Here is a 217,145-nt window from a genome sequence, read left to right on the forward strand (position 1 = left end):
GAGGTCCAATCTTCAATGTCTCTTAGACAATTTTATAGCAAATTTTCTGAACTATTAAAAAAATATTTTTAGAAATGGTCACTCATGGTCACTATTTTTAAAAATTGAAAAACTGCAAATATTTCGCTAAAATCAAACTTTCGGTGGCTATATCTTGAAAACGGAGCCCTTAATCAAAAAATTTGTTTTCCGTGTACCTATTTTTTTCTCAAAAGTCCTCAACAATACCTACAACTTTGCCGAAGACACCAAATTGATCAGAAAATTCACTCAAAAGTTACAGCTGTTTGAATATTTACATACCATTTTTGTATGGACAGCTGCCAAAATTGTATGGAGACTTGTATGGGTGAACCAATGACACAAAATAGCTTATTTGGTCATAGGGAAGGCCCCCATAAAGTTTGAGTCAAATCCAAAAATACAAAAAAAAATGTCGAAATCGGCCGATTTCGTAGAGAGTTGCTCAGTTACAAATAAAGCTCAAAAGTGTTTTTTTGTCAGTAATATAAAGCTTTAGTTAAGCTGATATTCAATCATTCTACAACCTCTCTACTGCAAAATCAATCTAACCGATACGGGGTGACGTCTATTAAAGTGGTAAAGGTAGGAGAGAGTGGGGAGACTTGATCCCAAGCCTGTATCTCGTCAGCATGTGCGAAATTGTCTAAAACACATTGTAAGAAAACAAAGAAAAAAAAATGTTGAGATTGAGTTACACACATTTTTCTACAAAGTGCTGCAAAAAACCACCAGATCTTTTTTCTTTGTTTTGATATGTATTGAAAACACTCAAAATTTATTCAAATAATATTTTTTATGCTCGAATTGTTTGATAAATTGATAAGTTCAAAACCCATAAGCATTTGACGTTAAATTTATCGTCATACTATTTTACAGTCAATTGTTTAAAAAAGTACGTTTAGGGAGACTTGATCCCTGCATTTTTACAGTCACTGGAATCAGCCTCAAGCCTAATTAATTGGGCTGGGTTTTCGTACATAGTTTCCTTTAGTATAGTTGAACATAACTTACTGCAGTTTGAACCATTTTTCAAATGTTTTGTAAACAAAAATTTCCAGCTTTTGTAAACATGCTTAATTTTGGTCTAAAAAATAATATTTTAAGTTTTTAAATATTTTACATACTAAACTTGTTATATTTTGAACATAAACGTACAGGTTTTATGTGAAATTGCTGTAACCTATAAAAAAATAAAAGTTTGGATGAATAAGAAACATTTTGATTAATTTTGAACATAAGATTTCTTCAAAATGTTGAAAGGGGGATCAAGTTACCACTAACATTTTGAAAATGCCGGCTTATAATATTTTTTTAAAACACTTGGCATGATTCGAAGAGTTAATCTGATGAAATACCCTTATCATTCAAACATAATTGAATGTTTAAGCTTTCAATTGTTGCAAAAAGTTCAAAGTTTTGTGAGAAACTGACAGAGTTTTGTTCGATACAAAAAAGGCGATCAAGTCTCCCCACTCTCCCCTATGCTTTAGATTCACTTAGCCACCATTACGAACTACTTTCGCTGGAAACTGGCAACTTTCACTCCCCTCCCCTTTTTCCAGACTGACTGAATGTGTTCGCCTGTTGGTCCCTTCTCGCTGCCACCTCGAACAAGCTTTTGAGCTAAAGTATTTCCTTTTTCTCGAAAAAAAAAATTACTTTCCTGTGTGACACCTACACACGTAATGTGCCGAGTCCTGTTGAAAGAACGAAGGGGGTTTTCCCCTTTGTTTTTGCTTTCATCACAGAAGAGGCGAAAAAAGAGGGGGGAGGGGTGAAGCATACTTTCCATTCCTGGCGCTCAGTCGGTGGCAAATTCTTCGATATGTGGAGCAATAATGTTTCACTTTTCATGCTCGATTTTCCTCCGGGTTAAGGAAAGGGGTCGGTGAGGAGGGCTTTGCTGTTGCTGCCGTTCGTCGCCGGTTCTGCCGAGCGTGGAATGAAATTTTTCGGTCAGTCACACTTTTTGGGGGGCCCTCGTTTCGTAGGTATATGTAATTCGCCATTTCATTGGGAATCGGGGTGAAAAGGATTCATTTGTTTTAACTATAAGTGAATAAATGTAGCAACATTACTTATTTCAACAAATTTTACCGTTCTCATGCAATTTTTAGTTTTCTAGTATTTATGTTTTTATATTGAATTATTTTAATGTTAAGTCTTCAACGAATCAACATTTTCTTCATTTTATTTTAGCAATAGTTATGTGTTTCGCTTTGGCATTTCTGAAAACAAAAAATGACTTGAATAAAAATTTGACTTTAACCCCACCTTTCCCCACTTCGAGCTCTCGAACGGTGTAAAGCAAAGTTTTGCTATTTAGCATAGGGACACGGCGTGCCGTGCCAGGTTCGCCAAAGTGTGTTAATAGATTCCACTATTTATTGGAGCTGACACATTAGTTTATTTCGGGCAAGAGTGCCTTTTTTCCCACGACGAATTTGGAGAATCCGTTACACCTTCCCGCCACAAAAGGGTGTATCATATTACGTTCGATTACTGTGCCAAAACTGTGCCGATTTTCAGGTTGGATAACACAATGCGAAGGAAAATGAAATGGATTTGATGTTGTTACTAGATTTTGATTAGTTTTCTAGTCAAAGCAGGTGAAATCATTGTTTCGTATAAGTTGCATGAATACTGACTAGTTTTTTTTTCTGCTACACTTGAAGCAAAAAGTATCACATTTCACTATACTTATTAGACAAGATTCAAGATATTTATTCATTCGTGATTTTTTTATCAACTTATATGTTGAGTTACAAACTGTAATCCTGTAACCATAATAAGAATTATTATTATTAAAAAAAAACTATTGTCCATGTAAATAAAATGAGTTCCGAAAACATAAATAAAACTACTGAATTTTTTTGCTCTGCAGAAAACTTTACATCAGTTTAATTTTTCAATATAAAAATCTAACAAATAGTTTCCGAGGCATCGCGATTTGAAAAATGATGGCAATTTGGTGGCTCATTTTTTACTAAATTCAAACGTTAAGTAACTTTATCTCAGCAACCAGAAGTCCGATTAACAAAGCCGAAAATAAAAAAAAAATCTAGACTTTTATTTCATTAGGTCCTATAAACAAATATAAACATTCAGTGTATCCCGGCTACTCCGATGAAGAATGACATAAGGTGTGAAATGGATACACTCAATGTTTACATATGTTTATACTGCCCCTGATCGCATAAATGTCCCATATGCATTTTCATCGATTTCGAGTTATTGATGCAGTTTAGCTCAAAATCGTGTGCTCTTTCGAAAGAGCCTATAACAACCAGCACTTTGTTCTAGAAATCAAGAGGAAATCCAGTTTTTTCGCGAAAATTTAACACGTAGCCTTATGCATGGGACAAACTTCAAATGCGTTTTTCACAGCTTGCTGTTTTTGCATATGGGACATTTATGCAAACATGGGCAGTATAGGACCTAATAAAAGAATAATCGAGAATTGTAAGAAATTTTCTCAGCTGTTTATTTTTTTTTTGCTGTGCTATTCTTCCTCGATGAAGTATTGCAAACGTCTGAACAATTGCATTTGCATCTAAAAATGTGTGTGTGTTTTTTTTTAAAATTATGTTTGACAATGTTTATTTTTTTATAATCCCATTTTTTCAAAAAATCTTGTCTTTGATACCAGATACCATTCTGAACTCTGGCGCAAACGATGCTTTTTTTGGTTCCCATATAAAATATAATCTAAAAACACGTGTTTTGGGAGTTCAACTTTTTTTCCGTTTGCCTGTTTTCCCAAAAAGTCTTATTATTGACTTTGCCAAAGACACCAAATCGATCAGAATTTCTAATATTCATTAAATTTGAATAAAAAATTGTTGATTTCGAAAACGTACAAATTTTCTCTATAGCATTTCTTAGCATTCTGATTTCGAAAGTCCAATAAACTTTACTGTCTGTTTAACGTGAAGACTTCCATCATTGCCATGATTTTTCGTTCAAAGATATAAATTTTGCGTCGCTATCGATATTTTGACAAAATTCCTTCTACAAGTTGTTTAGAATAGTGCCCTACACATACTGATTCCTTTTGCTAACGATTATCCCATTCCTTGCAAAGTTATGGAAATCGTCAGTAATCAATGATTGCCAACTAGGACGTCAATGATTGTACCACAAAATTATATAAATTTTGAAACACATTTGATTTAGACCAAAAATTCTTTCAGTGGCTTCGAGAAGGCAACAGCCGGCACATGCTGATTCATTTTGGTGCAGAAATTCGTTAAATTGAATTCAATACAGAGAATTTTAGAGTGTTGATCAATTTTCTTCGAAAGTGATCAATGGCTTCACCTTAAGGCCGATGAAGAAATTATAAAAAAAGTCTACGTGGTTTATGGATGACCTTTGGTGGTTTGCATGTACTCTTCACGAGTTATCAGAAAAAAATAGAAATGGTTTTTTTTCAAAATGGATGACATTTTTTACCAACTTTCGATGTTTGCATCCGTATAACTCACCCAAGTAACATTTTTTTCCAGGAGTTCTACAAGAGCTTCTTCAGGAGTTTGGAAGAGTACTTGAAAAGAGTTTTATCCTACCGCGGTCCAAACTGCTATGCTGTATCTATCTTGAAGAGCTCTTGTAGAACTCCTGGAAAAATATGTTAATTGGGCAATGTTTTGCTTTAGAAAGTATTTTTTTCTGATACAAAGAAAAACATAGTTAAATTTTCGACGGTTGAAAATTTGGTTCTTTTTTGACTAATTTTACATGAACAATGTGTAAAAATGTGAACCTGATGAAAGTTCACCAGTTTCTGGTATAATATTAAACATTTTTTTTGGCACAAAATCGGTCACCATTTCCTAATGAATATAATCATCATTTTTTTCTGTGTAGTTCTGGCAATAAATAAAGAAACGAACCAGGCACTGCCGTTCATATTTTTTTCATATTTTACACCACCTCTAGGTTCGATCGAGACCAACATTTATTTCCACTTCCGATATGGTGTAAAATTAATGTTTTTTGACCTTTTCATTTGTTAGGGTTCATTTAAATTTACAAAAAATATTCTAGAGATGGAAAATGGCATTTTTAGAGATGGTCCGACTTCAACCGGTATACACTAAATTTTTAGTGGATATAACTCGAAAACGGAGTACGATATCGAAATTTATATGAAGGACTTTTCGATTGCAAATATGATTTCATCTAAAAATAAAGTCGAAATATTTGTTTGACTTTTAAAAAAAATCAGAAATTATGTGTTTTTTCCGAAAAAAAATGTTGTCATCTAAAACCAATCTAAAAAAAAAATATGGATTTCCATCACTTCTGAGTTAATTATGCAGTCTGGTTCTAAAGAAGGATAGTACTCTATAGAAAACATGACAAAAGATAAACCCAACTTTTCTTAGAAATCACATATTCTTATGAGTGAGCCACGTAGCCCAGTGGTAACGCTTCCGCCTCGTAAGCGGTAGATCGGGGTTCAAATCCCGGCTCGGACCAACACAACTGGTGATCTTTTCCCTTCTGGATTCGATTGCTTAGTAAAGGGAAGGTAGTGTATCGTCACAAACTAGACCTTATCAAGACACCTTAGGGAGGCAACCTATGGAATGTTAATATTAACCTTAACATGTTAACATTAAGTTGATTAATAACTGTCACTGAATCCACTTTGTAAATGCCGGCCGCGATACTCTTCACGGGTCCCCTCAGGAACAGGGAAAGATTTACTTTTAGTTTATGAGTGAAACAAATTTGCTTTGCGTTTTTCTCAGCTTGCTGTTTTCGTATGTGGAACAATTTTGTGAACATGGGCAGTTTCAACTTTGTCAAAGATTCTAAATATATCTGATATTACGTTCTTCTTTGTTTCAAGACGATTAGCTGCTAAATGTGTGTCAAATTTGATAATAAAAATATAATCGATCTAGTCTTTGATCAAACATAATAGCTTCGATTAAAGCTTGTCTTTCCAAATTGGCTTGACATTGAAACGGCACAACAACCTGCAGTAATTTACGCCTTACAAGTGTCTAATTTTTCGCAAAAGTCAAACAAACAGTCACTTTGCTGTAGCGTGCTGCTTTTGATGCCCAAAACTTTCCAACATCAATTTACACCTTCGCTTGCCGTTTGCTGTGACTGCTTCACGCGTCACGCCGTCCTTTTCCGATGATCCGCGAAAACTTTCCCCTTCCTTCGTGCCGTTTTTGGGTAGGCACTTGGCGCAAAAATTGGGCACCCATCATCATAAGGGCCCCCTTAACTTTGAGGCGGCACCTGCAGGCAAAATAAACCAAATGATTGGCCTCTCTCCACTCCTAGTTGACTTTTGCCTGATTTTCTAGTGGAAGTTGTTATATTTTCCTCAATTTGTTAAGTATTTTGTATTTTTTGACATTTCGATAAATTATAGTTTTTTGTTTATGTAGTACACATTTCAATTTAGTGAATAAAAAAATAGGTAACTTTACTCTACCACCTGAGAAGCTAACGAGAACACCTGTGAGGTGCCCGTTCAGAATCAAAGAGAGAGGGAGAATTTAAGGTGTCTGAGCTGGATCTGATCCTTTCGAGCCAGACTCGAATTTCTCCGCTTTCGATTCTCTCTCTTTAACCATTGACGAAAGGCGCGGGCGGGTGGACTGGCTGTTGGCTACTGCTACTGCTGACTGGAAAAACTGATTTGCATAGCACGCTAATACACACTTAGAAAACGCGGGAGTCTTTCTGCCTTCTTCTCCGGGTAGGCATCCGCGAAAACGCGAGACCTACTTTTGGGTGGGGAACGGTGCGTGAATTGGAGGATTTATCACAAACAAAAGGTTAAGGGGTCAAATATTTGATCTAAATTTTGTATTGGAATTGAACGCTGAATATACCGAGTGATGAATAAGATCAGTTTGGATTAGATCTCTTGCCTTTTCATTTCTAGATCGCAGACGCTAACCACCCGCTCAACTGGTGGGTTGCATTCATGAGTAGATTTTTCTAAACAGTTCTGCAAAAAAAACCCTCCAAGAGATCATTTTTTGTCTTTTTTTTTTGTTGAGAAAACAATTAAAATAATCTCGAAATAATATGTTTTAAGCATTCAAGTATTTAATATTTTTCATATAAAACTAACTAAATTTTGTATTTTCAGTGTTCCCACTAGCCTAAGCCATCGGCTAGGCTAGGTTCATTTTTCTGGTTCAGGTTCACTCCACACGTCGGCAAGCATCGTCGGCTCAGGCTAAACGAGCGCCGTGAGCCATGGTTCATTTGGTTCAAACCAGGCGAGGCTAGCCAAAATGAACCATTGGCTTGAACCAGGCTTGAACCTGATCAAAGAATGTTAGGCTAAACGGCGAGCTCTGTTACACCATGATACTGTTCAACCCTAAATCTACTACTGCGTAACACTGTTACACCGTAACAGTGTTACACCGTAGCAGTGTTACACCGTAACAGTGTTACACCGTAACAGTGTTACACCGTAACAGTGTAACACCGTAACATTGTTACGCCGTAACATTGTTACACCGTAACACTGTTACACCGTAACACTGTTACACCGTAACACTGTTACACCGTAACACTGTTACACCGTAACACTGTTACACCGTAACACTGTTACACCGTAACAGTGTTACACCGTAACAGTGTTACACCGTAACAGTGTAACACCGTAACAGTGTAACACCGTAACATTGTTACGCCGTAACATTGTTACACCGTAACATTGTTACACCGTAACACTGTTACACCGTAACACTGTTACACCGTGACACTGTTACACTGTGACACTGTTACACCGTGACACTGTTACACCGTAACACTGTTACACCGTAACACTGTTACACCGTAACACTGTTACACCGTAACACTGTTACACCGTAACACTGTTACACCGTAACACTGTTGCAACGAATGTTGTGGTGTAACAATGTTACGGTGTAACAATGTTACGGTGTAACAATGTTACGGTGTAACAATGTTACGGTGTAACAATGTTACGGTGTAACAATGTTACGCTGTAACACTGTTACGGTGTAACAATGTCTCATCATTATATTTGTTACACGGTAGCATTGTTGCACCGTAACACTTATGCATAGTCATAGTTTTCATTAGCCGGGTTAGCCTGGCTTAAGCCATGGTTCATGGTTCACTGAACCAGGATTGAACCACAAAAGGAGGCTTAAGCCGAACCAATTTTATTGGTGAACCTAGCCTAACCGGTTCATTTGGGAACTCTGGTATTTGTATATGAAAATCCTGTAACTTACTGAAAATAATTAATTTGGATAAATAAGAAACATGTTGCTTAAAGTTTGTTTCAATTGTTGAAGAGGATCAAGTTATCCATAATATTTTGAAAAGTCGGTGAGCAATTTTCTACGAAATCGGCCGCTTTCGACCATTTATATTTTTTTTTTGTATTTTTTGATTTAGGTCAAACTTTGTGGGGACATTTCCTATGACCAAAGAAGCTTTTGTATTATTGGTTTTCCCATACAAGTCTCTATACGATTTTGGCACCTGTCCATACAAAAATTGTACGTAAATATTTGTATTAGGGGAGAGTGGGGAGACTTGATCCCCGGGGACACTTGATCCCAAGCCTGTATCTCGTCAGCATGTGGGTAAAACAATTAGCTTTGTTCTAGAAAGTTGTGCGAAATTGAGTAAAACTCATTGTAGAAAACAAAGAAAAAAATTAAAAAATGTTTAGATTGAGTTACACACATTTTTCTAAAAAGTGCTGCAAAAAACTTCCAAGAGATCTTTTTTCTTTGTTTTGATAAGTATAGAAAACACTCAAAAATTATTCAAAAGATATTTTTTATACATGAATTGTTTGATAAACATATCAACTTAAAAACCCTTACGCATTTGTCGTTAAATTTGTCGTCTTACTAGTTTTACAATCAATTGTTTAAAATAGTGCGTTTAGGGAGACTTGATCCCTGCATCTTTATAGTCACTGGAATCAGCCTCAAGATCAAATAATTGGGCTGGGTTTTTGAACATAGTTTCCTTTAGTAAGTTGTACATAACTTATTGCAGTTTGAACCATTTTTCAAAAGTTTTGTAAACATAAATTACCAGCTTTTGAAAACATGCCCAATTTTTGTCTAAAAAAGAAAATTTTAAGTTTTTAAATATGTTGCATGCTAAACTTGTTATATTTTAAACACAAACGTACATGTTTAATGTGAAATTGCAGTAACTTATAGAAAATTAAAAGTTTGGATGAATAAGAAACATTTTGCTTAAGATTTCTTCGAAATGTTGAAAGGGGGATCAAATTACCCCCAACATTTTGAAATTGCCGGTTTAAAATATTTTTTTTAAAACGCAACAGCAAAACATAGTTGAATGTTTAAGCTTTCAATTCTAATCTAATCTAATCTTATCAGACCCTGGCGCAGCCAATCTTTCGAAGGGATCCTGGAGAGTGCCTTAGGTTAGATGACGCCTAGCACTCTTCTTGTCATTTATTAACATTTCGTCGCCATCGTGCTAACTTGTCGTACGTGCATTTTGGGCCAAATTGAGTTAAGAACGCCATTTTGTGCAGCTCACAATGCCTCACCTTTTGACCTTCACAGATCCCCAAAATTCGATTTCAAACCTGTGCATTTTTGTCACTTTACATATGAAAGTAGTTTCAATCTTGTCGTGCTATCTTGTCACTCCATGAAAATTGATGTAAGTGCGACAAAAGGCCAAAGGGATTTCAGACCAGGAAAGTCAGGATGCGTTTGTCGCACGTACAAGCTAGACTACCGTAAACATTTGTAATCATAACTCGGGACTCCAGCAACCAACTTCAACCAAACTTTGGGACAATGCACAGAATGGTGAGCCAAACAAAACGTGTTTGTTATTGTTTACATTGCGTGCTCTCGTTTTTGAATATTCAAAGTCAAACATTAAAACGCGTTTTTCTCGGAACGTCAAAATGGCGGGTGCGACATGATAGCACGACGACGTCGATTTGTAGTGCGCCATTGCACCGGATGTTTTTAATGTTTAATGTTTTCTTCGCGAATCATGTTGAATATTACTCATATTTGCTATTTGCTTTGAAAACTTGTTTTATCATCGGATTCTAAATATTGGCAAGAGAAACGCAAAGCATTTTGGAGGGGACGCATTGTGTTTCACGATCGTTTGATTCAATTATATTCACCAGACTGTTTTTTTATTTATTTTTTTCAAATTTATGGTGGCAAAAATAACACAACCCATCGGGCCACCGTTTCGCTGGATAGTGTGCTTGCTCTCTATGCCTTAAGTAGAACACGCCACACTTCTCCACCATCAATCTGGCCGGTATAGATGCCGGGGCACGCAAGCCAGAGCTCAGGCAACCAATGGCATGGTTTCAAAATGGCGTGAGTAAGTTGTGGTATTGACTCTTCAATGTCTATTTCAAGTTAATATTGATGACTAATATAAAATCAGTGTTAAAATCATTACGCCCTTTTCAAACTTTCCTCACTAAACAAGTATCCTTACACCTTTTGTGAGCCGCGTTCTCCTGAACTCAACTCAACTCAACCCAACTTGCCGCGAGTGCTCTTCCTGGCGTCTCTCTCGCACGAAGAAACCTTTCGGTATAGGTACCTTCAAAGGATTTTACCTCCACGTGTGCTGACCGAGGAGGAGGGCAAGAGGGGAACCCTCGTCGGCGGCGTGGACGTCAACCGTCTCGGTCAGTCGGGTTCTCTCCGCCGTAGACCCCCAACAGAACGCGGTGGTACACCTCTCGGGGCGAGAATCGTTATAATCGTCGATTAGTACTTGTTTTGAATTCGGACCGCGAGGAACTTCGGACGGTTCCTGGGGTTTTTCGTTTGGTTGGTGGCATAGTTGGCTCCTCGAAGCATTAGATGGATTTTGCAAAATTGACGACCCAACTTGTCACTCGCGCGTTTGCCACAATCTTATCCACGTGTGTGTGTGTTTGTTTGTGAAGAGGGGGCACGTTGTTTTGGCAAGAGGACCACAACTCAAACAACCAACGTGGGGCTGCAACCTGCAGTCAATCAACGACCTGCATGGGCCCCGGCCGGAAGTCAGCTGAAACTTACATAATTGAATAAGTGTTGTGACTTCTCGGCAGTAGTTTGGTGGATTATTGGCCGGAAACGGTGACTTGCTTCAACGACTGGAAGTTTGTGATGGTGAGCAACCAAAGGGAAGCGAGGGATGAATCCGACGAGGTTGTAAATCTAGCCATTGGAAGTGAAAAGTGTGAAAAGTGGTAGTGTGAGGGTAGTTGCTGGTTACGTTTAATTACGCTAATGGATTGATTTTGGCGAGCTGAAAGAATCCGCAGAAGGACTGGGCGCGGTGAATTAAGGTGATTGGTCGCAAAGCGTTGATGCAGTGCAGGATTGTATATATTCGTTAGCGTCATGGAATGGGGTCAGCTACCATATGAAAATGAAATCAATTTTAGTTTTGGTTGCCCGTTTAGTAACAGAGAAGAAGTATTTATATTTAAAAAAAGCGATAGAAATGAAAAAAAAACTTTTAGATTCGTCATGTTGAATATTCATCAAGTAAAATTTAAAAAAGTATGTTTATAAAAAAGTGTATTAGTATCTTGATTAGTATCTAACTAGAGAAATGTTGAAAACACAGTAAAGAGAAGTTATTGAAATGTTTCGAACACAACTTGAAGTTCCATGGAAGAATGTTTGCAAAAAAAAACTCAAATATTAAACAGGAGAGTTATGCTTTTATGCATGAAAAATTAAAATCAAAACAAATGATATTAGCAGTTCTCTGAACAATGTTCTAGTGATTGTTATAAAAAGTTGTATGTTCTTATATTCCTTTAAAAGCAAAACAAACTTATTTGGGTAAAGTAATCTTGAAGAAAAATTAATACATCCCAGGAAACGTGAATTTTAGCAACAACGTTGTATACTACAGCCACTTTTTGTGATCGTAATATGTGTGAGCTGCGTTTGAAAAAGACAAATTAAACTTTTTTTTTGTCATGTTGTGAGGTTTTTTTTTGACAACTATTAAATTGCTTTTATACATGCCTCTGTGACCAGTTTGAGTGAATTTGATTGAAATTTACATTAACACATAAAGTGGAATAAAATTGGAATATAATAAAAAATATATCAAAATAATGCAGACATTTTGTTTTTCATGAAATTAATTTTCAATCAAAAAAACTACTGGTTTCAGCTCTTGAACAAAATAATTAATTTAATGCTTCATCTTGAAATTCAATGTTTTTGTGTTTATTTTTCCATCTAACGCAAAAAAAAACCATCCACATTAACGACCCCAGGGTCTTTTGTGATCTCTATTGCAAGTTTCTGCTCGAACCTAGGAGTCCGAAGGCTTGAATGGGGAGAGCACCCAATCCTCTTATACTCCAAGGAACCTTCCACCCCAGTGTTTCAACTGACGACCTTTGGATTGTGAGTCCAACCGCCGCCAGCGATTCCACCGGAGTAGGCTTGGTTTGGTGTGTTGTTTGTACTTATGGCATGGAGACGACTCCTACACCTGGAATTACTTAACGGCCTAACAACCAAGGCCGGGACCGACATTTTACTTCCTCATCCGATGGAAGGCGACCCCATTTTAGTCAAATTTGAGTTGTTGATTGCCTATTAAAAAATAAAATGCATTTTTCAATATTGCATAACCGCCATTTTGGCCGCCATCTTGGATTTAAACATTCTTTATCATTTTAGCGTAGTTTAGGAGTCAAACCTCAGCTCGACAATCAAAAATTAGACAGCGAAAATTTGTTTTTTCATGATTCGATTATTCGAAGTTTCGATGATCCGAAGTGAAATTTTTCCGAGGCCTTCGGATTATCGAGTCTGGACTGTATTTTGAAAACATTTGTGCCAAAAATGTTAAATATACTTTTATTTTAATTTCAGGTATTCGTTTCAGGAAAAATTACAAATTTTCCTGGAAACGTTAAATATTTTTTTACGGTAAATCCCGGGACGGAAAAAAGGGACGCTCTAGTTGGCATATCCCTAATCAGTGAACCTCAATCTTAATTATTTATTAAAAAATACATCATTAAAGTTATTGGTATTTACACAGAAAAATTGTTATAATGCTAACAAAATCAGATTTAAAAAAAATATAACCAAAAATGTAAATTTTCTTTTTAAAAAACTTGTTATATAAGCTGCTAAATATTTCGAATACGTTAATTTGTGCTTTTATTAAAAATCTTTTAACATGTTTTGTGTTTTGGGACCACGGATCGGAATAGACTTAAATCTTCAGTAAAAAACTAATTCATCGGGACTTGCAAATTATTGACAGTAGCATTACTTTATTAACTAAAATAATAACCCCTCTACAGGCTCGTTGATGTCTACTATGGATACAGTAATTTCGACTGGGTTGGCTTGATTATTGATTATTGTTTATTTTCTTATTCCCCCCCCCCCCCCCTTAACTCTGACCATAGCATAGGGACAAAACTTTAAATACAATTTGTACCAGCCTAATTTATTAAAAAATAATTTTGCCTTAATCAAAACTATTTTGATTCATTGCCATCCTCGCTGAGAGAAGGCCTGCTTTTAAAAATGAACTTTTCACATAAAGCTCGTAGACCCACCTTCACATATGTTGATTCAGAGTCGAAAACGGAACAAATGTCTGTCTGGCAAATGGCTGAACCGATTTAGGCCAGACCGGTCGCATTTGATTTGGCTTAGGTCCATAAATCGACTTTTAAAAATGTAGTTTCGATAAGGAGTTCAAAAGTTATGTTGACAAATGTGTTTTCGCATTTAAATCTATGTATTTTTCGAAGCCGGGTCTCACTTCCATCTATGAAAACTAAGTCCGGATCCATCGTCCGACTTATCGTTGGAAAGGTAATCCAAAATTCAAAAACCATCCAAACGAGTCTAAATGATCCACGCCCTGGCTACTCTGTCCATACTTGTTGAGACTAGATCTTAATTGAACTTAGTTGGTTCCTTGTTTCCTGCGCATTTTGTTTCCAAAAAGTTTATAATCTATCCGAAAATTATTTCCGAATCTTTTGTGACACCAACCACGTAGGTAAATTATGTATTTTTTTTGTTTACAAAAGATTAAACTAAAAAACGAAGTTGACTTTATAGCTGTCGGCCACCATTGCTAGTACCAACCACTAGTGTCTTCCTTTTTATCTACAAGGACATCGCCGCCCAGGGCTACTAAGTGTATGAAAGTATGGCACGGAGCGACGGCGCCGAATACCCATATTTACACAAAGCATTTTAGAGCGCCCACCGCGAGATTCGAACCAGCGACCTCTGGATTGTGAGTCCAGTGCGCGGTCCGATTGATCCACACGGGCGGGAGATTAAACTAAACCATTGTCTTTTTTCAATGATTAAGTAGTGATAGGTTCTGAGTCAATTTAGATGAAAATATTTTTAAATTCATTTTCTTCAAAAGTAAAAACTCTCACCATGTAGGCCACGTAGCTGACCCTATTAAAATGCGCTAATGATGATAATAGCCTCAAGGAACAAAATCGAGAGTGACGTGCCTACAATTTTTAATTCAAACAGGTGCACACCACACAGGAGAAAAAAAAGGATCGTAACTCGACCAGAAAAGGAGTGGCACTTAACCCTTAACCCCCGTAAGGAAGTGTGGCGCTGTGGTGAAGAATGCAACACGCGATTCTTGGCTGGTGATCCCGGCCAAGTGATAGTGGTGTGTAGTGATAGTGGTTTCAGTGGTTCAGATGAGCTCTTCCGTGGTTTGTGGCGCTGCGCGGAAACTATCAATCAACGTGAGAGGAACGTAAATTTTCGTATATAAATTAGTGTGCAACTAATGCTCGTGGCTGAGTTTTAACTAGCAAGTGAAGGGAGAGAAGACACAGGACGAAAATATATTTGCCGAGCGAAAGGTTTCCCCACAAAAGTGTTCCATAGCTTAGTACGGACGTAGTACACACGAGCTACTTGCAGACGATAACTAACCGAGAATAAAAGGTGAGATAGTTTATTGGAGTTGTCAGACTGGGAGTGGGGTCTGAATTATCTCCATCACGATAAGTTATTTGTTGCATTCTAGATTAAGTTTAACTATAGCAAGAAGGCGACTTTGTTAGATTGTGTCTAAAGCGTGATGCTAATTACTAGATCTAAATAAATTAACTGCGGTTTTGTAAAAATCTTCAGTATAAAATATTCTTTAAACTATTTTGTGCTATTCTGGAAAAAATGCCAATCACCGACTTACACCTGATGGCTTGCAAATGACTGACCATAATGCACAATCACGTCAGAAGCTTGGTGAGCTTGGGTGTGGCCGGCTTGAACTGCCCATTAGCGAAATGGGCGCATTTTTCCATTTGTTAGATTAGGTCTGGAACGTTGCAAAGTGAGGGTAATTTTAACAATTCGCCGCAGTTCCTTGGAACTGAGGCTAAGGAAAATAATTACAGTGCTTTTGGATGGACAGCTCATTTTTTAAAATCGATTTTTTTTTATAATTTCACGGATTTTTCTTTCTTAAGCAACTGCTATGTTCTGGGCCCCAGAAACTAGGTGACTGAATTTAATTCGGTCAAACGAACCGTGTGACGTGGTATACGGTGGAGGAGTGTACGAAAGAAATGAAAAGGTAAACATTTCAACCCAGATTTTCCTTAGCTGGACTCGATTCTTCGCATGTTACACCTTTAACCGCTTACCCCTCACCTGGACTAGCCCAGTCTCGCCTTCCACTGCTGTATTCAAATGAATAATACAATTGATATCGTACACCGAGCCGGCATGGCCGAGCTGGAGGTGGAAAAACCTCCTTGACTTTGTTCAAGGATTTCGCACCTGTTTTTTTTTTTGGTGCGGGGGTGGTAACATTGTTCTATAATTCCTTGAAACATGTACAACTACAAAACAATTTTGATTAAAAAAATGTTTTTATCTGTCGAAAACGGCATTAACATATGCAGATGATATCAGTTTACAGTTAAAGATGTGCTTTATTGTTTCGATGTTACTTGTTCTTATAAAATTCACTAACGTTAATTTAGAAAAAAAAAGTTGTTATTTTACAAATATGATACAAAGAAGTCGTTGATTCCAATTTCTTCCAATTCACATATTTTTCAAACGAGACAGCATTTTTCTACAAATGAAACCTTTTCAGCGATGTCATAAGCGGTGTAAAAGTTACCAGTGGCGTCAGCTTGTTCCAACGCCGTACAGCCCGAGTTGTCTTTTCGGGATAACAGCTCCTTTAGCGTGTCCAGACTACGGTGATGGGCAAACTTCAGGATTTCTCGTACTATTACAAGTGATTTGTATGTAACAGCCAGATGGAGTGCTGTTCGACCAGCACTGTCTTTGGCCTCGATTCGACACTCTTCGTGTTTCAAAAGTTCTGATGCACACTCTAAACTGTCACGAATGGCCGCTATATGAAGAGGTGTCCATTGGTTGGCACTATCGGCGTAATTTATGTCAGCGCCATAAGCAAGTAACAGTTTAACGCATTCATCACAATTATTTCTAACAGCTGTGTGCAGCAAATTTTCTTTGATTTTGGAACCTGCATCAAGCAGCATCTTAACAATACTCGTGTGACCTTTCTTTACCGCTAAATCCAATGGAGTTAAACCATTTTCATCGATGGTGTTTACTTTTGCTGTATTTCTTTTTAGCAGGAGAGCAGCGCATTGAATGCTTCCTGCTTCGGCAGCTGCATGTAACGGATAATCAATATCTTCACAGGTCCCTGACTGGTTGGATATGATAATTTCGGCTATTTGAAAACACTGCCTCCGCAAAGCTAGTCTAACGGTGCAAACTTTTGACTGCGTATCGTAAAAATGTAGATTATCTCCTGCTGATTTCATTGAGCTTACAATTTTGACATGGTTTCGTCTAATCGCCCATAGCAATATCTCTATAATGTTCTCCGGATCCATAAGCAACTTAGCCTCATGCGCAACCAACATTTGGGCGATCGCAGACTTGTTATTTGTAATGAGATTTCCCAGAAGCATTGGCCAATTTTGTGCTTTTCCTACTCTGAGTCGTGCATTATTAGCTAACAGAATTTTAACTACCTCAAAATGACCGTTGAATATGGCCAGATGGAGAGCACTCCACCGACTTTTGTTCAGTATGTTCACATCGAACCCTTGCTTTGCTATCAGCCTAACTATTTTGGCGTGACCAGCTTGAGCAGCTAGATGAAGTGGCGTCTGCAGGTTACGATCCCCAAGCGACAAAGACGCTCCACGTGCTATCAGTATACTGGCGACCTCAAAGTGTCCCTTTGAAGAAGCCACGTGCAACGCAGTCAGACGATTTTTGCCAACAGCATTCTTATCCACGTTCGCATTGAGAAGAAGTGCACAGATTGCATCATTTCCTTGAGCGGCCGACAAATGCAGTGCAGTTTCCTTCTGTTTGGTCCTGAAGTTTATAATCGACGGATCTTCCTCCAAAAGTCGTTTGACAAGCTCCGCAAAGCCTTCCTCGCAAGCCCACAACAGCGGATACGGTCTCATGGACCAAAGAAGGTCTTCCAGCATTTTCCAGCATTCCTCGTCCTCTCTAGCCATCATGAAGAAAAACTTTCGAACCGTCGCGTAATCCCGGAGGACTTTGTGGTACAGGTCGTACAAGTCGTCAATGCACTGTTTCTTGGGAGCATTACGCACACCATCCGGTTTGACAAAAAAGTCCTTCAGCTGATCCCTCGGCATCCGAGTGAGGCGGACAAACAGACACTTTGCTGCAAAATACTCACAGAACGATGCATGGTTGAAGTGGGGAATATCTTGTTCGTACTTGGAGATGATTGCTGAATCGAGCAAAGCGGCTTGCTCCTGAAATTCCAAAATGTCCTTTTTATCACGAAATATCAAGTGCATTTTCTGCTGTTTAACCAGCTTAACAAGCCCAAGGTAGCCATGCAGTTTAACGAATCCTTTGTACAAGTAATTTTGTTTGTGCAGTAGTCGTTCCGTGAGTGGGTTTTCTGCGTCAAGATTTTGTTTTTCTATGGACTGTCGACGAAATGAACTGTACGCGAAAAGCTCATATATATCCAAAAGCGTCAGCGAGTCCAACGACATTGAGTTGATCACTCGAAAATCTCTGCCTTTCAAAAACGTCCGAACGAGTGGTTTGAAGATTTCCGCCAGCATCACAACCATCAGCGGTATACCAATGATGTTTTCTGCAGCCTCCAAAGATTTTCTAGGAATTTTGTTGAACAGCTGATCAACTAATGAGGAAAGTTCCTGGTTACTCGAAGGAACATCACACGTACTTTTCAGGAGTGCCATTTGTTGGTGTCTATCAATCGGCTCCAATGTAAACGTGCCTGTATCCAGTGCACTCTCAAGAACCACTTTTTGATGGATTCGTGTGTTCACGAGCAAGTACGAGTAATATTGTAGACATTTGAAAAGACTCATCACACTAGTGATAGTATCGTGAGGCAACTCATCGAACCCATCCAGCAGAATTATAGTTTTTTTGCGCTCGCCATATCTCAAAGATGCCGAAAAAAGCGCCTTTTCAAAATTTGATTTGATTTGAAAGATTCGAATCAGAGCTTCTGTGACCATTTCGATGTTCTCGAATCGATAAACTTTCCGCAACTCATTCACGCAATCCAAAAGTTTGATATGCAGTACCCAACTTGCCGTGTACGTTTGCTTGATTAACGGTGTGAGATGGTTCCAAAGAGTTGTTTTGCCCATACCCGGTTCCGCCGATAGAACAACTACATAATAACTTTGGAAGAAGGTAGGAATTTTCCTGATGAATTCGTGTTCACTATAACTTGGCAGCATCTTTGAATCATCATCGTCAGAGTCGCTGGAATTTTTGAACGTTGAATCGCCCGAATCACATCTACGAATTATACGTGGTATGTAATTTTTCACTGCCACTTCCGGAGGTGCTTCACCAATTTCGATAGATTCGTCCTGGATAATCTTCTCTAGCAAGGTGTCTTTCAAAAGTTCTTTTCGCGTCTGAATTATTTCTCCCAAAGACAATTCAACACCTTGGAATAACACATTTTTCGCAAAAAGCATTTGTTGACTTTGTAGGCCCAACTTATCCAGCCTGGTATCACTATCCTTTAAAGTAGTATATTCGTGATTTCCAAAAAACTGAGTTGCACGATTATCATCATTAGTTAGAAGAATCAGTTTTACTTTCTTATTATTTAGTACAACTTTTAGTAATTCATCAATGCATTCAATCTTAGTACCATCATCTTTAAGTAGCAGGAAGATCTCCTTACATGATTTGGCCAAAGTTTCACGCAGTTTTTTACAGAAAATGGCAATTTTGATATCCTTGAACGATGCATATCGATAGTTTTGATTCTCAACAGTTTGAAATAATTTCAAGCTAGAAAGTAATCCTGCTTCGGTAGTACTGTTCAATGCCAGGGGGTACCTGTTGGGAAGCGGCATGGTTTTGGCAAATTTAACACGCAAACTCTGCATCACTCCGTTGAACTTCAGTGTCGGCCAATCGGAAGAGGACTGTTCGATGGTTTGTTGCAATGTGGAAAGTTCTTCGCAAAGATCTTCGTTTGAGAGAAATCGTGCGCTTAATCCTGTGCAACTCAACCGATCAAAAATCATTTTCTGTAACTTCGCATAAAGCAATTCCGTGTAACATTCACATGCGATGTCTTCCTTCGTTGGAGAAAAATGTTTCAAGTCGTTCTGGATCATGGATTTTAGCTCCTCGTTGTCTGGTTGATTCACAGCGAATATTAATCTTTTGAGGTAACCAAATACCTCTGTATCCGAAATAAAGTAGGGAAGACTATTCTCTGAGTTCGTCTTGCCCGTAAGGGTTTTGACCACCTTTTCGTCGGAAGTGCTGAAGCTTTGGAGTTGAGCCAATGTGCTGTCTTCTGCGAATAATTGTTGCCGTAACAGCATTTCATTATGAGTCAATTTTACCCTTTTGATGAATCTTGGAGTAAAGCTGGCTACCTTTTTTTCGACCAGCAACACTTTTTGCACCAATGCACCTCTGTATTTTGTTATGATATCAACTTCATAGTCGGTGATTCCATCAATGAAAATGGTTTTGATCGTTTTGGCCAACTGAATGAAATCTTGATTCATAAATTGAACGATATTTTTGACCCGGTTTTCATCGGCATTCATATTCATAAACAGTTCCTTGTTGTTGGTTAATAAGGCAAATTCATCCTTCATTTCCGCTTTGGTAAACCATCTTTCAATCTTGTTATCTATGGCACAATTGGTATAGATTATAAATTTCTTATCACCAGCGAATTCACCATCGTTGTTTGTGACGTCACTCATTGATACGAGGTATTTGTACACCGAAAAATCTCCTTTTGCCTTTTCTTTATCCTCAACCGGAAAAAAACTCGACTCGGTCAGCTTGGTTGCTTTTTGTTTGTGCTTCACCTGTACCAACAACCACTTTGATTCGGTACCGCATCTCCAGTTCAGAACTGCATCGTCGAACTTTCCAGCAGCTTCCATTTCGGTTGCCAGACGGAACTCCGCAAAAGTATTCTCAGCTTGGCCCGCTCTCTCGAAGATCAGCATCAGTACGTGCACTTGGTACGAATCGCCATGACGGGCTCCTCCCAACGTTCCGTCTTTTTTGTACACCTGATTCGCCATTCCTTCTCGAAAAAAGACCTGCAAATGATGAAACTTGTAAGTTCTGGAAGCCAATCATCTACGTTTATCAATGCAATTTTCAACTGACGTGGTAGATGAGTCATGCGATAAGAACTTGTTGCACAACATCACAATGTCAAAGGAATAATCTCAAAAATACTCACTTTTAACCTGCTCGATATTTTCGAACCTGATTCACAGCCAAAATATTGTTGAATAAACAAAGAAAACGCGTAAAAAACCCAAAATCTGGTGCTTCTCCGAACTCGAACTCTGATGTCTGATCTCGCTCACTTGCCGGGCAAAACTGCACAGTTTGTTCGAACCCGCTCGCGCTGATGGTGGTGTAGTTAGAGTGCAAAATAAAAATAAACAAACCGATACATGTTGTGCTGCCGATTTGGTGTTAGTATCGGTATAAGCGCGACGCGCCGGCGTCGCTGTTCATTCGGCGTTGCGTTACTTGCGTAGCGAAGCTTGTTATCAACAGCTGATTGTGTTTGTTTCACGAATTGAACGAGATATGTCGCAGGTTTAGTTGTGTTATGTGACGTTGCAGAGCTCATTGCAGACAAGTGTGCGGTTTAGCATTTCATGTGATTGTTTTAATTGCTGCGAAATTTTTGTAATTTTGGGATAAATATGGATTATATTTACAGCTCAGATTTTTTAATTATTTTCAAAGCAACTAGCTTTGTTTATACTCTGTTTACATCGCTGTAACATTAAGTCATTATCATGGAGACGCATGATTGTTTGAGAATTTAAACCATCATGCATTTCCAATAATCTATGACATGTGGTATACTGCCGTTCTACGCATAATTGTCCCATGTCAGTTTTGGACGATTTTGACTTTATGCCATTTTTAAGTTCAGTCTGATGTGTACTTTAAGAAAAACACATAAAATCTGGTACTTTGTTCGGAAACTCATCAAAAACAACACCAAGTCTGTTTGTCCCATAGTTGAACTTCTACGCATAATTGTCCCACCAAGTATTTTCTTACACGGAATCATTAGTTTTACTAAGCATTATGTCTTGTTTACCTATTGTATAGCAAGAGAATCACAAATAAGGGAGATAAACTGCTAACTGGGGCGATTAGGGACACATAGGGCGAATAGGAACCCACGGGACAATTATGCGTAGAAACACAGAAATCGGTCGAAAAATTTCAATCGCGTTTTTCTCAGTTGCACTTTTTTGAACATGGGACAATTATGCGTAGAAGGGCAGTATAGTTTTCAAAATTTTCGCAAATTATTTCGCGATTTTTTAATTTATATTTCTTTATTCGGAAGAAACTTTGTCCATACATTTCCTACGTCAAAAGAAGCAATTTTGAATCATTGCCATTTCCATACAAGTCTCCACACAATTTTCCGGGCTGGTCATATAAAAAGGGTTCGTAAATATATTAAAATCTGTAGTTGAGAGGGGGAGACTTCTTTTTGCATGGGACTTTCTGGTGTCTTACACACACTCTAAACAAATTATTTATTGATAAAGTGCACCCTCAAGTTATAATTTTCGGATTAAAAAAAGGATTTTTATTTTTGTAATGTAAAAGCCACGCTTTAAATATGACATTGAAACTTTTTTGAAATTTTCTGATCTATACAATTAAAGTATTTTTTGAAAATTTGGCCTCAAATATGAAATGAGGTAAATTATGTATTTGTAAGCCTTTTCAAAAGTAATTTTTGATCTTAAAATTTGGACATTATTTTTTATTAAAAAGACAAGAAAATTTCACATAAGTTTCAGTTTTTTACATTGAAAATCGAACGAATCGAAAATCGAACGAAATTTTTGTAATTTTGGGATAAATATGGATTATATTTACAGCTCAGATTTTTTAATTATTTTCAAAGCAACTATCTTTGGGATCTCGTGGCGCAGGGGTAGCGGCTTCGGCTGCCGATCCCGATGATGCTATGAGACGCGGGTTCGATTCCCGCCTTATCCACTGAGCTTCTATCGGATGGTGAAGTAAAACGTCGGTCCCGGTTTCTCCTGTCTCGTCAGAGGCGCTGGAGCAGAAATCCCACGTTAGAGGAAGGCCATGCCCCGGGGGGCGTAGTGCCAATAGTTTCATCTTTGTTTATACTCTGTTTACATCGCTGTAATGTGAGTGACACACATTAAGTCATTATCATGGAGACGCATGATTGTTTGAAAATTCAAACCATCATGCATTTCCAATAATCTATGACATGTGGTATAGTTTTCAAAATTTTCGCAAATTATTTCGCGATTTTTTAATTTATATTTCTTGATTCGGAAGAAACTTTGTCCATACATTTCCTACGTCAAAAGAAGCAATTTTGAATCATTGGCATTTCCATACAAGTGTCCACACAATTTTCCGGGCTGGTCATATAAAAAGGGTTCGTAAATATATTAAAATCTGTAGTTGAGAGGGGGGGGGGGGACTTCTTTTTTTTGTATGGGACTTTCTGGTGTCTTACACACACTCTAAACAAATTATTTATTGATAAAGGGCACCCTCAAGTTATAATTTTCGGATTAAAAAAAACGATTTTTATTTTTTTTAATGTAAAAGCCACGCTTGAAACATGACATTGAAACTTTTTTGAAATTTTCTGATTTATCCAATTAAAGTATTTTTTTTTTTTTGAAAATTTGGCCTCAAATATGAAATGAGGTAAATTATGTATTTGTAAGCCTTTTCAAAAGTAATTTTTGATCTTAAAATTTGGTCATTATTTTTATTAAAAAGACAAGAAAATTTCACATAAGTTTCAGTTTTTTACATTGAAAATCGAACGAATAATTTCTGTTTCCATTTTTATCAACATTTCGAAAAAAACACTATTTGTTCAAAAAATCATAACTCCGGAACCAGATATTGCTCCAAGTATTGCACCATCATGCACTATGGTATAAAAGATGTCTTTTTTAATTACTTAAAAAAATTAAAAATTAGAAAATACGTATTTTGGAAATTCAACTTTTATTGATGAAAAGTGTGATTCCACGCCAAGATTCGAACTGAAGACCTTTGAATTGCGATAACTACCGGTTTGGTTTGGTCTGTTGTTTGTATTTATACCAGGGAGACGACTCCTACACCTGAAACCGACGTTTTACTTCCCAATCCGATATTAGACATGAAAACACTACCCACCTCTCGTTATTGTTTATTTATATATTTATAAATAAATAACAAAAATAATTTGAGAGATATTAAAGTAATTTTGATGTACAAGTCTGGAGTTTTTTTTTAAAAGGTCCTATAAACCAAATTTTCATTTTTTGCTTTTTGGGTGTTTTTGAATACCCCTGACCAGGCCCGTAGCCAGGGGGGGGGGGCTTCCGGGCTGCAGCCCCCCCCCGATATTTTTCCCAATTTTTTAAAAATTGAACTACCTTAAAAAAATCTCAAATCAATGATTGTGTGTGTTCTTCCCAGAAATGATTTGTAAGATAGAGAGTCAAGAATTGATTGATCAAACTAAGTAATTTGCCTGTCCATTGCCGGGCTCAGTTTTTGTAGATTATGGATCCAAAATTTGGATATTTAAAAATTGAGCTGCAGATTTGAACATTGTTCCATTCAGTAAAATCTCATTTATCTTGTAGTTTTAGCATTACATTGGTTAGGATGGTCCAAATCTGGGCTTACTTGGGGCTATCCCCTGAAATCAAAGATTTACGCATCACTAGCCTAAGTTCCAAAATTTGAGCTTTTTCTGACCACTGACCACCAAGTTTGGGCAAAATCGTCAATTGTATGGAGAAAAGCAACTGTTTCAGTTTTTGACCAATGGATGGCGCAATAACTATCCAGTTCTTATCAATTTTCAGAACTAATATCTTCTTTAAATTTGGAAAAACTTTCCCGAAGACACCTTATTTTTTTGGGTTTTTGCTAAAAAGTTATTAACCTTCGAAAATAGCAATTTCCGAGCGGACTGCTCTAAGGGGCTACATAGAAATAATTACCGTCATCTGGGGCGAATCGGGACTACAGTCTGAATAGGGACAGCAAAAATCCTTAGACCTTGTTGTCTTATTTTTGATGTAGAATTTAAGTATGACCCCTGAAGAACCATAAAATAATTTAGAATTTTTGGATTCAATGTGGCGGTCAAAATGGAGGTCAAGAAATATTTCTGGTGTTTTTTTAAAGGTCTAATAAACCAAATTTACAGTTTTTGCTTTTTGGGTGCTTTTGAAACCGTCAGGGGTATTAAAAAACACCCAAAAAGCAAAAACTTGGTGTATTGGACCATTAAAAAAACAGATGCCGAATTTGATGTTAAAAACAAGCAAATAAAACATGCCGATTTCATTTGTTCCTGATTCGGTTATCCGAAGTCCTTCGAACTTCGGATAATCGAAACTTTGGATAACCGAGGCTTCGGCTAGTCGAATTTGGATTGTAAAATTAATAGCCCTCCTTTATTTGCATTAAAACCTTTAAACTGTTAGTACATGTTTTTTCTCTACATTTTTCAAAATTTATCATAATTTCTCAAAAATATTTAGATTTTGTTTTAAAAAACGAAAGCATTTAATATGAAAAACATTTGAGTGAATTTTGACTATTATCAGAAATTCAATTCTAATTTTATCGTTTTGGTTTTAAGAATATGGTTAGTTACATATCTAAGACCTTAGAGAAAAATGCTTGAGAAATATGTGTATTTTTTTATTACTTTTTCGTTAACCTTTTTTCCGAAACCACTCGTCCAAAATGCTTTCTTTTGGTCACATTTTTTAGTTTCCACCGTGGCCAATCTCCAATTTTTATTTAATATATCAAAAATCGGAAGATCAACTAAGTGAATACTTATTATCAACTAATTTTCACTTTGTGCATGAGCTTGCGATTTTTAAAGGAAGAAATAAAATGATAAAAATATTCAAAACGTTAAAAAATTTAAGCTTGGATTCAAAAACTCTGAAATTAAATTAATTAAACATCACTTTCAAATTATATAATTTCTGATCAATAATTCATTTTTAAACTATTTAATTTCTATTTTTTGGATTTTACAGATTAGAATTTGCATTTTGAAAATTTTAAAATTTCTTTATTATTTTTTTATAATTTCTTATTTCTGAATATCAATTGTAAATATTTTCCAAAGTTTATGTTGCCACCTTTTCAAAATGGACCAAAAACAGAAAGCAAATACAATATTTAAAAAAATAGCTTCACAATTTTAATGGAAATAACTTATTTCGATTAAGTCTTTTAGGACCAGCGACCAGGTCGGTCCGGAAAACAAATTTGAAATGTTTTTCCTGCTTTGATAATCATATACGACATGTTTGGGCTCGTTTAAAAATATTTAGAATTTTTGTAACATGTCGCGGAACCGCGGAAAGTTTTTTCTCACGAAAAAAGGATTTCACCATCAGCTAGATATTTTGAAAACTAATGATGCAAAACAACTGTACTGATTTAAAGAGTGTTTTGAACACTTTTAAAATAATAAAACCATACCTTGTAGTTTTGATTTGTAACCCTCTCAACTTTGGTCAGAGTTTAGTGACATAAACTTCAGAATAATATTCGCAACGGCTTATTGAAGATTTAAAAATTTTTCACTTTCAAATTTCTAAATTTTCATAATTTTTGATTTAAATTTTTTTGGTATAAGACAAAGAAATGCCAGAAATCAAAAATAAAAATAATAAAAACATAAAAAATTTAAGATAACAATTCAACAGAATAATATCAAAATTTCTGAAATTCCAAAAATTAAAAAATCTAAAACTGAAAAATTTATAAGATAATTGATACTTAAGAAATCCTAAACTAAAAAAAATATCATTTTAAAATTAAGTTATTCAAAATCCAATAAATTATGTTTTTTCAATCTTAATTTTTGGATGCTTTAAATATTTTTATGTTTGAATTCTAGTATTCCTAAATTAATTTATATTTACCAGAAAATTAAGTGATTTTTGTAATGGCTTTTCCCTTATTTCAGCATTTTAAGATTCAGCGTTTTGATAGTCAGCTTCATGAGGCAATTCTTCAATATTATTTAAGCGAATACATTATTTTCAAACGTTATTTTCAGTCGCATCCAAATAAACAAATCAAAATCTCATCAACACATATTGCTCCCGAAGAAATATCAAACGACGCTTTTTGTTTCTGTTCCTTTTCAGCTGCGTACCGCTTAAGAGAAGTCTTTTCGTAAACCTTTTCTTGACCGTTCCTTGAGATTTTTTGTATGGAGTTTTAAGAGTCTCCGTACTACAGGACATTTTTTAAAATTTTCGTTTGAAAGTAAAATATAGTTCTTGTAGCAAAATTCATACTAAGATTTGATTTACAGGAAAATGTAATTGATTTAAGAATTCTTACATAAAGTATTCTTTACTTTTAAAACAAAAATTTAAGATAATAATTACACATGATAATTTCAAAAAATCAGAAATTCCAAAAATGAAAAAAATCAAATACATAAAAAAATATAAAATAATTACAACTAAAAAAATCCTTAAATTATAAAAAAAAACATTTTTTATCATTTTTAAATATAGATATTCAAAAAATAATTTTCAATCATTTCAATAAATTATGTTTTAATAATCTTATTTTTTTGATGTTTCGAATATTGGTATGTTTGAATTCAAGTGCAGACTAAGATTAGATTTACAGGATAAAACTAATCAATTTATGAATTCTTACATAAATACAAAGAGACGAGTTGTTCCTTTTAATTCCGCTATATATTTTTAATATCTTGACAGATACGTATTTCGTCTACTACTTGCAGACTTCATCAGTGTTCTGTTCTCGACTGAAGGTTCATCGCTGGTGTATCCGTATTTGTAGTTACTGTAGGTACTACCTCCTCGTTCTTCTTTGTGCCTGTATAGGTAACAGCTTAAACAGCCACGTTGAGCCGTTACCTGAATCCTTGTTGAGTAAACGTTTGTTGCCTGCCTTGAAGATTTCCAAACTTTCGGCGACAGCCAGCTTCGATGGGTTTGTTATGTGTCTTAAGATGACCGCGTCGCTAGTTGTGATGTTATGTTTTCCTCGATGATGTGTTCGGTTACTGCTGACTTGAAATGGGGGACAAATCCTTTCCGTATTTCCTCCTTGGCAATTCTGACATATGTGTTTATATGCTCATCCAACCTGGTTTGCAGCAATCTCTTAGTTTGTCCAATGTAGCTCATATCACAGTGGCCGCAGGATACCTCGTAGATGCCGGGTTTGCCTAGGCCTAGGGATACCTCGTAGATGCCGGGTTTGTTAGGCAAACCCGGCATCTACGAGGTATCCTGCGGCCACTGTGATATGAGCTACATTGGACAAACTAAGAGATTGCTGCAAACCAGGTTGGATGAGCATATAAACACATATATCAGAATCAGGAGGAAATACGGAAAGGATTTGTCCCCATTTCAAGTCAGCAGTAACCGAACACATCATCGAGGAAAAACATAACATCACAACTAGCGACGCGGTCATCTTAAGACACATAACAAACCCATCGAAGCTGGCTGTCGCCGAAAGTTTGGAAATCTTCAAGGAGGCAACAAACGTTTACTCAACAAGGATTCAGGTAACGGCTCAACGTGGCTGTTTAAGCTGTTACCTATACAGGCAGGAACGACCTACAGAACTACACGGATACACCAGCGATGAACCTTCAGTCGAGAACAGAACACTGATGAAGTCTGCAAGTAGTAGACGAAATACGTATCTGTCAAGATATTAAAAATATATAGCGGAATTAAAAGGAACAACTCGTCTCTTTGTATTCACAGTAATGCATTCTGCTAAAACGCTCAACCAAACCACAATTCTTACATAAACTTTTCTTTATTTTTAATTTAGCAAGGTTTCGTAAATATAAAATTTCTAAACCATAAAATGTGCATGATTTTATTCCTAGAGTCAAGATATTGCTTGAACAAACATCGATTTTAATAAATGGTTACAATCCTAAATTATTAAACATGTATATAGATTAAAATTTTATTAAAAAATTATCTTTAGAATTGAGATCTGATTAAATTTTTTGGTCATGTTTTAAAATTTTATTTTTGCTCAAATTCTGGACCAATTTTCAGAATACAATGAGTAATGAATTTGAAAATGGCGTTTAGTCGGAATATTAAAGTTAAACATGATTCGTTTTAATGTTTGATGCAATCGAGGAAAATTTTAACGGTTACATATGCATTTAAAAATGGTTACATATGCATTATTAACAACTCTTCCAGTGAATATTTTGGCGTTAAAAATCAATTTAATACATTTTATCTAAATTTTTTAACACATTAAAATTAAACACAGGCACTGATTTTTTTTCTTCAAATATATATTTATTATAGGCCTACACAGAAAAAAAATGTGAATTTACTCGACACGGAAAAAATGAATCACATGTAAACTCAGTTGATGTAAACTTGGGATTCGACGTAATTTTTTTTTGTTGCCATGGAGACACTTCAGAAGCTGAAATTTCAACGATTATATTTTTTTGTATTTCATTAAAATTATTTATTTTTGAGAGCACCAGGAGCTTCGCAAAATATGAAATGGCTTCAATAGCTTAGAACAATTAAAATAAAACATTGTTTAAGTTTGTTTATAAAATTTTAAGAAAAACAAATATTCCAGTTATGAGTTTTATGTTGTGCTAGAAAAAATGAAAAATGTTCGATAAACCATCACAATTATCACACAGCTAAAAATGTAAATCCAGACGGTTTAAAATTTCTCTCAGTATAAAATACAGAAAACATAATACTTATGGTTAGATAAATCGATATTTCTTTTAAAAAAAATTATGCTTTCAAAAATTTGATTCAAGTTAAGTATATTTTAAATTTAGCGACGTTTATCACGAAATTGGATTACAATTAAACAATTCAAGAAAATGTTAAAAAAACACTTTCTCTACTCCTTTAATACAAACTAGCTGTTAAAATAAAGAAAAAAAAATGACGAACGAGTTTCTTCAATAAATACATTGATAACTTAATATGAAAATCTTCGAAAACTTTTTTGCATACATTACATTAAAATTTTACAATTCATCTCAATAATTATACCACAAACCAAGTGATGGTATAAATGATTGTAACGAGTACATATGGAGTAAAAGTACAGTCGGTATGATTGGGAAGTAGAAATACCTAAACTGTATTAAACGTACACGCCGCAGAGTAGAGCTTTCTTGCTGAGTGACCTTTGCTCATTCCTTTGGTCACTCAAATGCCGAGTACCTTTTGCGCCAGTTATCCCAAAAGCTTTCCGTTCAACCAGATGGCCGAGTGGTTTAAACTCTGCTCTTGAGGTGAGCCAGCACAGGAGATCGGGGAGAGCCAGCCGCACGAATCTCGCGAAGAGTTTCGCGTTTTCGCGGTTCGGGGTGATGAGATCGCGGAGGTAGTAAAGCGGTCCAAGGGAATGACAAGCTATTGTCCAGGGTTGGTAACCGTGAGAGGAACGGAATTCGGAACTGAAGCCTCTCATAAGTCTCGGCGTTCTGATGACGCGCCCAACGGTTCACTTTTAACAGTTCCGCGGAAGAGGCACCAGTGGCCCTCGATTGTGCGCGTCTCGTGATTAAATTGTAGGTTTCTAGTTTTCCATGAGTTTGTCTTTTAGGTTATCCCAAGTGTAATGTGTTTCTCTGTCCTTTCCCTGATTAGCTAGTTTAGCGAGATTAGTAGATCGATCTAGTGCCGTGTCGTGTGCGTGTGTGAAGACCGTGTGCATGTGCGTTCCAGAAATCCTGGTAAGTGCGCTGACCACCTCGTGGTCACCTGTGCGAGTGCCAAGTTAACATCTGCCCCATGACCAGCTCTGCATCCACCGCCACGCTCGTCAAAGACGGCCCGATCTACCGGGGACCAGCTACCGCTTCGATCCGGCCGCAACGCCCACGCCGCCGAAGGCCAGCGCTCGCCAAACCGCGCTCGGCAGCGGAACTGTACGGCCACGCCGTAACAGGACAGCAGCAACCGTCACCGCAGCGTCCTTGAATTAACCGCCATCGCGCACAGCATCCGCCATCGCGATCGCCAACCGCCATCAACCTAACCTGGAAGGTTAGAAACCACGTGAGTGAGTGAAGGTTAACCCTTGGGAGAGAAGTCCGGCCTCGAAGGCGGACACGCGAACCGGCAGCAAACAACAACCAGCTAACCAGCGTTCCAGCCGAGCAGCAGCAGCAGATCTTCAAGCGTAGGTCGTCGCGGTTCCCTCGCAGGTGCGACCAACCACGTGCTCGAGTCCCGTCCGGTGCTAACCGGAGAGCAGCAACAGCAGCAGCAGCGAGTGATGACGTCGTAGACGCCGTCCGCAGCAAAACACCGACCACCACCGAGTTTCTTCGAAACCGACCCGCAGCAGCAGAACAGGTATCCAGACGACCACGTGATCGTCGAAAGCGCCCGCACCGCAAACCGTGAGTAAAAGCATGCTTAAGTGATAAGTCCATGGCACACTTTTCGCCCGCTACCAACCTTACCAACTAGTAGCGCGGCGCCGCGTCTGTCGAGACTGTTCCGACTCGCCTAAAATGAACACATAAAACGCACATAGCACACACACCTAAACCGGAAGAAGAAGAGAGAAGAAGGAAGACAAACACACGGGAGATTTTTGGATGAAGTAACAGGATCTCAGGGAAAGGAAGAGGGAGGATCGCCGGCAAACACAAACGTACGTACGTAAACATGTATGACTCACTGTAAAATAAACGAACACAAAACACTACAAATGTTTTTCCTGCTGCACTTAACCTAAACACACAGTAGCTATAAAACACTTATGCTAGGGTGACCGAAAGAGTCGACTCATGTTTTGGTCGCGACCGTTTAAATAAATGTAGATTTTCTTTCAATATTCTATTTTACTTTATTTTTCTACTGGAGACAGGGCTCCGAATCCCTTGGACCATTGGCTATTTTTCTTGCAGATCTGGTTCAGGTAGACTGTTGAAGGCCGCAGGTGATGAATCACGCCCTGAGGTCTCCAGTCCGTTTCCGGTTTCTTTTTCAGCTACCCTTCCTGGGTAGTGGCTTGGTACGCTAGTCGGAGTACCTCCGACGCGTTTTACACCCCCACAGAACTCCCTGTCCCGAAACGGGATTACTGAACCCCCCCTCGAGAGGTCTCTACGGCTGGGCAAACCGACAAACAGGTGGATGGTCTCCTTCGGGAGTGGCGCTTAAGCCATCTCACTTAACCATAGGGGAGTTCGATAGGCTGGCGGGCTATAACTGGCGCCCAACAATACAAGGCATCTACTGTACTCTATTTTTTTTTTTGGTATGATTTTCTGATTTTTTTGATTTTTGGTAACATTGGTTTGGAACAATTTGCCTGATTTTGTTTAGATTTGCATTTCTTTCTGATTTGCATTGCATTTTTGTAGTTATTAGATACTTTTGTTCTGAAGGAAGAGTTGAGTTTCTCGGAGAAATTGAAAACACAATTTTGGGTTGTTGTTTATTTGCATACATTTATTATATTCACTTTTTTTTTTTGTTTTTTTCATCATACATTATTTATATTTTCATAATTTTTTTTCATTACTTCAATTTTTGTAATATTGGTACTACGATTTGTATTATTTAATAAGCCTACTCTGCATTATCTGAATTATAGCAAAATAATTTAGCTAACTATAAAAAAAAATCTTGCCTTCCGTTGGTAATTGGACTAACTTTCACTAATTCTTCAAATTAATACTGCCTTCTTGCAGAAACTCAACGAAAAGAACAACTACTGATCTGTTGGTTGATAACAACAATAGTCTAATTGCTTAAACGAGGGATTAGTACATGAGAGAAGAGTACAGAAGTTTACAAAATGTAAACAACAACTTTTGATGCCAAAAGAAGTAGCTTTCGGGGGATTCTGATCCATACGACGATGACAGGACACACCAAACAAACAAAACGCATCTGAACGACGTCAAAGGAGAAGTCGGCGAAGCTGGAACAGGGAAAGAACGAAGTCTGCAGTGGAAATTACTCCGAAAGAACCGACTGTCGGGGTTAGGATCAGATGCCAACACGATGGGCTTGAAAGTTCTCTTGGGAAGTAGTTTTGGTAATGTCCAACTGGTAGCAGAACCTGGACCAGAGAAGGCGTCGTAATGGAATCGCTCGATTAGCTGCACTAGATCTTGTTTTTTTTTAGCTATGTCCCTCCTAATCCCACCAGGAGCAACCATTTCCGTTAAGGGAACAAAACACCCTCGGGGTAATTACCTCATTAGGGCACTCGACGGACTCGTGTTAGGAAAACCAGAATAAACAAACCAGCACTGAGGGTACCGAGTTGTACCACGCGCGATCGCGACCTGGGAGAAGCGGTTCGATTTGGGGTGATTTGTCATGTGTGTTCCAACCTTAAGTATGAGAAGATGAAGCAAAGAAGGAGCAGCTTAGTTGCGATGACTTCCAAAACGCCCGATGACTGTCGAGAGCCAGTAGTCACTTGTACTAAGATTGCACGAAGCTATGAATGAGCAAGTGATGACCTGTGTTAGTAGCCACCGAAAGGTGTGAACGAAGAAAGCGAGCCTGCGATGACTTCAACAGCGATCGATGATTGTCGAAAGCTAGTAGTGCATCTTTGGACAACGCCCACAAATCATCTCGAAATCGAATCAGACGATCCACATTTTCTAAAACCCAACGAGCTATGAATAGACTTCAACCGAAGAAGTGACCAAGGGTAGAACCGGTTCTACCACGCGAAAATACCAAATTTTGGGCCGAGTAGACACCACAAACCAAGACTAGCCTGACCGAGTCACAGCTAGCACGCGTAAAACGAAGAAGAGGAAGAAGATACGCAAAACCGAACGCGACGCGAAGAAGTTAGTGGTTAGTAGGGCCTAACGCCTAACCCTTAAACTAAGTTAGTACTAAACTAGGTTAATCTTAGATCTATAAAAACTCACAATCCGCTAGTCCAGTTGGAGGTGGATCATCCTTCCTTCCGTCGAGTGTGGGTGGAGTCCAAACTTCCGTCAGTCGGGGCGAGTCATCCTTCCGGCGAAGTGGGGTGAGGGTGGCCGAACATCGTCAGCTGGCCGAGCAAGATCGTCGTCACCTGTTTGCGTGGGAGGACGGCATTGTAATATGATCACTTTCATTATTAGTTTTCTTCTTATACTTACCTGAATTGTTGATAATTTTTCTACGAAGGAGTCGTATTTTCCAGTTTTTTTTCCTCATTTTCCGATGATTAACGATCCTTTCCTAATGTAAATAGTAGTTATAGTTTTCCCCCCCTTGTAAATAGTAGTTTAAGTTATAGTTAGTAAACAATCGAAACACAGCTGGCGTTTCGCTGGTTTGTTTACAATCGGTTTCCAAACAGAGTAGCTTTTGCACCATAGTTTTTTTTCCCAAAGTAGATTTACCACACCAATTTTTGCACAGATTTTCCCACCCAGTTTCCAATTTTTGATAATTTCCCAAGTAGTTTCAGCGCGATCGATTAGCCAGATTTTTCTTAGTTTTTTCCCCGAGCGCTTATCAATCGCTAACGACAGGTTGTAGTTCCACGCCGCAGTAGGCCATGCCGCTGCGCTGAAAATAAACAAACAAAAACCAACTTAAAACCGATAGCTGGAACGATATGTCAGCTCGACTTTCCTCGTTTCCGTTGGGAACGGTTCTTCCGACCATCCCAGTCGTCTTTTCTGGCCATTTCACCTTTTTTTCCACAAAATTTTCCTCTAAAAACTTTCACTCGCGATTCTGTACCTGCGCCTGGCATTTTTTCCACTTTCACTTTCACATTTTTTTTCCTCCGTTGACAGTCCGATGACGTTTGTTTTGTTTGTGTGCGTAGCACCGGTAAAATGCGCAGGGTGATTGAGTGACAGATCCAGATCTTGGAGATGGATTCTGCATGGGTGAATTTTTTGAATGCGAGGGGTGAGCGAATGGTTTTCTTTCTTTAGTTTGTAATTATGGTTAATTCTTCAAGAATTTCGTTATCGGATTTAATCCTGGTGTTTGAAGTTCTTGTAAGGAGGAATATTTTGCGTTTCGAATCATAATGAGTGTTAAATCGCGGAAATTTATTTCCGTGGCGGCGAATTATGAGGAGAAACAGACCCTTTTCTGTCAGTGAAGTTTGTTCCCACAGACTCGTCTTAGTATTGGGCCGGGATTGCAAACTGAACTGACTAGTTCTTTCGTGAACGTTGTTTTCGCCTATCGGCTTTGTCCTGGTGTAGAAGACACGCTTCGTTTACTGTGTTAGCTCGCGTAGGGTTATGCGCAAACTCTATGTCGATGCTATTTTTTTCGTAGTTTGTTTTAATGTTTTTATTTTGTAATTTTGAGTATGAATGAGTCGTCGTCATCAATGAACTGATCAGTATTTTTCTGGGTTACAAATTTCTTCACTGCTTCTTTTCCTTATTTTTTCTTTTCTCAATATTTTAATTAGAATTAGTTGTACATATTTAAACATTCAGCATGAATTTCTTTATTAAAGGTCAATTTTTTTTTTCATGATTATTTTTTTTCAAAAGCCTTTGCCGTAATTGAGCCGGTTGATTAGAGTTAGGAACATTTGTAAATTGAATATTTTTTTTGAATTACTCGTTTTTTTTTGCATTTTCTCGAGGCTTTACTGTTGTTATTGATGATTTGAGTAGTAATTCGCTGGAGACCGGAGACTTTGGTCATTGATGGTTAGTAGCAGACTTACAACATCGTCGCTGACACTGTGATGTTGTCTGATCTGGAAAGTGAGACGGAGCTGACTGTTAGCAAGGACCTAACTTGTTAGTGAGTTGACAGTTCAGTGATGAACGTATATGACCCCGAAGAGAAACCCAATCATCAGTAGCACTTCTGTTTGGCCTACGAAAATTTGTTTGGTCGTTTTTCACCGCCGTGTTAACGCCAAACAAATTTTCGTACTTTTAGTGGGGAATGATGTAACGAGTACATATGGAGTAAAAGTACAGTCGGTATGATTGGGAAGTAGAAATACCTAAACTGTATTAAACGTACACGCCGCAGAGTAGAGCTTTCTTGCTGAGTGACCTTTGCTCATTCCTTTGGTCACTCAAATGCCGAGTACCTTTTGCGCCAGTTATCCCAAAAGCTTTCCGTTCAACCAGATGGCCGAGTGGTTTAAACTCTGCTCTTGAGGTGAGCCAGCACAGGAGATCGGGGAGAGCCAGCCGCACGAATCTCGCGAAGAGTTTCGCGTTTTCGCGGTTCGGGGTGATGAGATCGCGGAGGTAGTAAAGCGGTCCAAGGGAATGACAAGCTATTGTCCAGGGTTGGTAACCGTGAGAGGGAACGGAATTCGGAACTGAAGCCTCTCATAAGTCTCGGCGTTCTGATGACGCGCCCAACGGTTCACTTTTAACAGTTCCGCGGAAGAGGCACCAGTGGCCCTCGATTGTGCGCGTCTCGTGATTAAATTGTAGGTTTCTAGTTTTCCATGAGTTTGTCTTTTTAGGTTATCCCAAGTGTAATGTGTTTCTCTGTCCTTTCCCTGATTAGCTAGTTTAGCGAGATTAGTAGATCGATCTAGTGCCGTGTCGTGTGCGTGTGTGAAGACCGTGTGCATGTGCGTTCCAGAAATCCTGGTAAGTGCGCTGACCACCTCGTGGTCACCTGTGCGAGTGCCAAGTTAACATCTGCCCCATGACCAGCTCTGCATCCACCGCCACGCTCGTCAAAGACGGCCCGATCTACCGGGGACCAGCTACCGCTTCGATCCGGCCGCAACGCCCACGCCGCCGAAGGCCAGCGCTCGCCAAACCGCGCTCGGCAGCGGAACTGTACGGCCACGCCGTAACAGGACAGCAGCAACCGTCACCGCAGCGTCCTTGAATTAACCGCCATCGCGCACAGCATCCGCCATCGCGATCGCCAACCGCCATCAACCTAACCTGGAAGGTTAGAAACCACGTGAGTGAGTGAAGGTTAACCCTTGGGAGAGAGTCCGGCCTCGAAGGCGGACACGCGAACCGGCAGCAAACAACAACCAGCTAACCAGCGTTCCAGCCGAGCAGCAGCAGCAGATCTTCAAGCGTAGGTCGTCGCGGTTCCCTCGCAGGTGCGACCAACCACGTGCTCGAGTCCCGTCCGGTGCTAACCGAGAGCAGCAACAGCAGCAGCAGCGAGTGATGACGTCGTAGACGCCGTCCGCAGCAAAACACCGACCACCACCGAGTTTCTTCGAAACCGACCCGCAGCAGCAGAACAGGTATCCAGACGACCACGTGATCGTCGAAAGCGCCCGCACCGCAAACCGTGAGTAAAAGCATGCTTAAGTGATAAGTCCATGGCACACTTTTCGCCCGCTACCAACCTTACCAACTAGTAGCGCGGCGCCGCGTCTGTCGAGACTGTTCCGACTCGCCTAAAATGAACACATAAAACGCACATAGCACACACACCTAAACCGGAAGAAGAAGAGAGAAGAAGGAAGACAAACACACGGGAGATTTTTGGATGAAGTAACAGGATCTCAGGGAAAGGAAGAGGGAGGATCGCCGGCAAACACAAACGTACGTACGTAAACATGTATGACTCACTGTAAAATAAACGAACACAAAACACTACAAATGTTTTTCCTGCTGCACTTAACCTAAACACACAGTAGCTATAAAACACTTATGCTAGGGTGACCGAAAGAGTCGACTCATGTTTTGGTCGCGACCGTTTAAATAAATGTAGATTTTCTTTCAATATTCTATTTTACTTTATTTTTCTACTGGAGACAGGGCTCCGAATCCCTTGGACCATTGGCTATTTTTCTTGCAGATCTGGTTCAGGTAGACTGTTGAAGGCCGCAGGTGATGAATCACGCCCTGAGGTCTCCAGTCCGTTTCCGGTTTCTTTTTCAGCTACCCTTCCTGGGTAGTGGCTTGGTACGCTAGTCGGAGTACCTCCGACGCGTTTTACACCCCCACAGAACTCCCTGTCCCGAAACGGGATTACTGAACCCCCCCTCGAGAGGTCTCTACGGCTGGGCAAACCGACAAACAGGTGGATGGTCTCCTTCGGGAGTGGCGCTTAAGCCATCTCACTTAACCATAGGGGAGTTCGATAGGCTGGCGGGCTATATGATTTGCTGATTTTTATACTCCTTGAATTTTTGCACCCAAGCCCCCCCCGAACAAAAATCCTGGCTACGGCCCTGCTCAAGGCGGTTCTAAAAACACCCAAAAAGCAAAAATTGAAAATTTGGTTTATAGGACCTTTTCAAAAAAAAACTCCAGAAGTGTTCTTTAAATAGTTTTTCAACATTTCTCTTTAAAAGTAACAAAGTTTTATGAAATCTATCTTATATGCCAATCGTTTGAAAATTGACATAATCTCATAGGTACTTTAGATTTGGCAGCGAATGACTTCGTAAGTTAAAGCTGTTTCAAATAAATCAACAACCACCATACTTTAGAGGGGGTGACATTGGGTCAGATGCAACTAAAAATTTTCTAAAAAAAGTCATCCACCAATGTAACTTGTTCAAGGGTATGCCTCAATATAGGATGTGAAGTTTTGAAATATATGAGTACTTTTCGATTAATTACAAAAAAAATTAGTAAGATTGATTTTTTTTGCAAAAAAGCTACCTCAACTTAAAACAGCTGCCAAAATTTCAAAATTTGTTCTAGGAATGTGTTTTTTTTTCAGAAAAGTATCAGTAAAATGTCCCCAACACAACCCTACAAATATAATTTAGTTTCGTTGATAATTTATTGGTTCTGAGAAATTGCAAAAAAAAAAAATACTTTGACTCAATCTCACCCCCACTGACGGTACTACTCTTTGTAGATTTCTATATCCAGTGTTATCATTGAAAAAAAAAAACCTTAAAAACATTCAAAGAGATGAGGAATTAAGCTTTTTGAAAGAGACTATAAAAAACAAATCAATATACACAGCAAAAAATCCGATGGTAAAATCGCATGCAAAAGCATGCACATCACCTTCGTCAAAATAAACACTTAATATTACACGCTGCATGTACAATTTTTGCAAACACAAAAAAAAGTTGCAACCGACGGGATTCAAACCCAGCACCATCAGTGAGGACTGGCGCCTTAGCCCGCTCGGCCATCAGACCGATGTATAATGGAGAGGATAAACGTATATATGAGCTTGACATTTCGGTCAAGTAGGTTTCCCATACTGATGGGCTACATATTTCAGGGTGTAATATTACACAGAATTTCATAAAATAATGCAAAAAATATTTTACACCCAGGCATTTTACACGCAACTGGATTACTACTTTTTTAGCTGTGTATGAGCAATTCCCCACGAAAACAGCATGGAAAAAACAAATGGGTAATTCTCTACCAACTCACACGAAATCGGGAAAAGTTGCCCCGACCCCTCTTCGATTTGCGTAAAACTTTGTCCTAAGGGGTAACTTTTGTCCCTGATCACGAATCCGAGGTCCGTTTTTGATATCTCGTGACGGAGGGCGGTGACCCCTTCCATTTTTGAACATGCGAAAAAGAGGTGTTTTTCAACAATTTGCAGCCTGAAACGGTGATGAGATAGAAATTTGGTGTCAAAGGGACTTTTGTGTAAAATTAGACGCCCGATTTGATGGCGTACTCAGAATTCCGAAAAACGTATTTTCATCGAAAAAACACTAAAAGTTTTAAAATTCTCCCATTTTCCGTTACTTGACTGTAAAATTTTGGAACATGTCATTTTATGGGAAATTTAATGTACTTTTCGAATCTACATTGTCCCAGAAGGGTCATTTTTCATTTAGAACAAAATTTTTCATTTTAAAATTTCGTGTTTTTTCTAACTTTGCAGGGTTATTTTTTAGAGTGTAACAATGTTCTACAAAGTTGTAGAGCAGACAATTACAAAAATTTTGATGTATAGACATAAGGGGTTTGCTTGTAAACATCACGAGTTATCACGATTTTACGAAAAAAAGTTTTGAAAAAGTTACTTTTTGCGTTTCTCTTTGTTTCGTCGTCCGTGTCTGTCGCGGGTGACCATGAATGGCCATGATCGATGACGACCAACTTTTTCAAAACTTTTTTTCGTAAAATCGCGATAACTCGTGATGGTTATAAGCAAACCCCTTATGTCTATATATCAAAATTTTTGCAATTGTCTGCTCTACAACTTTGTGGAACATTGTTACACTCTAAAAATAACCCTGCAAAGTTAGAAAAACACGAAATTTTAAAATGAAAAATTTTGTTCTAAATGAAAAATGACCCTTCTGGGACAATGTAGATTCGAAAAGTACATTAAATTTCCCATAAAATGACATGTTCCAAAATTTTTTACAGTCGAGTAACGGAAAATGGGAGAATTTTTAAAACTTTTTTAGTGTTTTTTTCGATGAAAAATACGTTTTTTCGGAATTCTGAGTACGCCATCAAATTGGGCGTCTAATTTTACAAAAAAGTTCCTTTGACACCAAATTTCTATCTCATCACCGTTTCAGGCTGCAAATTATTGAAAAACACCTCTTTTTTCACATGTTCAAAAATGGAAGGGGTCGTACCGCCCCTCCGTCACGAGATATCAAAAAACGGACCTCGGATTCGTGATCAGGGACAAAAGTTACCCCTTAGGACAAAGTTTCACGCAAATCGAAGAGGGGTCGGGGCAACTGCTGTGTGAGTTGGCGGAGAATTACCCAAATGAAACTTTAAAATGCCGTTTTGACGGTGTCTGGACCAAAAAGCCTATGTCAGGAAATATTTTTTTAAGGATTCCCCAAACATTTTTACGTAACATACTTAAAAATGGGAGGAGTTCATTAACAGGATTCCGAGATATGATTTTTTTAAAAATAAAATCCGTGTTTTTCGACGCGCAGCGTGCCGAAACGGAAAAATGACGAAATAGACAAACATCAACTTTTTTCATTAAAACTGCGATAACTTTAAAATTTCAAAAAGTTGCGTCTAGGTATATATATAGGTCTAGGTACATATATAGGTCATCGGAAAGATTTACTTTTTTACATAAAATTTGGATACTTTATTTTTAAAACATACATAAAATTACAAACATATCAAGTGAAAACAAAAAAAAACGCTGCTACGAACCATTTCTTCAAATTCGAATTCCCTCAGTAAACCAGCAGCAGCGCGCCTAGTTCCAGCGGTGGTCAGTCGAGTGGTTGTCCGAGAGTCAGTCCACTTTGCGCGTGGTGGCCCGAAACGAGGTCATTTCTTGTGTTTGGTACCCACTACTACCACCCCGAATGGGGGAGGACGATCAATAAGCGAGTAAACCCGGGTGGCTCGAAGTTCGTTAACCTAAAAATAAGGTAAGACGGCGCTCTCGGACTGACCGGGGAGGTAACGCAAATGTAGCGCAAAAGCTGGTGGGATTTATTCCTTGTCAAGCTTTTTAAAGGGTTTTGCAAAGGGAGCTGATGATTTGCTGGTTCGGGGTAATTTTTTGTACAGATTTGTGAAAGGAATCGGAAGATGGACTCACTCACTAATATTTATTTAGAATAAATTTAATAACGGTAATTTGTCAATTTTTGATCAAGTATTGTGTACTTGTTGATGCGATAAGATGAGGTGGTTTTGTGCCTTTTTGAGAAAGTGTCTTGAATAATACTAGACACAGCTCTAGGGGGCTTTTGTCCACCTCTAATAAAGAATAATGAAAAAATAACAGAAAATAACAAAATCTCATTTTTGCAATTCCGTCGTGAAACTACTTACTTTTCCTGTCATTCTTGAACGATGAAATAGCCTACTTTTCTGTACCAAAAATAACAGAATCGAATAGCAACACTTTTCAAAATAAATGCTGAAAAGTTCTACTCTTCAGCTCTCAAATGGGTGCTGAAAAGTTGTTTCGAAAAGTAACACTTTTCAACATTTTTTTGATTTAAACGATTTATTGACAAAATACATGAAAATTTGATATAAAATTTCACTCAGTGTGTGTTTTTTGGAATTGCAAAAAATGTTGTATGGAACTCGTTGCAAAACTTGATTTTTTCAGCACACTTCGCATTCTCGGTGAACCTCGTTGGATAAATGTACGACTCGTGCTCAAAAAATCCTCTTTTTGCAACTTGTTGCATAAACTACTATTTTAGAATTTTTTAAGGATGCGTTGAATAATAGAACAGTAAAAAAATGAGCTATTCGGCTGAATGCATGAGTCGAAAAAATATTTTTTACATGTTGTTTGTAGAAGCATTCGTGGTTCATTTTTCATTGCAATTTGTGGGCTCTGTATCCAGAAACAACCAATTTATCCAAGAGTAAATGACGCCACCTTCGACCATAAATTAATTTTTAAAAGATTTTAAAGGTTGCAAATATTTATAACGACGTTTACGTTCTGACAGTTTTATTTTTTATTATTTTCAATGTTTCTGTTCCGAGTTCAGAAATTGATTTCAGTTGAACAGAAACCTTTTTCGTTTATTTTTTATTTTTTTGTTTTTCTGCAAAAAATATACACCTTTGATCTTAGTTTTTTAAGCATTTGAAATGCTAATGACCTGACAAAAATAAATTGTGTTATTATTATTTTTGCAACAGTTTTATTTGAGTCTTAGGTAGTTGTTCAAAGCTAAAACATATTTTATTATTCCTTCTTACGTTTGTGATTAGTAGGATTCGTAATCGTTTTATAATAACAGTGCTTTTAGCTCAGTAAATTTCGCTTCTACGGATCTTGTGATAAATTTGCGTGTCTGCGAGTTACATATCGCCGAAAACAAACAGTTCGTACCTTTTTTCCAGTAATTAATCAGCTCCACCGCGGTGTGATAAAAAAAAACCAACGCTAAATAACCGAAAGTAAAGCTCTAATTTTCTGCGTGTCAAGAGCAATACATAAACCAAAACCCACTTGAAAAGAAATTATCGTGACAGAAACAGAGAGAAAAAAACCCGCCGACGAAATGCTTTAGCCGGGAAATTACGCTGATTCAGGTCAAGTTATGAGCTGGTTCCTTTTCATTTTGCCGGGGATAAGACTTGTGTGAGCTATGGCGGTGAAAAAAAAAATCGCCGAAATAATTCGTACGAGATAAGGCTCTCGAAATGGGTTCACATTTTGCCAGTGACATTGTCGGTCGTGTGCATTAATGGTCATTTTCTTGCCTTTCTTTCCTCTAATTTGCAGATGATTACGGGATAATGACAGTGGCCGCAGGAGTCCGAGGAGTCGATTTGGCGGTTCCATAACCTTGAGCCACGCCGTGCCACGTCGCCATGCTATGGGTATAAACATGTTCAACCGAAATGATGACCGCTCCGGAACTGCTGGACCACGGTCACGGTACGACTACTACTGCTCGACGTCATCACAGTCATCATCGGTGGAAAATCAAAAGTATGTCGCCGCGGCCGCCGCGGACCAGACCAGCAGCCTGTTTGGCGATCCGGTCGTTCCGACGTCCCGCCACGCGGACCTGCTCGAGGGAGGCGATCTGTACCAGAACCTCAAGAACAACATCGAACTGTACCACTCGAAGCTGTACAACGAGCAGGAGAAGCAACGCCAAGCCGAGCGGGACCGGATGTTCAACCAGTTTACAAGCGGGGCCCAGCAGCAGCGCCACCAGGTGACGTCCTCGGCGACGACGACCAGCACGAGCGGGAGTACGAAGAATCCATCGCTCGCCGGAAATGTGGTCAACTATGTGAACGATCCGATGAGACGGTTCTCACGGACGCAGTCGGCCAGCATTGCGGTGGATCTGTCCGGGAGCAGGTAATTGTCACACTTATTTTTTTCAACTTTTTTGAAATTCACGACATTTTTGAATTGTTGGTTCTATAAATATAATTTCGGACTTTAGTTTTATCAGGCCGTACAATTTTTATTTTTTTATTTAAGAGCTGCTGCATATACTTTTCAAAGTTTCTGTCAAAGTCTCTCCCCCCCCCCTCCTACTACAAATTTGGCCCGCAAATCAGGGGGCAAAATACTTCAAAATTTCAACGAACGTTTTGTTGGTATTTGTACCAGCCTAAGTCAACATTCAATGCCAGATGAATGCTGGTTTAATATTTATAAAACAAATTTGAATACTTTTGATACAAAATTACTATAAATCTAGAAGGCTTTCCTCTATTCTATTAGTACTTATATGAAATTTTTCTCTTGTAAAAAATAAATGTATGATCACAGCACAGCAACACAAAAATCGAGCAATATTACATGTGGGAATGTGCACAGATTTTTTGTTAAAAATATGTGAAATTTGCCTACGTATAAATCTTGATCTCTAGAAGTTTATCCAGTCTAATTTTTCACCTTCAATATATTTTTTTTCCTGTGTAGTTCCTTTTGTGTATAGTCTACTGCTCAAAAATACATAAATGTTGTCTAAAATGAAATTTTGTCGTTTTTTGAGTTATTAGGACAATTGAGGTTTCATAAAAACAACCAAAATTATTCCACATGGACTCATAAATAAATGTGATCAAGCCAAATTTTCTCAAATGACAAATAGCACAAATGCCCCATATTGTAATATCTCATAGCATAATATCCCTTAACAGTATTTTGAGATATGATTTTATGAAAAAAATAAAAAATTGATAAGTCAATTCCACTCAAAGACTTCTTCAATTTGAATAAGTTCCCAGTACATTTTGCTGGAGACGCTAGGTCCTTTTTCCAAAACAGGTTAAAATTGATGCTTAAGTAAGTAAGTTTTGTCCCTGATCACAAATCCGAGGACCGTTTTTTTTATAACTCGTACCAGAGGGGCGGTACGACCCCTTCAATTTTTAAAAATGCGAAAAAGGTTTTCAATCATTTGCAGCCTGAGACGCCAAAGAGACTTTTATGCAAAATTAGACGGCCGATTTGATGGCGTACTAAAAAAAAACTATTTTCATCGAAAAAAAAAAACACACAAAAAAGTTTTAAGAACTCTGTCATTTTTATTTACTCAACTGTACAAAAAATTGGAACATGTCATTTAAAGGGAAATTTAATGTTCTACAATACTCCAGAAGGGTCCTTTTTTCATTTAGAACAATTTTTTTTTATTTTAAGATTTCGTGATTTTTCTGACTTTACGGGGTAATTTTTTAGAGTGTAACAATGTTCTACAAAGTTGTAGTGCAGAAAATTACAAAAAAATGATATGTATACATAAGGGGTTTGCTTGTAACCATCACGAGTTAGCGCGATTTTACGTAAACATTTTTTGTAAAAGTTACTTGTTGCGTTTTTCTTTGTTTGTCGTTCGTGCCTGTCGCTGCTGACCTGAACGGCCATGATCAACGACGACAAACTTTATAAAAACTTTTTTTTTGTAAAATCGCGATAAGCAAACCCCTTATGCAGACATATATACAGCAATTCCCCACGAAAACAGCATGGAAAAAAACAAAAACAAAATTTTTGTGGGAGTTCCCTGGCCGAAATAATTAGACCCGTATTTTTTTGTTTGGCCATTAGGGTGACCTTCGACGTGTTAGGGTGGTCTGAAAAATTGCCATTTTCGTCGATTTTCGCAAAAACCACTTTTTTCGAAAAATCATAACTCCTCGCCATTTCAACCGATTTTAATTGTCTTATACGCAAATGAAAGGTGATAAGTTGGCCTTTCAAAGAAAAATAGTAAGAAGTTTCAAAAATCTAGCCTAACATATGAAAAGGGCGTATGCAACTTTAAAATGCCGTTTTGACGGTGTCTGGACCAAAGAGCCTATGTCTGGAAATAATTTTATCGGATTCCCCGGACATTTTTACATAACATACTAAAAAATGGGAGGAATTCATTAACAGGATTCCGAGATATGATTTTTTGAAAATAAAATCCGTGTTTTTTGACGCGCCGCGCGCAAAAACCGGAGAATGACGAAATTGGCAAAAACCAACTTTTTTCACAAAAACTGCGATAACTTAAAAATTTTAGCAATGACCTATACATGTCTGGGTACCAAAAGTTGCGTCTTTTAATTACAAAAATTTTGGTACCCAGACATCTATAGGTCATCGCTAAAATTTTAAAGTTATCGCAGTTTTAGTGAAAAAAGTTGATTTTTTGCCAATTTCGTCATTCTCCGGTTTTTGCGCGCGGCGCGTCAAAAAACACGGATTTTATTTTCAAAAAATCATATCTCGGAATCCTGTTAATGAACTCCTCCCATTTTTTAGTATGTTATGTAAAAATGTCCGGAGAATCCGATAAAAATATTTCCAGACATAGGCTCTTTGGTCCAGACACTGTCAAAACGACATTTTAAAGTTTCATTCGCCCTTTTCATATGTTAGGCTAGATTTATGAAACTTCTTATTATTTTTCTTTGAAAGGCCAACTTATCACCTTTCATTTGCGTAGAAGACAATTTAAATCGGTTAAAATGGCGAGGAGTTATGATTTTTAGAAAAAAGTGGTTTTTGCGAAAATCGACGAAAATGGCCATTTTTCAGACCACCCTAACACGGCGTAGGTCACCCTAATGGCCAAACAAAAAAATACGGGTCTAATTATTTCGGCCAGGGAACCCCCAGAAAAATTTTGAGCCCGATCCGAGCACTTTTGTTTTTTTCCATGCTGTTTTCGTGGGGAATTGCTGTATATTTTTTGTAATTTTCTGCACTACAACTTTGTAGAACATTGTTACACTCTAAAAAATTACCCTGTAAAGTCAGAAAAACACGAAATTAAAACGAAACTTATTGTTTTTGTCAAGGTTTTTGTTTTTTTTTCTTGGTTAATTTAAATTCGAAAATTACATAAATTTCCCTTTCCCCTCTTCGATTTGCGTGAAACTTTGTCCTAAGGGGTAACTTTTGTCCCTGATCACGAATCCGAGGTCCGTTTTTTGATATCTCGTGACAGAGGGGCGGTACGACCCCTTTTATTTTTGAACATGCGAAAAAAGAGGTGTTTTTCAATAATTTGCAGCCTGAAAACGGGATGAGATAGAAATTTGGCGTCAAAGGGACTTTTATGTAAAATTAGACGCCCGATTTAATGGCGTACTCAGAATTCCGAAAAAAACGTAATTTTCATCGAAAAAAACACTAAAAAGGTTTTAAAAATCCTCCCATTTCCGTTACTCGACTGCAACAAATGTTAGAACATGTCATTTTAAGGGAAATTTAATGTACTTTTCGAATCTACATTGACCCAGAAGGGTCATTTTTTCATTTAACACAAAAATTTCGTATTTTTTTAACATTGCAGGGTTATTTTTCAGAGTGTAACAATGTTCTACAAAGTTGTAGAGCAGACAATTACAAAAAATTTGATTTATAAACATAAGGGGTTTGCTTATCTCTGGGCCTTGTAAAGTCAAGGGGCATGATTTGATCCTAGTGCATTAGTTAAAATTTGGGTATGCTTTCTTTTTTATAAGCACTATGGACACCACTTCATGCTACGAGAACTCGCTTTGTCACAGCCCCAGGGCTTAAGCGTTGACCGATAAGCTGTCTTCGTGAACTAGGTAGTTCTCCGATAGTGAAAATATCACAATTGCACAAGACACCGCTGCATCTGTGACTTTTTCACTATCACAATGTGGGATTTAGGTTGGGACTTCAGGATAGTACAATTGATTTGTTGCTTAGCATTAGCATTTAAAATAAACCTGTATCCTTTCCAAATCTATTTGATGTTTAAGTTAGTGGCAATTGTTAAGTAGGAGTAATGCTGTCAAAAAACTTTGATTTTGTAGAATACTAGGCATTCTTTTATGTCAAATTGTCCATAGAGTCTCGATCAATCATTAATGAAATGATATCGGACAAAATTCGTTGATCTGTTGAACTAACGGTTGTCGGATTATGGTTGTATCGACCATTGTTGCGAATCGAGGAACTACGGATCTTTTGACGTAAATGGTCATTTCTTTTTCAAATCGCGATTTCTATCCTATGTGTAAATCAGTTCATAATTTTTTATTGTTTTTGATAGAAGTAGTACTACAACAGTTAAAGGAAGATTTAGTTTTGAATATTAATTTTAGAGTATTTTAGATTAAAGTTTAGACTTTCCATCCAAGTTAGTTAGCAAATGAATATTTGGACTTATATGAATAATTGAATAATTCGGACTTATGAATAACACACAACTGTGCATTTATTCTAGAGTCAGATCCATACAGCGTCAGTGTTTATTTGGTCGAAGTGTACAAATTCATTGGCAGATCTGATTCTAGTTGTAATGTACGACAAGACTACTGACGGACGTGACAGGACGAGGGCCCAGTTTAGAGGTTTCGACATCAACGATGTGCGACTGAACCACCCTCCAAAAAAAAAAAACATAAGGGGTTTGCTTATAAACATCACGAGTTATCGCGAATTTACGAAAAAAAGTAACGGAAATTGGCAGAGTTTTTAAAACATTTTTGGTGTTTTTTTTGCGATGAAAAATAAGTTTTTTCGCAATTCTGAGTACGCCATCAAATTGGGCGTCTAATTTTACATAAAAGTCCCTTTGCCGCCAAATTTCTATCTCATCCCCGTTTCAGGCTGCAAATTATTGAAAACACCTTTTTTTCGCATGTTAAAAAATGGAAAGGGTTGTTCCGCCTCTCCGTCACGAGATATCAAAAAACGGACCTCGGATTCGTGATCAGAGACAAAAGTTACCCCTTAGGACAAAGTTTCACGCAAATCGAAGAGGGGTCGGGGCAACTTTTTCCGATTTCGTGTGTGCTGGTAGAGAATTACTCACATACTAACAGTTATACCCGGCTAATAATGCACAGAAAGGTGAAAGACGTCATCGCTTTTTCAACAGTTCCCAACTATTCGATAAAAAAGTGCTACTGAAAAAGTTTTGCAAATATAGCAGAAACATTTTTGCACTCCGCCCGGAGCAAGAAAAGAAATTCCAACAAAACCCACAAATATCCAGCCATTTGACATTTCCAAAAGGCCATCTCCGGCCGAGTGTGGGCAACCTTGCTTCTCGGAGGTACCTCTCGCTATGACAGCCCCGCGCTACCTTCAATTACGACCCATTAGGAGTCCAAGAATAGCCCCAAACAACCTCACGCTTAAGCAGCGCGGTTATCCTCGAAGGAGTTCATTGAAGAGCAAACAAAATTGTGTACTGCAAAAGGGGGAGAAAAATACGAAACAAATCGAAAATCAGCCGTTCCATTATGCGTCATTGATATTGACCAACTCCAAGGATTCACAAACCGGCGGACGAACGGACTTCATTGATGGTCAGTCCAGCGTCAGCGTCACCAAAAAATCGGCGCCCGAAAACGTTCCAAAATATGGACGAAATCATCGTCAGCGGGCTTCAACCATTAACCTGGAATGCGAAGATATTGAGGGGCCTGTAAGAAGGAAACGAGATTTTTTTTTTAATTCGTTTTCAACCTCTATTAAGACCTTGTTGCTCGATTGGAAACTGTATTCTACTGTTTTCCTGTTCGAAACATTATCTTCTTTACGAGATATCATCTCCTTCATGAAGTCTCCTTAGACGAAATACCCCAGGAATTTCTCCCTGAACTTCGCCTCCGCGGAGATGTCCTCGGCGGTGGACACCTGGTCCTCGTCGTCGTCGTCGTCGTCGGACTGCCGGGCCACCTCAATGGAAATTGTATATAATCTTAGCTAATAATGCCAACCACCCTCCCTCTCCAGCAGAGCGGCACAATTAGCATAAACCGAATGAAAATTGTATTATGGCGTGGCAGCTAGTACATAGAGAGGTGAGACTCAGAAACCCCTCAACATTAACGGCAAACGCCGCTCTGGGGATCAACAGTCCGGCAGGGCCGTTGACTGGAGGAAGAAAGCCGAGCCCAAGAGACTTCTGTAGAGCTTGTTTACTGATAACATAGGATTTTTTGCTGCTGCTGCTGTACTAAGTCGGTCACAGAGAATGCAGTGGTGTCAATTTTGCATTACCGTCTAAATACTAAACATACTGAACAGATTTTTAAAATTTCGGTTTTGAAAATAAAAACTTACTTTTTGCAATTCCGTCGTGAAACTACTTACTTTTCCTGACATTCTTGAACGACGAAATAGCCTACTTTTCTGTACCAAAAATAACAGAATCGAATAGCAACACTTTTCAAAATAAATGCTGAAAAGTTCTACTTTTCAGCACTCAAATGGGTGCTGAAAAGTTGAACTTTTCAGCACTTGTTTTGAAAAGTAACACTTTTCAACATTTGTTTGATTTAAACGATTTATTGACAAAATACATGAAAATTTGACATAAAATTTCACTAACAGTGCTACTTTGTCCATAATAGCACTCACTTTTCAGCACTTGCAATTATAAAAAAAATCCTATACAAAAGTCTTCTTTGGAATAGCAAGAACTCGTATTTGCTGTTAACCTGAAAACTAAATTTTAGAAATTTCTAGACTTTTTTTATAAATCAAACAAAAAAAAGTTTTATTAGTAACTTTTTGCGATTCCGTCGTGAAACTATTTACTTTTCCTGTCATTCTCGAGCGACGAAACAGCCTACTTTTCTGTACCAAAAATAACAGAATCGAATAGTAACCCTTTTCAAAACAAATACTGAAAAGTTCTACTTTTTAGCACTGAAATGGATGCTGAAAAGTTGAACTGTTGTTGGCTGTGGAGTCGGAATCGGAGTCGTAGCCGGAGTCAGTGGAGTCGTGTCTATTTGGGAAGTCTGGAGTCGGAGTCAGAGTCAGAGTCGAAAAAACTCGAACAGCTGGAGTCGGAGCCGGAGTCGGCTAAATTTTATTAGCTGGAGTCGGAGTCGGAGCCGAAAATTTCTGATTACCCGGAGTTGGAGTCGGAGTCGGAGTTATGTTAAATTCAACAAAAATTGTGTTTATTTTTTTATTTTTCAGTATTTGCTATAAAACAGAATAATTTACAAAACTTCTTATATTTTAAATTTTTTTTCAAGTTGCATGCGCTGTGTTTTCATTTTTATTTTTTTAGTGATCACTAAATGATAACCTGTTAATCAGCTCTTACCCAAGTATGTAGTATCATCATAACTCAAAATAAAATAAAAACAATATTGGTTTTGTAGTCAGTAATATTTAATTGATTTTTGACTGCATCATTTTGCTAATATTTATGTACCCTTTAAACTCAAATTTGACCAAATTTAATCTAGTTCTTTCTGAAAAAAGTACACACACAGTCATCTTATACCCCGATAGAGAACGTCTTGGTGGTTTTAAGTATTTAAATCAATGTTCAGGAAAAAAGTTACGAGGCACATCAAAAAATATAAATAATAATCGCTATTTATGGAAATCGAAAAAAAACACTGACTCCTGTTTTAAGTTATCGCAGTTTTAGTGAAAAAAGTTGATTTTTTGCCGATTTCGTCATTTCCTGTTTTTGCGCGTGGCGCGTCGAAAAACTCAGTTTTTATTTTCAAAAAATCATATCTTGGAAACGTACGGTTCGACATCGCCAATTTTTTGCTATGTCATGTGAAATTTTCCGAGGAATCCGATAAAAATATTTTCAGACATAGGCTCTTTGGTCCAGACACGGTCAAATCGCCATTTTAAGTTTTCAAACGACTTTTTCAAGAGTTAAGCTAGATTTTTGGAACTACTTACTATTTTTCTCAAATATCCAAACTCATCACCTTTCTTTTGCGTCTAAAACAGCTAAAATCGGATGAAATGGCGCGGAGATATGATTTTTTGAAAAAAGTGATTTTTGCGAAAAATTACGAAAATTGCCATTTTTTGAACCACCCTAGCAAGATGTAGGTCACCCTAATGGCCAAACAAAAAAATACGGGTCTAATTATTTTGGCCGAGGAACCCCCAGAAAAATTTTGAGCCCGATTGGAGAACTTTTTTTTCGGTTTAGGCTCTTTTCAAATGGAATTGCTGTATAACTTTGTGCAAAAAATTAAAAGTGTCTGAGAATGTTGATCCTTAGGCAAACTATTTTGATATTGTTGCAAATTATCGTTGAACATATCTCAAGATTTCAGGATAGGACAGGATTTCAAGATAAAAAAATATCCGTAACCTAGAAAATATTTATCCTGTGGCGCACGAACATTCATAAAGCTTCGTTTTAGGTGAAGATGCAAGAAGTGTTGCGCGCCTTCTTTTAAATATATAAAAAAATTAAAAATTCAAATAAATCCGAAATTCTGAGGTATAATATTTTCTAGGTCACGTATATTTGAAATGGACCCCTAAAGCGTTCTTACCACGAAGATTTTTTTAGAGATTGATTTGTAATAATAAACTTCTTCAGCCTTGGCGTGATGTCCATGCGTCTTAAAAATTTCAATGGAGCTTTAAAAAATAGTTTTGTTTAAAATTGTTATTTAAAAATACAAGGTGACTATGATAGTCAACTTAAAAGTGAGCAAATTGAATTTATATGTTAAATCAATCATTAAGGCCAGCTTTCTTTTAATGATCATCAAAAAAATAACAATTTAATATTTTAGCTTTTAATCAACTTAATGAAAATTTGAGGTTAAGTAAATAAATCCAAATTTACTTACCAAACAGTTCTTCTGAAAATGCCTTCAAAACTGGCGTTTTTTTATTTCTGTTTCAATAACGTCTAAAACTTGTAAAACTAGAAACTTCTTTCCGGGTTTTTCCACTTAAAGAGTTTTTAAATAATCCAATTTATCAATGTTTTCGAAATAATAGTAAACTAACTTTTGAAATATTTAAAAATATGTGGAGTCGGAGTCGGAGCAGAGCCAACCATTTTTTGAAAGCTGGAATCGGAGTTGGAGTCGGAGTCGGAGTCGAAGTTGGTTAATCCCAGAAAGCTGGAGTCGGAGTCGGAGTCGGAGTCGCTTGAAATATGACCCGACTCCGCAGCCCTGCTTGTTAGGAAAAGTTATACTTTTCAACATTTTTTTTTGATTTAAACGATTCATTGACTCAATGTTTGGACATTTGTCCTATAATTCTGTTCAAAGGTGTTTTCGAAATAGCAAAAAACGTTGTGTGGAACTCGTTGCAAAACTTGACTTTTTCATCACTCGTCGTATTTATCTAACTTGGTGAGCCTCGTTGGATAAATTTTGCAATTTGAGCATGAGCATGAGCATGGTTGACTGCCAATGAGCTGCTACTCCGTTATTGACAGATCAGCTGAAGTTAAACAATGAATCAAAAATGATCAGTGGGAGCCAACCATCCGTTCACTGTTTAACCCCTGAAGACCCCGACTTTATTAGTCAATACCGGCGCCCTCCCAAGAAGCCTGCAGTTCAACAAAAGGTAGGAATGTTAGTCCGATAGTTGAAGTTGCAGACTCATCAAGCACATAGTTTTTCGCTATATACTTGTTGATACCGCTTGAGACCGTTGAATCCACAGCATCTCCTTCAAGCATCACGTGATTAATATTTTTTGGGTTAGTAGGATAAGGTATTGGCTTTTCGATGCCTCCCGAGCTACGATGCTATGGGGAGGACTTTCATAACAAACCTGTCGGCGAGCCTTCCGAGCAACGATGCTATGGGAAGGTCTTTCTAATTAGCACACCAAAACACTCGCGCACAGGTATTTAAATACTGAATAAATGTAATTTTTCATCACGATTACCCAGACGACATTGATGATATAGGAAGGACTTTTTACAGTCATTTACAGTAATACTTAAACTTATTTTAATGCAACAATTCACACGACGTCGTGCCTCCCGATCAACGATGATGTAGGAAGGACTTGAGCAAGCCAATCAGGATGAAACACGAAATAAAATTCTTTTCTTTTCACACACAATGCCACATAATTGACCGCGCGTCACCACCCAACTAATTGAACTCTTCTTGCACCCTTCGACAAAATTGTTAGAAATTAAATTTCCTGCTACCAACATTCTGAAGCGATGTTTTTTTTCCATACATTTTAGCGATTTTCCCCATATAAACTTCATCGATAAAAAGCGATCACTTAAGCTTAACCGATTTGGCTAAAAATTGGCACAGTTTCTTATTATTGCCTTGAAGAGATAAAGAGAAATTTAAAAAAAATATTTTACCATGCAAATTTATATGGAAAATTGAATCGCTTTGCGCAAAGTGAGGACTGGACCAATCGTTCTCAAACTTTGGGGAGTTTTTTAGGACCCCAAAAGGAACTGAAAAAATGCTGTGCTGGAATACATACAAGTCTCCATACAATTTTGGCAGCTGTCAATACAAACATTTTTTAGACAAAAACTCGCAACTTTTGAGCTTTAGAGAAGTAGGGACAATAATTTTGCCTCAATGTCTAAATTTTTTTTAAATGAGAAAAGGCATTTTCTCTAATTTCTTTTGATTTAAAAGTGAATTTCAAACAACCAATATGATTTGCTACCAAGTCGTTATTTTAAAATTATCTCGAGTAACGGAGTGAGGTGTTTTTTTTTAAATAAAATTGTTTTCACATTTGGCAACATTGTCCAGCATAAGAAAATTAATTGTCGAACTTTTCTCCGTACATGTACCCCTTACTCCAGTCATACTGTCGACTATGTACCGCTTATGTACCTCAACTGAATATGATTAACATACATTTACCACCACACTCACACACGTTGCGCACATAAGTTTTTCTTTGTACTTTTCTGCCTTCTGGCGTGTACTAGTAACAAATTCTACCACAACAACGTCGATGACATCACAAACTTGTTCAGGCACTGGGTTAGTGGTATTTTGGGCCGCTCCTTCGCTTTCGGCAAAAATGGTGAAACCCAATAGAGTCCTAGTTGAGCCCACTTCAAGTTGGTAGGACTTGGCACGTAGGTGGAAAGCGACTTTTCAACGCGAATGCTAATGTGTTGTTTATTTAATGTTTCAAACTTTATTTTTTTTCGGCTGAAACTTTGCGGTTTCAGAAGGGGGTGTATTAAAAGGGGGCATGTTTGGTGCATTACGCTCCCAATCCTAGCCCATGTTGAAATTGGCAGACTTTGCTGGGCGCTTTGTTGGGTGGGGGTGGTGACCCACAACACACACGTGTTGAGTAACAGGCTGTGTGTTGTGGGTGAATTTATGAGCTAACTACGATGGCGAGTTTGGGGTGACCAACCAACGACCGGCACCGGATGCCGGACGAGATTGTCGTCGTGTAACGTGTGTAATCTGTGGAATTTTGATTAGCTCATTATTGGGAGATTTATGAAAAAGTAAATAAGAGCATACGGCTATTAGGACTCCTTTTTATTTTGTTTTTTTTTCTGAAATTATTATGCATTTTTTTTTTGCTCGGTTTGAGACAATTTAAGTCAGACAGCACATTGTAAAAAACTTATATAATCTTAAATAAACTAGGGGAACAGCATCTAATTCCAGCGTGCCTCTAATGTTGGCAGGTCAGAACTTTGACATTCAATTAAAGCTAATTAAAAGCGTTTTCAACTGAAATCAGGTGATAAATAGCTGAATAAGAAGTGAGCAAGAAAGTTTCAATCATAAGTTTTGCAAAATTAGTTGTTTAAATAGTGAAAATCAGCAAATTGGATGTAGTTAGGAGCGAGAGCTTAACCTGCCAAAGATACGAGAATTTCCCCTAATTGAAATTGCATCAATCAGGTTTGGTATAATATGTAGTAGGTATAACTTTTGGTAGAATTGACCAAATTGGATGATTCCGAATGCAAAAGATCCAGATTTGCCCGATGGTCTCGACCATGTCATGTATCTATGCAGGATGGTGTATTAAAATGATGCCTTGAAGTTTTGCATCGTTTCCGGCATTGTTCTGTAGAATGGTTTTTGTTATATTGACCAAAATCCATGCAGGAGGGCCGAGGTACCCCAACGGAATCCGGAACATCTCCGGTAAAAATGAACCATATTTGTCCCCCATTTGACAGTTCAAAATATAGATAAATCTGGATCTTTTGCAACCGGAAGCATCCAAAGATCTTTGAGGAAAAAATAGGGGTCAAATGACTACCCGAGCGTTAATTAAGAATGGATTTTTACCCGCTGCTGAACGGAATATCTTCAAATTTGGACCAATAACTTATCCTTTGACTGGATGCTGTTGTTATCCCATATGAGCCTAGTAGCTGAAAACATTTTCGTTCAATTTATATGCATTTATTTGGTTGGCATTCTATAACATGTTTCTTCTTCCACAATTATGCTACGTAATCCCGTAAAAATACATTTTTAAAATGGGACAGCTATTCTGCCGTTCTAAGCATAATTGTCCCATGTCATTTTTGGTCGATTCTGACTTTTTGTCATTTTTAGGTTTAGTTTGACGTTTATTTTTCGAAAAACCCATAAAATCTAGTACTTTATTCGAAAACTCATTGAAAACAACACCAAGTCTGTTTGTCCCATCGTTGTACTTCTACGCATAATTGTCCAACCAAATATATTCTTTCAATTATGCGTAGAGACACAAAAAAACGGTCGAATAATTTCAATCGCGTTTTTCTCAGTTACACTTTTTTGAACATGGGACAATTATGCGTAGAACGGCAGTATTGATCGTGAAAAAAACATAACAAGAACTCAAATAACTGTTCTTAAACATCTTATGCTAAAACAAAAGTCGTTTTCTCGAGCTTGGAAGTTTAAGTGTTAAAAATTTGGAGTCGGTGAACTAGCGTCCGTTTCACCTTAAGCAAGGTTTTAATGTAAATATTTCTTTAAGTAGTCCAAAGTAGAGGCGGGCAAACCGCTCAAGTTGGACTTGGAGGGAAGTTGTTAATGTCATGTTTGAAGGCCACGCGGTTTATGCACGATCCCTATGGTGTATATTTAATCATTCAGTCTATCTGGTCACGTCAGTGAATGTGTTCGCAAAAATGTCCCATATGCAAAAACAGCATGCTGAGAAAAACGCATTTGAAGTTTGTCCCACACATGAGCCTGCGTGTTATGTTTTTGCGAAAATACTGGATTTCCTCCTGATTTCTAGAACAAAGTACTGGATGTTCTAGGCTTTTCTGAAAGAGCACACGATTTTGAACCAAACTGCATCAATAACTCAAAAGCGATTAAAATGCATATGGGACATTTATGCGAATCAGTTTCACAATTTTAGAGTTTTTTTTCGAAAAGGTCCTAAAAGCTATTGTGCGTCATATCTTTATAGGTCCTTTAAAAAAATGGAATTCGTGTATCCAGGTTTTTAAGCGAAGGCGTTCGAATGTTGAACGTCCGATATGTCAAAATCGCGCAGTAGCACCAACATTAGACAAAAAATGTGGCTGTCATGCCATGGCACACTTTTTTCGCAATGTTGGTACCACTGCGCGATTTTGACATTTTGGGCGTTCACCATTCGAACGCCATTTTCGCTTAAAAAGCTGGATACTAAAAAGTGTTTTTAATTAATTTTGATCGTTCTCTACACAAATCTTAACTAAAAATAAAGATCTTTTTGAGGTTTATTTTTTAAAACTGTTGTTAGAAAAGTTTTCAGAATGCTTATTTAAGTACCTCAAGTTTGAGTAAACAGATGTGGTCATGCAAATTATTTTGCATTTTGGCTCAAAATTCGAAAAATTCAATTAATTCAACCATCGTTTTCGGTATGGTGATGTTTTTTGACGTCTTTTAAATATAAGGCTCTTGCTTTATAGTGGACCTAAATTCTGTATTTGGCCTAAATTCATTTTAAAGTCCAAAACCAAGGGTGGCTCGTTCTGCCCCCCTGGACCATTTGGCCTCAGCTCCCCTGCCCCTTTTTTCCTCAATGAAACTTATCGTAATCCGTTTCTTTTCCTTCCAGACCCACCCTGCCCGATATGGACATGCTGAAGCACAACGACTGGATCAACTTCTCCGAGTACGAGTACCAGAACAGCTTGATCCCGAAGACGAGCCAAACGGTGTCCGAGGTGCAGCAGTTCGTGAACAACAACCTGAGCCGTACGATCGAAAACGGTGTCTTCCAGAACCCGCGGGTGGCGGCGATGCGCTCCCGACGCAACTCGATGAGTGACAATCTGTACGCGGGTGCGGGTTCCGTCGGAACCGGGTACGAAACGCTGGACAATGTAAAACCCTCGACGTTTACGATTTTGGGTCACGGAGGTTTCGGATATGACAGCAGTAGCGCCGGGGGAGTCGGGACGACGGACGAATCCAACGAGACCGAGTACGAGCGGATGCTGCGGTATAGCAGGGCTGGAGCTACCACTCCCATATTGAAGGACAAAATTACCACGGGGTCCAATTTTAGGTTTGTTAAGTCAGTTTATATTAGACGTTTGACTAACGTGACTTCATTATTTTTAGGGTCGCCGAAGCACGCCAAAACAAAAAGCCCGCATTTACAATCATTAACGAATTCCTGCCCAAGTCGAGTTCGTTCGACGTAACGACTGGTCCATTCATGCCCTACCAAGCCAAACATCGCCTCGCGGCTAACCGGATTCTGTCGGCCAGTTCAGTGGGAACGTACGGTGCGGCGTATGGTTATCAGAACCGTACCGGTCACACCCTGGAGCTGCCATCGGATGACGGTAGCAGCATGTTACACCACCAGCGACGGTTCAGCCACTCGGAGGTGTCCCTCAACTCGGAGGGACGTCGGAAAAAGTCCACCGGGAAGAAAGACTCGCCGAAGAAGAGTGGCAAGCGGAAAACATCCGTCGTAAATCCGGGTCGCAAGCAGCGCGGTGTCCTCGAGGTAGTCACCAAATCTCCCAAAAAGCACGCCCGTGCTAAAAGTGCCAAACTGACCGTAACGGGAGCCTCGGACGACGGACGGTCGCCAACGCCGAGCGACCAGAGTGACCTCATCGACATTCCCGAGCATCACATGCGCCATATGAAGCTGTTTTCGTACAAACCTTTTTCGCGGGGACCGATGCTGTCACCGGTGCCGGACAAAAGCTCGATGGAGAACTCGCAGGTTGATCTGAAGGAGGAATCGCCGAAGAAAGGGAAGGGAGGGGCTCTTCGAGCGCCTGTCTTCAACATCCGAAGTCTGCTGTCCCCGGGCAAGTCGAAAGCAAAGGAAGAATCACCGGAACCTGCGGCAGGAGCTTCTCCCGGTGGCAAAACGGGTTCGTTGGCGTTTTCCTTGCTTGGAGGTTTGAAAAAGACGGAGGGCGGCGCAGTCACCAAAGAGTCGGAAGGCTCTCCCAAAAAGAAGCGTTTCAACCTGGCCCGAGCCATCATCGACTACGGGAAGAAGACGGAGGATCCGCCACCACCGCCGGAGAAGAAGGCGGATTCGCCGAAGAAGGTGACGCGGCCAGAAGTGAAGCGCGACGGCAAGCGGAAAGACTCGGAAGGGAATCGGGTTAAGGACGGTGGGAAGAAGGGGAAGGGCAAGGGCAAGGTGAAACCGAAAAAGAGCAAGTCGGGTGGTTACGACGATGACGACGATTACTACGAGGAGCAGAAACCGGCGAAGAGGGGGATGCTGAGGGGTGCGTTGAACCTGGCGTCGAGCTTCACCTCGAAAGGGGGTGGTACTAAAAAGGGGGCGGCTGCTGCGTCGGAGAAGACGCCCAAGAAGTTGCAACGGGTTGGTAGCAGTAAACGGATGGCGGAGAAGAGTGCGACCGGGGGAAGGACTGGCGCAGGTGTGAAGAGTGGGAAGGCGTCGGATCGAGCAGCGGAAAAAAGTGCCACTTCGAGGGGCGGCAGGGCGGCGCTTAAGTCGGCGACCGGTTCCCGAGGGGGCAAGCCACTGAGAAAGAGCAGTTCGGCGAACGCCCTGAACGTAGATAGTGTTAAGAAATTGAATCGTTTGTACGAGAAGAACGCCAAAGCGGGTGCGGCTGCGACTACCGGGAAGGCGGGTCTTCTCAAGGGGCAGGACAAAAAGTCCCGCCAGTCGAGCGATTCGCTGCTGAAAAAGTCGGACAGTAGAGGAGAAATGAAGCAAAAGACTGGAAGCAAAGAAAAGGAGATTCAGAAGCGGGACTCGGAAAAGTCCCTCAAGAAGAACGACAGCACCAAGTCGATTCTACGGACTGCATCGAAGGCGTCCCTGTTCGGGAAGCGATCTGACTCCAAGACGAGCCTGCATCAAACTGACGCCAAGGGGGCAGCAGCTATGGACATGCCACCGGGAAGCAGCGGAGGAGCCGGATCGATGGTCGACATGGGCAAGAGTCCCATGAACACGCTGGGTGAAGCCCAACCGGAACCGGTCGTCAAATCCACCCGCGCCACTCCAAACAAACTGCAAAGCAAGGGTTCCCTCATCTCCCTCCTAAGCATGCGTAGCAGCACCCGTAAACCTCCAGCGGAACCGGACTCCGCAGATGGCGAAAAACGCGGCTCCCGCCCTGGCACCGCCCTCAGTCGTCAACACTCGGCCTCCGCCCGCAACGTTGCCGAAAAGGGCACCCCCAAGCACAGTGACCGCGACATGGGATCCCGCACCAGCATCCGGGAGAAGCCCGGCAGCACCAAACCCACCCGCCGCGGACTCAGCAAAAACAACAGCCTTATCTCGATGAAGAGCATCGCGCACGCCCGCTCTTTTACCAACATTCGGCCAACGCCCAAAGACGGCAGCGAAGCGCTCAACAAGAAGAACCACGAATCGATGCCGCAGATGACCAAGGTCCAGGAGGGCTCCCAGGAGCACGACGACGGGGACGAGGCAGGAGGGGCAGGTGGAGGAGCGGGAAAATCCACCACGACGGCGACGACGACGAACGTGATGACCGTGGCCGGGGCCGGCGAAGGGGAGAAGGTGTCCAACGAGTACATGGAAGGAGGCGGAGCGGCGGGGACGTCGGAAATGAATCCGGGAAATCAACCAAGTGCCAACACCGACCCGATGCAGAACGGGGAGGGAAGGTGAGTGATTTTATTTTTTTATTTTTCTGTGAAAAGTTAGGTTTGTCGCTGTTGGGTGCGTTGAAGTCTTTCCGGTTGAATTTGGGAATGCGATGAAAGGGGGTGGCGGTTCAACGACCGATAAGGAGAGTGAAGTCTCTGGTTTAGGTGACATCAATGAAAGGGGGTTTGAATTATGTCAAGGTTGACAAAAACCAAAATGCAAACGAGTTGAATTTATTTAAACTTCCCAGGACCTGTAATGCCCACAATAGCCCCTTTTGATACATCAAAGTTGTGTTTATGTGTCAATTTTTTTTCCTAAAATCTTCAACCATCAACCCTAACAAGGGAAACATTTTCTACAGCACTCGACTGTAACATTGATTATTTCTGACTCGTTTATAAACTACAAATACTGTGAGATATTATTCTAAAAAAATATAAAAAAATGTGAAGGCAAAAAAAGAACCTGCACCTGCACCATTGAAGGATTCATTCTAAATAAAGGGAGATTCAATGGAGGCGCTAGGTTGCTGAAATTGGCTCATGGCAATGACACCCGAAATGTTGAGCTTTTTTTAAAAAAATAATGTTGTCGATTGGATTCCAATCTTAACAGAACATGATAAAGATTCATCAGTTATTGCAATTGACTTTCAAATTGGTGTGCCTGTTTCTTTTCAATTTTGGATAGTCAAATCATTTAAAAAAAATTATTTGTGGCTCACTTTACCAAACGTCCTAGCCATAAGATTGGCATCACAATTATTCGGCAATTCGAATCAAATTTAGATTATCTTTCCAAACCAGGCTCATTTTGGTCCAACTCCTCCCCTCAGCTACACAGAAAAAAATAATGTAAATTTGGAAGCTTTAATTTTGGAAGGTTCAATATTACCTCTTTTATGATGTATTTTTACCTCAATTTAGACTGAAAAAGTGACATTACACCAGAAAAGTGGTAAAATTACACATTTCCAGAGGTAAAATTACACATTTTTTCTGACATAAAAGTTGTACCCCTTCCCAGATGTAATATTACCATGATTTTTTTTTCTGTGTATAGTAATCACCAACATCCTGCTCATTTACAAACAGGTGAAATTATTCGCCACCCTTTCTTTTTGGGTATTTTTCACGCTCAATTCCACGCGGTCAAATCATAAATAGCCAGCGGATAAAATATGCACAAACCACGCACTCCGCCAGTCTGACCTCGTTCAGTATTGTTTATAGTAGCAGCGGAGGACGACGACGACGACGACGACGGAAAAGTGTTGAGAAAATTCATAACCTCGATCTTGACAGTGCGCCCTACTGATTTTGTTGCCCCCTCCCGCTGCCGTCGATGATGGTTCCAAAAACTCTGGTGGGTTGCGTGACCGGTCTGAAGGAAAGAAATTTGCTCATGCTTTCCTCCGTCCTAATCAAACTGGGTCAACGAGGTGGAAAACTCGGCCATGTTTAAGTTTAACATTTTTCCGGAGCGTTTATCGCATACATATATCACAATGTTGCGTCGTTCGAACCCCGTAGCCATGATTTGCTATCTTGACTGTTGAACATTTTTACAAACACTTTTCAGCAGATGGCACACATTGATTTTTTTGTAATTAACCGGTTTGATTTTGTAATGCGAGCAAATTCAAACAGTTGTATTCCAATAATATATGGCCAAGTACAATCAAATAGAATTAAATAATCACACAGGTCGATCAAAAATATACATTTATACATCTTGCATTAGTTTGCATTAGGTCCTGAGCGCATTATGTAAACAATGCAATTTTCCAAATGCTCTTAACAAATGAAAGAAGATTCAGTTTATTTTATGGAAAAATGCAAATGGAGCACTTCCATTCGAGCAGTTTTTGCTTTTTTCTACAATGTATTTCTTATAGAGCGAACTGTCAAAAACTTGGTCCTGGAATCGAATGTGAGCGCTAGGTGAACAATTTGATCATCTTTCCGTAATCTGTACACCCACGTGCATAAGTTTTTTTGCACGAATTTTAGTGCTACAAATACCGGTGCTAAGAGTAAAAATAATCCCCTTTGTAGCGGGTGTAGGGACACTTTGTATAGACGCCCTTGCTTGCGAGCAAATTCAAACAGTTGTATTCCAATAATATATGGCCAAGTAGAATAAATTGGATTAAACAATAATCACACAGTCGAACAAACATATAAATCTTGCATTAGTTTGCATTAGGTCCTGAGTGCATTATGTAATCATTGCAATTTTCCAAATGTTCTTAGCTAATGAAAGAAAATTCAGTTTATTTTATAGAAAAATGCAAATTAGTGCTGGAGGTAATGATGGCTTGCCCACGACGTTTTTTCTGGACATCTTTTAGAAGAAATAATAGCCATAGCTGCTTTCAAAGTGTCTTATAGGAAATTTGCTTAGCATCCTTTGATTGGTTGCGACAGGACCTAGCGCTTTGACTTTGTATTTTAAATGGGATTTAACCAGTAAAATCGGTGCGTTTTGGTTTTTGCCAGTTTTGAGCCCCTCACAATTTTTACATTTTTCAAAATCCTTTCAAGCTCATAGTTCGTGATCCAGGGAATAACTTTGCCGAAGAGTGCGAAAAAAATCGTCCAATTTTAAAAATTTTAGAAAATTTATAACACCACCGCTGAAAACTTCAACTTTTTCTTCAATTGAGCATCATTTTAGTTTAATTCGACCCAATGCACAGTGGGAAAAAAGGGCCCAAAAATTACCGCAACATGATTTTGCGCAAACCATCGATTGCTATACACCAAAAGTTTCGTTTTTGCACCAGAAACAATAATTCGATGAAAAATCGCACTGCACGGACCGGTGGCCGGATTACTGGCTACCGTAAGATCCGGATTTTTTGGAAAAGGTATCTGATTAATCCAATTGTGAACTGATTCGCTTTCTTCTACCATGAAAACAATCCTAGAATAATATTAAATATCATAGGACCCATCGGAACCGGTTCCACCGATCTCCGGTGGCCACATCCGGAACCACATTAGGAAACAGCGTAAACCAGTCATGCGACGTATCAAACTTCTTGATTTTGGATGGAGAGTATATTTAAGCAGTATTTCTGCCTCCTTGACCGGTTCCCAGGTTCTCCGGTGGCCACATCCGAAGATCATATTTGGCAAATTCCTGAAACCACTCTTGTGACATATCAAACTTCATGTTTTTAAAAAAGGAGTTTTATAACTCATGTCCCCATCCAAAATCAAGAAGTTTGATACGTCGCATGACTGATTTATGCTGTTTCCTAATACGGTTCCGGATGTGGCCACCGTAGATCGGTGGAACCGATTCCGATGGGACCTATGGTATTTAATATTGTTCTATGATTGTTTTGCATGACTACCCAAGTAACATTTTTTCCAGGAGTTCTACAAGAGCTCTTCAAGATTGCTACAGCATAGCAGTTTGGACCGCGGTAGGATAAAATTCTCTTCAAAACTTCTTCAGGAGTTTGGAAGAGTACTTGAAGAGAGTTTTACCTACCGCGGTCCAAACTGCTATGCTGTAGCTATCTTGAAGAGCTCTTGTAGAACTCCTGGAAAAAAATGTTACTTGGGTATGCATGGTAGAAAAAAGCGTATCAGTTCACAATTGAATAAATCAGATACTTTTTCCAAAAATCCGGATCTTCCGGTGGCCTGTACTCTGGCCACCGGTCCGTGCAGTGCGATTTTTCATCGGATTATTGTTCCTTGTGCAAAAACGAAGCTTTTGGTGTATAGCAATCGATGGTTAGAGTGAAATCATGTTGCGGTAATTTTTTGGGCCCTTTTTTCCCACTGTACAATATCTCACCCTCTAAGGGGTGTGATTGGGTCAATTTCAAACGAGTTCAAGAGTGTTCAAGTCCACTTTTTCTCCATCGAAACCGACTACTTTATCGACTTCATTTCGCTGGGCGAGATAGGACGCCGTCTATTTTTAGACGATGACTCAGCACTTTTCCACTCTTGCACTTAAAAAACCAGATGGCAGCACAATGTAACGCCACGTCCCTATGGGGAACTGATGTTGATGACACGTTCTCCGGGCTAGTATACCAGTGGGAAAAAATTTAAACCGATTTAATGGCGGAATAGATGTTGTGACTGGATGCCTTAAAGCTTGTAAAACCAACTTTTACAAACATTCAAAGATTTATAACTTTTAATTTTGACGAAACTGCAATTAATCGAAATATCGTGTTAAAACACACCAAAACCACCTCCGGAAACCCGAAATATCTCCGGTGGTCAGGAACCATACTTCTAATGCTGATAATATCCTGAAAGTACCATACATTTCCCATCGAATGCAACTGGGTAGATCGAACTTGGTAAATTTTTCGCAAAGATACAGCATTGAGAATTTCCGTGACGTTACTACGCAAGCAGAACACCCTTTTTGTAAAATTATGCGTTGTAACATTACGAAATGTATAGCGGCTGTATAAAAATAGCTTAACATTTTCAACACACCAATGCACAGTGGGAAAAAGGGCCCAAAAATTACCACAACATGGTTTTTCGCAAACTATTGATTGTTATACACCAAGAGCTTCGTTTTTGCACCAGAAACAATAATCCGGTGAAAAATCGCACTGCACGGACCGGTGGACTGATACGCATACTTCTACCATGAATAGTCGTGCTAAATAAACATAGAATAATAATAAATACCATAGGACCCATTGGAACCGGTTCCATCGATCTCCGGTGGCCACATCCGGAACCGCATTAGGAAACAGCGTAAACCAGTCATGCGACGTATCAAACTTCTTGATTTTGGATGGGGACATTAGTGATACAATGATAGCATTCGATTCAAAAGTCAATTTTGCATTTAAAAAAAAACATAAACAAGATCAGTTCATCACAGCAGAATCACAGCCTTTTTAAAATAAAAATAAAAAATATCGATGGAACAAATTTTTCCACCGTTGTAACGTCACGCTACATATTCGCTGGTAGAACAGCAACCGAAACGTTAAATCCTTCAATGATGATTGTTTTGGCAAATTTAACGTACTTTCAGAATCTGTTAAAATATTGAAGTGTTTTCTTTGAAATTTCCGCGGCACGGTCACGGCAGAATGTGTCTGATCCAAAAAAAATCACAGCGGCGAGATAGCCAAGGAGGTTGGGGCGCGGACTTAGTAATCTGCATGGAGATGACTCTCACCAGATTGATGTTATTTTTGTGGTGTGCAAAATCTAGTTTTTTTTTCTTCCGTACATGCTTTTTGTGTACACTTTTTCTCATACAATATTACATGTTTTTGCTCAAAAAGGTGATGTGCATGCTTTTGCATGCGTTTTTACACATAAATTCTTACTGTGTCGTCACCCCCCACTGACAGTACCATAAAATTATCTAGGTTTAATAACGATACAAATAATGCTTATTTTTATCGTAAGCACGATAACGATACTTGTTCTGAGTCATCCAAGGACTCCATGAGTTATGATCTGTGGCTCTACCGCCGTAACAAGCGATCAGCGTTTTTTGACCAGGGATCATGCCCACATGGCTTCAGTGAGAACGGTAGACTACCTACTTTTTTATTTTGTTGGGATGTCCTGAGTCATTCCGCTGACATCTTGCTTTCTACGGTCGTTGGACGGACCAAGAAGGATCTTCTTGTGAACCGCTCGAGAGTGCAAGGATTCATGCGATCCACGACAGGCGTTCAATCATGGTTCGTTCTTGCTTGGTTTACAATCATGTGCGAACCACACTTGAACGTGATGACGTGTATCGTATGAACCACGATTCGAGCGAGCGAACCGTGACATAACTGGATGACTGTGAAGATTGTTCTGTTAGCAGACCCAGGTTGATTTAAAAAAAAACTTTATTAAACAGATCTCTGTAACTAGTTATTCGATGTTTCATATTAAAAGCGCAAGTATATGTTGTTTCAAAATGAAGCCTTGTCATGCACTCTGGATATATCTTCCAGTCTTCAGATATCAGGTATATTTCCTTAATATTTCTTTCCCTTTTTGCTTTCTTGCAAAACTTTTGCAAAAGAGTGGCAAATAAGTATGATTACTACCGAATATTGATTTCGTATTTCAAATAGGGGATATTATTTGAGGTGATTCGTAAAAATAATAGAAATTGGAATAAGCTTGCTTATTATATACTTTCTTTGTTCAGTGCCCTCGTTTGCATTTCTAAGCTCTCCATTCAACAGTGCAAATACCTTGAGATTGAGTACACCCTTTCTACCCCATGAACTGTATATGGTGGAACATGCCGTGCCATGGGTATATTAGCTCATATCACACAATAATTAAAAACTCCGCTCGGAGCCCACGTGACGTTACGTAAAAGCGCAAGTAAATTTTCCAACGTCCACCCGGCTTCAACATCAACTTTAAAGAGGACCGACTGTGACGTTCAAGCTTAAAATTTCCCCCCGACCTGTGACGCGAGTGTATTTTTTATGTCCAATCAAGTGCAATAAAATATTTCCACTTGCAGCTTTTGCCCCAAACGACCAGCCAAAATGACCGGCAAATTTAATGCAGCAATCAGCAGCAGTTGGGTCCTTAAAAGCTGTCCAGGTGCTACTGCTGCCCACAAAAAGCGGCAGTATTGCTGCAACGCGCCTAGTTTATGCTCATGACGGTCAGGGTAGGACTCCTTCTTTGGGTCATTGGTGTAGGATTTCTGTGCCAACCTGTCGAAAACGGAATGACCGGGCCTGTGTACATTGTTTTCCAATAGTGTGAGCGAGAGAGTGGTGTGCTGGTCATTTTCAGCATGCAAGGTTTAGTTTAAATATTCTGCTCAATTTTACTAAGCGGGGAGCATTTCCTTTTGCTGCGATAAGAACTTAGATTTGGCAATAAGGGCAAAGTATCAAATTTGGGATGCAACTTCCCTGAATGAGAAAACGCAACTTTAAAGTAAAGTCGTAAATTGTATTGTGTTTGGATTATTACTATTATATTAGCCTTATTAAAAAAATGCAGTGCTAAACTTGAACAATTTTAAACATTCTTTAGAACCTTTTAGGTACTGATAGGAAATCGGCTCACGTAGGTTCTCAACATTTTTCAAAAAGTAATCAACAACTTTCCTTTCAGTTCGTTATTATACTGGAAAAGCAAAGAACGACATTTGCCGTCTTCAAATTGCGTTCACATTTTTTGTGTCCTTTAATTCTAAATTATAACGTCAAGTGCCAATTCATGCCCACATATACTTCCCCATACATTAGGTACAAAAACTATAACATATAGAATGGTGGTTAGGGTGGTCCTCTTGCACCTAATATCTAAAATGATTTATAACGCCTTTTTGTCACTTGAGAACTACAGACAAAATAAGTAGCCTCACGAGTAGTTTGCCGAGTTCAATAAATACGACGAGTTTTGCAACATTTTGCATTTGAGCAATCAAATTTGCAATCAAAAATACTTTAGTGAAATTTTGATAAAGTTCACCGTTTTCAAGTTATAGCCATTTTTAGGTAACATTTTTGAAAATATTAGCAGTTTTTAATTCTTTTTTAAATTAGTGCACATGTTTGCCCACTTTTGGAAAAACATATTTTTGAAAAGCTGAGAACTATATTTTGCTTTTTCAAAACTTTGTTGATTCGACTTTTAGTTGCTGAGATTGTACCATGCAAAGGTTTAAATAAAGGACAATTCTAGATTACTTTTTCAAAACAACCAATGCGCCATGAGTATCCTATGTACATAAGACCTTTTGAAAAAGTAAGCAAGAATTGATGTTTGCTAAGTCTCACCCAAACAACCCACCATTATCTAACGTCGATATCTCAGCAATCAATGCCCGATTTACAATGTTAAAATATGAAACATTCGTGAAATTTTCCGATATTTTCGAAAACAATATTTTCAAAAAAATAAATCTACTAGCATTTTTTTTTAGATTTTCGCAAAATCTATTCTTTTAACTTTAAGGCAAAACGGGTCGCTAGTTCTTGGACAACTTCTCTTCAACTTAAATCAATTCCTGAACTCGACAGATTGCTTCAAACCAAACCATCCACTTTAACGACCCTCAGGTCTGTTATGGTAGAACTTGTTCAAGTTACGGCTTTTTTTTCTAAAAGTGCTTCCTAAAACTCGAGTCGTGGTGTCAATATGGTCTTCCGCTTCATCTTAAAAAAAGTTTGTTTAAAAGTAATCACTTACTTATTTTTTGGTAACATAGTTTTAAGCGTATAAATTTTGTTTATTTTTTCCTATTTTACAACCTTTATAAACATCTTTGTAGTGTGAACATTGTTTTTTTTAAGAAAAATATTCGTGGTGAATTTTTAAGGCAAGTTACACATATTGGTTTTACCTGAAAAAGTCTATCCAAAATTAAATGAGCATTTCCAGAAATGAAAGTTCGAGAAATCAGGAGTCAAACATTTTTTTCAGAAAAAAAACTTCAAAATATTTATGGAAATAGAAGTTTAACCAACTGGAAATAATTTGAAATGCATTTTCCTGCTTCTTAAATTATATATTGCATGTCTGGGATCGATCAAAAATATATTTATTTTTTTTAAATTCCAATGTACAGCACCGCAAAAAGGTTTTTTTCGGCGAAAAAACATTTCTTCAATACTGGAATATTTCGAAAATTAAGATCGATGCAAATATTTTTCAAAGTTTTTGTCGCTCGGCTCCGACCGGGGTCGAGGAGGAAAGCAAAAAAAATAAAAGTAAAATTTAAATAACAAGCCATTTTCTCAACATTTGAATGAAAAAAGTGTTTTGAAACGGATTTTACACTAGTTCAGTTGTTTTGCAATCATTAGTTTTCAAAAAATGTTAGATTTGACGAAAACAAAAATCATAACGACCAAAAATCTTTTTGCGGTACTCTGCCGTTCTACGCATAATTGTCCCATGTTCAAAAAAGAGCAATTTAAAAAAACGCGATTGAATTTTTTCGCCGTATATGTCCCTAATTACCCCGGTTCACATTTTATCACCCTTATTTGTAATCATCTTACAGCTAAACAAGTAAAAATGATGACATGCTTCTTAAAACTCATGATTTCGTGATAGAAAATACTTGGTGGGACAATTATGCGTAGAAGTTCAACGATGGGACAAACAGACTTGGTGTTGTTTTTAATGATTTTCTGAACTAACTTTTATGTGTTTTTCTGAAAGCATACGGTAAATTAAGCTTAAAAATGATAAAAAGTCAGAATCGTTCAAAAATAACATGGGACAATTATGCGTAGAACGGCAGTACTGTACATCGAAAATTTTCAAAAATTCTAAAGAGTTTTTAATAAACCCACACATGTTAAAAATGATTAAACGCAGGGGAAATTTCGATTGAAAAAAAAAAATTGATTCGCCCCCTGATTTTTCGGGCCGATTTTGAAGGGGGGAGGAGCAATTCCAGCCCAAAACAGGAATTTTTTAAGTACTTTTTTCTCGACCCTCTCCGATTTCAATGAAACATTGTAGACATTTTATCCTACCTTTATATAAGCCATTTTTGTGTATATGGAGCCAGTTACACTCGTTAGTGACATTTGAGAAGGGCGTAAGTGTTTTAAATATTTTTGTATTTCGTAATTTAAATATTGCTGTATCTCGAAGCCGTTGCATCGTATCAAAAAGTGGTCAAAGACAAACTTGTAGGGAATTTGACGGGCTTTCCGAAAAAAATACACTGAAAGAAAAAAACACTCCACTTTTATGAGATTTTTGGATTTTTAAGTTTAAAAGTCAAATTTGAGGGTGAGCCCACGATTTTTTTTCGTTCAAAGTTTTTGTCAAAATAGCCTAAGATGTTACGAAAAGACTCACGAAAAATGCAGGATGGAGCAACTCACTTAAAAAAATACAAAAATAATTTACTGAAACTGTTTTTTTTTTCAAAAGTGCTCTAAACGTCAAAATTTTCAAAAACCGAATACGGGAATCGATTCTCCAGACAATTTTACATAAAAGTCTCCATATTGACCATTGTCCTAAGTCCAATTCTTGTGAAGTTACAGCGGTTTTAAAAATAAAAATGTAGAAAAAATAGGTTTTTTGATGGTTTTTGGCAATTTCTATATGACAGACTTGATTTTTCAGTCTCGTAAATATTTTTACCGGAAAGCTCGTCCAATTTCCCATAAGTTTGCCTTTGACCACATTTTAATTGGATGTATGGGATTACAGATATAAACTAATTTACTATCCAGGTTACGATACTACACTGAAAAAATATTATGTTTTCAGTTATGAGCAATGTAATTAGCTTATATCTGTAAGCCCATACATCAAATTGAAATGTGGTCAAAGGCAAACTTATGGGAAATTGGACGAGCTTTCTGGTAAAAATATTTTCGAGACTGAAAAATCAAGTCTGTCATATAGAAATTACGAAAAACTATCAAAAACCTTCTTTTTCAACATTTTTATTTTTAAAACCGATGTAACTTTACAAGGATTGGACTTAGGACAATGGTCAATATGGAGATTTTTATGTAAAATTGTCTAGAGAATCGACTCTCGTGTTCGGATTTTTAAAATTTTGTTGTTTAGAGCACTTTTGAAAAAAAACAGTTTCAGTAAATTATTTTTGTATTTTTTTAAGTGCGTTGCTCCATCCTGCATTTTTCGTGAGTCTTTTCGTAACATCTTAGGCTATTTTGACAAAAATTTTGAACGAAAAAAAATCGTGGGCTCACCCTCAAATTTGACTTTTAAACTTAAAAATCAAAAAATCTCTTAAAAGTGGAGTGTTTTTTTCTTTCAGTGTATTTTTTTCGGAAAGCCCGTTAAATTTCCTACAAGTTTGTCTTTGACCACTTTTTGATACGATGCAACCGGCTTCGAGATACAGCAATAATCAAACTACGGAATACAAAAATATTTAAAACACTTACGCCCTTCTCAAATGACACTAACGAGTGTAACTGGCTCCATATACACAAAAATGGCTTATATAAAGGTAGGATAACATGTCTACAATGTTTCATTGAAATCGGAGAGGGTCGGGTACACCCGATTCCCTATTTGACATGGAATTGCTCGGAGACAAAAACTTTGAAAAATATTTGTACCAGCCTAATGATTGCAAAACAACTGAGCAGGTGTTCATTAAAACATGTGTTCGCTAAATTTGCAAAGTTTTAAAACCGTAAAAATACGATTAAATAAAAATATTATTAATTTTTGTTTTTGCCGCATTTTAATTGAAGTTATGCATCAAATCGCTCTCAAGTTGATTTTTAATGTACAAACATTTTGGTTTAAAAATGTATGCTTAAATGATGAAATTTAACATAAAATTATATGCATAAAGGCAAATATGCGCCTGCTGATAATGGTTCCAGACTGTCCATATTCCTAAACGTCACACGAATCTTCGGTTCGCGACTTGGGAAAGACCAAGGCTCTGGGTAATAACATCCACAAAGTTTTAGCCAAAACCCAAAGTACAAGCGCAACTCATTCCCGGATTTCGTATTTGCTTGTTTTATTTGTATTTTTAAAGCAAGATTAACAAAATAAGAACCACCCTACAGCAGGATACTTAACTATACGACCCAACCCAACTCAGGGCAGGACACAGCACACATGCGACCCCCTTTTTTTGACTCCCCATTTCAACACTGCATAACCGTACAAGTTCAGAACAACCGTAAAAAAAATCGTCTTCCAGCCTATTATGGAATGGCTCGTTATTCTCCGCTTTCTCGCTGGCAGGCCCAACCGAAGCCCAGGGACCTGGCGCCGCCAGGCCCCAGGACATGACGGCCACTCATCGTTTGACCATCTTCGCGGGTGCACACGTGGAACCTCGCGACTCCAATATTTTTGCGAATTTTGCGCGCCTTGCCGTCTGTTCACGTGTTTTGGTTCGACGAAAAAGTGTCACAAATCGATTCCGCAGTTCCGGACCCCCCTCCGCGTGCGGTTCCGACACTTGGTCAAGAAGGCTGGCCCTTCCGTTTGACCGCGTTTTCGAAGTTGGACTGAAGTCACGCTTGTGTGTTTGTTGAATGGAGTAGGAAAAAGGAGTAGTCGAGTAAGGAAAAAAAAAAGAAGGAAGAAGACGTTTGCCCTTAATTGCATGAGAGGGTGGTCTGCAGCCCTCCTCTCTTTCTTGTTAGTTCTCGCACCTTTGAGTGAACTCACGTGTGTTGGACTGGGCTTTTCCCATTACTTATATTTGTGGTGTGGTCAGTGTATGGGGAAAAACTCAGAAAAGAAAATGAAATCGCTACGTTTTAGGTGAATGAAAGAAATCTTTACACGAAAAACGGAAGGAAAAAGTTACGTGCACCACGTAAACTCCTCGGTTTGGCGTGTGTGATGGTGCTCCGGGTGGTCCAGTTAATACGTGGACCTTATATAGTGCGACGAATCGCAACGTGAGGTTTCTGGTAGCACGGATGGCACGGTGGGAAATATTGGAGAGACGCAAAAAATTTCCAATATTGGAAAGCGTTTGGCCTATCGTTTCAACGACTTTAGCTGGGTTTTTGGAAATTGTGAGATTTTATTGAACTCAATCAATTTGCAAAACTAACAAATGGAGTGTTATCTGGAATAGATTTTTTGCTTTTCTTACTAAAGAAAGGTATAGGTTTTTTTGTGGCTTTATAAATAACAAACTCAGGCTATAAAATGCGAATATTTTTTTTCAATTTGTTGTTTCAAACTGCAACAAAATTCGCTTTCAAGTTCGGTCCAGAAGACGATCAAACTATAACTTAAAACAAAATACTGAGTTGAAACCTGACTCTTGATCTTAATTTTTTTTGAAGAGAACTCGCTTTTTTTTAATCACATTAGGTCAGCAGATCTATTTTTCAAAGCTTATCATTTATCGGCCTTCCGATTTATTTATTTTGGGTACTTTTTGTATGCCCAAAGAAGCCATTTTGCAATATAAGTTTGTCCATATTATTTTACATACAAATTTGGCAGCTGTTCCTACAAAATGTATGTAAACGTTCAAAAATCTGTATCTTTTGGAGGATATTTATATGTCTCCGGCAAAGTTGTGTTGTTGTACATAGACAAAAAAATATTATGGTAAAATTATATCTGGGATTTTTTTTTATTCTTTGTCCTCTATCTTAACCTATACCCTAACTGGCTCAATCGGCCTTGCCATCACGGAGCCGTGCGTCTATTTATAGATCCGAGATCTATTGTTCTTCGCCTTGATGGATGTTGATGATCTCCTGGGGGTCTTGTTGGAAGAGTCTTCCTTCCTTCCTTCACTCGTTGCGGTGTGGTTGGTTGGTCATCTTCCCGTCAATTCCTCACTCACCCACCGCTAGTTGTTGTAGTGGGGGGAGCGGCATGTAGGTGTGTGTGGTAATTAATTACCGTGTATCTGATGCTCCCAGAGGGAGCAGGGGGTTCACCCAAGTAACATTTTTTTCCAGGAGTTCTACAAGAGCTCTTCAAGATAGCTACAGCATAGCAGTTTGGACCGCGGTAGGATAAAATTCTCTTCAAAACTTCTTCAGGAGTTTGGAAGAGTACTTGAAGAGAGGTTTATCCTACCGCGGTCCAAACTGCTAAGCTGTAGCTATCTTGAAGAGCTCTTGTAGAACTCCTAGAAAAAAATGTTACTTGGGCAAGTTGCGGGATTCGATCCCTGATCGTGTGCTTGAAAGGAAGATCGCTTAACCATTCGGCTAAGTACCCGGACAATATATCTGGGAATGGTGACAGATTTAATGTCATAAAATGTGTAGTACAGTACTTATTCGGGGGGACCATCATTGCATTATATTTTCTAAAAGTAAAATATAAGTAAAATATTGAAATAATAGTAACCTAAATTTGTGATCAGAGCCAATTTTTCTAGTTCCCTTAAATTGTGACTTGAAATTTTACAAAAACATAAAACAAAGTTTTATTTATTACACTTGATTGTTGCATCCTATGTCCCCTCGGTCTTTTTGGTTTGTTTTTGTAATTTGATGTTTGTCTGCTTTTTAAGTGGGCTACAGTCCAGTTATCGAGCGCCCAGTTAAAAAGCAGTCCAGTTAAACAACGCCCAGTTACCGAACAACTACTGTATTACATCAGGAACTGGTCAAAACTTCGTAATTTTGTTTTATTTTTAAGCCTTTTTTTTACTATGTATGGATGAAGTTACACCGGAAAAAATATATACAGAAAAATAATTCTTACATAACTTCATGTCACTAAAAATTTCAAGGCATTTTTTAAATGGTGATTTTTCATTAAAATCTAAAAAGGACAAACAAAATTCAGACATATCTCTTCTATGCAAAATAAAATTATGTAGTTAAATCCACTTGTAGGTATTTTATAATCAAGATTTTTTAGTTAAAGGCTAAAAACACTTATTTTTGACATTTTGAAAAGTTGGTTCAAGTTCAAATTTCGAAAAAAAAACTGAAAATTAGGTTTTTTGTTATCTTTCAATGATCATATTTCAGCGAATAATGGCTGTTTCAACAAAATTCAAACAAGTAAATTGTAGGACATTTTTTCAGATTTTAGAACATTTTTTGTCATGTGCAATAAATGTGCAAAAAAGGACGCAATTAAAAAAACTGCGACTTTTACTTGAAATTGACTTTTACTAGAAAACGGTGCATTTTATCAAAATTTTAGTACTTTTTGATTGCAAATTTGATTTTACATTATTTTGCCTGTTTTTGTCTTTTTTTTTGTTGAAAAATCAAACTTTGTTCAATGATTAGGCCTTTCTGGATATTTCTTAAAGATATCATTTTATGTCCCTTAAAAACATACAAAAAATGTTCTTGTAGAAATCAGTTTTTATTGACAAATAGTGATATAAAAAATCAGTGTTTTTTCACCTTTATCACTTTTTTGGTGTAGTTATAATCCATGCCTAAAACTTTGCCGGATTAAAACATTCCCTCAAAAGATACATTTTTCACAAACCGTGGGCATACGAAAGGGCCAGATTAGAGCCTCAAGACGGGCGTCGCTCTAAAACATCGGCAAAAATCAAATTTTCAACCAATTTTTTATCTTTAAAAAGCATTGGAAAGAAGAACTCTTAAATTTTTAGAAAATTGACAGTTTGGAAGTTTTACTTGTATGATGTGATTTTCCCACTGTTTTTAAAAATGTATTTTTTTCAGGGGTTAACCTGGGCTGTGTTTTTACTAACATTTCCTATATTTTAAGTATAAAGAAGTATGTAGTAATTTTGGTAGTGTCTTAGACTACGCTCCTATGATTTTTTTTACAATTTATATGATAATGGTGCATATCTAGAGCAGAAAATGTGAAAAACAAGCAAAAAATAAAAAAATGACTGTAAAAATGTGAAAAAATTATAAAGAAATTATTAGGAGGTGGTAGAATATACCAAATACTACCAAAAATAAAGAAAAACTACACAAGATAAATGCAAATTAAATACTAAAAATAAAACAAGAAAAACATAAAACAAGAGAAGCAAAGTTTTTCGTAGAACAAAAGTTCCTCCAAAACAAGGGAAAAATAAAAATTGTCGAAAAAAAATTGGGAAATAGAGGGTTAAAAAAAGAAAAAAAGAACATAAAACTGCTCATTTTGTAGCGAATTGTTCAGGTTTTGGATAAAGAATAAATATGAAAAAGTGGGTGTCCTTCGGTACAAACCAATTTTTTTCGTAGAGTTTGTCTAATTTTTATCATCGAAAATTTCAGTAAACAATTCAGTAATTTAGATGTACAGAAATCACAGTTTATTGATATTTGTTACATTGACTGATAATTTATTGAAATTTCAGTAAAATGGTTGTCCAAACAACTTAAATTTCTGCTAAAGAAATATTATCAGTTTGACAGATCATTTGCTGAAGATTCATCAATCGTTGCTGGTATTTCAGTTACCAAAAATAGATTTTCTTACCTTAAATAATGTTTAGAAGTGGCTGGTTTGGGCAACTCTCCAAACCATTAAAAACAGGCATTTCGAGGCATTTGCTATTCATATTTTTCTTTCCTACATCACTAAAAAAGATTTCAAAATAAAACACAACACATTTGAAAGTGAATTTTTACTTGGTAGAATCCAAACAGCAAATCATAGGTGACATTTCAGATTGACAAATTTACTGATTTCTCAGCAATGTTTTTGATCATTCTGAATTTCAGCAAAAGTTTTGAATCGCATTCAGTTATTTATGTTGCTGAAATGTTATGGTAGGATTTGTTCTCAAAACTTGTTTAACCTTTAACTTTCCCACACTCCCACTGTGCCCCTGCACCGCGACATATAATTCCGCGAACGAAAAACTTTCACACGTAAAGCAGGAAAATCTTCTGACCGCAGCTCGATTCCTGTCCATGTGTCCCCCGCGGTAGAAAAACGAGACCCTGAGGCCTGCTGGCATTTATTTTGTGCGATATCCATTTTTATAATTCAACAAAACTGCAAAACTCCAGACTTGGTCACTCCCCGTGAGGGAATGTGAAACACACGATAACTGGCGGGGTTATTTTCTGGAGCGCGCAGAAGTATAACCTCCAACCACGATGAACGGCGTCAACGGCAGGACCGTTTACAGCATTTCGCTGCACGACAGCCAGAGTGAACTCATCCAAAGGTGGAACAGGTAAATTTTTCCCCGTCTCACCAGTCGGGATTCGTCGCGTCAGGTGTTTTGTGGTGATTTTTTTGTATGAGTTTTTATTATTGTTGAGTGAAATTTTCTCTTCTCGATTTGGTCACCGTCAAAATATTTGTGGTTATTCGAAGGGCAACTCTCTCTCTCTGTTTCTCTCATTCGTCTAATTTCTAATTAGAGGTTAACGCATTTGGCGAGTGACCAGCACCAGCTGAAAGGTGAGAGTGAAATCAGTCAAAAAAGTGGGCCAAACTGGCTGGTTCGTGATTTTGGAAGTGTGTCTGTGGAGTACCCAAAAGCAATCAATTGCTTAATTGAAAGACTGTTTTGAAACGAAAAAAGTGTGTCCGAGTGAAAAGCCTACATCCAAAACAAATGGAATTGCGTGTTGATCTGAGACAAGCGTGAGGCAGGTGGTTAAAAGTTGGATAGTTTGGGGGCCAAATCATTTTATTAGGATTTTTCCAGACGTCGATTACACCTTGTGATGTAGTTTTTCTTTCTCTCCAATTCGATGGCTTGAACGTCGTGTTGGATCTGAAAAAGAGGAATAAAAAGTGTGGTCAAATTTAGTGTAGTAAAACAATCAAGCGTCTCCATCTAGTGGTTTGGAGTTAAACCGTTTGAAGAAGATGGCTTGCAAGTGAACATTGCAATTTATTTGTCAACACTGTCAACACGCAAAATTAAGTGGAAATGGATTTTCCGAAAAATTATGATGTTTTGGAGCCTTGGCATCTTCAGAAGAGTTGCAAATGGAACGGGATAACTTTTCGTTTGGTTGATAATTAGGGTGGTGCACGATTAGGGTGATTTTGAAAATGTACAGTATGTAAAAAAAGTATTTACACCCCTTGAGCACTATGCACATTTTGTGATGAAACATGTAAAAAATTTAAAGTTTGACAGGAACCTAGTACTACGTTTTGTTCAGAAACTCATGCCAAACATTTTGCTACAAACAGCTCATGAAAAGATGATTTCTATAAAAAGTTATATAACAAATACTATTACGAAAATAAAAAAGGTGCAAAAAAAGTTTGTACACCTTTCGAAAAATTATCATAAATAATGTTATTTGTTGACAAATCACCATAAATCCAGTCTCTTAACTCCAAATAGGCATCCTTGACTGATTAAAAAAATAATTTGGATTGAATATAAAGTTTACTAACTACTTAGTATAAAAGATTATATAACTCTGGAAATTCTATATAAAACTTATCTAAACTTAATTTTGCAAACTTTTAATTCAACTAAATGTCAATATATTACCATAGAATTGCTAAATAAACATTTTGGAGTGGGTATAACACCGTTTTGGGGGTATTTGTATCGATAGAATAGATTTTTCGTTGGAATTTCGTACCAACCCGGAATTACGTCGTCGGAAAATCCGCCGGCATCGAACCGGTCCACAATTCTTAAGTCAACCTATGTGGCATCGGAAAGGGCATAAAATTTCCGATCTTTTGATACCCATACATCTAGGTTTTCTATAAAACCCACGTCTTTAAATACCTGGGCAAAAAGTAAGTTTGATCCACGAGAACAAAAATTACGAAATTCCATACATTTTTGGCAGATTGCTCAAACAAAACCATAACAACGTTTTTACCTAGGTATTTAAAATCGTGGGTTTGATAGAAAACCTAGATGTATGGGTATCAAAAGATCGGAAATTTTATGCCCTTTCCGATGCCACATAGGTTGACTTAAGAATTGTGGACCGGTTCGGATGCCGGCGGATTTTCCGACGACGTAATTCCGGGTTGGTACGAAATTCCAACGAAAAATCTATTCTATCGATACAAATACCCCCAAAACGGTGTTATACCCACTCCAAAATGTTTATTTAGCAATTCTATGGTAATATATTGACATTTAGTTGAATTAAAAGTTTGCAAAATTAAGTTTAGATAAGTTTTATATAGAATTTCAGAGTTATATAATCATTTATACTAAGTAGTTAGTAAACTTTATATTCAATCCAAATTATTTTTAATCAGTCAGGATGCCTATTTGAAGTTGGGAGACTGGATTTATGGTGGTTTGTCAACAAATAACATTATTTATGTTAATTTTTCGAAAGGTGTACAAACTTTTTTGCACCTTTTAGTTTCGTAATAGTATTTGTTATATAACTTTTATAGAAATCATCTTTTCATGAGTTTTTTGTAGCAAAATGTCTGGCATGAGTTTCTGAACAAAACGTAGTACTAGGTTTCTGTCAACATTAAATTGTTTAGATGTTTCATCACAATATGTGCATAGTGCCCAAGGGGTGTAAATACTTTTTTTACATACTGTAACTTTCAGGAATATTTTTGGGATTTTTTTTTGTCTTCTAAAAAGTTGGCCAAAGTGTCAAAAATTGATTTTGTGGTCATATTATGGGTTTAAATGACAACTTTACGTAGCATCTTAAAATATGATCAAAATAGTAGTTTATGCAACAAGTTGCAAAAAGAAGATTTTTTCAGCACGAGTCGTACATTTATCCAACGAGGTTCACCGAGTTGGATAAATACGAAGAGTGCTGAAAAAATCAAGTTTTGCAACGAGTTCCATACAATATTTTTTGCAATTCCAAAAAACACACACTGAGTGAAATTTTATGTCAAATTTTCATGTGTAAAAAATGTTGAAAAGTGTCTTTTCGAAACAAGTGCTGAAAAGTTCAACTTTTCAGCACCCATTTGAGTGCTGAAAAGTAGAACTTTTCAGCATTTATTTTCAAAAGTGTTGCTATTCGATTCTGTTATTTTTGGTACAGAAAGGTAGGCTATTTCGTCGTTCTAGAATGACAGGAAAAGTAAGTAGATTCACGACGGAATTGCAAAAATTGATTTTTTGACACTTTGGCTCAATTCTGAGGTCAGATTCAGAAGATATCTTGTGTTTAAACAAAAATACCTCTGAGATTTTTTCTGCGCTTATAGTGCTAGATCTCTCCTTTCGAATGAAACTTGGCGCTTGCAATTCGGCCTGTGATTTTTGGAGATATTTAAGTTAAAAATTTGCACTTGGGTGACATCGACATCTAGGATACCTTTTGACCCGATTCATCAGGAAAAAATAAGTAACAATGCCAATTTTGGGTCAAACTGGTTATGGTTTTAAGATTAGATCGATGAAGCTGGTGAAAAAAAAACATTTCATGCAAAAACGGCTTCTTTAAATCCCTAGTAACTCATCAGGGTTAACTCGGATCGTTTTACGGCCTTCGACAAAGTTGTTTGTCATAAAAGCTACATAAAAAACTCTCACTTGACAATGATCCGACCAATTTAACGCCAACTTTTGGTGGAATTTTAATGTGTATGCAGTTACTTATTTTTACACAAAGAGTTGATCCAGGAGGGTATCTCTAAAGATGTTCCAAATTTTTTTTCACACATTTAAAATGCTTTAGCTTTTGACCCTTAAGTCCAAATTAACTTGTCAAATAATAAAAATGTTTGTTTTTTAGAGCTCGAACAGTGCCCCTTTTTACTAAAACTCAACTCTGAATTGCTAGGCGTTCAAAAAACTGATTTTTGAAAGGTTACTCAGATGCTTGCTCTAAATTTGGTTGAAGAAGGCGTAGATTGCGAGATAAAATTTTGGTGTCTTGACAATGTTGCTTGGATTGACAAGCCCAACAACTTTCTAAAGGACAAAAAAAAACTTGAAAAGATAGATTTTCAAAATCACTAAAAATCAAAATCAAATTATTCGCTCTACAGCATTGCCTTGGCGTTCTCGATTGCGAGATTCCTACTCGAAACTAGGTGTCCGAAGTCTTGATTGTTGAGGCAATTGCAAACCTCTTTTAACACCTTAGTTTCCATCCACCCCGGGATTCGAACTGACGACCTTTGGATTGTGAATCCAACTGCCTACCAGCGACTTCACCGAGGTAGGACCCAGGGAGACGACTCCTACACCTGGACTGAGCTATCGACCTAACCCTTTAGGTTAGACCGGGGCCAGCATTTACTTCCCCATCCGACGGAAGGCGTGGTCAGACAAATCTCGTCTCGAAAAATGCCATCACTCTAATGCCTTATTTTCAATCCAACCAAATGCTACCCCTTTCCATTAGGGACCTACATAGGGAAATGAAATGTTCTGGGAGAAATTTCAAACACCCAAAGTCATATAAATTTAAGGTTGAAAAACTTGTAGTTTTTCTTTGGTGTGGGCACTTTGCTTGTACCGAACAAGCACAAACATAATAAAAACTATTAGATTATTATCAACAACAGTTTTACAATACTTTTAATTGTTATAAGTCTCGTTTTTTGACAAAATTATTTTAAATTGATTCCAACCTTGTTCTTGCATGATCTTGTTGCTCGATTGGAACGCCGATTTGACAGTTCGATTGGAACCCTGAGAGTGACATTTCGCCTCTCCATATAGGCTCTCTACTTTCCATTTGCAACAACTTTCTGAAAACACCGAAGCTTCAAACCTTTTTTTGGGAAATCAATTTTCCACTTAATTTTGTGATCTGTTTTTCAAAGTGTTGTTCACATTCAGGGTTGCCAGGTTGCCAGATAAATCTGGGAATGCCAGATTTCAAGTGTCAGCGCTGTGCCAGATATTGCCAGATTTTACACTTTATACCCATTGATATCAACTTTTCGATTGAAATGAACGAATTTAATTGAAAGAAAATAGAATATATTTTTCATTAAGCAACATCAAATTCAACATTTTTGAGGCCATAATATCAGTCAACAAACTTTTGAATTATTTCATATCCATCTCCCCTTCACCATTCAGAATTGTTAGATTTTCATCTGTCAGATTTGTTTTCGATACTTTGCCAGATTTTTAAAAATTTTGAACCCTGTTCACAGTTGTAGACAATTGAAAAAAATCTTAATGAAATTTGAGAACATGTTGTTTTGCAACAAATGGTATTTATAGGATGGGATAACAGAATTAGCTCAAACACACCACACCTAACTGGTTCGAGCGTTTGGTACGGTATGTCCACGCATCCTTCCTCCCCTATTCGTTATGTGAAAAAAATGAATGCAGAGAAATTTATTGTTGAAGGCAAAAATTAGTGGGGCTCTGGAGTAACCATGGGCGTTAGAGGGCTAAACAAAACATTGTTTTAATTATAAAATTTAACACTTTTCTCAGTGTATTTTTTTGGTGTACATTTTTGCTTGGGAGCCTCTTGGATTGAATGTTCTAATAACATTTTGTTTAATTAGAGTTTCTGTGCCAATTGTCAATAGAAAAATGCATTGAAATATTTATTTTCATTCATTTACCTCCATTATAAATGAAAAATAAATTCTAGCTATTAATCAGGCTAGTTTTGTTGCTCTTAAAATTTGAAGAAATTACCTGAAGATTATCAAACTTTTCCTGAAGCAGCTCTCGCCTGCACTGTTCCTGAATCAGTAGGTTCCGCAAATCCGATACTTTACAGTGATTTATTTTACTCTTCTGCAACTCTTCCATCAGCGTCCGTTTCTGCTGCTTCAACTCTTCACAGTAATTTCGGATCAAAGCCATTTCCGCTTTAACCCTATCAGCATCAACCTGCGGAGAATCTCCGCAGTCAATTTTCTCGTCACATTTTTCCTTAATTTCCGGTTTCTTTTCTTTCTTCAAACAATGAATTTTCTTCCGCAAACAGTGATTTTCCTGCTCCAAACAATCGCACCGATCGGCTTTGCATTTTAGCCTCAGAATTATGTCCTTCAAATCGGCCAGCTCTTCCTCAACCTTTGCCTGGTCAACAGCCTCCGTACGTTGCTGAATTAGTTCCTGTTCTGCTGTTCGTTGAACTAACTCAATCTGTTCTTGTTGACCTCTGCGATTTTGCTCATATTCAGCTAGTTTAGTGTTGGCCTTCTCGAGTTTTTCCATAAAAATCATTACAAAATCGACCAGTTCTTCAGTTTCGATGAACATCAGATATTCGCGGGTTAATCCTCCGGAAGGCTATTAAAAAAAAATACAAGCATCAAATCTTTCAGGAATTCCAAAGCAAAAAAGCCACAACTCACCCTCACTATAACCCTGGGCCATCGTGCCTTGTGCACCACATCCATCGCATACTGGGCGGATACCTTCGGGTCCATCGACATGGCCCTAAAGTCGGCGCAGGAGTGGTAACTTTTGAGCTGGCAGTCGCTGCGTTTACGCTCCGGCAGGCGGCGGGGTTCCTCATCGCGGAACGGAACCCGAAAGAAGGTTCGCTGGCTCGAGAAGGACATTGGGTGAAATTTTGTAGTTTAAACGGCGTAAAATTTAAAAGTAGTAATTAATTTGAAATTTTGCTGAAATTTTGTGAGAAACGCTACATGGGATAATTTGGCAACAAGTGACATTATATTACCTCGCCTACTTTTAAATTCAACCGGGCTGCATAGGAAACGAAAAACATGACAAGACTTGACCCAGTTATTTATGTATTTACTTTTTTTGCAGGATAATGAAGGAAATATAGCAATTTTAGTCACACTAAGCCTTTCGACCTAGTTTTCGACCCAGTTTTCTGCTATTCGAACAACAAGTTCATATACATCAACCAAATTTTACTTCCAAAAATATGTAATTTTAACACTTTTCTGGTGTAATCTCACTTTTTAATCTAAACTTATGTAAAATTACATCAACCTTCCAAAATTACATTTTTTTTTACTTTGCAAGTTTCATATAACTTCCAGCAAAACAAACTAAATTACTAATTTTTAATTTTGTAAAACTTGTAAAAACTCAGCATAAACTTTTCAAAGAAATCGTTTAGTAAGTATTAAGTTTGTTTTTTTTTACACATACACGTTTAAAGGCATTCGATTGAAATAATTTTTTTATGCATTTCGTCAAGCAAGAAAGCCCGCTTTCTATTGCTTACTCATGTCCCTCCCGAAAATGGTGATCTGACGATAATCATTTTCAAATTTATCCAAAATGAGAATCGGTTCGGATTTTCATAGCTAAGAAGCTTGAGTCTAGAGCTTCCAATTTCCCGGGGCTACAATATTCCCGAAAATTTTCAACAAAATTGTATAGAACAGCAACTTTAATGTTCAAAATGAGTGTGAGGATCAAGGTGAGGATCAATTAATGGCTTGACTACTTTAAAAAAAATCGTACAACTTTGTTAAAAACATTCAAATTTTTCAATTTTTATGCTGTTTTTCAAAAAATATCTTTTGATTTTGATTTTTTGTTGAGGAGTATTTTTTTAATCAAATTTAAAATCAGTAAGTAAAGGAGTTGAACCCCCGGCGAAATACAGTGCACCATTTTTTCGCTAATTATCTTCTTTATTCAATATTTATCACTTTCCAATGTTTCTCACCATGAGACATGTGTTGCTCTAATTTATACGGTTACCCTCCTTCTGGGTCAAAAACTCAAAATTACTGCGATAAAAATGCTTTTAAATTTATCTCTGTGACTAGTTCGAGGGAATATGTTTAAGAATAACATTGACAAATAAAGATAAAAAAACATGCTGAAATGATGTTTTTCATGGCAAAGAACAAGTCTTAATGGTTTCAGCTTATGAATAAATGAATATAAGCATAAAATTCATCTTACAAATCTAACTTCTTGTAGACACTATTTCATGAAATTACAATATTTTTAAAATTCCAAAAAGTCTAAAAACTACAAAATTTCAATAAAATTAAATATAAGTGTAATCAGCTGAAAACAAATTAAATTACATTCTTCTCAATTTTGATCTTAGCTAGAGGGTGTTTATAACTTATTTTCAAATGATTTAACAACAATTTTCGCTTAAAAAAAGTTACCAAAAATATAATTGTTTGTGTGTCTCTTTGTATTCACAGTAATGCATTCTGCTGAAACGCTCAACCAGACCAGCAAAAAAATAGTTTATTTTCATACCATAATTGTAATTTTCATTACCAAACAAGATGTGCATGATTCGGAAATAAATATTATCTGCATTAAACCTGAAAAGAACCTAATATTTTTTGCTAAGTTTAATATGAACAATAGATTGAAATGAATAAAATCAAGTTAGGTTCTCGCATAATTTTTTTTGTAAATTTTCAAAACATTGGGACCCTAATGTAAGCAAAAGTTATAATTTCAATTGAATGTCGGGAATTCCCGGGAAATTTACAAATTTCCCGAAAAACGGGAAATATTATTTTTGGGAAATCCCGGGGACGGGAAATTCGAGAATCTACCCCAATCCTTAAATTTGATCAATGCTTCTTCTTATCATTTTCTGATTTTATATTTATTCGAATCCCTTGAATGTGCCTTTTGCAGATTTAAATATCATTCAAATTTAAAATAAATCCAATCGAAACAAAAAAAAAACAAATCACACATCATTTTGTGAAATTTTTTTTTATTCAAGTGAATACATTACGAGAAAACATTACAATTCAATTCAATGTACATGTCATTAACTAAAACTAATGCTTCAGTTCCAGCCACCAAACTGCTGCTCCGGATATCCATCGCGCACTCCACAAATTGGATCCTGTGTTTAGAAGAAACAATTCATTAGTTCAGTTATGGGGCATAATTTAGTTTCTAAACATTACCTCGCCAAGACAATCGATAATTCCATCAATTTCAACCCTTCCGATTGGTCGGTCCGCCTGTCGGTCTTCACTCGATCTGTAATTTAAACAAAATTGTGTTGGTTTATTTTAAAAGAAACTTTTGATTTTAAATTTACCACAATAGTTTCTCCAAATTCAGCCACAGTAACATCGATAACTATCCAACTTCAGTAACGCCAGTAACGCCAGTAACAGGGAACCTCTCATGAAAATAGAAACAAGAACAAAAACGATTAATCAAGAACAGATAACAATAACCGCAAACAGTAAAACCAATAAAAGTATGCAACAGCAACGTAAAAAGTACACGTCATGCCACAAAGCAAAAAAAGTACCAAACTGACAAATTTCGTATGCTCCGATCGAAGCAACCATGGTACAGTAGCCGAACCCGAATTTTGACAGGAGTCTGAAATGTCAATTTTGGAAAGAAATGATGCCGAAAAATTTAAATTTTGGGAAATGGATTCAATTTGTGTCGGTGGTTCCGGTTCCGGATTCACACCGGAACCATCTTCCGGTGAATCCGGCATCGGAATCACCACCACCGGAACCAACGTAACGGCTTCGTCACCCAAAAACCACCCCATTGAATCTGGAAGAGAAATAAAATTTACATCCGCAGACGGTTCCACAATCGGTGGAACCGCCGCGGTTTGTTCCAAAGATTCATTTAATAAATTGTCCATTTTCGATGGTCCTGGAACCGAATCCACCGGGGAGTCGGAATTTTCCAAAATGTTAAGAGAAAAATAATTTTGTTTCGACTCCGGTGGATCCGGCTCCGGAACCACCTCGTCGCGTCCGTCATAGTCGGTCGGTTTTGTCACCATATTCCTCGGGGTCTGCTCATTGGCCACCCTCCGATCCCCCGTGCCAACTTCCGCAGTGGCCTTCCGCCCATGTCGACGGGATTCCCTTCCCCCAACGCAACGGCCCAAGCAGGATCCCATCAGGACCTGAAAGAAAAAAGGCGAGAGAAGGCGGAGCTAATTGAATTGTAGGTCTATTCTCACCAAACGCCAGGAACGGTTTGAGCTGATTAGCAGCGAGACTCGACCTTTATAGCTTCGCGATTGTTATTTGGCAGTTACCATGGGTGCCATAGTTACGGCTCGCGCTTGGTGATCGTTGTTTGGTCTTCGTTGGTTTTCCAGCAGCCTCCTGAGATTTGTGATGAGTGTCAAGGAGGAAAAAAAAGTGACAGACATTTTTTTCAGCAAATTGTCTGGCCCGTTCTTCGATTGTTTTGAGAAACCTGGAAGGAAGGTAGTGGACCAGTTTAGGCGGAACTGTCCTTGATGACTAACCAGTTAGAAAAGCGGTACAGGAGATGGTTGTCGTGTTGTTTGTTAAATACAGTTCCGTCACCATCCTGTCCCCGGTTCAATTATTTCGTCAGCTTCCTTGCCGCTGCTGATTTTTCTTTAAGGAAACCAAAGACGACTTCCGGCAATATCTTGAAGCTAATGGAAAGAACCGGACCGGAGGAAGGATTTAGTTAAATTTCGTATCTACAATGAACACTTTAACAGCTACAAGGGTCACGACACGGACCTTCTCCACCGATTTTCGATACTTTGTCATCTAGGAAGCGCTTTTCCTGGCGGCAAAAAGAGTTCCGCCCAGTTCGTTCTATTGTCCACTATCTTCAAAAGCGCTGCAGGTTCCTTCAACTGGAAACTCAAATCAACGACCGACAAATTCTTCCCGGATGCTACACTGGATTGTCCAAACCAAATATTCTCTTTTGAGCGTTCGGAAAACGGACCTGAAAATGATCTGTCCCTTTTTTTCCTCCTCGACACTCATCACAAATCTCAGGAGGCTGCTGGAAAACCAACGAAGACCAAACAACGATCACAAAGCGCGAGCCGTAACTATGGCACCCATGGTAACTGCCAAATAACAATCGCGAAGCTATAAAGGTCGAGTCTCGCTGCTGATCAGCTCAAACCGTTCCTGGCGTTTGGTGAGAACAGACCTACAATTCAATTAGCTCCGCCTTCTCGCTTTTTTTATTCTTCCAGGTCCTGATGGGATCCTGCTTGGGCTGTTGCGTTGGGGGAAGGGAATCCCGCCGACATGGGCGGAAGGCCACTGCGGAAGGTGGCATAGGGGACCGGAGTGTGGCCAATGAGCAGACCCCGAGGAATATGGTGACAAAACCGACCGACTATGACGGACGCGACGAGGTGGTTCCGAAGCCGGATCCACCGGAGTCGGAACAAAATTACTTTTCTCTTGACATTTTGGAAAATTCCGATTCTCCGGTGGATTCGGTTCCGGAACCATCGAAAAATGACAATTTATTAAATGAATCTTTAGAACAAACCGCGGCGGTTCCACCGATTGTGGAACCGTCTGCGGATGTAAATTTTATTTCTCTTCCAGATTCAATTGGTTGGTTTCTGGGTGACGAAGCCGTTACGTTGGTTCCGGTGGTGGTGATTCCGGTGCCGGATTCACCGGAAGATGGTTCCGGTGTGAATCCGGAACCGGAACCACCGACACAAATTGAACCCATTTCCCAAAATTTAAATTTTTCGGCATCATTTCTTTCCAAAATTGACATTTTAGGCTCCTGTCAAAATTCGGGTTCGGCTACTGTTCCATGGTTGCTTCGATCGGAGCATTCGAAATTTGTCAGTTTGGTACTTTTTTTGCTTTGTGGCATGACGTGTACTTTTTACGTTGCTCTTGCATACTTTTATTGGTTTTACTGTTTGCGGTTATTGTTATCTGTTCTTGATTAATCGTTTTTGTTCTTGTTTCTATTTTCATGAGAGGTTCCCTGTTACTGGCGTTACTGGCGTTACTGAAGTTGGATAGTTATCGATGTTACTGTGGCTGAATTTGGAGAAACTATTGTGGTAAATTTAAAATCAAAAGTTTCTTTTGAAATAAACCAACACAATTTTGTTTAAATTACAGATCGAGTGAAGACCGACTGGTGGACCGACCAATCGGAAGGGTTGAAATTGATGGAATTATCGATTGTCTTGGCGAGGTAATGTTTAGAAACTAAATTATGCCCCATAACTGAACTAATGAATTGTTTCTTCTAAACACAGGATCCAATTTGTGGAGTGCGCGATGGATATCCGGAGCAGCAGTTTGGTGGCTGGAACTGAAGCATTAGTTTTAGTAATTGACATGTACGATTGAATTGTAATGTGTAATTTCATTCTTTTGAATAAATGTTATTATTCAAAATGACGAGAATTGTTTATTTATTCTGCTTGGTTTTACTTTTCTTAATAATATAAAAACCCTCACTGAAAAAAGATGAACATGAGACTCGGAACCAAATATCAGATAGATTAGATAGCAATTTGTTTAAAATAATTTTCACTAGCGATTGTACGGGTTTTCCAGTGACTTTTCTTATTTTGTTTTTTTTTGCTTCCTAACTTTTTAGTAATATTTTGAAAAAGTGATTTAATAACTTTTCATAAAATGAATATGTGTCAGCTTCACTAGAATAGTAATTGAAACCAAATATTTTTAATTGCGAACTACAGTCCAGGCTCGATTATTCGAAGGCCTTGGCGAAATTTCCTTTCGTTGTCTTATTTTTGATTGTTGAGTTCTAGTATAACCCTTGAACTACTCTTAACTGATTTAGAATTTTTAAATCCAAGATGGCGTCCAAAATGGCTATTATGAAATATTGAAGCAATGCATTTTTTTTCATTTTATAAGTAATCAAAAAAAAAATGTTAAAAAATTTAAATTACAGGCCACGGTTTCAACATTTCAATGACAAAAGTGTTTTAAAATACATGATACATGTGTCCAGTTGTTTTGCAATCAAAAATTTCCAAAATTTCTATGTGTTGTCGAAAATTTTATTTTTGCGAGAAAGAAAAGTTTTTGCGGTGATGTACATTGGAATTCCATAAAAGAGCAATTCGCTGAGATTTCGGCCATTCGTTTTTTTTGTATTTTTTTAATCCGGAAGAAACTTTTTCAGTGCCTTCGGTATGTCCAAAGAATCCATTTTGCATCATTAGTTTGTCCATATAATTTCCATACAAATTTGGCAACTGTCCATTAGGGTGGTCCAAATCTGGACTTTTTTGGGGCTACCCCCTGAAATCAAAGATTGACCCATCACTAGGCTAAATTCCAAATTTGAGCTCATTCTAACCACGGGAACCCCTCCCTCCAATCGCTTGAAGTTTGTATGGGAAAAATCGTCAAAATGTATGGAGAAAAGCAACTGTTTTACTTTTTTACCTGTGGAAGGCGCCATAGTTATCCGATGCTTACCATTTCTCAAATGTAGAACCTTCATTATATTTAGAACAACTTTCCCGAAGACACCATATTTTTAGGATTTTTTCCCACAAAGTTATTAGCGCCCAAAACTGACCATTTTTGCGCGGCTAGCTGTAAGGGGCTACCTAACAACGATGTTTAATTCCAATTCGTACACGCACGTGCTCTCTCTCAGGTTCAAACTCTCTCACGATACGAGCTTGCTCGCCTGCCTGCCTGCCTGTTTGCCTACAAGCGCGCGCTGTTACTCTGCTTGGACTTTTATCGTCGTCGTCGTCGTTTTCGTTTGCTATCTGCTGCGCTGCGTTCCTGGCATGTTTATTATAATTTTCAACTAAAATAGCAGGTTTGTTTTGAGATATATTTAGCATATAAATTCTTAGATTATGTCAACATTGGAAAAAAAGTGCACTAACAAAATAATTTGAATAAAAGACTTAGGCCTTGGCTTAGCCTCGTTTAAAACATTGAAGCAAATGAACAGGATTTGTTCGTTTTTCCGAGCATTACAAGCAGTTGTTCGTATATGCTCATTAGAGAGAATGATTCAATTATTTTAAAAAATCTTCTGGTAATACAAATTTTGTTTTTTTTTTTTACTCTAAATATCATCCGACCAACTGCTTGTCCATTCGAAGGCGATTTGATTACAGATTTCAAACTAGCTAGCTCAACAATCTCTATTTTTGAGGCTTTTCTTTTAGACATCGTTGCACTTTTTGGATGTTTCGGAATCGTAAACTTCTAATAATCGTCAAAGGCAAAATATACCGCAATTTGTTGTAAGGAAGTTTTTTATATTTTCGGCAGATAAAAATATTTTGTATGGAATGAAAAATAATCGTGATCATAGGGCTACGAAAAAACTTCAAATGTTTTCTTTTTAAGCTTGTTTGATAGTACCGTAAATTGGGGGTCAATCGGGACACATGGGGCGAATTGGGACAGCAGTTTTAACCATGTTGTAGCACAATATTGTGATTTTTCTGGTTGGTTTCGGTTAGAACAGACTCAGACCAACAAAATGTGTACATCCATTTCTATATTTAAAAGCTTTAAAAGCTCTAAAAACTGCTGTCCCTATTCAGACTGTAGTCCCGATTCGCCCCAGATTACGGTATACAAAAGTGGAAAAAACAGTTCCCAAAATCGATGAATTGCCTAAGTGTATTGTTCTTCCTGAAATCTATACTTGACTAAGTTGAAACAAAGTCTTATATTTTTTTCTAGAAGAGTTAAAATCCCAGCCTTGAGTTTGGTATGATACCAAAACTAGAAATAAATTTCAATTACATAACATACAGTATGTAAAAAAAGTATTTACACCCCTTGGGCACTATGCACATTTTGTGATGAAACATGTAAACAATTTAATGTTGACATAAACCTAGTACTACGTTTTGTTCAGAAACTCATTCCGAACATTTTGCTGCAAAAAGCTCATGAAAAGATGTTTTCTATAAAAAGTTATATAACAAATACTATTACAAAAATAAAAAAGGTGCAAAATAAGTTTGTACACCTTTCGAAAAATTAACATAAATAAAGTTATTTGTTGACAAATCACCATAAATCCAGTCTCCCAACTCCAAATAGGCATCCTTGACTGATTAAAAAAATAATTTGGATTGAATATAAAGTTTACTAATTGCTTAGTATAAAAGTTTATATAACTCTGGAAATTCTAAATAAAACTTATCTAAACTTAATTTTGCAAACTTTCAATTTAACTAAATGTCAATATATTACCATAGAATTGCTAAATAAACATTTTGGAGTGGGTATAACACCGTTTTGGGGGTCTTTGTATCGCTAGAATAGATTTTTCGTTGGAATTTCGTACCAACCCGGAATTACGTCGTCGAAAAATCCGCCGGCATCCGAACCGGTCCACAATTCTTAAGTCAACCTATGTGGCATCGGAAAGGGCATAAAATTTCCGATCTTTTGATACCCATACATCTAGGTTTTCTATAAAACCCACGTTTTTAAATACCTGGGCAAAAAGTAAGTTTGATCCACGAGAACAAAAATTACGAAATTCCATACATTTTTGGCAGATTGCTCTAACGAAACCATAACAACGTTTTTGCCTAGGTATTTAAAAACGTGGGTTTTATAGAAAACCTAGATGTCTGGGTATCAAAAGATCGGAAATTTTATGCCCTTTCCGATGCCACATAGGTTGACTTGTTAATTGTGGACCGGTTCGGCCGGCGGATTTTTCGACGACGTAATTCCGGGTTGGTACGAAATTTCAACGAAAATCTATTCTAGCGATACAAAGACCCCAAAACGGTGTTATACCCACTCCAGAATGTTTATTTAGCAATTCTATGGTAATATATTGACATTTAGTTAAATTGAAAGTTTGCAAAATTAAGTTTAGATAAGTTTTATTTAGAATTTCCAGAGTTATATAAACTTTTATACTAAGTAATTAGTAAACTTTATATTCAATCCAAATTATTTTTTTAATCAGTCAAGGATGCCTATTTTGGAGTTGGGAGACTGGATTTATGGTGATTTGTCAACAAATAACTTTATTTATGTTAATTTTTCGAAAGGTGTACAAACTTTTTTTGCACCTTTTTTAATAGTATTTGTTATATAACTTTTATAGAAAACATCTTTTCATGAGCTTTTTGCAGCAAAATGTTCGGCATGAGTTTCTGAACAAAACGTAGTACTAGGTTTATGTCAACATTAAATTGTTTACATGTTTCATCACAAATTGTGCATAGTGCCCAAGGGGTGTAAATACTTTTTTTACATACTGTAACAGATGACAATTCATGGAGGAACTAATTTATCGATATTTATATTCTCTCACACACGCTCTGATAATATGATATCTATTGTTAATCACATATTACATTTAATTTTATATCTCGAAATAAATATCAAAATATATCTTGAAAATTATAATAAACATGCCAGGAACGCAGCGCAACGGATAGCAAACGAAAACGACGACGACGACAAAAGTCCAAGCAGAGAAACAGCCCGCGCTTGTAGGTAAACAGGCAGGCAGGCAGGCGAGCAAGCTCGTGAGAGAGTTTGAACCTGAGAGAGAGCACGTGCGTGTACGAATAGGAAATAAACATCGTTGTTAGGTAGCCCCTTACAGCTGGCCGCGCAAAAATGGTCAGTTTTGGGCGCTAATAACTTCGCGGGAAAAAATCCTAAAAATATGGTGTCTTCGGGAAAGTTGTTCTAAATATAATGAAGGTTCTACATTTGAGAAATGGTAAGCATCGGATAACTATGGCGCCTTCCACAGGTAAAAAAGTAAAACAGTTGCTTTTCTCCATACATTTTGACGATTTTTCCCATACAAACTTCAAGCGATTGGAGGGAGGGGTTCCCGTGGTCAGAATGAGCTCAAATTTGGAATTTAGCCTAGTGATGGGTCAATCTTTGATTTCAAGGGGTAGCCCCAAAAAAGTCCAGATTTGGACCACCCTACTGTCCATACAAAAATGATTTATGAAAATTCGAAAATCTGTATCTTTGGAAGGAATTTTTGATCGATTTGGTGTCTTCGACAAAGTTGTAGGTACGGATAAGGACTACACTGAAAAAATATGATACACGGTAAAAAAATGGGTGATTTTAAATTTCACATTTTGTAACCAACACTTGATTTGCAAAAAAACACTATTTTTAATTTTTTTATTTTCTGATGAGGCTGTTGCAAATATTTTTTAGAGTTTATGTCCCTCGCCTCTTACCAAAGTCGAGGGGGGCAAACAAATAAAAAAGTTTAAAAATTGAATTTACGAGCCATGGTTTTAACATTTCCATGAAAAAAGTGTTTTTAAATGCATTATACACCTGTCCAGTTGTTTTGCAATTATAAGTTTAAAAAATATCTAAGTATTGACGAAAATTTTATTTTTTGCGAAGAAAAAAAGTTTTTGCGATGCTGTGCACTGGAATTTCACAAAAATTCAAAATATGTTTAATCCAGCCCAAACATGCTAAATATGATTTATCAATGCAGAACAATGCATTTTAGATTGTTTTTAGTTGATTTAACTTCTATTTTCATTAACGAATTTAAGTTTTTTTGTCAAAAATATTCTTTGCCCCCTGATTTTTCGGGCAAATTTTTAAGGGGGGGAGGCGACATAAACTTTGAAAAATATTTGCAACGGCCTAAGTTTTAGTGGACATCAAATGCCAACTTTTCAGAATTTTCAGAATAGGTAAAAAATCCGAGACCGAGTTATGAATTTTTGAATCAAAACTATTTTTTTTCAAAAAAAACGATATATTTGTCGCAAAAAATTTTCAACTTCATTTTTTTATGTTAAATCAAATTTGCAATCTAAAAGTACTTTAGGAAAATTATGATTAAGTGCAACCACGGTGTGCGTTTTTTAATTACGAAAATGGTATCCAAACATGTATAGGTCATCGCTGAAATTTTTAAGTTATCGCAGTTTTAGTGAAAAAAGTATATTTTTTGCCGATTTCGTCATTTTCCTGGTTTTGCGCGTGGCGCGTCGAAAAACTCAGTTTTTATTTTTTTAAATCATATCTCGGAAACGTACGGTTCGACATCGCCAATTTTTTTATATCTTATGTGAAATTTTCCGAGGAATCCGATAAAAATATTTTCAAACAGAGGCTCTTTGGTCCAGCCACGGTCAAAACGCCATTTTAAGTTTTCATACAACTTTTTGAAATATTAAGCTAGATTTTTGAAACTTCTAATAGCCAAACTCATCATCTTTCTTTTGCGTCTAAGACAGCTAAAATCGGATGAAATGACGCGGAGACATGATTTTTTGAAAAAAGTGGTTTTTGCGAAAAATGACGAAAAAAATGATGTAGGTCACCCTAATGGCCAAACAAAAAAAATACGGGTCTAATTATTTTGGCCAAGGAACCCCTAGAAAAATTTTGTTCCCGATCGGAGAACTTCTATTTCGGTTTAGGCTCTTTTCAAAAGGAATTGCTAACTCGGCTTATTGATTCGATTGCGATTCTTCAGAAATTTTTCGTCGCCCTGCCTTCTGAACTGCGGTGTTGTAGGAAGGACTTCATGTATATATTTTTTGCAATACCATAACTCCCGAAAACATAATCGTCGGCAAGCTTTTCGATCATCAATGATTTAGGAAGGACATAATGACGGGATACGACTTGCTTGTCTCAACAAAATTCGGCTAAAAAAACAACCTCAAAACCACTATGAAATATGCAAATCCACCCCGCGACCCGTCAATCGCGATCGACTGATGATGTGAAACTAATATTTTACTTTGTAACATAATCACTTCAACGAACACAACCGGTGGCGTGCCTTCCAATCAATGATGATAGAGGAAGGACTGATTTTATCATTGCTAACGAGAAAACAGTTACAATCCTGCCGAGAAGCGACGTGGCCAAGCAGCCCGCAAACGACTCTCAGTTATAATAACTAATCACCCCATGCACACGAATAGCTACTGCGGGACCATAGGAAGCGCACTCATGTCAAATTAAGGCAACACATTTATTTAAAAAAATATAGAATAGAAAATAAAAGCAGAATAAATAAACAAGTCATATCATTTTGTGAAAAAAACATTTATTCAAGTGAATTAATTACGAGAAAATATTACAATTCAATTCAATGTACATGTCATTAACTAAAACTAATGCTTCAGTTCCAGCCACCAAACTGCTTCTCCGGATATCCATCGCGCATTCCACAAATTGGATCCTGTGTTTAGAAGAAACAATTCATTAGTTCAGATATGGGGCATAATTTAGTTTCGAAACATTACCTCGCCAAGACAATCGATAATTCCATCAATTTCAACCCTTCCGATTGGTCGGTCCGCCAGTCGGTCTTCACTCGATCTGTAATTTAAACAAAATTGTGTTGGTTTATTTGAAAAGAAACTTTTGATTTTAAATTTACCACAATAGTTTCTCCCAATTCATCCACAGTAGCATCGATAACTATCCAACTTCAGTAACGCCAGTAACGCCAGTAACAGGGAACCTCTCATGAAAATAGAAACAAGAACAAAAACGATTAATCAAGAACAGATAACAATAACCGCAAACAGTAAAACCAATAAAAGTATGCAACAGCAACATAAAAAGTATACGTCATGCCACAAAGCAAAAAAAGTACCAAACTGACAAATTTCGAATGCTCCGATCGAAGCAACCATGGAACAGTAGCCGAACCCGAATTTTGACAGGAGCCTAAAATGTCAAATTTGGAAAGAAATGATGCCGAAAAATCTAAATTTTGGGAATTCAATAGGGAAATTTCAATTTGTGCCGGTGGTTCCGGTACCGGATTCACACCGGAACCATCTTCCGGTGAATCCGGCACCGGAATCACCACCACCGGAACCAACGTGACGGCTTCGTCACCCAGAAACCACCCCATTGAATCTGGAAGAGAAATCAAATTTACATCCGCAGACGGTTCCACAATCGGTGGAACCGCCGCGGTTTGTTCTAAAGATTCATTTAATAAATTGTCCATTTTCGATGGTCCTGGAACCGAATCCACCGGAGAGTCGGAATTTTCCAAAATGTCAAGAGAAAAATAATTTTGTTTCGACTCCGGTGGATCCGGCTCCGGAACCATCTCGTCGCGTCCGTCATAGTCGGTCGGTTTTGTCACCATTTTGCACGGAGCCTCCTCATAGACCACACTCCGATCCCCTGTGCCAACTTGCGCAGTGGCCTTCCGCCCATGTCGGCGGGACTCTATTCCCCCAACGCAACAGCCCAAGCAGGATCCCATCAGGACCTGAAAGAAAAAAGGCGAGAGAAGGCGGAGCTAATTGAATTGTAGGTCTGTTCTCACCAAACGCCAGGAACGGTTTGAGCTGATCAGCAGCGAGACTCGACCTTTATAACTTCGCGATTGTTATTTGGCGGTTACCATGGGTGCCATAGTTACGGCTCGCGCTTGGTGATCGTTGGTTTCCCAGCAGCCTCCTGAGATTTGTGATGAGTGTCGAGGAGGGAAAAAAATGACAGCTAAATTTAAGCCTCAGTAGCAAAGAAGGGACATTCGCAATTTATTGTGTGCCAACCCTTCTCCGTCCGTTGCAGTGGACAAATTGCCTCCACCTTATGGTGAACCCCGTAACCGGGCTATATCGTGACAACAATCAGCTTTAAATTTTATTGCGAAACTTTGCGGAAGACCTCAATGGTGCGACGCGGATAGCGTGGACACGCCATTGCTGCAAGAACGGGTTTTAAATTTAAAGCTTTATTTGGTGGAGACGCGGGGTTGCTTGTTGTTTTGATGGAGTCACGTGGTCGTTTGATGTTTCATTCGTTTCATTAGGTTTCGGATGGGGTTAGCTCTTAAGCTAATGAAAAGTAATTACGACGGAATGATTGATGGTTCGTCCGTGGCAAAGTGATTTTTAATGTTCTTCCCTTGTTTCCTTCCTTTTTTTTTTCAAAAAACAGTGACGAATTCAACGAGACTGGAAAATCGAAATGCTGTGCCTGTTGTGCACCGTGCTGGCACAAGACGTGCCTGCCGTTTAAGCGGTGCTTTGGCCGGTGTAGTTCCTGCTGCGGCAAAAAGGGGCCTCCGCCGCCAGGGCCGGGTCCGGAAGCGAAGGGCGCAAAGCAGAAACCGGACTCCAAGTCGCGGAAGTCGTCCTTCTGGCAGAAGCTGAACTGCTGTCGGAGCTGCCGCCGCTCGAAGACGTCCCCAGCCGAGGCCCACCCACCGCCGGCGGCCACCCCGAAAAAGTCCTGCTGGCAGTCGCTCAACTGCTGCGCGAGCTGTCGCCGAAACAAGTCCCGCGAACTGGTGGTGAGTTAAAAATATAATGGAAGGAAAATGGAAACCTTTCTGTTACCTTTTTGAATCCAAAAGAATGGAATTTTGAAAATAATTATTTAAAAAATATTTTTAAGAATCATTTCTAACCTGTTTCAACTATTCATTCCAGCCCCGCTCATCCATCGACAGCGAACCAGAGGAGAAAACGTCCCGATGCCGGTCCTGCTGGAGTCGTCTGCTGTGCTGCAGTAGGTTCCGCAAGGGAGGAAATCAGGAACGGCAGCTGGCCCGCCGCAGAATGGAGGAGGAACCGGTCGAGATGGAAACGGTCAAGTGTTGCTTCTGCTTCAAGCGCACCCGGCCCAAGCTGAAGCCCAAGCCCAAGAAGAAGAAGCCGGCCGTTAAGTCGAGGTGAGCATTGAAGGTGAAAATTGTTTGAAACAGTGTTCAAGAATCGTTCAAATTGTAGCTTCAACTGCTTGAGCTGCTGCATCATGTGCTGTCCGAAGAAGGGTGACAATGGCAGTCGAAGGACCAGCAATTTGAGCAAGAAGCAGAGTATCGCTCCGACCATTCCTCCGGAGGTAATTTAGTCAAAGACACCTGAGATCTGACAAGAAATAAACGTTGTTTTGGACTGATTGTAGGATTTGCGGCCCAAAATCGATATGTCGTTGGTGGAGCACTCCTCCATGATGCGTGGTGCTATTCCGGTGCTTCCCATTTGCTTGGCTTATTTTTGTTTGGTGAGTTTTGCAGATTGAACTAAAAAACAGTTTTATATGGTATTTTAAACATTTATTATCTTAAATCTACTCTTTATTTACACTTCAACCTAATCTATTGAATTCGAACAGTGGAAACTCATTAGTTTGAACACGAATTCATTGTTTGTTCATCTTTCACTCTCTTAAATCGGAAAACCTTCTTCACCGACCGCACAAACTTCCTTGCATTTTGGAAATGCTGCCCTTTGCCAAAACGGCTAGTATAATCCGATATCTTAACCTTCTGCGAAGAAGACTTCATCGTCGAACAGTCTGCAGATGAAATTTCATCCATAAATCCAGCAATTTGCTGCCCAGAATATCTCCGCTGCAGACGCACCAGTGCCAATGAACGATTCATTTTGCTGACAAAGAAACTTCTTCCAAACTTCCTGTTGCGATGTGCACTCTTCAAGGTGATAAACTTGTTTGTGCTCTAACCTCAAGCTGACCGCACTATTTATCTAGTTGACCTTTGTTTCGGAACTCAGAGGCAAACAGGGCGATGGGCTCGCAGGCAGTTTGAGTAGAACAAGCGTTTGCCTTTAGGGCGGTGACTACCGAGAATTTTTGAAGAATTGTGAAAAAAGGGCGAGTTTTGTTTACCTGAGGATTAAAGCAAGTTCGAATGGCCTTTAAAATTAGGCAAAAGATAACAAGCGCTGTTGAAATTAAAGTTGGGAATTCCCCACTAATTATTACCATGATCGTCGAAGAAACGCCTCATTTTCACGTTTAAGATAATTTTCACTCATTGAACTGATTAGGACACATAGTTGACTTTTGGCAGTCATAAAACAATGTGTTAAATAACAGGCAAATTTATATCATTTGACATTGATTTCATTTTTCAAAGATTTATACAGCCACTCCACATATTCGGAACACCCACAAACATGGAACACTTATGTGTAGGTCTAATGATAGATGTAAAGAATAAAAGAGGGCATTTGCTAACGTTTCAATGTAAACAAACAAAACAAAAAAACCTAGCAGACTTTTAAACACATTTATTTCCAAAAAAAGATCAAAGAAAACGTGTCAAAAACCACTGTAAACATAAAAATGATAGAAAAAAGTAATTTTGATGCATTTTTTTCCATATCAATTGCTTAAATAGTTGACCAAAACAAAACTATAGATTTGTTTACAGTTGCTCATAAAACCACGCATGTTTATTTTCAAAAAAAAAAAGTTTTTTTATTGATTGATTATTATGAAATATGATTTTAAACTTAAATTATGATGCTTCAGTTAAGTACAATTGACTATAGAAGTAAATTCTTACAGTTTCATCAGCTTGAAAACAGCTATATTTATATTCATGATTGAAAAAAATATGCAATTAGGTTGATTACAACAAGCATTTATTGCATTTTCAAGAAAAAAGTTAGCTCAAATACACAGTTTTCTTCATTTTTGTAGGTTAAATTAACAGAGTTTCACTTTTGGAAAAGGGGTAATTCTCCGCCAACTCACACAGCAGTTGCCCCGACCCCTCTTCGATTTGCGTGAAACTTTGTCCTAAGGGGTAACTTTTGTCCCTGATCACAAATCCTAGGTCCGTTTTTTGATATCTCGTGACGGAGGGGCGGTACGACCCCTACCATTTTTGAACATGCGAGAAGGTGTTTTTCAAAAATTTGCAGCCTGAAATGGTGATAAGATAGAAATTTGGTGTCAAAGGGACTTTTATGTAAAATTAGACGCCCGATTTAATGGCGTACTCAAAATTCCGAAAAAACGTATATTAAATCGAAAAAACATTAAAAAAGTTTAGTTTTTTTCGTTACTCGACTGTAATTTTTTTTTTGGAGTTTGTCATTTTAAGCGAAATTTAATGTAGTTTTCGAATCTACATTAAGCCAGAAGGGTAATTTTTTCATTCAGAACAAAAAAAATCATTTTAAAATTTCGTGTTTTTTCTAACCTTGTAAGGTTATTTTTTTTCTAACTTTGTAGGTTAGTTTTTAGAGTTGTAGAGCAGACAATTACAAAAATGTTGATACACAAACATAAGAGGTTTGCTTATAAATAGGCTTAGTGATTTTTCACGCTCGAAAATTGCAAATTTCACGGGGACCTCAATTTCAAAACAACAAATTTCACTCAAATTTCGCGGAACTTGAAAAATGTTAAAAAAAATGTTACTAAATTTGAATGCGATAAAAAAATTCTTCCAATTTTCAAAACAAATATCCTCCTGGTTATTGGATGGGCTCTATATATATATTTTGAAACAAAATGTAGGGCACGCGTATTCTCATTTACTGAACTGCTCTTTTAATATTCGACTAACGAAGATCAAATGTTTTCGCTAATTTGCTTCTGTTATATCATTTTACATTTTATTGAATTTCATATCAAAGCTAGATTTGTCCAGTCAAAATGAGTAAAATAAATTGAATTTTCTGCGTCATTTAGTCCATTAAACATTTTTAAAGGGTTTTAGCTCATTTGTCAAAAACTAAATTTAAAAACATTTTGCAAAAATAATATAATTTTTAACAAAATCGAAATTTTTATTCTAAATGAGAAGAGAAAACAAAAAAGGAGTATTTTTTAACTTTCAAGGGAAACATCCACCCAAATAAACAAACATCGTTAAAATTTAAGAGGCCCAAAAAAAATGTGTTATATTTTTAAAATATGATTCCAAAGATAAAAAATATACTCTTAATTTTATTTTGAATAAAACAAAGCTTGGTTTTATTTTATTTCTTTCAAAACTATACCTTTCAAATAAAATAGCACTAAAATTTTAAATACAGCGAATGAAAATATTACTAAATTTTGTTAGTTTCTAAAAAACTCAAAAATCTCAACATTTCTTCAAATGGTTCATATCAACTTGACACACATATATAATCAAGCTTTTTAATTGAAATCTAATAAAATTTCTTTTCTTTTTGGATGAAATATTTATTGAGTTGTAAGGATGGTACAAATTTTATTAAAAATGTTTGTCTGGTTCAGCTGAAATAAATTAAAAATTCATTCCCCTGCGTTTTTCATTCCATTTTTAGAATGTTTGGGATCATTTAAAAATGTTTGGGTTGATTTTTTTTTATTCCTACAAAGTTAGAAAAACACGAAATTTTAAAATGAAAATTTGTGTTCTAAATGAAATGACATGTCTCAAATTTTGTTACAGTCGAGTAACGGAAAATGCCAGAGTGTTTAAAACTTTTTTTGTTTTTTTTTTTTTTTTCGATGAAAAATACGTTTTTACCGAATTCTGAGTACGCCATTAAATCAGGCGTCGAATTTTACATAAAGTCCCTTTGACATCAAATTTCTATCTAATCGCCGTTTCAGGCTGCAAATTATTGAAAAACACCTCTTTTTTCGCATGTTCAGAAGATGAAGGGGTCGTACCGCCCCTCTGTCACGAGATATACGGACCTCGGATTTGTGATCAGGGACAAAAGTTACCTCTTAGGACAAAGTTTCACGCAAATCGAAGGGCGGTCGGGGTAACTTTTCCCGATTTCTTGTGAGTTGGTAAAGAATTACCCATATTGGACCCCCTTAATTTTGCTCAAAATTAAGCAGTTCTTCGTTTTATTTTAGTACAGTTCCTTAAACTTGGGTCTCGTGGCGCAGGGGTAGCGGCTTCGGCTGCCGATCCCGATGATGCTATGAGACGCGGGTTAGATTCCCGCCTTATCCACTGAGCTTCTATCGGATGGTGAAGTAAAACGTCGGTCCCGGTTTCTCCTGTCTCGTCAGAGGCGCTGGAGCAGAAATCCCACGTTAGAGGAAGGCCATGCCCCGGGGGGCGTAGTGCCAATAGTTTCGTTTCCTTAAACTTACATTATTTCGACATACTGAAGTGAAAAAATCAATCAAAAATTGATTGTATAGTTAATTCAATCATAAACTAGAAATACTGTTTTGTTGTGAAAATGCTAGTAGCCATGACTGATTTCAGATGTCGAACTCAAAACATTTATTTGGGCGAAAAGTACAATTAAATGTCAGTCTGTTATGGTTTTTTTTATCGATATTTATTTTCCCTAAATATGTACCCTCCCTGCAAAGGCTTATGAGTTGATCTCAGTTGAAAGGTTCTCCAAATCTCTGAATTGCAAATGTATCACCCTGGAACAGAAATGCTAAATTCTAATAAAAACACAAATTGAATTGAAATGTCAGTCAACAATGTTTTAAATGATGCTGAACATGTCAAATGAATGGTTTGTAGACAAAAACGCGCTCAAAATTGAATTTTTCATCAGAAACCCTTAAGAGGGTCCACTATAGGGAAGGGATCCACTAATGGATAAATGGTCCGTGTTTCTATGTCAAAAAAGAATCATTCATGTAGTAATTTATCTCTCCGATTAAAATTTATTTATAAAATTTTGAACTTGAGACTATCATTTCCAAAGGGTCAAAAACTTTTGAAATATTATTCTTGAGGTTTGCTTAGTATTAACTAATAAATCTCTACATTTTTTAAAGAATTTGTCAACAATATGATATTATCCTCAAGCAGGAATTCGTTCATTTGGTCACTAATTTTGTAGGAATTATTGAAATCGGTAAATTGGACTCCACAAGCCTAATTTTGTTTACTGGAAGGTATTATTCTAAGCCACTGCACCCGCACCGGCTTCTGTCCCATAATCATAAAGTTCAAAACCAGTCGGTTCCCTTAAAATTTGATCTTTGGAATTGAACATAAAATTTCAACAAAAAAAAACTAAATTCAAATTTGCACCCTGAATCATGAAATATTTCGGAAGTTTTGGCAGTTCATACAAATGCCCTTACAAAGTGTTCCCTGAATTTCATTAAAGGTCTAAATATAGATCGATGGTCCTTCTGGTAAATGCTTCTATATTGATGCAAGACCAAACAAAGTCCAACGACCTGGAAATCGGCCGCAACGTTCTCTGCCATCCTGAAATGGGTAATTGGAAGTAGTGCGAGAGCTAAACTGCTTAATACCTGGGACTGAGATAAGCTGTTTCGGCATATTAAAAGTGTGATTCAAATTATACTTTCCCATAATTTCACTACCGGTTAGAGCAGGGGTGCCCAACCTTTTGGCCCTGCGGGCCAATTCTGATTTTTCTGAAGCAGTGACGGGCCGGAACTTATGTTGGTAAAAGTTAAAAATAGTAATAAAAATGCATAAGATTTAAGTAAATAAATAAATACACTAGTGTTGCAAATATGATTCATTTATTTTGATTTTAAGAAAGAAAAACAAAGATAACTTTCAAAGAACTGTTTATCATTTTTTTTTTTTTTGTTTTGGTTAAAATTGTATTGTGATTATTTCTGTCGATTTAAATTAAATACCCTGATATCATCAACAAAAAAAAAAAACAATCAAATTTCGTCACTGCAAGTTTTTTTTAAGTTTTAAAAATCAACGGAACAAAAAACATTTATTGAAACAAAATTGGGATTCAATTCTTCTTTACAAAAAACCATTTTTGCGTTGTTGTGCAGTGCAATGTGCACCTTTATTCAAATATTTAGCAAAAATTTTCAAAATGATTCTAAAGACACGAAATTAAATAAAAGTAGAGAAAAATAATTTTAATTATAATTATTCGTCATTCTTCAAATTTCTTAGAATTATTGAAGTGAATGAAAAAAAATATTGTCTGATTTCTTGACACATTTTGAAACATTGTGAATCATTTTTAAACATTTTAAAAATATTAACAGGGATCTTTATTTTCGATATGATTAATCTGCTTTTTTGTAGATTTTTTTCAGCAAACTTTTTCATTGAAAAGTTAGGCCGATGCAAATATTTTTAAAAGTTTTTGCCCCTCGGCTCTGGCCGGAGTCGAGGGGGGGGGGGGGAGCAAAAAAAATAAAAAAAAATATAAATATTAAAATAACATGCCATAGCTTCGACATTTGCATGGTAAAAGTGTTTTAAAATGTATTTTACACTAGTTCAGTTGTTTTGCAATAAAAGTTTTCAAAAAATGTAAAATTTGACGAAACAAAAAATTTAGAGAAAAAAAAACTTTAGCGATAGTAGACATCGAAAATTTTCAAAAATTCAAAAGATTTTTAAATCAACCCAAACATGCTAAAAATGATTCTAAACGCAGGGGAATTCATTTTAAATTGATTTTAACCAATTGCACTTAAATTTTCATAAAAATATTGAAGTTTTTTGAAAAAAATATTTTTTTGCCCCCTGATTTTTCGGGCCAATTTTGAAGGGGGGGGGGACAAAAACTTAAAATAAAATTTGTACCAGCCTTATTCTGAAAAAAAAAAACATTTTTGCTCACTTATTTATGAAAAATCAATTTTAATCAAAATCCTCAAAAATGTAAAAAAACTGCCAAAACTTTATGAAATTTAAATTTAATGTATTTTTACAATCTTTTTGCACATTTTTCAGGTTTAATAGTTGATTCTGAAAATATCAACATAGAAATGATAAGAACCAAATTCAAAAAATTAAGAATGATAAAAATACAAAGGCAAAATTGAAACTAAACGTTGAATTAGCAACATTTTATGTCAAAGCCAAAATAAAACAAATAAATGTTTCGTTATAATAACTAAAAATTTGATCTCAAGATATTTTTTTAAATTTTGACGCAAATTTTATTTACAATTTTTGAACAGCCTTAAGGGCCGGTCATAGAACTATTTTGAAAAGCCGTCGCGGGCCGGATGAAATGGCTTCACGGGCCGGCTCCGGCCCGCGGGCCGAACGTTGGGCAGGCCTGGGTTAGAGGGTATTGGATTTAGAAGAAAACACACGCTGCTAATCTCGTCAAACAAATTACCTTCTCTTTCCTTCTCTGCAGTTTCTCAACGTTGTGATACCCGGCTCCGGCACGATCCTGTCCGGCGGGCTCTGTCTGTGCATCGGCAAGCCACGCTTCTCGCAGCACGACTCCATCAAGGGCCGCATCGGTTCGTTCATCATCAACTGCATCGTCGGGGTGTCACAGTGCTTCACGATCATCTTTTGCGTGGTGGGCTGGGGCTGGGCCATCTGGTGGGGCACCATCATGCTGCGGCTGGCAAGTGAGTATATTGGGATCTTTTATTTGAATGTTGGGTTCGATTGTTTTTTTTTTGTTTTTTTCTTTAGAGCAACACAGAAAGATCCTGGAGATGGAGGCAACCCAGGAGGAGGGCGAAGAGCAGACGACACTGTCCCAGCGAACGGGAGCGTCCAACGCGCCGGTGGCCATGGTTGGCCAGAGTAACCGCCGGGACGTCGAAACGGGTCGATAATCACACTAGCTAACCAATCTTACACCCCCAACAACCAAACTCCAAATCAACACCACTAAAAACTCCGGGCACTCCGAACCATAGTTTCTAAAAGGACACAATTTCGGATTATTTTTTACCAGAAACAGAGAAAAAATGTACGGTTTTTTCCTACAAAACTCACCTTCTACCACAAACACAGACACACACAAACAGTACAGTCCGCCGTGTGCGAAGCAGAGCTTCGAGTCACTTTTTATGTAAAACTTTCTATTTGTATAAAGAACATCCAAAACGTTGAACCAAAGTTGTGAGAGAAAGTTTGATTAACAATCTAAGAACAAGAGAGAAAACGAGAAGAAAAATAAAGTAATGTCTTTTCACATTTTACATTGCAATAAGAAAAAAGGTCGTGTTTCATTTTTTTAATGTTTCGAAATTCCTTCTTTATTACTTGTTGCTCAATGATTCTTGTATTCGTTATAAACCTACTTAAATGTATAGAGCACGGTATATACTTTGTTTTTACTTTATATTTTTTATGTATGAGAAAAATATATATAAATACAACTCTGAATGACTTCTGAAAATAGATGATCTTTGTTCTTGTTTAGCTACGCAGCGCTGTTCGCGTCTCGCGCAAAATTTCTACACCGATAACTGATAAAATCGCGCGCACGACCTACGTAAGACTTGTTGCTTGTCGACGGCTTCCAGCATAGATTTTTTTTTTCATACCACCGGTAATGCATGAGTGCTTTTTCGTGTCTAACTTATGTAACCGTTAAGCCTAAAGAGTACTCCTGTTTTCTGTTCTTGTTAGTTAGTATTTAGTTTACATTCACCAGCTCAGTGTTAAACCGTATGTTGCTTTCATAACTTAAATCTCGCTAAGCCCGTTGTTTCGTTATTTTATTATTATTTTTTGTGAGGATTTTCGGTGAAGTAACGCAGGATGTGAGAATGATGTAAACATAAGACTGTTCAAAACAGCTGAAATTAGACATTTTTTCGAGATTTTCTATTTGCTCCATGATTTTCCAACGGCAAAAGAAGCCATGAGAGTTAGTAAACAACCACCGACGTTTCAACCTCAGTCCGCTTATTGTGTGCGCGTCGCCATTTGTTAATATGTGCAACGTAAACAAAAGCATAGTGGTTCTGGATTTTTGCCAACTCCGCACCCCACCAAGCCCCAATCTTGTGCAAAAGTTTGTCCGAGAATATAAATTTGACACCCTGCTCGGACTCCAGATACAATGTGGCCGCAACGTAGCAGTGCTGGAACTCACCGACTCAGCATTAGACGAAGGAGTCAAAGCGATGGGGAAATTTGGCGAGATTTTGACTACAGTTAAGCCTCGCATAGTGCGCAGGCGTTACGCTTTGTATTTCATTGATTACTCAACAACGACATAATATTTTTGCAATCTTTTTGAAGCTAGTTGTAGGTTAGAACAAGACGAACACATTGCTTCAAAAAGATTGCAAAAATATTATCCCATGTTGGAGAAATGCGAGGTTTAACTATATCGCACTAGAATGCTGGAAGAACTTCTTTCCCGGAATTTTTAATGGAGTAAGAATTCTGAGAATGATGCTGAAGCAACCGCCCCCAAATTCATCACGGTAAACAACCGAGTTGCAACTGTGTCGACTCAAAACAAAGCGTATCCAAATTGTGAAAGCTAACAACAACAACAACGATCTACCATAAATGGAACTGGAATACAACGATGATTTCGGAGTCGTGCGATCGAGCCATGAACAAAAAAAAAAGAAAAAGACTGACGAGCGCACCAATTTCTTTTACAAAAAATGGAAAGAAGCCGGGAGGAAGTACCAGAAAGCAGTTGACGACGCCATAAAACACCAAGCACCGAGACTGCAAAACATGTACAAGGACAAATGGTGGCATCGCTATGAAAAATTAGGAAAGGAAGGCTTCGCAGAGTGGATTGCATTCTTAAACAAGGAAGATTTTAATGAATAGCTAGAAAATGACTAAAAGTGATAACAAAGTGTAAATTCAAATGTATTTTCCTCTCTTTCTATTCTCCTTTTATTTTTTGAACGCAGGTTGAATCAGCTATTATTGCTGCCACCCTGGATAAATAAAACAAAAAGAAAAAAAAAAAGAAGCCATTTTGCTTCATTAGTTTTTTTTACAAGTTTTATTGTCTCACAACAATTTTGCCAGCTGGGCATACAAAATGGGCATTGATTTGATGTCTTCGACAAAGTTGAAGGTTATTAGGACTTTTCGGGAGGAAAAGTTACATGAAAACTCGTTTTATTTCACTCCAAATTCACTGAAAGTTTGAAAAATCTAGTTTTTTTTTTAAATAGTCAATTCCCCCTTTTCTCGAGCTTGGGAGTTTAGGTATTGATAGTCATCCTAAAAGAAAGATTATTTTGTAAAGTACATTGATAAATTTTCTGCAGTTGTTGTTGTTTTTTTTTGTCGGGCGATTTAATAAATTTTTACCAACACCATAGAATTGAAACACTTGCGTTCAAAGTTGCATCTTCGATCGCGACCCAAAAACACAATCAACCAAACCGCTAGAATCATGAAAAGTATATGAAAATCAGCTTTCGATGGCCTACTTGCGCTTCTAGAGCCAGAAACTAGACCAGATCAAAACAACAATCGTTCCAAAAGCATCCAAATAGGGCGGATCATTTACCCCGAGAAGAGTTGCAAAAATACAATGGCAACCTAACCAAATGTTTGATCCTCTCAGAAAGTTTTTAGAAACGAAGCACCACCCTACACGAAGATGCGGATAAATACGTATTTCTGATTAGGTGCCTGAAGGAAGTTGACTTAGTACGTTACAATATAGAGGCAATGGAAAACTCAGGATTTAAGTTTTCAGAGGCATGGAGCAAGCTAGAACAACGCTGCAATGAAAAAGTGCAAAGACTTTGAAGAAAAATTCAGTGACAGTCGATTGTGTCACGTTCCCCAGAAAACCATTCCCCAGAAAAGTTTCTTTCTCGAAAAATCAAAGTAGTTTCAAATATTAGTTTGTTTGAAATTTCTTAGAAAATATGAAAATTAGACAAGGTTATTTTATCCATGCGAAGAAATTTTCCTTTTTTTTGACAACAATTCTTGAGAAAATAACAGAAAATGTTAATTCGGCTTATGACTCGTTCTATTATTCTAAGAAATTTTCCCTTCTTTTTCAGTCATGTTAAATTTGTTATACAAATGAGCAATTCTCTACCAAAACCGGAAATGGATTTTAGGGGAAATCTACCCTTTCCAATCAAAAACCTATCTTCGTCATATGGAGAGTTTGATGCTCGATTAAAGCTCCAAAAATACTATTTGGGCTATAAACTTACCAGCAACAGCACCGCCTCGAGTAAGCACGCAAATGTATGCCACTTACTGGCCAAAAAGATCACATTTAATGCACTTTTGATCATAATTTGTATTTTGCGAGACCACTTCTCATCATTTTGTTGGCACACACAGTGACACACACGAGAATCCCTCAAACGCTTAATGAATATCGCCAAAATTAACTTTTCACTTTCGCTTACTTTTTCACGGCGCTTAAGATATGAAATTGCTTCCAACTACCGGCAACATGTTCTTTTGATCATTATTAAGGCACTCAATTGAAGAATAATCCCGAAAAATGTAATAAATTAGCAAGCGCCATCAAAAAAAACAAACGCGCCAAGTCGTTTGACGTTTCAATTTTCATTTTGCATTCCACTCGAAGGCTGAAGAAAACCGAGCGAGAGACGAAGGCAAAAAAAGAACAAAGGCTGGCCGTCCACACCACCAGCAGCACAGCCAGCGATGCCAGGAAACTTTCCCTATAAATGCCACTTTTCGTGAGTGTTCGTTTGAACTGTCAGCGCAAATGGCAACACTCGACAGAGTGTTGGAAGAAAAAGAACTAAGCCGATATTAGAAAAATGGGCGTGGCCCAATGCATTCGCCTCGATTAGAATACCCTTGGGAATTTTTTTGTTAAATGCTTGGTAAAGAAATAGAATAACTTTTAGTGAAAGTGAAAATAAACAGAAATGTTCACAAAAACTTGCTCTACTCGTTGGTGTACTTGGTTTTAGTAAAATTCAAGGGAGACTCTAGATTATCCAGCATCATTCAAACACGACCGCTTATTAGGATTAAAATGGGTAGATTTCCCCTATTTGTATTTTTTGATTTGGCTCAAACTTTGTGGGGGCCTTCCCTATGACCAAATATGCTATTTTGTGTCATTTGTTCACCCATACAAGTCTCCATACAATTTTGGCAGCTGTCCATACAAAAATGGTATGTAAATGTTCAAACAGCTGTAACTTTTGAGTGAATTTTCTGATCAATTTGGTGTCTACGGCAAAGTTGTAGGTATTGTTGAGGACTTTTGAGAAAAAAAAGAACACGGAAAAAAAATTTGGAGATTTTTTTATCAACTTTTTTTTCACTAAAACTCAATTTCCCAAAATACGTATTTTTTGATTTTCGAGATTTTTTGATATGTTTTAGGGGACACAAATCCGCAACTTTTGAGCCACATGGTCAAAAAATCTGCCGCCGAGTTATGAATTTTTGAAAAAATAGTGATTTTTGGAAAAATTTGAAGTTTTATGCAAAAACAAGTTTGACATTACTTTTTAATGCAAAATTGAAACCATTAAAATCGGACCATTAATTGCTGAGATATGGTCATTAGAAAATGGTGGGTTGTTTTGGTGAGACTTAGAAAACTTCAATTTTCGTGTTTCTTGTTCTTAAAGCGGCTCTATCTCAGCAACCCGAGGTCCAATCTTCAATGTCTCTTAGACAATTTTATAGCAAATTTTCTGAACTTTTCAAAAAAAAAATTTTTTAGAAATGGTCACTCATGGTCACTATTTTTAAAAATTGAAAAACTTCAAATATTTCGCTAAAATCAAACTTTCGGTGGCTATATCTAGAAAACGGAGCCCTTTATCAAAAAATCTATGAAATACTTTTCGATTGCAAATTCAATTTTGCATTAAAAAGTAATGTCAAACTTGTTTTTGCATAAAACTTCGATTTTTTCCAAAAATCACTATTTTTTCAAAAAATCATAACTCGGCGGCAGATTTTTTGACCATGTTTCTCTATGGCTCAAAAGTTGCGGATTTTTGTCCCCTAAAACATATCAAAAAATCTCGAAAATCAAAAAATACGTATTTTGGGAAATTGAGTTTTAGTGAAAAAAAAGTTGATAAAAAATCTGCAATTTTTTTTCCGTGTACTTTTTTTTTCTCAAAAGTCCTCAACAATACCTACAACTTTGCCGAAGACACCAAATTGATAAGAAAATTCACTCAAAAGTTACAGCTATTTGAATATTTACATACCATTTTTGTATGGACAGCTACCAAAATTGTATGGAAACTTGTATGGGTGAACAAATGACACAAAATAGCATATTTGGTCATAGGGAAGGCCCCCACAAAGTTTGAGCCAAATCAAAAAATACAAAAAATAAAAATGGTCGAAATCGGCCGATTTCGTAGAGAGTTGCTCAAATGCCGAATAAATTGCAGTTTCTTTTTATTTCTTGTTTTCCGTGAATGCTATTTTTATTTTGCAAAGAAGAAAAATATTTGTTAAAATTAAAATATGATTATGGGTGTCATTGGTATAATTCCATTTGACATATTGGACCTTTGGCATATTGCTCATTTTGCGTGATGATTTAAATTTTCTAAATTTGATTTAAGGTGACAAAATTTAATTTATCATTTTTGGAAGAAGAAAACTCTCTTGACTTAAAATAACTGACTAATTTTTCCTTCTTTTAAGGTCTCCTGACACAAGTTGAATTTCATTTTCTTTAAAGACTTGTGATATCTGCTAACAGAAGTTGAATTTTCGCCTTAAAGTTTTTTTTCTTGTATTCTTTCTTGTTTCCATAAGGAAAAACTCTCTTGACTAGTGAAAACAAATTTCAAAAGTTGTGTAAGTGGTCAAGTATTTTTTCCCTTACTTAAAGAAGGGAAAATTAAACCCGTGTCAGCAGTTATAATAACAAGGCTATAAATTTTTCCCTTCCTTAAAAAAGGTAAAATTCAACTTGTATCAGTCAGTAAAGTTTTCCTTTCTTTAAAGAAGGGAAAACTTTCTAGCCATGTAATAACTACTGACACAAGTTAACGTGGTGATTATTGCACTCGAGCGTAATATTTCAATCTTTATTTCTCGCATTTCGTTCGAGATTTTTCGATCTGAATATTATGATCACAATTTGTCAATGGTAAGTCAAAAAGACAAATTAAAAAAAAATTCAAAATTCCCAAAAAAAAAATCAAAAAGTTTGGAATTCAAAAATCACAATTAAAGAGAATTTTTTTTTTAAATTTAAAAAAATCAAAGATTAAGAATTTTATTTTTTTTAAGTTTTTTGAAAATTTTAAATTAGGCCGATGCAAATATTTAAAAAAGTTTTTGTCCCTCGGCCCTGGCCGAGGTCAAGGGGGGGGGGGGCAAAAAAATAAAAAAAATATAAAAATTTAAATAACAAGCTGAAGTCTTCACATTTAAATGAAAAAAGTGTTTTAAAATACATTTTACACTAGTTCAGTTGTTTTGCAATCTCTAGTTTTCAAAAAATCTAAGATCTGACAAAAATAAAAATTGTATCGAAAAAAAGATTTTGCATCGAAAATTTTCAAAAAAATTTAAGATTTTTTAATAAACCCAAACATGCTAAAAATGATTTTAAACGCAGAAGAATGTATTTTAATTTGATTTCAGCTGGTTGCACTTGAATTTTCATAGAAATTTTGAAGTTTATTGTAAATATATTTTTTTTGCCCCCTGATTTTTCGGGCCAATTTTAAAGGGGGGGGTGACAAAAACTTTTAAAAATATTTGTACCAGCCTTATGGAAATTTTGATTTTTTTTAATTTTTGGAAATTTTGAAAATTTTGGAAATTTTGGAAACTTTAAAAATTTTGGAAATTTTGAAATTTTGATAATTTGGAAATTTAGGAAATTTAGGTAATTTTGAAAATTTTGTAAATTTTAAAAATTTTAGAAAATTTCAAAATTTTGAAAATTTTAAAATTTTAAATTTTTTGGAAATTTTGGAAGTTTTGAAAATTTTGGAAATTTTGGAAAATTTGGAAATTTTTGAAATTTCGGAAATTTTGGAAATTTTTGAAATTTTGGAAATAATTATAATCACCACGATAAATATTTCTGGGGAACGGTACATTCTGGGGAATGGTTTTCTGGAGAACGGTTCATTCTGGGGAATTAATTTCTGGGGAATGGTATTCGGGGGAATGGTTTTCTGGGGAACGTGACACAATCGTGACAGTCGGTAATCCCGGAGGATCACTGAGACCGACGGTAAGTTAACTGTTCAGTGTAGTGCGAAATCTTGAATAGGCAATACATAATATTGCAACGACCCTCACCCCGAGCCACTAGCCGAGTACTGACCATGTGCGCTGATGCAAGCAGAAATAATTTAGCACAAAAGTCTACCCGCAGACTCGCGTTGCGCGACAAAATAATTAAGCTATTGCACAGGAGTGGATCATGAGTCACACTCTACCTGAAAAGCTAGAAAAAATCATAACTAAATTCATTAATATGTCGATTTAATTAAAAATTCGACCATCTCTTAATAGATCTCATTCTGAATACTGTTTAGCTAAAACAATTACGACATTCTAACATAATAAATTAGACCATCACGGCTCTGTTTGGCCAAACCGAGTTTATTTAGACAAATAAACTCACTACCAGCAGAGTCGCAGCTCATTCAGTGTTCATACCGCATAAAGGATGTGGCCCTTCTCAAATTCTGCGTCCAAAGTGGCGATCGAAAACAACGTCAGCACCCACGAGGTGCTGGGATACGGAATCGACGCGATGATGATCATCATCGTTTTTATCATTTGGCGCTGGCGACGCAATGTGTGTCGTTTGCGAGAATTGGAGACGGTGGCCACGCGGCTGGCCCGACAATCGGCATAAGCTAAGCTAAGCTAACATAGAAGTTAATAAAAGTTTTCAGTTCGTACGAGACAGCGAAGTGCACCAGTTCAGTCCTTATTCTTTCCAGTGATTTATCACAGTCCCAGCGGGAGCGGGATTACAGTGTTAATTGTTCACTGTTCCAATGATTCATGCGGTTCGTCGATGCTCTTCATCGAAACGGACCATTTTTGATAGAACAAAGTTTGTGACTATAAATGCCAAAATAATTCTTGAGGAAGCTCAGTTCTAGTTGCAGCTCTAGTTCCAGATCCTCTCAGGAAGCCCAGTCCAGCCAGACCCACCAAGAGCCATCAGCTGGCTCAGAAGCCACCAGCAGCAAAGTCTCTAGTCCAGCCGGACTTAGCAGCCGTTGAAGAGTACACCCGGGACTTAGCAGCAGAGGTCACAGTCCATCCGGGACTTAGCAGTGGAGAAGTTCACCAAGGACTGACCACCCGCTCTAGCAGAGTTCGGGGGCTGATTTCAACACAAATTTGGTGCAGGAGATCTTAAGAAAGAGAGCTTGCTAGCTACATCTAGTGAACAGAAAAGAAGGTATATTTAAATTAGACAACTTAATTGTCAATAAACCACAGCGTTAAAAAGTCGTTAGGTGACCAGTTCCTGTGCATAGTGGGATAATAAATTTAGTTATTTCGTTCTCGTAGTTCCTCTGTGTCCCAGCGCACGCAGCATGGAAACATCTGCCACACGAACCTGCATCAAGTGAGGACGCATCGGGGATTGGGCAGTTGTCGATATGGCAAGGCATTTTTCGCGAGTTGAGAGGGACTACCACCTGAATGCGCATTTTTATAAATAGACGACATGATCATTACAGGTTGTTCTATTATACATCACACCTTGTTTATTGCGAAATATGTTGAAAAAAAAACCTCGAACAAACGTGACACCGTAACGCAGTTCGCTGCATCAATAGAACAAAATTATTAATGACGGATAGACTATAAGGGCTTCGACAAGGGAAAATAGTAGTCGGCAAAATACCAAGCCTAACAGTAGAAAATCCCTAAAGAAAAGAAGACGTCAAGGCGAGAGCGTTAGACATAATGGCAGACACATGGGTTCAAATTAACTCGATCTATATTTACCAAGAAAACATGGCCGGAGATTTTTAACTCTAGCAAAAATTTAGTGCAGGATAAACAAAAAAACCCTGGAGGAATAGGTGTGGATCATGGATCACCTTTCAATTATGACTCCACAGGGGAAATCAAGGGTGTGGCTTAACCAAATTCATTGGCATGTTTGTTCAATTGAGAATTTGGCATTCTCATTATTGACCTCAATTTTGGAGAATGTTTGAGTAACATATTTTTGACTTAAATTATAGCAAAGACCCTTACTTGAGTTGGGCACAGTGGCCAACGCTGCTTTCATTCACACCGTCAGCAAAGACGAGCGCCCTGCGCGGCGGTGCAGTTTTTGCAACACACGGCCTGCTTTGCTGAGGTGGGCTTTTGGGTTTCCCCTGGGGACATCGAGTGTCTTACCAGGGAATTGATTGATTATTTAGTGCTAGGCCGCGGTAGTGGTAACATCGATTTCATTAATTAATCTAGTTACATAATATAGTTGATAAAGTTAAACTTTGTTTCTTAAATTACTTAAATATCACATCATATGCGCCAATCCTTACCGCTCGGCGGCGCATTCTGACAACGTAAATCAAAGTGTCATGAAAACGGGTCGAACCCATGACTTCCGATTTTGAGGTGTACTCACGACACCATACGGAAGGGCAAGCATAAATGCAGAGATCAGCATACATTAAATTCATGAGGTTCATCGATGCTTTGGACCACTTTTAGCAGAACAAAAGTTAGTGGATTGGACAACATCGTCGGGACTTAGCGGCCGAAGAAGCAGTGACGGTGTTCAGGTCTGGCGTCAACGGCAGTCTGGAGTGGAGGATCGTGAAGAAAGAGCATAACTACATACAAGAGAACTCAAATGAAGGAAAATTCTACCTAAGACAAATCATTGTCAATAAACTTTGTGTATCAATCATCGTGTGTTCAGTGCCTGTGAGTAGGTGGATATCACGAATCCGGAGACCGCTCGGCTGGTTCAATACATTCTTAATTCCTCAAAAGTTTTTTTTTTGTAATTTTTATCTTGCAAATCCACTGTCAAAAAATACCTAATTACATCAAAATGAACAATAAACAAATCTGAGTTGAAGGATAAAAACGAAATTGATTGCCGATATCTTAGATCTTAAAAACTTCCACATTTGAAAACATTGATCGATAATTATGTGTTCAATAGGGTGACAATAAAAAATCGACCTCAGGGATACCCCCTGATTCGATTCCTTAGGCAAAAATAACTGAGAAAATTTTGAATGAAATCGGTTAAGGTTTAAAGGGTCACTATAAATCGTTAAAGTTGGTGGAACAAATTTTTCATACAAAAACGTCTTCTTTAAATCGCTAATAAATCGTCAGGGTTAACTCGGATCGTGTTGCGGTCTTGGACAAAGTTGTTTGTCATAAAATTTGACTTAAGATTCTCACACTTGACAAAAAACCGACACATTTAACGTCACGTTTTGGTGGAATTTTAAAATTTTTGCTTTTTCCATATATTTTTGCGGTTTTTCCCATACAAACTCCAACGATTAAGAGCGTTCGTTTCAGCTCAAAAATTGCACAGTTACTTATTTTTACCTAAAAAATCAAACCAGGGGGTATCTCTTAAGATTTTCCAAAATTTTATTTTTTTCTTGTCACCCTAGTGTTCAACAAATTACAAATTTCAATACTTTAAAAGTTCTTTGAACTGGAAATTTAATTACATTTGTTGAATCATTAGAAAAAATAAGTTTGAACATTCATAATTATCTTTTCCAAAATAAAAATTTTAAACAATTTTTTTTTCAACTTCGATATTCCAACATTTTTATTTACGAAATTGAATGCAAGTTAGCCATTGTTAGATCTCTTTCTAATTCATTATTACATGGAGTATCAATCAACTGTAATTTAGGTTTACGTAATCTTCTATTACATTTGGTTTGTAATCCAAAATTACAATTGTAATCCAGAATTACAATTGTAATGAACAGTTACGAAGAAATTATTCCAAAAAAAGGATTGTCAAAAATCGCTTTCCTCTCTGAAAAAAAAAATCTTGTCACGCGTAATACCTTCAGAACATTCCAAAACATTTCAAAAGGGATTTTATTTGTTTTGAAATAGTGAAACTTTAAACAATGTCATATCGGTACACTACGGAACATTGTAGCATCGTAACACCCGTTAGTGTCAGGCAAAGGCGAAATATCGTGAAGGTTTTTCTTCCCGAAAAAGAAAACAAAAAAAAAGAAAATACGCCCTGTTATGCGAAATTTGCAACAGGACAAAGTACGAAAGGGCAAAGCCCTACAAGGTAATCTTGGTCGAAACCTGTTTTGTTCCCGGATCGTCGTACAAGTGACATCGTAAAGTGTTTTATTTGTAAAGACAACCCGCGTCGCGAGTTCTGTAATTGGCCCATCCCAGTAAAACCCTTGGAAATAGTGCACGTCAATATATTTGTCCTTGGTGGACAAATTTTCACGCTTTGGTCCCTTAATATCTATCAAATCTAGAGCTACTCCATACGTTCGAAAAGGTCTTGCCAATTATTTCGGCATGTTCGGATCCCCGAAAATACTCGTTTCGAACGAACCGAGCCTGAAATCCATCGAAATAAGAAGAATGCTACAGGCTTCAATATCCAACAGTATTTTACTTCCATCGAACCACAGCCAAACAAACGGTATTGTGGAAAGATTTCACTCCACCATTGCAGAAATCTTTCGATGTAATCGGCAAAAATACAAGAAGGGGGAGTAGGAATCATCTTTGGGGTCCCCAGAACCAAATTTTACCAGGAGGTGGAAGCAGACAACCGTAACTTATATATCAAAGTAAGTATAAGCAGGAGTGCTACGGACACTATGCCCTCTCTAAAAACTTCCGTAGAAGTTAACTTGACTTTCCTGTTGAGGAACCACCCCCAAACAATGGCCAACCGACAGGAACTAGGAGTTGCCATCAAAATGGTGGACAAACAGAATAATGAAGAAAAAAAATAAATGAAAAAATGACTTACTTCACCTGAAAGAAAGCTCTAGAGAAATTATTAGTCAACGAAAAAATTGCAATTGTCCTCAACCGATTAACATTCCAACGCCCAAGGCTCCAAAAAAGTTGGAACGGTAACTTCAACTCAACGGATCTCGGGCATAACTCAACCAATCAAGATGATTCTTCTTTCCAGTGATTTGTTAGGATGTCTAGATGATTCTAAAACATTTCAGAACTTAATTTGATCAAATCTGTAATTTTTGCGATAAAAAACATCGTTCCAACTTTATTTTTCGCGTACAAAAAAAAAATCGCCAAAAATTCCGCAGAGGCAGTCGTTTTGAAAAAAGGTGGAACGATGTTTTCGGTCGCAGAAATTACAGATTTGATCTAATTAAGTTTTGCACAATTTTAGGATCTAGACATTCTTACAAATCACTGGAAACAAGAATTGTCCCGATTGGTTGAGTAATACCCGGGAACCAGCGAGTTGAAGTTACCGTTCCAACTTTTGTGGGAGGCTTGGGCGTCCGTGTAAGTTGGACATGCGTTGGGCGTTCCAGTGTTAACACGTTAACATCAACAAATCGGTTAGCAGAACCAACCAACCAACAGGTCACCGTTATAGAAAACCAAGATGTTCACACCGACACCGCTTAGCCTGGACCCGTCGCCAGAAGTTACACAATAAATGTTACTACCTCAAATTATGTAAGTTTAACAGTAGATATGGCGGATCATTTAAAGTCTATCATATCCATTGCACAGTGGGCGAAATGGAACCCAAAATCGGACTTAATTGAACGCGGCTGATTCGCTGGTATGAAAAATAGTGTTTCTTATGTAAAAAAATCCGGGGAATCGATTGGTGATGGTTTCATCCACCGCACAAAACGGCAAAGGGTCCATTTTGTCCAAATACCCCATTTTCTAACATTTTTTTTTTTGAAAATCGGTCTGTATTTAGAGCGGAGGCTTAATGCGGCCATCCAAAATGCACATAACTTATGTGAAAATGTCCCAGGAATCCAGTAAAAATAACCACTTGCTCCGCAAAAATCATCTATGGCTCATTTAACCCCAATTTCGCTATAAAATCATTTGAGGCCGTTTTCAAATGTTAGGTCAGATTTTAGGAATCTGAAAATATTTTTATCGTAAAGACAATTTTACATAAGAATGACGATTTGCACTTGATTGTTTGACACATTTATGTTGATATAGAAATTAAACTAAACAAAAAATATTGAAGAATCAGTTTTGGGCCATTTTTTTCAAACGCAGAATAAACTGCCTTTTAGATAATTTTTATTTTGATCAACATAAATGTGTTAAACTATCAAGTAAAAATCGTCAATATTATGTAAAATTGTCTGATCTTTACGATAAAAATATTTTCAGATTCCTAAAATCTGACCTAACATTTGAAAACGGCCTCAAATGATTTTATAGCGAAATTGGGGTTAGATGAGCCATAGATGATTTTTGCGGAGCAAGTGGTTATTTTTACTGGATTTCTGGGACATTTTCACATAAGTTAAGTGCATTTTGGATGGCCGCATTAAGCCTCCGCTCTAAATACAGACCGATTTTCAAAAAAAATGTTAAAAAATGGGGTATTTGGACAAAATGGACCCTTTGCCGTTTTGTGCGGTGGATGAAACCATCACCAATCGATTTCCCGGATTTTTTTACATAAGAAACACTATTTTTCATACCAGGGAATCAGCCGCGTTCAATTAAGTCCGATTTTGGGTTCCGTTTCGCCCACTGTGCATTGTAGTCAGAAAAACTCGGATTTTCTATCCCAATAAAAAATGCAACATAAGTGGAATCGAGCAACAAATTGTGAGTTCTTTGGTCACTACCTATGCCAAATTTTAAGCCTTATCAATTTCCCACAGACATTTCATGGAATGGAATTTTAGGCATTTGTTCTGTTTTTGGGCCTTTTTCCTGGACCGAAGCACTTGTGGAAGTGAGCGATACTTGTTATCGAAGGTATCTGGTCGCTTCTTGTCCGGGACCGATTACACCTGACATGTTTGCTGAGGCTGGCCGACTTCCTCCGTGGCAAATAGTGAAACGTTTCCTATATTACGAAACTTCCTGCATTAGGGACCTCACCGAGGTTTCCCAAGGTACTCTTGAAAGTGCCCGGTTGAATTTGGAGGATACTTTACCTCCGTGTAATCATAAAAATGATTAATCAATGTAAAAAAAAACCATTGAATAAAGATACTTTTGTTTCAAGCTACAATAGGTTCTCACGTCGTTAATTAACAAAATATCACAATTTCGATTTGCTTTGTTTTTCTCCTCTGGATTGGTCTTCACTTCTTCCATGGTTGAAGGAAAATCCTTTCCAGTGAGACACGAATGAAAGTTCTTTGCGGTGTCAGCAGTCATGGGTTGTTACTTTCGACGATTTCATACTTGATGTCTGGTAGCTAGACGTTTAAATTAAACTATATCCTAAATGAGACACACGGCGATTTTCCCTACTGCCGTGGGGACATATGATCTTCCCGTTGGTATGGGTCGAGAAATTTTCAGACTTTGTCAGACCAGCAAAAAATTGCCGCCAACTAGAAACGTGGTGCCAGCACTTCGACGGCGTCGCAAGGCTGGTCCTCGTAACAGGATACGGCCGTGGAGCGGCGAGATAATTAGAGTTTTTTATAACCTCTCGAGGGGTGTTGCATAAAATAGCATGAAAGTACAGAGGGAGATAATTTTTTGCCATATCAATTTCCCATAGACATTTAATGTTGTCTGTAGTGGCTTTCCAGTTCCAACTGATGGAATTTTAGGAAGAGACTTTCTTGTAAAATAGATTACGAATCTGGGTTATAAAATTTATCTGATGATTCAGAAAACATCAGCATTCCAATAATCAATAAACAAAATATTTCAAAACTCATTCCTCAAAACTGAAAATAAAATTAAATTTTCAACACAAAGACACTAAAGTTTAAGAAAACTTGATAAACTTTGTGTAGATTTTAATGACATTTTTTCGCTTGACGGTGATGTGGCATCCCAAATATTAGTGTAGTTCAGGTAGACCGCTGGAAGCGTGTAACGCTGTGAATGTGGTTGTGCGCAGGTGTAATGTCGAGTCCAAGGCCAACTGCGCATAAATAAAAGGTCCAGAAAGGTTTTTTTCAGAGGCGACTCGTGCCTGAATGAAGTACCTGTTCAATGTTAAAAAATATTTTTAAAGCTTTTTTCTTTCCAATGGCTTATATTTTTACGTTTTATTATTTTTATACTATTATAATTTTCTGTTTATGCAAATAATTAATTAAAATTATGATTAAGACTTTTTTTTATCTCGTTAAAATGTATTTTTAAGACTTAATCATTAGCGTGGGAATGTGGAAAAATAGAGCAATCGCTCTGCCATCCTTATCGAAACTCAAGGGAAGTTATTTAATATTATACTGAATTTTAAAACTATTTATCAGGATGTTGGAAAAAATACCACATCCTTAACAAAAGAAAACTGTTTGTTGGGCTTTTGTAAGCTCAGCTAATATTGAGCTAACTCGGTTTAAAAATTAAATTGACATTTTGCTCTATACATTTTAGAACCAGGTCGTATCGCTTTTAAACCTTTGTCTAATTTTTAGAGAATTGAATTGAAGGGCTTTTAATGTTAAAAACAAAACTATATTGACATGAATCCGATATTTGTTTTTAGCGTCAGTGAATAAAAGTTTTCAGAACAAATTCATGCTACAATATATGATAATAATATATTCAACTAGAGTGAACCGGGACTACAATCTGAACACAGTCGTTTTTGGAACATTTAATGGCATCAAACCGAAAAATAAAATAACGATCATGGTTGAATCTACTGTCATAATTCTTCTCATGTGTCCCGATTCTGGAAAAAGCACAGTACTTTTTTGTTTAATTCAATCTATCAATCACACTATCTTAACATTACATCACTTTCCAGTAGAACAAGAATCCACTAGTAACCAAGAAGATCGAAGAGGTTCAACGCGCGCAGTTGAACATTCCAGTTTTAAAACAAGCCATCACCAGTCTGCGCAAAACAGCCTGATGCCTAAAAGTGCGCCAAATATAGAGCAATATCTGTGGTGCTCTCGCGCTCTCTCATTTATTCATGCTCTCAACGTGCTGTCAACCGCTGGCTTGTTTACCTTTGCATGCAGCTCCCTGGAGAGCTGAGCGAGCTAAGTCGGCTGGGGCCTGGGGGTGGCATTTCGCTCTCTCCCAAAAATGCTGTCAGTTCACGCTCTCAGATTGAACCTGATTTACCAACACATCGATACTGCCGCTGCGTATGAATAGGAAGCTCTTTACATGTGTTGATTTTTTTCTGTATGGAGATTTTTTCCCCGACGTTCAAAGGGTCGGTGTTGAACGCGACGAGCATTTGCGCGTGGCCCGCTAGACTGGCTCGCTTTAGTATTGGTGGGTTGTAAAGAGAGGTAAAGAGTAAAGGGTGGCGGGCCAAAGCTTTTTCGGTGCATGCAGCGCTGCTGAACATAGGGCGTTGATTTTGTTAACGTAAACAAAAATTGTAATGAACAATTATTGCATGTTGCTGGTTTTAAAAGCACCTTGGTACTTAAATAAAAAAAAATATCCGCTTGAAATCGGCTACCTGTTCAATGAACAGGTTGAACAGGTGGACGAGTCGCCTCTGGTTTTTTTTAAGGTTTAGTCGGGTTCAGCCCAAGGCCAACTGCGCAAATAAAAGTTCAAGCAAAGTTGAGTATACTTAAATATTTTTTAAAAATCAGTAAACATAAACAAACAAACTTGTTTTAAAATTACAAACAGTTTTAAAATTACTTCTAGCAGTTTTGAGGAATACAGTAAAAATAGTTTTTAAAAATCATTCCATAAGGCAACAACAAATTAAAAGAAAAAGTATCGATCAATTAAAACAACTGGTTTTTCAAGTAGTGGTGAACCAATTCATGTCAAAAGTATTAGAAGTGATTTAAAAAACAAATAATTAAAAAGCAAGTTTGGCTTAACCCTATAAGTCATTATTCGAAGATTTTACCTGGTTTGAGACAATGCTTTTTTTCAATTTTGGATCATTAGGGCTGATCCGCTGTTTTTTTTTTCGTCTTTTTTCATTTTGGTTCAATCGGAAGAAGACATGGCATCCGAATATTAACACTAATCGGTAAGCCCAGATTAGCTATTTTTTGTATTTTTCAGTATTTGGGGTTATACACTTATTTTTTATTACCGTTTTTAGTTTGTTTCAGATCACTTATTTTACCATTTTTTTTTGTATCTCGGAGGAATACGTTATGCAGATAGATCGACTACCAGGAGTACAGAGCAGCGAAAATGGATTTTATATGTTACTGTTATTTATTTATAGGAACCACAAAAAGCCCAAATAAATAGTCAAGTACAAACAATGGCATTATTCAGAATTCTACAGCCAATATTATTGGTCCCTAAAAAGTCATCTTCAGATGAAGAGAAAAAATGGCGTCTTGAAACTGGCTATCGACAATTGGATAAACAAATTACCCCAGACAAATTGCCATTACCCCGGATCAATTAGGTCGTGCAAAATACTTTACTAAACCTTGACTTGTCGCAGGGGTACTACCAGTGCCAAATAAGACCTGAAGACAGGCATGTAACAGCTTTTTCTACACCATCGGGACTGTATCAAATGACCAGACTGCCCATGGAGCTAAAAATCAGTCCGTCTAAATTTACCAGATTCATGACTATTGCTATGTCAGGACTTAATGGTACAAAATGTTTAATTTATCTAGACGACATTATAGTCTATGGTAAAACGTTGCGAGAACACAACCAAAATTTAATGCGAATTTTTGAGAGACTTCGAGAAGTTAATTTAAAGCTTAACCCTAAAAAGTGCAATTTAAAAAAAAGAACTATTGTATTTGGGAAGAAGGGATAAAGCCAGACCCATCGAAAATTGAAATCATTAAAAAATGGAAAAGTCCAAAGACTCCAGACGACTCATATTTTATCAGAAAATGTAACGAGTGCCAAAGAAACAAAAGTTTCCGCACTAAAGTTCCTATGACGATAACCAGCACTGCTAACAGTGCGTTTGAGAAAATATTTCTGGATATAGTAGGTCCTTTAATACTAGACGCTTACGGGAATCAGTACATACTGACCACCTAATGCGATTTAACTAAATTCGTGACCGCGACAAATTTTGAATTACGGTGTCCCAACCCAAATTTTGACTGATAGAGGCACAGAATTCATGTTCTCCGTATTTACAAAATTGTGTGATATGCTGAAAATTGATAAACTCAATTCAACAGCATATCATCACGAGACAATTGGAGCACTAGAGAATTCCCATAGAGCTCTGGGAAATTTTCTACGCATCCAAACCAATAATTCATATGGTTATTGGTCTGCATGGGTGCCGTATTATAAGTTCGCTTGCAACTAATAAAACACCGTACGAGTTATTGTATGGGAAATCATGCAACATCCCATCTGAATTGCAAGGAGAAACGGAAATAAGTCCGGTCTATAACATAGACGACTATTCCGCTATTCTGAAATTTAAATTACAAACGTCGCAATCCCAAGCGCGTGACAATTTGTTAAAATCCAAACAAAAACGGATTAAAAATAACATTGACACGAATCTTTATAAAACAAACGATTTAATTTTAATCAAAAACGAAACCACTTCCAAACTGGAACCAAAATTCGAGGGACCATACCAAGCCCTCGAAGATCTGGGTTCCAATTTGAAAGTGCAGATCAAGAATAAAATAGATACTGTCCATAAGGACAGAGTAAGAAAATACTACTAAAAAAAAAGAAGAGAGAAAGAAGAAGAAGAACCCAAATATGTAAAAAAAATAAAAAATAAATAAAAAGAGAAGAAATTATATTCAACCAGACGGAAAAAAGGAACAAATAAAAATATTAAACAAAAAAAATATAAACTTAACATATATTTTTTTTAAACAATTAGGAAGGGCGTGTGGTGGATACCGCCCTAGTAAGAACGACAGTTGCTACAATGTTGCAACTGTTCGTTCTGAGAGCGCGTCAGCAGAATGCTGCGATCCAATGACCGACGATCGGATCGCACCCTGACCAAGTATTTTAAGTCACGTAGGCCCTCGGCTGTGAGGGCCTGCGTCTACTTGAGTAGAAAATAAAGTTAAGTTTCAAACCGGAGTTCGCCAGAGTATGTTTAATGTTCTAACATAGATGACATCCATCGTAGATTATTGGAGAGGACTGTAGAGGACTTTACAGAGTATGAACAGACATTACAACCTCATGTCTGGATTTCACCAAATCCCATTAAATGACATTTCAAAAACGATGTACGGGCCTTTGGCTACCCTGGCCGTAATTACTACAAATCTGACTGCTACATGCATATCAACAATTCAGCTAAATTAAATAACACCAAGCAAACAGAATAGCTTAGCAAGTTAAAAAAAAAAGATGACTGTGGTGGATACCGCCCTAGTAAGAACGACCGTACGGCTTAGAGGCAAAGAGAAGTTGGGACACAAAGCCTTTTCTGAAATAAAGATCTAAATATGATGGACGACAAAATTATTGAAAAGGCTACACTTCTCCTGGAATAGCCCAATTTTGTTAGTACCAAAAAAAAGACACTTATGATGAAAAAATTGGCGCTTAAACGTAGACTACCACAAACTTAACACGGTAGAGGAAGCTGATACATTTCCACTACCCAATATTGATGAGATTATTGATGCTCTTTCTGCTCTGCGCCAAATAAGGCCTGAAGACAGACCTGTAACAGCTTTTTCTACACCATCGGGACAGGGGGATTAAAAAACAGTCCATCTAAATTTACCAGTTTCATGACTATTGCAATGTCAGGACTTAATGGAACAAAATGTTCAATTTATCTAGACGATATTACGCTGCAAGTAGTTATTAAGTAGAGACGCGGCATTCGAGCAGGTTGTGAATTTAGAATAAAATAAATTAAGTAATCTCCCGGGAGATTTTGCGTTTCATAATGTAGGAGATATCACGTCATCATATGCGCAAGGCCTTACCGCTCGGCGGCGCATGTGGTGACAGCCGGTAGCTTATTGCATAGGGAAATTAAATTAATTTAGTTAGAAAGCAAAAATGAAGATCGATCAAGTACAATGTGCAACGTGTCGTTTGGAGCAGTCTTATTGTGCTGGTAAGTACCCTTTTTTTTTAACTATTCCCCGAATGCTATCTTACGTGTGTGTATGTATGCAGACTATAGGGAAGCAGGTGAATGATGATAAGGTGACTAATTGCAGGGTTGTTACGGGACGGTCGAAAAAAAAATCCGCGCCAAATCCGCGCCGACCTAAAATTCGCCATATATAAAAATATCGCGACCAACATTTAAGAAATTTTATTTTTTGATGAAGAAAAACTAATTCAGAAAGTATTTGATAAAAAAAACTCGTTTTATGGTTAAAGGCTCCAAAAGAAAGAAAGCAATAAATCCATTTAAAAAAAATCCTCAAGAAACGGTAATATGATAAAAATTTTAATTTCGAAAGTCTAAATATTAAAAATCTAAGATTTTTTGTACAGTTTGTAATCCAAAATCCTTGCTAAAATTTCACTCCGAAAGAAATTTAATTTCTGATATTTAAAATAATGTCTTGTCATAATTTCAAAATCTCTAACATAAAATAGGACTTCAAAAATTGTGGAATTCAAGAATTTAAGAATTTAAGAACTAAGAATTTAAAAATAAAAATAAAAATATTTAAGAATTTATGAATTTTAGAATTTAGGAATTTCAGAATTTTAGAATTTTAGAATTTTAGAATTTTAGAATTTTAGAATTTTAGAATTTTAGAATTTTAGAATTTTAGAATTTTAGAATTTTAGAATTTTAGAATTTTAGAATTTTAGAATTTAAGAATTTTAGAATTTTAGAATTTTAGAATTTTAGAATTTTAGAATTTTAGAATTTTAGAATTTTAAATTTTAAATTTTAGAATTTTAGAATTTTAGAATTTTAAAATTTTAGAATTTTAGAATTTTAGAATTTTAGAATTTTAGAATTTTAGAATTTTAGAATTTTAGAATTTTAGAATTTTAGAATTTTAGAATTTTAGAATTTTAGAATTTTAGAATTTTAGAATTTTAGAATTTTAGAATTTTAGAATGTTAGAATTTTAGAATTTAGGAATTTTAGAATTTCAGAATTTTTGAATTTTTGAATTTTAGAATTTTAGAATTTTAGAATTTTAGAATTTTAGAATTTTAGAATTTTAGAATTTTAGAATTTTAGAATTTTAGAATTTTAGAATTTTAGAATTTTAGAATTTATAAGCTTAAGGATACTAAAATCATTTTAGATTTGAGATTTTTTTTCTATATTGTTTTGAATTTGATATTTTTTAGTTTTTAAATTTTGACTTTTTAATTTTGATTTGTTTTTAAATCTTCAAATTTTTGATTACCAAATTTTTTTGTATTTTGAATTTCAGATTGTTAAAATTTTGAATTTTGAAATTTCAGTTTTTTTAAATTACGATTTTAGAAATTTCGAAAAATAATAATATGCATTTTGATTTTTTTTGTTATTATAAAAACTATTGAAACAATTTTTTTCGAATTTTTGAATTTCTGAAGCTTTGAATTTGGAATGTTCTGATCTTTTTATTTTCGCCAAGAATGTTTAAATTAAGAAAAAAAAATTTCTACCGGTTAAATTCCATTCCAAAATTCGAAAGTGGAGGCCAGCTTCTGTTACGTCCAATCAAGCTCATATTTGTCGCCCACCAGAACAAGCCCCAATAATAGTTTTTGTTACACATTCTAATGTCTACATCTTAGGGAAAAGTTTGTAATATTTGATTTACAAAATTAAAAATTGAATAAATCCAGCATAAAATTAAAAATAAATAAGGTTAAAAATCATTACTCCAAACTCAAAAGAAATTAAATATTCAGAGCCGGAGATGTTAACAAATGACAAGAAACATATAAAAAATAATTTTTCGACGTTTCGTACTAAGAAAATACAAACAAACATTTTCAAAATTGCCATCCGCGCGAAATCCGCGCCTGAGCAAAATTAGCCAGCAAATCCGCGCCAGATCCGCGCTATCCGCGCGAAACGCGCCATCCGCGCGATCCGCGCCGTCCGTAACAACCCTGTAATTGGTTCAGAAGCAGATTAAGGGCGATAATGGCAAAACTTGGAGCTGGCACCCCTGAGGCATATGAAAATGTACGCCCTGAGACGAAAAGTCTAATAACCGGAAATCGCACGTTAAACTTTATGTTTGAGTTCCGCAGAATGCTAATCGATAGGATGTTTCATTACAGGAGAGTGAAATCCCGGATGGGCACGGTTTTCGATATGGTTCTCGACATGTTTGCAGGTATGGATTTGACACATGTTTACAACATCGATGTCTACTTGATGCAATCCATGCCAGAGTTGATAATTCTACAGATGCTGAGACCTTACGATGACCAGTTGGTTCAAATGTATGCGTTCTGGAAACAACATGAAAGTATCTTCCCATATGTACGATTCTACGTGCCAGTAGAAGAGTGTCATGCCATTAATCGGGCGACTCTATATCCTTTGATTGCCGCATCCCAGGCTGTTGCTATGTACGTGAGCGACAGCTTCAAGAACTGTAAGGGTGCTCAATTGGAGTCTGATTTATACAAAGAAGTATCACAGATTGTGCGTAAATATATTGAAATCCGTGCATCTATGGCGGCCACAACCCTCGGATTGAGTAACCGCACTATCATTGACGATCTGGAACGTACAATGTACTTGGAGAAAGCTCAAATCTCCGAGGTTGCAGGTGCAGATGATCTCTTATTGAATGACCTAAATAGATTGGACATCAATGAGTAAAGGGGGTTTTGAACACTGTGCTGCACACACATACAACCTACTTCACAGTAAAGCAGTGTTTCAAAATTAAGGATAATAGTTTATTATAAAAAAAAATTAAAAATGTCACTTTACAAGTAAGAAAGAATGTAAATTACATTCAAATTAAACTGGGAACTGACCAAACTGATCTCGAGACAGTTCAGTCCCAGGGTATTTTACATATCAAACCCAAATTCGATTGGTCGATTGGTAGGGGACATATGATCTTCCCGTCGGTCCGTTTGTGGTATAACGATATGCTCTAGAAAAATTTTGCTCGATAAGCATTGTGGTAACTGTTTTGGATCTACCTCAACTAGGAGTTGAGTGTGTGTCGAGAAATTTTTCACCTATAAATGTTAGTTGAACATTTGTTGTTTTGACCATTCTCTTTCTCGAGGCATAATTTTGATTAGTGTGTAAACAAAGTACTCCTGTACTTTGTACGGTCTACTCCTGTATTAGACTGGATTTCGCCATTAAAATGATGGTCAAGTCTTAAGGTATCATAATATAATAAAAAATACAGTGACTGTTATGACTATATCATTCAATCCTTTTTCGATAGAACAGATGAAAATTATTCATGAGAAAAAAATAACAAAAATTGAAGAAGCTTTTGAAGACCTCTTACAAACAACAAGACCAGAGATAGGTTTAGATCCGCTGTGTTCTGTACACAAGAGCTAAAAATAGAAGCTAAACTAAAAAGGATTTTCAAAAGTCTAAAACAAACATCTCTACAGAATCGTCGATGGGACATCATAAGAAAGGGGTGGAAGTGGATTGCAGTATCAACAGATGCAGATAATCCAAGAGCGATACATAAATCTATAAACGAGTTAATTGATAAAAATAAAGCATAGACTAAAATAAACAAAGATAAAAATGATTATTCACAGCAATCCATTGAGAATTTGAAAGAAGATTAAAATAAAAAAAACTTTCGCAGTCCACAAAGTGCCTATGCCCAGAATAGTCGCTCTATACTGGACCGGCAAAAAATATTATATCAGATCAAAAAGTGGACTGCGCTGCCAAACTCCCCCACCCCCCTAAGTGAAATGAAAATTGCATTTAATTTGATCAAGAACAGTACATATTAGATAAGCCCATTTTGTTGTTTCAATTGCTTGGCCTTCGGCCACGCCACAGCGAACTGTAACAAAAAGCAAAAGTTTGCGCCAAGTGCAGTTAACCACACCATGAAGGCCCATGCACAGGAGAGCTAAAGTGCGCTGTATGCAAAAACCCTCGCCACACGTTTGACAATAAATGTCCAACTAAAATCCAAGAGAACGAGATGTGTGGAAAATCAACTGAAACAAACACAGGAAAAACAAAAAAAAAAACAAAATGTAGACAATAGAAAACGTTTATATTACCCCAAGAGATGAATGCACAAAAACAGCTGTCAATAATTCTGTCAATAAAATTATTTTGAAAACAGGAGAAAACAACAGTGAACAATTCGAAATAATATTAACAAAAGTTTTTAGAAACATCATAATCAAAGTGGCTTTTGGTTTACCCCTTATCCTGTCCGAAAAAACGTTATTAACGCAATTTAAACAGTGTTAAAACATCCTGAGTGGAGCGATGGGAACAACCCATAACAAAGAACAGGAAAAGAAGAAAATCTTGCAGTTATCTCTCGGGAGTTCTACTTTTAAAATATGAAGAAAATTGACTAAAAAAATATACTGCTTTGCGAAAAATACGCAAACGTGCCATTGTTTAAAGGAAACCGTTAAAATTTCGCTTGCTAAAACGCCTGGTGCGATCAAAGTTGAGCCTTGATCGCTACCGATATCGGTAGTGCCGACCAGCACTCCAATCACATTGTCAGCTCAAAATGTGCTAGACCACCATGGCCCTGTTTGGCCAAACCGAGTTTTTTTTGGCCCTCCTCAAATTCCGCGCCCGAAGTGGCAATTGAAAATAACGTCAGCACCCACGAGGTGTTGGGATACGGGATCGATGCGATGATGATCGTCATCATCGTCTTTATCATTTGGCGCTGGAGACGCAATGTGCGTCGTTTGCGAGAATTGGAATCGGTGGCCACGCGGCTGGCCCGACAATCGGCATAGGCTTAACTACCATAGAAGAAGTTAATAAAAGTTAGTTCGATTTAGACAGCGAAGTGAACTGTGGAGAAGTTGGTTGGCTGGTGAAATCCCCACAGCAAGATGATCACCTTGCTTCCTCGACGGTTACCCGCTGAAAGAGGCCGACCGCTGACTCTATCCCGCGAACTGTCAGATCCGTTGGGCTGCGTCCGTACGCTGCCACTCGAAGGCTGCGTCTAGTACGCAACCAGACCGAGGGGGCTATTCGGGCCCACACATCTTCCCCCTTCTCTAAAATAATCAACACCTTAATAAGTTATGATTACGTATAATGTTGACGCTCATACACAAACATGTATCTTGATAAGCACCAACTCGCAATCCACTAACAATTCAAAAACCTCGCCAAAAACACTTTTTCTATCGGACTCAACAGACATACTCTCTCTATAGAACAGACAAGAGAGAGAGAAAGAGAGTCAAGTAGGCTCTCACTAATTGATTAGTTTCCCCAGGTAGTAACTTTGGCATTCCTGTCCTCGGTTGACTCGGACCCGCACACGTCGGCGACACCTCTCCCCGCCCTCACCCTTACCGATTTTATAATTCCCAGGAAAAGTGCGCAACTCTAATAAAGCACACCTCTTATTAAGTCCTCGGCCCTGGTTCCATATGCATTTGGACTAGGACGTTATCATGCATGACGATAGCACACAAGGGCATCAATTTATGAAGGGAGGTCAGGGATAAGCAAGTCCGGTAGCAAGTGCGCTTCGGACTATGACGTCACCGTTTGGTGTTTGGGGCAGGTCAAGGCCAAGGGGTTCAAGCGGGAAAAAGACCTCTCACCTGGGGATGATACCCGGGGCATAGATAACGAGACCTCCATGTTACTCATCTTGGAAACTAAAAAGTTGCTGGTACTCATGGGCTCCTAATACACCAAATCCACACATAAGGTCCCAGGCGACTCTAAGTACAGCGCCCGGGTCCAAATGTGAAAAACAACAATGGAAATTTCCACTTACTTGATCGTGGGAAAAGTCCAAAGATCACTTAGTAGTGGAAATTTCCGATACCTTTGGAATGTCCACGCGCTCGCGGTTTTTGACCGGAACCAAGGTCACTTCCCCTCCAATTATTGAGAGAACCGATATTTTAGTACAAAGGAGTGGGGATGGAATTCTAATCTCGACCTTAGTATAAATAGTGATCAAAAGGACTCCATCATTAGTTATTCAGTTATTGAGTTATTCAGTTATTGGGTTATTCGGTTATTCAGAAATTCAGTGGTCAGGTGAATCAAGTAGGCTAGTTCTGATCCTTGAGTGGTGGAAACAGTAGATCCTTGAAATTGTCAAACGGAAGTTGTGCTCTAATCGTTGAATTATACAAGAAGAGATCTGACCGTCAAATTGTAAAACGAGAATTGTGCATCAATAAAGTAAAAGAGGAAGTAAGTGTGAAGTGAAGTGTGCTAAATCACCGAAAGTATAATCTCACACCCAAACGACCCCTCGGAACGAAGGTCCTGGCTAGAACTATGTTTGTTATGATCCAGAACTTGCAGAAATTTAATTGCTGCAGTACAGACTTTGCAGAGAACTTGGGGACCCTTTCATCAAACGTCAAAACAGCCAACTTTGTAGGCGACTTGCTCGCCTCGTGGTTCTAACCTTTTCCGCTTTCGCCACTTGAAGCGGTCAAATTTACCACGACCCGGGAAAACCGGCCTATTCAATAATTCTCTCACACCAAAAACATACCTTATTTGCCGGCCAGCCCAACCGTCCCGTTCTTTTCTTACGCACTTCTTTTACTTTAACGCTGGGGGATTCCTGGAAACCAACTTTTGAGGAGAAAAAAAAAACATTCCTCCCGGCAGGATCGCCATTTTGGAGAAGTTGGTTGGCTGGTGAAATCCCCACAGCAAGATGATCACCTTGCTTCCTCGACGGTTACCCGATGAAAGAGGCCGACCGCTGACTCTGTCCCGCGAACTGTCAGATCCGTTGGGCTGCGTCCGTACGCTGACACTCGAAGGCTGCGTCTGGTACGCAACTAGACCGAGGGGGCTATTCGGGCCCACACATGAACCAGTGCGGTTTTTGTTCTTCCAGTGAAATATCACAGTCCCTGCGGGAGCGGGACTAAAAAGTGTTAGTTTCTCCTCTTACAATGCCAATATGAAAAAAAAAACCTTAGACATTTAAACATTTATCATCTTGATATTTTTATCTCCACTGACAAAATATTCCTATCAGAAATCGATAAACTATCAAAGTTTGACATCCTGATTACTATAATCAAGATCAAGATCAATAGCACTTGTAAGAGCAGGTTTGACAAAATTATGTTCACTTCATGAAACACCGAAATTAATTTTAGCGACAATGAACCATCTTTAAAATCTAGAACTTTTTTGGAATGTTAGCAGACATTAACAAGGGTGGATCGAGCTGTCCACCGGCACAAAAGGGCAACGCCAGGCAAATAATTGCAAACAATTAAGTAGCGAGTCGGCAACCAAGCAGGTTATGCTCCGTTGTTTGTAGGCGTAAACATAGAGTAATATAAATTAAGTAATCTCCCGAGAAATTCAGCGTTTTAAAATGTAAGAGATATCACGTCACCATATGCACAAGACCTTGGTGGTGGATACCGCCCTAGTAAGAACGAGCACAATGTTGCAACTGCGCGTTCAGCGAGGAAACGCGTCAGGATCGATTCTCTTTCATTCCCGGATCGTCGCGAAGGTTACATCGTGAATTATCATTTAATTGATTGTAGTTATTAATGTGATTTTTTAAAACTCAACCCGCGTCACGGTTCCCGTAATTGGTATTTTAGGTCACCTAGGCCCTCGACTGTGAGGGCCTGAATCTACAAGTAAAACATAAAGAATTGGCAAATGATAAACAGACTTGATATTACTAGTACATTTAGGGAAAATATTAAGGAAAAAACACGATTTGTTAGGTACAGCAGTATTCATTGGTAAAACAGAGGGGAAAAGCATTGAGAGATACGAGAATCAAGAGTTAATAAAATCAAAATCAAATGGTGGATAATAAACAGAAGATTCTGTGAAGAAGTGAGAATCAGTAGAGCAAAATGAAAACAGGAGATTGATGGTAGTTGAAAAGGAAATGAAGAGAAAACCCGTTCTGTGACGTTCAGGTACATCCGTTACAGTTGACTCAACATACTGCGAATCAAAACAATACCGTCTACAATCACAAATTACTTCCCTTTCCCACATTGACGCGCCCCTTTCTTCTTGCCGTCTCGACTCTGACCCTCGCTGGTCAAAGGTTTACGAGCCGTTTCCACAGGCCACCAGCTAGGTTACACCTTGTCATCATGATGACTAAACCAAGCCAACGTGGAGGTAAGAAAATAGGACACTTACAAGGAACCAGAGCCAAACTGTTTTGACCAAGATGATCTAACAGCACTACGGATGTAGTTGGACTCCTTCCGGGATGTTCCTCGCCTGGGCGTCAACCGAAAAGAAATCATCAGTATCATACACCCTTGACCTGCCTCTACAAATTTGCCCAAGACCGAAAATGTGTTCTTAACAGACTTCTTGTTGCTGAATATTTCAAATTTAAGTATGAACAAAAAATACTTTCTGTTCTTCAAATTTACCAACATTATTTCAATGCGTTACCCCACTCGAAAATCCTCGATGAGTGTGTCACCACATTCCTGTTCTTTTCTTGTGTTGTGAGTTTGCAGTGTGTATGATTAAATTAATAATACTATTTTTACAATTTAAAATAGTTTCCCATTAACTACGCTACGCTCGAATGACTAGAATAATATATTTTGTTTATTTCGATCCTGCTTCCATCATCCTCGAAGAAAAAAAAACATTCTCTCTCTTTCTCTCTGCATCAAGCCTGAAACTCTCTTTCTATTGCGCGTAAAGCCCGAACCCGAACCTTGTTTAAGTATATGCTCTTTAGCTTTCCTTTCGATCTTATCTACAATTCGAATTCATGTGTTCATGTTCGCAATGTGGTGTGTAGAGTAAGAGTGCGGGGTAATGTATCGCGATCGTGTCACTCCTTAGTTGCAAAAAATATTGGTATTGTCCCCCTGATACAAAACAAGTACAAGCTTAAAACTTAGTTATTTTTTGGATTTTTCATAATTATCACGTGATAGTTTCCTCTTAGCATTATTGTGTGTTTTAGCCCGCTTTGTTCAATTCAAAGTTTTTACCAGCTCTTATATTAAAGCATAAGCGCTTAAATTTAAATAAAAATGAGTGTTAAAATAGTTGGACTGATTAAAAACAAGCTAATAAATAGTTACAGCTCTAGGCGATTTAAAAGTGAGAGACAGATTCGACCCTCCCGCGATCCAAGGGGGACTCCCGGTCGAACCTCCCAGGCTTAGGTTTGCTTACCTTAACGAATATTTACAACCAATGCTGTCTGTCAGAACAAAACTTAATGAAATCCCAATAATGTTTCTTTGTATCTCTGAAAAAAGTAGCTTTGCTCACTTGTTCATTCTTTCTTTCCTCATTTTGGTGCATCCACGAAACAACATCTAAAGCAATCGTAAAGTTATCTTTACCAAAGAAATCAAACTCCTTTTTTTCTCGGACGGAATTGAGACAGAACTAAAGCTTCGACGACGACGACGAGTAATGTAATGTTTGTAAGTGATGATTGTTGTTTGTGTGGATTTTTCTAGCTCAATCTCTCGTTTTTTTCTTTGTCCCCAATCCAACGGATTCAAAATTCATCATGCTTTAGAATTTGGATCAGAAAACAATTACCTTTTCAGAGACCGCCACGCCGGTTGATGTCTGAGTATTCGGGGTAAAGGGGTGTGATGTGACAGCAAAAAAGAGGGCGCCATAGCCTTCATCTACTGGATGACACACTTTTCGTCCTTGTGGTTGATGTCGACCGTTTCCAGCTTCCGCTCGATCTCGTCATCGTCTTCGATGCTGGAAAGAGATTGCAAGAAGACGGAAAACGTTGAAAAGTTTAACACAATTGAATGTACTTGAAATAAAACATGTAAAATTTAAAGAATGAATGAATGATTTTAAGAAAAAAAACAAGAGAAGGGACCATCCATAAATCACGTGGACACTTTTTTTGAAATCTCAGACTCGCTGATTAAGATGAGCTGCTCTTTTGTACGGCTCTTTTTCGAAATTTTGATGAAAAGGCTATTTTTAGGAATGGTTTAATTATTGTTGATGTTTTATTGGACTTGTATTAGGACAATGCAAATATTTAAAAAAGTTTTTGTCCCTCGGCCCTGGTCGAGGTCAAGGGGGGGGGGGGCAAAAAAATATAAAAATTTAAATAACAAGCCATAGTCTTTACATTTAAATGAAAAAAGTGTTCTAAAATGCATTTTACACTAGTTCAGTTGTTTTGCAATCATTAGTTTTCAAAAAGTCTAAGATCTGACAAAAACAAAAATTTTATCGAAAAAAAAAGATTTTGCATCGAAAATTTTCAAAAAATCTTAAGGTTTTTTAATAAACCCAAACATACTAAAAATGATTTTAAACGCAGGAGAATGTATTTTAATTTGATTTCAGCTGGTTGCACTTAAATTTTCATTAAAATTTTGAAGTTTATTGTAAAAATATTTTTTTTGCCCCCTGATTTTTCAGGCCAATTTTGAAGGGGGGGGGGGGGGGGGGACAAAAACTTTTAAAAATATTTGTACCAGCCTTAATTATTTTGAAAAAAAAACATAAAACGAGAAGATTTGCTTGAAAACCATAAGAGCAATTCTCTACCAAAACCGGAAATGGATTTTATTTGTATTTTTTGATTTGGCTCAAACTTTGTGGGGGCCTTCCCTATGACCAAATATGCTATTTTGTGTCATTGGTTCACCCATACAAGTCTCCATACAATTTTGGCAGCTGTCCATACAAAAATGGTTTGTAAATATTCAAACAGCTGTAACTTTTGAGTGAATTTTCTGATCAATTTGGTGTCTTCGGCAAAGTTGTAGGTATTGTTGAGGACTTTTGAGAAAAAAATAGGTACACGGAAAAAAATTTGGGCGTAATATTCAATATTTGGCCCTTTTAAAATGTAAGTCTTAATTTAAAAATTTTCAAAATATTTTTTTCGAAAAGATCGGAAAATTTCACGAATGTTTCATACATTAACATTGAAAATCGGACCATTAATTGCTGATATCGTCATTAGAAAAAAGTGGGTTGTTTTGGTGAGATTTAGAAAACTTCAATTTTCGTGTTTCTTTTTCTTAAAGCGGCTCTATCTCAGCAACCCGAGGTCCAATCTTCTATGTCTCTTAGACAATTTTATAGCAAATTTTCTGAACTTTTCAAAAAAAATATTTTTAGAAATGGTCACTCATGATCACTATTTTTAAAAATTGAAAAACTGCAAATATTTCGCTAAAATCAAACTTTCGGTGGCTATATCTTGAAAACGGAGCCCTTTATCAAAAAATCTGTAAAGTACTTTTCGATTGCAAATTCAATTTTGCATTAAAAAGTAATGTCAAACTTGTTTTTGCATAAAACTTCGATTTTTTCCAAAAATCACTATTTTTTCAAAAATTTATAACTATGCGGCAGATTTTTTGACCATGTTTCTCTATGGCTCAAAAGTTGCGGATTTTTGTCCCCTAAAACATATCAAAAAATCTCGAAAATAAAAAAATACGTATTTTGTGAAATTGAGTTTTAGTGAAAAAAAAGTTGATAAAAAAATCTCCAATTTTTTTTCCGTCTACCTATTTTTTTCTCAAAAGCCCTCAACAATACCTACAACTTTGCCGAAGACAACAAATTGATCAGAAAAATCACTCAAAAGTTACAGCTGTTTGAATATTTACATACCATTTTTGTATGGACAGCAGCCAAAATTGTATGGAGACTTGTATGGGTGAACCAATGACGCAAAATAGCTTATTTGATCATAGGGAAGGCCCCCACAAAGTTTTAGTCAAATATAAAAATACAAAAAATAAAAATAGTCGAAATCGGCCGATTTCGTAGAGAGTTGCTCATAAGTCTTGGTGGTCTCTATGTCAAGATTTCTGATCTGAACGTTTGAATAATCGAATGGAGAGACCTCTCAAACTTAAATCGATTAATTTTGAGAAAATTGCTATACATTTGACAAAATTGCGTTGATTTCTGTTGTCTTTCAAAGTAAATTGTTAAGAAAGCTGCAGTAGACCTGCCAACGAAATATATCGAATCAGCTCTCAAATTTTCAGGAAATAGCCACTTTTTAACCTGCCATTGTTTATCGTTAAGTACTTGAATAAGAACACTGCTGGTAAATTTTGAGAAATTTGGCATTATTTTGCATATTACATTTTCATTCTCAAAAACAAATTTAATACTACAATTTGTTGAAAATTTAATAAATAAAAATTCAAAAATAATTTCATCTTGAAACGTTTTTTTTTTGTGAGCCATGGTTCAATCGCTCTTGTCAGTGAACCGGCTCTTTGAACGGCTCACTTTTTCATTGCCCACCTCTAACTGAAGGGCAATCCATAAACCACGTCCACACATTATGGTGAAGAAAGGGAGATTTTCAAAGATTGTTCATTTTGATGAATTATATTTTTTCCTCGAACAACATATTAACGAGATAATAATGCTACAAAAAAAGAGAATTAATGACGATCATTTATCGAAAAAGCATTGAATTTATAAAGAGAAAACCCTTTAAAGTAAAGCTGGAAGAATAGAAATCACGATTTAAGAAAACAAAAATCCAAATCAAATGAACATGATAAAATAACCAGAAATAAAGAGTCTGCGATCAGCAGAGCAGCGGGTCAGACGTGCGTCCCTTCAGTGCATCGTGACGTGACGCAATGTTCGAACTGCTTGCAGTTTGGACATGGTGGAAGGAACTGTTTCATCAAGAGTCGTTGTGTAACCTGCGGAGGTGAGCACAAAACTCAAGCTTGCGAAACAATCAACGAGAACATCGAAGCCAAGTGCTTCAATTGCGGCGGCGACCATTCGACCAAGAATCGAAGCTGCCCAAAACGAGCTGAGTTTGTGAAAATTCGACAGCAAGCGACGACGAAGCACCAACCTAATCGCCGCAAAACACCACCAGCATTCACGGATGTGGATTTTCCTGCCAGGAGCAGGATCTGCTCGAGTGGTTCCAAATCTGCAGCCATTGCCGTTGAATCAGCGGCAAAAAGTTGCAGAGAATACAACACCTCCAGGCTTCAGTCAGCAACCGAGGGAAAACCACCAGCATCAACAGATGAAGGCAGTAGTGACCTGTTTTCACCACAAGAACTTCTGAACATTTTCATCGAGATGACAACAACACTGCGTGGTTGCAAAACTCGTGCAGAACAAGTAAGAACGCTTGGAGGATTTATCTTGAAATACAGTTCGTAGTTTACTCGTTCTATTGATTTTGAATAATTCAAAGAATTATTTTTATTTTAGTTTTAAGTTAGGATTAGTTGTTTAAGTGATTTTTTCTTGTGTACCCAAATGTACTCAATTCAATGCAAAAATGTAAAACAATTTGAAGTAAATAAATGAATGTGAAAAAAAAAACGAAAAATACAACAAAGATGAAGAGCATTAGGCCATACCACTTAGCATGTAAAAGAAATGTAATTATTATAAGAATGTATAAATAACACTTATTTCTATCATAATATCTGAGAACCGGCCTCGAAAAAGTGTTTTAAAACAATAAAGTACTTATAACTTTTGATAGGGTTATCAGATCTTCAATCTTTTGGGCTCATTGGAAAGGTCTTTTGATTTGCCTATCCAACGATGGGTCGCATGATAGATCCGAACAACATTTCATCAAAATATTTGAGATCCGGCCTCAATAAGGTGTATAAATAACACTTAAGTGCGTATAACTTTTGATGGGGTTGTCTGATCTTCAATCCTTTGAACGCGTTGGAAAGGTCATTCAAATACCTTTCTAACAATAAATAGCATGATGGGTTTTCTTACAAAAACCACCCTTTTTACAATCATAAGAAGTTTAGCTGAAATCGTTTTTTAGCATAACTTTTGAGGTACTTATCTAAACTTCACAATATTAACTAGGGTCTTGTGGGAGCCCAAGACGGATAGAATGAAACCAAAACGGTCCAAATCGGTTCGGCCAGTCCGGAGATAATCGTGTGCATATTTTTCGGTGCACGGACTCACATCCAGACCCACGCACAGACATTTGTTCAGAATTTGATTCTGAGTCGATAGGTATACGTGAAGGTGGGTCTACGAGGTCGAATTAAGAAGTTCATTTTTCGAGTGATTTTATAGCCTTTCTTCATTGAGGTGAGGAATTCAAAAAACAATGGAGCACCCGCAGTCGAGCAGTTTTTGACAGTTCGCTCCATAAGAAATACATTGTAGAAAAAAGCAAAAACTGCTCGAATGGAAGTGCTCAATTAAGCAAATTAACGAATCAAAAATATACCTTACCTAAACCTTAAAGAATATAGAATAAAAAAAAACTTAAAAAATTGAAAAAATATGATTACAGAAATTTAAAAACAAATCGATGGTACATGTTCAAAACTAACAAGTACAACAAACATCGATAATTTGAAATAATGCAATGAAATTAATTTGAAACAAAAAAAACAATAAGTATCATGAGACTAGCAAGAAAAGATTAAATCAGAACAATTAAGAAGAAAAAGAAAACTCAATAAAACAAAACATCCATAGGAAGTATAAGAAATCGAAATAAAGGAAAAAAAACCTACGAAAATATAAGGAAATACAACCAGAAGAAATAAAAAAACTAAAAGCAAAAAAGAAATAAAATGAAAAATAAAAAAAAAATCTTTCAAGGATATTTTGAATAATTTAGAAGAAGCAGTAGAGTGATTTTTTCAAAAAGTAAAGAAAAGCAAATCGTATAGAATATAAAAGAACACAATAATAACACATATAGTTAAACAAAAAAAATCAAGAAACTTGAAGAAATAAAAAAATTCAGCAAACACAAAAATCTAGGATATAAAATAAATGAGATAATCAAAAACCCAAAATAACAAAAGTCCAACTTACGCCTGCTCCTGGCTGTGCAGGTTCTGCACCAGCTCGTTGCGCTTGTCCACGATCGCAACCAGCTCCGCCAGCAGCAGCGCTTCCTTTTCGCGCTGCTCCTCCGTTTTCCGCCAGTCCTCGATCGAGAGGGCCGCCCGCAGCTCCAGATTCAGCATGTCGTACTTTTTCTCAAGATCGTTCTCTTGCTCACTAAAAAAGAAACATATTTTTTTTATTATGTTTGTGTTTAGATTTAAGCATTGCATGACTTACAGTAGATTAAGCTGCATCTGCCGCCTCAGCAGGGCGTTCTTCTTATTCACCAGCGTAAACCATTGGGACATGAGTTGATCCTCGGTTTCACTCACATCTGAAAAGAAACGTACGAAAAGAATTAATGTTCTGACCTGTTCAATATTATTTCCAGCAGCACAAGTCAAGCGTGAAGCGTGCTGACCATTAATAATGTCTGCGGTTTCACCGCACGTTTTGAGTCAATCAAACTTACTGTTCATGGTTCCTCCCATCACAGCTCGAAGCTTCTTCTCGAGGGCATTCGCCTTCTGATCGATCGCTTCCTGCTCTCGCTCCAGCTTGTTCAGCTCGCTCTGGATGTAGTTGACCTTTTCCACCTACAAGAAGAAAGTTTTTTTTTTAGAATTTTGAAAGCCACACGACATTAAGAGATTAAGAGGTCGTATCAACCATACAGGTTAACGAAGCAATATCAATCAGCACAAAAAACCTTACCCGGCCCTCATTTTTCGGGGTGATCAACGCCTCCAGCAACGACGGCGAAACCTTGTTCGGCGAGGGACTTGCCCGTTTCAGCAGCAGATTACTGTTGGCGTCACTACCGTCGGTTCCACCCGGAGAGTCCTTGTTCCGCATCGCCATCGTTACGCTTGGGAAGATAAACTCCGGCTGGTTGTTGATCGGCGAAATCGTCCGCTCCGGGCTGAAGTTGACCGCCCGCTGGGCGCTTGCGTTGATCAGTTTGGTTGGCGAAGACGGCGAGTCCAGGTTGAGCAACCGGGGTGGTTTCGCCTTGCTGGCAATCAGCTGGCGGGCTTGCTCGCGAAGGCGCGCGTGGCGTTCGTTCTGCGTGATTGGTGTGCAGGAGCAGTGTGTTGGTGCAGCAACGACGACGACAACCAAATGAGCGTGTGCCGGAGAGTAATGATTTAAGCGGAACGAAAAACGGGGTTATTGGCGGTGGTTGTGGTTGGGTGGAGTACATTTAGTGGTCACAGCATTGTGGGCTACGATTGTATACTATTCTTAGAAATTATATGGTACAAAAGTCAATATTTACATAAACACAGATCTCACGGAACCAGATCTTCTTGCGCCCTTCGATAAAGTTGTAGAAAATTTAATTTCCTAGAAGAATCTCACACTTGGGCAATTTTGGGCGAGACCTGCGCCACCAGCTGCCAAAATTCTGAAGCGATGTTTTCATATTTATTTTTGCGATTTTCCCTATACACTCAACCCCAGATGGTTTTCGTTTGAAACTTTTTTTTTAGTTTGTACCCCGTTGGTTGGTCAAAGTCAAACTAAAAAGTGACGAATTGTCACTTTTTACACGGCGCACACGCACACTATCAAGACGAACGTTTGATAGTGTGTGTGAATTCCTGATCCTCCTGATATCAAATTCCAAAGGTACCGACCGGGATTAGATCCCTGAACCATCTGCTTGTGAGACAGAAGCCGTAACCATTAAGTCACGGAGCCGGTTATTATAATATATATTTGCATATACTATCAAAACAAATTTGAAGAAATTTGGTTGTATCACTGGCGAGACATAGCAATTTGAAGTTAGCAAAGTTTGACAGTCTGCTTTGCGCACGGTAAATTTTGAGCTTAAAATCGTCTCTAACCAGATTATTTTATGATAGATCTGTAGTTTCTTAAAATAAATCTGTATTTTATCTGCATCATGTCGAGTTCGAAGCCATAGAAGACATTTTTATACTTTTAACAAAAGATTTAAGCTTTTTGATCATATTTAATCATAAATGAAATCACTAAATTGCTGAAATTTTTAAGCATAATCATTTTGTTTAATCTGTATTTACAGATTTTTGTGATTTTTGGGATCGAAAATCAGTCAAATACAGATTTACATGCAGCAATTCAGCAAGAAAACAGCATGATTCGAAAAAAAAGGTTTTCCGATCGGGCTCAAAAATTTTCTGGGGGTTCCTTGGCCGAAATAATTAGACCCGTATTTTTTTGATTGGCCATTAGGGTGACCTACGTCGTGTTAGGGTGGTCCGAAAAATGTCAATTTTCGCCGATTTTTGCAAAAACAACTTTTTTCAAAAAATCATATCTCCGCGCCATTTCATCCGATTTAAGAAGCAGTATTTGTAGATTCTGCTCGGTTTGTTCTAGAGGTCGTATCGAGGTGCTCCGATTTAGATGAAACTTTCAGGGTTTGTTTGTCTATACATGAGATGAACTCATGCCAAATATGAGCCATCTTCGACAAAGGGAAGTGGGGTAAAACGGGCATTGAAGTTTGAGGTCCAAAAAAAACATGAAAAATCTTAAAATTGCTCGCATTTCCGTTAAACTTCATCAATTCTAACTCTCTTAGATGCATTCGAAAGGTATTTTGAAGCCCTTTAAAATGTGCTATAGACATCCAGGATTGGTTTGACTTTTTCTCATAGCTTTTGCAAATTATGTTAAAAATGGATTTTTTTAAAACCTTAATAATTTTGGCAACAGCCTCCAACGCCCATACTCCCATAGGTCAAAAGTTAGGGAATTTCATGGACTATAAACCTACGGTAATAACTTTTTGGCCAATCGCGGTTTTTCTCATAGTTTTACGATTTTTCTAGAACAAACATTTTACAACGTTAGTTTTTGCCCTTCCGAGCCACGTAGCCCAGTGGTAACGCTTCCGCCTCGTAAGCGGTAGATCGGGGTTCAAATCCCGGCTCGGACCAACACAACTGGTGATCTTTTCCCTTCTGGAATCGATTGCTTAGTAAAGGGAAGGTAGTGTATCGTCACAAACTGGACCTTATCACGACACCTTAGGGAGGCGACCTATGGAATGTTAACATTAACCTTAACATGTTAACATTAAGTTGAGAATGAAACTGCCACTGAATCCGCTTTGTAAATGCCGGCCCCGATATTCTTCAAGGGTGTTCCCCTCAGGAACTGGGAAAGATTTACTTTTTTACTTACTTCAAAAGTCCATTCGAATACATCTAAGAGAGTTGGAATTGATGAAGTTTTACGGTAATGCGAGCAATTTTAAGATATTTCATGTTTTTTGGACTTCAAACTTCAATGCCCGTTTTACCCCACTTCCCTTTGTCGTAGAGGGCTCATACAGTATGTAAAAAAAGTATTTACACCCCTTGGGCACTATGCACATTTTGTGATGAAACATGTAAACAATTTAATGTTGACATAAACCTAGTACTACGTTTTGTTTAGAAACTCATGCCGAACATTTTGCTGCAAAAAGCTCATGAAAAGATGTTTTCTATAAAAAGTTATATAACAAATACTATTACAAAAATAAAAATGGTGCAAAAAAAGTTTGTACACCTTTCGAAAAATTAACATAAATAAAGTTATTTGTTGACAAATCACCATAAATCCTGTCTCCCAACTCCAAATAGGCATCCTTGACTGATTAAAAAAATAATTTGGATTGATTATAAAGTTTACTAATTACTTAGTATAAAAGTTTATATAACTCTGGAAATTCTATATAAAACTTATCTAAACTTAATTTTGCAAACTTTCAATTTAACTAAATGTCAATATATTACCATAGAATTGCTAAATAAACATTTTGGAGTGGGTATAACACCATTTTGGGGGTCTTTGTATCGCTAGAATAGATTTTTCGTTGGAATTTCGTACCAACCCGGAATTACGTCGTCGAAAAATCCGCCGGCATCCGAACCGGTCCACAATTCACAAGTTAACCTATGTGGCATCGGAAAGGGCATAAAATTTCCGATCTTTTGATACCCATACATCTAGGTTTTCTATAAAACCCACGTTTTTAAATACCTGGGCAAAAAGTAAGTTTGATCCACGAGAACAAAAATTACAAAATTCCATACATTTTTGGCAGATTGCTCAAACGAAACCATAACAACGTTTTTGCCTAGGTATTTAAAAACGTGGGTTTTATAGAAAACCTAGATGTCTGGGTATCAAAAGATCGGAAATGCCCTTTCCGATGCCACATAGGTTGACTTGTTAATTGTGGACCGGTTCGAATGCCGGCGGATTTTCCGACGACGTAATTCCGGGTTGGTACGAAATTCCAACGACAAATCTCTAGCGATACAAAGACCCCCAAAACGGTGTTATACCCACTCCAGAATGTTTATTTAGCAATTCTATGGTAATATATTGACATTTAGTTAAATTGAAAGTTTGCAAAATTAAGTTTAGATAAGTTTTATATAGAATTTCCAGAGTTATATAAACTTTTATACTAAGTAATTAGTAAACTTTATATTCAATCCAAATTATATTTTTAATCAGTCAAGGATGCCTATTTGGAGTTGGGAGACTGGATTTATGGTGATTTGTCAGCAAATAACTTTATTTATGTTAATTTTTCGAAAGGTGTACAAACTTTTTGCACCTTTTTATTTTTGTAATAGTATTTGTTATATAACTTTTATAGAAAACATCTTTTCATGAGCTTTTTGCAGCAAAATGTTCGGCATGAGTTTCTGAACAAAACGTAGTACTAGGTTTATGTCAACATTAAATTGTTTACATGTTTCATCACAAAATGTGCATAGTGCCCAAGGGGTGTAAATACTTTTTTTACATACTGTATTTGGCATGAGTTCATCTCATGTATAGACAAACAAACGCTGAAAGTTTCATCCAAATCGGAGCATCTCGCGACGACCTGTTTCACATCGGTGAAAATCTCGCTCTTAAGCTGTCTTGGACGCAAAAGAAAAGGGTACCAAAATTTTCGTACCTACTTGAAATACGCAACAAAAGTCCATCCAGAGAAACAGCGCGCGCTTGTAGGTAAACAATCAGGCAGGCAGGCGAGCAAGCTAGTGAGAGAGTTTGAACCTGGGAGAGAGCACATGCGTGTACGAATTGGAAATAAACATCGTTGTTAGGTAGCCCCTTACAGCTGGCCGCGCAAAAATGGTCAGTTTTTGGCGCTAATAACTTCACGGGTAAAAATCCTAAAAATATGGTGTCTTCTTTCTACATCTGAGAAATGGTAAGAATCGGATAATTATGGCGCCTTCCACAGGTAAAAAAGTAAAACAGTTGCTTTTCTCCATACATTTTGATGATTTTTCCCATACAAACTTTAATCGATTGGAGGGAGGGGTTCCCGTAGTCAGAATGAGCTCAAATTTGGAATTTAGCTCAGTGATGGGTCAATCTTGGGATTTCAGGGGGTAGTCCCAAAAAAGCCCGGATTTGGACCACCCTAGTGTATATGTTGTATTTAGGATTTTTTTTGGTAAGAATTGGATTACTATTGCGCCATCCGCAGGTAAAAAAGAAACAGTTACTTTTCTCCATACATTTGATGATTTTTTCCATACAAATTTCAAGCGATTAGAGGGAGGTGTTCCCGTGGTCAGAATGAGCTCAAATTGGGAATTTTTCCTAGTGATGAACCAATCTTTGATTTCAGGGGGTAGCCCCGAGGATGCCCGGATTTGGACCGCCCTACTGTGTAGTTTTTAATAGAATCATGAAATATTGGTGAAAATTTAATTCAATTTTAATCTAGGTACTTTGTTTAACGTGACCAAACATATACCGGCATTGTTTCATAAAAAAACAACCCCAAAATCAACGAAAAAGAATTCTTGTAAAAGTGAAACCAGTAGCATGAACTCAAAAACAACAATTCAGAACTTCAATATGTTGACAGATAAGAATTCAGGAGTCAAAATTCAAATTGAACACGGGAAGTGTCAATAGACTATTTTTTATTCATGGTTTGATAATAATGTTATAAATATACAAGAGAATACCACTATGATTATTAAGCCACGAGACAAGACAGTTTAAAAGCCGATAATTTTTCTATGAATAATATACGATCGCATCTACAAAGTAATGTTGGAACAGTTTTTAAAGCACGTCGTTTAGTGCTTTTCTTAAATCAAATACAATTACTTAAACTAAAAGAAAGAAAAGGAAGACCAAAACTTACAGCGTCCATGTCACCACTTTTATCTATACTAGTGGTTCTAAGCTTTTCAATCATTAATTTAGCTTTTTCACTCATTTCCTTATGCCGCATAATGATTCTCTAGAATAAAAAAATAAAAAAGAAAAGAAAAACCAAACAAAACCAAAACGAAAAGAAAAGTCAAACTATAAACCAAATCAAACATACAAAATTGCACACTCGCTAAAGGGAAATAAATAAATCGAAATCAAACTCCACAACCAAAAGTTGAAAACCCTTTCGTCAACACCAATAACACTGTCACTCACGTTTGTCATGGCCGTGTCCAACGAGGGCGGCACCCGCAGCACGTCCCCGTCCTCGTCACTTTTACCGTTGACTTTCTCCGTCTCGTCAACCTGCTCGGCCTCCCCGTTCGATGTGGTGGTGTTATTGTTTAGACTATTGTTGGACTGCTCCGAAGATCCGTTCGGCATCGGTCCGGTTCCGTCCAGCGCGGACGGGGTTGTTCCGAACGCGGCCAGCTTTTCTTTGGTTGGCGAAAGCACCTTACCCAGCAGGGCCTTCGAGAGTTGGGCCTTTCCGGCGGCGGCGGCGTCCTTTTTGAGCGGATCGTCCTCGCGGGGCGTGATCATGTCGTTCAGATTGAGGAGGTCTTTCGTGAGCTTGTCCGATTTGTAGTTGCCGATGACGTAGCTCGAGTCGTCCGAGGTTTCACCTGTTGGGAGAGAGTTGAAATTAGTGCGAGTCAAGGCAAGAGGGTTATTGGAGTAAAGCCAGAGTTATTGGCGGTTCATGAAAATTAGTTTGGAGCCAATTGTGCGCAAATCTGCCATTCAGTGGGTTATCGATAAGCTTTTTGTGATGATTTCGAAATAATATGTACAATTTTATGATTTTTACTGAATATCCTACGAAAAATTAGGAAATTGAATAAGAAATGTCCTTTGCAGGGAAAAAAATATGATTAATCAGAAAACCAATTTCTTTTTGAAAACATTCAAAAAGTGTACAGAAAATTGTAATTATTTGTTATAAAACTTTCTATACAATCATTGAAAAAACAAAATTAACTTTATAGTTGTCAGATACTATTCCTAGTACCAACCACTAGTGTCTTACTTTTAACTACAAGGACATCAGCCCAGGGCTCTTAAGTGTTTGAGTACAGCACAGAGCGATGGCTCCGGATACCCATATTTACACTTCGATTTTTTTTTTTGATGTTCAGTTTTGACAACAAAAAAACGACATCGGGGATAAGGATAACTTCTGACTCGATTCCTTAGGCAAAAATAAGTAACTTTGCCAATTTAGAGCTAAATCGCTTGAGGTGTAAGGGGTTTACATGTAGAAAATCAAAAATTTCATATTTGAGAAAATTTAATAAATCCACTCAAAAGATGATTTTCAATCACTCCTGAATGTTTCATGAAGATTTTTCATGATTAAACTGAGTAAGAGATGATTTACGTTCAAAATTTTGCCAAGCGCAAAGCGAACTGTCGAACTTTGTGAGCGTTTTTCTCTGAACACCGAGTTGATTTACGATATCTCGAGATGGGATGAATCAAACTGGCTGAAATTTGAGATGAAAACTTACAAGATATTTCCCGTGTGCATGACGAAGCTCGATTTTGAAATTTTTCTTTTTAAAAAAATACAAAAATCAAAAACTGACGTTTTTGTGTGTGTGTGGTCCAATCCAATACCCGCTAACCGGTAGCGAAATTATGGGAAAGTATAATTTGTATCAGACTTTGTATATGCCGAATGCTGATACAACTTATCTCAGTCCCGAGTGTATGGGTGGTGATAGCCCTCGCGCTGCTTCCAACGACCCATTTCAGAATGGCAGAGATCCTAGCGGCCCAATTCCGAGGTCGTTGGGGATTGTCCGGCCCCGCCTTAACATAGAAGCAAGCACCAGACGGATCCTTGATCTATCTTAAGACTCCCAATCGACCCTTAAACCTCACCGATTTTGCTCAAAATTGGTAAGTTACTTCTGTTTACTTAAAGAATCGATCCAGGAGGTATCTCTTAAAAAATTTCAAAATTTTCATTTGTTCTTGTCACTCTACTGCCGATGCGAAAAACCGAACAGCGAAAAAACCAACATTTTCTAAATAAATTCAACAAATATGAAATCTTCAAAAATGGAAGCCCTCATAATTTTGATTCATTGCGAAAAAAGGAATCAGTCTTTATAAAAATAAACAAATGCTTCACAAAATATTTTTTTTTAAATAGAGAATGATCAGTGTTGTAAATTAGTGATAGAAAAAAAAAAACTATCTTTTGATGATTTCTGCAGCGACCGTCACTATAGCTTGTGAGCAATTCTCTACGAAATCGGTCTTTTTTCTTCAATTTTAATTTTTGTATTTTTTAATCCGACTGAAACCTTTTTGGTGCCTTCGGTATGCCCAAAGAAGCCATTTTGCATCATTAGTTTGTCCATATAATTTTCCATACAAATTTGGCAGCTAGTTTTTTTGAACCTCAACATATTTTTCCTAAAAAGCCCAACTAATAACCTTTCTTTTGAATTGTGGCGCTCCAAAATTGGTTCAGCCGTTCCGGAGATATGATTTTTTGAAAAGCGTGGTTTTTGCGAAAATCGACGAAAAACACAATTTAATGGACCACCCTATTTCGGATAGGACCACCCTAATCCGTTTTCGTCATTTTTCCGTTTTTGCGCGCGGCGCATCGAAAAACCCAGTTTTTATATTTAAAAAATCATATCTCCGAAACTATTTTTTCAAAAATTCATAACTCGGCGGCAGATTTTTTGACCATGTTTTTCTATGGCTCAAAAGTTGCGGATTTTTGTCCCCTAAAAAATATCAAAAAAAAATACGTATTTTGGGAAATTGAGTTTTAGTGAAAAAAAAGTTGATAAAAAAATCCTCAAAAAAATTTTCCATGTACCTATTTTTTTCTCAATAGTCCTCAACAATACCTACAACTTTGCCGAAGACACCAAATTGATCAGAAAATTCACTCAAAAGTTACAGCTGTTTGAATATTTACATACCATTTTTGTATGGACAGCTGCCAAAATTGTATGGAGACTTGTATGGGTGAACCAATGACACAAAATAGCATATTTGGTCATAGGGAAGGCCCGCACAAAGTTTGAGTCAAATAAAAAAATACAGAAAATAAAAATGGTCGAAATCGGCCGATTTCGTAGAGAGTTGCTCAATTTGAATACTTTCCAAGAAATTCTGTAATTTGTGAACAATTTTGAGTATTTATACTCTTAATCTTCTATATTAAAAAAATAATATTGTAGAACGGTGAAAAAATCTTTGAAAATATTTGTACCAGCCTTATCGGTGATAAGATTATTGGCGATAGAATTATCGGAATAACGATAACTATTATCGTAGAATCTCTCGACGAAAAGAAGGTTAGTGAAAGTTGGGAGATGAAATTTCAAGCATGATGATTGTAGTCGCTGAGAACTGAAAGTTTGATATTTTATAACACTAAGGATGATGGTTTAAATAGCTAAAAAAAACGAAACCGTTAACACTACAACCCTCAGGTGTAGACCAATATTTGATATATTTTTTCAAAGAATGCTTAAAATGTTTATAAGAACTAATTTTAATTTGATTTCAACAGGCTTTTCCCGACTTTTTCCTACGTTCGAACTTTCAATTTGTGGATTGCTTATTAAAGCGCATGAAATGCTTATGATTTGTTAGCCATTTGCCATAAGCCATTGTGAAATGCATCACCTTCCTGGAATAAGCTTCCACGCAGCAAATTCCAGAAACCTTAGAGCTTAAAAGTGCACATTCAGCATATCACACACCGTTTTGTTTAAAAGCATGATTTCGTAGGAGGTTAGTATTTTGCGCTCGTGTGTCGTTTTGTTACACCCACAAATGTGTGTTACTACTACTACTACCTCGTTGACACTTGGTCTGACCATAAATGCAGATGGCTTGTTCGGCCGCCAGTTGGCAGGCCTGACATGGAATGCCTGAGTCTACACGGGGAAACAGAAATTAGAACCACAACCTTTTTTTAGATTTTTTTTTTTCGAGGGAAAGCTTACCCAATTTTAAAAAAAAAATGAGATAAATGTGAGGAAATGGCTTGCTTGAAAAACACTCACCTATCGTGTGCACCTCCAGCTGGTGGCCGGTAAAGTGGGCCCGCAGCTGGTACAGGTACGTCATGACGGCCAGCTTGTCGGGCACCGCCAGCATGTTCATGTCCCGTGGTTCGATGACGCGCGGAATGCCCAACTTTTCCGCCGCGTCGAACGCCGTCCGGCAGTTCTCTATCACGTTTCCTGGGGACAGCTTGCTTAGGTCACTAGAAGGATTAATCAACATTAGTTGAAAAGTTATTCTGGCTCAATCAACAACTCACATTAAACTAGGATAAAAGTGATGTATTATTGCACAGAACGCCATCCCGTTGCGCCAACTGGTGGTCAGATTCGTAACCTTGACTCCGTTGTAGCTCTTGGTAATCTCCTTGCACCACTCGAGCAGATCCTGCCCTGGGGTGCTATCACGTAGGAGTGGCTTCTTGAACTCCACGATTGGTTCCGGTGCCGGAGGCACCACCACCTTTGGTGGTAGCTCAACGACTTCAACCTTTTCAATCTCCGCTGCAGCAGCAGCAACTTCTTTTTCAGCAACCACAACCGGAGGTTGATGGTCGTAGCTTTTGATCAGTTTCAGCGGCTTCAACTCCGCCCTGCTGCTCTGCTGTTCCTCCGGAGACTTTTTCGCGGCCGGTTCGCTCTCCACAATTTTCGGAACAGGTGCCGGCGACGGTTGCGGTGTTGGCTCCTCAACCTCAACCGGACTCTTCTGCGGCTCCTCCTCCTCCGCCTCGTCGAGTGCTTCCAGCAAATCCATCTGCTCCTCGTCCAACCGCTGGGACTCTTCCAGTGCACTGACCGTCTTTGGAATGTGATCCGCGGCTTCCTTCGGTTTGCTGAAGGAGAACTTCGGCTCGTAGTCCACGATTTTGGGGTAAAAATGCTCCGGAGGTTTCTCCTTGCTGTTGTCGTTTTCGTCCGATTCTTTGGTGGTGGTTGTGCTGCTGCCTCCCTCGCTGGTCAGCGAGATGTAGCCGCGATCGTTGAGTATTTCTTTGAGCATGTCCCGGGAGCCGCTGACCACTGGGGTTTGGTCGTCCGAGAGGGAGGGTACTGTAACAGATGAAAAAAAACAGTATTTATTTATTCAAATTTATTAAGGTGTCATTCTGAAAACGTATAAACTAAACTTACCACTCATCGGTGTCGCCAAATCCGAACTGTTCAAACTGGTGGTCAGCTGCTCCAGCTGCTGCGTAAAATCGAGCACATGTTCCGAGATCTCTATCGAACTCTCCATGTCCGGAATGTCCTCCAGATCATCCAGCGGGGCAATATCACACACGTTGTTCACCGACATGAGCGAAATGATGCTCTGCATGTCCTCATCGGTAGCTTTTCCCTCGCGCAAAAACACACAGCTCAGCGTAAGTTCCAGCTGCGCCGACAGAATCTTCTTGGACGTGGGCCGCATTTCCAGCGTGAACGTCTGCTGGGTGGACTCGATGCTGGCGTATTTGCGCATGTTGATCGTAGCCGAGGCCAGCAGGCGTTTCTTGCCCAGCTGGGACACGTCCTCCAGCACGAAGGTCCAGTCCTTGTCCTCGAGCTCGTGCGTCCGGATGTCCTTGAAGAGCGTTACGGCGATGGTGTGATTGTCCGGCATTGGCCACGCCATCGTGCTGCTCACCGGATTGACCAGATCCGGTTCCCAGGCCAGGGCACTGGACAAAACGCGGCGCGAACGGCGTGTCCACACCACGTGCAAACTGTGGGGACGCCTGTAAGGAGAGAATTTAAAACAAATCGATTAATACCTTCAATATATAAACTAATTTTAATCGAGAAAATAAAAACACTTTGCAAAGCTTCAAGTACCATAGAAAATTCAAAAAAATATACAAATTACAAAACACTTCATTGCACTTTTAAGCGTTCGACCGTTACTTAAACCTCCCTCACTGAAGCTCCAACCAAGACTGATTCGAAAATGCTTCAAACGGAATGGTTGAGCTCACGACATCCGCTGGGAGTTATGCTGATTCGCATAATTTTTTATCAAATTTCAAACTCCGTATGCAAAGCGACTTGATGGTTAAGGCTTTTGACTGCGATCGAGTTTCGTTCTGGAAATTCTCGCGTTGGTCCTCAAATGACTAAGAAAAATTTGATCCATGATAAAATTCCAAGCAAAACAATCTAGTTGGGCCAATGTGGATTTGTAAACAAGTAGTCTGTCCTGCTCAATCCTCATGTAAACTTTCATTGACTAGAGCAGGGTAGACTTTGCGTTTTCAAATCCACATTGGCCCATTTACATTGTTTTGCTTGATTTGCTCTATGTTTATTTATTTCACAAGTCAGCAAAAATCAAAACAATATCAGCGGTTCGATGCTGTTGCTTAAGACTAAGGCTACCAACTCTTGCTGAGCAAAAATCCGTACACTTTGCCGATATGACACCATGGTATAACAAAAACTGTCAATGAATTATTTATATAAATTAAATTTAATAAATTTGAGAATTAAAAACAAAAAACTGTGTCGTTTTTACAGCTAACAAATTTCACACGTTGCACGTTTTAAAGTATTCATAAAATAAACCGTGATTTGAATCAAATCATTATGTTCTTCAATGTTTTTTCATAAACGTTTTAAAGTTTACAAAATGTCAAGTTTGTTTTTACGAATAATATCGTTCTTAGTGTTTTCACGAACACTTTTCCAGAGTTTTTTTTTATTGAAAAGGCCCTATAACATGTGAAACACAACAATTTATAGGACCTTTAAAAAACTCTAGATTTGTTAATTCAAATGTTCAAATGTTTTCACAAGTTTTAGAAAGCCTTTGGAAATGGATAAATATATATATAGTAAGGAATTTCTAAAAGAACAATTCTAGAGTTTTTTTTAAAGGTCCTACCAACATATGAAAGACAATAGTTCAAAAACTCTAGAATTATTGATAATCAAGTTTGAATTGAGGAAACCCAGGAAAACTCTCCCTTTTTTAAATCAAACTCACAGAAAAATAAAAATTTCTACACACAAAAAAATATTTCCGAATGTTACATCATTTATGATGTAACACTTTTGCACGTCATTAAACATTTAAATTTAAATGCAATTTGATGTAAATTTGCAACAAATTATACGTAAAAACATGATTTTACGTGTGATTCAACCGTTTACGTCGAATCTTACGTTAACATCAACTGAGTTTACATGTAATTAATTTTTTCCGTGTCAAGTAAATTCACATATTTTTTCTGTGTAGTTAACAAAAGCTTCGGACCAAATCAAAAAAGCAATTCAATGATTAAAAAGTTGTTGAAATTCCGTACAAATCCGTATTATGCGTAAAATTCCCTACAAAAATTCCGGCCTGTTAAAAATCCGCGAAGAGGTCCGAAAATCCGTATGGTAAGGAAAAAATCCGTACAGTTGGTAGCCTTACTTAAGACCAAGAAATTGGATGCAACGAGAAGTACGAGAAGCGAACAGCAGTAATTCTTCAAAGCAGTTCCTTAGAGTTTCACCTGATTATAAAATTTGATTTTATTTTTTTGATTTGTATGACAAAGTATCGATTCCTTATGTCCAAATAAGCCATTTTGCATCATTAGTACGTGAGAGCTGGCCATAAAAAGTGCTATGAAAACATTCAAAAATCTGTATCTCGAGAAAAGATTATCTGATCGATTTGGTGTCTTCGGCAAAGTTTTAGGTTATGATTAGCACTATTCAATAAAAAGTTACATTTTTAACTGAATTTACCTATTTTGAAATGACTTTTTAAACTACGATAACTTGAAAATTTGAGCAATAACCTATACTTTTTCGGGTACTGAAATTTCCATAATTGAAAAACGCTAGTTTTGGTACCAAAGAGGTTATCGCTTAAATGTTAAAGTTATCGCATGTAGTCATTTATTTTCAAGATTTCTCAATTTTTTTATTTTAAATTTTTCGAGGAATCCGATAATTTTTTTTTACATAGGCTCTTTGGTCCCGAGACCTTTAAAACAGCATTTCTAGAGTAAATTTTCAAAGCAACCTATACACGGAGAAAAAAGAGTTCCCAAAATCGTGAACAAGCGTTCATACAAATGGGAACCACGAACAGAGTGTTCAAATCCCATGGTACGATTTCAAAAAAACGTACCATGGGATTTGAACACTTTGTTCGTGGTTCCCATTTTCATTAACGCTTGTTCACGATTTTGGGAACTCTTTTTTCTCCGTGTAAGTTATGGGTTTCCTATGCAGATAAACTCTTTTGAAAATTTAATCTAGATTTTAAGTTTTCATACGACTTTTTCATATGTCAGGCTAGATTTTTGAAACATTAAACTATTTTTCCTTAAAATTGGTTGAAATAGTGCGGAGTTATGATTTTTTTAACAAGCTTTGTTCTGCCATTTTTTCGTTCACGTTTTTTGCTTTTTTGCTTATTCAGCCTCCTGTGATTGAAATTTGGTTTCACGTAACCTTTTCCATACAATTTGCCGAAGCTCCAGAGTGGCCAAAGAGTTAAAATTAGTTAGCATATAAACCTTCCTTGGGCTTATACGAACCCAATGCAACAAAGAGCACTTCGATCCGAGGCTCCGTATTGATCTGATTCGCGTTCGACAAAACCATCGAAATTTTTATATGTATACTGCCGTTCTACGCATAATTGTCCCATGTCAATTTTTTGACTTTATGCCATTTTTAAGTTTAGTCTGATTTGTACTTTATGAAAAACACATAAAAGCTGGTAGGGGAAGGTGGGGCAAGACGACCATATGGGGCAAGAGGAACAATCGCTCATACGGCCGTAATTTGTACAATTTTGATTATTTCCAGTATGAGGAATTGTTGCTAGCAATGCAATTAGCTGATTCTACTACCACATAACCGCCAAAACAACGTAAACGCCACGGGGCATAAGATTTAATGAAGTTTTTTAAAAACCTTTGTTTTCTTATAATATTTGGAAAGTACAAAATAAGGCTTAGGGTTCGTTTTAAGGCTCATTTTATCAAAATGCAATTTTTCCTAGATCAGTACTGTCCCTACCAATGATTTGCACCTATTAAAAAGTATGATTTGACTTTTGGTTATTTTTGTTGAGAGCTTTTAAAAAATCTTGTTCAGGTGGGGCAAGTGTACCATATGAATTTTTAGTATGGAAAAAAATACGAATTGCTGCAGCAACATATTTTATTGGGAAATAAATACAAAAAAGTTCTTAAAAACTGATAAACAATTGTTAAAAAAAATTTCCACACAAAATAAAGTGATACTATGAAAATTTACTATTTATCATCTAAGTAATTATTTTTTTCGTAAGAGCGATCAAATTTTTAGTAAAATATTATTATTTAACCTAAACATGAAAGAAACGTTTCAAATACATTCTAATCTGATGTTTCAAAGTGATAGCAGTTCACTTGTTAGCAAATTAACATGCTTTTTCATGCATTGTTCCTCTTGCCCCAACGGGTTGTTCGTCTTGCCCCACTAGTTGAGTAGAACGTACGGAAAATCAAAAATTTTAAAATCAATTTTTAACATTGAAAAACAGGATTTTTTCAAAATTTGTTCTATCAAAGTCTTAGTCAAGACCTGAAATAAGATGATTATGATAAAATCCGGCAGATGCTTTAACATTTTAATGGGTTTTAACGAGCATTTCCTTAGCTTGTTACACTTGCCCCACTTTCCCCTACTTTATTCGGAAACTCATAAAAAACAACATCAAGTCTGTTTATCCCATCGTTGAATTTCTACGCATAATTGTCCCACCAAGTATTTTCTTACACGGAATCATTACTTTTACTAAGCATTATGCCTTGTTTACCTGTTGTATAGCAAGAGGATCACAAATAAGGGTGATAAACTGCTAACTGGGGCGAATAGGGACGCATAGGGCGAATAGGAACCCACGGGACAATTATGCGTAGAAACACAGAAATCGGTCGAAAAATTTCAATCGCGTTTTTCTCAGTTGCACTTTTTTGAACATGGGACAATTATGCGTAGAACGGCAGTATAGAGAAGAGAAGATGTAAAAATGATAAAATGACAAATTTCAAAAAATGTTAGTGTTTTGGAATTGGGATGATTCCAACTATCCATTGCAATTGGAATTACATATAAAATTTCACAAAAATACGAATGTTTCTCGAAAAAATACTAAAAATAATTGTTATTGCAATCAAATGATCGAGCTTTTTTATGCATGTTAAAAGTTACGCGCACATTTTTGAAAATGCTCGAAATTGCTATCGAAATGTTAGAAAAAAACCGAAAATTTGATACAAACATTGTAAACAACCGAATTTTTGAGTATATTTTTAATAATACGTAGTTTTGTGAAAATTTTGAGTATTTTCGAAAAATTGTGTTATTACTTTCGAAATGTATGACAAAATCTCGATCATTTGATACCCATATTGCAATAACAATAATTTAAAGTTTTTTTTTGTGGAAAAATTGCAATTCAAAATACAGGAAAAATTCGTGTTCTTGTGAAAAATTTCATGTAATTAAAATTGCAATGGATAGCTGACATCATCCCGATTCCAAAACACTATTTTTTAAAAGTTTGGATGATTTTCCAAAGGGCTATAGCCAATGTCTCCCATATAGTCCAAATCCCACAAGCTCTGTGCTTCGGTTAAGAAGCTATTAGACTATGGCAAACAAACTCGCATTTTTTTTTTTAGTTTGACAGTTTGCCGAACTAGCAAACTTGTTCGCGGCAAACTCGCAACTAAAGCCAAATGTATGCAGGTTGACGTTTCTGCAAACAAATGCAGGCAAGCAAACAATGCTGGCAAACTGCCAAACTGTAAAAAAGTTTGCTTGTTTGCGAGTTTGTTTGTCGTAGTCCAATAACTCCTTTATGCACTGTTTCGATTGCAAATTGGATAGAAAATTAAAAGAGACTTTTCAAAAATCAATATTTTATTGTTTATAGCTTTAAAGATGCATTTTCCCTTTAAAAGTGTCGCAGCTGATAAAAAAAATTGTGATTGTGATTTTAAAATTGAGCTATTTTACTGACTTGTTCTTATTAGGATTAATTAAGATTGGTGTGCCGGGAACCGTGGTGTAGGGGTAAGCGTGATTGCCTCTCACCCAGTCGGCCTGGGTTTGATCCCAGACGGTCCCGGTGGCATTTTTCGAGACGAGATTTGTCTGATCACGCCTTCCGTCGGACGGGAAGTAAATGTTGGCCCCGGTCTAACCTAGAGGGTTAGGTCGTTAGCTCAATCCAGGTGTAGGAGTCGTCTCCCTGGGTCCTTCCTCGGTGGAGTCGCTGGTAGGCAGTTGGACTAACAATCCAAAGGTCGTCAGTTCGAATCCCGGGGTGGATGGAAGCTTAGGTGTAAAAAGAGGTTTGCAATTGCCTCAACAATCAAGCCTTCGGACACTTAGTATCGAGTAGGAATCTCGCAATCGAGAACGCCAAGGCAATGCTGTAGAGCGAATAATTTGATTTTTTTGATTTTTTAAGATTGGTGTCAGATGGGCATCCTTGTGGGCATCTCTACGGAATGAACCTTTTAAAATTTTAATGTTTGTATTTTTAAATCTGGCTCAAATTTTCGAGGTGCTTTTCGTATGCCAAAAGGAACAATTTTGCATCCAAAAATGGTTTGTGTAAATTCGAAAATCTGTAAATACCTTTTGACGGATTGTAACACCAAAAAATGATTTAAAATCATTTTCGTCTTTAAAAATTGATTATAGGACACATTCAATGACAAATTTCAGAATGGGGTAAAATCTTTGGTCAAGTTATGATTTCTGTTTGGAAAAAATGGTGATTAAAAAAATAAAACAAAATAATAAAAAAAATTCAATTTGCAAATTAAATTTGCAATCAAAAAGTACTATAATTAAATTTTAATCAAACCATTTACAAGTTATAGCAGCAAATTAAATATAAAGTCAAAAAACTATCACAACCTGTCACAAAAAGTAGTTTCCAACAACCGGCCCGGTGACCCTAAACGAACGTGCCAAATGTAGGATACAGTTGAAAATTGCGCCTTCGCCGCGGTGCCTTCATCTCTAATGAAAGAGTGGCAAACGCAAACTGATGAAATTGTTTTTGCCGTTTTTTATATGCCTTGCTGCCCCTCATGCCATCTCGACGTGCCGAGAACGTATATCGATCTGATTGTTGCGTTTTTTTTTTGCTTCCTTCATTTCGTTTTGATTTTTTTTTAACTTTTTTACGCTAAATTTATTTTGAGTCGTTCCGCAAGCCACGGATTTTTGCATCATGTTCTAACTTTTTTTTACTTTCTCTGTGGCGTAGAAAATAAATTTGTGTCAGTATTTTTTTTGCGAATAGTCTAGAACAGTTTTTATCGGGCACGTGAAATTTCAAAGAAAGAGAAGAGTCGTAGAACTTGGGGAAAGACGAACGGCTAGACTCAAGACTAGACTCTGGCAAATTAAACCAACCAGCATTTCCCCCCTCGAACAGCATATGTTATTCTGGGAGTGGCACGAAAAAACACTTCCTGGTTCTGATTTATGTGTTTCCAATTGGGCCTAAGTTCCTGCGTTAAATATGGTTTTTTTGGGAAGTTATGTTTTACGCAAAGATTCAAACATAGGAAGTTCGTCCGAATTTGTTGCAAAATGAAGCTGAATATTGTTGAAACTCGGCAATGATTGATTTAATAACAATGTAATTTAATTCAAAAGTATTTCGCAACTTTTATTATTTAATCGCATAATTCTGGTGATTTATTTTTATTTATTTCGATAGCTAAAAATCCAACATTGGTCTTATCACCCTACGATACCGTTTCACAGCACCTCACAAGGGTAGAAAAATCAAACCTCAATACACTCTCGAGAGATCAATTGCTTTGAGGTTTGTGGCTGTTGTTGTTGTTGTTTTTTGTACCCCTGTCGAGAGTATTCAGAAATGCCTGCAGGCTAAAGAATCATGAGCCAAAAATAAATCGCACTTTCGTTTCTTGTTTCCATAACAAACAACAAGGGGTCATTCATAAACTTGAGGAGAAGAAAAATGCACTTCAAATTTTATGAAGCGTTTTATGTGTTGTTGTTGTTTTATGCGTTTTATGGTCAATATTTTTTTACGACGAACGATAAATCAGTCATTCATTTCCAAATTACGTAATTTAAGAATGATACCTCGAAGATTCGTGTATACATGTATAGTATTGATGTGTATATTATTCTTCATAAGAATGAGACGATTGATGAGAAGTGCTCTCTTAAACGCACACGCGATTCCAGCGAAGTTTGAACCCATTCGGTTCCATTTGATGGAGTTTTTTTGACTAAATTACTTGGTGTTCAATAATTAGTAATACATTTTGATTCTACATAATTCGAAAATCTTAAAACAAACAATTCTCGGAACTCAATAGGTTCAATTCACAAAAGCCGAAACCGGCAAACAAGTGTACCGGCAAGCGAAGATCGCCAGGAGTGGCTTTGAAGTGGAATAAACAATCTCTTGACCTATCGATTACATATACCTACACAGAACACGAGAATCAACAACACATGGAACTGCTGAAGCTGCTGATGATGCGTTTCGAACCGGCACTTCTTCGAAGCGATTTTTTTTCTCCGCTCTGCGCATCATTAACCACGGCAGCGGAGGTCTTCACAGCACTCGAAGTGTGAGGAGTTTGAGTTCTATATAGCCAGTAGCACCCGCTTTTCACCCATTTTTCATCAATAGTGAGCAGCAAACTCTAAGACTTTCTGAAGATGACTTTGATTTCCTGTTTGAGCTTCGGCTTAAGACGATTTTACTTCCGTAGTCATCAACATTATATAGGCAAAATTAAGAAGTGATTTGATATTTCACAGAGAAAAAGAATAAATATTACAGAATATTAAAATTAAGAAATGTACCCAATTTCAGCCTATAGAGCGATCGATTTAAATTTCTCTTGCAGTTTTTTAATACCACATTTTTGCAATTCCGTTGTGAAGCTACTTACTTCTCCTGTCATGCTTAAATAATAGTTTGATAACAGTACAAACATACCATATTTTGTCAAGAATAAGATTAAACCAGGGTGGCCACCTCGGGAAAAAACCGGGATTTTTATCCACCGGGAGAAAAACGGGAAAAACTCAGGAATTCGACCGACAAACCGGGAAAATATTTTAAGTTTCGTTAAAATTTGACAAAAGCCTCTTTAATGTATTCAATATGTTCTTTTCTCAATAAGAATATTATTCCTGTTATTCTAAATGAAGAATTCGCGAAATCTATGTTTGAATTGGTGTGATAGACTCATGCTTCTTGGGTATGGATTTTTTTTTCTTTTGTATCCTATGATACTTTTACCAGGCGAATTTGTTTTTTTTTTTTTAATAAAGCAAAATGTTTGCTCTACCAGCGGTTCTCAACCTGGGGTACATGTACCCCTGGGGGTACCACGAGCGGTCTCAGGGGGCCCGGAAGACAAACCCCGTAATGGCGGACATTTACCTCATCTTTGCTAAAATATTAGTTTTGCATAAAATTAAAATTAGGATTTTTTTGTAAGTGGAAAATATCGATATCATGGTACGAAAACAACATTACAGTAAATATCCCTCTAAATTTAAAGATCAAGACTTTTCCTTCAAATTGTCACACAAAATACACTCTTTTAACATATTTTTCTTGGCCTGTATCTCAGCAACAAAAGAATGGATCAAAAATGTTCAAAAAAGAATGCTGTAAAGAATTTTCTCAACCATTTGATTTTTTAGAGATAAAATAGATTTTTTTAAAAATTTAAAAAATGTGTAGTATGTTTAAATCAGCAAAATAAAAAATTCAAGGAAAAAGCCATAGTCTCAACATTTGAATGCAAAAAGTGTAAAAAACGCATTTTACGCTAGTTCAGTTGTTTTGCAATCATTAGTCTTCAAAAAATGTAAGATTTGACGAAAACAAAAAAATTAACGAAAAAAAAAACTAAAGATCGAAAATTTTCAAAAAATCTAGAGATTATTAAATCAACCCAAACATGCTTAAAAATGATTCAAGACGCAAAAGAATGCATTTTAAATTGGTTTCAGCTGATTGCACTTAAATTTCCATTAAAATTTTGATGTTTTTTGAAAAAAAATCATAATTTTTTGTCCCCTGATTTGTCGGGGCAACAAAAACTTTAAATAAAATGTGTACCCGCCTTATGTGTTGTTGAAAAAATCACAGCACTATAATTTTTAAATTGTTTTTACCATTATGTATTTTGGGTTTTTTTAGAAAGTATTTTTTATTAAAATTATTCTAAAAAGAAAGTTTCAAGGTATCGATTTTTTTTACATTTGTATGGCACTTTTCCTGCGCTGCTGCCAAAGTGTATACATTTTTGTTTGGACTAATGATGCAAAAAGACTTTTTTGGTTAAAAAGAAAGTACTCACACAATTTTAACAAAAAAAAACTCAGAAATTGATAATTCTTGGAAGAATTGTTCTTTTTGAATTCACAAAACCTTTTTTCAAAAAAAAAAATAACGAGCATTTACATCAATGTTGATAACAATGTATTTTTGTAAATCTATTTTACAAAATAAATAAATTCTATTAATAATTTATCTTATTTAAAAAAAATAAAAACGACTGTTGATGAAAAAACCCAATAATTTGAAAATTAGAGGTTTGATTGATAACAGATAAAAACGGCTTCGTTTACAAATTACTTACTTTTTACTCAAGTTTTGAAAGCTTTCTTGAGGAATTCAAACTTTGAACCAAATGTATGCGTTCAAAAAGTATGATGATATTAACGTTAGCCTAAAAAACATTGTAATTTGGTTTTAAAACATTCCGGAAAATTCCTTCTGGCCTCGGGAGAAAACCGGGAAAAAACCGGGAAATTGAAAATCGAAATCTGGTGGCCACTCTGGATTAAACAGATATTTGTAAAATGAAAAGGGGTTTAAATTTTCGTAGTTTTCACATTGTTTTTAAATGAGTTAATATACAATAAAAACGTTACTTAATCCACCGTTAGGTGGTTGGTGCCTTCCTCACATTTAGAGGGTAATGCTATCCAAAATAGATACAAAAGGGCGGACCTTTCAGTGGTCTATCAACTTGATGCATTATTCAAACCATCAGATTGGGTAGACAGATCTTCATAATTCAGGGCACTTATGTGCTTATAACTTTTGATAGGGTTGTCAGATCTGCAAACTAATGAACTTGTTGGAAATGTCTTTTAATTACCTATCCAACGACAAGTCGCATGATTAATCCGGACAACGTTTTCATCGAAATATATGAGATCCGGCCTCTAAATAGCTCATAAATAACATTAGAGTGCTTATAACTTTTGATAGGGATGTCAGATTTTCAATCTTTTGAACTCGTTGGAAAGGTCTTTTCAATACCTTTCTAAAAATGTATAACATGACAGGGTTTCTTACAAAACCACCCTTTTTACAATCTTTCGGACTTTTGATAACATTGTTTTTTAGCATAACTTTTGAAGTACTTAACTAAACTTAATAATTTGCAATAGCGACTTATGGGACCCCAAGACGGATCGAATGAGACCAAAACGGTCCGATTCGGGTTAGCCAGTGCCGAGATAACTCAGTGTTTTTTTTTATCAACATCCCACCACTCACACAGACATTCGGTCAAAATTTGAGTCGATATGTATACATGAAGGTGGGTCTAGGAGGTTAAACTAAGAATTTCGTTTTTCGAGTGATTCCTTTTCTCAGTAAGGTGAGAAAGACAAAACAGAATGGACCTTTATCCTGAACAGCTCGATTTTCACGAAAATGGATATAAGGTTCCTTTAAATATTTTTTATCGAAAGTACTAACTTTTTTTATAAGGACTAAACCATTTTTACGTTTTTAAGAGCCCTTAAGGGCCCACCGGAGAGGGAAACTGGAAGATTTTTATTTTTATTGGAACCACTGCCAAAGAGGGTAAATTTCATTGCTACTATGATGACTTTGACGAAAAACATCAGTTCGTACCAAGGCGCGTGCATCGAGCCAACCACGTGGCCCAAAATCATAGCCTACCTAAAATCCTTGCATACGGCACATAACACGTGGCGGGGTAGTGTGTTCATGTAATCACACTGTTCAAATGGCTAATGGTAAAAAGCAGAGATAGTTTTTCAAAAGTTAGTATTTTTTTGCAATAACATGTAATTGGAAGCAGAGTGTTCAAGTAGTTTTCTGCAACAAAAGTTACTTCTTTATCGTGCAGAACGCGAGCAGAAAAAGAAACTCCAGAAACATGCAGGAGCGCGTTCCCGGACACTTTTGAGGATAGATTTTTTTCCAACTTCCAAACTAGCTTTTTTTGAAAATGGCTATTCTAGCTTTGTTGGTCTCTTGCAAAACTTCTGAAGTATCTAGGTCTTTTTTCGGACTTACAGAATTGCTGAATTTTTGTAAATACTGCCTAGTTATGTACCAGCAAAATAAACTTTTTGGCAGCGTGAAAAAGTCCCCAAATATCTCCAATAATACCCCAAATAATATTTCAAAAACGGATCTTCCGGATACAATCGAAAAGTTGGAGTCGTCGCATGACTAATTCTTTTGAAATATTGATTCTGTAAATATTTCTAACATTCTCTTTCACCTGTTGATGTATCAACTGAGATTCAATTTAGTATACTTGATACGTTGCCAAGAACTGATTTGGTTCTTATTTTCGTGACAAAGATTTTTTTTATTAGAAGTTTCCTTCGAAAAACAAGGGATCTGCCGCTCAACCGTGGTTCCTGTCAATTCAGCTTTGCCATTGCTCAAAAAATATCTACGTTTTGCTGGAAGCATTTTTGTAAGAACATTTCCGGGATACTCCCTGCTCTTTTGTAAGGCGACTAAACTATAAGTTTCATGCTATAGGCACAACATGGGTCAAATCATACTGATATTTTTTTTCAACAGAAATTATTGTGCTACACGAATAGAAATCCTGTCAGCAAATCTAAAAACATTATTGTTGTTGAATCTGTAAACATATAAATGCATCCAAAATCTTAATTTGTTTGGATACCGAAGTAAATGTTTTAAAAATCGACAACGTTATTTCCAAAATCAAACATATATTTCATATAATATTTTAAAGTTTACGAATTCGTCGACATGGAGTATCCTGATAAGCTTACAGGATTTTTTATCCGTGTATAGAAAAACCTTTTTGTCAGCTACTTCTTTTTGTTCAGGGTTTATCCATAAAAGACGTAGTTTTCATAAAAATCACATTATTGCCCAAACTTTCCCGAGTAGCTTGACAAAAACAAAAACAAAAACAAAAACAAAAACAAAAACAAAAACAAAAACAAAAACAAAAACAAAAACAAAAACAAAAACAAAAACAAAAACAAAAACAAAAACAAAAACAAAAACAAAAACAAAAACAAAAACAAAAACAAAAACAAAAACAAAAACAAAAACAAAAACAAAAACAAAAACAAAAACAAAAACAAAACAAAAACAAAAACAAAAACAAAAACAAAAACAAAAACAAAAACAAAAACAAAAACAAAAACAAAAACAAAAACAAAAACAAAAACAAAAACAAAAACAAAAACAAAAACAAAAACAAAAACAAAAACAAAAACAAAAACAAAAACAAAAACAAAAACAAAAACAAAAACAAAAACAAAAACAAAAACAAAAACAAAAACAAAAACAAAAACAAAAAGGCAAAGGCAACGATTTCATATTTCCCCATACATTCGCGAATCAATCTAGCAAAATTATAATTTCAAACTTTCAATGTAACAAAAGGGTTCAACAGATAACATTGAAAACTTTCCAGCTTGTTCAAAATATATTACTTTAGGAATTGGAACAGTTTGAAAGCAATCTATCGAGTTATTCTCATGTTCTGGTGATAGAAATGAAACTTGGGCGGGTGGTCGATTTTCCGTCTCCGGTGGTGGCTTAAACTCTTAACTTTAAAAAAATATAGAAAATTGGATATTTCACAAAGGTTTTTATTAACATTAAAGATCGAACCAATAGTTTATGAGATATCATTAGTTGAAGAATTGAGGCAGGGCATCAAGAAATCTAATTTTTCACGCATTTTCAACTTAATTTCGCTATTTCCCAGCAATGAGCAGTACGGTCAACTAAGTCTGGAAAGGAAAATTATAGGACTTTTTTCAGCTTTTCGAAATTATTGTTTTCTCTAACAAAAGAAAATTCTAAACAGAAAAAAAACACTTTTCAAAAAAGTTAACCTGAAAATGCCTTTAATTTGAAATATGCGCACATTTTTAGAAAAAAAAGAACAAATTTTTGATTGCAGATTTGATTTTGAAGCTAAAAATAATTATTTTTAATTACTGGAGTTTAAGACGGCGCCTACAATTTTCCTTTTCACAGTTTAGGGGGTCGCAAAAAATGAAATAACAACATTTGAATGCAAAGTGTTTTAAGATGCATTTTAAACATGTTCGGTTTTTGCAATCATTAGTTTTAGAAAAGTTTAAGATTTGATGAAAACAAAAATTTTAGCAAAAAAAAACATTTTGCGATACTAAAAATCGAAAATTTTCTGAAATTTTAAAGATGGTAAGGTTAACATAAATAAATAAATAGGACTATTTTATTGAGATACGGCCAATTCAAGTTTTCAAGATAGTAGGGGAACAGCATCTAATTTCAGCGTGCCTCTAATGTTGGCAGGTCAGAACTTTGACATTCAATTAAAGCTTATTAAAAGCGTTTTCAACTGAAATCGAGTGATAAATAGCTCAATAAGAAGTGAGCAAGCAAGTTTTTTATCAAAAGTTTTAAAAAATTTGTTGTTTAAATAGTGAAAATCAGCAAATTTGATGGAGTTAGGAGCGAGTGATTAACCTGCCAAACATACGAGAATTTCCCCTAGTATGAAGAATTCGCCCTGCAGAATTTGAGAAGGATCGCAGAAGGTAATTTGCAAATGCTGTTCCGCTACAGATGGAATGACCCTTATACGAAAAAGTCCTTACAAAAATCCGGCCTGTAAGAAATCCGCCAAGAGGGTCGAAAACCCGTAAGGTTCACAAAAAAACCGGTACTGTTGGTGTTGAGGTGAGCAAAATCACTCATTTTTAGGAGCCGCTCATTTCGCTCGCTCATTAAAATGAGCCGTTCCAAAATGGTGTTGACTATTTAAAAGAATGGTGTGATTTTTATGTTAAATCTTAAATCAAGGATTTTGGTGAAAATTTGTGTTAATTTTATGAAATTACGTTTATTTTTGCTAAAATTAAACAAATTCTGATATTTAATTTCAAGGAAATATTCTGCGAACTCTTTTCTACATTCTGTTTTTTTTTTTTTTAAATAAAGTCTACAAATGCCGTAGTATAATCGAGCAATAGGAGTTTGGCTATGGCTATTTTTTTTAATATTTTGCTATTTAATGATCATTTTGAAATGCTCAAATTTGTACTCGGGAAATTCTTTAATGTATCTTAACAATGAAGAGTTTTTTTTGGAAAATCATTTACTTTGAAGTAATTTTAGTACTTGAAAAAGTACACCGTGTACACAATTATGACAAATTTGGCATTAATAAAAAGAATTGCAAATTTTAAATTCCATTTTCCATTCTCAAATACAAATGACATGCTTCAATTTGTTAGAAATTCAATTCATCACTGTTGGATTCGAGCTAGCAGAAGGAGAGCATTTCTCGCTAGCGAGCCATGGAGAGAACTTGTAGTACTTTTCTCTCCTCGCTCGCGTTCGCATTTTCGTTCGCGTTCTCCGCGAGCGCTCGCGAGTGCCTCGTGCTAGCCGGTCATGAGAGACCACCCATGGTTGTCCTTCTCCGTTGCTGAACAGAACAGTAATATCCTTTCAGCACTACTGATCATAGGCGTCGACTATCAAGTGGTATTTCCCTTATCAACAGCATGTATGAATGCGCTGAAAAGATAAAACACCATGATTTCCAGAACAAGATCAGTTGTGAATAGGTAACTGTCATTGGCCATCAACGGCGCCCGCCATGTCAGTTTGTAGATCTCGATTTTAAGGGACGCCAACACTGCAATTGATTAAATTTATTAAGTTTAAAACAAACCAATGTTAAAAAATCAATCCATCTTGGAACGGTTTTTTTTTCTAAAGATCGGAGTTTAAAAAAGAACCGCGTAAACGGTTCTTTTTTTGTGAGCCATGGTTCGTTCGCTCTTTCTAGTGAACCGGCTCATTGAGCGGATCGCTCTGTTTTGCCCACTTTTAGTTGGTAGCCTTTTGTGCACAGTACACATTTTTTTGATAGTTTATGTATCAAATTTTAAATGACATGACCTGAAAATTTCAGAAATTTGAAATATTGTTTTATTTTATTGGAATTGGTGAGTAACAGCTCGGGACTGAGTTCAGTTGCAACGCATCTGGAGATAGCTTATGCCCTGAGGATTGTGTGAACCTTAAAAGTAAAGTAAGTACGCATTCAACTTAGGAACGAAAGCTAAATTAAATTATATTAATGACTGTGGGCAATATAATGCAAAATACAAAAACAAGTTTCACGGCGTTAAGACACTGAAACTTGTTTGCCCTCAAACAAAACTCATAAAGTTGATAAAAGCAAATAATGTGATTAATAATGATTCATACAAGAAATCTAATGAACTTATTCTGGCTGGATTAACGATCGTTTCTTCTCTGTTTAATGGAAGAAACACATAATCAAGAACGTACCACCAATAAAACTGCAATGAAATTAATTATGCTTGTTGGCGTGGGGGGAAGAACTCAGCTTTCTTCCACTAGTACTCTGCACAAAGTACAACAATTGTGCTACTTTCTTGCTTGCTGACTTGCTTGTGGAACCAAATGCCGATAACACTCGAGCAATCCAACCACACTTTGATAATACACGCATTGCATCGGGGCAATCAAATAGCAGCAGCCGAGTAGCAGTGTGTGTGCATTATAGTTAAATTTTATTGCTTGCTGATGCATTTCTCAGGCCAGCAATTTGAGAAGCCAATCTCTGCGTGTGCGGTCCATGGCTTGTCGATCTACCCGCGGTTGGCTGCTGCCCTGGCAAATGCAAGGTATAATAATGCATGTGGTGTGGTGTAACACAAGAACCCAATCGAAGGGTACGGCCTCTTTTTTACGCTTTATTGGAACATATTTCCGTTGTTACGCTCTTCTTCAAGAATTATTCAAACCCTTCGCGTTCGCTGGTATGTGTGCTTGTGAGTGTGGCGGGGTAAAGTAAATAAACTTTTGCCAGCGACGTGCGAAGGGGTTGAGTGTTCTTTATTTTTATGTTGATAAAACTTTCATTCTTGCAAAAGAAGCCTTTTTTCATTCAAGTCTGCATACTGTTTTATGGATTTTGAAATTAAATTTTGAAATTAAATATGTCTTTATTGAACTTTCTTATAATAATTGCATTTCTTTTACATGCTAAGTGGTATGGCTTAATGCTCTTCATCTTTGTTGTATTTTTCGTTTGATTATTAACTGATCACATTTGTTTTATTTACTACAAATTGTTTTACATTTTTGCATTGAATACATTTGGGTAAAAAAAGAAAAAAATCACTTTAACAACTAATCCTAATTTAAAACTAAAATAAAAATTCTTTGTCTGTTTTATGGATTGGTTATATTCTACAACGCAAATTACCGATTCCAAAAATAACTCTTTGTAGCTCAAAATAGGCACAGCTTTTTAGTTTTGCACAACTAAAAGTTTTGCATTGAAAAAATAAAAACGTATTGTCTCCCATTTTTTTTTTATTTTTTTTTTTTTTTGTTGATAACTCTAATCACATTGTTTTTTTTTTCTCATTTTTTGTTAAAATATGGCTAGAAAATTCATTTTAGTGATTTTTACTTTCCTCTCCCACCATCATAACTAAGGCTACCAACTCTTGCTGAGCAAAAATCCGTACACTTTGCCGATATGACACCATGGTATAACAAAAACTATAATTCATTGACAGTTCTGGAGCAACATTTGAAAGGGGCGGTACGACATTGCTCTTCGTCCCATTTAATCGCGTGTAATCAAAGGCCGTAAGCGCAATGTCGTACCGCCCCTTTCAAATGTTGCTCCAGAGTTGATAAATCAAATTTAATAAATTTGAGAATTAAAAATATAAAACTGTGTCGTTTTTACAGCTAACAAATTTCACAAAATGCTATCAGAGTGCTTATGACTTGCACGTTTAAAAGTATTCATAAAATAAACCGTGATTTGAATCAAATCATTATGTTCTTCAATTTTTTTTTGTTAAACGTTTAAAAGTTTACGAAATGTCAAGTTTGCTTTTACGAATAATATCGTTCTCAGTGTTTTCACAAACACTTTTCCAGAGTTTTTTTTATTGAAAAGGTCCTATAACATGTGAAACACAACGCACAGTGGGCGAAATGGAACCCAAAATCAGACTTAATTGAACGCGGCTTGTTCCCTGGTATGAAAAATAGTGTTTCTTATGTAAAAAAAAATCCGGGGAATCGATTGGTGATGGTTTTATCCACCGCACGAAACGGCAAAGGGTCCATTTTGCCCCAATTCCCCATTTTTTACATTTTTTCTTGAAAATTGATCTGTATTTAGAGCGGAGGCTTTAAGCGGCCATCCAAAATGCACTTAACTTATGTGAAAATGTCCCAGGAATCCAGTAAAAATAACTACTTGCACCGCAAATTAATCTAGGGTCCATAATTTAACCCAATTCCGCTTTAAATGCATTTTTGGCCATTTTTAAATGTTAGGTCAGATTTTACAAATCTGAAAATATTTTTATCGTAAAGATCTGACAATTTTACATAAGAATGACGATTTGCACTTGATTGTTTGACACATTTATGTTGATATAGAAATTAAACTAAACAAAAAAAAAAAAAAAAAAAAAAAATCCATTGTTATCCGAGCATTCGTTGGTGAAGGTTGTCTGAATCAACATGACTCGTCGCGTCCCGGCGCAAAACGCCGGCAATATTGCCCTACCTGCGGCTCAAGCAGGCAAAAAAGTGGGAATTTCCAAAAGGAAGGTTGAGGCCTCAACTGATGGCCAAAAACCGGGAATTTCCAAAAGGAAAGTGCTTTTGGAAGTGACATTGAACAGCAAAAAGACGAAAAAGAGCGACGGTACTGTACCGATGGATGAGGAGGAGGAGAACTCTTCGTCGCACGAGAAGCAGCTATTGAAGAACAACAAGTTTGCTGGACTGCCTGACGAGGACCAGGTAGCGGAAGCAAAGGAGAATGAAGTGAAACAGCGAAAGGAGAAACTGCCTCCTTTTTATGTGCGGCAATCAGCAGCTACGATCGACTTTCGAGCGGGGCTGGTTGAACTCATCAAGTCTGGGAAAGTCCAAGGCAACATTCGTCTGTGTCAGGACGGATTTAAGGTGCTGGTGCAATCCAGGCAGCACTATCAACTGGTCAAGGATTACTTGACCGAAAACGAGGCGGAGTACTTTACCCATGATGTCGTCATGGATAAGCCGTACAAAATCGTCGTCAGAGGTCTGTACGACATGCCAGTGGAGGAATTAGCTGCCGAGCTAAAAGTTTTGAAACTGGATGTGTTGGCCGTGCACAAAATGAGCCGACGCAACAAAGACATCAAGTACCGTGACCAGCTCTACCTGCTGCATTTGGCTAAGGGATCGACGACGCTTCCTGAGCTGAAGGCAATTCGAGCGGTTTTCAACATTATCGTGTCGTGGGAGCGATACCGACCAGTGCATCGTGACGTCACACAATGCTTCAACTGCCTGGGCTTCGGGCACGGAGGTAAGAACTGCCACCTGAAGCGTCGTTGCGCCAAATGTGGTACCGATGCGCACATCACATCCCAGTGCATCCAAGATTCGCTGGTGAAGTGCCTCAACTGCAACGGTGAGCACTCGTCAACCGACCGAAAGTGCCCCAAGAGAGCTGAGTTCGTGAAAATTCGGCAGCAAGCATCGACGAAGAATCAGCCTCAGCGTCGTAGAACTCCTCCAGCCCTGGTGGAGCAAAATTTCCCACCTCTTCAACCGCGACGCCAGGTCCCGAACTTGGCACCGTTGCCGTTGGATCCCAGGAAGAGAGCTGAGAAGAATCATCCACGGCCGGGTTCTAGCCAGGAGCCAAGACCGCCACCACCGGGCTTCAGCCAGGAGCCAAGACCAACCCAAGAACCAGCAGTTGAGGGAAATGGTAATGATCTTTACACCTCAACCGAACTCCTCAATATTTTCAAACAGATGTCCGCTGCACTGCGTGGATGCAAAACCAAGACCCAGCAGATTGAAGTGCTGACCTCGTTCGTCATCCAGTATGGATCGTAGGTCCCTCAAGCTGCTGAATTGGAACGCTTGCTCCATTAGGAGAAGAATTTAGAGCTGGTGGATTTTCTTCGCGAGAAGGAGATCGACGTAGCTGCCATCACGGAAACTCATCTGAAGCCCGGTGAAAAAGTTTATCTGCAAAACTACAAGATCGCGACGCAGCTCGATAGGACCGCCTCTGGAGGAGGAGGTGTGCTTGTCGCTGTTCATCGTGATCTCAAGCCACGCCGGCTGCCACACTTCAAGCTGGACATCATCGAGGCCGTTGGGGTGGAAATTCCCACTTCAGTTGGCCCAGTACTCTTCATTGCTGCATACTGCCCACGTCAGGTGAATTCCAGAGATGGTTCAGCAGCAAAACTGAAGGGCGATATCCAGAAGCTGACACGGCGGAGCGCAAAGTACATCATCGCTGGTGACCTCAACGCGAAGCATGAAGTTTGGGGCAACAACAGGAGGAATCGGAACGGAGTGATTCTGCACAACGATCTGCAAAACGGATACTACAACGTTGTGAGTCCGGATCGTCCAACGAGGGTGGCTCGGTCTGGGAATCACTCAATCATCGACTTCTTCATTACCAATATGGCTGAGAACGTGGCTCATCCTGAGGTGTTTGAAGAGTTGAGTTCTGATCACTATCCGGTGGTTGTGGAGGTTGGAGCTTCCGTTACTCCGCAGCGGCAACCAACCCGGAAAGATTACCACAACGTTGACTGGCAGCAGTTTCAGCAAGTGGTCGACAGCAACATCGACTATGATCAACACCCGGAAACTTCTGCCGATATTGATCGTTCGCTGGAGGTGATCCAGCAGGCTATCAACCAAGCAGGGCTGCCAACGTTCGGGAGGTTCCTGTTAATTTTAAGGTAACTGATATTGACGTAGATACTAAACACTTGATTAGACTTAGGAATGTTTATAGGAGACAATATCAACGGACTGGGGACTATGACAAAAGATTTCAGTTAACAATTTGAACAAAATCATACAAGACCGACTTGACAATATCAGAAATCAAGAATTTTCAAAACATGTAAGCCAGCTGGGAATTATTCAAAACCATTTTGGAAACTTTCAAAAGTTCTTAAAAACAAACCAAAGCCTATTCCTCCTCTTATTGTTGAGGATTCTCGTTTGATTACATCCGAGGAAAAGGCAAATGCACTTGGGCTTCATTTTGTTAGTTCTCATAATCTTGGCACTTCCATGACCAGCCGTAAAGAAACATCAGTTGCCAATAGTATTTCAACAATTAATAACTCTACCTTTGAATTTCCTGCAGATTCCCATGTTTCTGGTGAGGAAGTCAAAGTTGCAGTTAAACAAATGAAAAATATGAAAGCTCCTGGCTTTGATAACATTTTTAATCTAGTGTTGAAAAAACAGAGTGATCAGTTCTTTCAACATCTAGCCAATATTTTCAATAAATGTTTGCAACTTGGTTACTTCCCCACCAATTGGAAGCTGGGCAAAGTCATACCAATTTTGAAGCCTCAAAAAGATCCAACATCGCCAACAAGTTATCGTCCCATTAGTCTTTTGAGTAGTCTGTCCAAACTCTTTGAGAAGGTCATCTATTCAAGGCTTTTGGATTTTACCAACGATAATAATATAATTTTGAACGAGCAGTTTGGCTTCCGAAAGGGACATAATACTGCTCATCAGCTTACGAGTAACTAAAATCATCAAGCAGAACAAGCTTGAGTCTAAATCAACTGCTATGGTTTGTTGGATGTTGAGAAGGCTTTTGACAATGTTTGGCATGATGGTTTGATACATAAACTGTATTTATACGGTTTTCCAATGTATCTTATCAAAATTATCCAGCACTATCTTTCGGAGAGATCGTTCAAGGTTTTTCTGAATGGGATTGCTTCTGGATTATTCAACATTGATGCTGGGGTTCCCCAAGGAAGTATTCTTGGCCCACTTCTGTACAATATTTTTACATCTGATTTGCCTACTCTTCCTGGTAATGGTGTGTTGTCACTTTTTGCTGATGACACTGCCGTTATTTATAAAGGTAAAATAACCAGATATTTAGTTGGCCGCCTTCAGAAGGGTCTTGACGTTCTTTCCGAATACTTTGGCGACTGGAAAATTCGCATAAATGCAGCCAAAACTCAAACCATCATTTTTCCACTTTCCAAATCGGCCAGATTTGCCCCAAAGGATGATGTTTTGATAAAATGAATGATGTTTCGATACCCTGGTCAAAGGAAGTTGTCTATTTAGGTCTCATACTTGACTCGAAACTATTGTTTCGGCAGCATGTAGATAAAATATTGAACAAGTGCAGCATTCTCATCAGGTGTTTGTATCCTTTAATTAACAGAAAATCAAAGCTATCTTTGAAAAATAAGCTAGCAGTTTACAAACAAATAATTTACCCCGTTATTGAGTATGCAGTACCTGTTTGGGAGTGTTGCGCTAGAACTCATAAATTGAAGCTCCAGCGTGTCCAAAACAAGGTACTCAAAATGGTTTTGAATGTTCCTGGCTGGACTAGATCAAGTGAGGTTCATGAATTAGCAGAAGTAAAAATGTTGGATCAGAAGATTCAAGAAAAATGTTTGAAATTCAGGGAAAAATGTGCTATATCTGAATACCCCTTGATTCAAGGATTGGTTTAGTTTATGGTAAGATAAAGTTAGTTTTAGGTTAGGTTATGTTTTCTTAATTTTTTTCTCATTGTACCTAGTGTTACAAAAATGATAAATCATATACTTTTAAAGTTAAGAAAATGAACAGTGTTTAAATCACGAAAAGCAAACTAAAGCTGAAGAGCCACAGCTGACCACTTATTATGTAAACCAAATGTAATTATTATAAGAAAGATTCAATAAAGTATATTTAATTCAAAAAAAAAAAAAAAAAACTAAACAAAAATATTGAAGAATCAGTTTTGGGCCAATTTTCTCAAACGCAGAATAAACTGCCTTTTACATAATTTTTTTTTTTTTTTGATCAACATAAATGTGTTAAACTATCAAGTAAAAATCGTCATTATTATGTAAAATTGTCTGATCTTTACGATAAAAATATTTTCAGATTTGTAAAATCTGACCTAACATTTGAAAATGGTCAATAATGCTTTTACAGCGAAATTGGGGTTAAATGGACCCTAGAAGATTTTTGCGGTGCAAGTGGTTATTTTTACTGGATTCCTGCGACATTTTCACATAAGTTAAGTGCATTTTGGATGGCCGCATAAAGCCTTCGCTCTAAATACAGACCGATTTTCAAGAAAAAATATAAAAAAATGGGTAATTGGGGCAAAATGGACCCTTTGCCGTTTCGTGCGGTGGATGAAACCATCACCAATCGATTCCTCGGATTTTTTTTACATAAGAAACACTATTTTTCATACCTGGGAACCAGCCGCGTTCAATTAAGTCCGATTTTGGGTTCCATTTCGCCCACTGTGCAACGGTTTGTAGGACCTTTAAAAAACTCTAGATTTGTTAATTCAAATGTTCAAATGTTTTCACAAGTTTTAGAAAGCCTTTGGAAATGGATAAATATATTTAGTACGGAATTTCTAAAAGAACAATTCTAGAGTTTTTTAAAAGGTCCTATCAACATATGAAAGACAAAAGTTCAAAAACTCGAAAATTATTGATAATCATGTTTGAATTGAGGAAACCCCGGAAAACTCTCCCTTTTAAAATGAAACTCACAAAAAATACAAATTTCTAGTTAACAAAAGCTTCGACCAAATCAAAAAAGCAATTCAATGATTAAATAGTTGTTAAATTCCGTACAAATCCGTATTATGCGTAAAATTCCCTATAAAAATTCCGGCCTGTAAAAAATCCGCGAAGAGGTTCGAAAATCCGTATGGTAAGGAAAAAATCCGTACAGTTGGTAGCATTTCATAACCCTCTTAGACACATCCCCACTTCTAAGAGAGCACAGAGGCATCGATGTATGTAACCCCCTAAGCTCTTGGATTATAAATATTTCTGTTTTTTTTTAGTTCAGAAACTTTCTTATTGAGAGCAAATGGAAAACAAACCCTGATCCAATTGGTTGTAGAGATATTTTTATTTTCTATCGAAATTTCGTGATATCTTCAGGTATATCATAATTTCAAACAAAACGATGTGAACAAGCAGCCTATCCCTTTCTTACTCAACGTGAACTGTCACTAGAGCAAGTGAGATAGACTGTTTGTTTACATCTACATTCGCCCTAATGAAAAGTTAATACGGACCTGTTCGGTAACTTGATCGAAAAATGACGGGGGGATCGTCATTGAAAAATAAGTTTGTGGAAAATAACAAAGCATAGGTAACTTAAAAACATTTCGCGACTTACATTTTTTCTTTATTTTTGTCATAAAATTTCTTAAAAACCAAAAAAAGGAACTTTTATTAGATTTTTTTTGTTGCATCCACTGACCCCTCGATCATTTTGGTATGTTATTGTTTTTGACATTTGACTGCTATTGAACTGGGCTAAAGCACGGGTATGAATCTTCAAGCAATTTCAATATGGCGACTTGTATCAGAAGAAAGTGAGGCATTTTTGCTAATTCTCACTGTTCTGTGTTCTGCGTGCACGTCCAAAAACATCGAACACACACATACTAACACAAAGCGCCACCAAGTGAAAAAAGGTGATTACGAATATTTTTGGCACTTTCGCAAAAAAATATGCGGCTTTGCAAAAACAAATAACAAACCCGCATTTCAAGTGTAGTTCGACTATCAAACTTGTAATTCTTTGTTGATTTGCTCGAAAATTTATAATAATTAATAAGTTTTTTTGTAGCACCCCTTTTAGACGGACATTTCTGTTGTCACCTTTTGGTTCCTTGGATTAGCCATGGGTAATTTCACAGTGTAATAAACAGGGCATCTACCACCACGCGGCGCCACCGTTTTGAAGGAAAAAATGATACAGGTTTTTCAGACGAGTTTAAATCCCGTGGCTAAAGCCACACCAATCCCCCATTACTGAATTCAGTGAATTTTACTGAAATCTGCACTACTTAAATTTTCAGTGAATGAAAAATTGCTGAATTTTCAGCAAACTTCGACAGCTCCATACAAATTTTAACTGAAGTTCAGCGAAAAACTAACTGAAATATTCAGTAGCGCAGTTTTCAGTAAATATTAACTGAAAACGAACATCTGATGTGATGATATGATATGCTGTGTACAGTCTACTTATCGAAACCTGTTAAAAAGCTGCCCAGTTAACCCTCTACCGCCCAATCTGCGATTTTTTTTTTCGTTTGTTCAGAAGATCATTTTGAGCAATTTTTTTTTCCACGAAAAACTTTACTTCTCTTGTTTCATTTTTAGCATTTATTTTTGTAGTTTATGTCCTATTATAATTACATTTTAACCTTTTAATTTTTTTAATGTTTCAGCCACTTTTCAATTTTTTTGCACGTTTTTCACATTTCTTACTCTAGAATGAAACCAATATCATTTAAATTGTATCAAAATGCTAAGGGGCATAGTCTGGGACAGTACAAAAAATACTGTATATTTATTTTTACATATAATCAAGAAAATATTAGTGAAAAACACAACCAAAGTTGACCCCAGAAAAAAACACATTTTCAACAATGAAATTTTCTTAAATTTTAAGAGTTCTTCCTTACAATGCATAGTATATATCAAAAACTGGTTGAAAATTTGATTTTGAGCAAATTGCTACTCGAGCCTAAAGTTGAGGGAAAAAAAATGTGATACAAAAAAAAACAAATCGCTAATAACTTTTCAGGATCAAGTTTTACAGCTTTGGTATGTTGGCAAAATTGTAAAGCATAAAATTTCCGAAGAGAATCTCACTTTTAGGAATATTTGGATGGAATTAGCGCGTCCGGCAGACAAACTAGTTGAAAAATGGGGTATTCATGCATTTTTCCGTTTTTTCCATACAAACTTCACCGTCTAGTATCAATAGGATTTTACTCATATTTGGCTCGAAGTCCTAAAATAACTAAAGGAACAATATTTAGCTTATGGAGCGAGGTTTTGAAAATAATGTTAGCTTTGATGTTTTCAGAAAAGTTGTTGCAAATGGGAAGGGACATTTTTTGGTTTTGTTGAAAACTAGGAAGGTCCACGATTAGGGTTTTTTTTTAAATTAAATATTGATGACTTTCCAGGAATACTTTTGGGATATTTTTTCTCTTCTAGGATGCTGTTGGGCATACCAATCCAAGCAATTTTGTTGAAGACACAAACGTTTTCTCTCACAATCTACACCTTCCATTGCGCTTTTTTGTCAGAGCAAACTCTCAAAAATCAGTTTTTTGAACGTAGTTTACTCAACCCCCGGGGGTTGGTCACTTTTTCGTTTGACACTTTTCAGGATGTGATGTTGTTTTGGCAGATTCAAACTAAAAAGTGACGAACTGTCACTTTTTATACGGCGCTCACACACACTATCAAAACAAAAGTTTGGTAGTGTGTGTGAACTCTGTGTAAAGGGGGTGTCAAACTAAAAAGCAATTCAGAGTTTAGTTTCAGAGAAAAGTGATGTTTGGTAACACTTTTAGAGCTCTAAAAAACTTACATTTTCTTTTTTGAAGAAAATAATTTTGGACTCAAGGATCAAAAGTTAGCCATATTACGTTAAAAAAAAAGAGTTTTTTTTAAGATAAAAAGATGAAGATAATTAGTTAAACAAAATAGGAGATAACTGCAAAAGCTGAAAAAGTCACTAAAGTATTTTTTTAACTCGAGATAATTTGAAACTATGTAATTTTCAAGGGAAAAGTTAATGGAAATTCTAAAATTGTCCATCTATAAATTTTCCATGTAATTTTGCCCGCTAAATCCGAATCTGCTCTCAGAATTGAGCCGTAGTGTAAAAAATCGATTTTTGGTCATATTTTGAGTTTTAAATTAGTTAATATTATTATTTTACATACATTTTTTCTATGGATTTATATGATCATTTTAATATAAATTTGATGTTCTGGAAAGACCTCTAAACATTCCAAGTAAAATATATAACGTTTTTCTAACTATAAACAATGTTTTAACCCATAAATTGCACTTGCTTTCTATTGCACCCCATTCCTCTCTAATCTCAGGACCGCACGCGTTAAGAATCACTAAATTGAAATAACTGATTCCAACGAACTTCCAATGCATTTTGATTTGTCAAACATTTGATTTAAAATTACGAATGTGTTTCTAAAAAGAATGAATGACCAAATTCATTCATTCCTCTTTTGTCACCAGCCACTTTTGCAGGTTTCGTTCGTGATTATTCGTAAGATACCTAATAAATATCTAATGTAAAACAATCTTGAATCACGATCCAAGCCACCCCTTTTGCTCATTTGCTGCACCCTTGACCCCTTCGAAACGTCCCTGACTTTGCTTGCAGCGACCAGCAACATAAACTTAACCCAAACCAAACTGCACTCACCATTTGGCCGTGGTCTCCATGCGCAGCTCATGGTACGAGACGGTGAAGGAGAACTTGGCCGCCCGCTTGTTGACACGCTGCAGCCGCTTCCAGACGCTTCCCATTGTTTATGTTATCCCTCGGGTTGCGTCGGAGTGGGTGGGTTGGGTGCGGAAACCCCTTCTTCCTGCTGCGTTCTTTCGGGCGTGGTAAATAGTTTCAAGACGATCTTGATGATGTTTTCCTTCTTCGATTAGTTTACTGCGTTTGCTTCTTCAAGGTTCGCCCCCACACACACGCAAAAGTGGCCTTTCCTTCGGGGGAGATTATTCCCGTCCCAATTCACGCCCTGGTGCTGATAAGAATCTTCCCCAGTTACTAATTCTGCCACAAACAAACAACTTTGCACAATCCGATGTTTATTTTTACCGGAGCAGAGACGATCACGTCAATAATAATTTGCAACTTGCCACACACAATACAAAACTGCACTTTTTTCCTACCACTCGGCGCCAGGGGCACCAGGTCAACCCCCGTTAAAGGACACACTTGACCCCGGCGGAATGTATAATTTTCGGTGCCGTGATTTTCCACACCGAGCTCTTTTCAACGCGAAATTGACGACCGCGACGACGACGATGATGATGTTTGCTGTCGTTCAAGGTTGAAAATCATTATTTTTTGTTCAGCTCGCCTTTTTTTTTTGCTATTTCGTCTCTGCTGCTGTTTTTTTTCAGGAAGTTTATGAAATCATCCTCGGAACCGCGGTTCGCAAATTTGGAGATGAGAAATTTGCGTTTTTTCGCGACGATCCGTCTCAACCTGCTCACATTTTACAACGAAATCACTGGCGCTCGACCAAAACTAACGAAATCCGTCGAAATTCTCTAGTTACAACAACTTTGCATGCGAAAAAACGATTGGAAAAGATTCTTTCCTAATTTTTTCCTCCACGACTGATTGACGGGACTGCGACTCGAACTGCTGAACTGGTACTGCACGGAAAAATATTCAATGACAAGGCTCGTCTGACAGTTCGGCGCACGCAATCAATGAGCGAAGGGGGAGGGGAAAGAGAATGAAAAAAAATAGTTGTTGACAGTTCGAGGGGTGAGATAATGGATAAAGCCCGCCCTGGCTGGAAGGAATTTTGTGATGGCACAGATGAACAGATGAATAAAATCAGAAATACAGAGCGGATTCGTTTATTCGAATTCCGTTACTTCGAATGTCCGCTAATTCGAACGTATTCTCATTAAAAAGCACTCAACCGCCCAAACTAGGTGTCAAACTGATGTTGGGAATTTTTTTTCAAAAGGTCCTATAGACAAATCCAGCGAAACCTCAACGCTGCTTTTTGATGGTGAGAGATTTGACAGTTCCCATACTAAATGGATTTTAATACTTTTTGTTAATTTTCTTTTAAAATAAAATACTTAACATATGAAAACTATATTTTTGTTGCCCAAAATTCCTGCTGAATCGAATGGTGTACTTATCTCGATTACAAATTTTTCGAACAGTTTTTATTTTAATAATATTCTAGACACATTTTGTGCCCCTAATCAATCAATACTTTTATCATAAATAATCATTTTATTGCTTAATAATTGAGTTTTCTTGAGCTCCCATATAGAGTTATCTACGTGCGCTTGTATTGCGTGTACGTACACGAAAAAAAGTGAGGTTAAATTTTGTACCAACCAGCAAATCAAATGGTGTGCTAGTGTGCGTGAGAGCGGGCTTAGATAACTCTATTCAAATACATGGAAGCTGTCATTTCTAACACCATTGGCCACCTAGCGGCCATTTCAAAATGGATTCGTCTATAAACACGGCTACGTCACGACTGTCATCCACATATAAAGCGAGTGAAATCAAAATCGAACCAAGATCGAACCAAACTTTTGGCGCGTTGCTTTTGAAAATGTCGTATGCGCATCGAACATAAATAACAAAAATAAAAACTTTTTTAAGTTTTTTTTTTCTTTTTATATATAATCTCAGGGGACAACTAGGGGAACAGCATTTTATTCCGTCAAGCACCTAATGTTGGCATATCAGCACTGTGGTGTTCAGTGACAGCTAGTTTAAAGTTTTTTTGACTGACATTTAATAAGTATTCAATTCATTTGAAACTAACGGTCATGAAGAATCAAACTAATTTAATTTAATTTCAAGGTAACTGAAGATTTTAAGATTTTTAGTTTTGTTTAGTTTAGTGAGTTTGGTTGTATATGGGAAATATGCCCATTTTAAGCCTAATAAGCGGTCGTGTTTAAATGATGCTGGATAATCTGGATTGTTCCTTGAAATTCATTAAAACCAAGTACACTGAAAGAAAGGCCCACAGTAATATCAAATGCGAGGGGCGTGACATTGGCCTTAATGGATTAATTTTCGCATTTAATATTGCTTATGGCGAGATAAAATCACGTTTCTCCATCGCTGTGAGTGACAGAAGATTATTGCCGCCTAACTACCGCAGTGTAAAAATCAGCAAGTTGAACTGAAATTCTGCGTTGATTTGGCTGTCAGCTTGGTTTGTTTTGAATATTTTCCAAAAAGTCAGCTGAAAACTCAAGGCAACCTTTGACAACTGCCAAAAATTTGTTCTGCGGTTGTCATGCAGCTGTCATGCGACCATTATTTTGCGGTCGTATCACCGCGCGTGAACTCTAATTATTAACGCCCGCAATAATATATTAAGGAATTAAATTCCTCGCGTCATTTGATATTTGACAGTACCACACCTGCTTTGAAAACATTGATTTGCCTCGTGTCGCGTTCGCTCGCACAACTGTCAAGTGTTTGTGTTTTGATTCAGTTTTGGGAAATAAATGCTGCGCTGATTTTTTACGAAAAACATGCATTTGGATTTGAGGTCGATGCCATAATTCTTAGGCCTCTACACGCATCTTCCAGTGGCTCGGCGTTATGCCGAATGATTTGGAGTACGACGCGTTGAACGACTGGGAGGATTGTTCCTACGAGGATTTGGTCAGGTTGGAGGAGAGTCAGGCAAGGTTGCAGCTGAATCTGATCGTGTGGATGATGCCGAGCATGCTGGAAAAGCCGGGCCGCAGCATCCGGCGATACAGCAACAGCTCCATCAGACGATAGGTGGGGTGCCAACAAGGAGAAAAATTTTGTACGATGGGAGAGTTTTGATTAATTTTATGTTTGTTTTAGCACGCAGAAAAAAGTTTTGTAGAATCAGCCTGTACGAGGTTTGAATCAACAAAATTTTTGTTGAATATAATCAACGCCGATTTTGCGTTGAAACAAACCTTGATTGTCTCGATTCCACGAAAGTCTTTTGTTGTTTTGAAAAAGCTGCTTTGACGTTTAGCGTTGATTCAACAAAAATTATGATTTTCAAATCAACAAAACGTTTTGTTGATTCAAATATGCCTTATTTTTCTGCGTGAGATAATTCGAGCTGAATATGAACAAACAGAAGGCGCAGCATTTGATGCCTCCGCCACCGGAGGTTTCCCAACAGTTGCCGTCAACTTTGCTTTACCGTTGAACACGGTTCCCCTGTTGCCGATCCAGGCGAACGTTCCGTCTCCAATTCCAATGAATGTGCTGCCGCCGAACCTACACGAATTCTGACCAGCGACTAGTTCAGGAGGTTCAGCAAAATCATCCGGTGCTGAATTAGCACCATTATCATCAACGGCAGCAGCAGGGTCATAATCGCAATCATCAGCTGCACAAAAACCGCTAAATTGCCAACAGAACCAGCAGGAGATTCAGCACCATCGTGGCAAGCTGAATCGCTCCGGGGAGTACGACGCGAACGCGAATCTGATGAGCGAACGGGACAAGCAGATGCTGGGGATTCAGCTTAGGCACACCTTACTTCACACAACGATTTTTTTTTGCGAAGAAACTTCTGTTGAAAGTGAATTTAGTTTTCCGTATGTGATAAATAAATACAAGTTATTCTAGACATAAGTTTATATTTCAAAGCATTTTTTACAATTTTATTATTAGCACTCCATCATACGATCAACCTCGTCTAGCACGAGGAAGTGAATGTTGTCCAGGTTGCAACCACGGTTCAACTCGCGCATCTGGTCGGAGTTGGAACAGTTCACTTCCCAGCCGCTCAAAGCTGCACAAAATCAATGTCTGTCCCACTTCCACTGCAGGCATTCCAGAGTCCACCAATTCGCATCGGCCTCTTTAACCATCGTCGCCTCCACCCTCGTCGGCCGGGGCTTCTGCCAGATGTCGATCTCCGGCTGACGAATATCACGAAAATCTCTTGAACCGCCCGAGACCAGCGACCAGTCACCGCCGCTGCCTTCACGGTCAGAGTTGTGCCTTCGCTCCGGAATGTTCACCGGAGTGATCTCCGTCACGATCGTAGCCTCTACGTCTGATGGTCTGAACCATTAGCGGGAGAATGCATTCTCCCGTTAGACCGACTTTTCGGCGACACAAATTTTACACCAAGCACAAAAACAACAATCATGCGCAATGTCAAACGTCGTCGGTCGAACTGTCAAATCAATGTGATGTAAAAAGAGGTGGCGATGTTTTGATCGTAAACAATCGTTAATTTGTTAATTTCGGCAGTTAATTAATTAAATAATTTATTTTTTTACTATTGTCGCGCCCCTCGGTCAAATCAATGTGATGTAAAAAGAGGTGGCGATGTTTTGATCGTAAACAATCGTTAATTTGTTAATTTCGGCAGTTAATTAATTAAATAATTTATTTTTTTACTATTGTCGCGCCCCTCGATCAAATGTTTCACACGTGAATCTGCCCCATATGACATTGCATGTAGATTTCATGTGAAAATCACTTCGAAAATATTAATCGTGGATCACGGTGAAGTCAAATGCAAAACACATTAACTTCACGTGATGACGCACATGAATGCACTACAAACACACATGAATGTTAAATGACTTTGTAGTGCCAATCAAATGGTTTTCCATTGGTATTCAGACGGGTAAAAAGGGTGGAAATTTTTCTCAAGTTTTATTTATTAATCACACAGTTTTAGTTACAAATAAATCTCTATGTTTCTTAATTTTTGCATTTTAAAATATGGAAATTACACAAAAATCACTTAAACGCATCAATTTTTCTTCACAAACACAAAATAGTCAAAGAATGGGGACCAAATGTGTCCGCGTAAAATCCGCTGCAATTGATGTCCATGTTGAATCTCGAGAAGCACCGCTCGGCTAGATTTTAGGTGACAAATCCGCACAGCTGAAGTTCTGATGCACATAGGACTAACTCCGGATTTAGAGCACGTCCTCTGGCCGAAATGTATTTTTCTGGAACAAAAAAAATCAATCTGTATCTCGATCTGTATTAACATTTAAAAGCACTTCATTTATCTTGTTTTTACTCACCTAGAAATTACACGCAGGGAGTCCCTTTTTTGTTCAAATAAAACAATAATTATCAGAGTTTTTTTTTCGCAAAAACTCTCGTTAAAACCACTTTTAAATCCAAAGAGCAATTTCTCCTCTACCACCGTTTGTGGCCATCTTACTTATGGAAAATTTTCGCAAACCACATTCAAAAACCAAAACATTTCAATCTAACGTGTTTTTCACGTCAAAATCAAAGGAATTATTATATGGGGCAAATCTAAGTGAAATTCATTTGAATCTAAAGTGAACATCATGCGAAAAAAGGATGAAAGGTTTTTCGCTAACGATCAGCTGATTTCGAATAATTTTCACATCAATTTGACATGAAAATTATGTGTGGGTCAAAGGAAAAGCATGTGAATCTATCGTGTTGATTTTTTGGGACACTCACGTGAAATTGATGCCAACATTTCAAAAAGCATCATGTACAAACCATGCGTTTTGAGAAAAACGCATTTGAATGTTGAGCATCCATTTTCAATTACCATTTTTATATAAAAGCAAAATAAGATGTTCTAATGATAACAAACGATGAAAAACGTTGCTTTTGTTGATACATAGTAAAGTAAAGTAAATCTTTCCCAGTTCCTGAGGGGAGCACCCTTGAAGAGTATCGGGGCCGGCATTTACAAAGCGGATTCAGTGGCAGTTTCATTCTCAACTTAATGTTAACATGTTAAGGTTAATGTTAACATTCCATAGGTCGCCTCCCTAAGGTGTCGTGATAAGGTCCAGTTTGTGACGATACACTACCTTCCCTTTACTAAGCAATCGATTCCAGAAGGGAAAAGATCACCAGTTGTGTTGGTCCGAGCCGGGATTTGAACTCCGATCTACCGCTTACGAGGTGGAAGCGTTACCACTGGGCTACGTGGCTCGGTCTTTGTTGATACATGATCATCCATATTCAATAAAACATTATTTCCGTGATTTTATTTGAGAAAAACAAACATAACTTCTTTTGAAATCATCAACGTCGATATCACCCTGCTGTCACTGAGGGGGGCGTTTTGTTATGATTCGTTTTTCTTCGCCGAATGTACATGGCGCTTTTTTCATGTTGCTTTTTTTTCGTCACGAGGTTTATGTAGCCTTTTGTTTGACAGGTTGACAGGGCTATATAAACAGGGACTGCTGATGGCAGAGATGTTGTTTATGTTACTTTATTTAAAATCATGATTTAACAGACTTTACTGAAGCAACCTTTGCTCATTTTTGGTGGAGAGGTAGCTTATTAGAAGTACTTTCAGAATATACAATAACCCAGAAAGTGTCAAAATGTACATGATGCCTTTTGAAATGTTACCGTCGAAATAACACTTGATATTACTATGTTGGATTCTTTCAGTGTATACACCAACGAGTAGAGCAACTTTTTGTGAACATTTCTGTTTATTTTCACCACAGAGTAATCCAGAGGAAGCAGTTGAATTTGATTTATGGTTGCGTTACGCGGTACATCGTGGTACATCCCCCCTTCAGCAACAAATTTGCTTTTCGTTAGGTCTCGGGGCAAACTGACGTTTGAGGCGTTACTTATTTATGATTATCACAGCAACCATGGGCATTTTTCATGTTTTCAATTTTTCCCATTCTCTGTGTACATTCTGGTGGCTTTACTTTCAAATCTAGATTAAATTTTCAAAACAACCTATCCCTCATGGGTTTCCTATGCAGATAGGAATGTAAAGAATGCCCGTGAAGATTATATAAAATTGAGATTTCTCTTCAATAAAAGTGTGCGTTTTGTGCATGTACGCTGCAGTTTTGGTTCACCGGCCTATTGAAGTCGGAACTAACCATTTACATGTGTGACCGGACGTTTGGTTGTGATTTCACGTGACTAACGGTTAAACTAATTTCTATGACCAGCCCTTGGTGAATGACGATTTATACCAACCGCAAAATATGTGATAATGAATGGAAGTTAACTTTTCCTTTATTTGGATTATTTTAATTTGTAATTTAGAGGTAGTTTCTCCCTGACTTCTCTCATTATCGAGACTATGGACTATTATATCAGCAAGTTACTTAGTTCAACAGCTAAAATTGACCTTTACCTGCTGATCAATGAAAAACAGAACATCAACAGCATATGCATATATGCACACCATTAGACGAGCAAATGAAGCATCTTGTCTTCATTGCGGGGAACTAGCTGAAATGTTTTTAATTTAGTACATGTCCTCGCGTTGCAACCGTGTGAATTCAGCAATGATGTTCTGAAATCAGACCTACACAACATAGGACCATCAAGGAGGAGGAAACTTCTTAAGTTGATCAATGGCTACGTCATTTAAACAGTTAATGGATAAATTGATGTGAACGCCGATGTTAATGCTCTTGATTTTCACTTAAATTGCGAAGTTTGAATAATTATGTAGATAATTATTTAAACTACAAAATAAAAAAAAATAATTCTCACAAAAAAATCGCTTCAGCAATGACATAACTTGTCAAAACAAACAAATCTAAAAAAAATCCTGAGTTTACTTTGATGAAATATGATCTCATAACGCTTCAAACATAACGCCTGAAGGCACTGCAATTCCAAAGGGTATAATAGTAACGGAGCCACAAAATTCGATGACTTTTGTTCGGACTGCGTCCTCTGGATTACTATGTGTTTTCACTTTTATTAAAAGTTATGCTTTTCCTTTTACAAGCATTTAAAAAAAATATTCCAAAAATGCATTCTAATCAGTCTAGTGCATTGGGCCACGCCTATTTTTCTATTTTCAGCGTAGTTCTTTTTTTTCTTCCAGCGCTCTTTTGGGTCTGCTTAGTGCTGCCAAAATTGATGAAATTTTAAGCGAACTCTCACGAAAAGTAGCAACTTTTGTTAAGCAGTTAACCAGTTTACCGCAAGTGAAAAGATATTGATGGCGACTTTCGTTAAGCAGTTAACCTCTGATCTTGCGTGTGGATGTGTGTGCCACCAAAATGATGAGCAATGGTCTCGCAAAATAGAAATTAGCAGGAATCTTCGAAACTCGGTTCTTCAGCTGGTTCGCGTGTGCCCAAATCAAGCGTCGGTGTCTTAACAGACGTTGTCGTCTGTACCATCAATGTTTTTTTCCACCACCACTTCCGCCGGTTCCTCCCCTACTGGACGTCCCGTTTTACCGGCTGAATACGGTTCCGTGTAGAGACACTCAGCGGAGGAATTTCGGAAATCGGCCATCCTCCCGTCGTTTAAATTTATTGATGTTTTTTTTCCACTGCTCGAATAGAATGGCTGTTATTTGGTAGCTGTCAAACTCATTCGCCAGCCAGTCAAAAAAAACCAGCTAGAAGTCTCCTGACAAAAAACTTTTGCTAGAAAGAGATTGGTAACCTGATGCAAACAAACGTCCAGCTGTCATGTAAACTTACTTTAAATGTGTTGGTAAATTTGTGACTAGAAAGCCTTATTCTGAAAAGTTTAAAAACGATATTTAATTTAAAAACTTTTTCAAAACTGCCCCCACCTTTCAATCTAATCTCACTACGCTCCTGCTCAAAGCGGGATTATTCTCTCGTAATTTGTTTTCCCTTCTTCTCCTCACCTTCTTTCGCAACTTGTCAATCGCGTTGGCTCGAGCGTTGTAAACCAAGGCTGTAAATATATCTGGCTGTATAGAAAGCCATGGTTGTAAACGTCAAACTTCATTCATATATTTTTGCTTGCATGTACACAACCAAGTCTCCTTTCAGCTCTGCTCGCGCAAACCAGAAACCAACAATCTCGCGACTTTTTTTCCTCTTTATTTTAGTGTAGAAAAATCTCGCAAACCTAAGCGAAAACCCAGGCAAAATTGCAGCAAACTGTCGACGGCTGGAGGGGGGTTGACAAACCCTAAACTGGATTAACTTCAGCAGCAGAAATGTGTGCGGATTAGTGATTTTGCAAACGCGAAAAGTGCGAAGGAATTCACGCAAAAAAAGCTACGACGATTGGCCTGGGGAAGGGAAGGAAGTGTAATCTGTTTTAGTAATTAAGGCCAGGAGCAAGGAAAGCAAGTGCTTGTGCAAGGGGGGGCGACCTTAACTGGGGGATTGCTCGGTTGCGTTCCGTTGAAAGTAAAAGTTACGAAATGCAGCTATCCTCTGCCAACTGGGTCGGGGCGATTGGCCTGGTCCTGCTCGCACTGGTCGTGGGGAACCACCCCTCGGAGAGTGCCCACCTCACGGGGACGTTCGCCGTGGACGGGTTCTTCCAGTTTCTGATCAAGTTTGGCTTCCAAAAGACGGAGAAGCACTCCCAGAAAAACACCGAATCGGACACGTTCGGTTACATCTATGGCAACATCACCTCCCCGACGAACTTCACCGTCCCCTTAACTCTGGCGGTCCTAGACAAGCATAACTTCCTCGAGTACTACGCCAACAGGAATAATTTTAACAGGGATGTGGCTTGTCAGCGGATGTTCGACAAGTTGGACAAGGTCGCGTTCAATAGTCGGTGCAACAAGGGGGCGGAAGCGGACTACCTGAGGAGGGTGCCCTGTCCCAGTGGGAAGCTCTGTCCGGATGAGGATGCGCCCGGAAATGTGGTCGCCGGGAGTCAGTTCACGTACGTGATTAGCGATCCGAACGTGCCGAGGTAAGTGTGTTGAATGCAGTGTTATCTTGGAAAGTTGTGTTATCGTTGCACGGGGAGTAAGGCCTATCTGTGCTTTGTCTTAAGCTAGGAATGGCTATCTGTTATCTGTTTTGAAAGGGATGTTATTAATATACTTTAATTTGGTTGTTAGATATGTGACCTGATTTTGCCTTTGTCACTATAAGAAAGAACAAGAAAAAAATAAACTTCTTAGTTGAGGTTTTTGAGCCTTTTTATTGATATTTTGAAACAAAAATTCTCACAAAATGCTTTGAACATGATTACAGTTATAAATACAACTTTCAAAACATTTCTAAATATCAATGAATCTTTAGACGTAATATTTGAACAACCCCAGCTCAAACAACCCCTTAAAATATCTTATTTTTATCAACTACATGTTCCAATCCTGGTTATGTTGTGATATGCCGTAATTATTGTATTGCCTTATAAATGATTCCAGTTATTTTGTTAAGCTTTAGTAATAATGAATTTATATAAGGTGACTAATTAAGTCTGTTATCTAAGATAATTCCAAGATATTTGCATTCATCTATGACTTTAACATCAGGAAAACTGTTTTTTGTTAGGGGACCACCCATAAACCACGTGTCAATCTATTTGGAATGGAACGATTAGAGTTTTTAATATTTATTATATTTGATTTATTAATATTCAAAGTTAATTTGTTAATTCGGAAATATTCAACAAGAGTTTTGAGATCATCGTTGTTTTTATCATTTACGGAAGCAGACTTGTTATTATACAGAAAAGAAGAATCGTCAGCAAAAAGTTTCAATTTACCTTTAAGATATATGAATGCTAAATCATTTAAGTAAATTATGAAAAATAATGGTCCAAGAACCGAGCCTTGTGGAACACCTCTTTTTTTAAATAAATGCAGAAATTTAATCATGTCCACAACTAGTGTTATTACTAAGAGAATCAATAAGATTAATTATTTCGTATTCATTTGTAGGCTCTAAGTTGAAACATCGTTGGCAGTTTTTCAAAGTACGAAATTTATTAATATCATCGTTCAAAGTTTTAGGAATGTTATTTGCTAATGATTTGCTAATTGAAGTAAAAAAAGAGTTAAATTCGTTTGCAATAGTTTGTTGGCTATCAATTGTGACTTTCACACCTGAATCAGTTAATTTGGTCATAGTTTTAGGTATTTTATCTTTATGTTTTCGACCAAGAACATCGTTAATGTTATTCCTAATATTCTTTGTGGATTTTGAACCAGAAAATTTATCTTTATAGTAATTTTGATATAATACGCTTGAACAGTTTTTAATTTTATCAGAATGAGCTTCAATTTTGATTTCGATGTGATCTACATTTTTACCTTGAGATAAAAGCTTATTTTTCTTTTTCTTTAGATTCCTAGATGAGTTGTATAAAGACTGTAAGTTATCATTGACCCATGGACAAGCAGAAGTTTTATTTTTAATTAAGTATTTAGTTGTACTCTCCGATATAGATTTGGTCAAGGTATTAATGAAATAGTCATAAAAAGCGTTAGGATCTTCGTAGTTACCCATGTAAGCTGGGCTGAATCTCATTTCAAGAAGTTGTTACAATTTAGTATAGTTAGTATGATGTTCTAATATCAGGTGGATTGTTATTAAGAGTGAAATCGATAGATGAAATTATAAAATTATGATCGCTGTCTGGATTATAGATGGTGTCGTTGATTTTTGAAAAGTTCTCATGATAGTTAAACAAAACGTGATCAATGATTGATTCGCTAGATGGACGCGTTAAGTTAGTATTTGTTATTGCAAAACCAAAGGATGAAATTATATTCAAATATTTATCGAGTTTGTTGGAGATTTAAGCTGTCCACTTGTCTGTGGTAGATTAGTAAACAAGAAGTAATGAGTAAACGCCCTTTAGCGTGTAGCTCAACTCCTGTCAGATATTTTCACTCTGCTGTAACCACTCTCGAATATAACTTTGACAAACGTACACGCGGTTTTATTTCCACTGCCGCTCCACCTTTTACAGGTTATGGGCCTGTTCGAACGCGTTTGTTCGAGTTAAAAAGTTTTCGCCGCGAGTTTTTTCGGAAGTTTCGCGATCGAAATGTCCACGGGCGGAGACGGAGCTGATGCTCCCGGGCGCGCTGCCACAAAGCAAACCCTGTCGAATCTGCCGCCGATGGAGCTCCTGATGGGCCGTGAAAACTGGCCGGATTGGAAGTTCGCTGTGCAGACGATGTTGGAGGTTGAAGGCCTTTGGGACGCAGTTGAACCGGCAGCAGGCGCCGTGGTCGACCCGGTGATGGACAAGTTGGCCAAGGGGCGGATCATCCTCATGGTCCACAAATCGAACTTTCACCACCTCAGGGGGGTGCAAACGGCGAAGGAAGCTTGGACGAAGCTCGAAAATGTCTTCGAGGATTCCGGATTGACTCGACGGATGGCGCTAATCAACAAACTGACGTCGACGAGGCTGGACAACAGCGAGTCGATGCAAGCGTTTGTGTCCGACATCCTGGAGGCCGCACACCAGTTGCGCGGAATCGGCTTTGACGTGACGGACGAGTGGGTCGGATCGTTCCTGCTCAACGGATTGCCAGCATCGTATCGTCCAATGATTATGGCCTTGGAAAATTGCGGACAAGCAATCACAGGGGATCTAATCAAGACGAAGCTGCTGCAGGAGGTGTCTGTTCCGTCGGAGGGGGCCGCGTTCGCAAGCAACAAGCAGCACAAGAAGTCGACGAAAAGCCACCAGAGCAATCCACCCAGCAGTCACCCGAGCACATCCAAAGGACCGAAATGTCGGCGCTGCCACAACTACGGTCACATCGCTCGTGATTGCAAGATGAAGGAGCCGAAGAAGGACGGAAGTGCTTGGTGCACCGTGTTGTCGGCACTCAACGAGGAGGATGACAACTGGTACTTTGACTCCGGCGCATCTAACCATTTTTCGAAGTCAGACGCGATGCTGGAGGATCTTCAGCAGTATGGAGGAACCGTGGTTGCAGCCAACAGAGGGGCGATGAAGGTCGTGGCGAAGGGGCGGATGCAGCTCACCCCGAAAAGTTGCCCGGATTCCCCGATAGTCGTGAATGACGTGCAAGTCATCCCGGAGCTGTCATCGAACCTGCTGTCAGTCAACGAGATCGTGAAGCGAGGCTGCACGGTAATCTTCAACTCCGCTGGAGTGAAGGTGCTGAACTCGGACGGTGACGTCATGGCAACTGGAACTCGTTACCGGGAACTGTTCAAGCTCGATCTGCGATCGCAGGAAACGAAGAGCGCACTCGCTTGCTCGTCTGCGGTTGGTCTCGAGGTCTGGCACCAGCGCCTGGGACACCTGAATTTGCCGAGCGTTCGAAAGCTAGCCAGTGGACTCGCCAACGGGATCAAGATCGTCGGAACCGACAAGGAGGACTGCAAGGTGTGCCCGATGGGGAAGCACACACGACAGCCGTTCAACAAGAAGGGTTCGCGCGCTACCGGGATGCTCGATGTGGTTCACACCGACATCTGCGGACCGTTCGAAGTGCCATCGATGGGCGGAAGCAGATACTACATCCTGTTCGTGGACGACCGTTCCCGAAAGATGTGGGTGTTCTTCCTGAAGACGAAGTCGGAGGAGGAAGTCTTGAGAACCTTCAAGGAGTTTCACCGGATGGTCGAACGCCAGTCCGAGCGCAAGCTGAAGGTGCTGCAAAGTGACAACGGGAAGGAGTACGTGAACAACGGTATGAGAAGCTACCTGAAACAGCACGGCATCGTGCACCAGATGACGAACCCCTACACCCCAGAACAAAACGGCATGTCCGAGCGCGGAAACCGCACAATTGTTGAGCGCGCTCGATGTCTACTGTTCGGAGCTGGACTGGAGAAGAAGTTCTGGGCGGAAGCCGTGGGCACAGCTGTTTACCTGCTCAACCGGTCTCCCACGCAAGGTCACGAATCGACGCCGGAAGAGGTTTGGACAAGCAAGAAGCCGGATTTGTCGCACCTGAGAATCTTCGGCACCAAAGCGATGGTCCAAATCCCCAAACAAAAGCGACGGAAGCTGGACCCGAAGTCGCACGAGTGCATTTTTGTCGGCTACGACGAACACGTGAAAGGGTATCGGTTCTACGACCCGCAGTCACGGAAAGTCTTCAGCAGCCGCGAGGTCCGCTTCATCAACGAAGGCGTACTGGAGAAGCAGGAGGATCAACGTCAAGAGCAAGTGGTGCGGCTGGACATTGAACCGTACGTGCCGCCGACAGCAAGTGGTTCGCCGAATCGCTTTGTGGAAATCGACGACGCCGCCGAGAACGAGCTGGAGAATCCCGACACGGACCGTGTCCCGGATGTCGACAACAGCGAGGACGAGTTTCTCGGGTTCGAGGAAACAGCTGGCTCAGTGACCGACGTGACCTCCGTGCTCCCACCGCAATCATCTTCAAATCCTCCGTTGTCACCGGAGTTGAGGCGCAGCGGTCGGGAGCACAAACTTCCAGGCAAGTACGATGATTTCCATGTTTCGCTCAGAGGTTTGCCGCGTCCACATCCCTTACAGGAGGTCGAACCAACCGATACCAGCGACGACGACGCCAGCGAGGACAACTCGTCGGAGGAATCCGATGACCCGGTCCCGCCGAGTCGCGACACGAGCTGCGTGGTGGCCACAGCCAGGAGTCTGGCAGTCGACGGCGATCCCTTGTCCCACAAGGATGCGCTGTCTCGAGAGGACTCTGCAAGCTGGAAGAAGGCCATGTTCGACGAGTACGAGGCGCTGATGGCGAACGACACCTGGACGCTGACGGAACTACCGAAGGGCAGAAAGGCCATCAAGTGTCGGTGGGTCTTCAAGACCAAGCACGACGCGAGTGGTAATGTAGATCGGCACAAGGCGCGGTTGGTTGTGAAAGGATTTTCGCAGTGAAAGGGGAAGACTATGACGAAACCTACTCGCCAGTCGTACGTCACAGTTCCCTGCGATATCTGTTCGCGCTCTCCGCCAGATATGACTTGTCGATGGACCAGATGGACGCCACAACCGCCTTCCTGCAGAGCGAGTTGGAAGAGGAAATTTTCATGGAGCAGCCACCCTGTTTCGAGGACCCGACCAGACGCAACCTGGTCTGCCGCTTGAACAAAGCGCTCTACGGATTGAAGCAGTCAAGCCGAGTGTGGAACGGAAAGTTGGACGCCGCACTGAAACGTTTTGGTCTGCATTCCTCGAAGTACGACCCGTGCCTGTACAATCGGATCGCCGACGGAAAGATACTGTTCGTCGCAATCTACGTCGACGACGTCGTGATCGTTTCCAATGACGAAGGGGTGAAGAACGAGATCAAGGCCAAGCTGAGCAGCACATTCCGGATGAAGGACTTGGGAACTGTCAGCAGCTGCCTGGGCATCCGCGTCACCCTCGGACAAGGCTGTGTCGCGCTAGACCAGCAAGCATACATTGAATCGATGCTCACCCGGTTCAACATGCAGAACGCCAAGCCCGTGTCGACACCATCGAACCCGTGCGTGAAGCTGATCAAGGAGATGGCGCCGAAAACGGCGGACGAGGCGGAGAAGATGAAACGAGTTCCCTACCCCGAAGCCGTAGGAAGTCTGATGTACCTGGCCACCTGTACCCGGCCGGACATTATGCACGCAGTGAACCAACTGAGTCGTTTCAACGCAAATCCTGGGCCGAAGCACTGGGAAGCAGTCAAACACCTGTTCCGGTACCTACGAGGCACGTGCGGGTTGAAGCTGCGTTACAGGAAGCACGGCAACACAGAGCTAGTCGGGTACGCCGACGCAAGCTGGGCATCGGATTTGGACGACCGGAAGTCAACAAGTGGCTACATCTTTATGCTGCAAGGAGGTGCAGTTGCTTGGAGCTGCAAGCGACAGCCGACTGTCGCGCTGTCAACCTGTGAAGCCGAGTATATGGCTCTGGCTGCCACTGTTCAGGAAGCTTCGTGGTGGCACGGATTGTTGGCTCAACTGGGACGAAAGCAACCGATCGAGCTACGCTGCGATAACCAGAGCGCCATCTGCATCGCCAAGAATGGAGGTTACACGCCGCGTACCAAGCATATCGACATTCGTCACCATTATATCCGTGACGCCCTCGACAAGAAGATCGTGAAGCTGACCTACGTCAGCACGGACGAGCAGACGGCGGACGGCCTGACAAAGTCTTTGGAACGGATCAAGCTGGAGCGCAACCGATCAGCGATGGGGATCAGCGGATCAGCTTAAGGAGGTGTGTTGGAGATTTAAGCTGTCCACTTGTCTGTGGTAGATTAGTAAACAAGAAGTAATGAGTAAACGCCCTTTAGCGTGTAGCTCAACTCCTGTCAGATATTTTCACTCTGCTGTAACCACTCTCGAATATAACTTTGACAAACGTACACGCGGTTTTATTTCCACTGCCGCTCCACCTTTTACAGAGTTTCCTTGAAGAGGAATTAGAGTCAATGTTTATATCTCCCACAACTACATGTGCAGAAACATCGGAATCTAAAGTATTGTCTAAATGTTGCAAGAAATCAGTTAAAATTGTATCATCTGGGGGTCTATAGTACGCAGAAATAATGAGTGATTTGTTAGAAGAACCAGTAACTATTAATTGCAAAAAATGAAAAGAGTTAGAATAAGAAAAGACCTCTTGATTTACAGTAACAGAAAAATTCAGTTTTTTTGAGACAAAAACAGCTAATCCCCCTCCCCGTCCATCGCGTCTACACGAGAAAAACGACTCATACCCATCAATATTGTAAAGTTGAATTAAATTAATAGGAATCCACGTTTCACTGACAACAATAATTTGAGGCTTAAAAATTAATTTTGAGATTTGAGTTTTAAGATTGTCAAATCGATCAATCTTCCCTGGGCTTTGTCATAATGAGTGTCATAGGTTTGATGCTTGTTTGGCAAAGAGTATGATTTGATTCGATGTGGAAATAAAATCGAAGTGTTCAGTATATTGCTGAAGCTTCCATTTTTACACATGGACACCACTTCATGCTGCGAGAACCCACTTTGGCGTAGTCTCAGGGCTTAATCGATGGCCGGTAAGCTGTCATCGAGACAAGGAGGTTCTCTGATAGTGGAAATATCACATTTGTACAATGAACCGCTACATATGTGATTTTTCCCTATCTTAATGTGGGTGTCAGGTTAGGACGCGGGTTAAAAAAATAGTTTTTGTTGAATTTAGGATTTTAACTATAAATATCAACTTTTTATACTTTGCCTTTAGTTATTTAGGGACAAAATTAGTAACAGTGAATTTATTAATTCTATCAGAATCGGTGATTTTCATTCAAGTAGCATAAAAACCATTATGATTTGTCAAAATTTCCATAGAGTCTCGATCAATCAATAGTGAAATGATATCGGACTAAATTCGTTGATCTGTTGAACTAACGGTTGTCGGATTATGATTGTATCGACCATTGTTGCGAATCGAGGATCTACTGAAATTCTGACGATCAAATGGTCGTCTCTTTTTCAATTCGCGACTTGTAAAATATGAACTGTTAATCTACTTTTTGTTGTTTTTAAAAGAAGTCAGACAGGTTTTAAAAGAAACGTTTTTTGGCTATTAATTAAAATGTCGGGGATTTAAGAGTAAGAGTAGCTTTCGGATAGGTTGCTTTAAATCTTGTATTCAATTCAAGTTAGGTAGTTATCCGCAAATGAATATTTGGACTTATATGAATAATTGAACTTTTTGGACTTATAAATAACACACAACTGTGCATTTATTCTAGAGTCAGATCCATACAGCGTCAGTGTTTATTTGGTCGAAGTGTACTAATTGTCAAATCGATCAATCTTGTTAATGCTTCTCGTGTTGACTTGTAAAATTGAGATACCGTTAAAGTTCTGAAATTCCCTGTCGTAATCGTCAATTTTGTCAAAATACTTGTTATTATGTTGAAAGTCTAAATATTGCTCAATATCTTCCATTTAGTCGACTGATACCGTTACCTGATTGTCGAGGTTGGAGTTTGTGTTGACTTTCCCTTGCGTGACCAGAAGAAACTGGAGCTCGTCGACGTCCTTGGAATCAGCAACGCGGAGTCGTTTTTGGGTTTCGGGGTGGGTGACCCAGGTAGAACCCTTGTAGAACCAAGGCTTCTGGAGTCCAAGCTTGCAGAGCTCCCAAGTCAGCCGATGCACACCCTGCTTCTCCGGCGTCAGATGGTCCTGAATCAAGACGAACTTAAAAGTCATCCATCCCTGGAATTCCCGGTATTTTTGCAAAGCTGGGAATCCCCGAATACCGGAAATTTTTATATTCTGACCCGAGAATTTGCGAAATTGGAAAAAAATTGGTCAGATGAACAGTTGAATACTTAGAAATCAATAAAAAAAATTAGCCTTTATCAGCATTATAAGGAAAAATAGTTGAAATTTTAATTTATAGATCCGTAAAATGCCTAGCGCTTTAATTATGAAAACGAAACTATTGGCACTACGCCCCCCGGGGCATGGCCTTCCTCTAACGTGGGATTTCTGCTCCAGCGCCTCTGACGAGACAGGAGAAACCGGGACCGACGTTTTACTTCACCATCCGATAGAAGCTCAGTGGATAAGGCGGGAATCGAACCCGCGTCTCATAGCATCATCGGGATCGGCAGCCGAAGCCGCTACCCCTGCGCCACGAGACCCCCCAGCACTTTAATTATATTCTATTTGAATTTATATATTTTTGAAAAGCCTACGTTTATTCGTGATTTTTAATTTAAAAAATAATATCATTTTAGGTAATTTTTCATCAAACATTTTTGGCTAATCAGGACAAATGTATCGAATTAAGACAGCTGTCCCGGGAATTCCCGGGATTTAAAAAAAATAATTCTCGTTTCCCGGGAAATTCAAAACCCGGGAAAATTGGACGCCTTACTTGAGGGTCAAAAGTTACAGCCATTTTAAAGGGTAAATAGATGCAATTTCAAAACTCAAATTTTCCGAAAAGGCGCATGCCAAATTTTCAACGCCACGTTGCATTCGAAAGGGGAAATCAAAGGGATATTTTTCTTCAAACTTGAGCATCTTAGTTTGAAAAAGTCAAAATCAATATGTTTAATTACAATGAAAATTTTTCAAATTAATGTGTTTTTCCGCTCTATCTGAATGGAGCATCCGCCGTCAAGCAGTTTTTGCCTTTTTCTACAATGTGTTTCTTATGGAGCTAATTGTCAAAAACTGCCAAAGTGTCAAAATATTGATTTTTGGTCATATTTTGAACTGATCACATAAACCCAGAGAAACCCAAAATAACTTTTAAAAAGTGTTTTTGACTACTTTATCGTAATAATAAGCTCAAAATTCTAAACGCAGGAAAATACATTAAAATGTCCAATAAACAAAATTTTATTATTTTGAAAACGGGCTGAGTCAGGTCAGGATTACTTTTTCAAAAGGTTTTATGTACATAGGAAACCCATGGCGTATTGTTTTTTTTTTTTGAAATTGTAATCTATTATTCAAAAACACCCAAAAAGTAAAAAAAAATACTGGTATGTAAAAAATACTAGATTTGTTTTCTAACTTTTTGGACCCCCTTTGGGGCTGCAAGTGTTAACACTGGTAACGATCCTTTGTTGCATGCGAGTTAGTCGTGCCAACCTCTTTGTGCATAAAATGCGCGCGAAATTTGAAACTGCAAACGCAGCTATTTCCAAAACGTGGTCTTCCCTAGCCACCATCGCGATTCCCGATGCACCGCCATTTACTTCTTGGCACTCGAACGGAAACGGTCAGTCCTTCTGGTAAGCGAAAATTTTGTGAATTTGTTAATTATAATGTCACGTGTACCAAACAAATCCTTTTTCTGTTTGTACTGAAAGTAATTTCTTTTCATGTATTTTGAAATTTGCAGTAAGCTTTTCAAAAATAGTATAAACAGTGATCAGTTAAATATTTCCCGATCTGAATAATTCTCACAGTAGATGTACCAAAAGCTGGAAGGTCAACTACTTGTAGCTTGATTTCTCGGAACTGAATTCATAATTAAACTGCACTTAACGGAAGAAACTTGATCTTCAAGGCAAACACTATCACCGTAACGAAGGTTGACGACTTTCCATCACCATAATTCACCCTCTTCCCCTCTCCTTCCAGATTCTGGTACGTCTCGCTGGTGTCCTGCTACCAAAATGAGACGACCTGCCGGTGGCACTACTACGACTACCGCCGCTACCACGTGGAACCTCCCCAGCTCAACTTCGACATCCAGCTGGTCAATGGGAACCCGAACCGGCAGAGCGTGTCCTTCTTCAACCCGTTGCTGTTTCACTTCTCGTTCGATCGCCAGAACACGCTGGAGATGTATCTGATCTTCTTCGTGATCTACCTGGTGATGGTCCCGATGCAGATCTACGCCGTGCGGCTGCAGAAGCACCCCGTTACGCGACTCTTCACGGTCAGCTTGGTGCTGGAGTTTATCAGCGTGTGTCTGCTGCTGACCCACACGGTGCGGTACGCGATGAACGGGGTGGGGAACGAGAAGTTGGCCATTATGGGGGATATTTTCGATATTTTCAGTAGGGTGAGTTTTGGGGAGGTGCTGTTCTGGATTGGGATTGATTAAAACTTTTATTTTTCTTGCAGACATCGTTCATGTTGATCTTGCTACTGCTGGCTAAGGGTTGGGCCGTCACCAGACTTCAGATCTCCGTCAGCAGTTGGATACTGTTGATGGTCATCTGGATACCGTACTGCGCAATCCACGTTCTTTTGTACATTTGGAATAGGGTAGGTCGATGAAATCCAATCCTGAATTCAACTAATAACTAATAAATTCATCATTTCAGACTGAAGTCGATATCATCTCGGATATCGACGAGTACCAGACGTGGCCGGGATGGCTGGTGCTAGCTTGCAGGTAAGTGATCAACTTCTGTCTCAAATCGATAGCATACAAACCATCCAACTCATTCCAACAGGTCCACGATGATGCTGTGGTTCCTGTGGGAGCTCCGCACCACGATGAAGTACGAGCACTCGACGCAAAAGTTGGACTTTTTGCTGCACTTTGGCGCTTCGAGTCTCGTGTGGTTCATCTATCTGCCGATCGTGGCGATCATTGCCGTGAACGTGAGTCCGTTGTGGCGGTATAAGCTGTTGTTAGGTGGGTGATCCTTACTGGTCGATTTGATTGATTTCGAACTAAAGTCTGTTGTTTCTTGCAGGTATAACGAATTCAGCCGATTGTTTAGCGTACTGTGTGATGATGGGACTTCTGTGGCCAAATCGAGCTGGGCAGTACCTGCTGCTGACCGGTTCCAATTATTCAGGTTAGTAATTGAAAGTTTGGGGAGTGGAACTGCAAGTCTCTAAATTTCGTTACGTTATTTATTGTGGGTCTCGACGGCGTTGTGCGTCAGGAGGTTTGCTGATAGAATAAATTATTTTAAGACAGCTTTAATGGAGCGTTGTTTTGTTACGTAACGCGTTTTATTACGTAAGTGGTTAAAATTGAGACAGTGTTGCTAGAAGGTATTTAAAATATCTATCCAAATATATGGCAGATTATTGATCCGGATATAGTTTTCATACAAATAGGTGAGATCCGGTTTCAAAAAAGTAAATAAATACCGCTTATGTGATCATGTTGAAATTTTTAGAGCCATTTTTGTAATTTAGGTTAAGAAGTTTACGAAAAACTGAGTTTATTGGATTTATCAACTCAGGCTTAAGTCATAGCGAGTTGGTGTCTTCGAGACATTTGTAGAGCTTAGTTTGTATTTTTCCAAGAGAACAATAATCGGTCCTTTTAAACGAAAGTTATGGCCAAAATACGACGAAAAAGACGCCATTTTGGAATGTGAATAACTTAAAAAGGTTGTGGAGTTTGAACTCGCTCTTAGAAGCATCTGAAAGTACACATTCTAGAGTGCATTTGCTGACAATATCTCGGAGGTTTTTTTTTGTTTAAATCATTTTATCTTAATTTGATATTTAGCTATTTAAATTGTTTTTTGCCTATAACTTTTGATAGAATTGGCAAAAATCATAAAATTAATTCCAGAAATATTTCAGTTAAATCGTGTTTCTTCTTTTTATACCACTAGATCATTTTGTACTAGGGATGCGGTTATCCGCATATCCGGATATCCGAATATCCGGATAATGATCCGTGCGGATATCCGTTATCCGGATCACCGGATATCCGGATAATTATCCGCACTATCCGTACTATCCGGATATTTTCAACAAAATTTGGTAGTTGTGGAGATTTTTGCACACCATTGACATTTTTTGCACAAAAGATTGCAATAACTGTTCAAATCAGGAATTTTTCAGGAATTTTTATACTCAGCCCTCTCCGATATAAATGAAACTTTGTAGATATGTTATCGTAGGCTAAGCCAGGATACTGTAAAAAAAATCAACTAAGGAAGGTTGAAAATTTTGAAGGATGGTCATTTTCTCTTTTTACCTCTTTTTAAATTCATCAAAAACTGGTTAAAATTTCACGAGTTTCTTATGTAAAATTAAAGATTTTTTTCAAATCCGATCTGTCTCTGTGCCCATATGCAGAATTACTTTTTTTTGCTTTATATATAAGCCTGTTTTGTTTATATGGAGTCACTTGCTCTAGAGAATAACATTTGATTTGGGCGTAATATTGAGACTTTGTGTATGATATCAAAATACATACAACTTTTGAGAAAAGTGGTAATTTTGGTCATTTCTAGGCGTCCGAAGGTTATGTGTGGTGAGTCACCCAAAACCTCTTTTACGCAAATGGACCGACGTTTTACTTCCCCATCCGATAGAAGACCAGGAGGATAAGGCGGGAATCGAACCCGCGCCCCATAGCAACTTAGGGATCGGCAGCTGAAGCCGCTAACCACCGCGCCACGAGGCCCACCCTTTTTTCATATATCGTGGTCAAATTATGGTTCAATCAACTTTGTAGAACTCCTCATTCAATTCCATAAAGTTTGATACGTCGCATGATATGTTTTATTTCTACCGGCTATGTTGTCATACTAATGACCAATTGGAACCAACGCCGGGAAGGCCGGATCAAGGATAACAGATGCACAGATTTGTCTGTGTTTCACAGATATTTGAGCCTGTGTCAGACATTTTTTGAGATGCACAGACTTTTGCAAAACTTCAATAAATTATTTTTTTTTAAATGTTTACCGAAACTTATTTCGTTAATCTTCAAATGCTACGAAATGCTATTTCTGATGGATTTCTATGACTGTAATAATTGTAATATTTGATTTCCAGATAAATGCACAGACATACACAGACTTTTTACATACATTTACCATGTGGCATTCCTGGGCCGGATTGAAAGAAATGTGTTGCAGATAGCTCTGAACAAGAGACTACTATGACCATATTAAAAGAAATTGCGATGTTACGGGTTACGAAACCAGATCCAAGGAATTTAGTTTTTTTTTTTTTTAATTAAATTACCTTCTATTTGCAACGAAAACCATGAAAATTTTTGGAATTTCGATTATTGCGAGCCAACAAAATGTCTGGGTCTGTACCCGAAGGACATACGCGTGTGTTGTTTTTGTATAACAGCACCGGAAGAAGTCCAATATTTTGAAGTTGTCGTGCCATCTTGTCGTACGTGCATTCTGGTCGTATGTGCATTTTTGTGCAGCTCACAATACGTCACCTTTTGACCTTCACTGATCCCCAAAATTCGATTTCAATCTTGAGATATTCAATAAAAACCTAAAAAACTCCGTGGATTTTTGTCACATTTCATATAAAAGAAATTTCAATCATGCGTTGCCAATGTAAGTGTAAGTGAGGGGTGTAACGGGTGTAACTCATGCACAGTACTGCCAGACTCATAATAGTAAATTAGCTTACATCAATTGAAAAGGAGTTAAATGGAAATACTGTCAAAGGAAATCAATTTTTGGGTTGTTATGCCAATCAATTTAAATTTTTGTAAATTTATGCGTCATTTTCGGTGTGGTGCTGTTATTTCAGGTCTTTTCTAAGACCTTAAGCTAATTAGCTTTATAATTTGTCTAAATCTAGCACCCCCTGTCGCGGCAGCTATTTTTCCTGTATTTTTCTTATTTTGATGAAAAAAATATCCGGATAGCGGATAATTACGGATAATTATCCGGATATCCGTGGATCCGGATATTATCCGGGTCATCTATCCGGATTCGGATATCCGGATATCCGGATAACGGATATATCCGGCCAAAACCCGCATCCCTATTTTGTACAGTTTTGTGCTCTTCTAGACAATTGTAGAGCTTGTCAAAACGAACATTTTTATTGTTGAAAAAACAAATTGTGGTCAATTCTATCAAATGTTATAGGCAAAAAACGCAAGCGTAGGAATATTCATTTCAAATTGTTTTCAGTTGATTAGACTTGGTGACATAAACTTAAAAAAATATTTTCAACGCCCTAAATGCAAATTAAAATTCTGAAAATGAAACCAGAAAAACCTAACCTGCCGAGCTTCCGTGGCCGTGAGGTTATGGGTTTCGCCTTGTAAGCGGAAGGTGATGGGTTCGATTCCTGTCTGGCTCGGCAAAGTCAGATCCCTTCAAAGAGTAAATCTGCTCACTGGGAATACTGACCGGTAGGGGATGGGTTTCGACTAACGGCGTGCTGGATTTCCAATCCAGAGGTCGTGAGTTCGATTCTCGTACCGGGATGATAAAGTTTTTAACAGTAACAGAAAAGTAAAGTTTTTTATAGAACAAAAGTTGCTCAAAATTACTACCTAACAAAGGAAAAATAAAAATCTGGAAAAAAAATCTGAAGCAAAATTTATTTCAATATGCTTTGAAAAGCATGCTCATAATTGTGCTACTACCAAAAAGTTTCTAATTGTATAAGAATTAGTTTGGTCATTTGGAAGTGAAAGGGGATCAGAAACGATCTTAGAAAAACTACGAAATGGCGTGAATTTTCAATAAAACTAAGACAGAAAATAATGTCTACTTCGAAATTTCCGGAAATTTTCTAAAATGTAACTTCTGGGAATGTTTATACTTTGTCCTACTTTTTTCCATTTTTTTCGCAAAATAACATTTCTGTGGAAAAATGTGCAGATGAATTTCAAAATCATTCATCTGCACATTTTTCCACAGAAATGTTATTTTGCGAAAAAAATGGAAAAAAGTAGGACAAAGTATAAACATTCCCAGAAGTTACATTTTAGAACTATTTCCTAAAATTCGGAAATAAAAAAAAGTATTTTGACAGTTCTACTTTAAGCAGAGTTGGAATTCGAGCGGAAGAAGCAAAGCATTTCCCGCTCGCGAGCGAGGGAGAGAACTTGTAGTACGTTCGCGTTCTTGCTCTCACCGCGAGCGCCTCGTGCTAGCCGTTCGTCCCAAGCTAGAAATTTGTTTATCAGGTTTATGAATGCGAACCAGGCGATGGTGTAGAGGTGTAGCTTCAATCGCTGTATGTTTTTTTGTTCTTTTCTAACACGTTCAACTTCTCGCGAACGGGCAATTTTGGCTCGCGAGAAAGCCCGTTTGCGAGCGGAGAGGAGAGCACGGGCAATCGATGAGTTTCTCTCGGCAGCTCGAGACTCGCGGCGAGAACTCGAGAGAGAGGAATTTTTTTCGCAGTGTTAACTGGCTTTAAGTCATTAAAATAAAAATAAAAAATGTGAAAAATGTGCCTATTTTTTCCTAAACAGTCCAAGTCAAAACTTACAACTTTGCCCAAGACACCAAATTGATCAGAAAATCTTTTCTCAAGATACAGAATTCCAAACATTTACATACCCATTTTGTGTGACAATTTGCAGCGAACTACTAACAGTAACCTCAAATGTTATGTTAATGGGAATAAAGTTTCGATGCTATTTTTAAATCCTTTGAACATGCAGAAAAACGAAATTTTGCTTGGAAAACAGGTACCTTAAAGGTTGCAGGCCAAGGATTGATAGCTAAGAGCATGCAAGGGCACTGACCTTGTTGCGTGCTCTTCGGTTGACGTCCACGTAAGGAACATCCTGGAAGGAGCGTAACTAACTACATCCGTAGTTCTGTACGATCATCCGAATTATCTTGATCAGAACAGTATAGCTCTGGTTCCTTGCGAGTGTCCTATTTTTTTACCTCCACGTTGGCTTGGTTTTCATGATGACCTAGCTGGTGGCCTGTGGAAACGGATCGTAAACCTTTGACCACCGCGGGTCAGAGTCGAGACTTCTAAAAGAAAGGGGCGCGACAATGTGAGAAAGGGAAGTAATTTGTGATAGTAGACGGTATTGTTTTGATTCGCAGTATGTTGAGTCAACTGCTGTGGATGTACCTGAAACGTCGCACAACGGGGTTTCTCTTCTCTTCATTCTCAGCTACCACCTATCTCCTATTTTTATTTTGCTCTTCTGATTCCCAATTCTTCACTGATTCTTCTATTTAATATCCAACATTTGATTTTAATTTTACTAACTTTTGATTCTCTTATCTCTCAAAGCTTTTTCACTCTTTTCTATCAATTGATCTCTTTTGATTTTATTGCGAATTTATTTATTTGAATAATTCTTTATCTGTCCTATAAATTATCATTACTATAATCTAAGCTTGTTTTGTATCTCTATTTATTAACTATTGTCTAATTTTACATCTAATACATCAAGCTTCTCATATTTATTCTTCAAAATACGCTCATCATTCTCTTACTATTGATACTTGATTTTTGTAAAATAAATTCTCTTTTACTGTCTATTGTTTTCAATCTTCACCCTTTTTTTCAAACAAGTGAGGTTTATGGAATGGTTAAAGGATTAACACAAATATTACTATTGCATTTTTGGTAAACTTTTATAACATGCTTAGGACCAAAAATTGTAACAAAACACCGCGACAAAAGAAATAGCAACAGATAAACAGACTCAACAATAGGGAAGATTTCAGAAAAAAACAATACACAGTAAATAACAATAAGTTTTTGAATTCAAACTAAAAATAAAACAGTTTTTGCTTTAATGAAAGTTGATAGGCACACTATAAATGGTTAGGCACTTATACTTACATCAAACCCTACTTAATGTACCACCCCCGGCCGAGTTAAAATGCGTAACCGGAAAAGAAGGTGTTCATGCCTGGCACGAACACTCAAAGCGTGTTCTAGCGTGCTGCTCGTACTGACTCAGAGCAAGGGTGAGATGTAGGTGTAAGGGCAGTGCGTGTTCGTCGGGAACCTGGTGCATAAGATCGGTCAAGGCCCGTTCTTACACTGAAAATTGCGAATTGCGAAAACAGGTACCTTAAAGGTTAGGTTTAATCCCACAAGTAACAAGGTCGTATGTGATTTATTTAAAAAAGGTTTAAAAACTCTTATAAAACTAGTAACAAACACATCTGAAACTCAACTAAATCTCCCCAGGAATGGACGAGCTGGACGAGTTCAACGAGGCGCCCCACGTGGTGCACCGCGGTCTCGGCGACTCGGACTCGGTGCTGCGGGTGGCGTGCGACGACGACTACCCGGACGACGAGGACGAGATCGAAACGCTGGTGCTGAGCACGGACGATCTGCTGAACAGTGGCAGCGGCGACCATCCGCCCACGATAGTGAGCACCGGCGGCAGCAAACCGCTGGTGCTGAACGGGCGAAGTAGGAACCACCTGTAAGTGAAAAGGGAAGGAGGAAGCAGCATTTGTTTTTAGGTAAGTTTTTAGGGTTAAAGATTTAAGGCGAATCAACACTTTTTAAACCCGCAAATGGGACGATGACGTGCGACGATTTTTTGTACATATTAGCGAGCGAGAGAGAAACAAAGTTTTTTTATATGGTCTCTTGATAAAACGGAGGAAACAAAATATGGCCAACAGTGCGACATGTGCCATAAAAGCAAACTAAACTTGTTGTCGCTAGCTTGTAGAGATATTGGCTAGATAAAATAACCAAATGCTCCACTTGGACGTAGAACAAAGCATAAAAAATAGTAGACGAAAAAAGTAGAGATTTTTTTTTCGTTCGATGCAAAAGTATAATTACGATGGCACCTTCCACTAGCTAAGAAAAACGGCGTGTGATATAGGAAGAAAATAGCAATTACTACGTAGATTGAGATAAAGAGAAAAAAGCGATAAAGTTGTAGCAACCAGTTGTTATCCACTGTAGACATTTGGAGGAATCTAGCAAATAATAAAAAATGAAAATACTTAATTGGATATGCTCCAAATTAATGGCAGTTTACGTTGATTTCCTAGATAGTTCAGCATCTTCTCAACTTGAAAATTCAGTCAGATAAGCTGGTGCGTTCGCTATCAACTCACACAAATGAAATATTTTCAACGATACTCAACGATTTGTGGTTTGAAAAATATGGAAAAATCTGAATCTGCATTCTTACGCAGTTGAATACCAGCTTTAGATGACGGAAAATATCATCTTTTGAGCTGACGCACAAGATGGTCGAATGTCATTTAGAACGTACTGCAGCTTAATATGTTGTAGTTTTAGTGCATCTCTTGGCTAGAATCTATGTATCTAACACCTAGAAAAAAACCGAGAAAGTCGGGGGTCGATCGGATGAACCTCATGTTTGGAAAATCTCGATTACAGCTCTTTTGTAATTCATTATTACAAGGATCTCTAATTAACTGTTACTTAGGATTACGTAATCCTGACTTACACATCGATTAAAATTTGATGTTACATTTGTGTAACTCTAAATTACATACTGTAGATTTGTTATCACTATCATATTTCTTCGTAACAAAATTGTACAATTAATCGAGCAAAGTTGCCCGTCTACTTTTTTCCGCTGCGTCCGTGTCATGATCTGCTAGGTGTACGGATCCCGATTCCTAAATATGAGCCACCAATCAGTCGACAGGACCTGGCGCTTTGACTTTAAAATGAGATTTAACTCGTTTTTTGAGAGTTTTGAGCCCCTCAGCGATTTTTGCATTTTTCATAAACCTTGTGAGCTTATATAGTTACATAGATTGAAGTAGGCGTCGCGATGCTCATGCAACCAAGCAAGCTAATGGTTGCCAGAACACTCAACCCCCGGTGGTTGGTCACTTTTTCGTTTGACACTTTTTTAGTTTGTATTGCCCGTATTCCTGAAAAAGACTCGCGGCATACCAGCCTCGAAACGACGCGCCGCACTTTCGGCAAATGCGCGCTGTCAAATCCCATACTGCGCGTTTTGTTTTTATTTATCTCCTTCTTCGAATCGCTTGCCATTGCTGCCAGGTATGTTTTTTATTGCACAAAAAGTGCAGAAAATCGCTGGCAACAATGTTTATGGCACATTCTGAAATGCCGCGCGGCGTGTACCTTTGAAAGAAACGGACAATACCCCGTTGGTTGCTCAAAGTCAAACTAAAAAGTGTCGAACTGTCACTTTTTACACTGCGCTCACGCACACTATCAAAACGAACGTTCGATAGTGTGTGTGAACTCCGTGTAAAAAGGGTGTCAAACTAAAAATTGACCCCGTTCGTTTGACAACAGTTGGTGTCAAACCACCTTTAAGATTTTAGCGGCGGTTTTATAAACTCTGTAGACGAATCTTTTCGCACTCTTCGACAAAGTTGTACAACTAGAACACGAACTATAAGCTCATTAGGTTTTTGAAAAATGCGAAAATCATTAAGGGGCTCAAACTGGCAAAAACCAAAACGCATCGATCTTACGGGTTAAATCTCATTTAAACTTCAAAATCAAAGCGCCAGGTCCTGTCGCAACCAATACAGCTCATAATGGGAATTCGGGCTGAGTACACCTAGGGGATCATAATCTAAACTGCCCGCAAAATTCTTCTGTTTTCTGTTGTGTATTTGTATAAATGGTGTAAACTAGTTTTTTGTTCTCTGCTCAAATGTTAACTTTTGAATTTAAATTATTTCAAATGAAAACGATTTTCTAAATTGTCTTGTATTCATTTCCTGCTGTCCATAAATATTCTAAATAAATCTTCAAAACAAAACAATTTTTAACTGGTTTTAACTTCTGTATAGGGAGAAAACCTAGGAATTTGACAGCCGAAATCTGGTGTCCACCCTGAGTCATTCGAACATGTGCTTACGATCTGGTTATCTTGTTTAGCAAATTTATGTTTCTGCTTAACAAATTTGATGTACACTCAACCCCCGGTGGTTGGTCACTTTTTCGTTTGACACTTTTTAGTTTGCACCCCGTTGGTTCGACAAAGTCTAACTAAAAAGTGACGAAATGTAATTTTTTACACGGCGCTCACGCACACTATCAAAACAAACGTCTGATAGTGTGTGTGAACTCAGTGTAAAAGGGGTGTCAAACTAAAAAGGGACCCCGGGGTTTGAGTGCATGGACTTTTTTCTTTAAATATTCGGTTTTAATTGGTAGCGGAAGGGACCATTCATGGAATACATTGATTTCGTTTTTTGATTTTTTGCTTAGCATGTTTTGTCTCCAGATTTCTTTAAAATCGATTAGATTTTTTCAAGGTATCGACTGACCATTATTTCTACTACCTCTCTTGAAGTTTTTTTTCAGTTCATTTAAGGCTTCCTGATTAGTCTTGTCATTGGTCGTGATATGGGAAAAGATCCAATGACTGCCTTCTAGTTAATGCTGCAAAATTTTCTGATGTCGATTTCCATGTGGAGATTTGTTCACTTAACTTTCCAAACGCGATTGATTTTTATTCTCTATTCAGTAATGTCGCTAACCTATACAGATTGTCGGGCCAGCCGCCAATTCTCGTAGGCGACGCAGATTACGTCGAATTTGAGAAGGGCCATATTCTTTTTACACGGTACTTGATACTTGCCGACTCAGCAATTAGCGAGTTTACTTGTGTAAAATAAACTCAGTTTGGCCAAACAGGGCCACGGTGGTATAGCACATTTTGTGCTGACAGGGTGATTGGAGTGCTGGTCGGCACTACCGATATCGGTAGCGATCAAAGCTAAACTTTGATCTCTTATCTCTTAACGTTGCTTAAAGTACCTTAATTTCTCAAGCAGACTCATATATAGTTAGCAAAACCACTTTTAATTTCAATTAGCAAGCGCCTGAATCATCTTCAAACGATTAGAACACGACGCGTTTTCATACCAATAACGGGCATGAGAGAGGACACCCCCCTTATACCACTTTTTCTCAACTCCGAAATATCCGGTCCGAACCTTTGGACCTTCCGGTCCCGGGGCATGTCGCGATCTAATTATGACTTTATTTATATCTATGATACAGTCTTCAGTATTAATCAGCGGTCACTTTCTTGTTCTATTAAAATTTACTTCCATAAAGGTAAGGTTTAAAATAGATTATCGCCCTGTGGATTGCTGTTAATTTCTTAAGGATAACAGACTTATTCTTTTCACCAGGGTAAACGTTCTGCGAGCGTATACGCAATAGGCATTCGGTTGATCGCCTTTGCTAGTAATATCTGAATATTGCAAAAAAAAAAAAATAAAAATAAAAAAAAAATGGTGATTGTAATTTGTGCTTATATCGAAAGCAAGCTGGCACTGAACTGATTACTCGAATTTCAATTTTTGCTTACAAACCTTCAGCGAATGTGTTGAACAAATTCCAACAAACTTTCTAGAAGGTATTATCTTATGTTTTATACCTCGTGATGTGAAGAATGCTCTGATCATTTCGCCACTCCACTGCCTTATTTTATTTCGAGGAACTGCTCCACGAATACTTTTAAGGCTGATTTTAAGAAAACTGTCTTTTATTATATTGAATGAGGATATTCTTATTTTCTCTCATTTTAATTGATCAAGCTCCTGCTTGTATTGTTTATTCTGCTTGTTTTGCATCCTTTCAGGTTCGGCCGTCCTATATTTGCGTTGCATTGATCGAATTGCAGTTGTATAACCTGAATGGATTGTATTACGTCTGTCATGATATTTCATTCTCGAAAGCGCATCAGCGACTCCATCCGCTCTTACCTTCTTTAAAATGTCTTGCTAGCAGATAGGGCTGCTAGATCTTTTTGGTTGTAGTGTCAATATTATAACTTCAACTTGGTCATAAAAAAGTCGCTTGAAATAATTCATTTTACCAAAAGTTCGTTATTGGCCTGAAAAATCCTCAGAATAAAGTTAATCAATTAATAGCGCCATTTAAAGTACAACCCCTCCGGGACTCTTCAATAGAGATAAGTCGACGCGAGGTGGATTGCTTACTAGTCTAAGTCCGAATATTTTATTAACGCCAAATTTTTTTTTGAATTTTTTTTTTTGAATTAAATATACTTTATTGAATCTTTCTTATAATAATTACATTTGGTTTACATAATAAGTGGTCAGCTGTGGCTCTTCAGCTTTAGTTTGCTTTTCGTGATTTAAACACTGTTCATTTTCTTAACTTTAAAAGTATATGATTTATCATTTTTGTAACACTAGGTACAATGAGGAAAAAAAAATGTTAAGAAAACATAACCTAACCTAAAACTAACTTAAACTTACAATAAACTAAACCAATCCTTGAATCAAGGGGTATTCAGATATAGCACATTTTTCCCTGAATTTCAAACATTTTTCTTGAATCTTCTGATCCAACATTTTTACTTCTGCTAATTCATGAACCTCACTTGATCTTGTCCAGCCAGGAACATTCAAAACCATTTTGAGTACCTTGTTTTGGACACGCTGGAGCTTCAATTTATGAGTTCTAGCGCAACACTCCCAAACAGGTACTGCATACTCAATAACGGGGTAAATTATTTGTTTGTAAACTGCTAACTTATTTTTCAAAGATAGCTTTGATTTTCTGTTAATCAAAGGATACAAACACCTGATGAGAATGCTGCACTTGTTCAATATTTTGTCAACATGCTGTCGAAACAAAAGTTTCGAGTCAAGTATGAGACCTAAATAGACAACTTCTTTTGACCAGGGTATCGAAACATCATTCATTTTAATCAAAACATCATCCTTTGGGACAAATCGGGCCGATTTGGAAAGTGGAAAAATGATGGTTTGAGTTTTGGCTGCATTTATGCGAATTTTCCAGTCGCCAAAGTATTCGGAAAGAACGTCAAGACCCTTTTGAAGACGGCCAACTAAATATCTGGTTATTTTACCCTTATAAATAACGGCAGTGTCATCAGCAAAAAGTGACAACACACCATTACCAGGAAGAGTAGGCAAATCAGATGTAAAAATATTATACAGAAGTGGGCCAAGAATACTTCCTTGGGGAACCCCAGCATCAATGTTGAATAATCCAGAAGCAATCCCATTCAGAAAAACCCTGAACGATCTCTCCGAAAGATAGTGCTGGATAATTTTGATAAGATACATTGGAAAACCGTATAAATACAGTTTATGTATCAAACCATCATGCCAAACATTGTCAAAAGCCTTCTCAACATCCAACAAAGCCATAGCAGTTGATTTAGACTCAAGCTTGTTCTGCTTGATGATTTTAGTTACTCTCGTAAGCTGATGAGCAGTATTATGTCCCTTTCGGAAGCCAAACTGCTCGTTCAAAATTATATTATTATCGTTGGTAAAATCCAAAAGCCTTGAATAGATGACCTTCTCAAAGAGTTTGGACAGACTACTCAAAAGACTAATGGGACGATAACTTGTTGGCGATGTTGGATCTTTTGAGGCTTCAAAATTGGTATGACTTTGCCCAGTTTCCAATTGGTAGGGAAGTAACCAAGTTGCAAACATTTATTGAAAATATTGGCTAGATGTTGAAAGAACTGATCACTCTGTTTTTCAACACTAGATTAAAATGTTATCAAAGCCTGGAGCTTTCATATTTTCATTTGTTTAACTGCAACTTTGACTTCCTCACCAGAAACATGGGAATCTGCAGGAAATTCAAAGGTAGAGTTATTAATTGTTGAAATACTATTGGCAACTGATGTTTCTTTACGGCTGGTCATGGAAGCGCCAAGATTATGTGAACTAACAAAATGAAGCCCAAGTGCATTTGCCTTTTCCTCGGATGTAATCAAAGGAGAATCCTCAACAATAAGAGGAGGAATAGGCTTTGGTTTGTTTTTAAGAACTTTTGAAAGTTTCCAAAATGGTTTTGAATAATTCCCAAGCTGGCTTACATGTTTTGAAAATTCTTGATTTCTGATATTGTCAAGTCGGTCTTGTATTATTTTGTTCAAATTGTTCACTGAAATCTTTTTGTCATAGTCCCCAGTCCGTTGATATTGTCTCCTATAAACATTCCTAAGTCTAATCAAGTGTTTAGTATCTACGTCAATATCAGTTACCTTAAAATTAACAGGAACCTCCCGAACGTTGGCAGCCTCTGCTTGGTTGATAGCCTGCTGGATCACCTCCAGCGAACGATCAATATCAGCAGAAGTTTCCGGGTGTTGATCATAGTCGATGTTGCTGTCGACCACTTGCTGAAACTGCTGCCAGTCAACGTTGTGGTAATCTTTCCGGGTTGGTTGCCGCTGCGGAGTAACGGAAGCTCCAACCTCCACAACCACCGGATAGTGATCAGAACTCAACTCTTCAAACACCTCAGGATGAGCCACGTTCTCAGCCATATTGGTAATGAAGAAGTCGATGATTGAGTGATTCCCAGACCGAGCCACCCTCGTTGGACGATCTGGACTCACAACGTTGTAGTATCCGTTTTGCAGATCGTTGTGCAGAATCACTCCGTTCCGATTCCTCCTGCTGTTGCCCCAAACTTCATGCTTCGCGTTGAGGTCACCAGCGATGATGTACTTTGCGCTCCGCCGTGTCAGCTTCTGGATATCGCTCTTCAGTTTTGCTGCTGAACCATCTCTGGAATTCACCTGACGTGGGCAGTATGCAGCAATGAAGAGTACTGGGCCAACCGAAGTGGGAATTTCCACTCCAACGGCCTCGATGATGTCCAGCTTAAAGTGTGGCAGCCGGCGTGGCTTGAGATCACGATGAACAGCGACAAGCACACCTCCTCCTCCAGAGGTGGTCCTATCGAGCTGCGTCGCGATCTTGTAGTTTTGCAGATAAACTTTTTCACCGGGCTTCAGATGAGTTTCCGTGATGGCAGCTACGTCGATCTCCTTCTCGCGAAGAAAATCCACCAGCTCTAAATTCTTCCTCCTAATGGAGCAAGCGTTCCAATTCAGCAGCTTGAGGGACCTACGATCCATACTGGATGACGAACGAGGTCAGCACTTCAATCTGCTGGGTCTTGGTTTTGCATCCACGCAGTGCAGCGGACATCTGTTTGAAAATATTGAGGAGTTCGGTTGAGGTGTAAAGATCATTACCATTTTCCTCAACTGCTGGTTCTTGGGTTGGTCTTGGCTCCTGGCTGAAGCCCGGTGGTGGCGGTCTCGGCTCCTGGCTGGAACCCGGCCGTGGATGATTCATCTCAGCTCTCTTCCTGGGATCCAACGGCAACGGTGCCAAGTTCGGTACCTGCCGTCGCGGCTGAAGAGGTGGAAAGTTTTGCTCCACCAGGGCTGGAGGAGTTCTACGACGCTGAGGCTGATTCTTCGTCGATGCTTGCTGCCGAATTTTCACGAACTCAGCTCTCTTGGGGCACTTTCGGTCGGTTGACGAGTGCTCACCGTTGCAGTTGAGGCACTTCACCAGCGAATCTTGGATGCACTGGGATGTGATGTGCGCATCGGTACCACATTTGGCGCAACGACGCTTTAGGTGGCAGTTCTTACCTCCGTGCCCGAAGCCCAGGCAGTTGAAGCATTGTGTGACGTCACGATGCACTGGTCGGTATCGCTCCCACGACACGATAATGTTGAAAACCGCTCGAATTGCCTTCAGCTCAGGAAGCGTCGTCGATCCCTTAGCCAAATGCAGCAGGTAGAGCTGGTCACGGTACTTGATGTCTTTGTTGCGTCGGCTCATTTTGTGCACGGCCAACACATCCAGTTTCAAAACTTTTAGCTCGGCAGCTAATTCCTCCACTGGCATGTCGTACAGACCTCTAACGACGATTTTGAACGGCTTATCCATGACGACATCATGGGTAAAGTACTCCGCCTCGTTTTCGGTCAAGTAATCCTTGACCAGTTGATAGTGCTGCCTGGATTGCACCAGCACCTTAAATCCGTCCTGACACAGACGAATGTTGCCTAGGACTTTCCCAGACTTGATGAGTTCAACCAGCCCCGCTCGAAAGTCGATCGTTGCTGCTGATTGCCGCACATAAAAAGGAGGCAGTTTCTCCTTTCGCTGTTTCACTTCATTCTCCTTTGCTTCCGCTACCTGGTCCTCGTCAGGCAGTCCAGCAAACTTGTTGTTCTTCAATAGCTGCTCCTCGTGCGATGAAGAGTTCTCCTCCTCCTCATCCATCGGTACAGTACCGTCGCTCTTTTTTGTCTTTTTGCTGTTCGATGTCACTTCCAAAAGCACCTTCCTCTTGGAAATCCCCGGTTTTTGGCCATCAGTCGAGGCCTCAACCTTCCTTTTGGAAATTCCCACTTTTTTGCCTGCTTGAGCCGCAGGTAGGGCAATATAGCCGGCGTTTTGCGCCGGGACGCGACGAGTCATGTTGATTCAGACAACCTTCACCAACGAATGCTCGGATAACAATGAACGCCAAATTAAGTTCGCCTTCCTTGTTACATTGCCCCGCGCCTTGACAGCGGTATTGCTGACCGTTTGTTTGATAACATAGGTCGGGAGCGAGCTGCGGGTTAGCACGCAGGGTGGACGGAAAGTGCTGCTGATGGTGACGATATTGGTTGTAGCGTTGGAGTCGATGATGACGTAGCGCGTCCTGTATTTTTTTAAAAAAAAGGTGGGAAAATCCTATCAGATCATTGCCTCTGAACGATTTTGTTATAAAATCTTCAACTGTTCTGAACTCTTTACACTTTGACGGTTTTGTCGTAAATCCTTCCAGACGATCTCCAAAAACACTTCCAGACAGACTGGCGATTTTGAGTTATTTTGATAAATTTGAAAAATCAAATCTTAGTGTATTACAAATATTATATAAAGTTTTTGTATTTTTTTCAGAAAAAACTGCAAATTTTAAATGGAAATTCTAGGACGTATGACTGTGACAAACAAACAAACTCGCACTTTTCTTGTTTGACAGTTTGCCAAACTCTGCAACTTCTTTGCGGCAAATTCTCAAATAAAGCGAAATGTATGCAGGCTGACGTTTCAGCAAACAGTTGCAGACAAACAAACAAATCAGACAAAGTGGCACACTGTCGAGTACGAGTTTTTTTTGTTTGTTTGTCGTAGTGTAATACCTCCTTTAAGTGCAATAATATTTTTTTTAAACTAATGATCCAAATCCGAGTTTTCTCGGTGCGAGGGTTCGATCGTAGCAACCGGTGCTGACGGTTGGAAAACTTTTTCGCTCCGCGTCATTTTTGACAAATTTTATTTTCTCCCTTTATATGCATTCTTTTATAAGGATTTTTTTGTGTTAAATAGGAATTTTGTTTCTAAATGTCGTTGTCGAAGTGAATTTCGCTGAAAATTAAATAAATCGTTCGGAACTGCCAAGGAACATAAAAAGTAAGTGGAAGGGCTCAACCAAGCTGGAGGAGGCCGTTACCAGAGCGTTTCAAGAGGCTGTTGTACAAGCGAAACACCCGGAAATATTTGTTGGGAGCGGAGATATTCGGTTCTAAAGGAACACTTCCACTTCATCCGACCGGCCAGTGTCCTGTCAAGATCCTGGTCAGACTATCGGGACACCAGCACCACCTGGCTGTGTTTTTGAA

General features: G+C 37.9%; 4 protein-coding genes and 2 long non-coding RNA genes across 7 annotated transcripts; 2 read left to right on the top strand and 4 right to left on the bottom strand.

Annotated features, from left to right (window-relative positions):
- The first annotated feature begins 10,734 nt into the window (after positions 1-10,734).
- On the top strand, positions 10,735-105,903 carry LOC6042455 (protein stum). The gene is made up of 11 exons (XM_038258195.1): positions 10,735-11,365; positions 14,574-15,005; positions 42,785-43,375; positions 57,287-57,739; positions 57,796-60,324; positions 97,189-97,543; positions 97,683-97,924; positions 97,983-98,097; positions 98,161-98,259; positions 105,081-105,303; positions 105,371-105,903. The coding sequence occupies exons 3-11, from the start codon at positions 42,879-42,881 to the stop codon at positions 105,514-105,516; spliced, it is 4,659 nt and encodes a 1,552-aa protein (XP_038114123.1). The 5' UTR covers positions 10,735-11,365; positions 14,574-15,005; positions 42,785-42,878; the 3' UTR covers positions 105,517-105,903.
- Positions 15,977-20,973, bottom strand: LOC119767997. The gene is made up of 2 exons (XM_038258196.1): positions 20,833-20,973; positions 15,977-20,686 (listed from the first exon to the last, which is right to left on the bottom strand). The coding sequence occupies exon 2, from the start codon at positions 20,666-20,668 to the stop codon at positions 16,127-16,129; it is 4,542 nt and encodes a 1,513-aa protein (XP_038114124.1). The 5' UTR covers positions 20,669-20,686; positions 20,833-20,973; the 3' UTR covers positions 15,977-16,126.
- LOC119768000 lies at positions 85,286-85,806 on the bottom strand. The gene is made up of 3 exons (XR_005277841.1): positions 85,572-85,806; positions 85,435-85,510; positions 85,286-85,370 (listed from the first exon to the last, which is right to left on the bottom strand). It is a non-coding gene; the product is annotated as an uncharacterized LOC119768000 (long non-coding RNA).
- Positions 95,129-105,179, bottom strand: LOC119767999. The gene is made up of 4 exons (XR_005277840.1): positions 105,060-105,179; positions 95,660-96,702; positions 95,523-95,598; positions 95,129-95,458 (listed from the first exon to the last, which is right to left on the bottom strand). It is a non-coding gene; the product is annotated as an uncharacterized LOC119767999 (long non-coding RNA).
- A 28,806-nt stretch (positions 105,904-134,709) lies between the features above and the next one.
- Positions 134,710-180,609, bottom strand: LOC6042457 (EH domain-binding protein 1). 2 transcript variants are annotated; one of them, XM_038258197.1, is made up of 11 exons: positions 179,583-180,608; positions 152,075-152,661; positions 151,201-151,993; positions 150,941-151,143; positions 147,111-147,520; positions 146,824-146,922; positions 141,366-141,716; positions 141,124-141,247; positions 140,889-140,985; positions 140,637-140,825; positions 134,710-135,548 (listed from the first exon to the last, which is right to left on the bottom strand). In XM_038258197.1, the coding sequence occupies exons 1-11, from the start codon at positions 179,684-179,686 to the stop codon at positions 135,467-135,469; spliced, it is 3,039 nt and encodes a 1,012-aa protein (XP_038114125.1). In that variant the 5' UTR covers positions 179,687-180,608; the 3' UTR covers positions 134,710-135,466. The 2 variants fall into 2 exon arrangements, with proteins under 2 accessions (XP_038114125.1, XP_038114126.1); XM_038258198.1 differs by lacking the exon at positions 146,824-146,922 and having other exon boundaries at positions 179,583-180,609.
- An 8,009-nt stretch (positions 180,610-188,618) lies between these two features.
- On the top strand, positions 188,619-208,794 carry LOC6042458 (integral membrane protein GPR180). The gene is made up of 7 exons (XM_001851520.2): positions 188,619-189,554; positions 199,655-200,081; positions 200,144-200,287; positions 200,347-200,417; positions 200,479-200,663; positions 200,725-200,829; positions 206,891-208,794. Exons 1-7 carry the CDS (start codon positions 189,046-189,048, stop codon positions 207,136-207,138), a joined length of 1,689 nt encoding a protein of 562 aa, XP_001851572.1. The 5' UTR covers positions 188,619-189,045; the 3' UTR covers positions 207,139-208,794.
- Positions 208,795-217,145: the final 8,351 nt, after the last annotated feature.

Source organism: Culex quinquefasciatus, chromosome 2 (genome assembly GCF_015732765.1).
Source record: "Culex quinquefasciatus strain JHB chromosome 2, VPISU_Cqui_1.0_pri_paternal, whole genome shotgun sequence".
Lineage (NCBI taxonomy): Eukaryota > Metazoa > Arthropoda > Insecta > Diptera > Culicidae > Culex > Culex quinquefasciatus.

Coding starts and splice junctions, on each gene's coding strand:
- LOC119767997 (XM_038258196.1), bottom strand. CDS start 20,668: ATGGCGAATCAGGTGTACAAAAAAGACGGAACGTTGGGAGGAGCCCGT.
- LOC6042458 (XM_001851520.2), top strand. CDS start 189,046: ATGCAGCTATCCTCTGCCAACTGGGTCGGGGCGATTGGCCTGGTCCTG. Junction 200,418..200,478: donor TGGCTGGTGCTAGCTTGCAG/GTAAGTGATCAA, acceptor TCATTCCAACAG/GTCCACGATGATGCTGTGGT. Junction 200,830..206,890: donor GACCGGTTCCAATTATTCAG/GTTAGTAATTGA, acceptor AAATCTCCCCAG/GAATGGACGAGCTGGACGAG.
- LOC6042457 (XM_038258197.1), bottom strand. CDS start 179,686: ATGGGAAGCGTCTGGAAGCGGCTGCAGCGTGTCAACAAGCGGGCGGCC. Junction 146,923..147,110: donor TGGACACGGCCATGACAAAC/GTGAGTGACAGT, acceptor TTTTTATTCTAG/AGAATCATTATGCGGCATAA. Junction 135,549..140,636: donor CTGCACAGCCAGGAGCAGGC/GTAAGTTGGACT, acceptor ATCTCTTTCCAG/CATCGAAGACGATGACGAGA.
- LOC6042455 (XM_038258195.1), top strand. CDS start 42,879: ATGGGTATAAACATGTTCAACCGAAATGATGACCGCTCCGGAACTGCT. Junction 98,098..98,160: donor CTCCGACCATTCCTCCGGAG/GTAATTTAGTCA, acceptor GACTGATTGTAG/GATTTGCGGCCCAAAATCGA. Junction 105,304..105,370: donor CATCATGCTGCGGCTGGCAA/GTGAGTATATTG, acceptor TTTTTTCTTTAG/AGCAACACAGAAAGATCCTG.